General features: G+C 39.1%; 13 protein-coding genes and 1 long non-coding RNA gene across 19 annotated transcripts; 8 read left to right on the forward strand and 6 right to left on the reverse strand.

Annotated features, from left to right (window-relative positions):
• Positions 1-1,748: 1,748 nt before the first annotated feature.
• On the reverse strand, positions 1,749-19,558 carry bmal2 (basic helix-loop-helix ARNT like 2). Its single transcript, XM_032584496.1, is given in 18 exon segments — positions 1,749-4,985; positions 5,879-5,978; positions 6,331-6,421; positions 7,185-7,296; positions 8,611-8,672; positions 8,782-8,932; positions 9,118-9,214; positions 9,216-9,225; positions 9,682-9,925; positions 10,030-10,179; positions 10,264-10,381; positions 11,559-11,651; positions 11,888-11,967; positions 12,124-12,281; positions 12,396-12,437; positions 12,536-12,589; positions 12,673-12,796; positions 19,168-19,558. Coding segments are annotated over 18 exon segments (1,902 nt in total). The 5' UTR covers positions 19,226-19,558; the 3' UTR covers positions 1,749-4,827.
• Positions 19,559-36,225: 16,667 nt separating this feature from the next.
• On the forward strand, positions 36,226-49,139 carry slc17a8 (solute carrier family 17 member 8). Its single transcript, XM_032551025.1, has 12 exons — positions 36,226-36,717; positions 38,214-38,469; positions 39,752-39,870; positions 41,604-41,718; positions 42,606-42,693; positions 43,346-43,432; positions 44,885-45,027; positions 45,099-45,248; positions 45,581-45,713; positions 45,923-46,033; positions 46,307-46,434; positions 47,176-49,139. The coding sequence occupies exons 1-12, from the start codon at positions 36,620-36,622 to the stop codon at positions 47,503-47,505; spliced, it is 1,758 nt and encodes a 585-aa protein (XP_032406916.1). The 5' UTR covers positions 36,226-36,619; the 3' UTR covers positions 47,506-49,139.
• On the reverse strand, positions 47,199-54,367 carry LOC116711653 (uncharacterized). The gene is made up of 3 exons (XR_004337299.1): positions 54,217-54,367; positions 50,123-50,257; positions 47,199-47,292 (listed from the first exon to the last, which is right to left on the reverse strand). It is a non-coding gene; the product is annotated as an uncharacterized LOC116711653 (long non-coding RNA).
• On the forward strand, positions 50,739-66,764 carry nr1h4 (nuclear receptor subfamily 1, group H, member 4). Of its 2 annotated transcripts, XM_032551038.1 has the most exons (11): positions 50,739-50,888; positions 53,147-53,235; positions 53,351-53,515; positions 56,783-57,160; positions 60,999-61,139; positions 61,885-62,027; positions 62,102-62,200; positions 62,288-62,387; positions 62,856-63,002; positions 65,738-65,851; positions 65,977-66,764. In XM_032551038.1, exons 3-11 carry the CDS (start codon positions 53,419-53,421, stop codon positions 66,213-66,215), a joined length of 1,458 nt encoding a protein of 485 aa, XP_032406929.1. In that variant the 5' UTR covers positions 50,739-50,888; positions 53,147-53,235; positions 53,351-53,418; the 3' UTR covers positions 66,216-66,764. The 2 variants fall into 2 exon arrangements, with proteins under 2 accessions (XP_032406929.1, XP_032406939.1); XM_032551048.1 differs by lacking the exons at positions 50,739-50,888; positions 53,147-53,235; positions 53,351-53,515 and adding an exon at positions 54,818-55,019.
• Positions 66,765-67,372: 608 nt separating this feature from the next.
• c1qtnf13 (C1q and TNF related 13) lies at positions 67,373-71,271 on the reverse strand. The gene is given in 3 exon segments (XM_032548823.1): positions 67,373-68,178; positions 68,180-68,730; positions 71,170-71,271. Coding segments are annotated over 3 exon segments (1,089 nt in total). The 5' UTR covers positions 71,201-71,271; the 3' UTR covers positions 67,373-67,671.
• Positions 71,272-72,721: 1,450 nt separating this feature from the next.
• On the forward strand, positions 72,722-80,374 carry ube2na (ubiquitin-conjugating enzyme E2Na). Its single transcript, XM_032546086.1, has 4 exons — positions 72,722-72,843; positions 76,839-77,085; positions 77,374-77,514; positions 79,235-80,374. The coding sequence occupies exons 1-4, from the start codon at positions 72,814-72,816 to the stop codon at positions 79,279-79,281; spliced, it is 465 nt and encodes a 154-aa protein (XP_032401977.1). The 5' UTR covers positions 72,722-72,813; the 3' UTR covers positions 79,282-80,374.
• A 1,457-nt stretch (positions 80,375-81,831) lies between these two features.
• nudt4a (nudix (nucleoside diphosphate linked moiety X)-type motif 4a) lies at positions 81,832-96,016 on the forward strand. 2 transcript variants are annotated; one of them, XM_032584508.1, is made up of 5 exons: positions 81,832-82,257; positions 88,319-88,429; positions 91,498-91,542; positions 91,739-91,826; positions 94,013-96,016. In XM_032584508.1, the coding sequence occupies exons 1-5, from the start codon at positions 82,159-82,161 to the stop codon at positions 94,213-94,215; spliced, it is 546 nt and encodes a 181-aa protein (XP_032440399.1). In that variant the 5' UTR covers positions 81,832-82,158; the 3' UTR covers positions 94,216-96,016. The 2 variants fall into 2 exon arrangements, with proteins under 2 accessions (XP_032440399.1, XP_032440393.1); XM_032584502.1 differs by having other exon boundaries at positions 81,837-82,257; positions 91,736-91,826.
• Positions 96,017-96,426: 410 nt separating this feature from the next.
• Positions 96,427-116,592, forward strand: eea1 (early endosome antigen 1). The gene is given in 35 exon segments (XM_032584519.1): positions 96,427-96,594; positions 100,633-100,711; positions 100,805-100,917; positions 101,670-101,724; positions 101,813-101,878; positions 101,984-102,014; positions 102,101-102,205; positions 102,663-102,784; positions 102,894-103,049; positions 104,126-104,242; positions 106,207-106,404; positions 106,406-106,546; positions 106,838-106,909; positions 106,911-106,988; positions 107,122-107,241; positions 107,566-107,769; positions 108,564-108,764; positions 108,866-108,886; positions 108,888-108,980; positions 109,151-109,306; positions 109,377-109,516; positions 109,614-109,767; positions 109,769-109,930; positions 109,932-109,946; positions 110,036-110,137; positions 110,209-110,403; positions 110,492-110,674; positions 111,254-111,403; positions 111,405-111,465; positions 111,531-111,649; positions 112,523-112,708; positions 112,792-113,030; positions 113,273-113,393; positions 113,480-113,578; positions 113,683-116,592. Coding segments are annotated over 34 exon segments (4,152 nt in total). The 5' UTR covers positions 96,427-96,594; positions 100,633-100,657; the 3' UTR covers positions 113,806-116,592.
• A 624-nt stretch (positions 116,593-117,216) lies between these two features.
• plekhg7 (pleckstrin homology domain containing, family G (with RhoGef domain) member 7) lies at positions 117,217-133,360 on the reverse strand. The gene is given in 17 exon segments (XM_032584531.1): positions 117,217-117,498; positions 118,526-118,623; positions 118,742-118,895; positions 119,000-119,079; positions 119,176-119,263; positions 119,447-119,562; positions 121,653-121,827; positions 122,191-122,304; positions 122,497-122,595; positions 124,323-124,418; positions 124,661-124,810; positions 125,195-125,296; positions 125,635-125,687; positions 127,525-127,643; positions 130,761-130,783; positions 131,412-132,188; positions 133,122-133,360. Coding segments are annotated over 16 exon segments (2,166 nt in total). The 5' UTR covers positions 132,000-132,188; positions 133,122-133,360; the 3' UTR covers positions 117,217-117,387.
• Positions 133,361-136,938: 3,578 nt separating this feature from the next.
• itpr2 (inositol 1,4,5-trisphosphate receptor, type 2) lies at positions 136,939-201,010 on the forward strand. The gene is given in 59 exon segments (XM_032584538.1): positions 136,939-137,322; positions 141,655-141,725; positions 141,893-142,011; positions 143,174-143,260; positions 144,391-144,549; positions 145,198-145,296; positions 145,385-145,468; positions 145,567-145,713; positions 146,806-146,901; positions 147,972-148,016; positions 149,636-149,787; positions 150,635-150,734; positions 150,826-150,986; positions 151,070-151,211; positions 151,329-151,487; positions 152,264-152,275; positions 152,277-152,333; positions 152,335-152,438; positions 152,622-152,741; positions 152,981-153,163; positions 153,995-154,246; positions 154,318-154,465; positions 155,160-155,307; positions 155,746-155,933; positions 156,048-156,171; positions 156,255-156,312; positions 156,402-156,567; positions 158,043-158,180; positions 158,564-158,650; positions 158,735-158,860; positions 158,962-159,084; positions 159,171-159,371; positions 160,710-160,961; positions 161,075-161,200; positions 162,226-162,348; positions 162,625-162,745; positions 164,119-164,300; positions 164,526-164,668; positions 165,407-165,515; positions 174,798-174,918; positions 175,727-175,911; positions 175,996-176,176; positions 177,088-177,341; positions 177,430-177,630; positions 178,778-178,888; positions 179,058-179,153; positions 179,239-179,358; positions 180,667-180,777; positions 180,851-181,043; positions 181,159-181,284; positions 182,415-182,590; positions 182,668-182,832; positions 182,909-183,089; positions 184,931-185,017; positions 187,045-187,166; positions 187,306-187,471; positions 187,561-187,721; positions 195,816-195,977; positions 199,882-201,010. Coding segments are annotated over 59 exon segments (8,046 nt in total). The 5' UTR covers positions 136,939-137,191; the 3' UTR covers positions 199,966-201,010.
• A 3,764-nt stretch (positions 201,011-204,774) lies between these two features.
• On the reverse strand, positions 204,775-214,325 carry sspn (sarcospan (Kras oncogene-associated gene)). The gene is made up of 3 exons (XM_032584567.1): positions 213,791-214,325; positions 211,700-211,786; positions 204,775-207,487 (listed from the first exon to the last, which is right to left on the reverse strand). Exons 1-3 carry the CDS (start codon positions 214,016-214,018, stop codon positions 207,128-207,130), a joined length of 675 nt encoding a protein of 224 aa, XP_032440458.1. The 5' UTR covers positions 214,019-214,325; the 3' UTR covers positions 204,775-207,127.
• A 2,842-nt stretch (positions 214,326-217,167) lies between these two features.
• Positions 217,168-219,798, forward strand: bhlhe41 (basic helix-loop-helix family, member e41). Of its 2 annotated transcripts, none has more exons than XM_032584548.1 (5): positions 217,168-217,704; positions 217,789-217,855; positions 217,964-218,074; positions 218,157-218,268; positions 218,436-219,798. In XM_032584548.1, the coding sequence occupies exons 1-5, from the start codon at positions 217,643-217,645 to the stop codon at positions 219,350-219,352; spliced, it is 1,269 nt and encodes a 422-aa protein (XP_032440439.1). In that variant the 5' UTR covers positions 217,168-217,642; the 3' UTR covers positions 219,353-219,798. The 2 variants fall into 2 exon arrangements, with proteins under 2 accessions (XP_032440439.1, XP_032440445.1); XM_032584554.1 differs by having other exon boundaries at positions 217,171-217,704; positions 217,967-218,074.
• A 5,639-nt stretch (positions 219,799-225,437) lies between these two features.
• rassf8a (Ras association domain family member 8a) lies at positions 225,438-244,420 on the reverse strand. Of its 2 annotated transcripts, none has more exons than XM_032585221.1 (6): positions 244,032-244,420; positions 234,275-234,478; positions 229,989-230,788; positions 229,677-229,874; positions 228,288-228,432; positions 225,438-226,212 (listed from the first exon to the last, which is right to left on the reverse strand). In XM_032585221.1, exons 2-6 carry the CDS (start codon positions 234,375-234,377, stop codon positions 226,091-226,093), a joined length of 1,368 nt encoding a protein of 455 aa, XP_032441112.1. In that variant the 5' UTR covers positions 234,378-234,478; positions 244,032-244,420; the 3' UTR covers positions 225,438-226,090. The 2 variants fall into 2 exon arrangements, with proteins under 2 accessions (XP_032441112.1, XP_032441120.1); XM_032585229.1 differs by lacking the exon at positions 244,032-244,420 and adding an exon at positions 243,590-243,970.
• Positions 244,421-255,407: 10,987 nt separating this feature from the next.
• kras (v-Ki-ras2 Kirsten rat sarcoma viral oncogene homolog) lies at positions 255,408-269,719 on the forward strand. 2 transcript variants are annotated; one of them, XM_032584577.1, is made up of 6 exons: positions 255,408-255,718; positions 259,635-259,752; positions 260,440-260,618; positions 262,048-262,207; positions 264,481-264,605; positions 267,672-269,719. In XM_032584577.1, the coding sequence occupies exons 2-5, from the start codon at positions 259,642-259,644 to the stop codon at positions 264,598-264,600; spliced, it is 570 nt and encodes a 189-aa protein (XP_032440468.1). In that variant the 5' UTR covers positions 255,408-255,718; positions 259,635-259,641; the 3' UTR covers positions 264,601-264,605; positions 267,672-269,719. The 2 variants fall into 2 exon arrangements, with proteins under 2 accessions (XP_032440468.1, XP_032440475.1); XM_032584584.1 differs by lacking the exon at positions 264,481-264,605 and having other exon boundaries at positions 255,412-255,718.
• Positions 269,720-288,358: the final 18,639 nt, after the last annotated feature.

The raw sequence follows: 288,358 nt of genomic DNA on the forward strand, positions 1-288,358 counted from the left end.
TCACTGTAGCGTAACAGGAGCAAATGGGTGCCAGATCTATCTGTTAGTCTGTCACTTGACCCCGAAAACTTGCATATTTTAATTTATTTATATGGCACAGATGATAGTAGTCAAAAAGCACAGTGATTAATAATATTACATTAATTAAAGTAGTTATTGTAATTTTGTGTTGGACCATGCAAAGGATATTTTCTTCAAAGTTTGAGAAGTGATAGTCAGAGGTTTACCACAGGCGATCTTAACTGGGACGTATTATTGATTTTTAAAAAAGCATTGTGAAACATTAGTTTTACAAAAATAAACCAAAGAATTATAACTATCATGATTGTAAACAAAGTTCAGAATGACCCTTTGAAGCTACTAAGCTACTGTTCTGCTAAAGCCAATCAGATTCTCTTTAGATGTAGTTGGCAACGGATCTGAGTTGGTTTATTTTTGACTGTCAATTTCTAATATTTACTTATTTTTAATCAATTTATTTTGTGTAGTTGTTCGTGGTATGGCTCCAGCATAACATTTGCACTTCCATAAAAGTTTGGCAACAGTAAAGCACACGGGAGGGGTTCATGAAGTAGACCACAACCCACTGGAGCGGACGCATTTTGTTATCAAAGACCTTCAGTGATGATCTCGAGCCATGATCAAAAAAAGTTTGCTTTTTATGTCATAGTAAAATAATTGACTGGATATCACTGACATTGTTTTGCAGCAGAAAATAAAGTTAAATGAGCCAAATCAACCCGAAAGAATGGAGGAAAAAAAGGCCAATTTGTTTATTTCTGGTCACATGGAATGCTTTGCTCCAATAGGAAGCCGAAAGGCTTAAAACAAGTTTTGAAAAGGTATTTTCTATACACAGACATTTAAATATCAACATAGGTTTTATATGACACCTGTACAAATCATTGCATTAATATACGATTATACTGAAAACAGCTGTACAGTTGAAATTCTTAAAGCCTTTCAATGGTTTTGACTCTGCACACTGTGCCACCAGCGCTCTCTACTGGAGATTATGGATTACTGCAACGTTTTATAATCAACGTCAGTGCCATTAGTCATTGTCATATTTTCTAGCAGTGCTTTCATTTTGGCCACAATTTAACTGACTATGCAAGTAAAATGAGTAATGGAAGACTAATTTAATTTCACAACATTCTAGGCAACATTTGCTACAATATTTCACTTTAGTTTTCCTATTAGAGTTTGTTTATTTATTTATATTTTTAAAATTTTTTTTTTGCAAAGCAAGCGTTATCCATAAGTACTCTAGTCAAGGGCTTATTAGCCTGGTCTTTTATAGAACTGAAAAACAAATACAGAAAAAATGATTAAAAACTAGCCATTATTGAAGACTTAAACATATGTAGTCTTTACTCAAAAATGAATTCAGCAAGATAAAATACATAGAAAAAAAGCATTGCTTCTTTTACTACTTCACAGAACTATTTAAACCTCTTATTGTGCACTTATATTGCTTTATTATTGAAAATTATGCACAATTTCGTTTTTGCAGGTTTTTTGCTTGTGTGGTGTTTTTATGGTATTCTTGTTTTCATGCACTTTGAAGGCATCACAGAAAATATTTTGTTTTCTACATCAAAGGTCTACAACTTGGTCCTGGAAAGATACAACGTTGCAACTTTTCATGCAGTGAGACATACTGTATATCCCAGATTAAAATAAACTATCTCTGGCACTGATTGGCTTTAAAAACCAATATCTGGACACACAAAAAGACAGTTCACTTGCTTACAAAAACTACATTTTATTTCAAATGGAGTCGAAGCAAAACTCTGTGAAAAGGTCAATCACTCTGTCACAGCAAAACAGGCTGACATGAGAGCAATATATTATCTTTCTGAGGAAACGACGACCACAACAGTGGAACAACGGAGGAAGCTGCACAGTAACAATACCAAACAGCCTTAGAAAAAGAAAAAAGGACCTGCATCCATGGCATGACTCCTTAGCGCTGTGTGTTTGCTTAGGTAGTGAGTTCTGAAGCCAACATGTGCAGCTGCTGGTTCCATCTTTGCACAGGTTTCCACATCATCCATTGATGGGCACAGCATGCCATGGATGGAGCTTCAAGTTAATCCAAAGATATGCAGTTTAGCCCTCCGTTCAGTCCACAGAGGCGCCTCCAAGTAAAACAGAAAAAACAACAACACCACAGGTTTCATTATGTGTCCGAGCAGAAATGTCCAAAGGCACTTCGGACACAGGCAGGGGGGTCCCTGTGAATTCAGCTGCTCCGTCGACTGGCTCCTCATAATTCAAGCTTAATAAGACAAGACAGTATTCTTCATAATTTACAACCTTTTCCATCCATGAAACAAGAGTGCTTATTGGGGATAAAAACTTAACAGTCCTCAAGAACTCATTAAATTGTGGCCCGAGATACCAAACAAGACAAACTATTCCATCTAATGCTTAGGTGCCAGTATATTAGATATATTTATATAGGGTAAAATAGACATACACAAATTTCTGACAAAAATATTGAAAAATTGTACAATTCTCTTTCAAATGTTCTTCTTATAACACTCTATGTTCAACACTTAGAATAGAAAATGTCATATCTGTAGCTATAACTTGTAAAATGGAAGTGTTAATGGCTAATGATACTTGACAGCATCTTAAATTCATCTATAGTTTGGCATTTAATATTTTAAGAACATGTTTTTATACAATAAAACAACCAATAAATTAGCTTTCTTTCAATGAGTTTACATATAGGTACATAAATTCAACAGTAGCTGTTATTAGCATAAATTTGGTTAATTTTGAGGGAATTTTGGTGATTACATAATAAAACTCAAACCCAATGGGACAATACAGTGTATCACCAACAAAACAGATTATCATAATAATGGCTATCACTTTTCTCCCTAAGAGATAAAATGTGCAATTCTAAGCAACAGAAAGTCAAAACTCTACATGAGGTAAATGGCAACAGGATTCAGAAAAGTTCTGGGACTCAAAAGTTGCATGCACAAACCACTATGTAGAGAGAAAACGACAAAGGACAAATTTAAATGTAGAAACGTTAGGAATGATAGTTCTGCATAGCACAATCCCTTGAAGAAAGCACTGTTCTGGTCAAAAGTTTACATACACACATCATAGCATTAAGGTAAAAAAAAGTCTGCAGGTCGTTGATGATACATTTGAACCCTTCTTTAAGCAGGGTGAGAAGATGTTGGGAGACAATACTTCAATTAGTTTTAAAGATAAAGTTCTTTTTAATTCATACAGGCTCAAATTTACACAAACTCCCTCACTGTTATTTGGCATAGCGTTGCTTCACAAGTTGCACCTGAACCACAAAGTATTGCTAGCTAGCAACACGATTCTGGTCTAATATCTTGCACTCTCCTTGGCAAAATTGGTATGGTTCAGTAATTGCCACTGGTTTCCCAATACAAATCTGGCTTTTAAAAAACAGACTAGAAATATTAGAAAAATTTTAAGAGTTGAGGTCAGGGTGGGAATTCAGTCGTCGCAATAAATGTCTAACTTGTGAACCCAGGTTTCAAAAATCACTGAAATTGTATATTGTTTAATTATTCAACCCTGGAGAGAAAAAAAAAAGAACGGTTTAAATGAAGCTTTGAAACTTCAAATAATACGACATTCATGCAGATAAAGAATGTATGTAAACTACTGACCGGAGCTTTATGAGACAACCCAGTGTGCATCCAGTAAGCACGACAAACATTAACACATCTTCGGAAATAGGTCAGTGCATAAATGTACATTTAAAAAAATAAAAATAAAAAATTAAGAAACACGCCTAAAGCTAGAGTTTACCTGCAAAACTATGAAGCTGATGTGGCATAAGAACACACAGGTGAACTGGTACAGTCAGAGAAAGCAGGAGAGTCTGGATGGATAACTCCCTGAATTATCTCCTCTATCATCCCTCAGATTCAACTTTAACCCAGACTGACCAAATTTAAAGTGAGTTGCTAACAAACCTCATAGTCACCACTTTTGAAATGTTATTTTGTTTGTTTTTGTTTTTGCTTAGCATGAAGTTGACCTACTCTACTATTGTTCTAAATGTATAAGGACAAATGTCATATCCCAACCTGCTCCATGTCTGATGCTGAAGTTATTAAACTGGGGCCTTCTTTGCAAACTGTCCCTTTAAGACACATGTGGTCTGAAAATGTGGTGTTTGCCCTCATTAACCCCACAAAATACAGCATATATAGGTCAGTGTAGAAGAGAAGAGCTTTACAGGGCTGCTTTTTTGAAATATGTTCTGATACTGACAAGAGGAACCTTCCAAGCATCCACATAAGAGTTGACTCTCAAAAGGTAGATGTTACAGAGGTTGGCCTGCCATGGTGCGCTCCAATGCTTTAGATCCTGAGGCTTTACAGAGAGGGACCAGGCTGTCTTCCTCATGTCCTATTTTAGTATTCAAACAGTAGCAACCAGTCAGTTCAGTGTATTTTTTTTTTTTTTTTTGCATTTTCATACCTAAATCTTTTTCAAACTGTGATGGAGGAATAAAAAGCTGGGAATTCAACTTTTTGTCTCAACTTGTTAAAACTTTTATCTAGTGAGGAACTGCTGCAAGGCTCAAGAGGAACATCCTCCACCTGAGGAGGGAAAGTGTCCCAGATAGTCACCACTCCTGATCTTGGGAGAGCAGTCGCCAAGAAACTATAAAGCTTCTGATGAAAGGGGTTAACTAATAATTTAAAGTCTCTACATAAAAAAATCATAAATGCTGCTTTTTGGAGTTAGCATTCCTGTCACAAAGAAACTGATCACTCAAATGTTTCTCCACAGCAGCTGTTATAACGGGTTTTATAAAGACCAGTGCATCTCTTCGAAGTCTACGGCTTCTCCCAAGTTTGTGTCGGTCTCCAGCAGGCTCATGATCACCGCCATGGCCGCTTCGTCGGTGCTGAAACTGTTCAGGCTGGGTCCAACAACACTGTCCAAATCCAGCTGGGAATTCTCCCCTGAAGCAAAGGGAAAAAATATTAACACACATTTAGGCTGAAACACCTTGCACTCCTCACCTCTTCCTGCCCTTAACCCTAAGTTTTTAAGGTGTAGCGGGTCCCAATTATTTCTGAGAAGTACTTGGCTAACTAAGAGGTTATGAATCTTAGAAAGAGAAACTTTTCAGAGGCTCACTAGGAAACAAAGGGACAGGAACAGAACAATAAGTCCAATATTTCATGAGATATTATGTTTCAAGTACCAAAAAAGCACATTGTATGTGCCAACAAAGTTTTGGCAGACAAAACTGCCAAAAGACAAACTTCTACTGCCATCTATGCTTCCACTTTATGTATGCTTCTAGCTGCAAATGCTTAAGCTCACAGAGAAGAGTGGGATTGTTGTGATAGTGGAAAAGGCAGACAAGAGTTTGGTAAATGTTGAAATCAACATACTTATTACAATATTCAGCAATGGTTTTATTACATGCTTTTTGCTGCCTTAAAGATTGCTGTACTGACTGAAAGTCTGCTGCTTTGGAGCAACTGTATACACATTAGTATTTATTTTTTAGTTCATTGTCAACCCGTTACTGAAAATGCTGTTATGTCAAAATTTATTTTGTTACCAAGGGACATTTTCCTAACAAGTATAAAAATATATATAATGCGGGATTGATAATTGCTTACAGTACATTATGTCATCTATTTACATGTTAAAAACGACTTTGAACTGATGCTATTTATTGGAAGAGAATCCCATTTCACAGTGGAGTATTTTCACCACCTCGTGAATTAAGGCAAAGCAACAGTGGGAGGGAGGAGTGCTGGAAGTATGTGATTCAGCCTTATACTGTAATGAAGGAGAAGTAAATAGGTTTTAGGCTTATTAAGAGGTTTGGATAGCGTACCCATCAGCGAGTCTCCGCCTGGGAACGAAGCCCCTTGAGGTTCACCGTCTGAGCTCGACTTTCCTGGGATCTCCATGTCAGAAGTTTCTCCGTTTGGCACCTGGAGAGGAAAAAGAAAAGCAGATTAGGGGCAGTATGCAGTATGTTTAAAAAGACGCAGAAGAAGCAGTAACAAAGGTCAATTCTTTTGAGGTGATTTTAAAACTCCAAAGAATTTGAGATGAATATTCTAAGCAGTAATAGACACCATTTTAATGTTTTACAACAAAAAGAGTTGTAAGAAACTCCAATTGCACTTAAAACACCAACAAGGAAGCCATTTTTTGTCCTCCTGTATTGAGAAACATCTTGGTTATGTAAATGGTTCATAGAAACATTTATAAAGCTCATCTCTACATATGAAACAATTCAAAATTTGTTTTCTGGACAGGATTTATTTAACAGACACTTACACTGTTGGTGATCTGATTGAGTGTTTGGGGAGATTTCTCCTGTGCCAGACTGAATGGACTGACGTTCCCACTAGAAGGTGATGAATTCAGCCTGAACAGATCAACACAGACCTAATCAATAATGTATCAAACAGCATAGCAGGAAAAACACAGCTGCTTAAGGAGATGGATGAAAAGAAAAAAAAAATATTGGAAGATTTAGGTTATAATCAAGCCATGAGAGAAAATTAGAATATCCCATTAAATATTCAGTTCTTTTATAAGAAAAAGTTTTACATAACAGATTTCTAGTCATTTTTTTAATTCCCTCACTTTAAGTCTGATGTTTATCTGAGAGAGCAAATGTTTCCTGCTTGAACACCGAGCACAAAAGTTAAATTTTTTGAGTTTCTTCCTGATTGTGGAGAGGCACTTTCACTCCCGCTGCAGTAAGAGCCCGCTGCAGGCGCCAAGAGGACATTTAAGGATTTTTGGAGCCTTTTTGTGGCGTCCTGTGGCCTGCTTTCAGGTTACAGTCATTTGCATGGCCAAAGCTGAGCATGTTTGCAGCGGTTTCTAAAGTTCTCCATTGGCAGGTTAGTTTCCATAAAGTCCATAAAGAATTTTTGAGACCACTTTTCCAGAGGCCTCAGATCAGAAATACGGAATATTTTCCATATTTGATTGGATTTTTTCTAAAACAGTGGAAATATCTGGCTCATATTAAAGAAAATATTTAAAAATATTCAGTTATTATTTATCTACCCGATTTGAAAATTAACATAAGATATCCATATGTCTGAACATGTTTTATAGCATAAAGTGTCAAATTTTTTCTCATGACCCTAAAAATTAAATACTTGTGATGTCCGTACTTGTTGAAATCCAGCAGCTCATTAGCAATCTGTGTCCCAATACTTCCGGCGTATATCATAGTTCCAGATGTAGAGGAGATGCCTGGTATAACTGGAAGGGACTTCTTGCAGTCTGTAAGAATATAAGTAAGATTAGGATTCAAAAATACGTATTTTTATATGCGAAGACCTTTTCAGGGCAGGCTTATTTTTATAATTCCGTTTAAAGCAACAAAATTTAATTAATCAGACATACAAATGTTTCTAACATTATTAAAACACACCGGCGAAAAGTCTTTTAGTCCAGAGTCACACCGAATAAATGCTTTTCAAAGGTCTTTTCAAGAGCCTTGAGGTGGTTTCTGCTGCTTTAGAAGTTGGCACCACATATTATGCAAGGTTCTTAAAAATCATGTAGAACGCGTCATTCACTTCATTAATTAGTAATTTTGCAGCTATTAAAAGAAGATAGAAATAAATTACAAAGTATAATTTATGAGCCTGCTTGAATAGTAAGGGAGTTTATTTTCTATCGGTGCCATAAATAATGAGGAATAGGGCCATCAGTCAACAGCTCTACTTCAAATGCTGTAACACTTGGGTTTGTCAAATAAAGAATAAATTATCCAAGGCTACATGAAAATTGTTTGAGGCAGATTTATTTTTTTCTCTACATCTCACAAAAATTGTGGCTTTATTGCTTTGTTTTTAAGAATCAAGGGGTCCGCTCAACTTGAATTTAATGTTGTGTACAGACCAAACAGTAAATGGCCCTTTTGTTAAATTTTCAATGTGTGCCTCCAGTCACGTTGGAGAAAAAACCTCAAAATACTTAAAAGGTGAAGGGTAAAATCAACACGTCATGTTGATTTTCTTACATTTAAATGTCAATTTAAATGTAAGAAGAAACAAAGTCTAAAACAATCTCTTTTTTTAATTTTCAATTAGCTTTTTTCCTTTTGGCTTTTAGTTATCATAAAAGCCAAATCCATACTTTTCAGGACTCACAGGAGTCACAATAACTGCACTAAGTAGAAAAATATGTGTGGTTTTCAGCACATCCAGTTGCAGCCACACTCCTTGCAAGACTTTGTTCCGCAGGAGCCTTTTTCTAGAAGTTAACTCGAGTGTTATGACGAAACTCTCAGGCACAACCCATAATGTAGCTGAACCGTTAATTAATTAATTAACAACATTGTTTAGATTTCCACTCAAAAACAAACTAATTGAGCCCATCTTTCAGTGTGCACCAGTTTCTTAAACAACATGCTCAAAGTGACCTACAAACGTTTCTAGGTCAGACTTAGTTTACTGACTTCAACGGAAAAACACACGTCATAGACACAAAACACCTGACATGCACAGCTGCAAGGAAAATCATAGAAGATGCTGCATGCAAGCATGAAAGCTGCACAGAGATGTAAATCAGTGATTGTTATGCTCTGACCTTCTGAAGCCTTGGAATTGCCCGACTGTTCAGACTTGTGTCCAGACCGTGCTGTTCGACTGCTTATCATACCTTATCAGAGGAGGAGAGAACAGGAAGCAGATGGTTTTCTGAGCAGCCTTGTGCAGATATGGTCAGATAAAGCAAAAAATGCTGCAGGCATATACTTACGATATTACTGTGTTGGTTGACACTATGTATTCGACTTCTTTGTTCCAAGGATTGACAAAACTAAACCACTGACTTTGCAGAGTGACAAAAGAGCCGTATTTTGTTTTGAATTTATAGCAGTTTGTCTCTATTTTCTCCCGACTTCGCAAGACTGTAAAGCGGTGACAAGAAGGAAAAAATGCAAATTAAACAACATATTAGACAAAGCATTCTGTGTGCAAAATTAACAGTTGGAACAACGAGAAATTTGCAGCTCGCATCGCAGCTGGTGCATTTTATGCCGCAGAGACTTTAAAAAGGCTTAAAGAAGAAAACTAACCAAGACACGTAGGTTACCTTTTCGATGTCGATCGGCTAAATGTAGTAAGTCATCTTGATGGAAGTACTCGTAGCACGACGTTCCCAGCAATTCTTGGGGAAGATAACCCAGAATAGGTTGTTGCTCTGTTGGAGGAATAAAAGTTCAAAGACATTGAAAAGCTGCAGAGGGAGGGTGTGTTCATAGAAACAAAAACAAATACACAACTTTTCTGTTTCTTTTTTGTCCAAACCTTTAAAAGTGGAATTTATAATGTGTTAAGACATACAGTAAATCCCCATCCTCCTCCACTCATGTTTCAAGTTACACGTTTTTCAACCATTTTATAAACACCATGACGTTAAACAGCGCAGGTCCATTTCTTTTATATATGAAAATTAAGTAATAAAATGTACTTGCTTCATGATTCTAATATTAATTAGAATCATGGTTCCTAATTAACTGTATAAAGCATCTCATTTATAGAATGGTTAAAATATCTGGAATGATTTTCAAAATGTAGCCAGCTATGGTCCGTCTACAGACAAGCTACATCATCCTCTAGGCCTTCTTACCCTCCTGTCACAGGAAATTAAATTTACCTTTGATCAACAAAGGTGAATTTTCCATCCATGGCGTAGCGTGTAACAAACTCGGTGGCTTTAACTCGGACTTCTCCGTTAACTTGCGGAGCTGAGTGTGAATGGACGCGTCCCACCGCCACCAGGCAGCTAAAGTAGGAGCTGTCCTGCTTGTCTCCCTCTCCTTCCCCTTCTGCTCCCATCTGACTGGTTGGCCAACTGCGCATATAGCCGGTGCAGTGGACTGTGCAGTATTTCTGTGACTCTTAAAAAAATAAAAATATGCATTAAATATCTTAAACAATATGCACAAAATAAAATCCACCGCTGGGAGTCATTTGTGGAAACTGCCAAGCAATTTGTGATCACCTTTCTTTTTAGAGGTGTTTGCCTGGGTTTCCTTTTCTTCAATTTTCACAGGTATTTTGTTGTACTTCATGCGACAAAAGAAGGAGCGCCGGGCGCCTGAGCACAACCGTGACGCACCGATGGGAAGGTCAGCCTGAACCTGCAGACCAGCTGCAGATACCCAGAGTGTTAAACGCACTGCAGTAAATTAAATCTTTTGACCTCACACACACAGACAAAAATAAAACGCTTTACTTTTAGCATCTATTAGCCGCTCACGAGGGTGCAATTCAGAAGCAGACAGTTGCTCCTTCACTTTTCCCATGTCCTTGGGGTGTATATAGTCAAACAGGCTCTGTCCAATCAGCTCCGCCTAAAGTAAAAAACACAGGACACCGCATACTTAGACAAGGCTTCCATGTGGATGAAACAACCAACAAAAATACCTAATTTAAACAGATCTAACAACTAGTTTCGAACGGTATTTTTACTGAGGACTTCTGTCCCAATAGCACACCAGACAGGGTGTAAAGATGGAAATAAGTCAGATTCAGATTTTAAAGACACGCTATTAATGTTAAAGTAGTCATAATTCTTGAACTTTTAACATTTTGTCACATTACAATCACAAAGTCTAATATTTTTTTAATGGGATTTTATGGCAACACAAAAGTAGAGCATAATCGTTAAGGGAGTATAAGGAAGGTCATACAAGTTTGAAAATTGAGACTGGCATCTTTATTTAGATAAATTTTAAAACCAATAAAAATAGACAATTTAATGTGCAATTTAAGGAATCAAAATACACAACCACAAAGACCAAGGGACAAAGAAACTCTCTGAACATGTGGAAGAACCAAAATTAAGCTTTACAATCTCAATTCAAAATACTACATGTGGTAGAAAACCAACATAGAAAATCCTGAAATATAAACAGTGTAACATGGAAGAGGCAGCATAAATATTAGGGTTGCCTTCTTCTGCAGGGAATGAGAGGCTAGTTGGAGTTAAAGACCTGAAATATGGAGCAAACATGTTACACATTTGAAAGTGTAACAGAGGCTGTGGCTTTTGGACTTGTTGCTGTAACTACATACCAGGGTGTTGCATTTACCTGTTACCTGATTTTTATTTTCCTCTTCATAATTATGTACCACTTTGTGTTGGTCGACCAATAAAACCCATTCACGTTTGTGGTTGTAACAGGATAAAATAGGAAAAAGTTCAGTGAGTATGAAAACACAAGATACAGCAAGTTAGCAGAAGTATGACAGATTAAGATCTTAATATGGCCAAACTCCAAACAGAAATGTCCATTTATAATAGCAGTACAAACATAACTATCAAGCACATATATAGTGAATGAATGTTTTAGTTTTAACTAGCAGTTCTACAGCAGGGAGCATGCTCTCTTTTAAAGTCACCAGCACTTCATAGATTCCCATCTATTAACTATGCAGACATCATAACAAAAACCCATCTAGTGTGTCTGGTGTTTTTACATAAAGCCACAAAAACAGCAGATTATGCGACAAATGTAAAAGTGTTACCCGACTATAATTTAATATCTTTGTGACGGACTCTGAGACAAAAACTATTTTCCCGCGATCACAGCCCACTACAAACAGGAACCCATCTGCAGCCTGCACAACAGAGACAAGGAAAGAGCGACAGTCAGGATCTGCTCAAGACAAAAGCACAAAGTCATCAGGCTTTTGTAAAATGCTGTACATTGTAAATGTAACTAATGTAGTTCAAAAATAAAGAAAAACTAATCTAGTCTACTTTATTGCTTTGTAATTGATGGAAAATTCTAATATCCTTAAAACTTTGATCATAAGGTAACACATGCAAACATGTTTTACTATCTCATGTTTACCTTGAGGACAAGATGTTTAAGCTCTTCCTCGGGAAGAAATGATGGTTTGGAGCTCGCTTCAGAAAAGGAGCTCGCTGAACCTGAAATTACAGACAGTTTCACAATGTAAAAGGCTTAAAGAAGTTAACCAGACATACATTGTCTCTGTCAGTTAAGTCTAAGTTCGAAATATTTTGAACTGAGAAAAATAGGGCTTACCATCTTTGTTTACTACAGGTTATGGGTGTAATTTGTACCTTTGAGGGATTTGAGGTGCTGCACTGCCATTCTGAGCACCGTGAGTTTGTCCAGTTTACGGGACATGGGGTTACATGTGGGGATCATGGCTGAAAGTTTGTCAATAAGATTGTTCATTTTGTCTCGTCTCCTCTTCTCAATTTGGCTGTGTGGTTCCCTGCAAAGACATTTAAATAAATATGTCACTGACCTCTGAAAAGCAGCACACTCTGGATTATTGAACTATAACAGACATTTGTTTAATCTGAGGTTTATTATAAGGTTTTTCTACCTGAAGCATTTAATTTTGACATGTTGGTCCTCTCCGTCTGACCTGTGGAGAGAAAATCACCAAATTCACATGGATAGATTAAATTTATTCTGGAAAAATTTGCACAAAAATATGTTTCCCTTTAAAAATGAGCAAAGCACCTGTTTTGGTCATCTTCCATATCTGCATCGCTAATCATAGCCAATTTTGAATCCCTGAGAGGAGAATAAACACATAATTTAGCAGGGGTTTTTTTTCTGTGTATTTTAATGAGATCAAATGTATGAGGAGTACTAACTGGTTGTCTGTGCTTCCCTTGCGCTTCCTTGGCATGTCCATACTCGAGGACATACCAGATGTTATGGATGGGGTCATCAAGCTGGGCAGAGAATTGCTCTGTTCTCCCTCAACCAGCACATCATCTGGAACACAGACATCAAATGCTCTGAAACAAATCCTAAATGCTAAGATCATCATTTATCTGCAGCAAGAAATGGGCAGTTTATGGTTATTGAGGTACAGTAAAGTTTGATAAAATTCCCCCAACAGTTCATGTTCCTTTTATTCAAATAGCAAAGAACGCAGCTGAGTTTTCTCAGGCTGTGAGGATCATAAATAATAGTCGCTGCGCACTGCCGGTCAGCTCCTCACACCCTGGTCACAATATGTTCCAACTGCTGCCAGACAGCTACTGCACTTTCCTTCAGGAACTCCATAAGCTTCAAATTCAGTGATGTAAATGCTCAAACATTACGGCTAAAATTTCTATTTGTCAACTTTAACAAATTTCTTCAAGCAAATCTAGGTGGTGACTTCAGTTTTTATTATCGAAACAGAAAATTACAAAATCAGGCTTGTTCAAAAGTGGAATGAACCATCACTGATATTAGCATTTTATGGAGTTGTACACCAGGAAAATTTTTCCTAAATCTACATTGCTGTAAAAAAATTTTCTATTTTCATTATAATTGAACATTTTGGATTAAAAAAAAGTTATTTCAGACAAATATAACCAGACTAATTACAATGAGCTGTTTTAAAACAGTGATTAAAATTTGTAGGACAATTAGCTTTCCAAACCAATCTGGCCCTTTATGAAAATTTACATTTCCATAAACCCAACAACTTGTGCCAACCTGGGCAGTAACAACTGCCATCAAATGATTGCAATAGCAAAACATTTATCTTTTACATTGCTGCAGAGGAATTTTGGCCTAATTTTCTTTGCAGAATAGTTTTAGCTCAGGGACATTGGAAAGTTTTTATTCCTCGATTCCATGATCTGACACGTGTCAGCATGGTTTGGTACGCTATTTTAAGGTCTGGTGTGTTCAGGATGTGGCGTTCATACAAATGCAGCAACAAACATGATGCACCTGCATGGTCTCAGGTTTGTCGCAAAAAGTGACGTTTTTTTGTCCCCAATCAATGGACTGTGTGGTATGAGGCCAGTAGCTGCATTGCAATTGTACCGTACTATTATCCAAAGGCCTACAGCTGAGAGAAGCCCAGGAATGGTGCGGTACGGGTTGTTCAAAAGCGACCATTTGTAATGAAGCATTTAAATCCCAAACTGCCGACAGTGGCTCTCAAAAATGAGCTCAATTCTTCATATTTCCACATCTGGTCTGGTGTGCCATGAGCTGTAAGGCTTCTGAAAAAATATGTGGGAGAAAAACTCAAGAGAATGACTGGAAACAGACTGGTTTTTATTGATTTCATCTATTTTTAACCACGAGCCACAAACCCTGTGACCCAAATAGCCTTTAACAGATCAGCAGTGACCCGACTTCTAATCCGCCTCACTCTGCCAAGTTCTGCCAGATTACAAGTTTGCAAAGAAGCTAAATGAAGATCAGACTGTACACAGATTCTTCCAATAAATCTTACAACCTTTCTCTCCGGCTCAACTGTTTACTTATAAGCTCATTCAATAAATGTCTGACTTGAGTTTTGGCTGCACCTATGTGACCCACAGCATGACGATCTGCTGCTTGATGAAAGTCTAATTTCATTATCTAATTTAAAGCAGCAGACCCTACATTTAAATCTTCAAAGTGTTAAGATACCCATACATCAATATTTCAAAAACAAGAATGCAAATAAATGAAAAAAATGGAGATTGCAAATTATTATGACTCAAAGATCTCAACTGAATTTAAATAACTGGAGAAAAGAAGTCCTTGAATGCAGAACTAAAATGGCATTCTGCAGTCTTTTCTCGTCATAGAACTAGAGTTTTATCCATCAATCTTCTAAGCATCTATTAAACAGCTTAAGTCCCCCAAAACTCTGAAATATTTTATTTTGATTGCCTCAAATAGACTGATTGTGCCAAAGGTGGCGTGCCTGAAAGACGATCCCAAGGTTTGAAAGGCTCCATGAAACAAATGCAAAGTACCCTATTCAGTGTGGACACACCCTTTTATTCATTTTTAGCACACAGACATGGCCAAACCTCTAACTGCCCGCTCAACCCTTTTCATTCTGATCATTTCACATACCAGGACATGTGAATGCATGGCAGGTCCTCAGTGAGCTTTCTTGGTTTAAGCTAACACTAATGTGTTTGTGTCACTCTGTGATTTTATTCATCTGTGCAAAGCAAACCAACATTTTGTTTACTGCTGTCTTTCTCTCATGCTTGCTTTCAACAATATCTGTAACTTTTAGCATTATTGGATCTGTGTTAATGTGAGCCTCTTCCGCAGAAAGACTATCCAACAGGATATATATCTTATTGGCATGTTAAATATGTAGTCATGAAACTTGGAATATATTTGTGATAGATTACTCTATTTATATATCTATATCTATTATACATTGTGCAGCCACCCTGAATGGGTGCATGTCATTTCACCACTTTGCATGTCTCGTACTTCTACAGTATTTTTTTGTTCTGTTTTTACATGACATTTTATAAATTTTGCTTTTCAAAAGCCATAATTGTACCTCTGGAGGTTTGACTGCAGTTATGGACATCCTTAGCCATAATGTTTATTGCTGAACAAAAAAAAAAGATCCTAATGGGTTGTTAAGTACTTTTAGTCACTTTTATTATTATTGCAGTGCATAAAAAATATTATAAGTTATAAAGTTAACATAATCTGTCTCTAAAATACAAAATAAATTATTCTACTTTAGAGATAAAAATAGATTTGATAGTTTTATGACAGTCCATGAATATAACTCATAAAAAATTGGACTTGCCTAAATCCTCCCACTCCCACCTCCTCAAAAAAAAACAACAACAAAAAAAAAACTCCGCTTGTTTATATACAGGGGTATGACAAAGCATTGTGTGGGTATGAAAAAATGAGTCAAGCTGACCCAAAGTTCTTATTTGAAGAAATCTCAAGCTGATAAACCATTAGCCATGCATTTAGGCATTGTTTAATTCTACATGAACTAATCATTTTATCTTTCATTGCATCTATTTATTTATACAGAGCAAAAGTAACAATCCTAACTAAATAGGATTTAGGGGGTTAAAACATCAGCATTATAAATGTTAAAGAATTATATTTTTTGCTACAGAAAATCTTCCAGTTAGTATATTCTCAATACTATAATACTGCCAATCCCTAGTAGTGATAATAATAACAATAGTGATAATAATCACATTAATAATAGGACTACATGGCAGTTCAGTTGGCAGCACTCTTGCCTTGCAGCAAGAAGGTTCTGGGTTCAAATCCCGGCCTGGGGTCTAATTGTGTGGACTTTGCATGTTCTCTCTGTGTAACCATGGGTTTTCTCTGGGTATTCCAGCTTCCCTCCAACAGTCCAAAAACATGACTGTTAGGTTAACTGCTCCATCTAAATTGCCCCCAAGCATGTGTATGTGTGCCCCCTGCGGCACTTGCTTGTCTTTGCAGGATGGATAATAATAGTTATTGCAAACTAAACATGCAACAATTTGTTCTAAATTTTATTTGAGGTTTATAATAATGTACTGTTTGTGTTTGTTGAATTTCAGTTTTAATTAGTAACAACTTTAGCATCATGCATCATCTGTTTATGGTTTGATATTTCTAACTAATTGTTTAGGCAAGTACTACATTATCACTTTGACGTAAATATTGCTTGCTTAGACTGTATCACAAATAGATTGACCTTTGAATTTAAAGGTTGTAAAGCTTTCTATAATCTCAGTGGCATTTAAGCACTGAGCAACATAACTGACTGATGTATCCATCTAGTCTTCATTTTCTTTCTTTCATTCGTTTACTTAGTTTGATCACTTTAGGTAAATGTCTCCATTGTTTTTTTATGCATTTTTAATTTCTGTAAAGCGCTCTGTGTTACAGAACTTTGACTAAATTAAAAGCGCTACACTTGCTAACATTACACAACTTACTGGTCACTACAGTTACAAAGGCTTCATCCTAAGTGCTTATTGCAAGGAAATTATACAATTTTGCTATTCTTCTCTTCATCTAGTAACTTGTGAATAGCTGATATAAGCTGGTAATTAGTCTAACTGGGAAAGTGGCCCTGCTAGCTGTAGCTTTCCAGCTACAGTTAGCAGGTAATTTAGCTGTAAGACCATCACTGTGTCATGTGAAACATTTTACATAGCAAAATGTATCTCTTGTAAGCATTGGAAAATTACACTATATTATATTAGGCTATGTATTGTGTGGTATGGGGAGGTAAGTGAGGCAGAGCCTCACCTGTATCATGGAAAAATAATTAATCTTCCTATTTTCACCCTGTGGTTTGTACTATAAAGTACTTATTTCTCATTTAGCTTAACCAATTCAGATTTTTTTTTTTCCAAAATCGTTTAACTTTTGTATTTTCCAATTCAAATGCTCGGAAGCGAAGCTGGTAAGGCAGCAGGAAGCTGAGCCTCACATGGGATTGCGCAACCTCTCGCTAACTGCACTGGCTGCCATTCTATGAGAGCATGCTCCTCCTTTCTGTACGCCGCCAATAAAATGACTAAAAAACATTTAATGTATGAACTGATTTTCCATAATTTAGCTTATGTATATAATGTACAGTGGTTTTTGCCACCAGCTGTGTGTGTAACGTGTTTCGTGTGCGGAGAAGCGATCAGAAATGGCAGAGAACAGATTCAAGATGAGGCACGCAATTCTCTTGCCTCATGGCAGGGGGCGCTCATGATCCCAGACATTGGGACTCCACAACTGCAGAGTAAGAGACAGTAACAGCGAGCTAGCCATACAGTAAAGTCAAGTGCAGCGATATATTTATAGTTTTCTCCTCTTACCACAACAATCACTTATTAACAAAATAAACATTAACCATACTACTGCATCAGACTGAATGTTCTGCTCTTTGTGTGGGAAATATTTGAGAGTTTCTTTTTGTGGCGTTGTTGTCAGTTGCTATGGAGACGAGTCTGCGCGTAGCTGCGCTGATACAGAGAGCGAGAAAGACGTGGTTTTGAGTTGTACTTTAACGGTTTTTCCATTTGCTGTGGAGCACAGCACGACATTAATAATATCTACATGTCCAAGTTTGATTGAGTTAACGGAATTATTCTACCGCGGTAGCGCGGCTATGTATGTAGAAGAATAGTCTTTTTGCTCTCCAGCGTTGTCCGCATGCGCGAAATTTCCTTATGTAAACAATAACATGCAGGGGGTCTATATTTGTAAATCTGATTTTGATTAAGCCAGTGCCTCACTAGCTATGAACCTCACCGCACGTTACTGCCTTGTATATTAGGGTTCTATTCAGCCAGTTGATCGGCAGTGTGCAGCACCAGCAGGGAGCCATCCATCTCATTCTCCAGCGTCTACTTAAAAGAACTTTATATTGTAGAAATTATGTGGGTAGAAATTGTAGCAGTTTTAAAACCACAACTTCTTAAAACTGCGGTACACCTTGATATCAATAACCAGCCCAAGCCTGTTACACAGTAATAAATAAAAAGGAAATTTAAAACCTTAAATTTGAAACTGCCTTGCAACGGTTTATCTGGACGGTCACATACATTTTAGGTAATATACACCTATATTGCCTAAAATGAATATGTTACTTTTATATATATTTTTAAGCATAATCAAAAAATGTGTTCACTGATTTTCAGTCATGTGTGTTTGTATTTTTTCTTACTCAGTCTGAACTGTCCCTAAAGCTGGTTCCAACAGTCCAGTACATCTAGTCCTGAAACCAGAACTGATTTATGTGACACTAAAGGAGGACTGGCTTCTACAGGCAGAGAGGCTCACTGTGGCAACCTTAAAGCTTAAAACAAATAACTGATTCGGCTCCTCTTTTGTACGTATAAAACGCGTAACTACACTGTGTATTAATTAAAACTGATTATATTTGCAAACGAAGTGCTAAATAAATCTACTGTAACGTAATGTAACACGGTGTTCTCAATAATACCACCTTAAATAAACGCATCCTTCGATAGAGAACGATAAACACAGGCCCCGCTGCTGCTGCTAAGCTAGCTTTCGTTGTGATTTACACGTACGGGTTATCATTAATTGGAACGAATAATTATATTTAACAGACAATAGGTTTTTAATATTTGACCTGTTTAGGTTGCGAAACGGTGGTGGTGTGATAAACAAGGTTGTACGGCTGTTACATAAATGGCGTAGCGTTAGAGGGCGAGCTTGCTCTACTGATCTACTGACCTAGTTTCGGAATAGCGCAAACTCCTCAGTTGAGCGGAGCAACAAACTGACAATAAACACCCCTGGACCTCACCTTGTCAGCCTAAACCTCGATACAAGGCACCCCCTCCTGCCAGCATATGCAAGCATTACCGACGGTGACAGCAGTAGTGTTGTGTTTCATTTACCTGCCGGTTCGCTTCCCGCTCTGTCACCGCCGCCAGCCGCTGCGTTCTGTGCCGACATGGCTGAAGCAGGAGCCGGTGCGCTGGGGCCCAGGACTCCAATACATGGATGAGCCAGTCGACAACCCCTGATTATGTAGGACAGGGTTGTGTGGGTGCCGCTAAATGTTGTAAAGCCGTTTTAATAAGCTCGCTACAGGTAGAACTAAAAAGGGAATAAATAATGACGAGGGGATTGGAAACGTGACCAAAATTACCGGTGTGCTGTGCATTGAGAGAAATGAGAGGGAAACGCGGAAGCAAGAGGACTGTCTCCGCCTACCCGTTCACCGCTGCTGATCCCGTTCTCTTCGTGACAGTCGAGAGCTACCCCTTCCGGACTTTGATAACAGCACGTTAATTAATTAATTAGTTATGCTAGTATGTCTCTGTAAGTTGGAATAACATTATTCCAATTTGAATATCATTGAAATAAATAAATATACTATGTAAAGCTTGCAGCTTTTGCTTATTATGTTAATGTTGATAGTTATGGCGTACGTTTATTAAAAACGCTAGAATGTTGCAAAAACAAACAAACAAAAAAACAAAACATATTTAGACAAAAAATGTCATCATATACAGTACATACATGTTTGGGGCCAACCAATAATTTGCTTCCATACCCAATTGCAGTAAAATCACAAGGCATTTATTCAGCTGTAGCTACAGGTTACTGTCTTGTTGCTTCAATATTTCATAGTATTCTTTCCTCAAGTGCACCAGTAAATCCTGCAGCAAAATGACATGAAGTTGCTTTGTAGTTGAAAAAATAAAGTGCCTATCTATCTATCTATCTATCTATCTATCTATCTATCTATCTATCTATCTATCTATCTATCTATCTATCTATCTATCTATCTATCTATCTATCTATCTATCTATCTATCTATCTATCTATCTATCTATCTATCTATCTATCTATTGCAGATGTCTTTGACAACTCAATGGCGTGACGCAAACGATGTGGGCGGGTAGAGAACTGACTGCGTCATCATGTTGCTAGGATATGCAAATATTTTCTTTTATGACGTAATACAGGTTCAACCCTGAACACTGATGTCTATTTTTACTTGTATTCTACCCCTGGTAAGACCCAGTCCAGTTTTCCGGATTTTGGAGAGCGATCAGAACTTTTTTAGCAGCAATTTATTTTGCTAAGTAAAACTAGAACGTTTTACTATTGATGAATGATTCTTCATTAATAGATAAAGAATCATTCACTTATTGAACAACTTTTCTTCTCTGCCAGGATTTACTCAGACATTCCAATGTCAAGAAATTTTAACGCGTGTATGTGGGATGCAGGGGAAGAGGAAGAATCACCCAGACCGTGCATGTCGGAGCATGGCTCCATTGCTTCATGCTCCTTGGAACAGAGATCTTGTGATCACGAGGAAGAGTATTTGAAGGGAAAAGCCCAAACTGACCATTACCGAAACCAATACCTTCAAACACAGGTTGAACTTGCGAAGGTGAACTCAAATTTTAACAGCAGTACCAACCCTAAAGAAAGCTCTTTAGAATTTCAAAATCTACTCACAAGTATCAATTCTAGCGGTCTTCAGACAGAATTGTTTAGAGAGACTTTGGCAAAGGAACATTGGAAAAATCTATACTTTCAATCCCAGGCTTGGTTGTTGAAAGTGTATTCATTGTGGAAAAATTTAAGGAAGGAACTTCAGGAAAATATAGGTTACCTTGCAGTTGACAGTACCTCGGATAATGACGACAACCTTGGTTTAAAGAGAGAGATTAACACTCTATCTTTGATTTTGGATGAACTTCATGTTCAAGCGGAGTTTTTGCAACAACAAGAAAATCAGCAAAATCATCTGTTTCCAAGAGATGTTTTTTCTGGTGAGCTTGAGCAAAATGAATGCTGGCATTACATGTTGTCAGAGGGTGAATCTGAAGATCATTATGTGCCCAAAGTACAGACACCTATCTCTTTTGAAATCAATTCTTCAGGGTCTAAGCAAAAGGAGATCTATGCTGGAAAGGCTCAAACAAGCAAGGACACAAACTATAGAGTTGCAGATACTGAATCTGTGGAGAAATTTTTTTCTGTGAGAGAAGATCCAGACTTTGAGCTTAGGCAGAGAATATCTTTGGAGCAAAAACACAACAGAGAGCAAACCTTGGACTCACTAAGATTTGTTGTACCAGAAGAAGAAGAAGAAGAAAGTAATCAGGGATTTCTCCTGTTGGAAAGACATTGTGATCACAGGTCGGGGTTAATAAAAGAAACAGCCAAAAAGGATTATTACAAAAGGCGATACATTAAATCACAAGCTGAGCTTTATAAGATGTTTTCAAAGTTGGAGAAATTCAATATCTGTTTTGAAAAAAACGTAACTGAGTTTGAAAATGTGAGTTTATCTTGCCTTAATCTGCAGAAAGAGATATTTAAAGTGAAGTCAGAAAAGGAGCATTACATAAACCAATTCCTTCAGTTCCATGCTGAACTCTTGAGAGTGCATTCGATGTGGCAAGACTTAAAGATAAAACTTGAAAACAAGATGATCGAGTTTGAAAGCACAAGTCCATCTTGCAGTGCCAACCAATATTTATGTAGCTATATTGACAGATTAAGTTCAGCTTTGGATGAGCTTCTGAATCAACTGGAAGCATCTAGGCAGAACATCGACCAGTCACAATATTCAGCAATGGCAAATAAAAAACTTGCAAAAGGAACACTTTCTGCTGAGCTTGAACAATGTGAACAGAGGAATCACAAATTTCTGGATTCTGAAGATAACCAATATGACGACTCTGAGGAACAGGACCTTAATGTCTCTTTCAGAAGAATTGTTTCAGATTCAGCAGAAGACATGATCTTTGCAGTACAGGAGAATGTCGGTCAGAAATTTGAAGAAAACATGCCTGAAAGTTCAAGTTCATCTGAAGACAGCTTTGAAAAGGTAGATGAAAACATCAAATTTGAACGTAAACCTGAAGAGAAACTTTATAAGTTAGTAGACCCAAAAGACAGATTTTCTGAAGAGACTGACTATGACAAGCGCGGGCTCTATATGATTTGGGAGGAAGAATATGAAGTCTTTGACACTACAGAAAGTGAGCCAGAACAGATTTCTGCTTTGGAAATTGAACTTGCCGAGCAAAAGCATTATACTCAACGAAGCCAGGGATCTGAAATGCTGTGGGTTCCAGATGAAGTTCCTATCAAACCACTTTTGGAGAAACAGAAAGTTTATCATCTTGAGGCAGAGTTATCAAATGAAAGGGTGGAAAAGGACTTTTACAAAAAACTCTACAATGAATCACAAGCTGTGGTCTTTCAGTTGCATGTAGCAGTAGATAAATGCAATTTGCACTATATAGACAAGTTAGCAGTACCTGAAAGGTCAATTTCATCTAGAAATAATGATGATGAAAATGTAAATGATAGCATAAAAGGTATATGGGAATCTGTAGCTAAACTTGACTGTCACGCTCAAACGATCAAACAGTTAGTTGACAAATTAAATACCTTCCTAGCGCAAAAAGAAGTTCTTAGCATCAAGGACAGTTCTTTACAGACTGACCTTAGAGACATATTCGATGCTCCACAACCTGCACAACTGGAGATAACAGCTCCTGAAAGTGATCAAGAACTGATAACCAAGTTAGTTCTTCTTCAACAGAAAATTTGTGATCTTGAGGTACAGTTATCTAAAGAAAAGGACCAAAGAAATCATTACAACAAACTATACAATGAGTTGGAAGCTGAGCTCCTGAAAATGAACACAGCACTAGATAAAATGAATCACAAATATGAAGGCAGGACAGCTGTTTCTGACACTGCATGTTCATCTGGAAGTTATGGCAATGATTATGTTGATAAAAATGTCAAACCTGCATGGAAATCTGAATGTACTGAAAACATTAAGAAATTAGCAAAACCAAATGAAACAAATATGAAGGACACATTTCCTTTAGAGTCTGATCAGAGTGTGCACAGCTCTACATTTTTGGATGCTAATCGAGGGGAACTTGATTTGTCTAACCTACAGCACCCTAGTGACACCATGGAAATGGTTCCTGAATCCGTGTCAGAGGACACCACTTTTGCAAAACAGAAAGAACTTGAGGATACTAACCCTGAGGACTTTATTGTGCCTGATCACCATTATGTGTGTGTAACAAAAGCAGAAATAACTCATCTACATTCCCTTCAACAAAGAAATGATGATCTTGAGGAGGAATTGCTTAAGGAAAAGGATGAAAAGGACTATTACAAAAAATTATACAATGAAGCACAACCTGAGCTGTTTGAGTTGCGTGCAATGCAGGACAACTTCCTTTTGAAATCTGAAGAGATGGCAAAAACAGCCAATACATGCATGAATGTAGAAGAGTCCAAAGAAAGAATTTCAAATGAAACAATTTCTTCGAAGGCTGAGCACAAAGAGAGCACATCTTACATGTTTGTAGATCCTGACAACAAGGAGCTAGTTGTGCCTACTTTACAGGATTCTAATGTTATAGTGGAAATTCATGCTCCACAACCTGCACAAATAGAGACCTCTGCTGCTACAACTGAGGGCTCTAGATACACACATTACATAAGCATGGATACTAATTGTCAGCACTCTGGCACATCTTTGCACATCACAGCTCCTGAATGTGATCAAGAACAGATATCCACTTTGGGTGGTGGCCCTCTGAAAGGAACACAAGATACAGAACGAAGCAAAGAATCTCAAATTTTGCGTCAACTAGAAGCAGAAACAAACAAGGTATTTTCCCTTCATCAGAGAGTTTCCGCTCTTGAGTCAGAGTTATCTGAAGAAAAGGACCAAAAGTACTACTACAGCAATCTATCGAGTGAATTGCGTGCTGAGCTCCTGAAATTGCGTGCAATACTAGAGAACAATAGTCAGGAATCTACACACGAGACAGTTGTACCTAATACTTCAAGTTCATCTGAAGGTGATGGCAATGATTACGAAAATAAAAATATCCAAGCTGCACGAAAATTTGCAGGTGAACTTGAATGTGAGGTTAAAAAAGTTTCAGAACTCTCTGAAATGCTGAAGAAATTAGAAAATCAGATGGGCAAATTTCCTTCAGAGACGGACCAAAATGTGCAGATCTCGACAGTATTGGATGCTGAGCATGAGAACCAGGATGTGTGTACAACAGAAGCAGAAGTAAATGAGTTGCTTTCCATTAAACAAAGAAACGACGATCTTGAGGAGGAATTGCTTAAGGAAAAGGATGAAAAGGACTATTACAAAAAACTATATGATGAAGAACATCCTGAACTGTTGGAGTTGCGTGCAATGCGGGACAACTTCCTTTTGAAATCTGAAGAGATGACAAAAACAGCTGATACTTGCATGATTGTAGAAGAGCCCAAAGAAGCAATTTCAAATGAAACAATTTCTTCCGACGTTGAGCCCGAAGAGTACACATCTTACACATTTTTAGACACCGAAATTGATGATCCGTATGTGCCTACTTTACAGGATTCTAGTGATGCAGTGGAAACTCATGCTCCACAACCTGCACAACTGGAGACCTCTGCTGCTATGACTGAGGAGCCTAGAGGCACACATTATGTAAGCTTGGATACTAATTTTCAGAACTCTAGCACATCTTTGGACATCACAGCTCCTGAATGTGATCAAGAACAGATATTCACTTTGGGTGGTGGCCCTCTGACAGGAACACAAGATACAGAACAAAGCAAAGAATCTCAAAGTTTGTGGCGACCACAAGCTGAAATAAGCACAGTATTTTCCCTTTACCAGAGAGTTTCTGATCTTGATACAGAGGTATCTAGAGAAAGGGAACAAAAGGACTACTACCACAAACTATACAATGAATCACAAGTTGAGCTCCTGAAATTGCGTGCAATACTAGAAAAGACAGCTGTGCCTGACACTGCAAGTTCATATGGAAATTATGACAATGATTATGTAGATGAAAATATCAAAGCTACGCGGAAATCTGCAGATGAACTTGAATGTGAGGTTCAAAACCTTTCAGAACTCACTGAAACAATGAATAAATTAGCAGAACCACAAAAAACAAATCTGAAGGGCACATTTTCTTTAGAGACAGACCAGAGTGCACACAGCTCTACATTTTTGGATACTAAACAAGATGATCATGATGTACCTAATCTACAGCACCCTAGTGACTCTATGGAAACAACGGTTCCTGAATCTGTGTCAGAGGACACCTCTTTTGCAACACCAAAGAAATTTGAGGATAGTAAATCTGAGGAGTTTACTATGTCCGAGGAAGAGAAATCTAGAATATCTCCGGATGTTGAAGCTCGAGAATTTGACCAAGAACAGATTTCTACTTCAGATGTTGATGTCCTCCAGCAAAGACCAGATATGGAGGAAAGAAATGAAGAAGAAATCACCCAGCTGTCCTCAGAGCAACAGAGTGTTTGTGATCTTGAGGTGGATGTACTCGCAAATGCAAGTACAACTGGTAGTGACAATGCAGAGCTTCTACATTTACCATCAGATGTACTTCAGCTTCAAATTGATTCGTCTGAACAATCTGACACAATACCAAATCAAGTAATGCCAACAGAAGTAATTCCTAGTGCTACACTGGTAATAAGCACTCAAGACTCTGCAAATTCTGACTTGAGTGAAGCACATGAAAATCAAACTATGCCTCAGGAAAGGGAAGTCTCATTTGAAGTGACAACTCCAGAATGTGAGCAGGTTGAAGTCTTTACTCCTGTCAGGGAGCAGCACGAGCAAAATCAAGACACATCTTTTACAACAGACAGAGATGCAACTGTGGAAACAATAATTCCAGAAGAAGAGACTGCTGTCATTGAGGCTGAGAATCGTAATGAAATAAGGCCTTTGATCTCCTTTGCACCATCTGAGAGCCGGGCTGAAACTGGTGAGTTAACAGAGAGTACGTCGTTGGGCATTTCATTCTCAGAAACTGAGGACGATGTGTTTGACCGATATCGGCAACACCATCAAACCCCTTCTCACACTAATTGTTCGACTTGTTTATTAGAGAGATCAAGTTCTTCAGAAGAATTAAGACAAGATGATAGAGTTCAGGAGAACCTGCAAGTCAGGCGGCGGAACACACCAAGACATCTTGGAGGTCACCCTGTCGAGGGTGCAGTGTCTTCAGCTGTTTGGCGTCACCTTCCAAATGTTTTCCGTTCTTCAATCCATTTCATAAAATATATTGTAGTGACATTTGCCTTGTCCTTTTTGGGTGCATATATATGCCATGAATATATATTTGCGAGACCCCAATTTGATGTGAACTACGGTCTCTTCAAACTATTGGAACCCTTCTGCACTCTTGAAAATGTATTACCAGTTCCCTTCTAACTGAGCCTAGGAGAAAGCCAATGCATTTTATTTGGATAAACTTACAAAAGTACAAAAGTAGACAAGTACTATTGCCAAAAACGAGAAAAGGAAACCGGAAGATCTTAATAAGAGGACAATGACGAAGGAGCAGGAAGCTTGGAGAGGGACGGTCAGAGGGTCAGAGGGACCCAGCAAGAAGGATTTGAAGGTCAGCTTTGTGGCCAGAGCAACTTAACAGGACGACCTGGAGATTGGCTGTGTGGCTGGATTGGAGGGACCAATCAGGAAGACCTGCAGGGGGGCCCTGAGGCCAGAGCAGGAGGACCAGAAGGTTAACCAGCTGGAGGGACCACCAGGAGGACTTGGAGGTCACCCAGCTGGAGGGACCCACCAGTAGTATGTGGAGGTCACCCAGATGTATCGACCCACAGGAGGACATGAAGGTCAACCAGCTTGAGAGACCCACAAGGAGGAGAGGAGGTCACCCAGCTTTAGAGAAAAACCAGGAGGACCTGGAGGTCACCCAGCTGGAGGGAACCACCAGGAGGACCTGGAGTTCACCAGCTGGAGGGACCCACCAGTAGGACATGGAGGTCACCCAGCTGTATTGACCCATAAGGAGTACTTGGAGGTCACCCAGATGGACAGATCCACCAGGAGGACAGGAGGTCACTAAGCTTCAGAGATCCACCAGGAGGACCTGGAAGTCACCCAGATGGAGGGAACCACAAGGAGGACCTGGAAGTCACCCAACTGGATTGACCCACCAGGAAGACAATGTGTCACCCAGCTGGAGGGACCCACCAGGAAGACTTAGAGGTCATGCAGCTGGAGACCCACCATGAGGACAGGAGATCACCCAGTTGGAGAGACCCACAAGGAGGACCTGGAGGTTGCAACATTGGAGAGACCCAGGAGGATTACCTGGAGGTCACCCAGCTGGAGGGACCCACCAGCATTAGCTGGAGGTCAATCAGGTAGAGGTACCCACCAGGAGGACAGGAGGTCACCCTACTGGAGAGACCCGCAAGGAGGACCAGGACTTCAGCCTTACTGCCAAACAGACCCACCAGGAGGACTTGGAGGACACCCAGCTTGAGGGAACCAAAAGGAGGACATGGAGGTGAGACTTACAGCCATACGGTCCCAACATTAGGACCAGGAGGTCACCCTGCAGGAGGGACCCACCAGGAGGACAGGAGGTCACCCAACTGGAGGGACCCATCAGGAGGACCTGGAGGTGACCCAGCTGGAGGGACATACCAGGAGGACTTAGAGGTCAATCAGCTGGAGAGACAAACCAGGAGGACTTAGAGGTCACTCAACAGGAGAGACCCACCAGGAGGACCCGGAGGTCAACCAGCTGGAGGAACCCACCAGGAGGACCTGGAGGAAACCCAACTGGAGGAACCCACCAGGAGGACCTGGAGGTCACCCAGCTCTGGAGACCCACCAGGAGGACCTGGAGGTCACCCAACTGGAGGAACCCATCAGGAGGACAGTAGGTCACCCAGCTGGAGAGACCCACCAGGAGGACCTGGAGGTCAACCAGATGGAGGGACTTACCAGGAGGACTTGGAGGTCACCTAGCTGGAGGGACCCAACAGGAGGACATGGAGGTCACCCAACTGGAGGAACCCACCAGGAGGACAGTAGGTCACCCAACTGGAGGAACCCACCAGGAGGACCTGGAGGTCACCCAGCTCTGGAGACCCACCAGGAGGACCTGGAGGTCACCCAACTGGAGGAACCCATCAGGAGGACAGTAGGTCACCCAGCTGGAGAGACCCACCAGGAGGACCTGGAGGTCAACCAGATGGAGGGACTTACCAGGAGGACTTGGAGGTCACCTAGCTGGAGGGACCCAACAGGAGGACATGGAGGTCACCCAACTGGAGGAACCCACCAGGAGGACCTGGAGGTCACCCAGCTGGAGAGACGCACCAGGAGGACAGGAGGTCACCCAGCTGGAGGGACCCATCAGGAGGACCTGGAGGTCACCCAGCTGGAGAGATCCACCAGGAGGACTTACAGGTCACTCAGCAGGAGAGACCCACCAGGAGGACTGTAGGTCACCCAGCTGGAGAGACACACCAGGAGGACCTGGAGGTCACCCAGCTGGAGAGATCCACCAGGAGGACTTAGAGGTCACTCAGCAGGAGAGACCCACCAGGAGGACTGTAGGTCACCCAGCTGGATTGACCCACCAGGAGGTCATGAAGGTCACCCAGCTGGAGAGACAAACTATTAAGACCTGGACTTCAGCCTTACTACCAAACAGACCCAGCAGGAGGACCTGGAGGTCACCAGCTGGAGGGACCCACCAGGAGGACCTGGAGTACACCCAGCTTGGGAGACCCACCAGGAGGACCTGGAGGTCACCCAGCTCAGGAGACCCACCACAAAGACCTGGAGGTCACCCAGCTGGAGAGACCCACCAGGAGGACCTGGAGGTCACCCAGCTGGAGAGACCCACCAGGAGGACAGGAGGTCACCCAGCTGTAGAGACCCACCAGGAGGACATAGAGGTTACCCAACTGGAGAGACCCACCAGGAGGACCTGGAGGTCACCCAGCTCAGGAGACCCACCACAAAGACCTGGAGGTCACCCAGCTGGAGAGACCCACCAGGAGGACCTGGAGGTCACCCAGCTGGAAAGACCCACCAGGAGGACCTGGAGGTCACCCAGCTGGACATACCCACCAGAAGGACTTAGAGGTTACCCAACTGGAGAGACCCACCAGGAGGACTTGGACTTCAGCCTTACTAACAAACAGACCCACCAGGAGGATCTGGAGGTCACAACGTTGGAGAGACCCACAGGGAGGAACTGGAGGTCACCCAGCTGGAGATACCCACCAGGAGGACTTAGAGGTTACCCAACTGGAGAGACCCACAAGGAGGAGAGGAGGTCACCCAGCTTTAGAGACCCACCAGGAGGACCTGGAGGTCACAACGTTGGAGAGACCCACCAGGAGGACTTAGAGATCACCCATCTGGAGAGACCCACCAGGAGGACTAAGAGGTCACCCAGCTGGAGAGACAAACAATTAAGACCTGGTCTTCAGCCTTACTACCAAACAGACCCAGCAGGAGGACCTGGAGGTCACCCAGCTCTGGAGACCCACCAGGAGGACCTGGAGGTCACAAAGTTGGAGGGACCCACAAGGAGGACTTAGAGATCACCCATCTGGAGAGACCCACCAGGAGGACAGGAGGTCACCCAGCTGGAGAGACCCACCAGGAGGACCTGGAGGTCACCCATCTGGAGAGACCCACCAGGAGGACAGGAGGTCACCCAGCTGGAGAGACAAACAATTAAGACCTGGACTTCAGCCTTACTACCAAACAGACCCAGCAGGAGGACCTGGAGGTCACCCAGCTCTGGAGACCCACCAGGAGGACCTGGAGGTCACAAAGTTGGAGGGACCCGCCAGGAGGACTTAGCGATCACCCAGCTGGAGAGACCCACCAGGAGGACTTAGCGATCACCCATCTGGAGAGACCCACCAGGGGGACAGGAGGTCACCCATCTGTAGAGACCCACCAGGAGGACTGGAGGTCACCCATCTGGAGAGACCCACCAGGAGGGCAGGAGGTCACCCATCTGGAGAGACCCACCAGGAGGGCAGGAGGTCACCCAGCTGGAGAGACCCACCAGGAGGACTTAGCGATCACCCATCTGGAGAGACCCACCAGGAAGACAGGAGGTCACCCATCTGGAGAGACCCACCAGGAGGACAGGAGGTCACCCAGCTGGAGAGACAAACAATTAAGACCTGGACTTCAGCCTTACTACCAAACAGACCCAGCAGGAGGACCTGGAGGTCACCCAGCTCTGGAGACCCACCAGGAGGATCTGGAGGTCACAAAGTTGGAGAGACCCACCAGGAGGACTTAGAGATCACCCATCTGGAGAGACCCACCAGGAGGACAGGAGGTCACCCAGCTGGAGAGACAAACAATTAAGACCTGGACTTCATCCTTACTACCAAACAGACCCAGCAGGAGGACATGGAGGTCACCCATCTGGAGAGACCCACCAGGAGGGCAGGAGGTCACCCAGCTGGAGAGACTCACCAGGAGGACTTAGCGATCACCCATCTGGAGAGACCCACCAGGAGGACAGGAGGTCACCCATCTGGAGAGACCCACCAGGAGGACAGGAGGTCACCCAGCTGGAGAGACCCACCAGGAGGACAGGAGGTCACCCAGCTGGAGAGACAAACAATTAAGACCTGGACTTCAGCCTTACTACCAAACAAACCCAGCAGGAGGACCTAGAGGTCACCCAGCTCTGGAGACCCACCAGGAGGACCTAGTGGTCACCCAGCTGGAGAGACCCACTAGGAGGTCCTGGAGGTCACCCAGCTTGAGGGACCCACAAGGAGGACTTAGAGGTCACCCAGCTGGAGAGACCCACCTGGAGGTCAGGAGGTCACCCAGCTGGAGAGACCCACAAGGAGGACCTAGACTTCAGCCTTACTATCAAACAGACCCACCAGGAGGACCTGGAGGTCATCTAGATGGCCAGAGTGGTCTACCAGGAAGATCCACAGAGGGGCTGATCTAAAGTAAAACTGAAGTCTTATCTCATCACATAAAATAAAGCAAAACAGAGGCAACACAATCAAAACCTTTACAACCCAGGTCCTGGGTTGTAAAGGTTTTTCTGAAACATATCCTTTAGGTAAAATTAATCTGTCATGTCAAATGTGCATATCTGTCACAAAAATGAGACAGATATGCCCTTAAGTGTTTCATCAAAAGGGCTAATTTCCTGTACTGACTAAAACGTAACACAGTTTGAAGGTGTCTGGTTCTGGACAGGACCTTTACTTATAAATTCACAAGAACAGGTTTTTCTCCAGGCTCTCTGGTTTTTTCCCAAAAATCGTTCACTTTGGTTAAGTAATCTGGCCAATGTAAAATTGCCATTAGCTAGGAATAGGGTTAGAGTTTTGGGTGAAAGCATAAAGTCAGGGATGTAGCATTTTTTGTTCAGAAATCATGTTTTTAATAGATAATTAACTAGATAAATTTTTACCAGCTAGTATAGTGAATTGACTCTATATAAATAATCTTAAATAAAGGATCAATGTTTATAATACCTTATACCCTAACCCTATCCCCAACCCCCTAACAAGTTAGGGATAGGGTTAGGACTAGATTCATCCAATGGTTCTGGACGAATCTAGGAGCAGATCGTTACCCTGATGATATTAAACAAAAAGCCGCTGATACAACTTTGTAACTACTGCCAGATTTTAATGACTGTATCAATCATCCAAGCATTGTCTATATAGAAGACTATATCAGGTTCCCGGGCTGTTTGGGATTTTCAGGGTTTTTGTTTTTGATTACTTTTTTTAATTTGTTCTCAGCTTTAGTTATTCTCTATTTCTGTTCCTGCCATACTGGCTTTTTACTGTGGCCCTGAGGTGCAAACCACTTCAGCAAATTGAAAGCACAAATACAAATTACAAAAACACAACAACATTAATGAAGTACAATTACAAAAACACAACAACAATTTGAAAACACTACAACATTAACAAAGCACAATAACAAATTACAAAAACACTACAACATTAATGAAGCACAATTACAACTTACAAAAACGCTGCATTAACAAAACGGATAGGGTATGTCCAAGTTGGAGACCTGAGAAATCACTGATTGGACGACAATGCTTCCGGTCGGCCAGTTGTTGAGATACGCTATAATGTCCGCCATATTGAGAGTGGCTTGTCTGCCAGCAAGCTAATACGAGTAAATGGACCGAGCTTCGTAAAGTACCGTTCTGCAAAGTATTTTAAGTTGATAAATGTTACTGACGCAATCTCTCACACACTATTATATATAGTATGAAAAAAAACAAACTCTAAGGACAACGTCTCAAACTTTTTGATGTGCTTATTTAATTGTTTTGGGGCACAATAATTACATTTGATACAGTTGATTCGGATAAATCGTTTTTATTGATGAACACACACACACACACACACGCCCCCCCCCCCCCACCCACCCACCCACACACACACATACACCTTCACAGTGGTGTATTCATGAACATATTAACACAATTCCATAATTCAATGTGCACTTGCTATTTCAAGATATGGATAAAAAAACATAACTTCATTTAAATTTTTAGGCATTTTGTTGTAAAGACAAACTTTGATAAACTTTAGCTACATATTTTTACTTTAAAAAATATTCCTTACAGTGTAATATGTCAACTGTGCTATAGACAGCAGTGTGAACAAAATCTAACAGACTAAATTATTTTTTATTTCTTTACATAAACTGTCATAAAATCTTAAAACTTCAAATTGAGATATTGCACTTAAAATACACAAAAAGTGAAAGAAAAAAGTGTACAGTACATTACAAATTTATTTATATTATACTGGCAACACAGAGCACAGGCAGGGATTCAGTCTGCTGGTCAAGCTGGGAGCAGTTCGGTGACTGGGCCTTCTGAGACATCTGGTTAGCCACAGGTTAAAGCGAATGATAAAAATTATCTAACAGTGTAATAGAAAATACATCCCTGATTCATTCACATTCGAGGAAAAAAACAACATATCATCACCATATCGGGGCATTGACTTAGCATCAAACCACAGACATTGGGGAGATGAGCTGTGAAACAGAAGTCTGAAGAAAAACAGCTTCAGCTCTGATCTTTATGGACCTGTCCTGACGAAATCTCTGCGCTGCTCTCTGGATTAATGTACTTTCAGTCCACTTCAGGTTCGCTGTTATATCAAACAAATTATTTTAATCTACATAAATTATAATAAACATCTTACAGACAACTGACGTACCTTAAAGTAACCATGTTTGACCACAGACAAGCAGCGAACTTCTACCATGTCAATGTAACCATGTAACCATGTCAATAATAAACAAACGGCAAAAGGGCCCGTTACAGGTTTCTCATCGCCTCTCCCTCTTTAGAAAAACTACACAGTATAAAACAAAGTGAGCTAAGCTAAGAAAATAATCAGAGTAGTTAACTGGGGCAATTTAGTTACAAAGGAACTATTTCTCTGTTGTTTATAAGTTTGTTTCCCACGGAAATGCACAGTACTGGCCACAAAGTCAAGAAATTCTGCCCGTAAATTTACGTTATTATTATCTTTAATTCTTACCTGTGAAAGATAAAGGCAGTACTGTAGTGTAAAACGGTTGAAACTAGTCCACGCACATTCTCTCCACTGCCACTTTCAAGATAGTGGCGACGTAATTGTGAAAGATTACATCGCATACGTATTCATACAGTCCAATCAGCGATTTCTCAAGTCTCCAACTGGGACATACCCTTTCCGTTTTGTTAATGTAGCGTTTTTGTAATTTGTAATTGTGCTTCATTAATGTTGTTGTGAATTTGTAATTTGTAATTATGCTATGTTAATGTTGTGTTTTTGAATTTGCTGAAGTGGCTTGCACCTCCTCATGAGCTTTTACTTTCTAAGTAAGTAAAGATTTTTCTCAGACATATTAGCACAAAGCACTGTACACTAAAAATCAACCTTAAAACTACACAAAGCAAAAACAAAACAGTAAAATCATGATGTAAAAGCCTGAGAAAATAAAAAAGTTTTTAGTTGCTTTTGAAAAACCTCCGCAGAGTTAGGTCCAGGCGAGATGACACAAAAGCATAAACAATTTTCTCTAGGTCAACTCTGGAGACCATCTGTGTTATTTTAGCAATGTTTGTTAGGTAACACTTTATTTGAAAGGGTGTGCATGAGCAACTTTTTGTCAAAAGAGTCATTATTTACAGACAACAGTCATAAACATTCATAAAGACTTCTCCATGTTCATAACAGGTGCTATGTTGTATTTATGACAGTGTCATGTCAGTCTTGTGCACACCCCTTTCAAGTAAAGTGTTACCATTTCTTATATGAAAGAAACAAGAACAGGAAACAATTTTAATGTGTGACTCGAAGCCAAATGATGAGTCCAATGTGACACCTAGGTTTTTATTCACCTTTGATTTAGCTAGCAGCCAGAAGGATGCAATTATCTGGCTGATATAAAAATATCAGCCAGATATAAAAATAGTGACTTGGAGCAATAATCGTAGTTACTGTCTTACTGGTGTTTAGAACCACAAAGTTACTGGAGAGTCAGTCACTGACACAGGACAAACATTGGACGAGGATGGCCAACTTACTCTAATACTCTAATGCTCTCTTTCAGCTATTTGTTTCTCATTCCAATAGAAAAGCTTCTCACTATACAGCATCAAATTCTCCTGTTTTTTCTGTTATTTCCCTCAACGTCCTGCCACCCACATTAGCTCTGATTGTTATTTTGCCTTGTATCTTTTTGTAAGTTGTATCCTTTTATTTAAGATATCATTATCCTTTAATTTTTAAATTTTGCCTGTGACATTCTGCATACTTGTTCCTTCTGCCAACATTACACCCTGGGAGGGTCACCAATTCATCATAAGGCAACACAGACACACAGGACAAACAACAATGCACACACTTAAACAATGAACCTGTCTAGAAAACCCACACATGCACAAGGAGAAGATTAAAACTTAATTCAGAAAGACACAAGGGTAGGATTCAAACACAGTAACTTTTTACTGCAAGACAACAGTGGTACCAAGCGCGCCACTGCCCAATAAGGCACGATTATTGGGCAGAATTTCATTATTTCCACCTCAAGCACTTCTTCTTTCCAACCACTAGAGGGCAGACATGGCCTATGACACGTCGAAGTGTTTCGCTTTCAATCCTATTGATAAACTATTTTCTCTTTGCCAAACCTAAAGTATGGTTGCAAATACAGAATGGAAAAAGAAGAAGAGGTTATCTAAAATCAATTATTTTACATTATTTGATTTATTATTTAAAGATATTTATGATAAAGTGTGTCTGTGTAAAACCTTGAACATTAAGTTTAAAAACTCAGTTGGAAAATATCAAATTGGTTCATGAATTATCAGAAAGAACTATTATGCTTTAGAGAAAAGAACCCTGTTTACTAGAAAGTGCTCAGTTTGCAGCTATCCAGTGGAGAAGATTACCAGCTACACATTCAACGATTACTATGTAATTACTATGTAATCGTTGAATGTGCACCGTTTAATGCTCAGAGCACATCATCCAGTCTGTTAATTTAATTTTAAAATCATATTTTTGATTTTTAAAGGCTTTTCATTGAATAATCTGCAATTGGGAATATATTTGCAGCATGAATTTTTAGACGTCCCTTCTGTTTGTCTTTTAGTGCCCATCATTCTAAGATGTGTTTGTGAAATATTCACAGCTTCATGTCAACTCTAATGGACTCTGTCATCTCATCATTATCAGAGAATGTTTATGATGAAACATTTTAAATATAAACACATTTTCATCATAAACATTTTATAACTATTAGACAACGGCATACACAGAGGGGTTGTCCTGGATTTTGAAGGCTCTGTCTTTGGTGTCACGCTCACCCATTCTGCTTCACCTCTCCTCAGCATGTCAGGCTTATGCATATTTCATTTGCTCGTCTTCAGGGCAGCTATCAAATGAATCAAGCTGGATGGATAGAGGTGGAGCTGGGGAGCTGATGAAGAGGATGATGTGTGAAAGCGAGGGGCTGGGTTTGGGGACAACCACTAACACCTGCCCCCTCCTCTCCAGGAATGAATGGGTTATGAGATGAGAGGAGATCTGGATGATTTATTCTCTTCAGCTGCAGAGAAGAACGGTGCCACAATGTCTTGGGACTAAAACCTGGATTTCACACCTCTAGTTTGCTCTTCCTTTGTTCAAAATCACTCCTCAATGGATCTTTTAAGGACGCATACATTTCTGATTCTGTTGCGTTTAGGACATTGAGGTACACTTTTGACATCACACCCGTCCACTTTTCTCTTCTGCACGGATCCAAAAGTTGGAAAAGGCCTCACCATCACTTTGGGACTTTTAGCACCACAGGTGTCAATCCCAAGTGGTAAACGGTGAAGGAGGATGACAAGTGGCATCTAGTGGATACTTTTTTCTCGTTTTCTTTATAAGAACTTCTGAGCGACTAGGATTTTGTTTTGGGATAAAAGAAAAAAACCCACAGAAAATATGCCTTTTGATTTTGCAGGTTTGAAAAATCAGGTGCTAAAACCTGGGAAGGAGGAGGTCAAGAATACTGTGGGGGATTCTTTAGGAAAGCTGCAGAGGTGAGAGGGTTCATTTGTATGGAACTGTGTGGAAATTAAGCCTTATGGCTGCAAAAATGGTGCTGATGAGGATCAACCTTGGGGGTGAACACGTAACTTCTTCTATCATAAGAAATCCTGGCGATAAAGAAATATCTGATTCCATTCTTTGCAGAGCGATGCCAGTGATGTAATCACAGGTTTTATTTTTAGGCAGTAATGCATATTTTACATCTAATACATTTTTAACAGAAGAATGTGTCAGCGGTGGAGAAGCTTAGAAATGCATTTAGACGACTGTCTTTACTTTAGGAAATAAAGTGGAGGATTATTTAGACAAGACAACAAAAGTAGAATTACAGAAACACAGATATCAAAAAGAAAATAAAGGCAACATCATTATGGAAACAGAAGACATTTTTGTGATATAGAACAATGTGATGACAGACATGTTTAGTGTGGGTGTTGGCTTAGCATTTATTCAAGAAACAATTCTAATAATAATGTCATAAGAAGATAATGAAAAAAATAGAGATGTAAAACCTAACAGAATTACTACCAACACTTACATATTTATATTTGTAAAATTTATATTTGTAAGTAAAATATACATATTATGTATATTTCCACTACCACAAATAATAATAATACTAATAACAATAGCAATATTTATTTATTTGTTCTCAATTTATGATGATTATTATAATTATTAAGATTATTTTGTAATTTTTACTATACTTCTCCTAATTTCTGTCTGAAATATTAGATTCTAGACCTGGACGGAGTGACTTAATTTCAGCAAAAAGAGGCACAGCGGAGGCAAAAACATAGCAGTAAATAGAATACTGTAGAAATGTCCTTTATTGTCCCAGAATGTGAAATAAATTATGTGCAACAGCGGCAAAGTAACAGGCAATAACAGCAAATAGACTCACATAAAGATAGAATATACAATATATAAAACAGAATACAAAATATAATACTGTACACTAAGGGCAAAATTTCAACATAAATACAATGCAGTTATAAAAATGTGAAATGGAGATGATTAAATAAAAAAAATATACAAAACGCACATGTCTCTTTGAGCATTGAAAAGACATAATATTTACAATTAGTGCCAATAAAAAAACTCTGCAGCAAGAAAGTTGCAGATGTGAAAGAAATGTTACAATTAATCAAAGCTTATTCTTCCCTATCTTAAATTTGTGCAGGAGAAAAACTGTGCAAATTTCGGCAGCCCTCTGAACTGTGGAGGTGCCTCTGGTAGCTTGGTAATAGGAGATCTTTAGCTGGCTGGTGTGAACAGAGACAGGTTGATTCAGGTGGCAGAATGGATGCAAAGAATGAGAAACCTTAAAAAAATCTGATGACGGCAGATCACTGATCTTTATCCTTATCTTTCACCTCTGTTTGCTACTGATTTTTGCTAACACACTATATAAATCTATACAAATAACAGTGTGACATGAAAATGCAGCAAGGTGAACAGATTACCATTCCCTTTTACTCTTTAGGAAAATGGACGGTAGTAATGTTGAGGATGAGGAAAACATTGAACTGACAGAAGATGGACGGCCGGTGGCGTCAGCGCCACTTCCTGCCCCCCTGCTGGACTGCAGCTGCGGTGGTCTGCCCAAGCGCTACATCATTGCCATCCTCAGCGGCCTGGGCTTCTGCATCTCCTTTGGCATCCGATGCAACCTGGGCGTGGCCATTGTAGAGATGGTGAACAACAACACAGTCTATATTAACGGGACGCGAGTGATTCAGGTAGATTGAGACCTAACAAGAGAACTGAATACTGTTTTGTTTTTACTCTTTGGCATTGAAGGTTTTAAGATATACATGTCTCAGTGAATTGCACCTTGTAAAAGATGATTTACTTTTGTAATTTATTTTAAAAAATTTAACTTATGAGTGTGTCTATTTCAATAAATTAGATTACCACCAAAGAATTTATTTATTAAAGTAATTCAATTCCAGACATAAAACCCATATATTTAGTGGCATAACTTACGTGAAAGGCACCCTGGATTAGGCCCTGCTTCTGCTGGTGCTGCTGCCAAGCTCATTAAAAAGTAGAAAGCCAAATGAGATAAAATGGACGACATTTCTGCATGAAACATCTAAGGCAGTCTCAAGTGACTCCAATGCCTTATTGATCGCATGCAGAAAATCAACAAAACTCTTGCTGCTGTTTGTGTACATGAAATCAACATGTACACAATGCTAGACGACAAATCTAAAATTTGTTGTCTAGAAATCTAAAACTAAGAAATCAAAAATTTCTCCATCTGCAGTTAAGTTGAGTTTGGACTTAATAAAACACAGTGGACAGCAGATCTGCACTAGCAGATCACAGATTCTGGAAACTTCACACCAGACCAGCAGTTTCAACACTCTTCCTTACAGACTATGGGACCTTGATTTCCAAATAAAATGGCAAAATTATTTATGCCATCTGAAAGCAGGACCTTCAACTTAACTTTCCATTAAGCTTGTAGACAGCCAGTTTCTTTTACAAAGACTTTATGTGACTTACCCTCTTTGTGGATGGTCGCAATGACAATGTAGCCAATGTGTAATGAAACTAAAGTTTATGTTTTCATTAGCTATAAGGCCAAATCATCAAGATTAACAGAAATAACAATAACAACAATGATTCAATATATTCCGTAAATTTTTAGTAGTTTCAAGTGAGACATTCACTTCCCACAAAACATATTTTCAAGTAAAGAGGAAATGTAATAATTCTTTTTAGAAAACTTATTATTGAGTGTTCTTTTGTGCCTTGCATAGAGTCATCTTAAATTCAGCATACAATTAATTATAAAAAGAAGGGTTTTAAATCTTATTTTGATTTACGAAATATTGCTTTTGTTTCAAGGCACAGTCATAACACACAAAAGGTCAATGTTCACTTTTTTCATCATATATTCTGAAAGGAGTTCAGATCAGTTACCAACATGTGATAATCAAGGGAATCACTCTGTATTTTATTCCCCAGAATATTAACATTTTTGTCTCATTTGTTTTATTAATTCCATTTCAGAAAGCTCAGTTTAACTGGGATCCAGAGACCGTGGGGCTGATCCACGGGTCCTTCTTTTGGGGCTACATCGTCACTCAGATCCCAGGCGGATTCATCTCCAACAAGCTGTCTGCAAACAGGTTGGGGTGCTGTCAGTGTAGTTTGTGTTACTGGTATAGCAGTAAAGATGCATTTTTTCACAAGGATGAACTGGGTGTCACCCTGATTATTATCAAATAAGAAGCATTCAGTAAATAAGTAAGAGAACTAGAATTAGGGAGAGCTCTTCTTCTGCTCATGCGGTTTAAAGGGTTAAAACTGTTTGGCGCGGTGAGCATTACCGATGGAGCAGATAGCAATCCTGTAATAAAAGCTTCACAGGAAAAAAAGGACACGCCACTGACAGAGTTAATAATGAAAGATCCTGCTTCTGATTTCCTTCTGAAACAGCAGCAGCTGGAATATTACAAGTGTCACTTACACGCTGCTTTGGAAAAAAAACGGAGGACGGGGATTTTGGGTAAGAGGCAGCACGGCAGCACCGTGGTGGTGAAGCAGAAACTTGTGGGTTGAATGGGATGTCTTTTTATCTCATTCAGTGAATGACAGAGGCGTCAGATGTGTCAGGCTGCAAGGTTGACTGAGACACTTTGACAGACAGATTCAGAGATGTGGTGCTTTATTAGTCTACTGCCGCTTACAGACACACACACAGTGTTTGTCAAGCTTTCACCAGTTGCCGAAAGATTTGGTCAAAATCACAAATATAGGTGAAGCTCAATAAATTAGAAAATTATTGAAACAATCATTTATTCCAGTAATAAAATTGCAAATATCGATCAAATGCAGCATATTAAATTTTGAATGTCTTTTTCTAGTTGATTACAGCTAGATGAAACATGTTTCTATTTATGTTACATAGGGCTAAAACAAAAGGATTTTTGATACAGAAATGTAATGGCAATATTATATCCTGCACAATCCTAGGGACAACATCTGACTTGCTGACTAGACACTTGTCAAACTAAGGCAATCTGAAGAAAAGATAGCTGAAGCCAATCTCCTGGAAATGCCTCTGGATTCTGGCATGACTTTTAATGTACTGAACCCAGATATTGTCTATGCCATACAAATATCCACAAAACTTTAGAACTTGGGTGATATGCTGTACTTTACTGTTTTTGAAAAAAATAGATTTATATTACTGATAAAGCACAGGTAAAGGCCAGGGATGTCTCATTCAGACTAAAAATCTTTTCTAAAGGAAGAAAAATAATAAAAAGCAAACACAGACATAAAAGTAGTAATAAGTCTAATATAACTTGATATTAATCAGAACATTTACAAAAGAAAAAAAAATATCTTATTTACAAACTGACTAAGAGTGGCCTTAAATACATTAAAGGGGACAATTTCTTTCAGCTTTAAGTCTTTCTGCAGTTGATTCCAGTCTGAGGGAGCAGCAAACTGGAAAGCAATTTTTTTTTTTGCAAAGATCAGTGCAAACCCAACAATTAATAAAATCAAATCACCTGAGCGCAGAAAATAAACACCTGAAAATATTCTAACAATAAGGGACAAGAGATGCAGTTCCCATGCAGTCAAACAGAGGTACTAAATCTGTGATGAAATGATACATTTTGATAAACAAGATTTAACTTTGAAACAAGAACCTAGCTTCAGCTTCATCTTTTTTACAAGCTGTTGAAGGTAGAGAACAAAGCCCGGGGAATAATCAATTATCATACCTAAATATTTAAAAAAAGGGCCAGTGAAGGTTTATTTCACCTCAAGCATTTCCATTGAAACACATAAGCTATTCTGATGGGGTCTGGCTGTACTGATTCATTGAGGACCCTTGTTTTCTTCACAGGGTTTTTGGGGCTGCCATTTTTCTAACATCAGTGCTGAACATGTTCATCCCATCAGCTGCCAGGGTGCACTACGGCTGTGTTATGTTTGTACGCATCTTGCAGGGGTTAGTGGAGGTAAGGAAAGAAAATTGTCTAATAGACAATAAACAATTTTTATTTTCTATTAGCTATTAGATAATAGCTAATAGAAAATTAGCAAATTAACTTAGGTGCCTAGAGCAAGAGAGAGATGAATGATAAGGCAGGTCACCCTCTACCAAGCACTGATTAAGCGTGAAGCAGGAAAAATAATCCTAGATTTGTTTTGGGGAGACACATCATCATTCCTTATACACCTTAGCGATGGGTGTTTTTTATTTTCTTGTTTCAGGTGCTCTAACGTATGCTATTCTTTCACGGACCAAATCCATAGCTGCATAGCTGTTTCTGTGGTCCCTCTGAGGTTTACAGAACCACAGAAGTAGAATGTCAAGATAACATTTGTGTACCTAAATATTATTTTATCGGGCAAATCAAATCAGATTTTATTTAGGGCCAACTTACATCAACATGAAAAGATGTACAAGTAAAACCTACATCTGTTAATAAGTAGTTTTATCTATATTTTCTGCCATAACAGGACCATAGAGGTCATTTATGATCTTGATGTGCCTCGAAGTGAAAATGAGTTGGACACACTGGCTCTAGGACGTTGGAGGGGAATCATCTGATTGTCAAACGTTGGATTCATTAAGAGCAACGTGACAGAAAAATACCAGAAAAGTTGGAAACATGAGATAGAATAACCAAGGAATTCCAAAGTAGGAGCGCTAGACGTTTTACACCATCCTCAACTTTTATATCCAATCTTTGTCTTTATTTACGCTTTTGTTCATCTATTGAAAGAATGATCATCTACTAATAGTTGTGCTTTCCCCCCAAAAAATCTGTCTAAGACTTAAAAACCTGTCTCCTTTGCATCCCCAAGTCAGTCTTTGATCTTTGTCATTCTGCACCCTTAGGGGGTCACCTACCCAGCCTGTCACGGGATGTGGTCCAAGTGGGCTCCGCCTCTCGAACGTAGTCGCCTGGCGACCACATCATTCTGCGGTGAGTCACGTCTCTCCTTTCGTTAATCTAACAAACAGCAGCTCTGAGTATTTTTTACCATTCCAAACATCTTTGATGCAACCTCCTCACAAGTCACAGGGAGTATGGCAAGTAAATGGACATGAGTGAGCTTGCTTTGCTTTGCAGACGCTGACGCTTGCTGCCTCTGTTGAAATTTGAATAACAGTGTCGCACTTTAAATTGGTACCATGACAACCGTGCATCAAAACCCTCTTGACATTGTCTGTAAATGAACACAGCTCACCTGTGTAAACTGAAGGAGCTTCCTTGTCCATTCATCTAAATGAAGTGTCACACTGCTTAATGTCCAAAAACCCTCTCAGCGTTGCTGCTCTATAGAAATCAGCCGTGCTCATGAAGGCGTCAGACTGCAGAAAACAGGCTAAAACACCCTCTCAGTAAGGGCAGCACTAATGGCTCATTTTGACGGTGTTTGCTCAATGACTCTAATGCATGTCTTTGATTTGACTACGGTCATTAAGACACATTTGAACTCCCCGTTGTTGGTGTCTTGTATTGTAGTCCTGCAAAATAACAAACAAACCAAAAAAAAGCATAACCAAGGGAAAACATGTTTTATGATGACTATCACTGAGATGTGATGACTGACAGTGATGTTTGATATCATCAGGTTCCTACGCCGGAGCGGTAATCGCCATGCCTTTAGCTGGAATTCTGGTGCAGTATGTCGGCTGGTCTTCAGTCTTCTATCTTTACGGTGAGGAACAACAAAACAGACACAAAATTCCCACAACCAACATCATTTACACATTTTAAGTTGTAGTAAAACAAGTTAAAAAAAAAAAATTTCGGTCTAATTTTAGTAAAAATATTATTGCCACATTTTCAGTTCAGAAACATTTTCCGTGAACAGCATGTGTGGTGGGAGACCAACACAGCACACCATGCTAACCACCCTATCCAATGGTCGTACAGTGGTGGCGGCAGTATCATGCTTTGGGACGGGATTTTCTTCAGCAAGTCCCTCTAGGAACAAGCATGTTAGATAATGGATGGATTGATATTAACACAATTTCAGTTATGGACTTCTGTTGTAGCCCTGTACAAGTATTAATTAGATGCAAAGCATTGGTTTGAAACAAAAGTCTGAAGGCAATTTGCAAAACAAACAAATCCAGTTTATATAAGTAAATTTATAGCTAATTCAGTCCAGAAATCAGATTCAAAGTCGGTAACATACACATATGGATCCTATTTATAAAACAATGCCATTAAATTTGGATTATTATACCAATTCTTGAAAAGTCTTTACTTTTCAAGAATTGCACATTGAATGAAGTCACTGACTTGACTCTCTTAAAGCAAAGCAGTCACTGGAGAGTAGAGCACCACTTTAACAGGACTAAACCTTCAGCAGTGAGAGGAGTAGTCTGCTGTGTCCAAGCTGGTGGTTAAATACTTTTGTGTCTTTTGCTTTGTGTCTAATAATTTAAATAATTTATCAATGCCAAAAAAACAAAGCTGTCTAGGCTGGTGTAATGTTTGGTTTCTAAGTTTAATAGCCTCATTAGAAAATACACTAGGTCCTGTTTAGTAGGAAGGAAAATATACAGTTTAATTTCATGTAAGGTCCTTTTCATAATCTGTGTGCGACACGTTGCTCCCTGCTAGTTGTACTCTGTCTGGTTTTGCACCTCGGTTTTATCTAAAACGCTTCGAGGTTTGATTAAAATGATTAACACTCACACGAAAGCCGTACCTTCGCCAACGTATTTTAATAAAAAGCCACTCTGATTTCACCGTGATACGGTCTCATGATTTATTGATGTAAATTAGCATTTTCCTGTCCTACCTCTGTGACTCATGCTGGGACTATTTTTAATAACGGAAGATTCCTGTGATCCAGAGACGGTGTGTGCTGGGGTTTAATTAATTTGTCCTACGCTCACTCATTCATACCCTTACAAAAAAATCCCATGAAAATCACATGTGAAAGTCACATGTGGTTCACACAAATGTTTACATGTGAAAGATGTGAATCACATGTATTCGTGTGAATTTTGGAACGTTTCGTGGTAAAATCACATGTGGAACATGGGAATCACATGTGATTTTCATGGGAATTTTTTTGTAAGGGTAATATTACTTTTATAAAAAGCACTGCAAATAACCACAGTGTGAACGTAATCTGCTCTTGTCTCGTTTGAAGGCGTGTTTGGGATCCTGTGGTATATCCTATGGCTCCTCCTGGCTTATGGGAGTCCTGCTCAACATCCCACAATCACACAGGAGGAGAAGATGTACATCGAGGCTGCCATCGGCGAAACAGCCAACCAACTGAGTGCTACAGAGGTGTGCATATTTAATAAACTCTGGATTTCAGGCTATGTTTTAAACCGACTCACACGCTTGACCTTCAACAGAAATTCAAGACCCCATGGCGTCGTTTCTTTACCTCCATGCCGGTCTATGCTATCATTGTGGCAAACTTCTGCCGCAGCTGGACCTTCTACCTGCTCCTTATCAGCCAGCCGGCATACTTCGAGGAAGTGTTTGGCTTCCCCATCAGCAAGGTTAGCCTCGTTGACAGAGTTATCAGCTCTAAGAGTAAAAACTGATCCTATAATTGCATCAAGAAGTATTAAAACCATTTTGAAAATTAGGTTATATGTAATTTTCCACACTTTTCTCCAATTTCCTCTTTCCTAACTGTTTGAGAAAATGTTGCTGTCTTCGTTTTTCGAATTAACCTTTGCATCCTAAAAGATCCCTCTTAGGATGCAAGAAATGTATCAGACTCAGCACTTAGTATCACCTAAATAAACATAAATGATTTATGTAAGTATGGGTGTTTTTAATCTGTTATTAGTTATTTAATGTGTTACTTCTTATTTAATGTGTACAGGTGGGGATCTTGTCCGCCGTTCCCCATATGGTGATGACAATCATCGTCCCTATCGGAGGGCAATTGGCGGATTTCTTACGAAGTAAAAAAATTATGTCAACAACAAATGTGAGGAAACTCATGAACTGTGGAGGTACGCTGATGCAACCATTCCTCAAATATTATTGATTTAATACAAACCACTGAGGACCACTAAGATCTGCCGATTACACAGAAAAGTTCTTATTTGGAAATTAAACTTACCTTTAAAGAATCCCTTCCAAATTATCCACATTCTCTGGTCAGTATTCAGTTTGAAAGTTTATTAATTCATTTCTCTGCAATTTTTGTTTTTTATTTCAGGATTTGGTATGGAGGCCACTCTTCTGCTGGTTGTAGGATTTTCTCACACGCGAGGAGTCGCCATTTCCTTCCTTGTGCTGGCTGTAGGCTTCAGTGGATTTGCCATTTCAGGTTCTTAAGACCTCAAATCTGACTTTATTCAAAAACTGTTTGGAACAGGGCAAAAATATGCAGTGAACAGGATTTGCACGAGAACCTTTTTTCTGCTATTTTTAGTAATAATTTAAGTCTGGAGAACCACCAGTTTCCCTTTGTCACAGTATGAAGCAGTGAGGCTTTTGGTGTGGGGTTCTCTAGGAAACCAACAAATTCAAGTGTGGATGTAGATCTGTTTTCCTGTCTTTGTGTTAATTTCACTTAAAGGTATTTATGCTGTGTTTTCAGGTTTTAATGTCAACCATTTGGATATTGCTCCTCGTTATGCCAGCATCTTGATGGGCATTTCCAATGGAGTTGGAACGCTGTCTGGAATGGTGTGCCCCCTTATTGTTGGAGCTTTGACTAAAAACAAGGTAAAAAAATCTCTAGATAATGCAGTCCTGTGAAAAAGTATTCAGTCCCTTACAGATGACTTCTGTTTTTGTCATACTTAAATCTTTTACATTATTTAAGTAATTAATATCAGACAAAAATAAATTGACTTCACAAAAACTTCATTTTGGTTATTTGGAGCCATGCTGGCATACTTTATGAGAAAATTCAAGTGTGTTTGCGTTGTGTAAAAGTTAAGAATCTCTTTGTGATTAATTTAAAAATAATTAAAAACAATTTAAAATACTGACTCTCTCTATTGCGGGAAGTTAGCAAGTCTGTCAAATAAGAGGGCAGTAGAAACTGTGAAAGGAAAAGGAAAGTTTAAAAAAATAATTAGTGGTTAATTTATTATAAACTGTTCAATATTTTTTATTCAGACATCACATTTGGCAACATATTTTGCAGTTTTAAAGTAATATACATGATTTGTCTAAAATACCAGATGAATTTCTTGCTTGGGCCCCATGTAAGTTTTATATTATGAAATAGCCACAAAATGTCCTAGAAATTGATGTTTGTGGATTTATTTTGTACCATTTATTTGATCAATCCCTATATTGTCTCTGTGTAACCTAACAACTATCCTAAGCTTGTATTTATAATTTAACGCTACTGTTACATTTATTGCAATTGTTACATGCAACTTGTGAATTTATAGCCTAATCTCAGTATTTCATCTCTGAGAGATCAGTGAATCTACCTCTTCCGTCTTCCCACAGACTCGTTTGGAGTGGCAGCATGTCTTCATTATTGCCTCCATGGTGCATTACACAGGAGTCATCTTCTATGCCATCTTTGCGTCAGGGGAGCAGCAGGACTGGGCCAACCCCGAGAGCCTGAGTGAGGATAAATGCGGCATTATCGATGAGGATGAGCTGGCGGAGGAGTCAGAACTTTCCAACGACGGTGGCCTGGCTTCCAAAAAGAGCTACGGAACCACAGACAATTCATACGGTCAAAAACAGGGATGGAAAAAGAAGAGAGGGGTCACCATGGAGGGGGAGGAGGAACACTGTGGTAACGGGGACTACAATGATGGGTACCAGTGAGACATCATGCGGATTACAATTAGAGGACTTCCAGAACACGCGGATGAAACTGAAGGTCTGATTTCACACCGGAGGAGGAGGAGTACAAGGGAAACAACAGGAGCTGCAGCATCAAAAGCACCCCAAGATAGTCTTTTTCAGCTTTCAGTGAAGAATGTACAATACTGTACAATTGTTTCAGACCTTCTGTAATTTCTGAATACTTTGTTTCCAGAAAGCCAGGCAATATGCTAGTTGACAACAACCACAGAACAAGAGATTATCACTTGCTACTCTACTAACAATCACAGTCTGGCTCCTTGGAAGCAAAACATAAAGAAATGAGGGTTGACTTATGTTTTGCACAGTACTTTGGTTACCTGATTTGTACCAAAATGTGAAAAAAAGCAAATATTTGACATTATTTTAAATTAGAGAGCCACTGGAAAGACAGAATGTGTCTACCACAAAAACTGCAACTAAGTTACATATTTTACATCTGTTTTGTACAATCCAGCACCACACTGAAAAACAACACATATATGAGCAACACATATCAACTTCCAAACCAATCTTTTCTTTTCCTGCAGGTGACGCTGATTGGAGTTTATGTTAATCCATGTGGACAGTCCATGAGATGTTTTGTGTCAGCTATGCAACCTGAAAAAACCTGGAGGAATGTAAAGATTAGACCTCAGTAGACCACACTCTTTATGGTGTCAGTCTTATTAGGGTTTCCAGTGTATATCTGCTGTTGCTGAATGGTTGCACTGAGTTACTGCTTTGCTTCTTTGAGCAGGTTTTAGTTCACCATACGCTTGGAAATAATCTTTAAATCAATTATTATTTACAGAGCTTTGGGCTCCATCTTTTAATTCGACAAAATGAATGTTGAATGTTTTTTTTTTCTTTCCCTTTTTGTCTACATGGAGATCCAGTTAGAAACATAAAGTATTTTGCTATAATCACGAAAGAATGTGTAAAATGCTCAACAAAGAAAATGTGCTGTAAGTTTTAACTTTATAGGCTTGATTTGCACACAAACACATCTGGTGTAAAAACAAATAACTGCATTATTGAAGATTATTGATATGGTTTATGGATTACACCATGAAAGGCTTTTAAGGCTCTGGATTAAGAGATAATGTTTATGTGAATGATGAACATGTTTTTTCCTTTGTGAAATCACGGAAACTTAAAAAAGACTTTATAAAATGACTAATTGCTTGGTTATTGAAATGGAAACTGAATTGAAAGTTTACCTATTAATCAATATATTCAGTTATAATTCATTGAATTGCAGGATGGCATTCGCTGCCCTTTGCATATTGTTCTCCACCTCCACACAGGACTCTTAGAATAAAAGCCTTAAATATCCTCAAAGAACCCGCAGCAAGCTCTTGCTACTGTTATTATTAAAGTGCCTATGTAATCATAAAGAGGCTGCATAAGAGTATTTTTCATGGGATGTGTGTAAGGAGGTAATATTTACTCTCTAAGAAAACAGCAAAGCCAGGCTGAGGTTTTCCAGAGTGAAGGCAGAAAAGAAGCAAGATTTCGTAAATGATGTTTTTCAGACGGGAGGGTCTTTAAAAAACAGGAGAAAACGTAAAGGCTGATGTTGGATGAAACTCTGCAACATGACAAAAAAAAAAGAAAGTCCACCAAGGATTAAAAAAATGGAAAGTCCTGTGGAGAGTTAAAGATCAAATCCTAAAATATGTGGGATCTTGTGTGAGATCTTGAATCAATCTGAGAGAAACTGAAACATCTTACAGCTGAAAGCAAAGAGTGAGGTAAACATACTTCAGACCAAAGTCAGAGACAGGTAGAAATCTTACAACAAGCATCTCACTAAAGGTACTTTGGACAAAAAAAAGGAAAGCTTGGCTATTAGTCACTTGTTCCTCAGGTTTAAAAACACAATTTTGATTTTGTAAAACAAAGTTGTTTTTTATATGGTTTTTACTTATAATTATCCACTTTCTTCTCCAGAGAGAAAAAAAATTAGACACCAAATTGTGAAAATTTTCTAATAAGAAATTCATAATTTAATTGGCATGAAGTTTGGATCTAATGATAAACAGTTGGATACAATAAATCTCTGAATAGAAGCAAATGTTAAAATCAAATAAAACAACTCGTGACTGGTGTTTCTTTAAATTATTAAGACGTGCTCTCAATTAATGATTGTTTATGTAAAGATGGTTAAAAAAAATTTAAACACGGCTGTTTCCAGTCACACTATAAACATCCTCAGTGTTATCTATCCTTGTGCGCCTGCTTCATAATTACTAGACAGATTCTTGATTTCTACTTTTAGCTTCTTCTGTTCAAGACATTTCAGCCTGAAAAACTCTTTAAATAAGCTTTGTGTGATTTGGCTTGGGAAAGCCTGATGATTACACCCTTTCACTTTGTGATAAGAAATTTCAAGGTTATGGACTTTGTTACCTGTTGTCCTTGTAGTGCTGCAGTGTTGTACTTTCCAGTAACAACAATGCACTCAGCTTGGGATCAGAGAGAAAACCAGTCAAAGGGAGAAAAAGCAACTAAAATCTGTAGGTTTCCTCAAACTCAGCTGTGTAAATGTGAATTAGACATGGGTTTGTTTGCATTGTGTTATTTCATTCCTTACATGCTGTTAAATCCAGAGCAGATAGTCCACAAACAGCAGCCAATGGCAAAGGTTCTGTTTATTTCAGGGAGACCGTCTATTGACTCAGAAGGGCCTCTTCAGATGGAGCAACAGCTCATCAATGATTAAGCCGTCCTGTTTTAGGAAAAAAAAAAGAAATAAAAGTCAAAAGGGAATTTATTTACAGGTTTATTTCTTATTAAAATGTAAAAAGATAAAAAAAGGCAGAGACCCATAATCTCTGACAGTGCCCACCCCCCAAAAATATCCCAAACCAATCTATTGACTGTCACTTTGCATGATGAAACGGCTTGGATAAGTTCAAGGACGCACTCAGCTTCAGAGATTTTCCATGACAAGATAAATTTTAAAAAACCCAAATATAAATGAAAAAAAGCAGGAATATCCCTTTTTGTTTCACTTTATTGAAAATATTCCAGACTGCACATCCACTCAGCTTACTAATGATCCCAGCAGTAGTTTGAGTCGTGCTAATGATGTGTATGATGTTTGTGTGTGAGAGTGGGAATTCATGAGGAGGCCTGTTGACGTGTTCTGATAAAAAGCACTGGGGGAGTGGGATGACATGGACAGGAACGGACAGTTTAATTAATAACCACCACCCATTTCTCTCTCTCTGACCTCAACTGGTCGCACATCCTCTCACTGGAGTCGGACACAAACAACTTAACGTTTGAATATTGATGGAGCTGTAGCGCACGCGAAGACGGAAGGAAAGTTTTCCACATCAGTTGGGCAGGAGAAGGTAAGAACTGCCAGACGAAGGATGAGCAAAGGGTTGGGAATGTATGTACTGTCATGGAAAAAAGACAATACTGTACAACTGTACCGACAGTCACAGGAAATACTAAATACAACCTATAATTCACCAGTTTTTAGAATCAACTTTATCACCTCAATAACTTCAGTTTTTTTTTGTGACGTTACAAATTTCTGACATTGCGAAGAGATTTGCTTCGCTTTTGTTTACAACATTAAGTTTCTTATCCCAGGCAATAATTACTATGTAGACTTGATTGAAGTTGCTGCACGTCATTATAGTTTGAGATCTGGGCTTTGGATAGGCCATTGCAACACATTATTATCTTTTCTTACACCATTGGCTTGCGGATTTGCAGCAATGTTTGAGATCATTGTCTTTAATCCAGTTTGAGACAAACTCTAGATATTGGAAAAAACCCATCAAACTTACATCAGATACATTTTCACCTACACTGAATGAGTGCAAGCTCCTCCCAGGTCCAGTGGCTGCTAAACAAGCCAAATCACCACTCCTCCACCACCATGCTTGACAATCGATTTGAGATTTATGTTGCTCTTCTGGAACTGCTCCTGATCACAAAAGAGGAAGTTGACAGACTTAGCTAAATGGTTTGATATAAATAACTCAAGACTAAATATGATGAATGATTTTTAAAATGAGATACTGCTTATAACCAGATTTATAGTTGATTTATTCTTTTGGAAGTTTTACGTGTACAATGCAAAAAGTAAAATAACTACAATATTATGTAACTATTGTAGTTCATCAAAACAAATACAATCTTAGAAACTGTAATTTTAATTTGAAACCATATTGAGATAATTAGCTAGACATTAAATCCAGAAAGAAATATACATTCTAATTTTTTTGTCCAAATCGCCGTGCTCTATTTTCAAGTATTACAAACTCTGAACTTGGAGGAAACTACATGAAAGGAAAGAATGTTATATAGGTAAATGTGTGGACTAGATCATGTGAAATGAAGAAATTATAACCAGCTGGTAAACAGATATAAATCAATCATTGTAGTCTTTGAAACATAAGTTGTCCCTATTTCGTTAATTTTTTTCGTATACATCTGTGCAGGTTTTTTTTCTTTTTAACTGTTTTGTTTTTGTTTGAAAGAAAAATGAAAAATTGTTCGAAAGAAAAATGAAAAATATGCATCTCTGTCAGTGACTGAAAGCAAGTGTAGGTGTAATGAGCTTCTCCCTGGACTTTTCAGTAAATAACTAGCGTAATCACAATGAGCAATAATTTCTGCTTGTTTGTTTTTCTTGCACAAAAACAAAAAATGAAATATCATGCACCGTACCATATATCATTAAGCTTAAACAGCTCTTCTTTGTCCATCTATCCATTCTGATGCAACTTTGCAAGTAAAGGTGGTGCTGCAATATTTCTTTAGATAGAATCATCGTTCTCCCGACAACTAAAACAAGCTGTTCTTGTTCAATCACTTCTTAATTGTTCGGTTATTCTAAGTGATATACCTGTAGCATTTCTATTGATTACTTAGAAATGCTAAGTAATCATTACTTAGCTTTGATATAATTCAGTCTAAAACATGCAGACAAGTTATATTTATGTGATTTATTGTTTCTGTTGCTCAGGCAGTAATCATGTATAAATGTGGATGATGAACTTGATCATCACAGCTAATTTCCAATTTAACAAAGTTGTAATTTCCTACATGTCCAAGTTGATGTGAATTGTGCTCTATGTTTGGAAACATTAAAGCTGAACAAAGAACACAAAAGTCAAAGAAAACTGTGATAGTGTTGCACTGTATCTGTTTTTGTACCCGTTATTATCTATTGATGCCTGTATCTCATTTGGTTGGTTTCATTGTGCAGTATTTCTTATTTTTCAAAAGGTATTCTCCTGCTTAAGTCTTATTGGTGTAGTACTGATATTTCCCATGACTACATTAACTGTGGCTGTACATTTAGTTCTCATGTGGGACGGAGGTTATTGAATCCATGTGGGCTGCTTTTTCATCTCGAGGGAAATTACATTGACTTAATTAAAACAATGTAGCAGAGCCGTCGATAAAGTCCAACGCGACCATTTTGTTACTTTGCATGAAGAATAAATTGAAGAACTTCTTAATTCTCTTACAATACTTCTCAGTTTTACCTAATTTATGCAAAGCTTTAAAATGCATCCTGAAAGCAGCATGTGCAATAAGTGAAAAGACAGAAATAATTGTCTCGTTTACATGATTTGCTCTTCTCAAGGCTTTGTAGTGACCTGACCTTCATCCTCGTTCCTCCTGTTCAGAGCTACTAAACATCTCATCCCTAAACATCTCACCTAGACCCGTCAGGTGTGTTGATGATTTATTGCACTGTAAAAATGGCCGGGATCCAAATGGTTCACTGAACATTTGTTCAAAAATGCTTCAGCAAGGTGCTAAAATAACATTTTAAATCTTTGTGCAGGAGCAAACATGAGACATATTGCAACCCCTGTCTGGGACTTTGAAGTCGACCACAGAAAACCTTCCTGAATGAATGAGTGGGAGGGCCCCGAGATCAATGTGGTGGGACCACTGCAAATCCCATCCAGCGATGAGTTCTCCATCTCTGAGAGCGCCCACTTCTTCGGTAAGTAGATGGCAGGAACCATACAGATATAAAAAATAAAATAAATAGAAAATCTCACACAGTAGAAAACTGAAAATCAATTTTAACGTCAAAAACAGAGAAAGTGGAAGTGACAGCAGGGTGAGAGTTTGGTATGATGCAAGAACAAGGGTAGGTGTGCTCACACTTCCTATCATGAAACAGAAAATCTGCTGCAACACAGACTAATGTCATGAAGAAAATTCTCTAACTGACAGCAGCTCTCAAAAGTTAATCAGGTAAAAATGTGGATATAAATGTGGATACCTTGTTAAAATACCAGGGTTTGGTGACGAGAAAATTTTGATAATATTAGGCCACTCTACCTGATTTCCCCACATTTGATGAATGATGGGTTTATTGGCGACTGAACGCTGAAAATAAATCAAAAGATCCTTCAACAAGGTTTTCGCTCAAGGGTGTGCAAATTTATGCAACCATGTTATCACACCTTTTGCCTTTATTTCTTCTCCTCCTAATAGACCTACTTGATTTGAAAGAAACAGGCAACGACATTCCATGTACAATGTTAGTGTTTTCTTATCTTAACAATAGCACTGAGTTGAAAACATGAATAAATCTCAGCTTTAACATTCTAAATAGATTTACCAACAACACACCTATTTATTTCAGTCTATATTGTTAAATTGTTTAACAATGGATACGAAGAGTGCTACCATTACCTCCTGATCCGAAGATACTTTGCTTAGGTCATATCCATAAACCTGAAGTAAAATCAATACCATCCCAGCTTAAAATTCCTCTGAGACAATCAGAAAGTTCATTTGTAGTATCAGTTGTAGGTAAATCTAAGTCTTATCTACACAACTGTGAACAGAGGGTAATATTTATTCCAGGAAAAGCCGTGTTACACAAACTTCTGAGCACACCCTTTACACAATAAACCAGCAGAGCGCCTTAAGACTAAAACCTAAAGGCGCTGAAGGGCGGTTCTGCCTACAGCAATAACAGTATATGACTTTCTGTACAAGGACAGGTCAGTAAGAAGAAATTAACAATCCTCCCATCTTCTTTTGTTCTTATTTAGTCAAATTCAGCAGATCTGACAAATAGTTTCTCACACGACACAGCAACATGGCAAATATTTTGGGATTCTTCACCTGTCCAAGTGTATAAGTGACCCTGCAGATATACAGCCATCATACAGTAGCAGTCAGTTTGCACCCAAACTCCTGAATCAACCAGCTACCTGTAATGATGTGAAGACATCTTAACTGGGTGGTTAATGAATAGCTCCAGCAACCTTTGCTCCCCCTCAGCATTTCTCAACCAGGCAGCAAGATGTTTTCACATCTTTAGCAAGGTGTCAGATCGACAAGTATGAGTAGGAGATGATTTTTCTGTTAAAACTCAAGAAAAAGGCCGAACTACAAACCAGCACTGGGGAGGTGGGAGAGTAAAGACTCAGAATAGTCTGCGTCTGGTCACATGGAGACGGCCATGGTCCAGACTCAGACATCCAGAGGTTTGTGATTCATCCTTCTCAACAAATATCATGTGAGGAAAGGTCTTAGTTCTGCTGATTTTCTGAAGCTGTTTCTCTGTGTTGAATAAGTTTCCCTGGAAGTTAATTCATTATGAATTAATATCCTTATGAGCAAATTAGTGTCAGCTTGTTTGGTGTAATGTTACTGTATTGCCTGTCTGAAAGACACAGTGTACTGTGAGCGGGTTGTTAATCATTTGTGGCTTTATGGTATTTTGTGTGTTTCCTTAGAATTGCACAAAAATCCGTGAGGGACGGCGGAGTCCCTGCTCGAAATTCCGTGAAAGAGGTGTACCTTGTGCCAGAAGCCCATTAAAATGCTGTCTACATCGTTTTAAACTGTGTGATTGTGAGTGTGAGTGGGAATAAAAATAGCAGTAGGTATTTTGTTCCATATAACACAGTAGGAGTGTAACAGGTAAATCTTTTATGGATGCAAACTCGACTAAAAACCCACCTGTTTAGGATTGCATTTGAAACGTAATCAATTACAAATTTATTGATGGAACCTGACTTAATGTCGTGTTTTGATTGTTGATTCTATGTTGCATTGTGTTTCTGTGTTTGATATGATGTAAAGCACTTTGAAATGCCTTGCTGCTGAAATGTGCTATACAAATAAAATTTGATTGATTGATTGATTGATTGCTTGTTACCTGGACAGCAAGTCTGATGGATTTTACTGGGACAAGGTTCTTCAGGTTGTGATTTTAACATTGTCAGTTGCAATTACACCGTAGTTATCAGTTAAACTATAGTGTTTTAGTTAAACTGTTAGTTTTAGCATTTCCTGTTTCATTGTCAGAATCGGTTGGATTATTTTGAGTTGTTCTACTTAAAAAGTTTTTTTTGTTATTTAATTCAAGCTTATGAGGACTCCATGTTCTGTCATCTAATTTTTATGCACAAATCCCCGCGGTCATGATAAAGATTTATAAGATACTCATGTTTTATTACATTCTGGCTGAAGTAGTTTTGTTTTCTTACATTTGGTTGTACGTTTTTATTTTTGGAGTCATACCACAGAGAAATATCGTCTAAACTGACTATAAGCAGTTCATTGTTTATGTCCCAGTATTCAACTTCCATTGACACTTAAACTCCACATTTATATTTAATGTTATGGTCTCTACCATTAAAGCTGATGTAAAAATTATCTCCATAACTAGCCTAAGGACTACATTTGATTCATCTCACAATGATGGATGCACTGATGATTTACTGTCTAAGCTGAGAAAAAAAAGATATTTTAAAACCCTGTTTATGACATTCAGACTATAAACCGCCTTTTTCACATCGACCAACAAAAAAAAATGCTTCCAAGCCTAGGATGAAATGTCAGGGTGTTTTTTTTTTTCATTTTGTTGTATAATGGTAAGTGATAAATTATGCGGAAATAAAAGCATGCATAATAATTAACTAAAACAAATTGATTTTAATGAACTGAGATATAACCTGTTGCCAACTTTTGTCAGAATGGAAAAATGTTGGTAGTTTGATCCCAGTTTATTCATGTGTCATTTTGGGGGGGAAAAAAATTGTACATTTCCCATGATGCGCTAGTCATGCTGTCTATTTATGCATTGTGTTAAAAATAAAATGAGTCATATCCATAATAAGAATGACCAAGTGAAGATGTTGATGCAAAACTGAGCAGAGTGATTAATTTATTGTTGTTCTGGACCACAATATGTAATCACCATTGAGCTTTTCTCTAAAACCTTTCTTCTTTTATTCATTAGACATACTGGCAGATCAAGGCAGTCCTCTTCTGCAGGACCCTGACATCCTACCATTCACCACTTACCCCAGTATGCAGTATCCATCCCTGGAGCCAAACATGTCCGCCACTCCATACTACTCCTCTCAGAACTATTACCCTCCATTCAGTGGAGACGAATGGTACTCACACATGGGCTTATACGAACTGAGGAAAGGACCCCTGGAGGGCAGCTATGGGACTGAAATGGACGAGGCCTCTTCTGTTGTGCCGGCTGTTTGCAAGAGGAACCGGCACCTGAATCAACCTGGAAGGATCAAGGGGGAGGAACTGTGTGTGGTCTGCGGAGACAAGGCCTCTGGATACCACTACAACGCTCTCACCTGTGAAGGATGTAAAGGTGTGTGGAGTTTCCATAGGAGATACAGCACTGTGGGAAAGTCTTGCGTTATCCTTTATCCCTGTGTAGTTTAACAAGAGGTCCTCGTTTTGTTTTAAAGGCTGAGGTAGAAAGATATTTAAACATTATTCTTTGAATTCTTTAAGATTGGCTGAAGAGGGTCAGTGAACAACAAATTTATAGTCTTGCCACAGATTCTCAATTGGGTTCAGAGCTGAACTTTAACCTTTCTAAGACATGAATATGCTTCAGCCAATACATTTTCCCCAAGCACCATAAAATATTATTTTGTAAAGTGTATAAAATTCACATACATCTTCACTGCATAAATAAGGAGGTGGTTTAATTATGCCTCTAACATTAAAACTTTCAAGTCTGAATTTGGAAAAAATTAACAGATTCTGAGAGTTGTTGCAAATAATACCTACATTTCTTTGAGTACCACTTATGCAGCTCAAGTACCAACAGCGGTACTTGAACCCAAGTTTGAGAAGCAAGACTGTTAGGCTGCGTTCACTCTGCAGGCTGAAGTGACAAAATTCCGATTTTTTTTTTTTTTTTTTACGTAATGCGACTTGTATCTGATCTTTTCATGACAGTCTGAACAGCACAGGTCGGATTCTTTTCGAATGCGACGCAGGCCAGTTGCATATCCGATACGTATCCGATTCAAATGTGACCTAACGTTCAGGTCACATTCGTCCGAACTGAACGTCACTGATACTGGACAAAGTATCTCACTATTCTGCGCCCTGATACGCGCAAGGCGTCGGACCATAATGAGGATTAAGTTGTTAATATGCTGCTCCGGTCGGACAACAACTTCAAATATGTAAGCTATGCTCCACCGTTAGCCTCCGTGTTTACTTCCGCAAACACTGAGCACTTCTTCTTTTTGGCAGAACACTGAGAACGCGGACGCTATTGCGCCCTCTACTGCGCATGCGGGACACTTTCAGGTCCTTTGCCCGTTCAGACTGCAGGACACATACAAGTCGCATATGTGTGGCAGGGTGAACGGCCCCGGCAAAAACAATCCGATTTGACAAAATATCGGAATTGGGTCATTTCAGTCTGCAGTGTGAACGCAGCCTAAGTGTCTCCACAGTGATGGCTGTCTCCATGGCAACATACCAAATGCCAGATTTGCAGAGTCCTTGGATTGAAGCTTCCTGTCCCCCTGGGCTCTGAATCTGTACAGCTCAAGCTCTGCTTGTCTTATTAACGCTCTACTGGTCCAGCCTGTCAGATTAGGTGAGGTAGATTATATTTCTATCTGACCATTTCAATTTCAGGTGCGCGACTGAACCGAACTTTGTGGGATTTACAAAGATTTCTGTAAAGCTCTTTATAACCTAACACTGCTTTTAGACTTCTCCACAACTTTCTCCCTGACTTCTCTGCTGTGTTTCCTGACCTCCGTGATGATCTTTGTTCACTAATGCTCTCTAACAATCATCTGAGATCATCACAGAGAGAATTTCATCTGTAAAAACATTGAAACACTAAGATAATTTCCCACCTGTTTTCCTTAGTGATTTGCCACTTTGTGTTTTTCTATCGCCTAAAATCCAAATTAAATATTTGATATTTTGTGATTTTAAATGTTGAATAACTTCAAAATGAAGATCTTGGCAAGGGACTGTATTACCATGTGAAGTGTGTTTAAAACTCAGTTGCATGCGGCTGTAATATGACATTTTACCTAAAAGCTCAACGACATTTGCCCTATATTGGAAATGTCTGTTCTTCATATCTTTAGACCTTTAGAGCCTATTTATGACAGCAGTGTTTATTTCTACAGTCCAAACATCTGGGTAAGAATCATATGTGTGCATGAGGCAACAGTAGAAAGAATTACACAATATTTAGAAATCTGTGATTAAATGTCCCACCTGAAAGGACTTTTCTTTTCTCTAAAGAAAGTCAGTTTAGCTTTATAAAAATGCTGTGCCCATTTCCTCAGGTGACTGCTTTTCAAGATTTTGAAACGGCAGTTTAAAAGTGCTTGTATAAGAAGCACTAAATGCTGTTGAGTGAATGTTTAATTACCTGCCAAGGACAGGAAATAAATCCATTCAGCCTGCGACATTGGTCAGGTTTTAACCGACTGATGGTGACTTTATGAGAATAAAACAACTAAATGACTGTACGGAACAGAGGGAGTGAGCACTTTACGAGTTTTCCCTCAGTTTACAAATTATTAACTGGGTGAAAGCACCGTTGCGACCTTCAGCAGCCCCGCCCTGTGTTTTTATTGCATTGTGAATTCAGTGGGATTCCTGTCGAACGGCAGGCTGAAGGGATATGAGTGTAATTCCACACGGCCATCCCGGACAATGCCAGGAGTGTGCTAGCTGACCTGTGCTGCCGTTTCACCGAGAATAGACTCAAGTCTTCTCGGTAATGGTGCCCCGATTGGATTCCTTCTCACCTTTCTCCTACACAATGCACGAGCAACCTGAGCTTGGTCTCATCACTGCGTGTCATTGTGCTTAATGACGTCAGAATGTCTGGTCACTGTCCTAAAGTTAATGAGTCAAAGTGTTAGTTTGTTGCTATATTTGATGGGTCTAACCACTGTTAGAACAAGTGCTTTATTGAGGTCAGAGGTGAGGACGAGTTCAAACTGAAGAGTCGCTAAAAAACAACAATCTGTGTGCATTTTCACCTGTTGCTGCCCAGAATAGGTATTCATCATTAGGAAACTGCTGGTCCATTTAAATATAGCTACAATGATCAGATGATAAGCACATTTCACAACAGTGAGTCAAGAAAACAAGGCTGTGTTCCACTTCTCCACCAGTTAAAGCTGGTTTTTGGATAGAATGTGTGCAAAACAAGAACTTCATCTCAAACGAATGCAGCCACTTGTTATCATGCCACTTTGTAAAAATTAAAAATATTTATTACGATTTTGTCAGAAACACACTGAATCATGAAACTATGAAGAGCAGGACCCAAAAAGCAGGTGCAGGATTTCCCCCAGTGTATTGCAAGCCTGACGGGCCATCAGGCTTTACTTGTGCTCCCACCAGGCTTGCATTGCTTAGGTGGAATCCAAAATAATAAATTACAAGATAAATACAAGGAAAGAGGCTGGTAAAGAGGAGGATTTTAGCAATTGAGATATTCAAGCTGGAGAGTTAATTTCTGAACAAGGAATAGGTGGTTGATTTGAAACTGGATGCAGCCGAGAGGGAAGGGAAGAAAATCGGAGATATGACTGAATATACAGCTAAATACTGTACAAAAAATACTAATGGAGAGAGCAAAAGCATAATATATCTTAAAATTAAAACATAAACTGAATATAAAACGCAAATGGTGACAAACACTAAAATAAACCAAAACAGAAAGCCAAAGATTATGACACATTGGCTATCAGACGTTGTGCAGTGTCTGTAAAATCTGCAGAATTAGAATAAAAGAAATGCTGAATTATGTTTTTTTTAATTGACTGTGACTATAATTACTTAATGTTGAAACGCAAAGATAGACAGTGTGTAGGAGTGTAACTAAAAGAGTTACTTGATTCTCAACAAATGTTTTATTCAGCATTGTTCATACACTGCTAAAATTAACACATGGCCCTTTAAATAATGAGGTGATAGCAATCAGACTGCTGACTTGTAATAATTGTTCCAATAAATAAACGTAAGGATGATTATATCCCCAATTAATAATAATAATAATAATAATTTTTTTTAAAAAGTGCATTTTTTTTTTAAATATAAAAAAATAATACCCAGGAAACGGTGGATATTCAAACTGTTTTAAACTCAAATCAATGCAATGCATTATGTGATGTTTACCGTCCTCCTCTGCTTATGTTCAGGCTTCTTCAGACGAAGCATAACAAAGAACGCCGTGTACAAATGCAAGAGTGGCGGCAACTGTGAGATGGACATGTACATGCGCAGGAAATGCCAGGAGTGCAGGCTGAGAAAATGCAAGGAGATGGGCATGCTGGCAGAGTGTGAGTATGGCTGCAGGTTTGGAGAGATGACAGCTAGACCTTTAAACATATTTAAATCAGCAATGAACAAATATGATACTGGACGAGTTGTGGACAGCTGAGAGGTGAATCCTCATTCTCCATTCTGACATGGTCTACTTAATTATCCTAGGATATAATGTGTCATTTATGACATATGACACAGCTTTTGTTTGGTTTTCTTTAATGAAAGCTGTCAAGCAAAAAGTACTACCTATAAAAGATCAACATCGTTAATCAGCATGTGGACACTGAAAGAGTTGCTTCAGCTTTCTCCCTGGTAACGTTGGTTTCAGAAACCAGCTGTGAGTTCTGTTAATAGTTGGCAGTACAAAAGCACTGAAGGATAAACTGGACTCCTGTTGCTCATTAATACTTCAGTGCAGCTGTGATCAATATTGCAGCATGGAAGGCCTTCATGATACTATCTGTCCCCGCGGTAAGAGCTTAACTAATTAGGCAGGGAAAAAATGAAGAGGTGAATTTTTTTCTCTATCATTACTGAACTTTTTCAAATGCCCTTTCCATATTTGAGTGTGTAATTAAATAGTAAAAAGAGTATGTGCTCACTATATACTAGTAACTGGGATCTTGAATGAATTCATGTTTTTGATAGATATTAGTAAGGGATCCTTAAGTGATTTTGTTTCGTTTTTTTAAAGCTGCTCTGGATACAAATCTGTGAGGTATTTAACTCAGAAAGTGAAGCTTTCATTGATACCTACAGGTCTGCTGACAGAGATCCAGTGTAAATCCAAAAGGCTTCGCAAGAACACCAAGACCTCCCCGGGGCGGTCAACAGGAGACGAGACAGAGGGGGTGGACAGTGCGGACAACAAGCAGGTCACCTCAACCACCAAGCTGTCAAAGGTAAACACAGCATCTTCTCGAGTCCCGGAGAAATGTAGATGAGACAAATAAAATGTTTTTGTTTTCAAATTTAGGAAAAGGTGGCAATTACTAAAGAGCAAGATGCACTCTTGAAGCTCATAGTGGAAGCTTACAACAAACATCAAATCCCCCAGGACGTTACCAAAAAGCTGGTATTTGTTCAGCCTAACATTGAATTATTCACATTATGAGGAATAACTAAGAATAAATAATCAGTTTATTCTTGCTTTTCCTTCCAGCTACAAGAACAGTACAGCACAGAGGAAAACTTTCTCCTCTTGACCGAAATCGCAACAAGTCAAGTTCAGGTTTTGGTGGAGTTTACAAAGAATATTCCAGGTAAATCAGAGAATTTTGGCGAAACACAAAGTTACACAGAGCTGTGGAAAAAAAGCCTTTGTCTTAGAAATTGTTTTGTGTTCCAGCCTTGTATTTACTTATTGAGTTTCTTTGGATCCGGATGAGTTGCATTTTTGGATCTTTTTTTTTACCTACTTCATGTTGCCAACCAGATCCTTTTTAGGTGATCTCTTTACTCTACAGATCTGACAGTAATTAGGCTGAAGTACGTCTTATGAAATTTAACTTAGCCGTCCAAATACTGGGCTTAATCTAATTTATTCATGACTTAATTAGGAGAGGGCATTTACCTTTTCATTATTGGGTAAGGATAGTTTTGTATCTAATATAAAAGTGCTGAAATGTTTAATACTAACAAAACAGCAAAACCAGATAAAATCAGTAAGGGGGCAAATACTTTGTCATAGTGCATGTAGTAGAAACAAAGAGGTGTCATGTCTTCGTTAGGATTTCTGTCTCTGGATCATGAAGATCAGATCGCTCTGCTGAAGGGTTCAGCTGTGGAGGCCATGTTTCTGCGTTCAGCTCAAGTTTTCAGCAGGAAGATGCCAAAAGGACACACTGTGGTTTTAGAAGAGAGGATACGGAAAAGTGGTGAGTTTACTCACTACATACAGCATTGGTAAAGTCAGATTTTATCTGGAGAAATAACTAAAACTTTCTTGATGTAACAAAGAAGAGTTTCCAACTCAACCTTGAAAAATCTTTGAAAGCACTGAATTCAAATTAAGCATTCTCCTGATCTTGATAAATTTAGAAAATTTGAATTCAATTCTAGAGAAAAATACGTCAGCTCCTATGTTTAAATTTGAAATGAAATGGATCAAAACAATTATAGCTGATTAGTTATGTTTTCCCGCTGATTATTCAGTTTTAGTCGGAAGATTTCAGGTTCTCATTATGAGCTTTAACATCATGACTATTTTTACATTTGAATTATTTATTTGAATCACATTTATTTCAGCTTTCGTTCATTTCAACCACATCAACTGGGTGCAAATTTGAATTTCATGTGAAAAATATACATGCAGGCCAATAGATATACACACACCACCACAATATTTTTTGTCTCTCAGAAGGCTGCAGTTTGCAGAGAATAACATCTAAAGCTTGATCTGTTCTTGAAAGTCACCATATTTACTCTGACCTTGTTCTACCAAAGCGTTTGGTCAACTATTCGGTCATAATTACATTAAATGTTTGTTGATAGCTACAATAAGCATGTCGTCATAGTGAAACTTGTGACACATGTGACAAAATATTAACCTTGGGATAATATTCATGCTCATGATGGGAATATGTAAAGTTCAGGCCAAAACTGTGCATCAAAGATAATCTATGAGTACAGGCTCAATAAAGCCATTTATTAGGTTGATAACTAGATAATAAACCTATTAGAGAGTCAAAGAAAACTATTGTGTAAAATTATTATACTAATTGTAAAGTTATTTGCAGATGATTTGCACAGTTAAACAAGCAAATGTTTAATTTAAGCTTCAAAACATGTTCTCTCAGCTAAAAAGGTTGTTTCTGATAACAAACAGAGGACTGAAAGACAATAAACCAAAGTAAAAGATGTTTCAGTCATGACAAAAAATACAATCAGGGTATATATTGATTATTTATACCCTTTGTGCCCTTTAGCAATGAACAAGTCTTTTGAGGGCAGAAGGACTCCTTACTATCTACAGATTTGAATTTGGGCTAGGCAGCTGTAAAACTTTAATATTACTTCCAGTTAGAAGGGAAAAGTTAAACTACTAGCTTCAGCCTAAATCTGCCAGGTTATGAATTATTGTAGGTCTAAATAAAACCCCTGTAAATGAGAAATGAATGGGAATCTTGATGGCAGTAACTTCTGCTGGATGTCAGCTGTCCCTCCATCTTTTGGTCTGTCAGGTTGAATCTAGCCAAATCTGGTCGGATTCTCGTTTAATATTTGATCTGTGTGATGCAGCGGAGAGATGTGCACTAACCTACTGATCCCGGGCTGGGTGTCGGTTACACATGCACACTTACCCTGTGTGGGTTCAGTTTCACTCTGTTCAGGTGTGCCTGCGTTGCTCCAGGTGAAGAACAGCAAACCCAACCCCTTTTGAACCAACAGGATTAGGTTATTAAAACGCACATACTGCCTCTTTGCTTACAAAAATATCCCCTGGGCTGAATCGTTTACTGACCTGCTGCTTTTAAGAATCATTGATATGTATGTGAGGTGTCATCATGTCAACCAGACTGGACAGTTAGACAGCAGTGATGATGGCAGATGTGTGTGTGTGAGTGTGTGTCAGTGAGTCCCTGAGCGCTGCTCCTGAGTGAATGGTGAGGATAAGAGATAGTCACGCTAAAGGCCAGTCAGGGAGAAAAAGGCAGCAAAGCTGTCTGAAGAGAGCATTGTTTCTTATCACAACATCAAACGTGCCATTGTGCACTTCTTTCCCTCTGAGGCCCCCTGGCATTTCTGAAAGCTCCATGATGATGATGAGGACGATGATGATGATAATGATGTCTCCGGATGGACAGACGCCCCCCAGCTAGTCCGACGAGCCTCTACAGCTCCCAAACGTTAAACAGGAACCTGACCGAAAAACTTTGCACACTTTTTTTTGTCACAATTAAATCTTTCATCATTAACAAGTTTTAATATTGGACAAAGATGCAGAACATGAAGCTTTTTTCTAAAGTTTTTCTACACTTTTTCTTTTGTTTATTAAGATAAAGCGTGATCCAAGTTGGTTAAATTTGAGTCCAAACTTTGACTAGGCCTTTGAAAACACTTAGCTTTATTTTTCACTGTGTTTCTGAGCCTGTCAGTGGTGAACGTCTTAATGTGCTTCGGATCATTGTTCTCCTCCTTAACCTAATTGTTCTTGAGTTTAAAGCCATGAACTGTTGCCTCAAAAGACTTTTTTGTGTCAGAAACTAAGTTTTAAAATGGCTTGTCTGCTTTGAAAACCAATGAAAATTCTGACGTTAATGTATTTTTAGAGTTTACTGCCCAAATAAGTACATTTTATACTAAAATCAGCTTGTTTAAATTTGTTCTGATTTAATGATTTAAAATTAAAGTGTGATTCAAAATTAGGTGAAATTTTACAACAGCAAAAAAGAAATAAGCTTTCAATTTATTTAATGAAAATTATGACATTTGAGTGTTTTTGGAGATCTTTTTTTTCTTAATTTGAACAGGTTTTATCTCACAAAATAAAAGCTGTTCCTTGTTCCTTGTCACACATCTAAAGCATATGAATCTCCAAATCAAAACCTTCACTTGCACTTAGGAAGCCTTTAGGTAAAATGTATAATAAAAACCATGTTTGTTTCTGCAGGTATATCAGAAGAATTCATCACGCCCTTGTTTAATTTTTACAAAAGTGTTGGTGAGCTGCACATGGTGCTGGAGGAACAGGCTCTCCTCACTGCAATAACCATCCTGACACCAGGTGAGCCATCTTTTGCCTTCATTCAGTGCTCTTCATGGCGTCTATTGTTCTACACGTTTCCATATTGATACCCATACTCCTTCAAAGCTTACAGTATAATTAGAGTGCATTGTATTCCTCTCTAGACCGGCCTTATGTGAAGGACCAGCAGGCTGTGGAGCGGCTGCAGGAGCCAATGGTGGAGCTGCTGAAGAAGCTGTGTGTTTTGCAGCATCCGCAGGAGCCGCAGTACTTTGCTCGCCTTCTGGGCCGCCTGACGGAGCTGAGGACGCTCAACCACTATCATGCAGAGATGCTCACATCATGGAGAGTGAACGACCACAAATTCACCCCGCTGCTCTGTGAGATCTGGGATGTGCAGTGAGGCACGGTGAGCAGTGAAGGAGCAGTGAAGAGATGGACATTCCAGCTAAAAGGCTCCAGGAGTGGAACCAAGTTCATAATGGTAGACAAACAACCAGTCTGCTTTGGTTCTGCCTGACTTTATAAATAGGTAATATTAGTGTATTATAGCAGCTTTTTCCATGTTCAAGTTTTATCATCAATACTTGGCTTAAAAAGCTGAAATTTAAAATGGAGGAGTCAAAGAAGTACAAACACTGGAATTTTGTACAAAGCCAAGAAGGTGGTTGTAAGAGATTTAGATTAGTATTTTACGATGGCCTTGTTTTTATTTTACGCACAGAAATGTATGTTTTATGTACTTGCTTTGATAATTGACATTTCCAGGGAAGCATTTTCATACAACAGAGAATGCATTAATTACAGCAAATATAGAAAAATGTACCACATTTCTTCTAGTAAGTGTGGAACTTTCTAAATGTTATTGGGTGGCTGGAAAAAATGTTTTCAAATATTATTCAAATGCCAAATTATTTATTTCTTTTATGAAATAAATTCTTTATTTAATCTCAAAAAACATATACTGTCTTATTTATGACTGCAGTTAACCCTCTATTATCAGGAACACTTGTTAAAACCAATTAAAGGACAATAACAAAAAATATAGCAACATAGCAAAATGATTGACCTAAACTCTGGATCACTTTGCATATTTATTTGGTCAATTTTTGCACCCTTTTTTCCTTCTTACTCATATTAAAATAGGCTAAGAGTTAGCAGATTGTGCGTTCACTATCAGTGAGGTATTTAGAAACAACGCTAGGCAGAACACAGAGGTGTAGGAAACTACTCCATGCAGGTAGTGGTGCTAACTGAGTGGCTTCGTTTCTACATTTATCAAGTATTCAGGATGCTCTGGAAAGAGAAGGAGCAAATCCAATGATTTCGTCCACTTTTATTTGAGACTTTCAGAGATCTGAAACCACCTGTCATTCTGATTCTTCTCCATGAGCACTGGCATGCATCTCTACACTGTCCTATCTCACTTACGGAGGTCCCAGTCCTTGTTCATTTAGTATTTATTTGCACAAAACCCTGAAAGAAACAATATGGTATGTTGTGTTAAGTAAGCAGTTTTATTAAAATATACATCATTTACATTTATATTCAGACCACACAACAAACACTTTTCTATGAATAGAAAGTTTTATTGCTTCTAAATGCAAAGGACCTAAGTAGCAAATGTTGGGAAAAAAAAGATTTTATATTAAAGACTGGAGAAAATTGCATTTTCAAGTGACAGAATCTGCTGGGCAGTGTCCACGACTCTGTCTCATAGCACCATCTGGTGGATTAATCCAGAAGAAAATGCAACATGTGGAACCAAAGCAAACTCTACAAACTCAAGTTATGTTAAATTACTTACTCTACCTACAGAACCAGCGATTTACTACAGACTGAACTAATGGCAGAGCTGTTTATAGGCCGGTTCTGTCTGCCGTTGTTTCTGCAGACGGATAAACCAGGAAGCCGGAGAAGGTGGTGTATCTCCCTTGGTTGCTGTAAACGGCGTAGCGCTTGTCCTGCTGGCTGTACAGCCACACCGTTTCCCCCCTGTTGAGCTGCAGCATTAAGCTCTGACTCTGCATCTCTCTCCTCTTGGACGTGTCCTCGTCGAACACCATGGCCTGCACCTGCCCGCTCCCGGTCATCAGCTTCACAGAGACGGCCTTACGAGGGTGCTTCCCCACTGTGAAAGCAAAGAAGTACACCCCAGGGAAGTGACAGGTGAACAGGCCTGAGGTTTTGTTGAAGTGGTCCCCAATGTTGACGTACTCCACGTCAAAGGTCAGGGGAGGCTTGTTGTGGTGCCCGTCACTCTGACCCATGAAAGTGGATGTCCGAGCCACTGAGAAGGCTGACTGCGGCTGCTCCGCCTCTTGACCTGCGCTCTGGGGTTCAGCCTGAGGTGGGCAATCAGGGATAATAGAGACCTGGTGAGGAGAGGTGATTGCTGAGGTAACTGGTTGGCTGGAGCTTCGGGTAGACCAGATAACCAGAGAAGGTGATGTAAGGGCCAGCATTGCTGTACACAGCATACTGGGGATTCTGCTGCAAAAGCAGCCACACAGTGTCCATTTCCTTCAAACTGATCATCACACTCTGGCTTTGCACTTTCCTGCCTATCCTGCGGTAGTCATCATAAGCAATGGCTTGCACCTCCTCCCCATTCTTCACCAGGATGACAGAGAGCAGCTTACTGGGGAACTTCCCCACAGAAAAGGAGAAATAATAAGCCCCAGGGATGCGGCAGCGGAAGTGCCCGGTGTCTGGATTGAAGTCCCTTCCGGTGTTGACCATGAGCTTGTTGAAAGTCACTGCTTTCTGCTTGCCTCCCACCACGCTGCTGGTCTGCGCGGCAGAGAAAGCAGAACCGAGGCCTGTCGCCACAGCAGGCCCGTAAAGGGATGAAACTCCTCCAGAGTACAGGATAGTGATGAAAAAACATGCCAAGCGTGAGTGAGACCTGCAGGAAGCTAAAAACAATAGAAATACCAGATAATATTGTAAAATTACACATTGGGGGACACAAGGATATCTGAGAGGAACATTTGCATTATCCCTGAATAAAGGAATAATCTGATTATATGTGAACATATTTTCTATGGAGATCATTGTTTTATATTTTGTCAGAAAAACTAATCAAGGAGAAAAGTCACATTTATCTTTGTCTTCAGAGCCTTGCAAAATGTGGTCTTCACAAGAATTTTATGTAGTTCAAAAATGGCTCAAATTTGGTCTGTCAGCATAGGTGGACAAAAATAATACTTTCTCAGAAAAAAACTTTGGCTGCTTTCATTCTATATTTTCTGTGAAGGACCTGACAATTTACAAGGTACATTTTTTGCCTGTTTGTTAACACACTTATCAAACATTAAATGATTCATAGGTCAAAGGCTCATAAACTGAAAATTGGGCAGCTGCTCTACCACTACGCCATGTCGCCTCACATACAGCGGTTATTAATCCTTGTCACAAGGCAAGGAGTACAACTCTCATCCTCTGGACCTTTGCTGTCTGTCTATCAGTATGCAGATGATACACACATTACATTACAAAGACAATGAATCCATTCAAGTGCTGAGTTGATGAGAGGTGTCCAAAGTCAGTCCTCAAGGACTGGTAGCCTCAGTATTCTGCATGTTTTATTGCTCTCCCTGGCTCACCACCCTGGTAGTAACTAACTACCTCCTCAGCATGTCAAAGTTCTGCAGAGGCCTGGTAACAAGCCGTCATTTAATTCAGATGTGCTCAAAAGCATGGTGACCACTTTAGAAGATTGCAAGAAGGAACGATTTCAAACTTCTTCAGAGTACTACCATTTTATCACATTGGATTTCAGTGAGAGGAACATCAGCAGAAGCTTCATAGCCAGTTTATCTACCAGTTATATGCTATCAGCTAAATATTTATCTTCAACCCCTTACCCTTCATATTTTCTTATTTCTTTGTCCTCCACTTAGCCATTTCTCTTCTTTTTTTTGACCGTTGTGCACAATGCTGTCATGATGAGGCACTGGACAGAAACATAGTTTCCAAAAGCCTAAAAGACCTTTAGAAATATAGAAAAACTACTAATCAACATCGCTTTGGAAAATTGCAAGAAAGTCGGACTGCTTAAAATTACCAGCCGTTTAGTGAGAATTTAAAGTTTGTCACGCTACATAAAATCTTGTTTATTTTTTACATAAAAGGCGCACAGACAAGTTACTTCTCTCTTTTTGTTGTACTGTTAAGATGTTACAAGTTCATATTTTAGTTTAGCATCTGACTCTAAAGTTACATTTTGTGACGTGAGTGCAGAAGAAGTCTACAAGAGAACTTTACATGCTACAGCTCAAGTAGCTGCCCAGGATAAGCTTAGTCTTTCACCATTTACTGGTCACTATGATCTTATCCTGTATTTGAATTAAAAGATGATAAGGAAGTCTGGCCACATTGTTGACACAAATTCAGAGCGGTCTGTGTGACCAGCAGTGCCTGTAATGTGACTGATGTTTCTGTTCTCCTTGTGCACTGGCAAAAAAAAGGCCTGCATTAGGCGCTGGTTCATGTGTTCCTGTGTGTGCCAACTGCCGAACAATGGAAAATTTCAAAGACTTCACTAAGTTAGGGCAGGAAATGAAAACATGAGTATTACTTTGATGTGTGAGTAAGTGGTAGGTGAAAATAAGTTTTTATTCAGTGAGTGGAGAATATTTTTATTTTTTACATTTTGAACGCTAAGTGGGTTTAAATTTATTTTACTTTTCAAAATATTTGTTCAGTATGTGATGTATATTTTCCGTATTTCTTTCTCTGTGTCCTCACATTTACTAAAAATATGAAATTAAAGTTCACAATAACCCCACCAACAATTGCTGGACAATTTGAAGGTATTTGGGATACACTAAAGAGATGAATTACTAAAAGCTAAGATTAGTATTTTAGAAAAGACCTGAACCTGAGACCAGACCAAGACCAGACAATACCAAAGCTAAGATCAATCTTGAGTACTACAATTCTAGCACATGAATGCATTGTGCTCTGAAATATGCATTTTAAGTGACTAGTTATTCTGTACTGGAAAATGCAAGGTAAATATGCAAAATAACAAGCAAAATAAATAAGTAAATTAATAATTTCCTCGCCTAATAACAGTAAACATCTTAGGATACTCTTCGGAGACTTTTTGTCCTTATGTTTGAAAAAATGTACATCTATGAAACAGTTCTGTAAAATACATCGCAAACACAGTCAGATGACAGAAACATGTTTGCAACAAACTTATGCAATTTTTAGAACAAATCATCAGTATAAAGGAACATTCTGTACACTTTTTTAAAACTTCTTTTTCACACAATTGCAATCATAAATAGCAAAAGAATTAGTAAACGTATCACCATCTGAAGATTAAACCAAAGTAATAAACCCACCTGCTGAGGTAAATTGGCACAGAAATTGCATGCTGGACTTCGTCTTAGTCGGGCCTGTTCAAGTTACTGTGCGTTTGTTGGTCTGTTAATGTAACTGACACCCAGTGGAACAAAGATTTTGTTCGGGCAGAAATTGTGGAAGGAGGAGCTCCGATCCTCCCTCTGGTCTATAGCTGCTATGAAGTCTGTATATGTACAAAAAAAAAAGCAGCTGAACTCTGCAGACTTGTTTGCTTCCAGAGTTGTTAAGTCTAAGTCATCATTGTTTGGTCTTCCACATGTAGAGCTAATGCTAGACTCCAACTCATATGACTTCTAGAGAAAAAAAAGACATACTGTAGGTAAAATCTGCAAATAGAAAATGAATGAAAGTGCCAATATATCAGTGAAAGAAGGTAACATTTTGTCATTGGAATGCAAAAAATGTTCTTTTGATATGATACAATAATATTTAATAATAATAATAACCTTTCTGATATATTTGTGAAAATGTGCCTCCAAAGGCTAGTGCACTTGGACAAAAACACAAAATAAAATACGAGTTAGTAGATTATAGCAGGAATAACAGGAGCATTCAATGCTGTTAGAAAGTATTTTCCCCATTACAAATGTCTTCTGTTTTTGCTTTTCATATGATCAAGTTTATTCTATTTTATTTATCCAGACAAAGATAATCTGAGGCAAATACAGAATGCACATTCCTAATGATGCATTGTGTTACTAAGGAAAACAAGCTATACTACAACTCAGTTGTCCCTTAAACCTTTAGCTATTGTGTCACAGTTGGAGGTAGAGCGGCCTTCAAGGACTTGAAATATTTGTCTCGTCTTTGCAGAACTGCTTTTAGTCTACACTTAGACTAAAATCACTGTTGGGTTTAAAGCACAAGCACACAGCCAACTGTACCTATAAAAGGTATTCACCACTTGGATGTTTTACCTTTTTGTTGCTTTAACAAATCAGTTATGATACACAAAATTTGGTATTTTGACTAAATATTACAAAAAATCCTATAATATAAAAGTGAAAAAATATTTATACAAATTTATCAACAATTAAATAAAAATATTTTTACATAAACTAAGTGACAGCATAAATAATCAGCCCCCTCAAGCAAGTATTTGCTAGAATATTGGAAATATACATTCATTTATTCTCAGTTTGTAGCTGCTTCATGCAGCAAAAGCTAAGTTTTTAAAAATAAAAATGCTAATTTTTCTTTTTAGGTTTCAAGATGAGAGACCTTTATTGATCCCCCCAGGGAAAATTAATTGAACAGGAGGTCAAGCATTACTTATTAAGTAAAATAAAAGTTTTAATATTACACCTTCAGTATTTTAACAGTATTGGCGTTTAATATTTGTTTGTTTTAAATTTTCTCCCTTACTCATCTTTCTGTTAATTCGTATTTTTCTTATATTTATAGTGAAATATTTTAGTTCTGTGGTAGCTACATTTGTATTCCAAAAAAAGTAAAAACATTAATTCATAAATAAATAATAAATAAATCAGCACCTCTCCAGGCCACGCCATACTGTTGCGTATGCCGTCATCACGCAGGAACCCGGAAGTGGTCTGTTTGCTGTCAATGCCAGCTACAGAGAGAAGGAGGCACCGAGAGCTAGAAGCCCGCATTTAAGAAAAATGGCAGGACTGCCCCGCAGGATTATTAAGGTACTTATTTCTAACAGAAGAATGTTTTCTTCGGTTATTAAAAATTGGAATTTATAATTTAAACCAGTTTTTCTATGTCTGCTGCACAGTTTCGTGTTCCAGCGTTAGCATCGATTAAGCTAGTGTCGGTTTCAGAAAGTAACTTCCGCTTCTTTAATGTGCCCAGAAACAGCGATTGTCAGAGGCTATAAATACATAAATACTAGTGGCAATTATCCCGTTGGCCTTGCTCAAATTTTTAATTGTAATTTTTTTTTAACTCGTTGTGGTTTCTAGTTTTCTTTTTGTGCTTACAGGATTGCTGAACTAGCCGGCCAGCTAACTGTGATAGCTATTTGGTAGCTTATTAGCGATCACTTTTAAATGATCCATGTTCATTAAACTGACTCCAGTTTATAACCGAGATAAATGTAGAAACGAACCATTTCTGTAAATAACAATTTAATTAAATTTTATCGTGTAAATCTACTATTTATCGTGTAGAAATCCGAAGGATTTGTCATTCACTGCTGCTGGAAGTTAACGCAACCAGCGCGTTTCTATCAGATGGAAGCTTAATCATGAAATTAATCATTTCAAAATAATGAATTCTCTGCTGCTCAAAACTGACCGAAGTGATGGGCAGAATTTCTTTATAGACATCGAAAAGTACGGAGTTTCATCATTGTCCTGGTCTGGATAATTTTGGAAAAACATTTATATTTTCAGACTTTATCCGCACCAGGTTTTCTCAAGTTCTTTCTGCTGCAGTTTGTTTTGTTTTTGTTTTAGCTTTTTACATAGATCAGCGTACATGAGTTTACTTACACCTTGGGCAAAGTTAAATAAAACTGCAGATTTTTCTTTATCTGCACTAATGTAGACAGTCATAAGCAGTTGGAGGATGGTTCTTTCTGTCTTATTTTCTTAAGTTAACTTTCATTATATAATTCCGCTTTATTTTACATATTTCAGGTCATGTGTACTACTACTTCTACTAATAATAATAATAATGCCAAAAGCCACTTTAATTGCAGAATTAACTTTTAAATATTTTCACAATAGTCCATGAAATTTCATTGTGAAAGACTTGTCTTTTTATGCAAAGAATGTTTTTGTTTTTTTTTGTTCCCAATAATAACAGCCCACATGATATTATTTACAGCCAGATTACAAACTGTGCTGAACTGGCGAAGTGACCATTCCTGTTTTATCCACAATTTCCTCTCAAGCCTGTTATACTCATTGTCTCCTTTTACTCTGTGCCACAATTTTTCATTTTTAAGCAGTTATGAAGCATGGTGGTGAAACAAACAGCTGCTGCACAAACTATTCAACAGATTATTGCTAGGCAACCAGAGAGTGAGTGAGTCAGTTAGTTCATACCACCACCAACCTTACTTAGCTGACCCTTATGAGCAGGGGTGTCAAACTCGAGTCCTCAAGGGCCACTGTCCTGCAGTTTTTAGATGTGACACAGGTACAAAACACTGGAATGAAATGGCTTAATTCTTCTTCTTGTGTAGATCAGTTCTCCAGAGCCTTGCTAATGACCTAATTATTCTATTCAGGTGTGGTGCAGCAGAGGCACATCTAAAAGTTGCAGGGCAGTGGCTCTCCAGGACTGGAGTTTGACACCTGCGCTTTAGAGGTTGAGTGGCTCAAGTCTTTTCTCTGCCTACATCCTCCAGAATGCTGTGCGGCTCTGGGTTGGAGTTCAGGAAAATTATTGAGCATTCATGTGTTTTTTGCTATATTTATTATTGGTTTATTGCCCAGCCCTGTATCCTCCCATTGTTTTAGTTTTTTATTTATTTTATTTTTTTTTCAAAAATAAATAATTTACCTTTTTTTTTTTTTTTTTAAGATTGATCTTTTTTAAAAAAAAAAAAAAAAAGGAGAGCCAATTGGTTAGGTATATCCAACAGGCTAAAGGGCTGTTTTGAATGCAAGAATTCAGTTCAAAGTATCAATGTATTGTATTTTGCATCCCATTTTGGATTCAGTTTAACAGCAGTAGATTAACACACATGACAAAGATTCAGATCCCAAGATGCCTAAAGGTCACAGAGAGCAATGGAAGCACAGAGTACAAAGGAACATTTTGATTTAACACGTATAGTTGTCAGGATACCTTCCAGGTAAATCTTAGTTGAAATATTTTTTGTTGACTTGACAGCATTAATCTATAGCAGTTAATGATGGATAAACTATAAAATAATAATGCTAAAATGAGGGAACACACTGGTAACCTTTGACTATGCAGCTCTTTTGCAGAATTATTTATGTTTGACACATTTGCAGTATTTGTTTGTTCTCTAATAGCTATACTTGTTCCCACAAATAAAATGTCATATTTTATGAGTTTAGATTGATTTTAAACTAAATAAAGCACGCAGCTCTTATTCAGTATATTTAAATATGTCTCTGCGTTTCCAGCAGAAATATGGCATTAAAAGATGAGAGTCTTATCAAAACTATCAGTCTCTGTTTTTTCAGTACTTTGCACTCTTTATAGTTTTTCAAATAATGTTATTTTAGCATGTTACGCCCCCCAAGGTCTAGGGGTTCAGGGAGGGTAACATAAAGATGTGTCCAGAGGAAAAGTGGAATGAAAAAATGATTTATTACAAAAAGAAGGTTTTCACAGAACCAAAACATAATAGAAAAAAAACAAAGAGCCTGCACAGCCTCAAGAGGCCAGGGGCCGTAACATAGCAGAAGGAACATTTCTCTGAATAGTAAAAGATTGAGAGGTGTGTAAAGAAGTGCACCGACTGCCTAAAGTTGGTGGGAAAAGATGGAAGAGCTGGGAACATTACTTACTAGGCCGAGCCCTTGAGCCCCCTGAGCGTGTGACTGGGACAGGGAGCCCCTCTTCTGTCTGTGTTTTCACTGCATGGTTTTGTCTGTGGGTTATCTGAAACATTTCAGGAATCTCACTCACAGTTGCACAGAGCAAAAAGATGACAAGAACTGCTGTCGCAAGTGTTAGCTGTGACTTTATTGGTTCATATTTCCATTTTTTACTCTTCCTTTGTAGTTAAACAGTGTTCCACAGAGCCATAGTAAACATGCCGGATGCTTTTGGAATAACAGACTGGAAGCTTTATTAAGAAAGAATAATCAGAGTTTTGATGTGTGATGCAAATCATGTTGAAAGTAATGTCTGATTTTACTGCAAATATGCCTCTGAAAAGTGGAAGTACACAGCAGGTTAACTAAGAAGGGCATCTATAGTAATAAAGAAACTTGGAAAAAGCGGGACTGCAGATTGGTGGATTGATGCTGCCTGATCGTATTACAGCGTGATATGACAATGGACCTGATCAAAACTTATTTTAAAACATCTATTCTCAGTTTTTATAGACTTGCTCACCTATTAACTTGTTGGTGATCTGACCAAAGAAAAGCAATTATATCCATTCACGAAGATGCAGAAAGCAAGCAAGAAGTTTCTGAGATTTAGTCTCTTATGTGAATAGTTTTAGGTTTCTCTGTAATGCATGTTATGCTATGCAGGCTTTCTTTAATAGTCCACAAATATGCACTTAAGGTCATTCAGTTTAAGGGGGATCAGAATGTAGGGATTGTCCCATCTTTTACAGTTTTGGTTTGATGTTTGCATGTCAGACATCTGAGTGAATAGTTTGTTCCTCACTTCTTTAAATATGCACAATCCATCTCTTTAAAGTTTTTCACTGCTCAAGTCTGTACCACATCTTAGAAATGTAGAGCTGCACAAAACACTCAGTTTGAAATGGCAGTTTTAATGTGTGCAATATTTCAGTCTCAAAGGATTATTGGGACTTTTAGTAGGCTGTAATATTTCAAGTCCCATGCATCAAAAAACTGCTTTCCAATCATATATATTGACTGATGAATTTACTTATTTTTCACTGGGGTTTTTTTGGGGGGGGGGGGTCATAACCGATATAGGTCTTAGTGACCAAGATAGGCAGCTCAAGTATGTTGATGTGTTTTTTTTTGTTTTGTTTTTTTTTCCCCATATCCAGGAAACCCAGCGCTTGCTTGCAGAGCCTGTGCCAGGCATCAAGGCTGAGCCAGACGAAGGCAATGCGCGCTACTTTCACGTTGTCATCGCTGGACCTCAGGACTCGCCGTTTGAGGGAGGCACATTTAAACTTGAACTCTTTTTACCAGAGGAATATCCCATGGCAGCTCCTAAAGTACGGTTCATGACCAAAATATATCATCCCAATGTGGACAAGCTGGGAAGGATATGTCTGGACATTTTGAAAGGTAGGCCAAATCTTTTTCTCTAATTCGGTACTTGCAGTTTTTTTTTGTTTTAGTTTTTTTTTTACACTTTTTAAAGCCATGCACCTTCTTGAACCTGTATAAATCAATTCTTCTTTGATAAAGTATTTGGTTTCATATTCACTAAATGATTCCTTTCTTCCCAGCAAAGCATTTTAACGAACTCAAGTGTGCTCCCACCAGTACAGAGCATCAATAATTCATCCACTGCTCCATTGCTATGTTAAGTGTCTTAAATTCGTTTGTTTCATTGTTCTCTGACATTTTCAGATAAATGGTCACCGGCTCTGCAGATTCGAACAGTTCTGCTATCTATCCAGGCTTTGCTAAGCGCACCCAATCCTGACGATCCCCTAGCAAATGATGTTGCAGAGAAGTGGAAGTCCAGTGAAGCTGAAGCCATAGAAACAGGTGAGGCTATTAAAAAAAATCAAAGCTAGGCCTTGAACAATATTGATTTAATTCATTTTAAATGTTTCTTTTCTTGCTCAGCTACAAATTGTGACTTCCAAGTCTACATCATGAATTTTGTTTACCGAGTTGTAAAATATAATTAATATGGAATAATGTTGTGTTATAGTTACAGACAGAGAGTAAAAGAAACTTATCGTATCAGTTTACCATCTTTATCTATTTTTGACACTAGAATGTGAACGACATTTTTGGAAAAGAGATGTTTGTCAGGCCGCTCAACAATTCTGCAATCTGGCCACTAAGAGGCGCTCTTCTTTAATCTGCTTCTACAAACCAGGATTCAGAGTAGATCACATATATTTTGATCTTACATAATTAAGACGGATTGACGGATTGGCAGATTGATTTCAATGCAGCGCTGCTCACCACTTCACACCTACTTGAAAACTCATGTCTGTCTCATTTTAAAGAGCTATTATAAATTCCAGAGATTTGAAATCATGCCAGCTTACTCCTACTGGGTTTGCATTTGCTGATAATGAACACTTTATGTTATAAAATAAAATGATAATTAGTGAAAAAAATTAGGCAAATTGAACGGATAGAGCAAACATTTTACTCACTGACTTGGTTGCTTTAAAATCTCAAATTCCATAACTGCCGGGATGATTTTGTTTTTTATTTTAGCTTTTCCAAAGAAAAGGTGGAAACTTCATACCAACCCCTTAAAAAAGAAATATGACAATCGCAATAAGTTTAACACAAAGATCAGTTCTCACCATCAATCTGAAGTGCTGCAATTAGAGTTGCAGGTGTGCAAAGACGACACGGATCGATATCTGGGCGATACTTCAAACACTGCTGTCACTGTGTGTTTGGCCTTTTACACTTAAACTTGACTTAATGCTTCTTAGGTTTTATAGTGTCTTGCAAAAGTAGTCATACCTAATGAACTTTTCTCAAGTTACGACTGTTCAGTCTACATTATTGGGACTTCATGTGATAGATAAGCAAAAGGTAGCACATATGAGTGGATGGGGGAAAAAAGGCATTTTAATTTTGGTGGAGTCAGTTCTCTAGTGAACCACATTTCCTAGAGTCTGATGTATTTGCACAATTTTCTTTGCAAAATATCTTAAGCTTAATCAAGTTGGGTGGAAAACGTCTGTTTCAAGTCTTGCTACAGATTTTAGATTTGATTTTGGTCTTGAATTTGACCATTGTATTTCTGGTTGCATGCTGGAAAGTGAACCTCGTCTTTTTCAGGCTTTCTTCCAGCATTGCTATTTAATAGCTCAGTTCATCTTCCTGGTGCTGCCACTACCATGTTTGACTATGGATGTGTTTTGTATCTGTTCTAAATGTACTTTCTACTACATGTTTTTCTACATCAAATACACTGTTTCTGGCAAACATGACCTCTTCTGGCCTTCTGTTAACACTGATTCTTAACACACTCCAGATTTTTATTTAAAAAAAAATAAGAGAGAGAAGAAGGTATTCTTCAGGTAGTCTTCCACAGCAAAAATGTGTGCCACTTCATAGGTCTATCATGCACTATCCCAATAAAACACATTGCAATGTTTGACAAAATATGTAAAAGTACAAAGGTCTGAATTATATCTCATTTATTTAATCCTTTTCAAAGTGTTTGGGGATAATTTAAGGAATAATGTTGCTGAATTATAATCCATCCTTCACATTTTCCTCTCTACAGCCAAGACATGGACCAGGCTTTATGCTGGAAACAAAAATGAGGTGTAAAGCATCCTCACAGGTGGAAACACAAGTGAAAGTCAAGTGAACACAACTCATCTGCTGCCAAGACCTCCTCCTGGCTTCATTTGCATTTAAAGGACACAGTCTTTTATTTTTTATATATAAATATATATGTGAAAACAACTGCTGATATTCTATGATTTCAATGCACACTAGTACTGAATGACGTGTCTATGTCCTAACTCACTACTACTATTCAAATGCATGGTCAGAGGTTTTAGATCTACTTACCTGGCTTTCTTTGTCCAATTGGGAGGAGAGGGTGTCTTAACGTCCCGCATATCTGGGGGAACGTGGCTTTAGTGGACTGAGTAGGGATGAGAGGTTGGCTAGATGTGAAGGTTGATGTACCTTTTTTATGTTTCTTTTAATTTTATTTTATTGTGTCGCTGTTTAATAAAAGCATCTAACTACAACTACTAGCCCACTGTATACACTTGCATAGAGGACTTTGTCCTGAGTAGATCTCTGCTTTAGGTGCCATCTGGTTTCATTAGCTGCACTGTAACAAGACTAAAAACCAAACTGAGCCTGCCACTGACCTTTTCAACCTGTCCATGTTAACTTGGATGCCCCGCAAGCCTCTGGATGGTAAAACTGTGAGTGATGGAGATTGTGGACCTTTCTTTATTTTTCATACATACAGTGTGTTATTACAGTACTCAGATTTTTTTATGACATGTTTTCTGCTCTTCCTCGACTAACTACTTTTACTTTTTCTTCCTTTATGGGTCATCAAGGCTCAGTTGTTTCCCTGCTCCCATTAATATTTATTTCACAAAGGAGTGGTTACGCTTGAGTCATGAGATGTCTTGTGTTGTGATGGGAACAGGAGTTGGGATGGGCGCTTCCTGGGTGGCGCTGAGACGGCAGCCTGTCCATGGATCAAACTCAAACACATGAGCGACGGCTCTGACTCCAAACTGTTGTGATTGGTGTCTGTTCAATTCAATGTGTAAAATAATTATAACTCTGAAGAGGAGCAGGTTTGCTGTTCAAAATGTTATGAAACTGTTCACCTGCATACTTTTATGTTCTGTAAATAAACTGTTGATTAATAAAAAAAAAAATAACAGAAGTATGTGATTCTTAAAGGGGGATAACGTGGGATTAGTTAGTTACATGCTGCAATTTAAACAAATGAGTGAAATTTCTATTTTGAAAACCAGAGGGGGGGTCTTTCTAAGCTTTTATTTTTGAAAGAAAATAATTTAACCATTTTAACATGTATTAGTTAAAAATCTGCACACTGCAGCACTGGGTTCATTGTTAAACCGGATGTGTAAACACTGTAATCCACCACTAGAGCGAGTCACTGAATTGTGGATCCACAAGTCTGGAACTAACGGAGGAGCCATGGCTTTAACTAAACATGAAGAGATGTCAGCTCCTTCTCTGGAGGAATACAAAACTAAATTAAAATGCTCATATATAATATATATAAAATGTCTTTTTTTTTTTTTTTTAAGAAAAAAGATGTCTGTAAAAAAAATCTGTTATAAACACAAATGCAGTTTTTCAGAAAATTACAATATCACAAAAGGACAAAGTATTTTCTATACAGGAATAATATGGGTTGCACAAATGGGAATACTGCTGAAATGACAGTTGTAAGTCACAAAAGTGCATAGCTAAAACGTACCAGAAAGTTGAGCGGAAGGGAAAAAGTCGGTTAAAGAATCAAAGTAAAACCCATTAAAAACAGTATGTGGGCCATTCAAAAGCCATGGACTGAGCCACCCCACGCAGTCCCACCCAGAACACAGACTTTACTGCTGATTTCCCTGTCATCTCTGAAAAATCTGAAAAATTTAGAGGTACTTTTCCTAGGTTAAGAAAAAAGAAGTCTGAACTGTTGCTCAGTGGTCTGAAGTTCCCATTTAAGATGAAAGTCAATTTTGCAGTGCGGGGTACAGAATCCAAATTGCTTCAGGATCAGTGTAAAGTTTTCAATCTGCCTTGTGAGAGGCCAGTGACTCGGCTAAAGACAATACTGAACCAGAACTTTCAATAGGACATATAAGACCTGATCCATAAAGTTAAAAGCAGTGAAATCAATGAGTATTATGGATTTCGATTGAGACAGAAAGTATTGTAGTTGTGCAAACTAACCAATCAGAAGTTAAGGGTTTATTTTACGTGTCATGGTGACAGCTTTAATGGTGGACTGTAAATATTCAATAATTAAATACTGAACATATTGTTTAGAGTTTTACCTACCACATAATACAAATTTAAATACTGATATTTATTTTCTTTGTTTGCATGACATTTTGCGATCAAATATTTATTTATGTATAAATGAATATTTTATAAATTATTTGTTTGCTTCACTGTGACACTTAATTTGCTTCTATAGTAATCCCAAGAAGTGAACTCATAGATTAATAAATAAATACATTAGGACATGAGCCAGATTGTATTGTTATATGTTTTCGTGGGGGCAAACAGTGTCATCACCTTTAATCCTAACATAGGCTACTTGGTAAGGGTTAATCTTGTGGAAGACCAACATGGAGGTCCGGCGGTAGGAGGCAGCTTGTCGCTCTGTTGGGTCAGCTGGTACACCACCACCACCACCAGCACCAGCAGCAGCAGCAGCAGCTTCTCTCTGACAGATGTGAGCCACTTAGTTGAACCATGCGTGTTGACAGCGGCTGTAAACCCACAGAGCAGATGCAGTCTGACTTCAGCCTCAGCGCAGAAATGAATGATCCGACAGCCCTGTTCGGAACTGGGACAATTTGAAGAGGAAGAACTGTTGCACCTTCCGAGTAACAATCGAGGGTTTGTTTTTTTTTCTTCCCCCCCCTCCCACACGCTCTGTTATTGTTTTAAATATTACCTGAAGAAAGAGCATAGATGATGAAATGCAAGGCCAACCAGACCAGGACGTACGACGGAGATGGCTTCAAGCGAAGAGCGGCGTGTTTGTGTTTGAGAAACGAGAAGGAGGACGAGGTAAGCTGCGTGGGTCTTCCACGGCTGAAGTTAGTAGTTCTCAGTGTTTACAGAGGGGGAGGGCACCTTTTGCTCTAATCTGAACTCAAACCAAACACTGGCTTTCTTTATCAACGCGCAGCCCAGTCAGCTCGGTCTGCGTGCAGAGCAGAGGTGAGCTTTAATTGGTTGAGGGGTCAAATATTTGACCTATTAAACTACATGGAGTCTAAACAACCCCAGCATTGAAACATTATTGAGGAAATCAATACAGCTTGTATTTCAAAAAGACAACACGTCTTCAATCTGTTGTTGCTGTCACCCAGGCATTTATTACATGACATTTTTATTTAACTGCTGGCAGATGCATTTCACAACCAGGTTCCACCTATGTTAATACACTGCCTAACTAGTCGCTGCCAATTTAAAGACCTTGCATCTGCATTTAGTTTTAAAGGTGGTTTGTTCTGTTTTGAGTTTATCTTTATTCACAGGTGCTGGAGATAGATGTTGCTCTTACTCTGTAAACTGTAAAATTGACTTTTTCCTCACTGCCTCAAACTAAAGTTTTCCTTCTTTAGGTAGTTTAGAATTGCCAAAAATATTTCTGAATGCTAATTACTAGCTAGAATATTCAGGGGGTTATATATTTTTTTCACTTTACAAATTCAAAAGTTAAAAACTATATATATTCGGCAGAATTTGGTAGAACTGCCTTTTTATGTTTATGGTGATACATTAAGTATCCTTCCACAAGCTCTGCAATAGTTTGCTTGAATTTTCTGTTGACTCCACGAGAAAAGCAATAAATATCAATATCTTTAAAATAAAGATAATTGTTTTGTTTGATTTTTTTTTCTTATGTTTTCAACAGCAGTACTTGTGTTTATGAGGTTTTGACTGCAGTGATTTGCAGGGAAAGCCATTAATTATGTTCATCACTTTTATCGTTACCCTCAAAATGTTGTGGTCAATTATGAACATAGCCCATCTAGTGCAAGTCATTTACTTTTCTGTTCTTAAACACTTTGACTCTAAATTGGATGCATGTGTAGGTCATCTGCCATTTGGAAGATCTATTTCTGCCCAGGCTTCAACTTCCTGTCTAATATCTTAATATTTTGCTTCAATATTCACAAAATCTTCTGTCCTCGTGAGGCCATCTGTTTTGTGACGTGCACCAGTCCCTCATATCGTATGAGCAGCAATATCATATGATAGGATGCTCAGATCATCTGTGAATTCACGGATGGAATAGTGCAAATGCCCCCATCCCCCTTTCTTTCCTAGCCGTCACAAAGGTCCTTTAATGTCCAAACATTAACGTCTCAGTTTCATCAGACCACAGAAGATGTCCTCAAGAATTGAGACTTTTGTCCCCGAGTGCTTTGGCAGATTATTTGGGTTTTTGGAGTAATGGGTTGTTGTTGATACAGGACCTGTTGCAGTGTGGTTATTGACTCTCGTACAGTGAAGCCCAGTCGACGACATCATCCCCTAGGCTTCCCCAAATAAATAGAGAGAAATTATTTAAAAGATCTTGATATCTACATGTGTAAGAAATGCATTGAAACAATTTGAAGTTATCTTCCACTTGGTCAAAGTATGTATAATTATTTTAGTATTTGCTTTTTTCATATTTTCTGTGCCATAAATTATGAAAATATTTAAGTGGCTCCTGGTGTGTGTTACGTCACATAAATACTAGCATTCAGTTAGTTAACCTGCACAGCAAATCCTCTTCAGACCAGCTGTAGTGACTAGAGCAGCGGTAGACCTGTCCACTGATTCTGATGAAGAAGGCTTACTGATAAACTGAGTACACAATGTGTTAAATCACATAAATACTGAATGATTTGATTATTAGCCAAACAGTTACTCGTCCTTTTTTCTAACAGCATTTTTTGATTATTCCTTTAATATAATGTGAGTGTATTAATTATTTTATTTCTTATTCAACTGTAGTACCTTGTGACCTTCATAGTTTTAGCATCATTTGGTGCAAATAGCTTATTCCGTCACGAGCCAAAAGCCACAAACAAATACCGATGCCAAAGAAAAATGACAATACCAAATTTACTTTGTTTTATTTTATCTGAAATTGGAATTTCCAGTAAATATTCCCCTAATTGTTATCATATTGGTGTAAATATCAGCAAAGGGCTGTAAAAATCTGCATTTTAAATGCTAGGAGCAGTCTTTGTGGAGTCTAGGTTAATTTGGCAATGGTTATGTTATGTAATCCTGCAGTTCTGTTTTTTTTCTGTTTAAACTCCTAAAACCTTTCCAGTTAACACATGGAGGGTGTCAGTCAGCCTGGTGACAGCGGCAGTTTAAGGAGCACATGTGATAGGCAGAGTACGGAGCTGAGTGCCTGTTACAGTGTGCTCAACACCAAGTGACCCTTTAGGTGCAATTTATAGAAACAAGGTGCAGGCACTGACTGTACAGACAGATCTGCCAGCTCCTTGTGCTCATACCCCCTTTTCCACTGTCTGTACTGCTTTTCATCAAGGTCTCCAATTCTCTTCTTCGGGGAGTTGCTGCCATAAAGCTGTCAACGGCCTTTGGTGCTGTTCAGTGTAGTGTGTTACTATTAAAACTTGAACAGGTTGTTGGTATTAAAAACAGTACGCTGAATTGTCCATCCTGTTTGTTTTGCTTATCTGGGATTGACTTGTGGAGGAAAGTGGTCAGACATCGCTCTCCATAGAAACACTCCCTTGGCTCAGTTTAGGGAGTGTAAATCCAAAGCTTTGCATTTTGGCTCTTCTCTATTATTGACCTTATTACCGCAGGCAAGGCTCAGTCCATCTCTTCATCGCCTGCTTCATAGTACTGCCACTCTCAAATGACACTTTGAGATACTTGAATTCATCTTCTTTGCATGTAAGTCTTTGTAATCATCTTATTTAACAATAATAGGGTTTTGTTCTTTTCCTCAGGGATGTGTCTTTGGTTCTCTGCGGTTCGGTTAAAACATGCTACAATTGTGGGACATAGTAATAACTAATTATGAGTCATAAAAAATACGTTTCATAAATGGGGAAAAAAATCAATTGGAACATTGTTCTCCCTTTTATTATTCTGTTGATGCAGTGTATTACTGTGTCAATAGGAACACATTTGTTTTTATTGCTTCACAGATGACATTCAGGTCGAACTACATTTTAAATTTAGTGGCAATATTCTATCGTAACTTTTCCCACACTAATTAATAATAAAACCTGGATTAAGGTGAACTTTGTTAATGTTAAAAATAAGACATATCTCCAACCATCTCCTGTAACAATCATTCTCCTTGTCAAGATCTACTTGTAAGATGGAGTATTATCTCTCTTTAGAAGATCTAGAAAGTGATTTGTTCTTTTTCATATCACATTTAGACACTTCGCAATCACCTTTATATTGGTTTACATCTTTTTTTCTATCCCATTTTTTATTTACAAGTCCTCCACAACTCTATAGCTCTTCTGTTAACTAAAAAGCAGGAACAAATACTGTTTTACTGATTTGAACAGCAAATGTTCCTTTATATTTCCCATTTTGAGGAGTGGCCGAGGGAAACGGGCCTCTGTGTTGCTTAATGTCAATACGACACTGAAACAGGAAGTTGTGAGTTAATCATTAAATTTTTTCTTGACACTCTTATCAACTTTAAAAAGTAAATATTGTCACCTTCCTAAAATAATGGTGTATATTTTGCCTAAAACTTGTTTTGGAAAGAGGTGGTGATTTTATTTTATTTCTTTGCCAAAATCACTTTTTGCAAAACATGACTTAGGCCATTATTACAATATATTTAAAGACTGTTTACACTTTATTGAAGGGAAACTGATGAATAAATAGAATGCTCTGTATTACTGGGCCTATAATGGCATGGCTGACCTGAAATATTATCCATATCAATATTATCTGAAATTTTAAAACCTTCCCAAATTTTCCACTGGTGCTGTACTGTAGCTCTCTGAGCTCCCAGTGATGTGTGCTGTGCCTGCTGGGGTCATTAACCTCCTCTGCTAAGCTTCTTGTTGTTTTCATACCAAAAGGCAACTGCTGATCCGGTGGGTTTTTGAAAAGGCTTGTCGCCGTGTACGTGCGAGTGCCTACGTGTTCTGCATGGTGTTTCTGTGAGACTGCTTTTGAGGGTTACGTGTTTGTGTTGGAGAGCCAGCCGCTGCTGTTTCTGCTGTCCCCAGAGAAGGGCTTTAATGGACTCTGGGATTCAGAGAAGAGCCACCACCGCTCTCGTCCTCTGCACCGTTTAATTGCCTGCAACACCACATAAACGTTGCAAACAACACGATTCAGAGCTTTCAGAAAATTGGTGCAGTATTTTAATTCGTAAAGAACTGCTGTTTCACTTTGATGTCTGTTTGCCTGACTGCTTAATTTTTTAACAAGTACTACATCTGTCAGGATTTTCATAAACGCAACGAATCACGATGGAAGACATTCCTATTGATTCTTAATCACATGAGAAAGCTTGGTTCAATTAGAGGCATAATTCATCGTAAAGGAGAACGAATGAAAGAATAATCTCCTTAGGATTGTCAAACATGTTTTATACTTTGCTTGACAAAATGCGCCGTAAGTCACCTTGAAAACATCACCCCCACTGTAAAACGTGGGAAAGCTTTTTTTTCTACAGAGAGGGGAAGGGACGAGGAAGCTGATCAAAGTTGACTGGAAGAAAGTTGGAGGTAAATTCAGAGCATTGTTAAAAGAAGAGGCTGTAAAATACTGGAGAGAATGGGATGGAGGTGTGTCTGTCTGTCTTTGGGGTGTACATATTTTTCAAGCCACAGAACTTTGCATTCAGTCTGTCCTTTGTTCATTCATCATTCTGTAGTTTGGCTCACCCACAAAAGTCAAAACAGATCATCCTGTAAGAAACAATGAGGTCTGAAGAGAGGATCATCAGTTCTGACCCTTTAGTGTCAGTAAGAGAGCAGCTAACATCTCTGCAGAGCCGATACATCCTCAATACGAACTGTTTGGACTTTTTACCAGACGTTGACTCTATAAAGCGCTATTTGTAAAAACCAGCAGAGACAGTTTCTTTTCCCAGGCTGTCCTTCAGATGAACAATTAACAGTCAGGGTGACCATATAGTGCCCAGCAGGTGAATTAATGACACAGTTAGATATGAAGCACAGACTTTGTTGGAAGACTAACCTCCATCATCTGTTAAAGCTAAAGTTTTATTGAATTAAAAACTTAATTCAATGCATTAATAGAAAGCGAAAGGTTGTCATTTTGTAAGTTTTGTTAAAAGTACACTGCAAAATCAGGTCAGCAAATGATATGAAATGATACGAACCCTAAGAAAAGCAGCGCTAATAGTTAGATTAACAAAACAATTTCTAAATAAAGTTCTGCAACTTTTTTTTTCCTGGAGTTTTATTCCACAGTTATTTGCCGTAGTATCTGATCTCAGCAAAATCGCAGACATCTCTAAGTAGTTTGAAACCTCAGCTCGGACAGCTGACTTTTACTGGGTGTTAAAGGGCTACTTTTTCAGAGCTGGTGTGAAGTCAGTCCCTGCCATCAAGGGAAGCTGTGCATGTTGTATGCTGGCGGCGGATGAGTTGACTGTGTATGTTTGGTTAGCTGAAGCCGGGATCACTCTTATGTGAACATTGTGTGGGTCAGTTTGCCGTCGGGTACAGTTAAAGGTGGAGGGACTCCATCAGAAGGACTTATCTGTTTTAAATCAGCTGAAACTAGTTTATGTAGATGCTACGTTGATACTTTTGACTTAACTTTTCAGTGTCTTATTTTGCCAGTTGAATATAAGCTTGATTTACATTTTCAATCATGATGAATCTGTGAGTAACTGGACTGAAATCATGGATGCTTCAATGTAGAAATAACCAATAAACTCTGATAGGACACTACATAAAACACAATTATTGTTTTTTAAATTCAGATCCCTCTTCATGTTAATTAAAATAATCACGTAACAAGTATAAGCTGCTGGGGAAAGATACCGTTGGCTTCCATTATGTGGCAGACTCTGTACTTGGATGTGCTGTGTCCGGGTTGTTGTAGGCCTGATGGATCTGTCTCTCCTCTGCAGGTGCTGCTGGTGAGCAGCAGTCGACATCCAGACCAGTGGATTGTTCCCGGAGGAGGGATGGAGCCTGATGAGGAGCCCAGTGTTGCTGCTGTCAGGGAGGTGTACGAAGAGGTGAGTTTGCAACATAACAAACACTTCTCTCGTTTTTCTGGATCGGGTTGGTGTTACACGGTTGGCCGGCTAGGGTCCATAATGATGTCTTTCAGTGCGCTTCCATAGATTTAATGATTGGGACAATTGTTAGTTCTGATGCCTTGGGGGTTCTGGATTCGAATCCCTTCTCTTGCCCAATAACACGCGCCAGCCTTTGTGACCCCTTACAGACAAGCAGTAACAGCAAATGGATAATTGTAAGAAATGTAATTTACACTTTAAATGGGTTCTAAAAAAGACTAGGAACTTCACAGAAGTATTTAAATTTTGACAAGAGAAATGAGTGGGAACTCTGGACTTGGATATAAGTTCAAGTGGTTGATTTCTTTTTCTATATTTATTCTGAATCGGTTGCAGTATCAGTAATTTATTTGACTAATAGAAAAGTCAAATAAAGTTTGATGACATCCAGCAGGAAGCCTTTTTAAACCACAATGCAGTGAGTGACAGCAACCTTAATTAAATGTGAAAAACCACTGGTATGATGCTGTAACATTCCACAAAGCCAGTCAAATTAAGCACTTATTGTTTTAATTTCATCAATGTCATCATTTCTCATAGTTTGATATGATCATATGATGACAGGAAACCCAGATGAGGGGAAGAAATATTTGGCAGTGCTGTGTAAATATCCCATTAATGAGGTCTGTGGTTCACTACATTGGAGTGCTGGTCGTTTTCCAACATGTTTCACAGCAGAGCGAGCTGTGAACTTCTGCTGTGGCTCAGATGGTGCGCTGACAGCCTTGAAAGATGGCTGTGACATTTGGGTAGAGTTTCCAGTTACCCCAGTTACCCAGACGTTACAGACATGACGTGCACATGGATATAGATGGCTTGCACGCTCACTGCAATCATATAAGGGGAGATTTTCTTTAAAAATATTTTCTCAAGCTTGTATTTAATGGTAAACTAACATTACAAACATACTTAAGAGACTCTTTGAGCATAGTGGAGTTACAGTAGAGCTCTGTGGAGCTACTCAATAATGACGAAAATGATAATCGCAAGTATGTTGGTAAAAACACATTTATTGAACTTGAGGAACAGTAAATGTATCGTCGTATTGCTGTTCTCAGGGTGAACCGTTTTACACAGACTGACCTGCATATGTTTGCACCTGTTTTAATGTCCTCCATTTCTATTGTGTTTTAGTTCTCCTGTTTTCTCACAGAGGAAATAAGTGCTGTCAAGACACATATCAACCACCATCAACATCACAGTGGAAGTTGATCTGGTTATTCTACGTTATAATTTGGTGTATGTTACAGGCAGCGAGTGCCACAAAGTGTTTTTGAATGCTGCACTATAAAGGTAGTGCAGCATTTATATGTATAATCTACTGTGTTGGGAAAAAATATATACAGGAAATCTATTCCCTGTTTATTTGAGGGAAACTGTTCTCAATCATTTCTAATCACTGATTCTGAATCCTAACAGGATTACATTCACCACTTTATATCAACAATGAAAAAAAGAAGGTGGGTAAAGGAGAGTTGATCTCCTTTACCCACCTTATATCTTTCCGGTTCTAGCATACATTTAATTATTCAAAATATAAAATGGCTTTCATTCAGTGTTTCCTTTTAAAACAATACAAGACAGATTTCTTTAGATAGCAATTGAGTTGTTGTATAAAGATCTGCTTATTCAAAGCCGTTCTTCCGGTGAGAAACGTAGACAAAATTATCAGTTTTTGCAATAGTAATGTCCTGACTTATGCCAGCTGTTCTAAAAACGACAGAACGGATCTGTGCTGCTATAAGCAAACAAAATACTGGCCAGGAACTCCTGGAGAGCATTTTTATTCTTATTTACAAAAAGACAAATGTGTACAGTTTATACAGTGTTTCTAGCAGCTGTTCATAATCTTGTTACTTTTGAGAACATAAAAAGGTTGAGATGAAGCAGGTGAATTTGTGACTCTTCTTCTGTGGTTGTGCTGTTCTCACTTCAGTTTCTTTGTTTCTCAGATTATGGGGATGTAAATATGATTTTTACTACTGTATTTGCTGGAAAGCATGGGTAATATTAAAACTACATCACCATGGATCCCAAAACTTTACGCACCCCTGTTAAAAGGCAAGATTTTTGTAAAAAGAATACATAATAAAATGTTTTGAAACTTTGTCAACATTTAATGTGACATATATTCTGTACAAGTCAACTAAATAATTAATTAGTTACAAAAAGAATACAAAAAGGGACGAGAGCAAACATCCTTAAATAAAGCCTATGAATGAATGAAATCCCTCTTTAGCTTTGTAGCAGAAAGCTGAAGGTTTTAAGTCAAAGCTGACTTATATGTGGTAAAGTTCATAATTATATTTATCTTGACAAAACCCCAGTTCTGTCTGAAGAAAGTCTGTCTTTGGGAATTAAGGCCAAGCCTGCAGGGTATACATTATCAATTGGTTTTACTATTGATTTCTTCTCTGATATGCACCATCAACTGTTTGAGCTGTATGAAAGTGTATCCTTTTTCAAATCATGTCCATTCAACTAAAATACCCATAGACTGTCGGGCAGGTTGCAGATGTCTGTGTTCCAATAATGTTTAGATTTTTGTCTATAACCGCTTGTAGGGTCATGGTAGAGTTGGTGCTACATTTTGTATAGACTTCTCCAAAGAAAGCAACCACAGCTTTAGAGAAGAGGAGATATGAAGACTTCTTGGTGACACTGTAAGTTGCCAATCTGCAGAGAAAATTAATCAATCATAATGGCGGCAGACCAAAGTTAACTGCTGGCATACTATTCAGAAAATTTTGCAAGTTTAAATAGAAATGCACCTGTTTTCATGTCTACTCCATTAAGCTGTCTCAACGACGTGTGGCTCTTTCTAAAACTAAAACAAGCTATTCTTTCCCGGCCGCACATTTTTTTTTGTCTTGCTCAATCTATAAAGTAGCAGCCATGTTACATACAGTTGTTGAATAAAATGCATCCACAGTAAACCAAATATAATTGTCAACGATATTGAAAAATATTCCCAACCTTTAATGCACTTTTTTTTTTCATTTCAGGCTGGTGTGAAGGGAAAACTTGGCAGACTTCTTGGGATATTTGAGGTAAGGCTATCAACTGCCTTGCATTGTTACTATAACTTTAGATTCCAACAAATCATGCTGCAGGAAATCCTGCAAAATGCCCTGTCATGTCTAGAACAGTTCACATGGTAAACTGTTTTAAATAAAATCATTCACAGATTGTGTTCACAGAGTTTATATAAAAGCTGATAATTTATTTTCTCTTCCTATTCAGCAGCACAATCAAGACAGAAAGCACAGGACTTATGTCTACACTCTTATTGTGACAGAAACACTGGAGGACTGGGAGGACTCTGTTAACATTGGTATACTTCAATTTTAATTCCCTGTTTGTCACATCATAGAATACATTATAATAAAAAAAATTATTGACTGAACTTCTTTTTTGTATAACATTTTATAAAGTCAGGTTTTCCGTGCATAAAAAACTCAGTGTAAGTTCAATTTGCTCCAGAATTACTTGCAGATTTTGTGCCATTTTGCAGAGTAGCAGCCAAAGACTTATTTTGAAGCTAATATTTGGAAATTATGCAGCTGCATTTTGGTTGGGTAGGCTTTGCCAAAGAAAACATCCTGACACTTGCAAAAGGGATATGTAAACACTCTGATGTTGCAACAATTAGGATTGAGATTGTTTTGGGGAGTCCTGCAGGGTTTCTTGTGGCTTTTGCATAAAAGTAGAGACAGAGAAGCATGTATGCAGATTTCTTGCTGTGGTTGATCTTTATATCTCATGCCAAATTTATTTTATATCCGCTCTAAGAAAAAGAAGCATGTGTTGTACATATCTCATTTACAGCAGATTGTTGCTGTTGAAATTGTGATAAATGTTTATTGCAAAACCTTCATCAGACCAAGAACTTTTAATAATGTTTTCATTGTCAATAGAAAAAGGCTGCAAGTGTGAAAAATATTCCGATGCAAATATTGGAAATATGTTTAACGTAAGCACTAGTTTAATTTTTAATCACGTACGTTTGGTGACAACCTGTAAAATGTGATAAATGATTTGGACAAAGACTCTGCATTATGAATATTTTTCTTTTACTTTAGATAAAGCAAATCTGACCACAAGAGACGTGGATATCAACTGGTTTTGTTTTATACCCCATCACATTATTGCATATCTGTCACAAAAGATGACGTTCGCTGGTACAGAAACTGTACCTTAGTGCTCCCTTGGACCAACTTCATGTTTTTACCTTCACAGTTTTCACTTAAAATTAAGGTATTGTGTTTTTAGCTTCAGCCATTTTAAGATAGGATCACAGTTTTTAATCAGCTTGATCATTTGGTCTTGATACCTGCAGCTCTAGAGCAACAAGTGTCTCTGTGGCTCTGATAATGTTTTAACTATGAGATATTTAACTCTAATACATAACTGTTTTCCTTTTTCTGTTTTTGATTTTATTCTTTTGTTCTGTGTCCCCATGAAAAAACTCTGGACCAACCCCAGCCCCTCTGGTAAAGTTGGTCTAGACCCGCCACTGACTCAGCTTATAATTATGTAACCTTTTGGTTGCATAAACTGTGTATAGATCAGCAAATGTTTAGTCCAGGATGGTTAGGAGATTATAAAGTTTGGAAAAAGGGGAAAAAATAAGGTGATACACTCACTAGAAAAAGTAGTCAATTTTACAACATTTATCCCAGTTCACACAATATATCGCAGTAGATAGAAACGCTAAAAGTTGCAAACATTTTTGGGTTGAGACTCATTTTATTCGGTTTATGCCAAATTGCTTTGGAAACTTTCTCTTTTGTTTGGTTTTGATGAACTTTTGCTCTCTTTGGCCAACCAAAAGTGAGCAATTTTCTCCTCTCACCACACTGTATAATTAAGGTCTCTCCGCCTTCTGCGTCAAATAAAATGAAAGGACCTTTTGTGTTTATTTTCTCCCACGCAATGTTTTCTGTTTACATCCACTGTGTTTTATACTCACCGAGCTCTAAAAGCTGTAGTTGAAATATACTTTAGTCATTTTTAAAAAACAAAATCAGGAGTTGTAGAACTTCTGGAGCATTCACGCACTCAGCAGAACCTGTTACAATTAGAGAACGGTGTAGAAAGGCCGGACTTACAATGCTTCACATACGTTGAAGTTCAGCAGCTGCAGGAAGGAAAAGTTAGAGCAGCTAAACTCCGTCTGCTTTGGTTACAGTTCTCATGCAGGAGAATAGAGCTGGCTGCGGTGAGTGATAACTGGAAAACAACTGGGCACCCCAAACATTCCTGCCCTCCCACCACTCCCCGTTAACAGGCTGAATCTATTTCTGTGGATGAATGGAGTAAACAATCACAGGCACCTTTAACAGGAGCAGTTATAAATTATTGTTATGACGAGCTGTTCTATAGTCGAGAGACGGGATACATTTCAAATATTGAACACCTTTAAAATAGCTGGGGGCACGATTTTTATGTAATTCACATTACATAGTCACACTCAAACTTTTTACTCTGCTTGTTTCTCCTTCCTCTTCCTTCCCACAGGTAGGAAGAGGAAGTGGTTCAAGGTGGAGGATGCCATCAGGGTGCTGCAGAGCCACAAACCTGTCCACGCAGAGTACCTCTGCAGACTCGCGGACACCTGCAGCCCCCCGTACGGGCCTGTGTGTTGCCCCCGAGCGATGGACAGCAAGGCCCCTCACTATGTTGTTTGCTCAACGCAGGACTCAGAGCTCTTCAACAGATAGGCCTTACAGCTGAGAGTTCCTCTAGAGGACACCGGTGGACTATACTGGAGCATTGGTTGCTTTATGAACACAGGTTTTTCACTTGAACAATATTAATTTTGCAGGAAGTTAATAAAAAAAAAACGTAGTAGCCCTTAAAAAGTGCTGTGATGCTATGTGTATTTTTGGATCATTAAAGTAACAGTTAGCAGCTGACAGATCAAATGCATCCCCCTTTAGGGGTTCAGTTACTGTGAAGTAAAGTTCTTGCCAGGGTCTTACATGTTTGACCTCAGTGTGTTCCCAGTGTGTTGGTGGTTTCCAGAAGACTGAAACTGGGAAATGTTGGCCTTAAGAGGAAGCTCTGTTCCCACTCTGACTGACTGCCAAATAATTTCCTGTTGCAAGAGAAGGTAGCAGCCACAAGTGTGTGAAGGTTTTAGAACAATTTTATGCATTTTTTTTTCTCATGACACTCTAGATTGAGTTTTCTTCTCATATGAGTTGGTTTAAAGTTAGCTTTGTTGCAATAAATGAGTCAATTGTTACAACAAGCAGCGTTGTTAGTACTCTGTTTAAAACCTGAGAGGTTGCCTTAAATAGCATTGAGATATTATTTATATATATGCACATATATAATGTTAAAATGAGCAACAATGAGGTAAAGATGAATAAAGTTTACTCACTGGATAAAATAATGATAAGTATCAGGATGCCTTAGCAAGGATCCCCAGAAGGAAAACAGGCCCAGGACATCTCAGATCACCCAATATATGGAACAGTGGCCTTAAGATGTTTTTCCACACATTCAACCTTTGTTTTACATCATTAACTTTAATTGTGGCCAAAAAGATCAATCTTACGCTAATCTGACCAAAGCACACAGTTCAGGTTAAAGTTCTTGTAGCACATGGCAACCTCTGCATGTGTGATGGTAAGACGGAAAAGGTTTTTTATGGCACGCTTCCCAAACACTCGGTTGCCATGTCTAAAGCGTCTAATTGTTGTTATGAAGGCTTTGGTGACACCAAGATGCCATTGTTTTCTGCAGGTCTCTAATATTGAGCCTCAAATTTTTGTTTTTCCCTTACTGTCCTGCTTACTGTTCATTATGTCAAAATAAATTACTATCCTTTTCCAGTCCTTGTTTGTTACAGTTTTAGTTGTTTAAAGCATTTTAATCATAACTCTTAACTTTGCATACTATAGTCAAATATTTTCTTGTGTCTATAACATGACTTAGTAAGATCAACACATATCTGACCGGGCATGATGGCATTGTTTGTTTTCCCTATTTTGTAGGGTGGGTTAGAGAAACTAGCAACTGTGCTCTAGGGGAATAGATAGTTTTGGATTAAAATCCTAGAAAATCTGATCAACGTAAAAAAAAATTTAAAAAAGTAAAGCATAGGTTTGAGAAAACCTTCTGGTGACATTAATTTTATAGTGTATCACTGGCAGTTTTGTTAAAAACAACACTTGCTTAATATAATGTTTTAATCTAAGCGCTCCTGATCAGCAGTGGTTTACATTAGGCCAACTCCAAGCTACAATACAACTATTACAATAACAGTATTTTCACTTTTAGCACAAATAATGAATGCCAGGACAAATTGGAAAAGAAATATATGAGACTTTATTACATATATTCTTGTAGCTCAAGAGTATCAAAAATAAAACTGTTGTGCAGCTCGTTTTTCAAATGTTAATAGAGCCTTCTTTTAAAAAAAGTGTATTGTAGTTGCATAATTTCCTCAAAATGGGTGGTGGGTGTAATGATATTAACAGAACCATATTTTAATTAAAATGATCTGTTTCTTGATCTGTATGTGTCTGAGCTCATATTTCATAATTATGATGACGGGTTTAGCTGGTAGTGGGTCTACCACATGGAATAAATGGATTAAACATTTCTGCTTAGGACCCCATAAAACCTTGAGTTGCCTGTTGTTACTATTAGCTGTATCAGTAATGAGAAGGAAACTAACTAGTACACAAATTCTTTGTTAAGCTTTTTTTTTTTTTTTTTTAGGAGATATTAACGTGTGTTAAACATTTATTGGCTCTTGTGTTTAAGTTTTAAAAAAGGCGTAAGGGTTGAACATTTCTAGAGTATGTTGTATATGAAACATATAAATACAATATGATTGATCATTTATATTTACAGTCTTGTCAATGAAGCAGAACATGACAGCTCTGTGTTGACAGTAATTATATGAGCAGCCACGGTGAGTGCAGCCGCTCAACCATCCCCTCCACGACCCGCCCATCCGCCGCTTCTCCCACAGCCTGGTCAGGTGTTCGCTTGTTTCCACACGTAACTTTGCATTTTGACAACTGATCAGCTTCTGTGTCGTGACAAACCCAATCGAGGACATGTTCAGACGGATACTTCAAATGGTAAGCCTTTGTGAGGTTTATCAATCGGGATCGCTTTTGTTTTGAGCATAGCGGCTCGTTTTCCCTGGAAGACGCAGGCCCATCTGTGTCTGGTTTCTTGATGGGTGCGCGTGTTTAGTGAAATGACGTACCGCTGATGGGCGGGGCTTGTGGGGCTTGTCTGTGTTTATGGTTCGTGGATTCCTTGTCCGGAGTGCTTCTCAATCTCGTCACGTTGGGGTGGAAACATCAAGCGCTCCTTTCATTTAGATGACACAGCTAGCCATTAGCGCATGCTAACTTGATGTAGTTGAATGATTGTACTGTTGACAGTAATGAAAATAGGTTCTCCGAACAAAATACAGATTTATTTGGATCTATTACACGACAGTAGAAACCAGTAAGATGAAAAAGGGACGGTTAATGTTAATACTAAGGCTTAGTTAGCGGTGGTTTAATTCATCAGATGCTAACGCTATCATTAGCTACAGTCGTTGAAGAAATGCTCTGTGAGCGAGCAAACAGGCGTTTTAAGTAACTAGGCTTATAAATGTATGTATAAACAAACTATATGGTTGGCAGTAGAGTAAGTTGTTGGACTAACGTACTAAATTGAGCTGAAAAGCTTTCGCATTGGACCACATTAACCACAATGCATTGCTACCCGCATTGTGTACACTTGGAGCACATGACTCTCCGACTTAAACTATTCAGCCATAACTTTATAACCAGTGACAGGTAAAGCGAAAAGCAGATAGTATGTTATAGTGACACCCGTTAGATTGAAATGTGGGGCATATACAAGTATGAAGCTACATAATGCTACAGGCAGTGTTCTACTTAGATATTTTTCCATAAATGTGGTTTTTAATCTGTTCTCCACGACACGGAAGTTATATTTCCTGATGGCTCCAGCATTGTTCTGCAGGAAAATGAAACCTCTCACTAAGCACACAAACCAGTAGGAGATTGTTTTAGTATTAGAACGTGTTCAAATAACACGGTATTTATCACAATGTAAACAACAAAAAAACACATAACGTGCTCTTTTTGTTTGTATTTTTTTTAAAAGAAAACGTAATACTCCTGCTGCTAAAAAAAAATAATAAATCATAAAGTTATACAGTTTGCCATTCTGGGTCTAATGGAGTAACACTGAGAATCTAACAATGTTTTAAACAGAATTTGCTCAAGTTCCAGCTGACCAGCAGTCTGCAGGAACAGATTGTGGAGGGAGGTTGTGCTGCCTCCATTGAGCCAACAAAAACTGGTCACTTCTATACTTTTTCTGGCATGTGTACAAGATAAAAATACAAATGTGAATTTTAAGGTTACCTATTAAAACCATGCTTTAGATTGTTGCTGGTAACTGGCTTGTTCCTATCCACCACTCAGACAAATCTCAGGCTTGGTTTAAAAACTATAAACACAGGTTTAAAGTATACACCTGACCTTTAAATTCTCCAGATTACATTCCAGACCAGCTTAAATAGCACGCAAGTGGGATGTGATGTGATTAAGAAGTGAGTCCGGCCCATTGAGACCTAACAATGTAATTTCCTTGAATCAAGGCATCTGCTGCTGATGGCTGGGTGCCTCAGGTCATTTAGCATTAAAGTACAACTCTGTTTTGAAGAAGTAATAATCAGCATTAGGTTGTACTTTTGAGGCTGGTTGATGCGTTCTCATCATTTAGAAAAAAAATCTCCACTCCCTTGAGAAAGTATTCACACCCATGTCACGCCACATGTGTTCATATGTAATTTTTACTCTTCAGCCCAAGTAAAATCCTCTGAGTCTGTAACAAATGCTTCATTCAGCCAGAGAAAACTAATTACTCCACCAGAAGTCATCTAACTAGAGTTTTGAGTTGCTTTTACAGCAACTCTAAACACACAACCATTCAGACAGTTTAATGGTTTAGATCAAAGTTTAGATCACATCCTCTGAAAGAACGGCACAGTCAAAGGCCAGATCAAGGTCTAATTGAGATCTAATTGAGAATCCTCCATGTGGCAAGACTAGAAACATTGTTGGTGATTCATAGTGATCTAAATATGACTAACCTGTGTTTCCTGTTCCTTAGGATGCTGTTTGCTTTCTAAACCTTTGAGGCTTTTCACAGCACAGCTGGATTAATACTAAGATTAAATTACAGAAGGCACCAGTGGTGTCCTCTTGTTGAAATGTTTTTTTTTCTTCTATTCCTTCACTATTTCTAAACCAAACAGTTACTTTGAACTTTTTAGCTGGAACTCAACATGTCAGAACATTAATGTCTGATGAGTCTGGCAATGTCAAGTCAGTTTGTCGGGCGACTAAACGATACTGTAGTTTCATTACTGCCTCACGTCACTGCTTTCTGACCTTTGGTCACAACTTCCACCAGCTATAAGTGATATTCCTCCATGTTAAATGTTTTAAGGGTGTATTGGGCTAAAAATGTTCATCAATAAATCCCAGAATCAAATTTTATTTTATGACATTGAATCAACGGTAGTAAAACCTCAGATTTATGATAAATAGTGTTTTTGATTTGCTGATGACGGTGTCGTGAGGTTATAAGCTTGCTGTTTGTTTGATCTGGATCAAAGGTTGTTCCATGACGCAAACCTTCAATCTGCTTTCAGACAAATTGTTTATCGCTTCTTCAGTCAGCTCCGAACAACGAGGCTTAAAGTGTACAATGTATATCACACAGACTACATTCATTAATGTAGTCATTTCCCAACAAAATCCTATTTTAGTACTGAAACTCAGATAGAAAATGACAATGGGCTCAAATGACCCTGATTAAAAATGCATAGTTTAATTGGAATATCTCTCACTTTTGGATTAAACTCAGTAGCATAACTTAGAATGCTTAATTTTCTTCCAAATGACCAGAAGAAATATAAATCTACTAAAATGATAAAAATGTTGTCGTTGTTGTTTGTGGAGTTGGAAATGATCATCTTCTTGCAGAGTCTACAATTTGTGGTTTGGACCCAAAACACTGCTGCTGCTCTTCTTTTGCAACACTGCTGAGCTGACAATGTTTGAGCAGAAATGCATCCTCAGAGCATTGTCAGTATTTACAGACTTCATTGTAAAAATATCTAAAGCTGACCATTGTTGCACAATGGTGTTAAAAAGAGAAAATCCCATTTAAAATATTCCCTGGATCCAACATTTTACTCAGTGAAATTCTTCAAAATGAAAATAGAAAAAATCATAGCAGTAGGTCTTACATGGAAGGGTGGAGATGTCAGCTCCACTCTTATTGGTCCCTCTGGTAAAAATGTGTAAAAGTTTGAGATTTTTTTCCCTTGATTATCAAATCTCTCAACCTGTGACGCGACAAAATAAACTCAAGTTCCCGCCCAGCACCTGTTCATCAAAGTTCCTTTTGCCTTTAAATATCTTAATTATGTTCTCTTGTGTTTCCCGTTTTGGGATGACTGTGGGATGAAGGGAATAGTTGTCTTGCAATCAAAAAGTGGTGAGTTTGAATCCAGCTTAGCGGCTACTTGTCAAGAGACTCTTAACCTGGAGTTGCTTTGACTTGTAGGTATGAAAAGAAAAGGCCTCTGACTCCATTTATCTAGCAACATTCAACACATCTGTGTTATTTCAGTGGGGCGTTCCCTTGGCTTTCCCATTTTGAAGCAATTCGAAAGACAAATATCTTTCTGAGTCACATCATATTTATGCCCCAGGGAAAAAATATGGATTACTAATTAAAAGTTCTCAGGAACTCAGTTCATTGAGAGAAGGTAAATGATTAACTATAAAAATGGCTGCTGTGACGTTGGGATGCACTTTCTGTGTAAGATTATGCTACTCTGATTTAAAAACAGAATAAATAACTACAGTCACTGCAGCAACAAAAATACACAATGCACCCTACAGGAGATCTTTCCTGCCCACAGCAATCACTATTTACAATAAAATTTAAATTATGTGGAGCTTTATATAGAGCCTACAGACACTGCAGCTCTTCTCTGTGTCAGTCAGGTGATTAAACAAGTAGCATTTATATTAATTCACTCTAGTCAAAGTGTGTGTTGTCGTCTGCAGACTCCTGGGAAGGGAGGCTCCCAGAATGCATGAATCGGAGAAGCCCACCACTGACCTGAACCACGACCAGACGTCCGAGGTAACGTTTTCCTAACATAATGCTGGATCTGAAACTCTCTGAACGGCCCTGATGTGACGTTTTTAGCGTGTGATGACGCGTTTCTGTCTCCAGGGCTTCATCTGTCCTCAGTGCATGAAGTCTCACAACTCTGCAGACGAACTCTTCAAACACTATGAGCTGTTCCACGACACTGGAGACCTCCCCGCTCATGTGGCTCCCACGCGGTGAGGCTAGTTTTAACATCTGCAGTGACTTGCAAAAGTATTCGTGCTTCCTAAACTTTTTTCACTTTTTGTCCTTCTCAAAATATTTTTTATTTTGGTGGTATTTAATTGATAGATCCACACAAAGTAGAGTATAATTATGAAATATAGGGGGAAAATAAACACGGTTTTTAAGAAAAGTATGGCATACTTTTATTTACATTGATACACCTAAATTAAAGCCAGTGCAACCAATTCTCTTAGTATGTAATTTAATTGGTAAATCGACCTGAGATGCATGTAATTTAATCTCTCTATATATGAGGGAAGCCATATACAGTACTATGTGTAGTATTCACACACCTAGGACTATTTCAGATTGTCACAGAGCAGCCATAGTTGTTATTCAGTGATTGAACCAAAGAAGGGCACAATTGTGAAATGGAAGAAATGATTTATGTTTTCCAAAATCTTTTACTTTTAAAAATGTGTGGCAGTAAATGAACACTGCACCTCACTCAGAAAGCATCGTCTCCACTGTGAAACGCAGCGGTGGCAGCATCATGCTGTGGGTAGCCAGCGCTACACTGGAACAGTTTGAATCAAAAATCAATTTTCATTCGTCTATCACATAAAATCCATTCAAAGTTTATGGATGTTATGTGACAAAATGTGGAAAAAAGGTCAAGCGGTCTGAACGCTCTCGCATGATACTGTAAGGTCACGCGTCAGCGGCAGAACATTGTCCTGATCCATCTCTTTCCTCCCCTCAGTGAAGACCTCACCATGTTGCGGCAGGAGGTTCAGGATCTCCACGCTTCTCTCAAGGTGAGGTTGAAGTTTCAAAGCAGCGAGTGTCGCAGAGCTGTGAGAACATCTGCTGTAAGATCTACTTTTGTCCTCTTTTTTTCATCAGGAGGAGAGATGGTTCTCTGGAGAACTAAAGAAAGAATTGGACAAAGTTCAAGGACAACTGAAGCAAGTAAATCCTTTAAGATATTTAGCATAATACAGTAAAGCACTGGCCCTCTGAATACACAACTGTGTGATCAGTAAAGATGCTTTCCTTTGTCCTTCTGCTCCACAGAACGATGGACCGATAAGCGCTGAGGATTCAGGTGGTGAAGCGTTACGTTCAAAGAACATGTTGAGATGGAGTCTTCAGTCATTTGTCGCTAATATGCTGGATGTTTTTCTTCCTCAGCCCTCGAAAGAAAGTTAGTGGAAGCAGAGACGGAGAAGTTCAACATTAAGCAGATGAAAGACCTGTTTGAGCAGAAGGCGGCGCAGCTGGCCACAGAGATAGTAGGTCAGTGTGGGACTGGGAGACTATGAGGTCAGAGTCTGGGGGTCAGCTAACAAGCTCAAGTTCTGTTTTACTCAACCGCTGTCAACCTCAAAGCTTCCTTTGTGTTGTTTTCACATCTTCTTGAAAGCTGTGTGGACATTTTGCTTTCTTTAAAAAAATATCTCTTTATTGAGTTTTCTTGAACACACACTAAAATACAAGTTCCAGTAAATAAATTGAAGTATTTCCTAAATAATAATAATAATAAAAAATGTGTGGATACAACCACTCATCTTGTTGAAATAGTATATGAAAGATTGCCATATCACATACCTCTCTTCTTTGTCTTTCACCTCCAGTTTTACCTTTTCTAGATGAATGTGTTTTATTTTATGCTCTGGACACATTTTCCTACTTTTTAAAAGTTTTTTTTAAGGCATTTAATTGTTTGATTTCTGAAAAACATCGAATCTGTTAGACCTGAAGTCTCGCTATGACGAGGAGAAAAGCCTGAGGGAAGCTGCCAATCAGAGGGTTTCCAGTTTGAGCGAACAGCTGCAGAGGGAGAAGCAGGAGAATGAGAGACTTCAAACAGAATTGGTAAACACACAAAACTCCTTCTTTTCAGCTTTTGCTTCCAGCCCAGCAGCTCTGATATTCCCCTTTGTCAGCCTCCTGAGTGACCCGGTGTCTCCGCTCTGCCCCCTAGCTGCAGCGGCCGGGAGTGGAGGATGTGGAGGTTCTACAGAAGGAGCTGGTCCAGGTGCAGACGCTCATGGACAGGATGACCCGTGAGCAGGAGGAAGAGTCTGAGCGCCTCAAAAGCCACTACACAGAGCTGCAGGCTAACTACACTACCTCAGAGGTTTGGGTGCTAAAACACCACCGCTCACCATCTTCACTTTTTCAGGGAGAGCTTCACATGTCTATTCAGGAAGAGCTGTGAAGTTATTACATCGTATACCACTGCCCCGCACATTTTGCTGCTCTTAATTACCTCCTCGTGAATAATTCAGAGATTTTTTTTCCCAGCATTCTGGAGCAGAGGAGTATTTATAGCTCCATCATGTAGCTTCAGGCTCTGAGTCCTTTCTTTTCTCAACTATCAGTTCTATTTTTACCCAAGAACCATATTCTGAATAGATTTTCTCTCTGTCATGATTAACATCACAGTGATGTTAATGGCTGCATATTGAACCCGTTTTTAGCAGCGAGCAGCGCCTGTTGAGCACATTGAGCTGAGAAATGGCGAACGATACTTTTTACGATGCAAAACTCAAAGATTAACAAATTTTGTCCTGGTCCAATGATGAGTTTACATAACTCATTGGCCTGAATGTAGCATCAATTTTAGGCTTTTACAAATGCATTCAAACAGCTAAATAACAAGTAATCTCAATGAGTTTTTCAAACAAAAGATGGGAATATGAATGGTTTAATGTTAAATAAAGAGGAATTTGTGTTTCGTATGCCTGAATCATTAAAAAGACAAAGGCAAAAACAAACACACTAAACCCATTTTGTGTCAAATACTCCCTTATTTCCATCAGTTTACAAACTGTTTGTCCTCCTGAAACTGATGCTTGCTGCTGTTTTTTTTCCTTGACTCACCTTCTGTCCTCGTGTCTCCTTCCCCTCCCTCCTTCTTGTTCCTCTCACTCACTGTATCCCTTCGATACACAAGATTCAAAAACTGGAGGTAAAACCGGTCGATTCTAGTCGGTCACCAATTTAATTTAACCTTTAGGAGTTTTTCTTTTCGAATGCAGATTTTTCTGTTGTCCAAGCAGTGTGAAACTTCTTTTCAAGCATTTTTTTGTGTAACCATTTACTTTTAATTGCTTTGCAGTTAATTTTTCCCATCCCTTCTTTGCTGTAGTTTATTGAATACACGCGTAAGGACTTTTGCCAAGACTCTAATGCAGGTCTGCTGATGTGCAGATGACCATATCCCAACTAAAAGCCGAGCTGGAGAAGGGTCCACAGGAAGCCGCTGTCTACACGCAACAAATCCATGAGCTGCAGGGAAATCTCAATAATTTGCAGCAACAATGTCAGGTAATATTTACACAGCAGCGGAAGGAAACATCCATTACAGTCATGTGATCCTGAACAAATAGCTGCTGCTGGAAATGTGTGGGATTTCACCTTTCCACCAGTTACTCTCACAAGCTTTACCAGCGGCCGTCTTGTTGTCTGTGAGCCTCCCTTTCTGCAACGCAGTGTCGCAATGTCACTAACCGCCTTTAGCAACAGACACTTGCTGACAAATATTATGGTGAGCACTATTATTAAACCAGCAGGGGGTGATAGTTGGTCGCCATCCTTGTCAGTCAGTGTGAAATTTAACCACAGCCAGGTAATGTGACTGGTGCAATGGGAGGAGAAGAATGTAGCGCGGAGATTAAAGTGTCGCTCATCGGGCTCAGATGTGGTCCCACGGCCCGCGGAGAAGGTGTCTGTTTACAGATAGCAGAGGGATTACAGTGGTGGATCCTCCAGGCTGGTGCCCTGTTTCTTCTGACAGTACATAGGTTTATTAGAGGCCAGTTGAGCAACCATCAGGAGGTTAATCGGTCTCTAAGTCTAACCTTGAGAAAAGGAGACGCACCAAAGTAGACTTTAAGAGATGAACTAAAGATGAGGGTTAAAAAAAGAAAAGCACAAGTGTCTGTTCGACTTGTTGGATTTCATCTGCTGAATCCGTGTGTCCTGTTACAGTCTGAGGCTGGCCGCCCACGTCGTCGTCACCAGCATTTTGTTCTCTATGACTCTGTTATCGAGCTTGCTGCCAGAACCCGGGCCGTGAAAAGAGCTCTCCATGCAGAGGCGACATACCAGCACTTCAGTCCGGCCTCATGACTGTTCCTTTCCGTTGCTCCTATCGCACAGGCTGTAGGGAGTTCACGAGGCGCTACATCAAACTGTTTTAACTATAGACGTTTTTCTTTTAGCATGTTTCTTGTTTGCATAAGTATGAGAAAAGTAGAATGGTGTATTAATAAATGTCCCTGTTTCATTCTTCCAAAATATTCAAATCTGCCCTCCTCTGTTTAATGCCACAATGTTATTTTGTGTAGGTGCTTGTTAGTTTGCAAGTTTTCATGTTACTGTATGTGTTTGTAAAAATGTCAGAGGTTGACAAATGAGTACTGTAACGCTATCTCAGGATACTGAAGCAAGCGAAACCATCTCATTATCTCAGCATGTAGTGAAATACTGAGACTGTTTTCACTAAATCGAGTTCTTGTTACCCCGACAAATCAATCCCAACATCCCATTATCTTGACATATGATGAAATTTAGATAAATGGATAACTATATTCCCCCCCCCAAAAGAAAACCATCTCAGAGTCTCATTACTTTTCTGCAGTTGTTTGTCAAACGTATTTTGACAAGACAAGAACTCATGGTTTTGTCATTGTGATATAATAACAATTAACTGACTGTAGCAACAAGCTCATGGTCTTGTTTTCTTTATATAACAAGTTTGTGTACAAAAAAAAACCAAGGTTGAGATAATAAGTTAATAAGATAAGTATGATGACGTGACCTCAAGGTCTCATTTCTAAATGTTTTTGAAACTGTTTCCAAGACAACAGAGGCACAATATTTCTTTATCCTGATTTGAAGCCATTATAAAACTCAATAAAACAGCTAGAGATTGTGTCATCCCCTCATAAAGAGATCAACCATCTGTATTAAGACAACATGATAAAAACAAGATGAATGAAATATTGGTTTCTAAGTTGCATTTTGACCGTTTAGAAACTTTTAATGCTTATAGAAACAATAATACTAAAAAGATGCATAATGAACACATTTTGTTCTTGCATGTCAGAAACTGGCTGATTATTGTATGATATTGTTAAGATTTGTTGGAAAACAGGAAATGTGTAGGAACTGTGAATAAAAGACAAAGGTGTTAGGATCATTCCTGTCAGGCTAACCACAAGAAACACAGTCTTACCTATGTTTCTCTTCAGAAGGCTCATAACATATTCTGTTTTTTTCCCCCTTAGAGTCTCTCTGAGAAACTTGTGCGTAAGGAGAAGGAGCTTCAAGAAGTGGGGGACACTCTGGGAGCCGAGAAAGCCGCCAAGAAGGGCGTCCAGGACAGCCTGAGGGAGCGGGACTCGGAGGTGCAGGAGCTCCAGGCTCGAGCCGCGGGGGCCGAAGCGTCCCTTCAGAAGGCCCAGGCCGAGCTGGAGGAGAGGGCCTGAGGAGGCGGCCAAGCTGAGGAGTGAGATAGTAGAGCTGGAGGTGAAACACGCAGAGCTGAAGGTGGAGAGGAAGCAGCTGGAGCATCAGAGGGAGGAAAAAGAAAGCCAAGGTGCCCAGCAGCAGACAGAGATCAGTCAGGTGAGATCAGTAGCGTGCAGAGCAAGAGCTGTGTGCAGACAGATAAAAAAACAACAACAACTGAGTCATTCAGATCAAAGCTCAGCTCACACAGCACTCGTTAATCGTCATGTCCTATATGTTGAGACAGAGATCTCTTTATCGACTCAGACTGCATTATTGTACAAACTCAGCGTTCGAGTCGCAGTTATGCAGAACAAAAAGGCTCAGGTTCTAGAGGTGCACGTATGTTTTTCTCTCCATTTCTAATCTTTCTGTCTTGCGTTTTCACACTTCCTGGTGCCCCTGCAGCTACATGCCAAACTACTGGAGGCCGAGCGGCAGGTAGGCGAGCTGCAGGGCCGTCTGAAGGAGCAGAGGCAAGCTGTCTGGAGAGAAACTGAAGGACAGAGAGCAGCAAGCGGCCGACCTCCAGTTTAAACTCTCCCGAACTGAAGAACAGGTGGGAATGGGAAACTTTCTCGCAAGATTTATTCTTATTAGTCGATGGGGGAAGACAACTTGGACTTAAAATGGCATATTTTTGGGAGCAAAACAGGAGAAAATGAACAAACATCCTCTGTGTTTCACTTCAGGTAAAGGAGAGCTGCAGTAAGAACTCGGACCTGCAGCACCAGCTGGAGAAAGCCAAGCAACAGCACCAGGAGCTTCAGGCGCTGCAGCAAAACACCAACGGCAAACTGCGGGAGGCGCAGGTACTGCACAACAACACACACGCTCATCTGAGACCGGAAGGCCAAGAGAAAGCAGATATTTATTCACAGTGCCAAAGTAATAAAATCAGTTGCTCTTGTTCACATTTTGCCACTATATGAAGTTGGATTTAGGTCTGGACTTTCATTAGGCCATTCTAACACATGAATATGCGTGACCATTGGAGTTTAGCTCCTGCTCTGTGTTTTGTGTTGTCGCCCTGCGGGAAACTAAACCTGTGCCTCAGTTTCAACTCTCAAGTCCCCACAGCATGACACTGCAGCAGCAGAACTAAATATGAAATGTTTTCTTGCATTGTTCTGCAGAATGACTTGGAGCAGGTGCTGCGTCAGATTGGGGACAAAGACCAGAAGATCCAGAACCTGGAGGCTCTGCTTCAGAAGAGTAAAGACACTGTGAGCCAGCTGGAAGCGGAGAGAGAGGATCTGTGTGCCAAAATCCAGGCTGGGGAGGGAGAGACGGCGCTGCTCAACCAGCTGAAAGAGAAGAACCATGCACTGCATGAACAGGTGGAGGCCCGCACACTCTGCACTGCTCTGTGGTCTCCTTCCTTTCCATAATTGTATCATGATGTTCCATACCTTTATGTGCTTATGTCATACGCGCTATATTATTTTAATGTCTGGAGTCCGTACAAATGCCAGTAAATCCAAATCTTTGATATATTTTTTCTAGGCCTGTATCTAACGATTATTTTAGTAATCGATTTATTCAATCAATTTTTCTGTTGATTGATCGGATAGAAAATTGGTGAATTATGTCGATTTTTCTTTTAGCCCCTTCAAATAAGAAAATAAAAATGTTAAAATGCAACGACGGCAATCCTTTAGTGTACACTTGATCATTTGCAGCAAACGATGCATCTGCAGCTAAAAATAAATAAATAATCCTTCTAACATCAACATGTGAGAAGCTCAACCCGTTCTGTTTGACTTAACATTGTTAGACTGATCTGTTGATCTTTTTTTTTATTAACCAATTAATAAAATAATAATTGGATTAAAAAGGTGCTTAATGGATTTTTTCATACAATTTGAACCAGATGAAGCTTAAATTTCTACTTGTGGAGTTCTGGGTAGAACATATTTATTTATTTATTTATTTTTTTTTATGTTAAATGCAAAATGTATATATTTTTTTGTACAAGTTTGGCTTCATTACTGCTCTGAGGATGTTCTTATCAGTTAACTCCAGTTAGCGATTAATTGATTAAGTCAGTTGACGATTACTTCAGTAATCCACTCATCACGATTGATCCGATTAATCGCTCCGGCCCTCATTTTTTCATACGGGACTTTTAAAGGTTGCGCAGTTGACGGACAAGCTGAAGAACCAATCGGAGAGCAACAAGCAGGCCCAGGACAACCTTCACAAGCAGGTCCAGGAGCAGAAGACTCAGCTGCGTTCAGCCCAGGACCGAGCGCAGACCCTGGAGACGTCCGTCACTGAGCTCACCGCCCAGCTCACCGACAGCAAGGAGAAAGTATCCCAGCTGGACGCTCAGGTACGTCAGTCACTCGAACGCGGCAGATTTTAAGTCCAAACTTCAAACACTGTGCTGTCCTGTTGGACTAACAAGTTTTTCATTCGTCTGTTTTCCTTTAGCTGAAGGCCAAAACGGAGCTAGCTTCTGTCTGCGGAGGCGGCCAAGGCTGCACAGAAGGCCAACCTGGAGAACAGCCTGGAGGCGTCTCAGCATGCTCTGCAGGACAAACAGCAGGTGGGTTTTTTCTTTGCGCTGATTATTTATTTGTTTATTTTTATTTCCATGCTAAAATCCAACTGCTTTACCCCTTTTTGTTTCCTGAAACAGTTGCTTCTTGAGTTTTCTGCGATGTTTCCTGTCTTTCCATATAACCGCCTTCTAATGTCCGTGATGTGTTCGTGCAGGAGCTGAGCGAAGCTCAGAAGAGGCTGGAGGATCAGGCCCAGAGGCTCAGAGACAGACAGGAGCAGAGTGCCCAGCTGGAGAGCAGCCTGAAGGAATGTAAAGACAAACTGCTGGCCTCAGAGCAGCGGGTGGAGCAGCTGGAAGGGCTCAGCAAGGTTTGTATTAGAAACACGATCGCAACCATTGGCGGCGTGCGATTAAAAACCAACACTTTGATTTGAACAGAAACTGGAGTCTCAGGCGGCGGAAGTGCAGACTGCGAGAGATCAGCTCCAGCTGGAGGTGCAGAAGTTGCAGAAGGAAAGTTCAGAGGTGAAACGGAAAGCAAAGGAGCTGCAGCGCTCCCTGGAAACAGAAAAGGAAGGGTGAGCTCAGTAGAAACGCATTGTAGCTTCACATCTATGAAGGCTTTGCTAAACGTTTGGCTTCTTTAACGGCTCTGATGTGTTTTTCTACACTTAGAACGAAGAGTCTGCATGAGGAGCTGCAGAAAAAGGCTGCAGCTGAAGGTGGCTTGCAGCAGCACCTGGAGCGCTGTGAGCAGGAAATGGCGGCTCTGAAGGTGAACCTGAACAAGGTGACCCAGGAGGGACAAAGTCAGCAAGCGGAGCTGAGCAAGAAGACTCAGAGTCTGGCTGCAGGAGCTGCAGAAGGCCCAGCAGGAGAAAGAGGCGCAGAGGAAGGAGCTCGGAGCGGCTCAGGAGAGCCTGCAGAAGGCCAACAAGGCTCTGAAGGAGAGTCAGAATCAGCTGGAGGACCGACAGGAAGAACCATAAATCAGCCATGGAGGACAAGGTGAGGTCGACCTTCAACCTGGATCCATTAAATAACCACTCTTTTATAAAAAACAGAAACTTTAAGGAATGTTCTGCTCTAACCTTCAGGACAAGTCTATTGAAAAGACAAGAAAGGAGCTTTTGAAAACTAACGAGGCCATCACTAAGAAAATGAACGAATCGAAGGAGCAGCTGGAGCAATCGAGAGAGGTAATGCTCTGAAAAAGCAGCCGAGCTTCACCGTTTCAGGTTTTACTCATAAGTGATTCCTCAAATGTCAGGCAGAGAAAACGTTGAAGGCGCAGCTCACCTCATTTGAGCAGCAGCACTCAAAGACTCAGGGGACGTTGAAGGGAAAGGAGGAAGAGTTTAAGAAGTTGCAGGATCAGCTGAAGACAGTTCGGGGATCCATGGAGGAGGAGGCGAAGAGGCTGAGCGGCCAAGTGGCTGAGCTGCAGGAAGCAGCTGTCAAGAAAGTGAGGATCTTCTGTAACGTCGACTGAGCAGCTTTGACATAATGCACAGGAGGATCCGAGCATAAGTTTGTTTGATTCTCCTCTCCAGGCAGAGGAGGAGAGGAAACTGGCGACTCGGGTGTCAGAGCTCAGCCAGGACCTGACCGCTGAGAGGAGCCGGGCGGCGGAGCTGCAGCAGTCCCTGCAGCAAAGCCAGGAAAACCTCTCAAAGCTTCAGTCCGACTTTTACGGCAAAGACTCTGAGGTTTCCTCTCTGCGTCAAGACCTAAAGGTACAAAAATCACCAGATGCAAACCAGGTTCACAGTGCCCAGCAGAAAAAGGACTCCTTTTAACAGTTTCAGCTATTGTCTGTGTATTCCAGAGGAATTTTATATGTTGACTACAAATTTTGTACTTCCATTTGGGTCTCAACTACTTCTAAAAACAGATTTTTTTTCTGGTTGACTTACCATCCAGAAAAAAATTTGCTGTATTTGTGTTGGTAGTGCAGGAGGCTCCACTTCTGCTTTTCAAACATGTACGTTGTATAAATGCACACCTGTTTGCAGCCATTTTCACATGCCAGTGTAAACGTTAAGTTCGCGGCGTGGCCAACGGCAGCTTATTTGGATTTAAAGTGACAGGAGGCCCTAAAACCGTTGGTTCCGAAAGGAGCTCAAAATATGCAGAACTGAGCAGATTAAAATCTCATTGTCTAAGAATGATTTTGTGATTAGACTTATTGATTCAAGAAAGCATGATAGGTTGTCCTTAAAAAAAACAAAAACATTTAAGGTCCTCGTGACGTGACAAAGTGTGAGTACTTTTCTGAGGTCTTGCACAAACTAAGAGATGTTTTGTGTCTCCAGAGCTCAGAGGAGAAGCTGAGCATGGCTCAGGAGGAGCTGGCCGCCAATCGGACACATCAGACGGCTTTAGAGGCTCAGATCCAGGAACTGAAGGCGGCCCGGTCCGCACTGGAGCAAGAACTCTCCAAACGGCACCAGAAGCTCCAGCAGCAGGAACAAGGCCCTGAAGGAGCTGCAAAAGCAAGAGGTCGGTCGAAAGGGTTTGAACAGCAGTGTTCACGATTGTGTTGTCATAATTTGCTAAGCGTGTGAGAACTGACACAGGGTCAAGTTAAAGAGGAACTGCAGAAGGAGAGAAGCAAGGCGGAGGAGCTGAGCAAAGCCAAGAGCGCGCTGGAAAAGAACAGCAGCAAACTGACCTCTGACCTGAAAACGCTGGCGGAGAAAAGTGAGAAGGTGGGTCAGCTCATGAACTCAGCGACGTTTTGAACTCATCATCAGTTCAACTCAGGAGTCAGTGGGTTCAACTGGGTGTGGATTTCTTTTTTTTTACCTATACACTTTTTGTGTTTCCATGCAGAATGATATCAGCCCATCCAGGCTGCCATTTTGCTTCACAAGCATGTTTTATCACTTTGAATTCAGGTCAACTCTGTGACAAAATATTAGGGCTAGTCTAAGATTTTTTCTTTTTTGTATGACCAGAATAACAACAATAGAGTCGAAATAATACCAGAATAAAGCCATAATATTAGGAGAAGGAAGGAGTAATCTTATGAGAACTTTTACACAAAAAGTAGAAAGTTAAAACGAGCAAAGTCGAGCATCTTGTGGCGTTATACTTTGGTATAAGTTTTACAGATAAGGAAATACGTCATCTTTTACCACATTAGTGTCAAATTATGATGGGACTTTGAAATGATCATGCAAACTAATCAGTATTTTGAAGAAGGAACCACACGGACTGAGCAGCGCTGCTCACACCAGACTGCGATAACCCTAAAATTACGTCTTTACTCAGCTAATAATTATCATGTTCTCATAATTACGTAAACAAAAATTATCATCCTGAAGGGATGATTGAAATCAAAGTCACTTTTTGAAAATATTTATGGTCATTTGTAATGTTTTTTTTTTTTCTTTTAGAAAAGAACGTGAAAAAATTATTAAAATCGGATATGTTATGAAAAAAAAAATTACTAGTGGAAAGCCATTTGAATATGACTGGAGAAACACTTTATAAATTCAGTCCATTTACTGTTTATTTTCATAAACCCATGTGATCCTTTGTTGAAAGCACCTGAACCTTTGTTAATAATTCCTCCTTAGGAACGAGGAGAGTTGCAGGAAGCCAAGCAGCTGCTGATCCAGCAGAAACTGGAGCTGCAGGGTCAAGTGGAGGCCGTGCAGGGGGCGCTCAAGGAGGAGAAGAAGGAGCACCAGGTCACCAAGGACAACAGGAGCAAGCGAGAGGAGCAGCTCCTCGTCCAGACAAAGGAAGTCCAGGATCAACTCGTAAGTCCCCCTCCACGTGAATGCCTCTAATCCCCTCGCCGCCTCTTCTTCTAGCGATCCGTTCCTCTGCTCTTCTTCTGCAGGCGGCGGAGAGGAGAGCCAGAGAGGAGCAGGTGAAGCTCGGGGAGGAGGCTGAAGCTAAGCTGGGCGTGCAGGTCACGGCCCTGAATGAAAACGTGGCCACGCTGAAGAGAGAGTGGCAGAGCAGCCAGCGGAGAGTCGGTGAGCTTGAGAAGCAGACGGACGAGCTGAGAGGGGAGATCGCTGTGCTGGAGGCTACGGTCCAGAACAACCAGGACGAACGGCGGGCTCTTCTGGAGAGGTCAGTGGACTCTTGGACAAAGAAAGTTGTTTTAGTCAGACTTTGATAATACAAACATGAGAGGAACGCTTGGAGAGACGATTTGATTTTCGGTAAACGGCTATGCAGAGACAACTAGTTGCACAGCTCAGTGAGGGTTAAACTTCATAAAAAGTGGATGAGGAGAAATCAAAAGAAAAAAACCTCTCATCCCTCCAAGTAGCATATACACCCATTAGTGATCTGTGCCGTTTGCCTTGCAGGTGCGTCGCAGGTGAAGGCGAGATCGAGAAGCTCCAGGCCAAAGTGGTGGAGCTCCGGAGGAAGCTGGACGACACCACGGCGGCCATGCAGGAGCTCGGCAGAGAGAACCAGTCGCTCCAGGTGAGCTGGCCGCGCTGCACTTGCAGCTCACAGGCGGGTTGATTGCGTTGCTCCCTGAGTGTGACTGCTGCTGTCGATGCCCGCAGATCAAACAGTCGCAGAGTCTGACCAGAAAGTGGGCAGAGGACCATGAAGTCCAGAACTGCATGGCCTGTGGGAAAGGCTTCACCGTCACGGTCAGGAAGGTGAGAACTCCTCATTGTTCCCAGCGAGCGACGCGTTCTGCTTCCTGTTTGTCTTTAGTAAGTGCCCGTCATTTGCCTCCCTCCCTCCTTCTCTGAATCCGCAGCACCACTGTCGACACTGCGGGAACATCTTCTGCGGCGAGTGTTCAGCGAGGAGTGCCCTCACGCCGTCCTCCAAGAAGCCCGTTCGGGTTTGCGAGACGTGCTTTGAGGAGCTCCAGGGCTGATCTTCAGTGTTCTCCTGCCCCTCAACTCCCTCCCTTCAACCCTTTATATTCCAGCGGGCAGAAGAAGGCTCGTCTTTGTCATTTTTAATGTGCACTAATGAAAGACCGCCCCAGCGCAAAAAGACTCCCATTTGCATAGGCCGTCTAGCCGTGGTGCGGAGGAGACGCAGCGGAGATGCAGTGGGATCAGCTGGGACCGTCCGTATCTGTTTTTGTGCCTTTTGCTCCTCCTGTGGACTGCCAGAGAGCGGAGACGGTGGATCCGCGCTCACCTCCTTAAGTTCGTATTCAGGCCTCCATCGGCGTTCGGCATCGTCAGCAGTTGTGAGGTGGCTGCTTAGATCTTTGCTCATGTCTGCTAGTGTCACACTGCACCGGGGAATGAACCGACTCGGCTCAGTGCAGCTCTGCCATACAAAGATAAATGCAAGTAACTTATTATATGCTTGTAATTCTACACGTCTATTATAGCACTCTTGAATTCATGCGTTTGAAGTCAGAAAGCACTACCTATAAAAGTATAATTTCAAAAAAAATCCTGTTAACCAAAAATAAAAGCATATTTAGGTTCTGAAAACTGCAGAAAAAAATGGACTGGTCTGTGTTTTCTAGGCCAATAACTATCTTCACTTCTGATAGTGACGTTTTTTTTTCTTAAGGACAAACAGTAATAGAAGAAAAGTATCCTGCAGGTACGTTGCAATTAATCCTATGGAACGTGAAGAAATTCCCAAAATAATGGATCAATGCAAATGTCCCAAACTTATATTTTGTGCAGCAAAGCACGTTGATGCATTTATTGACCAAAAATAGTGTTAGTTTTTAGTAGAATAAGAGATTTCTTTTTTCTGATTTCACCTGCAGATCACACCTGTCTCATTAAATAATTACAGCAATTAAATTGTCAACTTAAAGTCATAAAGCTACATCTGAAGTATTATAACTTTCTCAGTGTTTTCACTGAACTAAAACTCAATTTTGGGTTCTAACATTTGCATTTTTGTTTGTTCTATTAACTACAGTTTTAATCTATACTAGTTTTTTATTCTGTTTCTGAAGATAACACATAAAACCTGAAAATGTTTTGGATTTCCTTACAGCCGGTGCATGAGATAATCATTAAAGCATATTTTTGTCCATTTTATTGATGTACTTATGAAAACGGAGAGAGTTATTGATTTTGGCAAATTCAAGGGACAAAAAAAAAAAATCTAATTTTCTTTGTGTTTGACTTTCTATGTTGGGAAAATTGGCTGATTCTCATCCCGGGCCTCTGCTTAGATGGTAAAAGCAGAAATGACTAAACATGTATTGGTGTCAGCTGAAGTATTTACTTTCTATATGTAAATTTTATTAAAGAAACACTCATATTAGGCCTTTTTAAATTGTCAAACATTTACAGTGTTTATCTTTTTCTTGATTTCTTTAAAGATCAGTCATCTTGTCCAGAACCTGTCATGTTAGTTACTTCCTGTTCTCTTTGTATGGCAGCATGTTTCCTAATCTGCAGAAATGTATGTATTGAGTCCATTTCATGACCAAAGAATGTCTGCAGCAGAGTTTGTAAAGTGTCAGTATTTGCCTGAAAGCGTTTGAGTTGTGACATTTTTATCGTGAGTCTTTTTGTTGCTTTGTCACTTGATTGTGTGTGTTTATTATCTTCAGGTTGTGGTAATGCAGTAACTGAAGGTGCCTCCATGTTTTAATTTGGTCTTTTCTGCAGTCCAACAGCACTGATTGTGTTTGAGTATGTGCGCTCTGCTTTGAAGCAATAACTGTAGGCGTGTGTGTGTGCGCGTGTGTGTGTGTTCACGGTCATGCCTGCTGCATGAATCCTGGCTGCTCGGAAGCTCGGCATCTCTGACTCGAGGTTCAGGAACTGCTGCCTTCAGGTACAGCAGTTACTGCCGGTTCTCTGTCCAGCTGAGAACACTGTAAAGCTAAATTCCTGCTATTTTAATTTATATTTGCTTGCGGGTTCTGATAGGATCTATTGTACTTTTTGTTTTACTTTTTTGACTGGAGCAAGTGGAAACACTGTAAAACAGATAATTCTGCAGCAAGCAGCTTGTCTCAGATTTACCAAATTAGCTCTTTTTGCTTGAATGATCGTCAGACATGAATGTCCATTTCACCTTCAGAAAAATGTTGTTTTTTTTTTATGTTAAATTGGTTTCATGCCTACCTCAGCTTGGCTGAGAAAAAACACTATTTCTAGACGATGGACATCACAAATGTATCACTACTTGCATCCGATTCAGGATCTACGACTGGTGAGAGGTTTTGCACCTTACCCTACTCCAGGCCCGTCTTTGTGAGGCTGCAAACATAGGACAACCAACTTTATACAGGCTTCAGCATCTCCTGCTTGTTATTTACTAATGCTGTCACAGTTCTTTGTAAATGTTCGTAATGAGAGAGGTAAATTGCTTACGTGTGGCCGTAGAGATGTGCAGTAAAACAGTGTTTGGATTCATCAGTGTCTCACTCATTTTTACAAAATGATACCACGGACTCGCTTCGGACACTTTTTGTGGCTTCATGTGTTGCTGTCGGTTATCGTGTATGACGGCTTTACTTTTCAGTTTGGTGGACGTACCTGGTGGTTGCTAAGGTGTGCCTGAGGCCAGGTTCCTCTGCTGCTTGCTGAGATGTTGTACAGTCTGGGCGGCTACGTTTGACCTGCATGGAGGGATGAGGTGGTGTATTCTGTGTTCACATGCGCCATGTTGATTTTCTTTTTCATGACAAGTGTAAATAAAAACCTGCAGTATGTTTCTAAAGGTCTGCGATGCGTGTTTTTCTTTAGGTTCTTGTCTGAAAATTGTCCACTTGTCTGTTTTTGTGTCCAGGAAATGACAAATGATGAGCTGCTCATTGTCCACAGAATGATGCTGCCACCACCATGTTTTGGGGATGCTGGATTTTCCAGCATGTTTCCCCATCAGTCGAGTTTTGCTCAACACTTCGTCTCCTTCAGATTTTTCTTTCATGAACTCCTTATGTAGTTTGGATTCCTAAATTCTGTCTGCAAATTTTCTCACCTGAGCTGCTAATCTCTGCAGCTCCTCCAAAGTCAACATTGGCCTCTTAATTATTGAAAGGATTAAACAGTATTCATTGATCTTCAAATCCTTAAATATTTTGTAACCTAACCCTGCAATCATTTTGATATTCAACAAATGTTTTTGTTTTGCTTGCAAACATTTTAATTGGTTTGTAAAAATGTCGACCCTTTTCTTTCATCATAGTCTGATTATGTATTAACTTTCATAAATTTAGTATTTGAATTTTTATTTTAAAAAGCTTCTCTTGAGTCAAATTTGCCAACAGGAAATCTAAGAAAAACATGTAGGGAATGCAATCTGAAAATGCCTTCAACAGAAGTGAGGAAAAAATATATAAACCAAATAAATCATAAGAATTTATTGTACACTAACGCATTAGCTACCTTTAAAGGCACACAAAATTTACAAAATAATCCTAGTGTTGGAGCAGTCATTGTGACGGACTCCTAGGGACAGTGAAGTGCACATCGACATCGGAGACGTTTCCAGTGGCTTAAAGTGCTGCTGGATGGGATCAGATCTGGGAGGACTCCAGCCACAGGGAGGAGCTCTTGACTCGCGGCTGCTGAGAGTCCAGCTTCAGCAGCGCCGCCACAGCGCCCTCTAACTTCGTCATCCATTCCCTCTGGAAAAGTTGCACAAGAGGAGGTCAGGAGCAGAAATAACAGCAGCTGTGTATAAGGATTGAGCACAAACTCTTTGTATTATTACTTCTGCAGGAACAAAACTGAAATAGGAAGATGTATAATTATTAAGTTATTGATAATCAAGAATGTATACAATTTACATTTTACAGACAAATGTAAATTCCTTTTAGATTTTTCATAGTAACACAAGGAACTACACAACTGTAGAATAAAAATCTGAAAAGTGTGGCATGCATTTGTATCCGGGCCAAAATTTTTTATGAAAAGGTCCATGAAGCTAATTGGAAGTCCCACTTGCTCTGGTCGGGTGAGATCAAAATATACATTTTTAATCTACATGCAATATGTACAGTGGGCCCGTTGTCAGAAATTAGACTCTTGGTTTGAATCATCACTCTCCATCCAGTCTGAATGAGCTCAAGCTGGATAAAAAGCTGGCAGAACAGGGGTCTAACCGCTGGCTCCTAGACTGGTACCAGTAATGTGTAGTAATTTAGGCAGTATAAACAAGTGAATATGTGAGTGGTTTTATTTTGAGAAACCCAGAAGCATCCATGCGCTTCTTTTGATGTGCTTGAAAAACATTAGGATATGGAGTGAAAAGGAGAAGGAAGATGATCATGTCGGCCGCCATGGAGAAAATGCGACTCACCTCCATAGGTCTGATCTGAGACCCCAACCCTAAAAGACTTGCAGCTGTGTTTGCATGAAAAAGGTGGTGCTACCAAGTGGAGTAGTGGTCTGAAGCACAACTAGAGTTGACTCAGACGTGAACACAAACGCATGCGACAATTTTGATATTTCAAATTGATAAAAAAAATTAAAAAAAAATTAAACCTTTCACTTCACAACTATGGACTACTTTGTCTTGGTCTGTTTTGTGGTTCTCTCAGTTTTTCACATTTAGTTTACATAATATTGCCAAAACTATTGACATTTTCCTTCCAGCCCTTAACGTGCATGACGTTTGAAACTTGTCACAAGTTCACGCTTGAACGGATCTACCTTGGCAGACTCTGACGCAGCTTGCAGGATGAATGCACCAATACACTGTTGGTACCGGTTGTGGTGCATTATGATGAAAGAATGTGGCAGCCCCGATGCTGTGAACAAAGCAGAAAGTTCTGTCATCAGATACAAAAAGTAAGAGAGTCTGATGTTTTAATTGTTCAATCTTCTCTGCTAAAACATGTACAAAAACACTGCATGAGGTGTAGTTACTGGAGGCATTTAGCTGGTCAATGTTCCTGAGCTGCAGTCGATCCAGAGAGATGGGCTGATCGAGAACCGTGAAGGTGCATCCCTCCTTCAGCAGCTGGTCCATCTCCAGGTTCTGCTGCAGCCTCAGGTGATTCTGCTCAGAACTGACAGACCTCTGTGCACAAAGTCAGAGCAACAAAAGGTACAAAGTTCAGCTACATGAACTTCTCTCCCAGAGCATCTACCACAGGTCCAGAACAGAACAAGATGGGTGCATACCTTCTTGATTCTCTTTATCTTTGTAATCAGCAGGAATTCATCAAACAGGAACAGATAAACATCTATGAGCTTTGTGTTCTCTAGTGATGAACCAAAGAGAGACATTCTAAGATTCTGTACAAATTTAAAAAAATGGAGGACATGAAAAGTGTTGGATTTGAGCCAACGGTAGACACCTGTTAGCACTAGTTTCCCTTCGTGCAGCAGACTTCTGTGGGAGATCAGATTGTCAAGAGTGACGGCCTTCAGGAGATGTTTCAGACTCTGGAAAACAAGCAGATCACATCAGACCTGAGCTCCTGACAGGATCAGGAAAACTAAAAGATAAACAACTTCAAACGTGGAATCAGATATTACTTATCACGTTTTACACATAAGTGATGTTTGTGACAATCATGTGTGATGATCAAACATTAAGATGTTAAAATATGTGCAAATCAGACGAACCTCAGGGATGAAGGCACGTTTGTCTCTTTCCCAAACCGGCAGCCACACCAGTGCATCTCTCAGCTGTTTCACCTTCTGGTAATTATCCAGCCACTTGACCTTCCCTTCCAAATCACCTGGAAACAGAAGAGCCACAACTTAACATCTAACCAGGACAAAGATTACATTTTCAGTAAAAACAATGTTCCTTTAACGAGACTGAAATAACGTGAAATCAACCATTTGAATGAATACCAAGAAGCACTATCAAACATTAATACAGCACACGAGGAGCAAAACATCCATAACCAATAAACTTAGTTCATTCCTTAATTTAAAAATATCCACAAAAAACAAAAGTAAACAGGAAAACAAAACATATTTTTTTAAGCAAGCCTCTCAATCCATTTGGTTTAAAGGAAAATGTTACTGACTGGTACTTTAATTTGTAAAGTTGAAAATGAATTGGAATGGAACATGGCCGTCTTGCAGTTGTTTCAACTGAATATCCAGCATTTACAGCAGAATGGGATGGAAGTTATTGATCTGAACATGTGTTTAGAGAATACTTATGTATTTTAATGTACATAAATATTCTGTACGGCAGAGGTATTCAACTCCAGTACTCAAGGGCCTGGTGCACACTTTAGATGTGTCCCTGGTCAAACACACCTGAATGAAAAGGTGAATCACCTGCTCAGTACTCAGTCCAGGTCTCCAGAGTCCTGCTAATGACCTCATTATTTGACTCAGGTGTGTCGAAGCAGAGACAACTAAAAGTCTCTGTTCTGAGAGCTGGAGTTGAATACTTCTGCTATAAAGACTCCAATACTGTGAAATGAACCACTTGAATCAAGATGCTAATTAAGAATAAAAGAAAGGGCAGCATCATCCTGAATAAATGCAACATATTAAAAACAAAAGAATCCATCGTACATATATTAGATAAATGAAAATGCTGTCTCTTAAATAATTTTGCAAAACAAGGTCGTATAAAATGGTAAATCACAAAGATAAATTGATAAAACTTGTAGAAATGTTAATGAGCCTGCAGGTTGGTAGGCCGTGATCTCTAATACACGTCAGAACCCATGAATGAGACTGGAGATTTGGACATTAGTGAATAAAACATTTCTGCTGATTTAGATTTACTGCAAAAGACAATATATAAACCAAAACTGAATTGTCTTATTTCTGGGAAATTAAAACTAATTTTACACAAAATTTTGTAAATTTAAGGTATAAAAGTTTAGTTCAGTCACTTAATATCAACAAATTCACACCAATATAAATCAAAAAATATATTTCTGTCAGAACTACAATAGCTGCTCTAAACTCTTAAATGTTTACAGGGTGTCTAATTTTTTAAATAAAAACATTTGTACTGTTTAGAGTGAATTATAAGATTTCATTTATTTACAGAAACTTGTAAATAAAGTTTACAAGTAAAAATGTCACTCATTTTTACCTACACTGATAAGGAAATGTAGCGTCTTTTTTATCGTACATAAAGCTCATCACAGTGACAACATTGCTAATAAATCTTATCTTACTGTACTCATTTCTGCATGGTGATGCCAAAGATGGGTGTGGCTGAATTTCGTGAGAGATTACACATTTTATGGTAAACGTTCCCCACGCCCACAGAGGACATTGGCCGACATATTTCACCCAGGAGCACAAAATTGCCATCAGCTGCTCCTTTTATTAAAAGCCATTAAAAAAGGTGTGCTGCAGGAGCATGCGTCACAGAAAAGAGGGGGTAAGCTATTTGGTATTAAGTCCATGTGGGTTTTCTGTACAAAAGAACAAAATGACCCAAAAGTGAATGGCTGCTGCACATTTTAATGTCCTGGTTCCAGAGAGCAGTGCCACAACAGGTCTGTTGGCTGCTGTCCAACACTGCTGAGTCACCTGCTCTTAAGGAAAACTGGTCTGTTTGTGCTGAGGCATAACCACTCTGACACCTGTCACACATGCCATTTAGGGTTCAAATTGTATTGTAAACACCTGCACAGATATGCTGATGAAACCCAAGTGAGTGACAACACTTTGATGTCTGGCGATTGAAGATGTGGCAAAAAAGATCTGATTGTTTTCTAGCAATCTGTTGTACAAATTCTACAATAAAAACTATTTTTCAGTCCGAGATAAAGTCAAACACTCAGAAAAGTTGATGCATATTAAAGATGAAGACATTCAGGGAAAAGGTGTACATGCTGCTCACATATGGATGTGTCCACTTTCTCAGCTATAACCTGCAGCTCCCTGCTTTCCTCCAACACCTGACATCTCTTTGCGATATTCCTCAGCAGCAGCGGGTATCGGGTTAGCCGCTGCAGAGGCGCCACCAGCAGGTCGCGTAGCTGCAGCCTCCGGCACTGTTTGCTTCTCTCACACCACTAAGCAGAAAGCAAGGAGACAAAGAAAGGATTCATGAGAAGAAGATGGCTGAGTGGAGACAAGCATCTCATAGTAAATGAACCACTGTTGAGAACAATAGTGCAGAGAGCTAACTTTTATGGAAGGAGATCCCTCTAGGAAGCGCATGTCAACAATCAGGAAGGATAACAAGCTGCAAAACGATGACATTCCTCATTGGTAGGACTGTGAGACACTGAACTAATTGTTTAAAAGAAGCGTTGCTGGGTGTCCTCACTCATACTTGGCACACACTGCCTGAAGTCAAAGGTACACTGCGTTCTGGCATTTGCTGACTAACACAAACAAATCAGCTGCTGCCTGAACTCTGCTGCCTCCTGTACCTTTACGTATGACCCGAAGTCCTCCCTGGGCATCAGGTTGTGCAGATAAAGCAGCGCTGCTGAGTAGTTGAGGCAGTACTTCTCCAGACAGTGACATATGCTCTCCTGAAAAACCTGTCAGCAGATTGAGAAGTTATACAGACTGATGGATGATAATTTTCCATATAATTCATGGGCGTCACTGTTTACCAACCTGAATTTTAGAATAAAACATAAACTAAAGCAGCTGCAATGAAATGCATCTACATCTTCAAACATAAACAGTGCGTGTGAAAGTCTACTGTCACAGTGTACACAAACACTTGCCTTGCTCAGCAGCTCCAGCAGGGTAGGCCCGCCCCCCTGAGTAATACTCAACAGGTTCTTGATGACACGCAAGAGGTTGTTCAGGAAACTAAAGCTGACCTGCACAGGAAAAAGAAACGGCAAGTCAGGGGTCACCTGAAAGGCCAAGAGACTAAGTTTTCAGTCTAACATGACTTGAGAATTCAACCTGGCATTTCTGGACACGTTTTTAAAATGATAGTTATTTTTTGGTTTGACCTTGGTTAAAGTTCAAATCAAGTACAGGAGTGAACAGATTAATCACATTTTCTAAAATGAAAACATGCACCAACCTGACAAAAATTATAAGCTCTTTTTATTTATTTACCGTTTTAATTCGACTATGAAGAATCTAAACGAGAGGATCTAAACCGTTTCTGTCTGCCACAGAAATATTTGATTTGTACAAGTTTGCAAAAAAAAAAATGTATATATATATTGCTATAAATTTGACTTCGTTATTAAATTATTACTTTTTTGATAATTATCTAGCCGAGAGAAATGTGGACCTTAAATCCCATTTTATGATGTTATGCTCCCACCTCCTTTTTGGAGTGAATTTGATGTCTCTTTGTGGATGTGGTCGTGTATTGGGTGGGTTCAGATGGGAGGCGAAGTGCTGGACCTTCTGGTGAAATGTAATGTGGAAAAGAATTGTGTCCCTGAACTTGAGTTTAATATAAGAATTACAATTTAGTAAAATTAACAATAAAATCGCTGGCAAAAGGAATGCTATTAACATAAAAAAAATTATAGTTTTAATCACGCTTTTTTTAGCCCTTCCAACACTAAAAGGACAAAAATACTGTTAAATTATTTTTATTTTATGAATTATTTTTATGCATTCTTGACTATAAAAAATGTACAAACAGCCTTTTTTTAAGGTTCTTTTGGTTAGATTTGAAAGGATCTGCAGTGTGAAGCAAGAGGGTAGAGGGATCTTTACACAACACAATGCCGTTAACAGTCAGAGAAAAAAAACTTTAGCCTGAAGGGTAGGTATGCAGAAAATGATTTTAAACTTTTGAAAACTTTTAAACCGCAGCAGATAGAATGGCAAAGCTATTAGTTAGGGGTGCACCCATTGCAGTTTTCTGGTTGAGCGCTGATTATCGATCTTTAGAAAACCTGACCTGCTGATTCCAATTTTGGCTGACTTTTTTTTTTTGTCTGAAATGTTGCTAAATACAGCAAAAAAGTTGCAAAGTTGACAATAGTGTGCAAAGCAGAAGAGGACAGTGGTTGATTTTAGACCTTTGCCGACATGTATAAGATTAGTGGATAAGATTGGCTTCACATACAAGTATCTGATCTCCCAAAATTAAGGAAAGTGGCACCGATAAATCGGTGCATCCCTACTATGAGCTTAACTTGGTATCAACTTGTCATATGGTAACTCTACAAAACAGCAGAATGACAAAGTGATATATTCTAACATATGAAGCCTATTAAAATTAAGAAAGGTGCTGATTTTATTTTTTTACTTCACTTTCTGAACTAAAATAATAATAAAAATAGTTACAGATAATGTTAGAAAAGTAAGTGGGATCTTATATTTTTGGTACAGTGACCAACATTTAACACTTAAAGTAAAACAAAAGGGTTTATTAGGTAAAAACTAGGATCTAATTATAATCCTATAGGTCCTGTATAAGATTTGAGATAGTCTTAACTCTACAGTTTTAAGAATTTTTCTTTCGCAGCTTTACTAAGCTACCTCTAACAATGTTTTGTTTTTTTTTCAAAATAATTTACATTAGAAATATAAGCCAACAAGTCTAATACAGCTTATTTGCATCATGTCTCACCAGGCAAAGTTCATTCAGGTTTGCAAATAAGCTCCATAAGTCAACATCCGTGAGGCAGTTGTTCTGCTGCAGGTTCATGAGTGTGGCTGAAAACACCTGAAAGGAACAAAACAGTCACACACAGAAAGGGCCAATTGTCAAAATGTGGTTTTAAATTTCAAATCCACTATTCTGTGGGACTGGACAACCCAACAGAGATTTCCAAAGAGAAGAATTCAGGGAGATAATAAATAAAACACAAAGCAGCAGGAGTTGGGTTTCGTTTGGGTTTGGTCGATTTGTTTGTGGTTCTGTGTGTTTGTGTGGAGCATTGTGAGGCTTTGAATGGACAAGGTCACCTCTTTGAGAACCATGAGCTGATCCAGGAAGTAAACGCACTCGCTGGTGAAGAGTTCCCAGATGGCCTCTTGTCTCTTTCGACCCTGAAGGTCAGAGGTAACGCCCACCTGCGAGGACTGATCCTGGAGGAACTCAGCCAGAGAAAAGTCCTGCACAGAAAAACGACAACAGTGAGAAACAAGGAAGCTGCGTCTCCCTCAGAGCATGTCGGTACAGAAAAAAAGCTGCATTTTCTTTGTACGTTTTCTACCACCATGGCGAATCAGACGTAGGTCAGTGTTTGTTTATAGACTTTTGTAGAAAGGATCTAACTAGTTGCCGCCTAGAAATTCTGGTTCTTGCACAAGCTGCGTCATTTAAACTCTGCAGGACATTCCCGCTAACTGCTGTTTTGTCATTTCTAAGTCATTGAGCAAACAGTGAGTAGTGTTTAAATTAGAAATCTGAAGGTCTTTGTAGTTCAAACCTGTCCTGGATGAGTGCAGATACTAAACCAATCTGACGAAAGAAGCTTTGCTGCTGATGGTGCTCACCTTATACTTCTGAAAGTCAGTGTTTCTCCAGTCTTGAATTTGCGCCATTGAAAGGTATTTTTCAATATCTGATACTGTGCCCACCTGTAATTTCCCTTTAGTCTGAAAAACAGAAAACAAAACTCAGACACCAAACAGACTGTATTGGAAAACAAGAGATTATTTCTTTATTTTCTGTTTAGCTCTGGTAATTATGAGTAAACATAACACCGTTAGAAGTGAATTAAAAAGTCTGGCTCAAGTTCTACATTTCAACCCCTTCGAAAACTGTGTGACCTAAAGGGGATAAGAGGAAACGCACTAATCTGCTTTGAGAAGTGGGTCAGAGAACAATGTCCAAACCAACTGACCAGTTTTGTAACAAAGTACATCCAAACAAACCACAGACCACATCACTGGGACCAGTCACGCACACACACCAGACAGACCAGCAGACAAACAGCACACCTACCGTACTAGCGCCTCGAAAAGGGCCACTTTGATTTCTTTGCATCTACAGAAATCAAGCACAGAAACAAAGTGTGATTGTGTTGTGTGGCAACAGCCTGGACGCAGACATTAAAAACCTTCTGACAAAGTTTGCTTTGATTTGAGAACAATAGTTTAAAACAAAATACAAACTGTGACTCTGAATCGATGTGCCCCTGTGCCAATTTACAGCCCCCATTTCATAACAACACAAAGTCCCCTCCTAGTGCCATTTTATACTTGTAAAGAATCACTTTTGTTCCCATGCACACAAACCATGATCAATGTATATCCATGAAATATGAAGATGAAATTGTACATACAGAAATAAACTCATACAAAAACTTTGTTTTGAACTGTATTTATATTTTTTGGTAAGGTAAGGTCATTTTATTTTTATAACACATTTTCAGCGATAAGGCAATTCAAAGTGCTTTATACGAATTAAAGGAAATACAAACAAAATAACAAACCAAAGGAAAGAGCCTGATTCTGATCACCATTAGGACCAGTCGATGTTTATATAATATGATTCAACTTATTTTCTTATAAACATGGATAAGTTAAATAAAAAAATCACTTTAAAAGAACCTAGACAAACCCTGTATAATCTATTCATAGTCGACAGTAAAGTTGCCTTCATATCTTGCCACATATGTAAAAAAAATTATTCTAATTGGGTTTGAATGTGAATTATCTAGCAACTCTGGCACATCTATAGAATATGTGTAATTTATGACGCATCCTTGCTTTCTGTAATTGTGTATATTGAGATGAAGGGTGTAAAATTACTGTCGTTTTTTTTACTTCTCTAGATGCTAAATGATGCCTTGGCCATCGAAGGATAAAAGTGTAATGCTGAATGCAAAGTTTTTGCCATCAGCAACCTTGAGAGGATTGTCAAGCAAAACCTGTTGAAGAACATGAGCTACAAAAGTAGCATTCCTCGTGTCAAGCCACTCCTGAACCAAAGTAAACGTCAGCAGCATCTTACTTGGACAGAGAAGAGAAAGAACTGGATTGTTGCTCAGTGGATTTTCTGAAGTTCACAGGCGATCTACCAGGTAATTTTAGAGCACTTCATGTGTCCTTCTGCTGACAAGCTGTATGGTGATGCTGATTTAATTGTCTTGGTACCTTCCTACACTGAAGATGAGAGATGCCAGACCCAACAATATAGATCAGCAGAAAGATGCGATCAGAGCAACCTGGACTTCCATCACAACTCAAGAGATTCACAGGCTGATTGTCTCCATGCCATGTTGCATTGATGCAGTAATTCATGGAAAAGGAGCCCCAACCATGAACCGACCTTTCCAAAGCCTGACATTTCTGTTTGAAATATTTTTATTGACCATTTGTAAAATGTTAATTTACTAGAACAGTCAATTTTAGGTTCAAAATTAAAACAAAAACTTAAAATACAAATCTATACAATATATAAATTTCACTTAGTTGAAGTGAGAGACAAAAACGCTAGAATTTTTTTCACAATATTTAAATTTTTTGAAATCTACTTTTGAGATGCAATATAATTTGGCATTTGGTCATGGAGAAGTAAAGAGCTTCAAAAATAATAACACAGCAAAGATGTATAGCACAGATTGCTTTTAATGAGCTCTTTATAACCTCTTTTGCCCTCAAGAAAAAACCCAGCCAAACCCAAACTCTTAAGTTGTTTGCCTCACATTAACAGTGAACATGGGTGGGTTATGGTCAAACCTTTTGGCATCAAGAAGCAAACTGTTAAAACATTGACTCATAAATTTAATCAGAGGGCAGATCACTTGGCTAAGGATCATATTGCAATCAAACAGAAAAACATAAAACTGACATATTAATGAGAGAACGTGGAATTTTACCAGCGAGATTTGAGTCATTGATCATGTCCGCCGCTCCATTGGACACAAACAGGTCTCCTGGTGAGACATCGAGTCCAGGTAAACTGACCACCACTGAGCTCCGCCTCCTCTCATGAAGCCTGAAGCAGAAACACGAGGACCTTTAGATCTTGAACAGTTTTATCCATCATAATAAAATAAAAATGAACAGTCACTGTATTAATTTGAGGTACAGTAAAGAAGTACAGTACAGGGAAACGGCTGACTCAATTTCTGAGAATCTCTTGTAACAAAAATAGCCTATGTGAAACGTAAGTAGAGTCAGACTGTCCAAGCTGGGGGAAAATAAAATTCCCTTTGTCATTTTGTGTAGCAGAAATGCCACTGAAATACCATCCGCTTTGTGTGGAAAACCAGTGATTAATGTGAGTAGCAGATATTATGAAGGATAAGTGTTATGTGTGTGGCTCATGCATAGACAGCTGCCGATTAATGGATCACCCTGTTTGCAGTGGAAAGAGACAAGCTGTCAATGTGTGCCAGTTCTAATCCTCCCAGTCTTCTTTTCATAGTTGGTAACTGAGGCATGGCTTTGGTTGCAAAAACACAGGCCTGCCTTTTAGCCTGGGGGCGAAGCTCACACAGCCGCTGTTCTCAAACGCTATGACTTATCCTCCATCGCTGTACATTTGGGATTGCTGTTCAGGGCGAAAATGAACTTTCACGAGCTAAAATTAGCAGCTGACAAATGTGATTATGTGACGAATGCAACATTAAAGATGGCAATGAAATGACTGTAGAGGATAAAGATGTGGGGTGACTCATTTGTCAAAGGATTAAATGAGATACACCTTGAAAAACTTGATCAGTGACAAAGTCAAATGACAATCACAATCAAATCAGGCCTATGCTAAGCAGACAAGAGAAATTATTGAATGTGGCTGCTGTCGGTTAGCAACTAGATGGGCTGGTTTTTTCTCAAAGTACGGCTAGATGTGCTGGTTTCACATATCATGGTAAAGAAATTACTTTTTTCTCTGGCTGTATGGAGAACAGAGTAACTTAGTCCCTGCCCCACCTGTAGCTGCACAGTACTGGTCAGCTGACCAGAAAAAAAAAAAGAGACAAAATACACCAAACATTTTTTCTCACAAAACACTAAAGACAAAATTGACTGTATTTCCAGCCAAACAATCTTAGCATGAAAACTAAAGAGTAGCACCCCTCAATCAGTGTACAGACACATGATATGGATAAGGAGTAATATTTGTCATAATAATAACTTATGTTAAATTAAATTAAGAACTGTATTCCAAATTATGCTTAGCTTGAAGCATAAAGGTAAAAAAACAATAATGTTTTATTTTATGATTTGAGATTGACACAGCTGATGTACATTTCCCTTAATGAAGTTATAATAATCCAAATATTACACACTATTTAGCATCAGCAGAAATATTCATCACTTTACTTGTTTAAATAAAAGTTGTTGCACCATGTTAAACATTTTGGTTTTAAAATGTTTGTGCAAATACTGTGAAGAAATACGCTGTCATACCTACATATTAGGTCTGATAGGGAGTTTTACTTTGAATCCTAAAAAGCCAAGACTATTTACAACATGCAATTTCAGTGCTTTGATATGCATTTCATTACTTCCATCAATAACCTGATGTATGGCATAAATGTCAGTAAATGCATTTTGCATATTATAAAAATTATTGGGGAATAAAAATATTTTTTTAGTATTGATAAACGACTGCAAAGCCCTAACTATGATACAAAATACAAAAATGAAAAAAGTAGCAAAGGTTTTGAAAGCATTTGTTACAAGAAACTAAATTAGGATTTTTTTTTTATTTTAGTTTTGTTTCTGGTTACCTTAAATTCTTGTATCAGGCTGTAGGGTTTAAATATTTAACGCTCATGGGGGGGGGGAGCTCAAAAGTAGAACAAAAGTCCAGTTTAACTAGAAAAATATTGCAGCAGAAGTTGAGTGCTCATTGTTCACTAAAAGCACATCCTCATTTCTGATTGTGTTTAATGACATTTACTGACAAACCATTGTCAAACAATTAGCTGCAGCAGAAGTAGAAGTACCAACAACAGTCTTACTTCACCTTTTGTTAATGTCAGCTGCTATATTCAAAAGCAAACCACCGACTTTTTCCCTCTTACAGTGCAGAGCACCAGTATTTAGTACAGTGACTGCAGTGCCAATATGTACGCTTTACAGGATAATCTAGTGTGCAGCACAACTGAAAACGGGAGTAACCTGGTACGTTATTCCTTCAGCATGCTTTTGTTAGAATGTGAAAGCCTCAACTGTTCCTTCCTTTCACTGCCCTTCCTGCTAAACTATTAAACACGACCCCACCAATCCCCAAACTCCAGCTAAATGCACGTACATCACAACAGATGGCAGCCGGCATCAGCACCTGAACGCGGCAGGGGCTGATGGGGCGCTAAGAAAGAATCGACTGCACCTCTAAACCAGGTCAATGCTTCATCGTGATTCATTCCATGGCATTGTCACAATGAGCCCCTGTTGCCTTGTGATCATGCAGAAAGCTTCCTCTGTACCAGCCTCTCTGCCAACAGAGAGCACTTGCTTGTTTTGTCTCCAACATTAACGAGAGAAAATAATGATGTTCCAAAACAAAACTGCCCTAACAGACTGCTAGCAGGGCCCGGACACTGTCCCAGGCACAGTTCCAGGGTGTAATTAATGGGACAAAAGCTACCTAATTATCCAGTGTGAGGAAGAGTCTCGCCGTCCATGAGGAGGGGCGTGGGTGGTGGAAAGGGAAAACAGCTTTAATGAGGGTTTGTCTAGCACAAATGTAACCATGGGACTCTCAAAACTTAACCTACCGTGCTTATGAAGCATCAACAAAGACGTGAAGGACAATGAATGCACAAAGGGGCTCCTGAAAGCTAATGGTCCAATCAGCATCCAGAGATCAGGTCCAAAGCACTTTGATGTGATGGAGCTCAATTTTCTACTTTTTTTCCTTCTTGCAGATAAATTATTTGCCACAAAGCAGCACAGCCTTTACTATTTGAACACCTGATAGGCACAACTGCAAAACAAATGTGCTCTCTGTAAAAAAGTCCCAAAATTTTACTACATTCCTGATAAGCAAATATGTTCCCACGAATTTCAGCCTGAATTTTTTTATGCTACAGTGCTCACAGTCCCAACAGACAACATGCAAATAATAAAATTCACAGTGTCAAATGTACAGTGCACCTACCTTCGATGGCACTGTTCCCTCTCCTGTAGGAAAACAGAGAAACTTTATTAGAGCTGTAAGCTTTCAAAAACAGTAAACGTACAATTTCCATGCTGCCCGAACACCGTAAAGACTGAGCATGCAAAGACCTCCTACTGCTAACGGCACCACTAGATCACTTTCAAAGACACCAAAATCTGAATCAGTGTTTTAAGTGGTCACTTGGATTCAAAAGCCCTTGATATTGTGGGAGAATGTCGACACTATTGAGAATGTGTCTGCCTGGAAACAACGAGCTGATGAATAGAGCTGCCCATTATCTTTTTCCAATCGCTCACTGACCCCTCCATTATTGGGTGACTGCTGACTGTGGTGAATAGGGGGCCCGAGGAGAGCACTTCCCAGGGCCCTCCAGGCTGTGGGTTTGGTCAGAGCTGTCAATGCATGTAACTGCTGATTCATTTGCTGTCAAAAGCTCGCATTGTGAGTGACCGCTCCAGGAGGGCTTCTGCAAGTGAGGAATGTCTACCTATTTAATTTATTAAAGGCCATATATGGAAATACACAGGGGAAAAGGTCTTGAGGTGTTGGATTGAGGTCTGAGACTGGTGGAGGATATGTTACTATTTATGTTTCAGTTAAATTTAAATGGAAATCAACAAAAACACTTACCTGCTCTTCTACATCAGAAGACCAAGACTCTTTCATTAGAGCAGGATGAGCACTATGGCATTCCCATTTTGTGGAATTGACACCATTTTCAAAAGTCTTTGATCTACGCGATCTGGTTCTCTGTCGCCCAGAGGATGAAACAGACTGAGGTTCCTGACAGTTCTCTCCATCAGAGGAGGGCGTTGTTGCTAAAGGTGATTTGACTCTCTGCACAGGGGACAGTGGGCTTGCAGGGTATGACTCCTCCTGAGTGCTCTCCATGCGGCCCGATTCTCGAGTATCAATCAGAGGACGTCTGGTGCTCCTCATCCTCCTCAAGGTGGGAGATGTAGAGATGCGTCCAGGAGCCTGGCGGTCGAACTGGAACAAAGGTGCCAACTGTCCCTCAGTGTCCAACAGCGACAGGTGTCTCAGCTTGGAGTGCGTCCGTGTGAGATCTATGTGCATTATCACTGGGCTGCAGGTCTGGCACTCCTTGTGCTCGAAAGACCCCCAGTCCGTTTGGGTCTCCATGTCCGACGTTCCTGTCGGTGACGACTTCATTCTCGGCCCATTCGCTGATGTAACTCCAGTCCAGCTTCTTCTCATTGTCCTGGTCTTTGTCCTGCAGAATAACGTGCTTCAGCGTAGACATTGTAACCTCAAAGGCATTATTACAGTGCAGCAGACATCTGAGAACGTGTAATCTTACAGCCTGATCGCTTTGGGCTCCTTTAAGGTGACGTCAGATGATAATCCTGTTATACTCCACTTTCACACCATTTACTTCTCAGATTGCTGGAGGAAAAGCAGAATATTTCAAATTATGTTCATTCAATCAAGAAGTTTGTTGCTGATCAGAAATGGCAGATGCATGTCTCAAAAGATAAGACAATGTAATTTTGAAGAAAAATGTTCTGCCTTTGTTTACATTAGAAAATTTAAATGTACTTATATACTGTATTTCTCAGTAATAAAAGAAAATCAACCTTTCTTATAGTTGCTGATCAGCTTTTTGCATGTTTACACTTATATTTTCGATAATTCTTCTTATGTAATGAGCTAAAATAGATATTTTCCTCAAACATCTTTTCTGTCAGACTCAAGTCAGGACTCTGGTTGAACCACTCTATTGCATAAATATTACTTCCACTCATAAAAAACAATTTCCCTAAAATCAAAAGACTACGTTGGCTCTAAATTTGCCAACCAAATAAATCATTTTGGGTTTAACATCACATTTATTTAAAATGGCAGTTTATTGAGAATTAGCAGAGAGAAAAAAACTAATATATAAAAAATTAAATATCTTCTCATTAATAAACGGGATATCTGGATCGAAAAGGACAGGTATTGGGTTCAATGATGCTCCAGCAACACACCTGTTACTAGAATAAATATTATTGCGTTCATTATTTAAGATAAGAAGGAACCTTAGTCTTAATCTTCAAAGACTACTACCACTTTGTTGATCTCACAGATATGAGTCATTTCTAAATTAAAATGTTTTTGTCGCACGTCAGGTGCATTTCATTGGCAAGTCGAGCTCTTAACTCGACAATATCCATTTGGGAACAAAAGACAGCAGTGCAGTTAACGGAACCAAGTCACAAGTTTAGAGCTTTTAAGCTACAGACAGCCGCTCTTCTAAATATTACTTCAGTGAAAGCGAAACCCGCACCTGTTTCGGAAAGACGGTAAAAAATTAATCAGCAGATCTAGTTTACTTACATCCCTACAGCTGCTGCACCTCGACTCTGCCGCCGTGTTGACGTGCTGGCCGCAGAGAGCAGCAAGCTTAGCAGCATGTGGACAGGGAGAAAGTTGTGGGAAAAGTCTCGAAGTTGGTTAATTCCCAGAAGAAACTGAACAAGGCAGAGAACCGTTCTGTGAAAAGGTGGGAAAGGTGCGTCTGCTGCGCCCTGCCTGCCTGGGAACATCAACTCTCTAACCCGGGCGTCCCTCCCTCCTGCCTCCGACACAAAGCAACGTCACAGGCTGCCTGGAACAATGAGGCTGAATAACATGCAGTCACATACTGCCACACACTGCTCGCGTCATGTGAGAGGAAAATTAAACACCACACGCGGCTGCTTTCTGAATAATGACAGACTATATAGATGTAATTTAGATTGCTGACAGTTTACAGTTATAGCAGGGCAACAAAATTCTGAGAATTATGTTTTCTACTTCATAAAACAAAAGCTTACAAAAAGGGAAAACATTACAGTTTGACGGAACCAAGCTAGAACCTTTGGACCACAATTATAAATAATTAATATTTATAAATAATAACCTTCTTATCTTTTTTAAAATAAATTATGTTATATATAAAAAGATATGTTTTCTCATAAATAGCCCAGAACATCACTAACAGAAGAGTGCAATGTTTTCACTCACAGTGAAATATGGTGATAGCAGCCTCATCATGCTGGGATTACTTTTCAGAGGAAGACATTTTCTCAATACTATTTAACATGTAAACAGATCGAAACACCAGTCAGTTTTGACCCAAAACCTACTGGTAGCTTCTAGAAATCTAAAGATGGAGGCAGATTTTGCATTTCAACATTGTAGTGACTCCGAGCATCTGCCAGAATCAATAACAGAATGTCTTTGTGAGGAGGAAATTAAAGGAAAATTGTAGTCACTTGCAGTCCTCAAAATCTGATAGGATATCCAAAATGAAGTTGACAAATATGATCAATCTCAAATGTGGGATTCTGATAAACTCCAACCAAAGAAAAGCAAATGATTAAAAAGGTACATCAATAAAGTTAGATTAAGGAAGTGCACACTGATGCAACCAGGTTATGTGTATTTTTTTAAATATTACTTATTTTTTCCTCTATCAGAGGGGAAAGTGTAAAGAGTATTGTTTGTCACACTGTTTTTGGAAGACATTTTGAAATTATTTATAAAGGTATCATTCTGCAAATTTAAGTATATAAGTATGTACAAAAAATTATTATGCATTTAATTTGTGTTTTACATTTAAAAAATACACAAGTACGAGGGACGTATTTAAACAGGATTTAGTGGGCGTGGTGCTAGAGTTTGCTCCAGTTTTTACTCAAAGTAGAACTTAATTACTTCAGTGGTGACTAATACTCTTTAATCTACAGCTAATCTATAAAAATGCAGTAGTTGAACACCAATAAAATAGAAGAGTGATAGTGAAGCACTGTACTTTGTACTTCAGCTTCATTTTGATCACGAGGAGTTGTAAAGATGGCACTTACAGGAAGATATAATCTGTTCTGTGTCCCAACATTAAATCAGCTGTTATCTCTGATATGTGTTATAAAACACATATCAGACCCACATTCAGCTCTCGGAAATTATGGAATGCTGTTTCTTCTTCTAGTTTCACATGGAAAAAAATAACTGGATTATTTTCACATTCCTTTTTGTATTACATGCATGAGACAGCGATTCATTGACAGTCCAACTCGTTGGAAACGGTGAAAAATGTCAGTATGAGTTGTGTTTGTATGCAACACAGCGAAGATGAAGAACTTGTTAGTGAACGCTACGGGGCGACATAGATTGTGTGAATGTGAACATTTTCAGGATTGGTCGGGAACGCCCCCTGCTGGATTTAGAGGTGTGGTACACTGGAAATGACAGCAACGTGATCCATTTGTTATTTTACAGCACCTGTCATTCTAAAGCAATGGGTCTCCTATTAAAATAAACTGGATCTATAAGGTTGTATTTTGTTCTTTGGATTTTTTTTTTTTTTTTTACCTGAAAGAAGATTATCCCGCTGTACCTTATGTATTAAAGATAAATGTAGTGTATTCACTTTATGCATTTGGGTCTGTCTAAATACTGGCAGGGCCTGCAGGTTCAGTCAGCAAACTTAGGAACTTAAAACAAATAAAATATTGTTAAGTTCTTTAAAAAAAATTAATGAAATTGTAATGATTAAATTAAACAATGGAAACCCATAAAATAGTTGCATCCATAACAGCTTATTTATTTTATTTAGACGATTTTAATGAAGCTTTAAAAAATAGAATAATGCATAGTACAGATGAAACATGATTTTTATGACATAAATTTCAGCCAACTAAAAAAATGCCAAAATGGGAACTTCATGCTCTGTCAGGACTCCTTTAGCATGAATTTCTGCTGTGTGCCATGGAGGTGATAATGGTACCGCTCTGATGAGATGTTCAGGAAGCTCTGGTGGCTTTAATAATGGCCTTCAGCATGTCTGCTTTGATTCATCTTCCTCCTGACAATGCTCCATTGATGATCTCTGGGAATTAGGTCAGAAGAATGTGTCATTTAGTTAAGAACAGTAATACCATGGGCATTAACCCAAGTATTGGTAATGTGATTCAGTGGGTTGGTGACAAGTCTGGCAGGAAAATGAAATCAGGATCTCTGCAAAGAACTCATTGATGACCTGGTGGCCTGTCCAGAATTTATAACCCCACTCCTTGCCTATCTTCTCTTGAGATAGAAAAAAGCCCCTCTGCTGCCTTGAAAGTGGCTGCAGAGAATAGATGGATGGTTCTCCACAAAACTCATCAGAAAATGTAAACATTAGGTGTTGTTGCATTTTCTGATAGATTCTTATTCAGACTTTTGACTTGATAAAACTGTGACCAGCAGATTTCATGGCTGCCCAAATCATCACTGACTGCAGAAACTTCACACTAAAGCTCAAGCTAACTGGTTTCTTTGCTCATCCTGAAGACATTTTCCGATTAAGAAAGAGTGGATTTATTCAATCAGTGCAACATGTATAGCCCTGGTCTGTGTACAATGTCTCTTTAAATCCTCTTTTAGATGCTCTGAAGACATGAGTTATTTCTATTGTTTATGCACCTTTATATAACATAGCTTTTCCTTCCACTTAACTTTCCAATAGTTTGCATGCATACAGTTGTGTGTTAGCTTCATTAGCAGTGATCTGTTGTGGCTTGCACTGTTTGTGGAGGCTATCAATGACAGGTCTACTGGTCAGCTCACAAGTCTGCAGTTCTTCCTATTATCATATAACATTTATAAATAAAAAATATTTTTTTTAATTTAGAAATAAATGTATTTCTGTTTAATGTGTGTTATTTCTTTTACTTGAATAAGTAGAATAAATTAACTATTTTGTTATATTCTAATTTACTGAGATGCATCTCATTCCATATCTTGCTGGGGTTATGTAGCTGCTGCACACTCAGGATCATCCTCCTAGCCATATGTTGATAAACTTCTGCAATGATCTTATCACAATTAATGTTTCAGCTGTTGTAAGACCATAGTTTTTACTTACCTGTGATGTCATATTGTTCTGTTTGAACATGTTTCCAACTTTCCCACTTAATTAGGGCAACGCCAACACCTGTAGTCTATATTTAACCCAGGAATATTGCAGTACTCGCATTTCTCCTCCTCTAAAATGATACACTGTTGCACATTTACATTCATCAGGAAGTCTCCTCTGACGGAAAGCCAAATACAAAGATGTGAAACTGAAGGGAATCGGCCCCACAGCTCTGACAGCAGAAGTCTCCTCCCCCCTGAAGTAGATGTGAAGAAGAGCGTCCTGCGGTGTGAAATATACAGGAAGAAGTGGAGCAAGTCTTTTTAAAATTTACACAAGAACAGCGCGTCGTTTCGCTCGGCGGCTGTTCCTGTGCACTTTTCGCACTTTCTAAGTCGCCTCAGAGGGAAATAACTGGAGTTATGATGTTGAAAGTGGATGAAGGGGAGTGCTGTTGAACTGACGGCGGTGTAACGTGTGGGTTTCCTCAGCCGAGGAGAGCAGAGGAGTGCCTTTTGGGTCATAAATGGAAAAGCAGAGCAGAGCAGCCAACAGAGCAGTGAGAATGTCGGAGCACAGATCCAGTTTTCTTCACATCGGAGACATTGTGTCTCTCTACGCGGAAGGCTCGGTGAATGGCTTCATCAGTACTCTGGGGTATGTATGTATGTGTCCCTCAGACGCCAGTCCTCTCTCTGAGGCTGTCTTCATGTGCGTTTTCCTCTTAACCTCTGACACAAGCTGCCTCTTTCTTCGCCTCCCCCTGTTCGCTCTAGTCAAAGTTTCATGTGCTACTTGCGGTGGAGGCCTGTCAGCGCGCAAACTGCTACATCTCAGGAAATACTTCACGCAAAATGCAACAGGAATGCAAAACGGCGTGATCCCCAGGTGCACACGTGCGGGGAGTGGATTATTTTTCTTAGCTGTAGACACCAGGGTCCAAAGAGCTACGAAAATGAGTTTTCGTGTGTTATCTGCTGACAGGAGGAAGGAGAGAAACGCTTGATTTAATCAATAATCGAAGAAGAGTTGTATCTTCAAGCATCACTATGCAGTCACGTCTCACACTTTCTAGAATATAGATGCACCAATCAGTCAGCTAGAGACTGGAATAGGCGATTTTCCCTTGGTTGAATGTGATCAGCAAATACAAACTAAGCAGAAGTTTTGTTTTTCTTTTTAGTAAATGCATTCAAACTAAGAACTCCCAGTCTTTTCAGTCTACCAACACAAACGCACGGCCTGCACTTAAATACACTGTTGTGATTTTAATAATAAGCTGTGGAAGGGTTATCTGCATAAATCATGTAGTCCCTTTATTTTCAGTTGGACTCTATCAAGGCATAGAATAATCCTTAGAATGAAAAAAAAAATCATTATGAGTAAATATTAGAACCCACAGGTGAAACCACTCACCTGTTTCAGTCAGCAGCATCTCACAAAAGAGAAACTGCATTTGCTATTTACACTGGTATTGTGGGAGGTTTTGGTGACCCAATTAGGGTATATGTTGTAATTCTATTACTGTTCACCACATTTGTGTAAAAAGACGCGTTTTTGTGTTTTTAAGTGATTCAACTCACTTTATAACCTTCCATTTTGTGTAAAATCACCACATCTGGATTAGAATTAATATTCACCTGGAATTGAAAGATAAATTGAAGGTCAAACTCTGGTCTATCATCTGAAGCAATTTTCACAGCTTTTTGAAACCTGTAATGAATAATAAAATACATTTGTTATGGCATAAGTTGTAGAGAAAAGAGAGCAAAAACTAATGACAACTAATAATAACAACTCTCTTGTGTTGTGACATTTGTGCAAGGAAAAAAAAGGATTTTTGCAACATGATGCTGCCTCCATCATGTTTCACATTGGGAATGGCGAATTCCAAAAAATACTCAGTGTAAGGTGAAAAGCTGCAGTGCTATCAGGTGCTGTGAGCCTCTTAGCCTGCAGAATGGTTGTGAGAGGCAGACAGTGAGGAACCAGTCTCTTCTCCCACAAACCCTGTTGGTAAATCTTTCTTCTGTATTCCTAGAATTCCTCTGGGGTGTAATGTCACCCCACAGCCAGTTTGTCCACATCTTCATTCACAGCTCACTTGTGCAAATGACAAACAGATTATGCTGGTGTGGTCAGAGGAAAACATTTTGCTGAGAAGCTCCCTTATTTGCAAAGGCTTGTGATGATGCAAATTTAAGCTGGTGCAGCATTCTCCAGGACTGTAAAATTGAACAGGAGGTGATTTTTCACCTCCTGTTGTTGTTAAGGTACAGATGGGGGGGAGGAAGGTTGGGAGTTTCTCATCAGAATTCCTTTAAATCTTAAGGTCTTGGCAGTTGTACTTGGTATTTCATTAAGAATAGAAATATCTCATGCATGGAGCATGCGAAGAGCCTCTCTGAGCTGCGGCCCCCATGAACATGATGCAACCTTCAGCTGTACAAGGCTGCCCATGCTCTTATTTGCTCAGGATCACATTAAACCTTTTGGTTTCTCACAGATATGAACAACTTATCTGACAAAAAGCAGTCGGCTAAACTTTGAGTCCATAATGTGTGGATAAGCAAATGCTTAAATATATACTTTACAGCTCTTCTTTTTAATTGTATTAATCATTTAGAGTAAAAGTGAAATGGACATAGAATTGCTTGTTGTGTGTGAGTTGAACTACATTTCTAGGCCGACTTTATCAGCAAGCTCAAACATGCTGTACCAGTTACTGCAATCTTTCTCACATTTCCAACAGTTTGGTCATTCCCCAAACTTTTTCTTGTGGTTCTGTTGAGAACATTTCAGATGAGAAACAACATCAGACCTGCTCACTCGATGTATCATCCTGGATATTTTCTGTTTTGTTGCATTGTTTCTTTGACCTTAGCTATTATTAGCTTGTGTGTGTCCAGCCTGGTAGTCTTATCAGTAGTTCATGTTTAACTTGATTACAGAGTGTTGCAGCCCGTCAAAGCCGCTCCACAGAGTTACAGTTACTTGTTAATGAGCTCAGGACTCTTTTCCTGAACCTCTTCCTTTTTAGTCACTTAGCACTTGATAATACTTCCTGTTAGCCTCTATTGTCTCTCATAGATGTAATGTTGATACGCAGTTAAAGGAAATATAATAAAGTCTGAGGACTGACGCTGATCTAGCACCCTGATACTGAAACGGAAATGGCTCAGCTCATTTAGAGAGGGCTGCCGACTTTGAATTAGAGGAATTGTGGACTGCATTGTGTTTCTCCTGTGCAGACTGAATGAATGGATGTGCCTGTTCGACTCAAGCTGCTTTGCACTGACATGGTGATTAAATACGAAGTTATGGAGACTTTTGTGTTGGAAAATAACACAAAATATACTCTAAAATATTTTTAGGACTACTTGCAGGCGCTCTTCGACTGCGTATTGAGCACTGATATTTTATCTTGAGAATATCAGTCAATCATTAACTGAATAATAATTGATAACATATAAAATAAGGGCACATCATAAATGACATAAATGCATTAGGACTTCACATTTTACCCACAAAAAAGTGTTTTTAAATATGCCAGCAAATGTAGCCAGTTAAGAGTTGAACCAGATTGAAATTATTTGATGCACAATGGAAATACTTTTGTCAAGCATATTTTCTAAATACTGCATGTCAGTTCATATCATTGTAATTCATATGTAATGATATGAACCAGCTGACATGATGAACAACAGAACATCTTGTGAGTTTTACATGAAAACATTTATTTCCATGTTGTTCTAGGTTTAATAGCATATTTACTGTTTTCCCTCTGGATAAAATTTAGTATTAAAAAAGACGAAAACAAATTTTTCTCTTCAAAATGTTCATGTTAGTCTGTTGGGTACTTGGACATCTTAACACAGTACCCAAAAAAACACCTGAAAAACAGTTTCCTTTTGAAAACAGTAAAAGTTCAGTGATTTAAGATATTCTCTGCATTTTCCTAAGTAATATTAAACAGAATTCCCTGGAAGAGCCCATGCAGAACTAAAAGCTACCATCCCTCCATGATTATTTAAATGCATGTGTTGTTCAGTCATCTTATATCACTTCTTTATTGTAGGAAATAAAAGAAACATTTCAGCCAGTGCAGCTGCTGTGAAAGCATTCAGCTCTAGCTTGTTGTTGGCCCCCATTTGTACGCATTGGAGATACAGAGCATTTTAGTTCAACTTTAAACTATGAAAGCAGTACTTCACATGTGAACATGACTGACTGATCTCTTCATCTGAAAAAGTCACATCTCACAAGTACAAAACGGCCACCAACCAGCAAATATGAGGAAATCATGGAATGAGTAACTGGATGAAATGTTTGGAAAACTTTTAACAAACTCAGTCAGACTCTTTTTCTCTGCTGGCACTAAGGTTTCAAAGACTGATCAATCATCTGTGACTGATACTATTCACTCTTAAAGCTTCATATTACAACAGGATGAAAATCAGATTTTTGTTATGCATTTGTTTGTTTTTATTTATCTCCAGCGTACAATATTTGAAAGTTGAAAACCCTTCTGCGTTTCAGTGATTTGCCCTTAAACAAACTTGCAATAGAGTGCATGAAGTCAGGACTGCAGAGCCCAGATCAAAGCTAAAGTGGCTTCAGCTCCACCCAGAGACGTTCAAAATCACTTCAGGTTCTGGAAAAGTCGCGGGCAAATGGATGTGACGGTGAACAGAGCCATCCACGCTCTTTTGTGGTTCCTGCGTTGCTTTTCAGCCTGCAGGTGGCCGCTAAAGATGCCAATGAATGCCCCATTCAAATGAATGGTTTTCAAGTAGCTGGTGATTCTACGGCATGTATTTGCATTTAACTGTGATGCCTCACTACAGTTTGTAGAATGCAAATCTGTGTTTTCAAAGTGAGCAGAGTAGCATACTGGCAGTTAGCAGGATGACACAGAAGTAGCCACGTGAAAGATGCATTTAGAAATAATTGTCATGTTTCGATTCTCCGTTTTCCTCTTCGCTGCAGGCTCGTCGATGACAGGTGCGTGGTCCAGCCCGACGCAGGAGACCTCACCAATCCACCCAAGAAATTCAGAGGTAGGTTTATGCATTGCACACAAATATGAGTTCATACTATGTTGGTATGAGATTTAAGTATTTAAGGATCTTTCAGTGTTGATATGTGGTTTGAGCACATTTCTGCCTTTGAGTGCAAGTGAAACCAAGCAAGTGTGGCAACTCTGAATTCATCTCTGGCTCTGCAGATTGCCTCTTCAAGGTGTGTCCCATGAACAGATATTCGGCTCAGAAGCAGTTCTGGAAAGCAAAACAAGGAAAACAAGGGAACAACAACACTCAGGCTGAGCTATTTAAGAAGTTACAGGTATAAAGTTTTTGTTTTAAGATGCAGAACCTTAACTTTCAGATCATGTTGTCAATCCACACTCTACACCTGTGATGTAGCATGGGTAGTTTAGTTGCCAAAAATTTTGATAAAAGATGGGTTACTTGAAAATATTATTTATCAAGTAGAAATAAAATGTAGTCTTCAATGAATTACTGGAATGAGAGTGGAGTATTTGGTGGAAAGGTTGCTGGACAACTATTGCAATGTGATATTTTGTTTTAGTACGAATGATGGAGTCAAATAAAAATCTAGAATAATGTGCAAATGGAAAAATGGTAAATGCCATTCATTTGTTTTGTTCTTGATCATGTTCAAAGAACCCTAAAACTGCTTCACACTACATTTAGTCATTCAACCATTCATACACACATGCATGTGCTGAAAAACACCAAGGCATTGCTTAATTAAACGATCTTTGCATGAGAACAAATTAAGGCACACAAAACAAATTTTAAATCACACATTTTCTCAACTCGAAGCTTTTAAAACCAAAACCTACGGCTAGGAAATAAATTGATTTTATTGATTAATCAAAATTGTGTATTTTGAGGACTCAGTTGTTGTAAAATCTGGATTTATTTTTCCTTCCACCAATAAACTCCTTGGATTTCCATAGTTCAGAGTGATGTCAACACACCTACATTAACAGTTCAAAATATGGTGAAAGCTTCTTCATTACTTGTGTTAAGGAGTGTTGTTGACTAATCGGTAGCTTTCATTAGCCAACTCTTCCTGTCTCACTTGAAAACAAGAGTCTCTAACTTAAAATGGTGTTAAAAAGTATTTGCCCTGTTCCAGATGTTTTTGTTTTCCTCTTTAAATCATGCCTAAATGATTTTCTTTGTTTAGAGAAAAATTATCCAAACCAAAAGTAAAATAGTAAAATGGATGCCCTTGTTATCTCTAAATAAGCTAATAAATATTTAGTCACTTGCTGACGACTCTGCACAGAGCATTAGACTTTTACAATACGTTGCAGATGAACAATATCAAACTTTTGCACGTCCGTTCAGACATGAAAGAGCTCGATATATGAAATAAGATTTGTTCACGCTTAGACCCAATAGGCACGATAGGAAAAACTGTGACAGCAGCTTTAACCTTCTTTAACTTTAAACTTTTGATTTTTATCTTTCAGCACGCTGCAGAACTGGAGCAGAAGCAGAATGATACGGAGAACAAGAAACTCCTTGGCGATGTTGTCAAGTACAGTAGTGTCATCCAGGTAGAGCCAATCGCTTCAGCAAACGCCTCTGGTTTCAAATCGTATTCAGCACATAGGCTTTGTTTGCCTTCTCTATTTATTGAGGATTTTGCTGCTGTCATTCAGGCGCTGAAACCTCAGACAGGTTGTAAACACAAGTGCTATTGCTTTCTTTGACTGATTAACCATGGAAGTGTAAAGCCACAATTTGTTGAGGAAATATTTGAACAGAATTTTTCTACTGTTAACTGATCCGTATTTAGATTGCTGGAAAGGTTTGAGCTCTTTTTAATATTTAAAAACCATCTTTATCATGTTACAGTATAAATTAAGAAACAATTTTTTTGAAGCAAAGCAGGGGAAAATATTTAAAAAGCTGAATCTGTCCACTGAACTTATTTAGTGATGATTCAGGAATTTTTAAATGCCAAGATTTGTGAAATGGTTTAAGAAATTTACATTGAAAAAATCCTGCATAAATTCTCAAGTTTAACTTAAAAATATACATTACAGACTATTAAAGCACTAATATTAATGTGATAAGAATATTAATCTATATAAGCATATATACACAAATAAATTAGATGTATACTAAATTATATTTATATACAAATTGGGAGATTATTACATAATTCACAGGATTAGGAATCAATTATAATCAACAATAAAACCATTCTGTTATTCTTGAAAATTATAAGAAAACTACGAGGAGTGACTAATGTAATGTAATCTAATTTATGTTATCAAGGATTACATAGCTTATTATATTAAACTCAGATCTATTTATTAATAATTTAATCAAGGTAAAGCGATGCTACTTAATTCTCCCTGAGGCATTACTGGGCCTAAATTAATGGGGGCTGGTGTTTGCGAATGTTTGTCAACAGAACATCCAGGTTCTCCTGTGCGGTTCTGATTGATTAACCTTACGCTGAATTAGTTTATTCAGTAAACCAATAAAAAAAATTGGTTTACTGAATACCCATTTACACAAGAACATTTAAACCAATTTGATCAAAATTGGTTTACTGCTATAAAACTAGTTGCAAAATTAAGAAATGTTTAAATATGAAACCAATCCAATTTGGAGAGTTTAAATAATTACTATGCTTTCCTTGAAGGTTCTAACCAGCGTAAATGTTTTGTTCTAGCTCCTCCACATTAAAAGTAATAAGTACCTGACGGTGAACAAACGCCTGCCTGCGCTGCTTGAGAAAAACGCCATGCGGGTTTCTTTGGACCCAGCTGGAAACGAGGGCTCCTGGTTCTACATTCAGCCCTTCTGGAAGCTTCGCAGTGAAGGAGACAATGTAGGTTTCTCTGATTTTGCTCACCTCATGGTGGTTCTATAACCAAAGAAAATAAAACAACTTAACATTTCTCTCTGTCGTCAGTGGACTGTCAGTTCATTGTGCGTCTCCAGTAACATTTCTGATTTTTATTCTTCCCTTCTGGCTTTTAGCATCCTATGATTGAAGGTATTGCCCCTGCTTCTGCATGGTTTTTGAGCATTAATCAGGCACAGAATAAAATGGGAAAGCATGGATGAAGAAACTCTGAGACTTTCTCCTGCATTGCACAGAAAAGTTTCAGCTACTGTTCCAGCAGCCGCAGGTTGCCTGTGTGTTTCTGCAGAAATGTCTGACCTTAAGGTTGCAACTTGTGCTGAGTCACAGAGCATGTTATCTGGAAGCAATGATACAGTTGCATTCCATTTTTCTCTTTAGAAGATAGATTTATATCTTGGCCACTGTATGAATGCAGTTTTTTACTCTGAGCATCCCAGCCACTCATCCACATGAAGCCCAGCATGTTGTGTTAGCACCCCTATAGGGAAAGAAAAAACAAATGTTTGCATGGGTCCATTCTTCTTTTCTGTTTGTTTTATCTAAGAACTCCTTAAAAAGTCCAGATCCATGTCTCTTGCCTGTATTTGACTGTGTCCAATTTGTATTGAGGTGGTGGTTGGAGACAAGGTGGTGCTGATGCCAGTGAATGCTGGACAGCCGCTTCATGCCAGCAACATCGAGCTTTTAGACAATCGTGGCTGCAAAGAGGTGGGACTGAATCACCTGCAAGAATCATACCAGGATGTAACATTTATTATTTCAACCTGTCTTCAATGCTTATTTTTCACTGCTGCAGGTGAATGCCCTCAACTGTAACACCAGCTGGAAAGTTACCTTGTTCATGAAGTTCAGTGACTACAGGGAAGACGTTTTGAAGGGGGTATGTTGACTTGTTACTGTTTGGATTTCATCGTGTTTTGACTGAAATGCAGTGCTGCTTTTTGGGCGATGGTCTTAGCATTTGCTTTCTTGCAACAGGGAGATGTGGTGAGGCTGTTTCATGCTGAGCAGGAGAAGTTCCTGACTGGGGACGAGTACAAGAAGCAGCAGCATGTCTTTCTCAGGACCACCCTGCGGCAGTCAGCCACCTCGGCCACCAGCTCCAAGGCTCTCTGGGAGATTGAGGTAAAGCACAAAATGGCACAATAGTCTCATTTTTATACTTTCCCCCCAGAAACAATGAGAACATTTCCATCAACTAACATCGGTAGCTATTCTCTAATATCTGAGTTTGTAGTCAGTGGCATGTCTCAAAAGAATATTGTTGGAAGTTTCCCAGGAACTTTTAGTTACTCATAAATTTCCATTGTATGTGGTATAAGCATGATCTACGACCAGCACTCTTTAAAATGGAAAAGACAAGAGAACATGCCACACCAGTTGGGGTAGTGTGTGTGTTTGAATCCTTCTAAAACAGGAAATGGCTGCAAAAAAATCTCATGACCTAAATTTTTCCATGAAGAGCAAAAGTTAAAAAGTGGAAAACAACTGAAACTGTTACAAAATAAGAAGGAGATCAAAGTATATTTCATCAACACACACACTGAGTGATACAAATGAGGTTTTAAAAATATAATATTTCTTATTCTGAGATTATGCTGTTGCAATTAAAAATGCTTCACTTTTTTTCGCATTTGTAACAAGGTGTTATTATGTTGTTAATGTTACTTCCTATTATGTTTTTGTTATCACTCTATGTAAGGATCACAGCAACCAGAAGAAAAACTGAAAAGAATATATTTTTATTACAAGCACCAGCAGAATGACCATGTTTGGATAAATTTAACTTTAGGCTGTAATTGTCCCTTTCATGCCTTAACTCTACAGCTCCTCTGCTATGTGCTGTGTTTGTTTTTTTTTTTTACTGGGTTCCATGTTTCACTTTATCAGTAGGCACATATTTGAAGTTCCTGTTATTGCACCACTGTTTGTACCAGGATGTACTTAAGTTACCATATCAGCGGCTAAATGCCATCGTGCATAATAAAGACAAAGCCACATTTCTGTCCCACAGTGATAGATGAAGTGATGTTTGCCAAGGGCTTGAAAATTAAAAAAGGGACCTTTTGTTTTTCTTATTTATGGATTCAATTTTAGTTTAACATGAAGCACTTCATTCAGCAGAATTTTGCAAAAAGAGTTGTACACCCTGAAGGGTTTTTTGCAAAATGATAATTCCACACACTTAATTTTTCCTGTTTGGTGTGTTTATGGTAGGTTGTGCACTATGACCCCTGTAGGAGTGGAGCGGGTCAGTGGAACAGTCTCTTCCGCTTCAAACACCTGGCCACTGGGAATTACCTGGCTGCAGAGGTGAGTCCGCATTTATATATTTATTTCTGGTTTTTTTTGATGAGTATGGCTTGAAGTCAAGATATTATGTTTGGTTTCCTCAGAAAATTTGATCATTATATAACTTCAATAACCTCATATATTTTGTACAAAAAATCTACAACATGCTCATGTTATGGATAACATAATCATGGTGAAAACTGCTGACTTGGTCATTGTTTAGGAGGCGGTAATTGGCATCATTCAAAAGGAGGGTCAGCCATAAAAGGTCAGGTAAACTGAAATTGTAAAACAGCGCAGAAAGTCGACATCATCGTTCAAAACTCTTCTTTCAGTTCACTGATTGGTTAGAATGAATTTCATCCTCAGAAATTGAGCTCAGTGGGAGAAATCCCAGAAGAAGCACAGAAGATATGAGAACCAAGCAGAGATGCTTAAAAAAGCAATTCCTAGTTTCACCTGGGCTAAGGAGAAAATGGAAAAGAATTGGACTGTTGCTTGGTGATCTACTGTTTTCTTTTTGAATGTATGCATATTTTGCTTACAGTTTCAGCAGATTATCACTGGTGATTTTGAAAAACTTGCCTGACTTGAAACTCATAAAAACTGTGTAATCCATCATCAAGATGAAGATGAGAGACACCAGATCTTGTACTGCAGATGAGCTGAAGACTGCCATTGAAGACACCCGGGCATCATTAGCACATGAGGAAACCACAGGCTGATTTTCTACACGCCATTCTGCATCAACTCTCGCAAAATGCCTTTATACTCTAATTTTGTGAGAAATTAAAGTTTGGGTTTTATTAAGCTGTAAGCCATAATCATCAAAATTATCCTTTTGTGTTTAATAAACTTCACATTTTAACTGAATAACTGCAAAAATGAACTTTTTGATATTTTAAATTCCTGAGATGCACCTTTTGTTGCATGGATACACACTTGACTTGGTTAAAGATGTTGGGTGACATGCTGTAGGTGGCAGCATTCCCATTGTTTTCTCTGATATTATCTGTTCCTAGGTGCTGTATTTTATGACAGTAAGGTTGTTGCCAGAACTCTCTGACTCTGATTGCTTAATTTCTCTGTAGATGAACCCCGAATTCAAAAACGGTACGGCAGAATCCCAAGGAGAGGTGAGTCGTTAAAATAAACATGTTTCAAAGCATGTGATCTTACAGGCATCTTATTATCAATTACTCATAGATAATCCACCCTTATGTGCAAATTTTTATGGTTTTTGATGTTAATTGTCCCTAATTTCTCAGTGTGTCATGGTAAAAATAAGCTGAACGCTAATGTAATTATTAGATTTTCAGTTCTGGTAACAATTACCACAGCAGCTTCAGAATTCAAGGCAGCTCTCTGTCTCCTGTTATTATACAATATCACTTGTTAAGTACTCACTCGGCTCACTCTGCAGATTTCTACACCCGCACTCACACTCGGAAACGAACTCTGGATCTGCATCCAGACGTTTCTCTCAGCTCGTAGCAGCTTCCCACATTTGTATTCTGCCGAGGCAAAACACACACAAGCCCTCAGCCCTTGCACACTTTCTTAAGCACATGCTGAATTTCAAACTCACAGGGGGCTTCTTACATAACGTCTGGGTGTGGGGGTGCCCAGCAAGCAAAGAGGATGGAGGGGGAAGGCAGACGTGCTGTCTGCTCTGCTTCACTCGCTTGTGCTAAACTGGTTGGGTGAGTCACCAGCAGAGGGAGGGGGTGGGAGGACAGAGAAGCTGAGGCGTGGAGCCAGCTCTGGGGAGCTTCCCATTGACATGCAGAGAACAGTGGGAGAAGTTAACCCTTACCGTCGTCTGCTGCATCTGAAGCCGCCCAGGAAAGTCGTGGCCGTCTGTCTGCTCGACTGTGTGATTCGATACATCATTAGTGGGAGATTCAGCCAACTGTACTTTGGCTCGTATCCATCTGTTTTCTGTCAGTCAACAGTAATTATCAGTATTTATCAACGTTTCAGCTCATTTGTCAAAATTTAAGTCTGGAGAGAGAAGCCAGGTTGACAAGGAGGGAATCTGTGCTCAGCTTTAAACAAATTTATTAGTCAGTTTTTTTTAAGGTGGACTAAAGTTGATGTAATTTACAATGAGTAAATTAAATAAAAACGGTGTCCATGAAGGTTTTTTAATCATATGTGTTTCTAACTGTACAATCATAAAAACACTGGACCATTACTTACCTTTATCTCTGAATCTATTTTCTGCTTTAGTCTAATTTGAAGAGATAGAAAAATTTAATGTGGAGAATCTTTGGTCAGCTTTTTAAAAATGCTAATAGTCCTGGAAAACATTTTAATTACTGTCATTGATATTTACTGCCTGAATCCATCCATTTGTTCATCTTCTGATTATTCCATCCCATTCCACCTTTATTTATCAAGCACTTGAAAAACAACCCAGTAGGCCAAAGTGCTAACCAGAAATATTGTCTGGGGAAGAGAAACCAGATCTCTCTGTCCTTACAGTCTATATAGTAGGAATGTCTGACCAATCCTACTATCACAAGAAGATGTCCAAAATCCTCTGCCTAAGTTGAAGAGTAACATTAAACCAGCAGAATCCACCGTTTCCCTTACATTTAAGACTAACTGCCTTAAATGTTGTACAGTTAAAACAAGTTCCTGCTGTTTTCCTAAAATGAGCTCAGTGAATTGCAGTTTGGTATCATGAGACGATGGTAGAGATGACAAATAGTGATTACTTGTATCATTTCAACCTTTGTGTTTAATGCAGAATGAGACGGACGCTGGCTTCTCCAACAGGAAGCACCAAGCCGCAGAGCGGATTGCCTACACTCTGGTTTCTGTTCCCCATGGGAACGACATTGCATCTCTGTTTGAGCTGGATGCCACCACCCTGCAGCGGGCGGACTGCCTGGTGCCCAGGTCAGTATCTCACCTGGTGGCGTCCCAGTTATCCACACTCTTTAGCCTGTTTATTTTCACAAACAAGTGACCTTGAGTGATGCACCTCTGCAGGTGTTAATGTTGTGGGTTGACTCATCATTTCCAGGTGTTTCAATCCTGAAACTGCGGAATTATGCAATTATCTATTATCTAAGTTTGTCATAACTGATTGAATCCAAGTTCCTGTTTTTAATTCTAACTACTTTAAAAATGAAATTTGACCCATTTCACTTTAAGGCTTCAGTGCAATATTGAAAAGTCGGTAAATTGTTTCATAATTTGCACTGCTTTTTAAAGACACTTCTGTTGTTATAAATCTGTTTTTCTATACTGCACTGATATACTGTATATATCCAGTTTTCTTGTTTTTATTCAGTACACAAGGACATTATGTACATTTTTAAAAAGTTCTCCTACTCCTTCGCATATCTTTTGAATTATGGAGGAAAAAAACAGTATGGTCTTTTTTTTTTGGTATTTATTAATACCAAAAAAGGAAGCTTATTTGCAACTTTTATCTTCAACAGTAAGTCAAAGCTTGAATGTTTTTGTCCAAACTTTTAGATCAGTGTGGCTTCACACAACCTTCCAACCATTTTTCATATATTTTTTTCCCATAGGCATTGTTTTATCAGCTTTTTCTTAATCCTAAGTTTATTTTAAAATAAAGAAAAACTGAACAAATGACCAAAGGAAAAAGAGACTGAAAGAAAACAAGTTGGATTTTATAGGGTAGTAACTGAGTGAAAAAACCCAGTGATAAATTCTCATTTAAAATGTTTTAAAATGACTATTTTTCACGTTTTTTGGCTTAATCTTTCACCAGAAACTCCTATGTGAGACTTCGGCACCTGTGCACAAACACCTGGGTGACAAGTACAAACATCGCCATAGATACAGAGGAGGAGCGTCCGGTTATGCTCAAGGTTTCCATAATACTGCTACACACACACACACCTACATACGAGTCAAATATACTGAGTGCTTTACATGCGTTTTATTTATTTTTTTTGCTAGATTGGTACCTGTTCCACAAAGGAGGACAAAGAGGCGTTTGCCATTGTATCCGTTCCTTTATCTGAGGTCAGAGATTTGGACTTTGCAAATGATGCCAACCAGGTCCTGGAGTCCACTGTGAGGAAGCTTAAGTTTGCCAACATTACTCAGAATGAGAGGAGGTACAGACAGCGAAATTAAATGATGCGGCTTACAACTGGAGGTGTTGGTTCATTTTGATTTTTGAGCTGGATTTTTCCTGCAGGTTTGTGACAACGCTTCTAGAGGACCTGATTTTCTTTGTGTGCGTGGTGCCAAACAATGGGCAGGATGTTCTCTCTGTGGTCACCTCCACGCCCAACCGTGAGCGGCAAAAACTCATGAGGGAGCAGAACATCCTTTCCCAGGTCAGTACAAACACGTTTATTGAACAAATTTTGTATGCAAATGTATCAGTAAATTATTACATTTAGGCCTCAAGATGTTAAAATGAGAATCAATTTTATCCTTGATGTTTTCTGCAGATTTTTGGCATTCTTACGGCTCCGTTCAAAGATAATGGCGACGGTCCGATGCTAAGGTTGGAGGAACTGGGAGATCAGCGCTACTCTCACTTCAAGTACATGTTTAGACTCTGCTACAGAGTGCTGCGACACTCCCAGCAGGACTATCGTAAGAACCAGGTATAAAATGAGCCTTGTATATGTTTGTAGTATGAACTCATGTAATTATGTGAGGTAGTTGAAAAATGAAGTTTGTTACTGTAGAAAATAAGTATGCACAAAGCAAGCTTTTTACTACCCAACATACACTATGCAGCAGTAGTTTAGTAAAACAAGACTAATTGTTTCTACATTCTTCTACCAAGATGTAAGGAAAACTGTCATTCATTTTAATCCTCCTTTGCAGGTCGGTTGCAGGTCTTTTAGCATATAACTCTATCAGCTTTGCTTGCTTAAACTGAAATTTTTACCCTTAACTTTATGCTTAGTCAGATTGGATAGAGATCATGGGGTGGAATACATATCTTTGCCACATTTTTCTGATTTTATTTGTTTACTACACAAAATGGAAAAGCATAAATGCTTTATTTACTAATTTGTTTTGGTTTATCATGTAAAATTCCAGAGAAATACAATGAATTTTATGGTTGCAATGTGTTAAATGTTCAAATCCAGGTGGCCTATAAATTATTTTTCAGTCGTCCTTGGCGTCATTCTTGACATTTTACAAGGTACATTATTAATCAATTATCGCAGACGTAGCCATTATTATGAACTTTCATCATGATGAGAACAACCGTCCCACTGTTACCCTCTTCACATTTCTTCGACTGTTTTTTTAAATTAGGTGGCTAAAGTGGTTTTAGTCATGCTGTAATGCCTTTGTGCACCTATAAAATGATGCACCATACATAAGAATGATTCTTAATATGTAATTTCCTCTACCCTACCTGCAGGAATATATAGCCACAAAGGTTCCCCATCATGCAGTCTCAGATGGGGTATGAGATCCTGGCTGAGGACACAGATTACAGCGGCTGCTGCCACACAACCGGAGCTGCTGGAAAAACACATCACGGCCAGAGAGATCGAGACCTTTGTCAGCCTGCTGAGGCGAAATCGAGAGCCGAGGTGAGACACAAACACCTCTCACAAAGCAAGTGGTCCATTTTCAATAAAGATAAAATTCAGAAATTTGGTTTAATAACGCCAAGACAATACATAATGTGTCTTGTTTGACTTCCTGTCATGTAGTTGGTCCGAATCTGTTATTCTGGTTAATATTATCCATTCTTGTTTGATCTACTCTGTCAGGTTCCTGGATTATCTGTCTGATCTCTGTGCGTCCAACAAGACAGCCATCCCCGTCACGCAGGAGCTTATCATTAAATTTATGATAAATCCTGTCAACGCAGACATCCTTATTCAGACCAAGTGAGTCGAACCCTGAGATGTCTGTTTTAACTATCTTGCCTTATTTCACATATAACATTTTTGAACATGTTTAAACATACGCACAGTCTCCTCAGTGTGTGTGAACTTTCTTGTAGTGCTATGTCTGTTTTGAAATGAAGATTTTGTCCTGCATCAGTCCTATATAAGTACCGTACATGCTACATTTGTCCAGTGCTTCATTTTATATGTGCTTTCCTTCTATCCCCACTCTCCACTAGGCTAATCTCAAACTCAGAAAACTCTATGGATTCCTCCTTCTCCCCAGATGATGGGGATGAAGAGGAGGTTTGGCTCTACTGGATCGACATCCACAAAGAGCCTCATGGCAAATCCATCCGCCACCTGGCCCAGGATGCTAAGAATAACCATAAAATTGATGCAGACCTCCTTACCTACTACAGGTAATGAGTGTAATTCAGTGACTCTCAAAAAGTGAGGCATGTCCTGAGGGGGAACATTCACATTTTCAGCCGTTCAGTTGGTTGTTATACCAAATATTAAATAAGCCGGTCACCTGGTGACAGCTAAATCCATTTAGGCATCTTAGAGAATGTGAGGAAAACTTTCCGATGTTCAAATTGAGCCCCAGAATGGGGAAGAAAAGAGATATGTGACGTTGAGCTTGTAAACGTCTGAATATTCCAGAAACTCCTGCTCTACTGGGATTTTCTCGCATAATCATCTTAACGGTTTACAGAGAGTGCTAACAGTTGTGTGGACAAAAAACTGATTGATGTCAGAAGGGACAATAAAAATGCATTATATTTGTTTGGTTGTAACAGCCAAGGTATGTAGAATATCATTTCTGAATGTTGAAACCGATGGTCTGAACCCAAAGAAAACCAAACCAGGAGCCACTCTTTCCACAGGCTACCAGAGCAATGTCTCTGATTATGTTTGTATCTGCATCACTACAGTGTATGACACAAAGCCCACACTTTGAGTCATGCAGACTTAAGGGAGTTCAAAAGAGGTCCAACACAATATTTACAAGATTGTCTTTCAATGTTGTGACTTTGATTTGCTTCCATGTTAAACATTTAGCATGTTGGCGTTTCCACAACAGCAGCACTAGGTGCACAAAAGTTTAAACATATTAATTTGAATAAATATAGATATATTTAAATGTGATCCCTAAAAAGTGTAAGAACCACTGACTAAATCCTGCATTGACACTAAAATCAACACACACGTTAAAATGTTTCCGCCGTCTCTCCTCTCGTCCTCTGCAGGTGTCAGCTGAACTTGTTTGCCAAAATGTGTCTGGATCGTCAGTATTTGGCCATCAACCAGATCAACGACAAACTACCTGTGGATCTGATCCTGCGCTGCATGTTTGACGACTGCCTGCCCTACAACCTCAGAGCCTCCTTCTGTCGCCTGATGTTGCACATGCATGTGGACTGCGAGCCACAGGAGGCTGTGGTTCCGGTGCGCTATGCCCGTCTCTGGACTGAAATCCCTTCCAAGATCTCTATCAAAGAGTGAGCATCTGCATGTTGGCTGACTCGTCTTATTTGTAGGCGAATTCTCACCTGTTTGATTTATTGCTCAGGTTCAAGTATGAGTTAACAGTCGACTCAAGAGAGGAGATGAAGAAGAAATTTAAAAGCACCATGGAATTTGTTGATGATTATCTTAAAGATGTGTTCAACCAGCAATACCCATTTGGGGACAAAGAAAAGAATGAACTCACACTAGAGGTAAATATACTTTGTAGGCCTGTTAGTCTATGTCATGTGTGACATTCAGCTGACCATTAAAATTTGTACTGAAAATAAATATGTTTTAATCTATTAATCCTGTCAAAATACATACTGCATTTATTCAGAAAGTACAGTTAATTCCTTGCTCCATTATAACAAGTAGAATTAAACATTATATCCAAAAAGATTTCAAAGTTTCCTATAATGACAGAAAAAGATTAAGAGTATGTCATTTTTATTTCCTGGCATGCTCGTTAATTTGGTTCAGTTTGACAAAATAAGCAAAGATTCAGAAAATTCAAGCGAGAAAGAAAGCGCTTTCAACAACCTTATTCTGAAAATCAGAGCTGCCAGGTGTTTTACACATTGTGAAGCCTGCAATTATAATTTATTTTCTCACTGGTTGCACTTCATTGAATCTTTCTCTCTCACACACATTTTTTATAGGACATATTTTTCCATCAAGCTCCAAAATCAAAATGACAACTGTATGTTTTACTTGCAGTTAGATGTAATAATAAACTAATTATTTGCATTTTTGTTGGATTGTATTGTATTTAATTCCTCAAATGTATATTATCGTTTCAACTATTTTTGTGAAAATGTTAAGGTAGTTCTTGAATACATGAAGTGCAAACATTTCTATGGCTTTCTTTCACTATCCTGATTGTGATCATGTCCCCTCTGTTAGGTGGTCAATCTGGCTCGACACTTGGTGTACTTTGGTTTCTACAACTTCAGTGAGCTGCTGCGCCTCACACGCACCCTGCTGGCCATCCTGGACATTGTTCAGCAACCTTTCGGCTTGCTTAGCAAGCTTGGGAAGACTCCAGAGGCCGGTCAGCTATTAGGATCATTTTTGTGATCATTTGTGTGCATTGAAGCGAGGTCACTTAAGAATTAAACTGACACTGGTTTATGTGTAGCAAAATAAGGGTAGATTAAAGCTAATTATCTGGTTTTATTTCAGAAATTTAGACATAACAGATCAGTGTTATGTCTTACGCTGACATAACACTGATCTGGTTTGCTCTGGTATGCAAACTTAGAGCAGTTTATAAAAGCATAAAGATTGAAATCATCTCTAAAATGTTTTATTGTGACTTTTGTAATAATAGTTATGAACTGAGAACAAAGAATATAGTATGACAAATTTGAAAGGCTGAGTTAATGTTGCCGAGTTGTTTTTGTTTTTATTGTTTCACCAGCTGTAATCATTTAAATGTTGATGTTTCACACACAAACAGACTAAAAAAAAAACAACCTCTCCCTTTTAGGAAACAATGTTTTGCGCACAATCCACGGCGTTGGAGAAATGATGACTCAGATGGTAATGAGTCGAGGCGTGCCGCACGGTTTGCCTGACACGCCACCGTCCCTGCGCTACGGGATAGGACACTTTCTCCCGGACAACGAGGACGTCGTGGTGATGGACACCAAGCTGAAGATCATTGAGATCTTGCAAGTATGAACTGCTGCTGAATATTTGATCCATTTCAGGGTTTTTTTTTTTTTTTTTTTTGCCTGTTTCAGTTTGAATGCCTTTTTAATCCTTGTTCACATTTTGTGCTCATTTAAGTTCATCCTAAGTGTGAGGTTGGACTACAGGATCACTTACCTACTGTCCATCTACAAGAAAGAGTTTGGAGAAAGTACAGTGCCTGACAGCTGTTCCTCAATGGCTGACTACCCTCCAATTACATGTGAGATTTGTCTCTTATTGTTCACATCCTAAAGGTTTATAATATTGGATGTTAACGCTTGCCATATTTTAATCATCTGTTAGCTTCTGAGCCTGACATGGATGAGATTGCAGCGAAAGCAGAGAGCATGTTTGTAGGAAGGTTGGTGTAGCTACGTCCTGACATTGTTTTGGCAATTTTTTTCCATACGGTGTCCAACATTCATACAAGTCTACTTTTGTGTTCTGTAGCTCTGAATTAAGCGTGTTAGAGCTTGATGATGAAGGTGGCCGCACATTTTTGAGGGTTCTCATTCATCTCATCATGCAAGATTATCCGCCTCTGGTCTCTGGATCGCTGCAGCTCATCTTCAAACACTTCAGTCAGAGAGCTGAGATGCTGCAGGCCTTTAAACAGGTACACAATAAATGCACAATTGGGACATTCCCAATAATTTACAGAGTGGTTATTCTTCAGTTTCTTACTGAATTTGGTGCATAGCATCAGTCAAAAACAGTAAAGGCATAATCCACACATGTCAACACATTTACCTCACTTAATAATAATCAACAGGGAATAAAACGGTTGCAACAATGGACAAAATGTGTCAAACAAGGTGTGCTGTTGAATGCCAGTTATTTTTCTTAATGTTTTTAACTATATTGAACAGACAGTTTTTATTTTTCAAGAACAAGTTGTCAAAGAAAGCTGTAAAACCAAAGGTTAAAAAAGACTCAACAAAGGATCTTTAAAATTTGTTGTTGTTTTTTTTTTTGCTGTTCTTGTAAACTGCTGCAGTTTATTAGTTAAACTAGAGAGAAGTGTCTGCAGTAGTTACCAGGTACCTGTAGCTGTACACAGTCATCTCTAGAGATCCATTGATTACAGCAAGTTGGGGAGTTTTCCTGTCTTCTGTGACCAAGTCTTTTGTTTTGCTAATATTTAACTTCAGGTAATGTTTATCACACAGCAAGTAATCGTCAGCAGGTTTCCATCTTGCAGAACGCTGACAATAAAAGTGTCATCTACATACTTGAGGATGAGGTTGTTTTCAAAGGCATTTGCATTTAAAATATTCAAAAAGAGGAGAAGACACGCCTGACCTGACTGTTTTCTGAATAGGACACTGTTGCCGCCTATATGTCACCAAACTGTGGGGTTGAATTATAGTAAAAACCGACGTCAAACCCACTATCAAAAGTCTCGCCTGGGTTATTGTGCCCTCAAGATGCTTGGGCAGATAATTAAACAGTGACAGTTGTGCCCTCTGCTCCTCTGTGAGGCTGGTAAGAAAACTGCAAAAGGTCAAGCTGGCCATGTACTCAAAGCTTTTCATAGCAATAGAGTGCAAAGCCATCAGCTCAAAATAATTAGGCCCTTTTGGAGATTAGGCTTTTTTTTTGCCATGGGTACAATTATAGATTCTCTACAGAGCTTGGGAACCTTCTGCCTAAATAAAAAACGGGTTAATCGGTTCTATAAAATATCACAGAGTTGTTCTGCACAGACTTTAAGGATTCTGCTGTGATCCTGTCAGGCCCTGGACTTTTCCTGATGTGACATTGGTGGAAAACATACCTGACTGAACAATGATACCAAGACCAGAGAAGACGGAGCAATTGTTCAATGCTCTAAAAATACAATTATGTACGTTTATAAAATTCCATTCATCAATGAAACACAGATAAAACACCTGCATAGCTTTTGCAAGCTGCACCTGATCCCTATAATTCCCCACCTGTTTTTTTCATTGTTCAGTCCAATTAATGGATTAGTGAAGGGACTTCTTCTCAACTCAAATGAAAACTGGTTTTGTTTCAGGAATGGGGCCACTTCAATAGGGATGCATAAAAACATTTTGTCTCTGATTTTCCTTTTTTCTGTAATTTCAGGTTCAGCTCCTTGTTTCAGAGCAGGATGTACTCAACTATACACAGATCAAGGAAGACCTGGACAAGCTGCGTCTGACTGTGGAGAAGTCGGAGCTGTGGGTGGAGAAAAGTGGAATCTACGGCAATGACGAGTTAGGGGTAAGGCAGAGTGAAGAGCCCCAACATGTAGATGCTTACCTGCTGTCCAAAAATCACCACATTAAATGCAAATGACAGTTTTCAAATTATGATTTAATTTAATAGGAAAAAAGCTGTTATAACTTTTAAAACGATGACTAAAATTCATTATCAAATAATTCAAAGATTGAGACAGAATCATAGTTACACTGTTACGGAAAATTAATTGCAAATATTTAGAAAGCACTCACTAAGTTTTTAAGTCTTTTTTACAGTCTTATTTTTGTTATTTTTATACTATGTTCTATCAGTTAGCTACAGACAGTATGTGGCTATATTGTCTGTATTCATTTTGGCTTCGTTTTAAAATTATCAAGCTCACAGTGTCCACCTTCCTCCTCCAGGATGCTGTTCTGAGTCCGGTGCAAGATGGGGAAAACAAACCTCAGATGGATAGTAACCAAGAAAACAACTATGAAGTACTAAAATGTGTGAGTTTCATGTCTTCATTTTGCCGTTCTGACTGCCCAGTTTTTGGTATTTTTCTGGAAAAGATTTCTGTCTCCCATCATTAGATCCTGGAGCGCTTCAGTCGGCTGTGTTGTGTGAGTAAAAAGAACCGTTTGCAGCTGCAGAGGCTGCTGAAGAACATGGGAGCCCACACTGTGGTGCTGGAGCTGCTGCAGATCCCCTACGAAAAGGTGAGAACCAACATTAACATCTCCATCAACACGCAGTTATTGTTGGTGTTTCTGTTTGATCCCCCAAATGTCTTTAACTTTATTTGTGTGGCTTCTTTCAGAATGATGAGAAGATGAATGAGATCATGAAGCTGGCTCATAGCTTTTTGCAAAACTTTTGCAAAGGAAATCCAGAAAATCAAGTTCTGCTACACAAACACCTGAACCTCTTCCTCACTCCTGGGGTTTGTTCACTTCACTTTTTGCTTTACTAAGTATAAACAGTTTTAAATAATTTCTTCTTAAAACCATTATGCCTGCTTTTTGCTAGCTACTGGAAGCCGAGACGATGCGTCACATCTTCATGAACAACAATCAGCTGTGCAATGAGATCAGCGACCGCGTGGTCCACCATTTCGTCCACTGCATCGAGACCCATGGACGTCACGTTCAGTACCTCAAGTTTTTGCAAACAATCGTGAAATGTGACGGGAAGTACATGAAGAAATGTCAGGACAAAGTCATGACTGAGGTAGAAATTTAAATGTGGCATGTCACATGCTCACAAGGTGATTTGGACCCAGTATTTATGCATGCAGGATGTTGTGAGGGTCCCACACCTTCTTAAAAGGTGTTAAATTGGATCAAGATATTTTCAGATTAAGCATGCAAAAGGGAGTAAAATCTGGAAATACAAACCATGAAAATGTTCTTGTCTCCATGAGAAATCTGTGGAGATACAAATATGGACACAGAAACAATGTAATAGAATTAAGAGTACTTCTCCTATGAGAATCTATCAGTAAAGGCTACATCACACACAGACACACGCCCACACGCACACAGACACACACACACACGCACACACACACTACTATGTACAAGGCATACACCAATTTATCAGTAACCAAGTAAGATGAGTTCCAACAACAAAAACAAGAAGAAACTAGACAGAAAAGTCAAATTATTCTGCCATATGACATGAACGAGGTAGCAAATGTTTACAGTCATATTACATCACAACAATATAATGGCGCTATCATATATGGAGCCTTACTGCAGTGAGAAACAAACTGTTATTGAACTGTGAAGTTATAGATCTGAAATATCTGCCAGAGGGTAACAGTTCAAACAGATGGTAAGACGGGTGGGAATAGTCCTTTAAGATGTTGTTGGCTCTAGAGAGAGAAAGTCTGCTAGCGATGGAGGGGAGAGAACATCCAGTGTTTTTTGGTGGAGGGTTTCTCCCCCCCCCTGCAGTCTTAGCTTACCAAATAGTGATTCAGTTTGTTAAAATGCTCTTCATGGTAGCTCTGAAAAAGGACAACAGCAGCAGCTCATCACTTGGTTGTTTTTTTTCTTTTTTTGAGGATCCTCAGGATCATCTGGAGGTGGGTGAGGGTCATCCAGGGTCAGCATTGGTTTTGATTTTTGGTTTTCAGGGAGGATAGTATTGAAATCAGAGCTGAAATCCACAAACATCCTGAAATAACTGTTTCTGATTCCAGATGGCTTACAGATGTTTGAAAAGTGTCAAAAATGCAATCTTCCATATATCTGTTGGACCTGTTAGTGCAGGTCAAAGGAGGAAGGAAGGCTTAGGCTGAAGCGTCTTAACACCAGTTTCTCAAAAAGATTGTTGAGCTCTTCAGCCAGTGGGATGCTGTCATAGTTGTAGCACCAGTTTGTCCATCCAGTATTTCACCCAGACCAGACATGGATAGCTTCAGCACTACATAATTCATTGTAAACTTTAAGTTTTTCAAACAGATTTGAATTGATTTAGGTAGACCTAGAGTTGGAAAGTTTGTAAATATGAAATGTAAACTTCTGTATCTGCTTCTTGCTCTTTTTCTGTTTGTCCAACCAGTTGGTGAATGCAGGTGAGGATGTGCTGGTCTTCTACAACGACCGCTCGTCGTTCTCGGTGCTGCTGCAGATGATGGCCTCTGAGCAGGAGCGGGCAGATGAGAACGGATCCCTGGCGTACCACAACACGCTCGTAGACCTGCTGGCCGCCTGCACCGAGGGCAAGAATGTCTACACTGAGCTGAAGTGCAACTCGCTGTTGCCACTGGATGACATTGTTAAAGTGATCACTGATGTCAACTGTGTGCCAGAGGTAAAGGTTCATTATTGTGATTTTATTTTCTTTGTAGATTAATCTTTGACACATTTTGGTTTCTGTTTTTTTTTATTTTATCTGGAAACGTCTTAATTCTGTGTCCTCCAAAGGTTAAAACTTCATATGTGAATTTTGTGAATCACTGCTATGTGGACACTGAAGTGGAAATGAAGGAGATCTACACGTCTTCTCATATCTGGAGGCTATTTGAAAACTTCCTGGTCGACATGGCCACTGTAAGAAAACTCACACAGAAAGGTCACACTATTTATTTTTTCTTAATGAGGCAGTAAACATTTCAACATTCATCAATGTTTCTTTTGCTGACACACAGGGCCTATTCTATGAACCTTTTTTTTTTTTTTTTTTAGCATTACAACCATAAGCTTCTATGCTTATTATCAGGATTTTATGTGATTGAGCAATATGAAGTAGTGCATAATTGTGAAGCAGAAGGAAAGTAATAGATGGTTTTATTTTTTGCACATAAAAATCTAAAGGTTTATCCTTTAAATAAGCCTAAACGATTAAGAAAACATGTGCTATACAGTAGTATTTCCAAATTTTGAGATGACGATATGACATACATACATTTACTTAACAGTAATAACGTCTTTCTGGTTTGAGAAAAAGCAATGACTCCATATTTCCATCTCAATAACAAAGTTTTATTGAAAATGTTGCGTCTGTTTAACATCCGAATGGCTGATGCTTAAAGAAGTGGCTAGCACGGGACAGTTATCTTGCAATATCCATATTGCTTACAGTAATAGTGCACTAATCATCCATTTATAACATATTGTGTAAACATCTAATTATGTAAATCCATCATAGAATAAAGTTGAATAAAATTTAAGCCAGGATTAGTTTCTAAAACCAATCTCCTAAGTTCTGAACATCTTGCAGAGCTCTGTTAATTTCCATCTTAAAATGTAAATGGCATTAATCAGAGAAGCAGCCAAAAAACCCAGAGTAACTCTGGAGAAATTGCAAAGACCCATAGCTCATGATGAGGAATTTGTTGACAGGACACTATTAGTTGTGCCCCAAACCTTGGACATTATTGCACAGTGGCAAGATGGAAACCATAGACGAAATAAAGTCATTAGAGGTCCTGCTTGCAGTTTACCACAATTCTTTTTCTTCCATTGCAAAATTATGTTCAAGCTCAAATGATAAGAATGCTTCTGCATTGGACTTTCCGAGAAGTGAAACATGACTGTTTCAGACTGGTTCATATCCTTTTGCTTTTGTGTTAAAGATGTGCAACACTACGGAGCGTAACCGCCCAGATCCCCTGGACAAGTATGTGACAGAGACAGTGATGGCCATCATCAGGAGTTTCTTTGAGTCACCGTTCTCTGTGAACTACTCCATGCTGCAGGTACTCTGTTCATGTCAAACATGCGGCAGCTTTTTGCTTCTCCATGGTAGCAGTATTTCAGCCACAGGCTTCTTTTGTCACTGCACATTCACCTGGGATTTTCCTAGCAGACGTTTTAAATTTAGAGCACTTACTGCGGTTGTTTCGTACAGTCTGTACAGATTAGTCCTGTCAGTTCCGCTGTTGGTGTGTTCCTGATATTCTTTTATATAGATTTGTCTGCACTTTTGCCCTTTGTAAAAGAATAGCATCTTGTGTTCTTTTGTTTTTTTACAGAATAACCAGTCTACTTTCATCAAGCTGCTCCAGTCAGCTTTCAGAATCTACAACCTTAAGGGGATTAATTCAGCTCAGAAGAGCAACATTGAGACCTGTATCAAGGCGCTGGCTGATGTCGGTGAGTCTTGATGGAGAAAAAGTTGACAAATACACTTAAGTATCCATCAGCATCCGTACACCTCCTAGCCTTTCCAGGACAGATCGGATACATAGATCTCCAGCAAGTTCTGGGTCCCCCCTGGGGCCTGGAAATGGCTGGAAAACCTCCAAAGGAAGCCGGACATTGGGCATCTTGATCAGATGTCTGAGTCTCCTCAATTGGTGGTTTGGGGTGCAGTCAGACTAAAAGCAATTAAGTGATCCTGATGACATTGCTGACGACATCAGGAGGCAAACCTCGCCTGTATTAGGGAGACCAGAACATCCTCATAGAAATCTGAGGGGCGGGAGATCATGTAGAGCACCTGCTGGTCACACTTTGGCTGCTGGAGCTCAGCTGGGCTGCAGCTAGACTCCCCTCTATGTGGGGCCACCACGTCGAGATCAAGTGCCATGCAAGTTGGGGGGCAGGCAAGAGCGAGAGCCTTGGCAAACCAATTCCTGGTGGCATAATCAAACTTTAGCGATATTTATGGTTATTTAAATTTATTTGAATCTGCTTGTAAAAGGCAGGGCAAATTTATTTATATAGCACTATTCATACAAAAGGAAATGCAAAGATTTGATCATTTATTGTGTTTATTACACAGAAAGTGCATATTAATATTTCTGTCAATATGCCAGTGTTTACCAGAAGACCATTTTTCAACTTTACAGGATCTTTAGATCACATCAGAGGAAAGACAAATAGAAAATAACAAACCTTTTAAGTTTTGCTTAAAAAGAGACCTCAGTATGTCTAATAGAACCATTGGAAAAGCGTAAACCAGTGTTAAAATGCAGATTTAAATTTATATTTAAAGTTTAATTTTCAAATTTAAACCCAATTTTCAGTCCATCACTCGTCAGTGATCACACAACAGTTGATTCGTCAGTGTCATCAATCGAGTGGTGTAAACAAAAGGCATGATTTATTGGAACCAGTGGTTTCTGCACAACTTAGGCTTTCAGTGAGTTCGTTCCATCATCAAGAAGCATAGAAACTAAGTGCTGCATCACTTTGTTTAGTTCTGGTTCTGGAAACAACACCAGGTCTTTCATGACATGATGGACAGTCTGCATGGTTCATATGTGTTTGTTTGGTGTGGGTGTAACTTGTTGACTCTGTGCGGATCGAGAAAATTCACAGTGAATTTAAACCTGAGTATCTAGTTTTTATAATTTGTTGCACAATCATTCAGCTCTGAAAACAAAAAACTCATACGTATCATAAAATGGCCCCAATTAACGTCACATTCTTGCCCATGGTTTGTGCATAAACTTCAGATGAAAAATGACCATGTGTGTCTCTTTATCTTTATCGCGTTTATCTCTGTTTTGTTCTGTCCTCAGCTAAAGCCCGCTCCATACCCATCCCAGTCGATCTGGACAGTCAGGTCAACGCTCTGTCTCTTAATGTCCACACCAATGCGGTGCAGCGAGCAGCAAAAGACTGGAGGACCTCTGCACGTTCACGACCTCGCAAAGAGCCTCTGGGTAGCCCCGACTACAAGAACATCATTGAGAAACTACAGGTGTGGTGGCTTATTTGGACTAGAAGTCTAACACATTGGAGTTGCTAAGCTTTAGCTATCAGTTTTCAATTTTCTAACATGTTCATCAAGTTTTAAGATTGCATTCCTAGTTGATTAGATGTTTAAATTGTATGAAGTGGAGTTCAAATAACTTCACAAAGACTTCGTACATGTTCACCAGCACTGTCCAGCTGCATCTTTCTATGTCTCTGGCTCTTTTTTAAGGGGGTTGTGTCGTATTTGGAGGATCAGTTCTGTCCGAGGGTTCAAGCAGAATTTTCTGTTCTGGTGGATGTTCTGCAAAGTCCTGAGCTGCTGTTTCCAGAGGCTGCTCGGTTACGCTGTGAGAGTGGAGCCTTTATGTCCAAGTAAGTAGCTGTCGAAAATAATAAATAAAACTGTCCAAACTAATTTACCTTACCTTGCTGAAAATAAAATACACAAACTGTTTTGAAAGACTGGTTCGATTGCTTGCAAAGGTGGGATTTTACTCAATGGGGTGTGTAACTGTGAAGATAATGTGTGGTATGCACAGTACATGGTAGAAACGATAGACATTCGGTCTGTGATGGAGATCTGACCGCAGTATTGCTGTTTGATGATGTAATGTTGTTGGAAGTGTCACCTTTCAATTTTTTTATTTGTAAGAAATATTAAAAACCTTGTACCTTTCCCTTCTGCTCCACTATTAAACCCTAATTTGTGCTGAGTTGTTACACAAAATTCCAATTTAATGAGTAAAAAATAAGATGAATTTCTACTTTTTTAAAGTGAAAATGTAAATACACAAATTGTGTTTGCATCGTTACACTAGGATTCTCTTAACATTCTATAAAACTATCACAAATTCCACTCTTCTTCTGCTGCTCTTTAAAACACGCCATCTGTGGTGATCAGGAATTGGTTTGTCTTATGAGATTTTTGCTGCACTTGTAGGAATCAATTACATTCCTTTATTTAACCAGGTAAACCCCGTTGAGATCTAGATCTCATTTTCAAGAGGGACCTGGGCAAAAAATTTGCAATACATAGCAACCTGGTTACAAGATAAAAACAATTAATACAATTATAAACAAGACAACAATTCCCTGATATCTCTTTGCCAGATTAATAAAACACACCAAGAAGCTTATGGAGCAAGAGGAAAAGCTGTGTATAAAGATCCTGGAGACCATCAGAGAGATGATGGAGAAGAAGGAAAGTTTTCAGGAATCTGTAAGTACTTCACCTGCTGTTTCTTGTTTTTTTTTTGCAGTTTGTTCTTCCATCCTTTCAAAATGCATTAATTACGTTAAGTACTTAAAATTTTGATATAGGCATGTCTTCACGTGGCAATAATGCCGTCGGTAGTGCAACGGAGTCCTTGTTTTCTCCCCGGTTGTTTCGGCCCGGAGCTGTGATTCTCCTCATCAGTATTCTGCGGGTTTGCCCGCGTTACATAAGCCAGGGAGGCACTTGAGCTCACGTTCACACTGAGAAGGAGAAGAAGGAAAAGAGGGAAGCGATGGGAGGAGGACAAGGTGGGGGGCATTCACTGAACAAACAAATCAATACTGCAGCGAGAGGAGGGAGGACAGGACCCCGTGTCCTGCTGAACCTCCCGTCGGCCTGACGAGTGAGCGGCAAGAGTTGGTAAACAGGGTTTAAAGAAGTGCATGGGCATGCTTCTGTGCACTCTGGTTACTATTGAAGGCTCGTGCAATAACTGGGATTTCTGCATTTTGGAAAAGTGTAGAATTCAAGAAATTTTCACATCTGCTTATATATGAAAGTGCGACTATGAATATCTATCTAGTTATCAATTAGTCTCTCTGTCTGTACATTCATCTGTTCCTTCATCCATCTATCTGTCCATCCATGCATCTGTCTCTCCTTACTTGAAGGTTTCGTACTTAAAACTAAAGACTGTAAGGATATCTGCAGTAAATTAATAGTAAACTTTAGTAAACTTTAAGAAATATGAATTGAAAGCTGGTCATTAACACTGTGCAAAGAACCCTGAAAGACATTGGAGTTTTTAATTTGCAAGTCAGATTATTGTCTTAAAAGTTGGGATTACTGAATTAGCTGTCAAAAGAATGCATTCCTGCCAGTATTGGTTTTCCTTTCTCAGTTTGTGCTCTTTGTGAAGTCCCCCCCCAAGCTCAAGCAGTTGTGTGAAAAAAAAGGATCAGAAGGAATCAAGATGGGAAAGGGAGTCACCTTTTAAAAGCAGCGTGGCTCATCCTAGACACCAGACGGTGCAGTAACAATCTGTAAAATGTCACTTTGTGTGGGTGTTCATGAGTGCGTTTGTAGCCTCTCTTTGTCGTTTCCCTTCTGCCCTGAGTGTGGAGCTGCTGCTTCACAGCACGAGAGGCTGAGAAGGAGGGAGAGGACGGCGACTGATAGAAATAATGAGAGAGGGAGCGGCAGACAAACAAAAAAAGAAAAAAAAACAGAAGCAGAGAGACACAGAGTGACAGCTTAGGCAGCTGAGGCTGGTGGCTCCCCTGGGGTACAATGAGTGGGTGGAGAAGTGAGTGAGAGAGAGAGAAAGGAGAGGAGCCATGTGAGGAGCCATGTGAGAGGGAGGAGGGGGGAGGAAGCGGGCAGTGTCTGCCGGGTGAGGGATAGGAGAGAGTCTGCTCAGTCCATGAGGAGACAGGGCAGGGGGTGCGGTTACGTAACAGCCTGCAGTGGCTGAGCCAGAATCACGTGGAGCCTCACGTTCTCCCTCTCTGCGCACTCTCTCGCTCCTCTGTTTGCTCTCTCTCTCCCCCCTCCTCCTCGTTTGATGCTTAGTCTCAGTTAGTCGCATTCTGTCCTCGCGTCCTGCTTTTTCTCTCTATCTCGTCCCACCCAGACCCTGACCTGCGTTTGCCCAGATCGTGGCTGGGTGGACAACATGAGGGGAACACGGGCAGTCGCCCAGCGCGGTGCTTGTTTGAGCCGTCAGATAAGGGATCCTGTGTAAATGTTTGTACTCCAACTTGCCCTGAAGATATCCAGGGTGCAGGAGATTTTATTTCGAAGAAAATGTTTAAAAGAATGTTTGATAAAGTGCACTGATGCTGGACCCAAGAAATTACACAGCATTGAGTTAAATAAAATAGTCTTTATTCAGGTTTCTTTAAAGGATTACACTATGCTTTAGATTTGCGTCAGTCATTTGGCCGAATAAGTGAATTGGAAAGTTTTTTTCCATTATCAGCTATGATTGTTAATGCACATTTCAAACCAAAATTATTTTTTAAAATTTTCATTAAATGCACCAAATCTAGGCTCTTCTAACATTTTCACTCTATAACCACATTAACCGGTTGCATGTAGAATACATTAATATATTTTTTTAGTTTAATACATTATCAGATTTTTTTACATAAATGGGGAAAATCTTATTTACTTCAATATTTGTTAGACTCACAACTACTACATTCATCAGAACATGTACTCTGCATATTAGTGTGTATTACTGAAGTGGTCTAACAATAATATTTTTAACAATACCCACAAAAAAATTTGTGTTCACTTTGAAGAGCACATTGTGCAGTACATTATTCCTGTTTACTGTTCTGTTCTCAATAGAGCAACACTTATTCGTTGATGCGTTTGTTCTGGTTGCTAGCCTGCAGCCAGAAGCTTAACATGAATCCTGTAACTCCTTACCTTAATAAGAAATATTTCCCAACAAATTGGTTTTATGCAAAACCAGGTGGGGGAAGGTCGGATTAAACCTTTGGGATCACATGTGACCATTTTTTCATTTTGAAACAGTTTCTTCCTAAAACTTTGGAATTTCTTGATACCGGCACCAGCCTCATACGTTGGTACCAATTGCACTAAACTGGCTCATTTCAGATCCAAGAAACTTTGCAAAGCATTAGCTTAGCAGTCAGCCACAAGCTTTCAGCAGCGGACAACAGGATGACTTAATCTGAAAAAGTGTTATAAACCTTGAAATTTTACTGCTTCAATTTCGATTTTCTTTTAACATTAATGTAAGCCAACTTAATTTTACTAAATTTGTGCTTTATGTGTCCAGTTTTACGTACAGCTGTGCCACGTGTTGTCTTGTGTACAGTACACATCTTCTTGTTTACAGTAGACCGAAAAAGCTGCTTATGTAATATAGATCACTCTCTCAGGTTTTCTTGTCCCTCCTATCTCACACTCTCCTCCTGTCATTCACACACTGTCTGTCTTTTTGTGGGTGCATCTGTCCCACCTCTGTGCTTGCCAGGTTTCACACCAACTCACCCAAAGGCAAAGCAGATTTACAGATTACCACCGTCTTGATGCTAAGTGCATTACATGCATGCATGTAGAGCTAAAGCCTTGCTCAAGCACATGCGATCCCTGCAATGCTGGCTGTCTCGGTGTGAACTCATCCTGCAGAGTTTTCCCCCTTTTGGCTGTCGTATAACTAGAGGGGATGGGAGTCCCGGTGCGCTGTAGCTTATTTTTCTAGATGCAGTAGGGCAGACAGGTGTAGTAAATGTGACTGCTATACAGTTCAGCCTTCACATGTATTTAGGCTGACGCAGCATGCTGGGTTAAAATCAGAAAAGTTTAAACTGGGACACGTCTGGGCTAAATATGGAGCTGTTATGCTGTTGAAGCCTGCAAACCAGAAAGTACTCAAAAGTTGTTTAAAAATCTATTTGCTGTTAATGGCAAGATTTACTGCCACTGTTTGATCTGAAGAGGTGATCTCTCCTCCTTTCTGTCTTCATTTCCCTCAATCTATTAGTCAGGTGTCTGTTAGGTGAGGTTTATACATTGGTCTCCATGGTGATGAGGGATTAGCACATGTTGGTTGTCTGGCCTGGACGTGACTTTGCAAAAGAAGTCTACATATTGAATGTGGAAATGCTCACAGAGCACAGAGTCTGCTTAAGCTCCTGAAACTCCTTCACAATGAGCCTGTTAACTGTTTAAATTAGCTAAAAATAAGCGTGAAGTTTGCCCACTATGAAGAATCAATAACTTAGTAATAAGATGTAAATGCAATGTGCAACATCTGCTCTTGTCCTTTTAATCTACCTTCTTTCTATTCGAAGGGTAAAAACAAATATACTTCACATTAACTAAATTATAAGAAGTACTTTGACACATGCCTGTCAGTTTAATTATTGTTTGTTTTTTATTAAACATCTTTGAAAACCAGGAAAAAAGATGTTTTGTTCCATTTTGTTAGCCTGTTAAAGTCTTGGTATTTCAGATGAGAACATTATGCATTTTAGGGACTCTATGAGTGAGATTAATTGTGACTATGAACAGTGTTTGGACTCAGTTCATGGTCTGTTATTTGAATCTGATTGCATGTGAGTTAAGCCAGTTGTGCTCAAAGAGGCACATGACTGACAAGAGGATGGATGACATGCAGGTTTAATTCATGTTCTTACTGGTTGTTTATGTGCCTCAGTTTTGCTAATGCAGCTTGTAGACATGAAAACACAAACAACTTTGAGTCTTCCAGCTCTCTGTGGATGCTGATCTGGAAGATCTTCGGCAGGCCACATCACAAGATGATATGCTTGTGAAATTATTCAATTAAAAAAATAAATAAACTCAAACCAACACCTACACTGTGCAAGGCTTAATGAAGTCCAGAAAACATAAGTTAGCTTTTAGCAAGAACTGTAGTTCAGAGCTGTCAGAATAATTTGCTTTGGACTTTGTCTGCTTTTTTTCCAGACTATTTGTTGTACTTGGCCGTGATGAAACATCGCTCCATGTGCTCTTAAAAAAAATGAAAGAAGTGGACAAAAGAAAAAGTTTTGTCTTTGCAAATAAAAATCTACCCACCAATCCCCCTGTCCATTGACTAACTAGTCCATCCAACCATTCAACCATTTGCTCAGTCACTCACCCATCAACTCATGCCCCCATTGCCCAACCATTCAGAGGTCGTTCTATTCACTTATTCATCCATTTGACTGTCAAACCACCAATTAAAACTTCAAACAACCTATCCATATATCCACTAGTCTCTCCACCCAATAACCCACCCCTTCACTTTTCATCCATCTGCCATCAACCCACAAATACCTATTGACTTTCCCATCCAAAGCCCCACCCTCCCATTCATCTGCCTATTGAGCCCAGCTACTCTCCATCCCATGTACTGATCGACCCACCAACCCATTCCATCACTTCTCCACTCATTGACCCATCAGGTCAGGTCATCCAGCCATTGACCCACTGAGCCACAAAAAACACTCATTCATAGGTCTCATAGGTAAACAAAACTCTTTACTTTGTCTAAATGCTTAGCGTTAATTGAAGCACCAAGCAGTCAAACCCTGCTTTTAAATCAAACTATCTTCATATTTTTTTTTTCCCTGATAAAGTCAGAACCTAACATTGTTAGAGAATAACAATTTAACAGATGCTCAGTGGTTAACCTTGTACTAAATACTTGTTTATGCTGCTGCTCCTGCATTTCTCTGAATCACCAATAGCTTTCACATGTGGGCTTAATTTGTTTTGCTGATGTGCTTGTTTGTTGGGTAAAATCATTTCATGTGCCGAGGGACGGCAGCTTTAAAAAGTTGTAAAACTGCAGCTCGTGATGTTTGTTTCTCTTGCAGGATTTTATCAGATACACATTCAGTTTGTCCTTTTTGGCCACATGCACATGCAAGCTGAGCTCAATGATGGTGTCCGTAAAATTAAAAAAAAGAGATCTTAATTGTGCTGTGTTTAACGGATTAACATATCAGGTAGACATTTTTTAATAAAAATTTAATTATCATTCATTACAGCACAGTAAGGTGGTCAACCAGTAAGAAAAAATGCTGTTGCTTCATTGATCTTTAAACAGTTTAGTCACTGGTCAGTATCCTTCTTACATGTTTCATACTGTATTATTCTTAAGGAGACCTTTATTATCCTTGATCTGCTCATAGTGAACGCACCAAAGCAAAAATTTGGGCCCACATTGATATCCGATATTATTGCGGATAACTGACATTTTTCCGCAATAAATGTCGGAAGTGCGCCGATATTAGATGCACTTCCCTGCTTTTTTGACACAATGAAAAAAACAACCACATCACTGCCGTTGTTTTTCTGCTTTTAACACTCCACAATCCTACATTGCGTCATTGTACCACAACGTCAAGCGCCTCCCTTCCTGCTCCTGATACACATACCAAAAAGGCAACAAGATGGAAATAAACATCAGTAGTTTTCAGACCAGTTTTATTTATCTCAGCAGTATTGATAGGCCGATACCGATGTTAATGCTGATATATAGTACATCCATAGCATTAACCATCGGTGGTTCAGTGTTGGAAAGTTTATCTTACAGAAAGTGTCGGATGGTGTTTACTGATGCTGAAATAGTTGGACTCCTATAGTTTGTTTAAAAAAAAAGTCTGTATTGAAGTCTGCTTAATCCCAAGACAAACACAGAGATGTCTCTTCTGACTGAACCTATCACACACAAAAAAAAAATAGACACATTCTCTCTGGCCCTTTTCTAAATTTCTTAACCTGCTTGGATGATTTTTTTTCCCTCTGGCTTAACTATGTAATCTCATTTGAACTGAGTAACTCTGGTACCACTAGTGTTGCCCTCTGCTACCTGCATGAGTTTTCAGACCACCCAAAGAAGTACTTGTTTAATTCAGTCTTCTCTCCTGTGTAGAGAAGACTCTCAGAGCTCTGCAAGAGGAAGGAGGGAGGGGGGAACGAACTGTTGAGATGCCGACTGAAAAGAATCGGCAGCTCATCCCCAGCCTGGACAGCAGAACCGCAGTGTGGCGTGCCAGTGCACATTTTAAAACATCACGACAGTCTGCTTCCTTGCTCCGCTGTGTTTGCCCTCCCTCCAGCCTGCCTAACTTCTGTCGGCACTTTTACCTCTAACTCCATCTTTCGTTCTCGTGGCTCTTACATCATCCGACTGGAGTTTTTCTCGTCAGTGCAGCAGCAAGCAGATGAGTCAGGCTGGACTGACTCTCCTCTGTTCTCTCTATCGTGTCTTCCCCTTTCTCTTCTCTCCTCTCTTCCTGCGGTCGTAGCCAGCAGACTGCATCGCCCAGAGGAAAGGCGAGCGAGAGAGAAATCGCCCCCTCCTCCTTTCGACTATCTCCTGTTGGACCTTCACTTCCCTGCTGAGTGCCAGCATGGGCTCAGTCAGAGAAATCAAGTCCAAATATTCCTTAATTTGAAATCAGTCATGTACTATATCATGATTCTTGAAATTGTGTCTGTAGTGCAGTGTGGAAATGAGAAACTGGTTCGATGGCTCATCCTCAACTATTCTTGCGGCTGTGTGTGTTTGTGAAGCTGCTCAGCCAGACAGTGCAGGCAGACAAGTGTCTGTGCTGACTGCAGATGAGATTGAGTGTTTACTGACACGGAGAGCATCAGCTACACATGCTCTTCCTTATGCCCGTCCTCAGTTTGTGGAAGTTTAGCTGATCTGCTTTTCTGTTTCAACTTTGTTTGTGCCTAAAACTGACAAAATACTGATGACGAAAGCTTTTTTTTTTTTCTATAGCACTCAATTATTTTAGTTGAAACTTATTATAGTAGTAGAGCTACTAGCAACTTTTCTGGAAGTCTCTTCCATAGACTGGCTATCATACATTGTATTATATTCAAATTATTGCAAAGTGTAAAATCTATTACCTGTTTGGCATTTCTACATCTTCACAGCATCACAAACTGCAGTCTACAAGAGCTTTTCCTTACCATCTCTCTTTAACATGTTGCGATAGAAACACTAGGAGGCTTCATCTCGTTCCACTTCTCTTTTTTTATCTATCCATCTTCTATGTTGGTATACCTGTGTCAATATCTGTTGCCACAGAAACCAGTATTAACCCCCCCGCAACCTCTATAGTTTGTCCTGCACAATAATTATATATGTTTACTAATTGTTTCCATAGTAGTCCATCCAGCTTTCAGTCATCCTCCCTCTTATCACACAGCCACCACTGAGATTATCTTTATGCACAGTTTCCATCCTGTTTCTGCTCATCAGCCATAAATGTCACATGAGACGGACAGAGACGATAACTGCAGATTGTAGGAAAATAAATGGCCTCTTGTAGCAAACCTGCTGCTTCTATGGAAGGAAATGAACAATGTGCAGTGCACTGTTTCCTATACATACATCAAATAACCTTCATTCATACAGATGCAATCAGAACATGACTGTATGTAGTGTGGTTGGCCTGCATTTTAGGTTTTTCACAACTTCAAGTCTACACAAATATTCAGGAATCACTTATTAAATGTAATTAGCCACATTGTGTTAAATTTTATTATCCAGAACTGATTACTGCCTGACATGCAGAGTCCAAAACCTTTTTAAACAGAACCTATCTGACAACACAGAGAAAGTCAAAAGATCTCAAAAAGCATCACATCATGCCCCGGTTTAAGGAAATGTAAGAACAAATGAGACAAAGTCTGGAAAGGTTACAGAGACGTTTTGAAGACCTTGGGAGAGAAACGCAGTGGACGCTATTGTCCACAACACATGAAACAGTGTCCCAGGAGAACCCGGCCTACTGAACTTACAGGAGGTGACAACAGAACCAAGAACTACATAACGTACTGCAGTAACTGGCTTTAGTTAAGGTCAATTCTCCTAAATATTTCCCCAGAAGGAGATTGAGGAAACCCTGTCTCACATTTGTCCAAACCTGTCTTTATATTAAATATTTTGTGAAGTGACATTCACAAAAGGAGAACTTTTTGGAAGATGTGCATCTTATTGTATCTGGCAATAAGATGACAGATATTCCCAGATATCTGGCAGATATTTTCTTTGGTAAAAGAAAATCTTACCAACAGTCCAGCATGGTGGTGGTGGTATGATGGTCTGGGCCTGGTTTGCTGATACAGGACTTGGATGACCAGTATGCCAGAAAATCCAGAAGGAGAATGTAAAGACACGAGTTTCATGCTTGAATTTATGCAGACGGACTGGTTCGATAGTTTTAAACAAACTTTTGAAAATGCAGTAAAGTTTGCATATTTTAAATATTCTGCATATTCTAAAATATTCTGCATATTCTAAAACCAAAACTGTTTCGGGGTGAGAAATATTTCAGCGTAAATGCTGCAACAGCAGAAATCTATAAGTGGGCAAACATCTTTTTTATTTCTTTGCAGACAACAATTGCAGATTGTTTTATAAAAGTCCCATTATTGAAACATACAGTTACCGCTGTGCTCTCTCAATCTTTGATTTATTTGTTGATAACAGCGTTGCCATGCAGCATGACAGCATTCCCATTACCAGAGAAATGTATCGTGGAATAATTGTGATGGTTCCCATTAGGTGGATTGGAATAAAATGTGCTCGGCAATCTCAGAGATAATTGATCAGATTTCCACTATTGTTCTTGCTTCTTACATTAGGATTTCTTACCTTGTATTTTTTTTAATGTTTTTGTTCAGCAACTTAAACAACATCACTGTTAATAATATGTGAAAATGGTCCAATTCTAGTTTGAATATATGTTAATCTGATGGTTCCTGCCTCCACAGGGAAATGAGCTGAGAAAGATTCTCCTCACTCGCTACTTTGGAACTCAAAAGCTTTACTCCAAGTCGGAAGGTGGGAGTGGAAACAGTTCTTCTGGAGGCTTTGTCAAGCAGTCATCGGGAGGTACTGAAAAACCCCAAAGAAACTCAGCAGACACCGAAATAACTGCTCTCTGCAGGGGGAGCAAATGCATCTAACATGACAGCAGAGATGTGCAGTTTAGGAAATGTTGGCAGATATTTTTTAAACCATTTTAAAGTAATTTCTGAAGTATTGTACACAGTAAAACCCTGACAAATCTTTTATACTTAATTAAGGTTTTGTTTCAAAAGATAAAAACCTGAAAGTTCGATTACTACTTGGTATCACAATCTGAAAAGAGTCAGAGCTTGTAAATGCAAGTAAATCTATGTTTTTCCTTGTTTGAATAGTTTTTCTCCCCTCAAGCAAAATGGTTCAGATATCACAGAATGAAACCTTCAGGATGTGTCTGACTTCAGGTTATACATGGCGAGAATGGAAGCTTATTTACCATTGGTGTCTGATTGTGAAACCAAAAGTTATTTAGAGATGTTTTGCAGATATTATACTTTCTACAGAATCTGCAGTATTTTGTCAGTATTTATTCATTTTAGTAATATTTAGTTTTCATTCTCCTTTCATTGCTACAAATTCACTATCGAATGGATATTGGACACTTACATTCCCCTGAAAAGTAACCTTGAATGGAATTCATCCCTTTTATGTATGAAAATCGTTTTTTTTATACAGGCTTATGTAGGTTTGGATTTTTTTTTTTCTCCCTTAAAGCTGAAGTAGGTAACTGTTTTTTTTAATGGCCCTCTTGTTAAAATTGCCACTATGTCCTGACAGTATAAGATGAGACAGATAATCTGTGGAAAAAAATGTATTCGGTTATTGTCTGTTGAAGGTTCTGCCTCACTGGACTCAGACAAGCCATGCAGCAGCATGGTGGAAATTCAGTGTCTCTTGGATAAGGTTGGGGCTACAGAGCTGGTGATCGACCTCATAGTCAGCACCAAGAACGACCGAGTGTTCGAACAGAGCATTTTGCTGGGCATCGCTCTTCTGAAGGGAGGAAACACTCAGATTCAGGTGGGCGCCACAGATATTCATGCCCATTGTTCTCTACCTCTGTATTTGGATTGTGTGTTTATTGTCACTCTCACTCCCACCCAGAACTCCTTCTACAACCAGTTGTTTAAGCAGAAGAACTCTGAGAAGTTCTTCAAGGTTTTCTACGATCGCCTGCGCGTTGCCCAGCAGGAGATCCGGTCCACCGTGTCCGTCAACATGTTTGATTTCAGCAGCAGAAAAAGAGAAGATGACAACAATTTTTGCAGTACCAGGTTTAGAAAAGGTAAACTGAGTAATTATGCATTGAAGTATTTCACTTGATTTCATTCATGTATTTACTGAAGACTGGCGTGAATATTTATGACCATTTTGAACAACTCAAATGTAAATGCACCCAACTGCAGCCGAGGCTTATTTCTTTTGTTTGTTCCCCTGTTTGGTTGAACAGAGGCTGAATAGCATAAAATAATTAAATAAAAAAAAAAAGAGTTAAAAAGAAAAGATTTGAGGTGAAGATGGCTGCAGCTAAATGCAAGACAAAATTAATAGGAGGCCAATAAAATGCATTGATGTTTGTTGATGCTTTACAAAATAACAGAGTACAAGCTGTACAAAGACTTTTGCAATACTTTTATCCATCTCGTATCCCAATAAAGATGTTGTCTGTTGTCTTGAATAAAACCACTTTACCACCAGTCATTAATGTTCAAATGCCTGTTAGCCTCACATATTTACATGGAAAACTGAGTCACTTAAGGGTGCTACCTGAGATCAGACAGGCATTGCCATAGAAACAATTATTCTTTTGCACCGTGTGAGGTCCTGAGGTTCAGCTCGGCCTTAATTTTTTCTTTTTCTTTTTTAAATAAATCAGCGTTGAATAAATCCAGAACGATTTTGGTTGCTCTGCTGATATGCTGTTGTTCCCATTTCATGCAGTCACATGTCAAAAGCCCCTGTGACACCCTACATCACAAGATTTACAAAAGCTCATTGTATCAGGATTTGGTGGTTTTAAGCTACCGAACCCCACTTAATTATGCCTCATTTGTCAAAAGGATGCCTCTACATTTCTTATTTTATTATTACTGTTTCAATGCCTAAAAGGATAAATGTTTGCTGTTCAGCTGCATCAATTTACACAAAGTCATTTGCTCCTAAATGCTGCTATGCAATCTACTTATTGCGTTGCAGTGAAAGACTCGAGCATTTATATGAGGGAAGAGATGCGAGGACAGCTGAAGGAGGCCTCGTCGGCCACGTCGAAGGCCATCTCCTCCTACAGGAACGAACTGGATCCCGATCTTGAGTTTCTTGGCCAGAACAGTGATGCAGGTGGAGCCGACGAGGTTGAAGAGGAACCCGAGATGAGCTGGTCGATCGCCATCATGAAACCTGTGCTGCGATATCTCCAGCTGCTCTGTGAAAACCACAATTCAGACCTGCAGGTGCTGAAATCCGTCTGGAACAATTGATGTCCTTGTTGTTGTTAAAACAACTGATAATCTAAACTATGACTTTTGTCTCGGGCTTCAGAACTTCCTCCGCCATCAGCACAATAAGACCAACTACAATCTGGTGTGTGAGACGCTTCAGTTTCTGGACTGCATTTGCGGAAGCACTACCGGAGGCCTGGGGCTGCTGGGACTTTATATTAATGAGAACAACGTGGATCTGGTGCGCCAAACACTAGAAACCATCACAGAGTACTGCCAGGGTCCCTGCCATGAAAACCAGGTACGGCCTTATGCCATTTGCGTTGAAAAATAGAAAATTGTTTATAATATAACATAATACACAATGATAATCTTAGTCTGTGGTATGCCGCATCCAGACTGTGAGCAATTGAATTGAGCCCAGGGGCTAATTTCATGTATTTAGTCCCCTCCGCTACTGCACTCACTACATATCCCATAATACTATGCAACAGTCTGACTCCCTGCAACGCTTCCCCTCTTCACCCCTGAAATGATGCTCAAACTTTGCCTGCAAGCTGCTCAAATGCTCTGCAGTGTTGGTTGTACATAGTCCTACTGAGTCTCCACAGCTCAGAATACAACAACAAAGATTAGTGAATTTGTTGCAAAGACATGAGGTCAGGCATCTCAAAGACAAAATGACTCAAAGAGCAGAGGAAACAAAACATCTTTGGAAATACATTCATTGCACCTGTTCCAATTGAGATTTCAGATTAAAGCAGGATTGTTTTACTTTAACATATAAAACTGTATTCCATTTTCCACCGGAAGTGTGATAAGTTCACGTTTTGGCTCTATTGGCAGCTGCAAACGTTAGGAGCTAGATTTCTAAACAAAGTGCAAAAACTATTTCACATACAAAGATTAGTTTGAATGAATGAGCAACAGTTCCTTTTTTTCCCCCTAAGTCCAGGTAAGACATTCCAGGTGTATTTGATTTAGTAAGTATTTAACTCAAGGAATGCATCAGCTCTAGCCCATGTCCTGGGGTAAATCACTGTGCGGTGGCTCTTGTACACATGCTGGTAATCTCCATCATGCACTTTGCTGCAGTCTCCTCATAAGAAAGCAGCTGTGAGCTTTTTTTTTTCATTTCACACATTTTCCTTCCGCTTAACTTTCTGTTAATATGCTTGTGTGAAAAGTCAGCTTCTTTAGCAATGACTTTTTGTTGCTTGCTGTCATCATGGATGGTATCAGCAACAGTTTGCTGGACATGTCGAGTCAACCATCTTCCCTATGACCACGTTGTTAAATAAAGACAATAATATTTCAATGATGAGCCAATTTATTCAGAGTCACTTTAATACTCTGTGTGCTCAGTTTGTGCTCAGTTCAAATGTTTGCTCTATAATAAGTTCTAGTTTGTTTTGACTACATTTACTACTCATGTTCCTCTCCTGCAGACATGCATAGCAAAACATGAGTCCAATGGCATTGACATTATTATAGCGCTGATTGTGAACTCCATTAACCCCCTGGGGGAGAATCGACTGGACCTGGTGCTGGACCTCAAGGTGAGAAGCAGATCTTCAAAAGGACTCTTTCTAAAACCCACAGCTGCAATGTGTTTGTTCTGGTTTTTAACAAAGGTTTTATTAAATTAGTAATCCGACAAAACTTCAGGCTTTCATGTCAGCAGCTTAAATCACTTAAAAGATGTATATTGGGGCCTTTTTATTTCAGAACAATGCTTCCAAGCTGCTGCTGGCCATCATGGAGAGTCGCCATGACAGTGAGAATGCAGAGAAGATTCTCTACAAGATGAGACCCACTGAGTTGGTGGGTGTATGTGTTTGTCAGCACAGGTTAAAGATAACGTCCCCTGCATTGCCAACAAACTTGTCCGAATCTGCCTGATTTTTAGGTGGATGTAATGAAGGAAGCCTACACTCAGGGTTACGAGACTGAGGAGGACATGGACAACGCTGGTGAGCGGATCAAACCCAGAGACGTTGGACACAACATTTACATCCTGGCCCATCAGGTTATTAAGAAAGCAACAGCTGTTGTTTGTCTGTGACTTATGCATTGGCCTTTTTTTTTTGTTTGTTTCTGTCTGACCCTCTGCTGACCTCAGGGCTGTTCACTCTAGTGCTTCATTAATGATTGAAGACTGCTCCACTGTGAATGAACTCTTCCGACACTAAAATTAGTTTTCATGATGTGATGCTGCTTTATGTCAATGAAAAAGGGCAGAGCAAGTCTAGCAGGTCCTCCACTCTGCCTGTGTTGGTGTGTCAGAGGATTTAGTTTTATTAATGAAACAGCTGGTTACCATTTACTTTAAATATTCATGTAACTTTTACTTCGGTAAGTTTTTTGTGGTCCATTTGATTTGTACTTGGATGTCAGAATTTCTGAGATGCAAGACAGAAAAATCAAATGGATATTGAAGTTGGAAATCCCAGAACCAACAAGAGTTATTGAAGATGGAGAAACTGTCTTATGCACTCCAGACAACATTTATTAGTAAAAGAAAATGTGGCACATAGACTCAATCTTCATAAAATAGTTCTTGTGGACACAAATCTACTAAGACTTATTTTATTTAAAACACAAAGTGTTTTAAATAAGATTAACTGATTGTTAACCTTAACATTTTTAACTGCTTTGTTATTGAAATACATTTATTTATGTATTTGAGAGTAACAAGCTATCCATTTGCTACCACTGATCTGATCATTATTATGTAATATTTAAGTTTATATATATGTTTTCTTATTACATTCTAAATAGCTTTGATGAAGGTAGAACCTGAAAATCAATGACAATTTTATTTTCCACTTTTCCAGTCAAATTCTTAATTTTTATGGATGGTTATGTAAACAACTATTCAAACCTCAGCAGGCAAATTATTTCCAAGGGTGGTGCGGGAAGTTATTAGCTTTAAATAAGCAATTAGCTTTTTCACACAGGGTGGGGCTGGTTTAAATAGCCTCTTTTTTTTTATTAAAGGAGATCAGGAAACAAAAGGAAAGCTTTAAAAGCTTCTCAAATTAACTGAGGTTGCAAAACTGGGTTTATTGTTTTTTTTATATGTATATATGAAGTGATTGACCTCTAAAAACAAGGTCATACAACACACTTTTGTGTTAGTTTATTAAAAAAAAAAAAATTAAAATAAAATCACATTTGTTTCAATAATTATGAGAAGGCCAAGTTTTCTAATTTTTATGAATTTCTATAGCTGTTTTTTTTCTTCATATAAACCCCCTTTAAAAAAAAAAGAGGATAAGAATTTAGACATTAGACATGTCCTCACATTATGTTGGGTTTTTTTAATTTCATTTAGTTGGCCAGACACAATAAGATCTTGCAGCAGAGCCTAAGGCCTAGTTTGGGGCTGGATGACGACAAAGACGAAGCTCTTCATTACTACGCGAAGCACACAGCACAGATAGAGGTAAACCTTGACTTTACTCCGCCAGATTTCTTATGATGTGGAATTTTTTGAAGTAAATGGTGTCGCTTTTCAGATTGTGCGTCACGATCGCAGCATGGAGCAGATTGTGTTTCCTGTGCCAAACATCTGTGAGTACCTCACCGAGGAATCCAAGAACCGCGTGTTCACCACCACCGAAAGAGACGACCAGGGCAGCAAGGTGAACGACTTCTTCCAGCAGTTCGACAACCTCTACAACGAGATGAGGTGGCAAAAGATGATCCGCAGTAAGTGGCTTTAAATAGTGACTGCGGCTCCAGAATCTCATCACAGTATGAGTGGATAGTATCCATTGTGTTTGAAGAAACAAGCTAAACTTTCTTTCCGTTCTCCTTTGCACAGAAAATAAGGCTCTGTTCTGGTTCTCCCGGCACTTCTCTCTTTGGGGAAGCATCTCTTTCTACCTGGCCTGTGTGCTCAACCTCACCGTCGGTGCTTTTTACCCGTTTGGAGATGATGGAGATGAGGGTAATTAAGCTGTCCGTCTGAAATTTATATCCTTTAATCGCTGCCAGGAATGTCATTAAAGCTTTTAATGATCCCTGTGAAGTTTTGTTTTTCCAAGGTGGAATGATCGTACAACAAATATCTGCACCGATTAAAAAAAAAAAAAAAAAAAAGATTATTTGTGCATCAGTTAAACTTTATTGCAGACTTTCTGTAGTCAAAATGTTATTAATACTTTACATATGTATGCATATCCATCATTCAGCACATGTAGTTAACCCCCAGATAAGCAGCTGAATTTCTACTGATATTTCACCACTTTTTGGTAATCAGAAATGATGGCGTCTGTTTTAGGTATGCTGATTACTTTTACAGTAGAGTTAAAGTGGATTTCATCCCAAGATTAAAAAAAATATTTTAAAAACATGCATTATTCCTCCACACTATTAAATGTTTGTTTTGTGTTCACACCTAATAAAACCTCTGCACATGAATAGGTAGGTGTGTACAGAATGTGCATAGAGATTATTTTACAGTTTAATTGCACCTTCTGATGCAAGACAACTTGGACTTACTGACTTTATTGGCTGAGGGCTTTGTGCTACAGTATCTCTGCTCAGCTCTATTCTGAAATGTAATTAGTATTAAAAGAAAATAGCAGACTGGAAATCCAAAGCCAATTTTGCATGTAATTGTGTGTATGTACATATAGATTTAGAAAGACCAAAGAAGGATTAGATGAAGACATGTGAGATGACTCAACACTTACACTTCATACCCAGCTGTTCCAGCACCATTTGTGAAAAACATTTAGTCCATCAACAACATGACCACATTTACATCAAACTGCTTTTGTGCAGTTGATCAAACAAAGCTATTTCTTTAGAGTCATTGTTCTCCGTTACTCATCCCTGCTTTGCAGTTTCCTAGAGAACCCCGAGCTTCAATGGTTTGTTTACCCTGTAATCTGCTGAAGAGATGGTTGTTTTGAGCAGTAATTTCCCCCCGGACTGTTGTTTGACATGTCTTAAGTGTTGCCTTCACCACAGTGTGCCAAGTTAAGCTCTAAACTCTGGTGAATAATTTATCAACAAGCCTCCACGTCTCGAAGCATTGTTGATCTTTATGTTTTATTTATATTTTTTGTCCAGGCACCTTGTCCCCATTCTGGAATATCTTTCTGTGGGTGGCATTGGGCATCTCTACCGCCCTGCTTCCTGTCCTCCCCAAGCAGTGGGGCATCGTTTCCTTCCTCGTCACGCTCATTCTACGTGCCATTTACACTATGGGCCTCACACCTGCTCTGTTTTTGCTAGGCTCTATAAACGTAAGTAAGGAATGCTTTTGTATTGAGGCAGTGAACTATTATGTATTCTATTAAATCATATTTTCCTTTTTTCTCAGCTTTTCAACAAGTTAGTGTTCATTGTAAGTTTTGTGGGGAACAAGGGAACATTTGCTCGAGGCTACAAAGCAGTCGTGATGGACTTGCTCTTCATCTACCATTTGGGTTATGCTTTAATCTGTGTCTTGGGCCTCTTTGCGCACGAGTTCTTCTACAGCTTTTTGGTAAGGAATTCATTTTTTTTATTTTTCATTTTTAAAATAACCGTGATCATTCTCACTGATGTGAAGTTTCTTTTAGCTGTTTGACCTGGTGTTTCGAGAGGAGACGCTGCTGAACGTGATCAAAAGTGTGACAAGAAATGGCCGCTCCATCATCTTGACAGCAATCCTTGCTCTCTTCCTGGTCTACTTTTTCTCCATCATCGGTTTCATCTTCTTTAAGAATGACTTCCGGATGGAAGTGGACCACCTGCATACAAGTAGGTACCTTTAGTCCTCAGATTCATGTATTAAGATTTGTTTTTCTACCTCAAGTCATGTAAATTATAAAGACGCATTTTCAGTCTTGACTTGTATTCCCTCACTTAATCTGCACCATCTCTTATTGTGGCAGTTTTTCCTAACTGGATGGGCTTCCTATAGTTTGATTTTCTTACTAACCAATGAGACAAAGCTAAAGAAGGCCACACGATGTAATAATAAAGATAAAAATGTTTTGCTAATGTGGTTCCATAAGTGTATCCCAGTTAAGCTTTTCTGACATTTGCACAACCAGCATCTTTTAGCAAAATTATAGTTTTCAAATTGCACAATATTATCCTTCTGATCCTTTGCAAAGTGTTTTATATTCTCTGTATTTCTATATATTTCTACAGAGTAGGAGTGCCAGACAGAATCCTTTTTATCAGTGCCTGTCTAAATACTTCTAAAACCTTGCTGAATGAGTTATTATCTAATAAAACCAAACAAAAATATTTTGCCCACAATAGTAAAAGGTGATTTTTTTTTTCTTTTTTTTTTTTTTTTTACACATAAAAAACAACAAACTGGAATACATAGTAGCAGCTAAATTATGTTATGGAGTTATTATTCTTCACTTGAACCAGTTTTTGTGTCAAAATGGAAGAAATTACATATCATCTAAAATTTCAGTCAACAGAAAATCACCTGGCGAGAAAAAATTTGAAATACTTTGAGTTCACCTAATGTGAGCTGCATTAAAGAGAAGCCATCCCAGTCACATAGATTTAATAAACCTTTGGCAGGAACAGTCTGAACATTACTGATAGGCTTCTACTAAACCTGACTCCAAAGGTTTTAGTGACAACAAGGTTTTAGTGTAAACCTTGTTGCTTTTTTTACTCTTATTTTCCACCCAACATATATTTTTTCTCATAATAGTAAAGGAAGAAAACATTTGAGAAAAAGTAATCATGTAATTTTTACGTCCCTGAAGCTGGTATTTTAACGGTACTATGAGCTTTCTTTTTAGACTAACTTTAAATAAAACACACATGTAAATGAGTTTCATATTCGTATGCATGGCTTAACTTTCGCGATTCGCAACTTCTCAGGAGAAAGCTTCCTTTGTAAACATGTAAGCTACACCGAATATGTACAGTATGCTGTATAAAATATCCGGTGCCACATGTTTTGATAACACCGGGGATTGTGTGGGCGTGTTAATGAGCTGACGAACAGGAAGACATCCTGCTTGCACATGTGCACCTGTTGCATAACCTGGTGGCCGTGCCATCCTGTGTTTTGCTGAGCAGAGCAGACACAGCAGAGCAGCGCTGGCTTATGTAACTTGCTGGGCTCACGCCTGTCTGTATGTTAGCTGAGGACTGAGTGGGGGAGCAGCCGGAGCTCCAGAGAAACTGACGGCGCTCCGTCCACTGTAGAGCTCTGACCCTTACAGCGATCTCCTATCTTACTGTCCAGCCATCTCTTCCTCCTCATCCTCTGACTCCTAACTCTATTTTATTGTTTTATTTATTGTAAAATAAGCAGCCAGGGTGTCTGCTTATTTTACAGCAGTCTCTGTCAGTCTGCCTGACCCGATTTCATCTCAGCTATACACCTTTTCTGGATTCCTGATCAAGGCTCTGCGCATTAAAATGATTTGTTCAGGGTTTTGTTTTTTAGCAGCTCTTCACCACCCACCTAACAGCTGCTGCTTCAGTTTACATAATGTCTAGCTATATATTTTCTTACTGGTTTAATGACTAGAATAAACTGCGTGTTGTCTTGATGAAACTTTTCTGGATTGTTTTAGTGGAACAGCAGGATCTAAAAATTGTTTCCTAATGGTTTTCAGGGAGGCCAGATTTGTTGTGTGATGTCGAATCCACAGATTCATCTACGAAGAACAGCTGCCCTGCATCACCTTCCAAATCACTTCCTGGTAAAAGTTTTACTGTTAGATCATTTATTTATTTTATTATTTTTTTTCACTTCACATATTGGGAAAGTCACAGTTGAGCAGTTTGACTGGTTTGTGGGTTGACATTTCCAGCCACAGAAAGGTTACCCGCACAAACACACACAGACACACTCTCAGACTCACACCGAGGTCTGCACACAAAGAAACTTGATGAGGCAGTGGGGGTGACTCACACTTCTTGGATCCGTGGATCACCTGCGCTGCAGGGACACGCACGTGATGTTATCCACATCCTTCTCCATCCTGTGCGTGGCTTCGTCCATTTGCAACATCTCAGTACATTTCACACCTCATAAAAATAGCTCAATTCATTTCTTCATCACCGTTTAGTTGCAGCCGACTGGAGGGCTTAGTTGTAAGGTCGTGGTGAATGAATAATGGTTTATCTTATGTCTAATGTCACACAGTTAGAATCTGGGTATGTACACATGCAGTTTATTTTGTTGATAATTAGCTGAATAAAATATAGAGTGGCTACAAGGTCTTGCTAAATTAATTATATGTCTTTAACTTTTTTTTTTTTTACATTTTGGCCATTTATGACCACAAAACTTCAGTGGTAATTACTAGGATTTTACATAACAGAGGAATAGTGCATTCAAAATGAGACGGAAAATGGTTGTCTAGATTACTTACCAGAAACTGATCTAAACCATTTTTTATAGCTCTTGGTGTATCTTCAGAGTTGTTAGCCTGCTGGAAGGGGCTTTTGGCAGAGAGATGCCACCATCATGTTTCACTATGGGGACGATGTGTTCAGTGTTTGCCACACAAAACATTTTGAAGGTAGACTGGTACAACATCTCCACTTTGGTCTCATCTGAGCATCTTCTTCCACATGTTTTTTTTTTTTTTGTTTAATTTTCATCCTGGTTCCCAAGTTTTTTCATTGTAGGCCACAAAATAACAGTGGAAAAGACGTGTGACACTGATCATTTACTTAATGTATTAATAAGACGGGTATACAGATGGCATAAACAACTAATGCTTACTTATAATTGTTTTCTCAACTGCTTTTAAGCATAAATATGCTTTACTTTTATAATTTTTGATACTTAAGCTTAGATTTCTGAACAGCATCACAAAACCCTGGACTTGTTGAATTGCGACCACCAGTGGGTTTCTGACCCCAGCTTTGGGAAACACTGCAGAGCTGGTGACGAAATCATTGTTTTCTTTCAGCTATTGGCTTTTTTTTCTTGCCACTCTGACAAAGACCAGGTTTTTCGAGTGCAGAAGGAATAAAGTCGACACGCCAACAAATTCTCCCACTTGAACTGTGATTCTCTGCAGCTCCTCCAGAGTTACCGTTGGCCACATGGCTGCTTCTGTGGTTAATGACCAGCCTGTCGGTTTAGATCAGTGCTTCTCAATTCCAGTCCTCAGGCCCCTCTGCTCTGCATGTTTTAGATGTGCCTCTATTCCAGAACAGCTGATTCAAATGATTGCATGACCATCAAGTTCTGCAGAAACCTGTTGACCACCCATAGATTCAATCCAGGTGTGTAGCAGAAGGGAAACGCCTAAAACATGCAGGGCAGGGGGGCCCGAGGACCGGAATTGAGAAACGGCGGTTTAGATGAAGGATGCCATTTTCTTTACTGTCCTCTAACAATCTTTTAGACCTTTACACATTGTATGTGTTTCTACTGAGATTGAGTTACACACAGGGGAACCGTAGTTACTTGTACGATAACTTCTGAAGGTTTCACTGGGGGAACCAACATCCAGCGGTCTCTATACTACTGCGTGCCACATTTTAAGGATTTTTGTATATTTAAATCCATTGCTTTTACTTTCACTTCACAATAATTATCTAATTTGTGTGAGACTGTCATATAAAATCCCAATAAAATATAATAGGCTGGCTGTTTTCTTAAAAAGAAATGTAAAAATCACAGAGGGCAAAATTATTTGAAGTTCTGCATCATATTTCTAAATAATATTCCAGAGTCTTACTGTTTATGTTAAATACGTTGTTGTTGTAGATAAAGATGATGAAGTGGAGCGTGTGTGCGACACGCTGCGCATGTGCATAATCACTGTGTTGAACCAAGGATTACGCAACGGGGGAGGTGTGGGAGATATTCTCAGGAGACCATCCAAAGAGGTCAGACCATCCTAAAATTATTTTTCTCCTCCGTATGTCCATTTGTGCTGAAATAGTCCAAACATTTATAAATTTTTTTTGGTTTGACTGTTTTGGTAAACTGATGTGCTGTCTCCATTTTTTACCCCTAACCTTCCAGGAGCCTCTGTTTGCCGCTCGAGTCATTTATGACCTTCTCTTCTTCTTCATCGTCATTATTATCGTGCTTAATCTGATATTTGGTGTGATCATTGACACCTTTGCCGACTTGAGGAGTGAGAAACAAAGGAAGGAGGAGATTCTCAAAACATCCTGTTTCATCTGTGGTAAGCGCTGCCAAATGGAGGCAAAGGCTGCAATGTAGAAAATGGCATATTTTAGAAGAACACTTGTTGATGAGTTATTAATGTCACAGGGTTGGAAAGAGACAAATTTGACAACAAGACGGTATCATTTGAGGAGCACATCAAATCAGAACACAACATGTGGCACTACCTTTACTTCCTGGTTCTGGTGAGGGTGAAGGATCCGACAGAGTACACCGGCCCAGAGAGCTACGTGGCCCAGATGATTGCAGTGAGTCTGAGCACACACTTTTAATACCGCTGGATGTTTTAGTGCAATTTGATATACTGTGAAAGTTTCACCTTAGATATGTTAACACATGGATAGTACTTATTTAGATGTTGGACACTAGTTATAGTTTTGCAAGAAAGTACAATGCAGTCTCTATTATTCCAGAGGAAAATAACCCAATTTCCATTTTGCTGCTGAGCTTTACCAGCTTCAGAAGCACATGAGAATACAGATTTCTGAGTTTTACAGTCTGAAAGTTGCACCACTTTCCTGAGTCAGTCCGTTTGGAGATTCTGCTACAGAACCAACTGAAGAGACTTGGGAAAACAAGTCTGAGCCCCCAGGCCAATGCCAGCCATCCCAATTTATTCTCCTTCACTCCTACTGCTGGAGGGAGATGGATCTCAGCGCCCAGGTACTCTTCACTGAGGCGAGCTCCTAACCTGCTGGGACACAGTGCAGTTAAATGGTAATTAAACCTGCTCCAGCACTATTATTATCAGTGTAATAAGTAACTGCATTGAGACACAGACAACAAGCTGAACGATGTAGGGGCAGCAAGAAGGGTTTCTCCTAATGGAGTCAGATAACGCCTAGCTGCATAATGGCACATTTTGTGATTAACAGTCGTCTGTGATGGGCATAAGAATGGCGGAGTTATAAGGAACAATTTGCATTACAAACAGGTGACAGACATTGAATTAATATGCACCAGTGGGTCTTCCAACAGGTCTGTTCTCTGATGCCTGGCCAGGGTATTTCTGGGAGGTGAGGTAATGATGAGTCAGGAATGTAAATTAACACTGTCTAACAGGCTGCAAAGCAGGAAAACACATGGGAGAGTAAAATATGGCTCTAGTTTTTTTTTTTTTTTCCGTTTACTGTTTGACTTCATAAAACATTATCTTTGCAATAATATTTTAACTAGGGCAGCACAACATATTGCATACATACTGTCATCACACAAGCAATGTGTGGAATATTCATATCCCAAAGAGTTGTGTGAAGTGAAGTAACAGTAGATGCAAAAATGCAAGTTTATAACTCTTGGAATATGATAATTTTATATTTAAAACCTAGACTTCCCAAAATGCTAAAGATCACACTGGTGGAGGCATAAATGAGAAAGAGGAAAGAAGAATATCCCCACTGATACTGAAGCCTTCTGGGAGTTTTAGTCCTTGTTAGGGAAACATACAACTCTTAAAAAAGATCTATATTCTTGTACTTAATTTGTTGAAAAACAGACTCAACAGACTTTTGGTTTGGCCTGGAAATCAGTGAGGATTACTGCATGGAAACATTGCTCATTTTATACATCTTAAAAAGAGTGATGCCATTATGTTATGTTACACGATGAGTGACTGATCACTTCTGAAAAAATACATCTCAAACACAAAATGTTGGGCAGGATGCAAGTTGCTTTTTGTAATTTTTGCTCCAGTTCTGACCAGCATTGTTACTCTGATTTGCTCTGATTTGTGTCAAAGGTTAATTATGATGGCCTCCGTCTATACATCCTACCTCTTTATTGCCTTATTGTTGTGAAATTTTATTATGTGTGAACACCTAATGACAACAAAGAATTCTTTAGAACGGCCCACATCATTTCCCTCCCTCAAAGCTCAATTCTGAGAAAACTAGCTAACGTTATTTTTGCACCGATATTTTTAACCTCAATTGTGTTGCTGTGCATTAAAGAGTTGGATTGAGACTGTGAAGTTCTTTTAAACGCACACAAGTAAATATCAGCACATTCCTCTCATTTTAGCCTTCCTCAGTTGAGGATTTATTTTAAATTCCTTATTTGTTTTTAAAGCCACATCCTACCTCTCTGAGCTGTTCCCGTCTTAAACATCCTCCTTTCCCTCAGGTCAGCTGATCAGCCGCTCCTCAGTGCGTCAAAGACGAAGCATAGCATTTTTCCACCACTGCAAATTAGAGAGGCCTCATCTTTCTCTCTAGTTCAGTGATTTCTTAAAATGTATTTACTTTGGGTTTTTACTATATTTTGTTTTCTGACATTTTTCTGTTTTTGTTGTATGATTCATCTTGTCCCTGTTAATTCAACCTGGTAGCTTTTTAATACGTGTGGCACTTTAGTTCTATATGGTGTTTTTAAAGGGCTTTATTGCTAAAGCCGGATTGGAAACTGGAAAAAATAACTTTCCACAGTGGAAACCTGATGACCTAAAACACACACAGAGGAGCACATACTCAGGTTGATTGCATCTCCTTGGCAGCATAAAGTGATGAGGTGCCAAGCCGGAGAGTCGGCTCATGTTACTCAAAGTGTCTGTTCTGTCCGTGTGTTTTGGATTTGAATTGGTGAGTCAGTGAGAGTGTGCGGGTGTTTGTGTGTAAAATTATGACAGCGACTACAGGCCTAGCAGGTACTGCAGCAGCAGCAGTCACAACGCTGTTACATAACCCATCTCAAGTGGCCTGCTAATAGCTCAGCCCTGCACAGCACGTGCTCTCCTGTCCTTCTCTCTTTCATCCTCCGTCTCTTTCTTTCTCTCACATACACACAGACACATTGTCAGTTCATGGACTCCTCTTTTACCATGCGGCACACACTAGACACACTAGCTGTTGCAAACACAGCAAGAAACGTGATTTGAGGTCTAATTTTTGTAAAGGTAAATTAAGGAAGCTAAAAATTGTCTGCTGCTGTCATAATTTCATTTTATTTTATTTTTTAATATATAAAATGTACTTAGAATTGCTCTACCCAGACACAAAATCACTTGGCAGCAGTGTAGTTTAACAAACTACTGTGTCACGAATAGTAACTGATTATTTACGAGCAGACACGATGTTTCACCACATGTAAAAGAGACATGAACAGAAGACATGCAATACTTAAAACGTTTAACTTAAAAATGTTAATAAAACCATAATTCAGAACATGTAATAGTGAAATGTTGCCATTTTTATTAGCAAATAGCATTGTTAGCATAGTTTACCTTGCTAACTGTTGCAAATGTTTTTATTTTTTTTAGATTATAAATAGTTCTACTTTGTATAAAAACTTCCAACAGGTTGCAATGTTTTATCCTTAATCCAGTTAACCTTTGTTGAGCTATTGTTTTGCTATTCAAGTGTCATTGCACGGAGATCTTTCTTCAGTTATTACTAAAAAAAATCGACAGTATTTAACTCTGCTAATATTTTCACTGAACACACAAACAACCATCAACAGCTATTGCTGAGCAGGTGCCACACAGGCAGCCTCAACCATTGAAGAAATACATCATTTAGAAATATTTGGTTGGATCTATCAAAACTCTTCTAAAAAAACTGCTTAAAGTAAAACTTCCTGCAGAACTACATGGCGGCTAACTCTTGTATGTAAGTATATATGTACACAGAGGGATGATTTGGAAAAAATTTATCTTTTCAGTTTAATTTAAGGCAGAAACATCTTTATGTATAAAACAGTATTGTCAGTGATTCTGTCAAAAGAAGCTCTATTTCAGAAGTCTTTTGTAAAAGAGCATGAGAAGAATATTGCTACTTTTCACATTATTTCCAAGTAAATGATCAGATTTTTTAAAAGGATTTTCACAATTGTAAAAGGTAGACGTGACATGGATATATAACTGTCAGAAGCTCTTGGATCAAGAAGATTTATTAAAAAAAATTTATATGAACCTAAAGCAAACCTGTCGTTGTATACAAATGGATCAGATATGACATGGAGGCGTCATTTGTGTTTTAAATGATTTATTTTTTTTACTGTTGAAAATAGAAAAAACAAAGTAAACATCTGTGAGGTTGTGCCAAAGAGTGTGTTTAAAGTGATCAGCGAATGCACAATAAAGCCTTGCTGTACAGCACACACTGAATGGATTTACAGTCCAACGATGAGCAGCGAGACATTTGTTTAAAATGTCATATTCTGCACGGTCACAGTCTGACTGTATTTCCTGAATTAGGCAATGACTCCTGAACCAGCGGGAGTGATTTCATGCAAAAAGACTATTCTTGAAAATTATAATCCATCAGTAATGGGTCATTTAAATCAAGCATAAGATGGCTCTCGGCTCCAGGGATGTTTTTGAGTTCACAGAGCCATCATTGTCCTTTGGAAATTGTAAAAAATATAAAACTATTCTTGTTTTTAGTTCCCCTTGATGCCCAAGGCTCCAATTAGCCGAAAACATTTTAGGACAAGCTTCTGTAGACTCAATGGATTCATATTGTGGAGCCAAAAGTATAAAAACAGGCAAGGAGAAATGTAATTAGTGAAGAACCTGTTCTTTAGAAATCTGGCAGATATACTGTACATGTCTTTATTACAAATGAAAGCTGTAAAAGAAAAATCTTTGAATCAGTATGAATGGGTGAATTCAACTGACCAAATTATAAGATGTATGAGGACATTTATAGGGCTTACTATTTACAGCACCAAACAGAAGATCTACTAATCTTCTGTTTGGGCTTTTTTCTTTCAAAATGCAGTTTTTAAAGAATAATTTTACTTATTTTAAGCTAAAAGGCTATTATTCAAACCTGCCTTGTTCTGTGTGAAAATGTAATAACCCCATTTGTTAAATCACTAATTAAATGTCACTAAGCTCGGCTTTGCAGCGCTGAGTTCAGTTTCACCACCTACATCCAGCACTAATTACTGTCTTGACATGTAGAAACTAGAAGTCACTTGAATACGACAGCATGGTGCGACAATGTGTTTAACAAAGAAACAAAATCATTGACATTTATCCGTCTTGAAAGAGTTACAAAGCCCTTTCTGAGGCCCTTGGACTCCAGAGAACCACAGAAAGAGCCTTTATCCACAATAAATCAACTGAGGGCTTGTTGGTTTGGTGGAAAAGTTACTCCAAGAGCACATTGGCAACTCATTCAGGAGGCTGCAACCGAATCAAGGACAACATCTAAATAACAACAAGCCCCGTTCACCTCAGCTAAAGTCATTCCTTAGGATTCAGTAAGGAGGAGGAACAAGACAAAACCCTTTTCTGACCAAAAAGAAAAATTCTACCAAATATTTTTAAGTGACTGGACGACTTGCTTGTTGTGACATCACCTGAAACTATCCAGTCACGATCAAAACCTTCCAATGGTGCTCCATTAAGGTAACTCTGCTATGAACAGTAGTCATTTGTTGCTCAAGGTAGCAGCAACAGTTGTTGGGTTTAGAGATTTATTTTTACATGAATAAAATCATTATTATAAAACTAGTTTTGGTTTTTACTCAAGTTCCCTTGGCTAAAAACATTAAAAAAAGAGGAAAAATGTGTTCAAATTCACAAATATCTCAGGGGAAACTATGTAATGTAGTACATTTCTTAAATATTTTTTTCTAAATGGTCACTTCTATTGCTTGTGCAATTTTTTTTTTTCTGAGACTATTGTTCAGTTTGTAGTAATTTTCTTTAGCTCCTCTCAAAGCTTGAGTGGACTCACTGAAACACGATGTATACATGTGGCCGTTACTGTACCTGTAACGACCACATGACATGATTTATGTCATTGTGGATATGTCATTGACATAAATCATATCAATGACGGGGCGTGCTGTGGTGGCGCAGGGGGTTAGCACGCCCCACGTTTGGAGGCCTTAGTCCTCGACGCGGATGTCGAGGGTTCGACTCCCGGTCCCGGTGACCTTTGCCGCATGTCTTCCTCTTCTTCCCTTCTCACAAAAAATACGAGCCACTAGGGCTGCAAAAACTCTTCGGAGGAAAAAAAAAAAATCATGTCAATGACACATTTCTGAGAAAAATAAACTTATATTTGCAGGGATTTATGACTCAACAAGTAGCTTTTGGGTCAGCATAGCAAAAAGCTGCATCATCTAAGAAAAAAAGAGACACAAGTAAAAAACAAAATCATATATTAAGTCATTTACATTCTGAAATTTTTTTGTTTGTCCCCTTTTTCTTATTGTAGCATTCGCTTAATGTTATACAATGTGGCGCACTGATTGTAACCTTTTTAAATGAACCGAACTTCAGCTCTTTTAATACAGCAGAATAAGAATATAAGTTCTAGGAATCTTTTCTCTGCACTGATTGCTTCTAATGTTTCTAGGGCATTTTTCATGCTAATGACAACAATCTAAAATACACCTAACTTTGAATAAATATTTAAATAACTGCACTTTTAATAAGTTTCACATTTAAATCTTGCCACCATAGAATTTACATGGTTTAGTTAACTTTTTAAAAATGTTTTCCCACTAGTTTTCTCAGCCTTGTCATTAATATTTCTTTCTATTTTGCACTATTTACATAATTATTTAATAAAATGTTTATTCATATAACTTTGCATATAAATCAGTAAAAATGAATGTTTTTTTTAATGGAGTTTAGTGGCAATTAAAACCTCCCACTCTTAATTAAAGGTCTGCAGCCACTGCTGAACTTTTTTCATGTCTAATCCTGACAACTTTATCTGCTGCCAAAAGTTTCCAGAAACTTGGTGTTATATTTTTCATGAGAAGTTCTTTCTCTATCTTTGCCTGAGTATATTTTTCCACCATGTGGATCTGACATGATGTTTTTAATTTATTTTAAAGCAGAGTTGATCAGTAGATACAATGTAAATTGCTCACAATTTTACTTTTTAAATGCAGTTCAATGCTCTATATTCTTTGCCATAACGGCTCATTTCATCAAACAGTCGTTGCCTAAATCCATCCGTCTCTGGTAAAGTTGTCCTTTATGTCCAGTCTTGACACAAACAGCAGCAGCTAATGTATGTGTTGATTGTGAAGAATGTGTTTCATGAACTTTCCGTTTCTCGTTTTTGTGCATATTTTAGTGAGAATCTGGCATAAATTTCCATATCTGTATAAAACTGATATGGAAATTTTGCAGAGCCCGGTATAATCGGTAGCAATTTTCCAGATCTTAAATGTAATTTTTTAAACTAAACTCTGGCTCTCCTTAGCCCTCAGCTGTCACAATAATCACATTAAGTTGCTCAGATTCGGGCTTTAATCAAATTATTCACTGTTTTAGTAGTTGTTCTTAGGTCAAGACTATCATTGCATCTCCAACCTAAGTGAGATAGAGTTAACAAGGAAAACAAAAACAAATGGCCACCACACCCCCACATCTCCATCCACTCGCTACCTAAACTCCCCTCATGTCCTCTCTCAGCGGTTCACACCCTCATCCTTCCATCTCGGCCTGCAGTCTACTCTTATATAAGAGTAGGTGGGAGCATACCTCACTCACTGCTCCCAGTGGACTCATTGTGGTGCCAGTCAAATCCGGCTATCAGCGCCTTGTAAACGATTTTTATCAGCCAAACCGACGGGAGAATATTGCATAACTGTCAGCTGATGGCATCTGTATCTGTGACACCTATCTCACTTTGCACAAGAGCACGCATGTCGTTAAACACATTCCTGCTCACAGTCCGCCAGGTCCATTTCCAGCACTGCACACACCCACACAAACACAGGCGCGTTACATAATTCTATAGGTGCATTTTACCCTCGGTTGTCCAGAAGCTTTGCTGCAGCTGGTTTGGTCTGTGCAGCACTTTAACAGATCTAAAACACTCTGCATATGAGCGTCCAAACACACATATCTTTCTGTGCTCATTCACCTCTATAATCAAATCTTGACCCTTTTGCAAAACAGCACTTCTTCTTACGGGGCCTGTGCTGTGGGTCCTCACAATGAACTATTTGTTAGAAAAATGGGCCCTACAATGCTGAAACACACACACACGCACGCGCACCCCCTTCTATAAGTTGCACCGTGCTTCATGTCCTGCTGTTGATGGACGACAGTGACTCATCCCCACAGCGGCTGTGTGTTTGTGGAGTGGGTGAGAATTGAAATGTCAGTTACTGTTCATTTGGTGTGTTACTGCTGTGTGCAGTAACCTGGAGACGGCAGAGCTGCTTTAAATATTCTACATGGAGCCTCTTCCATTCTGATGAGATGATTAATGTTAAACCCTCTAACCACTACTTCTCTATTTACTTTGCTCCTGCAGGATGGCTGTGACCCTGAGACACTCCCTGTGTAAATGCAAATCGGTTGCATCACTGCTCTTATTGTCTGGGTTTTTGTTCACCTTCATCATGCCAGTGTTTACTTTCTGCAGGAGAAGAACTTGGATTGGTTCCCTCGCATGAGAGCCATGTCTCTGGTGAGCAACGAGGGAGACAATGAGCAGAATGAGATCCGATCCCTGCAGGAGAAACTGGAGAACACAGTCGGTCTGGTGTCCCAGCTCTCGAGCCAGCTGTATGAGCTCAAAGAACAGGTAGAGTGTCACTTCAGATTGATTTTAGAGCCGGACCAAATCATAAGCAAAGAAAGACACTTGTTACAGCCCTCAGGCCAGCAGGGGCCCTTGAGTTAAGAGCCCACGATTTCTCAACCACGTTCTAATTCAACTTATTGAAAAGCCTAAAATCTCAAATAATTTGGTTTAAAAAGTGAAACTCATGTATGCTAAACGGTTTTTACACACACAAGTGTAATGTTACGCAGCGTCATTATTATAAGTGACTTTTAGTCCTTCTCAAAGGGGCTACAATCATTGGTAAAACTGCTGTATCCACACATTTTGATGTAAAGTTTAGCAGAAGGAAAAAGTGTGGCAAATTTCATTAAAGAGATATTTGTGGTATTGAGTGTAGAGATGGGCATTTATTGTATCATTTATTATCATCATGATTTTTTTGCTTTCAAACAAATTTTTCAGAGTTGCACATTTAACATTTTTAGAGATCTAACAAATCTACTACTTAGTCATACAACGGAAAGTTTATTTCAAACTTAGTAAAATTTAAATTCTATTTAATTAAATAACTCTTCACTTGTTTCTGAGCAGCAGTTACATTTTATCCGCACTGGACCTGGGAATAAATTGTAATGTAAAATAGATAATTCCCCATACTTCCCAGTAAGCTCAGGCAATTAAATCTAGTCTTTGACTGTATTAAAGTCCTGCACATAGAAGCCTGGCTTCAATGTTGTATCATGACCTGGTGAACAGATGAACTAATTCCTCCTGTTTGCTGTTTGATCATTTGTGCAGCAGCTTGTTTTGCTGCGTTCTCTCTGAATGTTAGACTCTTTTGGGGTTTTTTTTACCTCGAAATACCGGCAGACGAAAAGGTCAACGTCATGACGTCATAAATCTGCTCTGAGCCAAGTAAGGTTGACGATTCCTATCAGCCTCTGCTGGACGGAGCGCGACAGGTGGCGATCATTTCGACTGCAAACACAGTCGCCAGCGAGCCTCTGGCTGTTTGGATGACTAGCTGCGCTGCTGCAGTGTGACCGATCACTCCCATCACCTGCCTACCCTGCATGTGATCGCAGGCACAGGCCCGTCCTTGTTCCCCCTTCTGCCAGATGTGCAAAAACAGATCCTGCTGTGGGAGGATCACACTCCAATAAACAAAACAACAACCTCCGCTGACCTCGGCGGCCTGTAGAGCTGGCAGCAGCTTCCTGCTGCCCGCCAGCCCCTCATGGAACAATGAAGTTTCTGTGCTGCCGGAGCCCCTTTGGGCAAAGACACAAACGCTTTATCTTTAAATCTCCTCTGGAGCCAGTGCAGATAGTCTAATTTAAATCTAGCTATCATGCACGCCTGGCTGCTGTTCTTCCAACATATATGTCCTTCGCTGAGCACCAGGGATGAATCTATCCATGTGAAAACAGGTGAGACTTTACTGTCAAATTTCTAAATTAACCTTAAAGGAAATTAGGCGTTATAGTAGCAATCGTGATTTATTTAGGCTAACATATCGCTATCTCCTTTTACACTGCTTATGAGAATATTCCATATTGCTAAATTCAGACATTTAGATGCACTGACTGTCATATTAATTTTGGATTTTCATTGAATTTGAAGTATTGTTTTCCATAGTGGGATGATCATGTAACATACAACCTCTGTGCTTGTTTGTTTTGTTTTTTTCTCAAACAAAAACTGGATTAAAACAAGATCCAGGTATATTTGGTCACTCTTCTGTACACAGTTGGTCATATTAATCTACTTTTACCATTTCGACCAATTGTGACTGGTGTTCTGAATAGAATAGAATAGAATAGAATAGAATAGAATAGAATAGAATAGAATAGAAGTACTTTATTCATCCCAGCAGGGAAATTACTTCGCAGTTACAGCATAGAGACAAGACACAATAACAACTACCACTGAGTAGTAGTTGTCTATAAATTGTAAAAATATGAAATGCTGTTAATATAAAAAGCAACTTAAGAGCAGTCCTTGGAAAGATTTAAAAAAAAAATGCAGAAATGTACTGTATATGTAAATATATGTACAGCAAGTGTGCCATAGTGCAATTGTGCAAAATCGGACTGATTAATGCAGAACAATGATTTAGCTTTTATTGTACAGTGAGATGGCATGTGGCAGGAAGGATTTCCTGTTTCTGTCCCTACGACAGCGGAGCTGGAGCAGTCTATGTGAGAAGGTGCTCCGCTGTCTGTCCACTATGTGGTGGAGAGGGTGCTGTTTATTGTCCATAATAGACAGAACCTTATTCAGTGTCCTCCTCTCCACCACAGTTTCCAGGGACTTCAGCCTTAGTCCCAGTACAGAGCCAGCTTTCCTGATGATTTTGTCCAGTCTATTAGAGTCGCTGGCTCTGATGCTGCTTCCCCAACACACAGCAGCAAAGAAGATGGCACCGGCAACAACACTGTGATAAAAGGTCTCCAACATCTTGCTGCACATTTTGAAGGATCTCAGCTTCCTTAAAAAATAGAGTCTGCTCATCCCCTTCTTGCACACAGCGTCAGTGTTAGATGCCCAGTCCAGTCTGTTGCCGATTACAATTGTGGTGTTGGAAAAGCCAAGTGTGTCCAAATTCCAATGACCTGACCCAAACTGTAATCCTGTAATGAGAAGATAGCTGCACTATTTCTTGTGATTCCAATACGAATGTTCATTAAACTACAATCATAAAGCATTCTTTTGATGCCATAGTTTATTACCTGATTTGCTGGCATGCATTCATACTCTGCATGCCAGCCATATACCAGTATGTGACCAGTTAGATGGAGTTGTAGAGGAGTATTCAGTTTAGTGACACAGATGTTAAATCTCACAGATAGTAGTGTGGATGTCAGGATGATATTAATTGCAGCCAATATTATCATTGCAATATCTAACAGTCATATAATCATTTCACACCTTCCTAGTCAGGATGTTACAAATTAATTCAGGAAGCCCCAAGGCTCAACGCTGCCATAAACTAGAATATTCTGGAACACCAGCAGCAGCTTCCATAATGAAGCAAATTGAACATCAACACAGACTGAGAGATTACAGACTATGAAAGTAGCTTCTTCTCCAAAAATGACTGAAATTCTCATCTTTCTACATTGACAAGTTTACTGCCTTCTGGAGAAAACGTTCATGGTCAGACAGGACAAATATTCAGCTGCTTTGCCTTGAATGTTTGGAGAAGTCAATGTGAGGCTTTTAATCCTGAGCGCTCCCTGGTAGTGGCAGTATCATGCTGAGGACTTATTTTGCTGTCAGTAGCTCTGATGCTAGTTGGTCTAATAGACATTGAGAAGTACCATTTTGAAATGTTTTCATTTGGGCATTTAAAGTTAACATCACCATGGTTGAAACTGTGAACAATGGTCTTTACTTTGAGTCCAGAGCAGTGTGTAGGATTCAACAACTTTTCATGAACTCCAGCATTTTTATAAGAGTTGGGGGTGCAGAATTAAAAGCCACTCCAGAATCACGCCCCGGCTTGTTTCACTACAACATGCTAACGGAGTGCATTTACATACCAGGTCTTATATTTATAATTTTGGTTTTGTGTAGATTTGAAACTCAGTCTTGTTCAGCCATTTTTTGGTTTTTGAAATTCATTGAGATTGTTCGTTCCACCCTGAAAATCAAAAACAAAAACAAGTTTATGACATTCTTCCTGACGATCAGTGAACACGAGTTGCTCTCTAACTTTCTGATCGTAGTGCCGATAAATGAACAAACATCCCTCTGGAAGGCGCTAACTACACGTGAGCCAATGGGATTATTTTGTTTTGCACATTCAAGTGCGCACTTGAACAACTACAGAGCAAACACAGGTTTGCATGTAATGTGTTTGCTCCGTGCAGAATTAAAAGCCACTCCAGCTTAATTGTGTTTTCTGTCTGCTCCACAGATGACGGAGCAGCGGAAGAACAAGCAAAGGCTCGGATTCCTGGGTCCTTCACAGCACAACCACCATCACATCCCGACACACTGAGGAGGGGAGAACCGCTCAACTGTTGCCTGTAAAATCAGATGGAGCTGCACCGACGTTAGCCTTAAGAAGAACCTGCACCTTTAGATGTGTTCATGCAACCACCAGAGTCGAACTGCGAGCAGGCAGGCTTGATGCCCTGGTTATGACACAAACTCTGCCTTTTTAGATACTCTTTATGCCTTTTGTGCCCAGTCAGCTGTAAGACAGAGTCCAGATCTACCACTATGGTGTTTGTATGCCATGTAAGAGATCTAAGGAAATGTTAGAATGAGGAGAAAGTGTCGGTGAGTGGATCATTGGTACACCAATCTGCACCAATAACTTCCTTTCTCAGATTTTGGTGAGAGGAAGGCGCACACTCTGTTAAAGTATTTTTCTCTTTACCCTTTAGGTTCCTTTTGGTATTTGTGGGAACATTTTCCATTTATAACTGGAGTATTATTTTTATGTTCTGAGAAGAAAACATGCTGCCTTACTGTTTTTGGGGGGTTTTTTTATATGCAGCATACTGCAACGTCTGTAAGTGCACTTTTTTTAAGAAAGGGAAAATGTTATACTGGATGTATTGGTTTGCTCGGGATGTCACATTTGATCGTTATGTTTGGTGTTGCGTTCAGATATGCATTCACTGTACCTCTTCAGTTGCCTTTTACAGTTGCCTATGGTTTGTAAATGTGAATAAAAATACTGATAACCTGTGGAAAACTTACTTGAATTTTCCTGAAAATCTTATTTCTGGTTAAAGATGTAGTGAGGGAGGATGAAAGCTTCACTTTTCTTTGTTACATCTCTGTCTCTATAAATATTTAATCTTTTACCAAAATCTTTGCATAATTTACCCCTCTCATTCATTTTTGTTCTTTTGTTGTAAAATAATTGCCACTATTGCAGCTGATTCCTAAATCAGAACTTGTTTTAGTCTGGCACAAACTAACAGCACAACTGCATAAGTTTAATTGCGACTGTCCTGTGACACTTTCTGCTCAGTGTACAGAAAATCTATTTTATCTGCTCAGATGGTCTAATAAATTTGTAACAACAGTAATGTGTAGATGCCTCAATCTTTTCTCATTTATGTTGTAGGTTTATCTTTTTTCCCAGACCACCTGTGAGTTCACTTTCTCTCATTTGCACCCAATTACCAGATGAAATAAATATCCTCATTTACACAAATAGTGCATTTCAGCTCGTGCAGTATGTGTACTCCTCTAGTAATAAAATTATACATGCTGCTTTTGTTCAGTTCTTCTGGTGTAATTGCAGTTTTGCCTGTTGTCACATCACTCTTTACAAATTTGAACGTATTATACGACAAATACACATGTATTTAACACCTGATTAAAACAAAACATTTTATTACAGCACCATCCTCCTGACTGGATTTTTAAAATTAAATCATTAATTTAAGAAAATGTAGAGTAATGTGGAAAAGAAAACCTTATGAAATAAATTCATTCATCAAAAATTACCTCAGACACAGATATTGGTGCTCTTTTCCAAGCTGACTGTGCAGGGATATTTAGTAATCTATGACTTTCTCTCTTGCCTGACACAAAAGGTCAGCTCAATAATTTAGAACATCAAAACTAAGTTTACTTCTGGGATTCTGTTCAAAAAGTAAAGCTAAAACAGATGCACAACAATAACGTTCTGTTTTATGTAACAGTTATCCTTGGTGTTTCTCATACATCCCACTAAAACAAAGCAAAATCATACCTATTAGCATAATGTTTAAATCCTTTTATTTATCATGGTGCTCTCGAGTTTTTGAGCCTTCCCATGACTGAATGAATAAGATGGAATTAAATTGTCAACAAATAATAACAGGCCTCTGAGAATCCAAATAAAAGCTTATAGAAGGTTGGAAGAAAACATGATCAGATTTTTCTGAGTTTTTGGTAAAAAAAAAAAAAAAAAAGTGAAAAATAACTCAAAGCCTTAGTTATGTAATGTAAAAAAAAAAAGTATTTAGACTGGTGTGCACATTCACCTTGCAGCAACACGTATAATAGAGTTAAAAATTTTGTTTATGAAATATATCATGTTGGAGCTCAGCAGAAAGTGAATTGCTTTGCAAGTGCCTAAACAGGAGTTCTGGAGAGCCTTGGTCCACGGCGGAAATTCAGCTCACAAGTGGATATCTCATAACTGGAGCTGGCTGATCATCTGTATGCCTGCACTTCTGTTCCCTGTTTGAAGTGATAAACGAATCATAGGGAGCAAACTAGTGTTTCATCCCGTCCCGTCATTTACCCTCCGCTGAGAGGACCATCCGTCTTTGGCTCTGGGTTTGTTGTTTACGCTGGCAGGCCTGCGTTCACTCCTGCTGCCGGTGACAGCCATTAAAATTAGTTCACGCAGTGCCATAATGGTGAGCAGCTGTCACTGTGTAGACATGAGGGGTAAAGTGCAGCATTACTGGAATGTGTTGCAGTTAGGGAGGGAGAGAGCGGGTAATATCAGGACCATCATTACTGTCTGGCAGAAGGATCATATTTGCCGTATTGAGATACTACTGTCAAGCTGAGAGGCTTCCCAAATTACCCGGCTCAATTTTACTGGATTTATTAATTTATTTTTAAACATTTTCACGTTCTCAGTGTGGACCGGTTTAACGAAGCAAACCTCAGGATTGTTTTTGAACATCTTTCTAGTCAAACCGCAGTGAGGAGTCACATGCTTGGCCTTTGTGTATTCAGTGGAGAGAGAGGGAAAACAGGGTGAACAAACACAAGATAACACAAACACCTCAGTGGCCGCAGGCAGTTTGACTGAGTCAGGCCTTTCACCAATAACACTCAGGCCTTCTGCACCATTCTGCAAGAATATTTATTTTCTGTAAAGATTTAAAATCATATACACAAATTCATCAAGATGTTTTTTTGTCAGCTGTGACCAAAACAGCCTTCGTGTCTGTTTTGGTCAGCAGTAGTTTTGGTCTGGATACCATTTTTTGCTAGCGAAGCACTAGGCTTTAGACGTTTCAGGATCTTCTGGATGAGTCATTGATGCCATTTGGAAATAATATTGGTAGGCTCAATATATAACCAGCCACTCCTGAGAAAGTTCATCACTGTTCTATGTTTTCTCCATTTGTGGATTGTGGCTCTCACTGTGGTTTACTGATGCCTCAATCCCTAGAAATGACTTCATAGACATTTCCGGACTAATGTCTAAATGTCATTGACTTTTTCTCTCTCTCTTTTTTTTATTTTTCTAGATCAGGGCATGATCTAAAAATTTTTTTACCTACTTAATGTTGTCAGCCAGGTGCTATTTAAGGGATTTCTTGATTCTGATACTGAAATTTGAAATTCAAATCCAGATATCTAAAATGTGTTTAAGGGTGACAATGAAGCAAGAACAAAGTGCATCTGGGGGTCAAACGGGGCAAATAATTTTTAACAGTATTGTAAATATTGCCCACTTCATCATGTTATTCTTTTTCTTCTTAGAACTCACCACACCTAAAACTCATACTCACACAGATGTATGGCTGACAAGTCACTCCTCAGCTGTCAGGCTTATAAATAAACTTGCCCCCATGATGACTGGCATGTGACTTCCAGCGTCTGGCTGTAAACTTTGAGCCTTTATGGTCACATGATGCATCGACATCACAATACAAAACAAGCTTGTGAAACAAAGTGCTGCAAAACAGTCTGCCCTCAGTCAGGCTCTTTCTTATGGAGCAGCCTGAGCTCACACTGTAAAAATGCATAATAATTAAAATCACCAGGAAATTATCCTTGCTGTGAATAGCTTGAAATCATGTTTGTTTCATCATTAGATATGCATTTAATTCTCCTGAACATATAAAATGAGTTGGTCTTGTTTTACATGTTCATTATATGTGTTATCGCAGTTTAACACATTCCTAGAAAGCCAAATGTTGTACTTAAGTTTTGATTTTGATTTTTTAAAAGAACAACCCTGTTTGTTTGTCCTTTTTGTGTAAACTCTAACAACATTCCCTCCTGTGTTTAGAAATACTGAACTTTCAACCACTGTTTAAACTGATGTAACTAAAAATGTCCCTTATAGTCCAAAGGTTCAGTTTTGGTTTCATCTGACCTGCGTCCAGTACATAGCTAAATTGCACAATTTAAAATGGACCTCTAACGGCTTTACTAGAACAATGATTTTCTTCTTGTATTAAGGCAAGATTTGTGGAGCCCACAACAAATGGTTGTCCTGCTAACAGATTCTCCCATGTAGAAAGTTATTTTCTATTTTCCCTGGAAAGACATGAAACATCCCACGGGTTTCAGTACTGCATGCTTCATCAGATTAGCTATAAAATCAGCATGAAGTTTACCATTCAAAGCCCTGCATGTATGGACTGCTGTTTCTGAGAGATATAATAAATGTCAGCTAATATATTTTCTTTTGACTTCACCCCATGTAAATGAACACAGATGAATTAAAAGTAAGGAAACTTATGAAGTTACGTCACTCCAGCTGCCTGTCTGAATCCCCCTTCCCTCCCCCCCAACGTGCGCCGCCCCCCTCCCTCTGTGGCTGCAGCAGTTTGCCTCCTACAGGCGGACTGAGTCATGCTGGCTACTGGCTTGGCATCCACCTTCACAAGTTAGAGAGGTTCTGCTTCCAGTCTCATAAAGGATTGTCTGTCCAGATTGTGTTGCTGGAGTCATGATAAGCTTTTATTACCACAAACCATGCAAAAGTGAGAGAGGTACATGCAGTGCTTCCCAAAAACAATTTGCCCTCTTTTTGGTTTTTGATTTGTTTTGAAATCATCAAACATTTTTTTTTAATTACGCCACAATAACCTAAATGAATAGAAAAGACTGTTCTCAAATGATGCTTTTATTATTAGTGGAAAAACGCCATCCAAACTAACTTGCCTCTATGGGAAAACGGAAATGACCCTTGTGTTAAATCATTATTTAACTGGATCCATATGAGAGTACCAAAGTTAAAACCACTTCTGACTAATAACATCACAAAGGCTTGTCTCACATTTGCCAAAAAAACCCAAAAAGTTTTGATTATCTACAAAACTTTTTCAAAAATGTTCTTTGGACTGACCGGATGTGCTCAGCAACTCAGGAAAAAAACAACAACATACCTACAATTAAACATGTTTCATTCTGAACCTGGATTACTTGTGCTAATTGATGGGACCATAAATTCTGCTCTCCAGCAGACGATCCTGAAGGAGAATATTCAACCATCAATTCATGACCTTAAGCTCTAGAACACCCACATTATAGATGACGACAAGAGTACAAAGCAAACCAGCAAGTCCACAACTGAACTGCTCACAAAAATGAATAAAATGAATGTTTTGGACTGGCAAAGTCAAAATCTAAACTTAGTTCAGCTGAGATGCTGTGGTAAGGCTTTTAACAGGGTAAAACTTCTTCACTCATTACCAGTTATTGCAAACATTGGTGGCAGTCACTGCCATCAAGTGGATTCTGTTTAGCTATTAGGTCTAGGATACTTTTCACACAAAGCCAGGTTGGTTTGGGTAGCTTTTACCTTTAATAATCGAATTATCATTTTAAAATAGTTTCTATATTTTCTATTTAATCAGATAATCTTAGTCTGATTAGACTAAAGGTTGACGATCTGAAACTTTTTGGTGTGCTAAAAAGACAACAACAGAAGAGAACAGATACTTTTTCATTGCCCTGTACTTGTTGTTTACCACTGAAGACTTCAGTGCAGAAGGAGTCAGGAAACCTGGGCCCATGTTTTGTTAATACCATGATCACAACCATTTTATTCTGTGAAAACTGTTTCTTAAAGCATAATGCAAAAACTTTATGTAACTTTGCAAATCCTAAACTGAGAACACAACTCCTGGTGTCGCCTGCGTTAGTCATGTAAATAAAAACTTGAGTGCAGATCAAAGGGACACTGAAGCAACCAGTCCTGATCAGTAAACCCCATTTACAGAGAAACCAAAGAAATCCTGCAAAATGCCGGTCTTTGAGCTACAAAACAAATACTGATTGCAGTGATGTGTCTGGGATTGCAGTTTGTGTACACAACAGCAAATGTTGTGTACACATTTGCTGTTATTTCGAAACAAAGCAAAACTTATGTAAAAGATTTTAGAAAAAAAAAAAGTTTTCTTTTCGGGTGCATAAAATCTTCATTTGGCAACACTTGGAAACTATGAGTATAAAGTTGTGTGCAAAACGCTATAATTATAAAATCACCACAATATTTGCAACTACAGAAAGATGACAAATTAAAGGAAGATATTACATTGAGAGAGTCTGATGTTGGCTCAGGACAAAACTGATGCTGATGTAAAGCTCTGACAAAAAGAGACACATCTTCCAGAATGAATGCCTCCCCCCAGTTAGGAAAAAAGAGGGAACGAATTGATCAGGTGAACGTGATACAAGTCATAATTATAAAGTTTTTTTTAACTTACGTTTAAATCAATGATCTCAATTGTTGAGTTAAGAAAGGATTAAATAAAATGATATGCTTTGTGGAAACTGCTATCTTTCCTGCAGAGACTTTTTCCAGTCAGGAATCAAAAAGGAGAACCCAGCCCTGCTAAGGAGGAAGTTTTCTCTAAAGACTACCCTGACCTTTTGGGTTGATACTTTCTGATTGGTCGAATATTCCATGTGTTTTAATTTGGCCTTTCCGTGTGTCATCTCATCTTATTTTCCATCACAACTTCTGTTAACGTCCGGTTGCACTGGGGGAGTACTGATTGCAAACAACACTGAAACTCAGTGAATCATGCAGCTTCAATCAGCTGAGGTCACACTGCATCCCCGGTTTCCTGGAAATATGAAGGAAACAGCTCGATGTTGACGGATTTTGTAGCAGCACTGTACAGTGGTTGTATAAAACCTCCTGGTTTTGTTACTTTTAAGATGCCGAACAGAAGCAGCTGCAACACTTCAACAGCACACTTGTAGAGGAGTAGCACATGTCAGCAGATTTATTCATTTCTTATCTACCCTGTACCTCGGTGAAAAGTTGAAAGTTCCTGAACGTTGTTAAAAAGTATCTCAAACAGTACGTTTTTCCTGTAATTTGTCACCTGTCTATAACTGACAGGAAGAGAAAACACATAAAGGCACACACCCAAAAGTCCTTTAATGCTAAGTCACACAGGAGAAAAATATGACCTCCACTGGACTCTGACTGAGCGCCCAACATGTTAAACTTTTTGCCACTGCTGGGTGGAGGGAGATCTGATCTGTGTCCCTGCGAAGAAGACCTGGTAGCGATCCTTCCACATGATGAAGGCTCCAGCGGCACAAACCAGAGCCTGGGCAAGGTTCAGCAGGATCTGGAGCAGGAAGTAAAAGATGAGCGTGCCAGTTATCATCTCGCAGTCGCTAACCCCCTTGTAGTCAAAGGTGCGGGCTATCGGGTCACTCTCATCCAGCACACACACACAGTCGTCTCCTTCCTGCTTGCAGCTGAAGCTGCTGGCCTGAGAGTGGTGATGTCCAGCAAACGCCACAACCAGCAGTGAGATGACCAGGCCAGTGGTGCACAGGATAAAGTACAGGAGCTGGAGGGGGGGATAGAAATACTGTCAGAAAAAAAGTATTACCCAAAGAAGTGGCTGTGGTCGTACGAATAGTTTGGGACTGAAATTTTTGATAATATAAACTTTGCAGCCAATTGTGAAACAGCTTGTGAAACGGGTTCTCCATTAATTGAACATTAGTGACCGGGTTTGATCAGGATTTTATTGAATCCCTTCTGTCTTTTCCTGTAGTTTGATGGTTTGGTAATTTTTCTCTGAGAGAAAGAAATTCCTTAAATCGCAAAGTTAAATGGTTTTCAGAGCGAGAATCTCTTCTGTATCCAGCATCCATTTACTGCACATTAATGGGTAAATGTCATATTTTAAAGTCTGAAAACCTAAGAAATAAAACCTTGTATGTTGCTGCTGTCCCAGACTAAAACAGGAAAACACTACCATATATGGATAATGTGTTAGCACCAATTACAGCACTGTGTATCTCTCACTATAATCGCAGAAGGTCACAAATGACCGTTTAATGGGAATGTGTCTAATGAGGATGTGTTCGCTTATTGGTGGCAGAAAAAAAAGCATAGCCCAGCAAGCCCATACTGTTACAAACATCATTTATCCAGGAAAGATGGGTGAACTCTGTAGAAGCAAACAGGGAGGTTGATTTCTTTTAACCTAACAGTGTATTGGAAACCCTTTAACCAGAGGATTATAAACACATTCAATCTTAGATTTGAGGAACACACCAAACCTGAGGGATGAAGGTACAACAGAGTTTATGCCTCCACTAGGACATATTATTCAGGCAGGTATTGAACAGCCAGACCTTTGAGATGACAAAGTTAATCAAGTCAGAAAACAGTTTCTACTTTATACAACATCTGTCCTAAATCAATTTCCTTAATATTTAGCCACAATAATTAATTCCAGCTGTTTGTTTCTCTGTGTCTGGGCCAATAAAGGGAGACATAGTTTAACGGCAGCTGTATTATGAGACTACAGTATATCACTATTTCAACTCGTTTCCATTCACCACATCTGTAGAATCAGTTGGCAGTAGCTTTTTAGGGATAGACTATGTTCAAGTGGGAAAACTACCTTCGGATGGCTTCGAGTGACATGACAGCCGACATCCTGGGAATAACATTTTAAGAGCTCTAGTCCTGTTAAACTCTCATGAGTCAACAGACTGATTATGTGGAGAACATTCAAACATAAAACATAAATGCACTGCTTGCTATGATAAAGTAAAATGACACAACTACCAGGAGAAACAAGCTGATGCATGTCTGTGAAACATGGTGGTCAGAACTGAAGCAGAAATGATGACTATCTGAAAGCAGCCAGAGTATTGCTTTATTACAATTTTATGTAATTTTTTTGACATTTTACCTTTAATATTTTCTCGTCTGGGTAAATTAAACATTCACTTTATGTATTTAAGTACAAGTTGGTGGCTTTGTTGCTACTGCATCAATTTTGGCTTTCCAGAGGGAATACCATCAGTGGAAACTTTCGGTAGCACTGTCAACTATTGTCTTGTTCAAAACTGTTACACGTTTTAGAGCAATTTTATCTCTCTTCTTTTTTTCTTTTTACAACTACAACATAATTATGCCTATTAGTCAAGTATAATGACTGCTGGGTTCATTTTGCAAAATGGCTCTTTTGCAGAGTGTCAGTCTTCTCATTCCAAGGATAATTTTCTAGTCTCCAAGTTAAGAATGGTACAACAAACAAGCTTTGTTCTGCTGTGAATGAGTGAAACTGCAGCAGGTTTTACAAATGGTGATGCCCTAATCATAATTCATCAATTTTAACAGCTGTATTTGTTTCAAATACTGTAAACATCTTTTTGGCTAATATGTTTTCTCGTGATATTCAGGGTAGCTTGTTATTGACATGTACATTGTGTTTAGATTTTATGTTTGATTGTTTCAGGAGTAGAAATAAAGCAACCTGAACCTGAACCAGTGTGTTTTTATATGGTGCGCATATAATTTGCCTTTTGCTCAACCTTGTTGTCTCATGATCGCCCCAGAGTGCCAAAACCGTGGCTTAGAAAGAGATTCTGGATCAGAGCCTGCTGAAAAATTCAGTTCAAAGAGATTACCCACAATACTGCAGGGCGAGGTCTGACCCTCAGCCCAGCTTTTAGCACAGAGGAGACACGACACAATGCCAGCCACCGTTAATGGATGTCCTGTGTCGGTATTCTGACCTGCAGAGATTGTCTAAAAATACATCTGTAAAATGTGACAGAGGCTTTGCTCGATCTCAATAACACTAAACCTTTCGTCTTAATCCATCACTTATATAACAGGAGCCCTCATTCACCAGCACGTTTCAGCCTCTGTTGGGGAATTATGCAAGTGATGAGTAAAGATTTGTTTGTAAAGGCGTTTATGTTAATTTTCCAGTAGCACACAGGTTTGAGTGGACAAGCTGCATGAATATGAAGGAAGCATACTAACTCGACTGACACTGTGTGAATAAGTGTTCACATCCCTTAAACTTTATCCAGTTTATTAAACAGACAGACAGGAAGTAACGCACGACTGTAAAGTGGAGGAAAATAAAATAAGGGATGGATTTCTAACATTTCTAAAAGAAAATGCTCTGCCTTGAAAATGTGAAAAGTGTGGTGTGCCTGTTCAGTCTAACCTGTCTGAAATGAGAATAAAGGGAGGCCGTATATGCTCATTAATCTTAGTATAAATCCAGATGTTCTCTGAAAACCCCAGAGGCTTACTAGAGAACATTAGAAAACAAACTGCATCAGAATGAAAATAGCAGACAGGTTATAGATAACACTGTGGAAAAAGAAAGCACATTTTTTAAAGCACTAAGGAGTCTAATCTGCAGTTTGCCATGCAGGCAACACAGAAAACATGTGGAAGAGGTCAGGTGACACTAGAATTCAATATTTATGACCTGCATGTGAAATCCTATGTGTGGAAAACTAGCACTACCATCACACATACATGGTACTCTATCAAGCTACCAAAGGCCATTAACACTATTAAACATGGTGGAGACACTATCATGCTGTGTAGATGCTTTTCTTCTTCTCCAGGTAAGCTGGTCTTATCAGGTTCTCATTTGTCAAAGTATTTAAATACAAAGACTATTTCTCCCCACTTTTCAATGATGCATTTCTTAATGTTTTTCTATCACACTAAGTCCTGTTAATGTTTTGTAGGTTTTGTTAGCAATCTGAAAAAGTGTGAAAGGAGGGTATGAATACTTTTGCGAGGCAGTGCATGCATTAAATGCATGTAAATGGTGCATCAACAAGCTCTGTGTGTAACTTCATCAAACGAACATGAACTGAAACAACAAAACAGGGAGAGCACACACCGAATCTGTTGTTGAATCGACTCACTTCCGCATGTTTGACCTCTGCCAAGAACAACTGAAGTGAATAAGCAAGCTGCTTGAAAAGCTATAAATTCTTAAGCAAGAATGAAGATGATGAAGCTGCCGGAATAAACAGCATCAATAAATTACAGCACATTTGTTTCAAAGGCCGGAGAAAGCTGCTCTGGTATTCACATGATTACCAGTGGAGTGTTTTGTTGAGGACACAACATCGGTACTGAACAATAAATAGCGACAAGAGACACATTCATGTCCTGCAGAAGTATTTTGTTTGTCTGTATCCTGACGAGTAGATCTTTCATTGCGGGACCTTTCTGCATGCCACTCTCTGCTTTACAACATGTATAAAGAATGTAAATTAGGTTTAATCCTCATGCTTTTAGTGATCAAGACCAAATTTGTACATTTGTGCTAAAGAGCTTTGAATCATCTTTACATCCTTACAGTATTTACATATTTCAGCATGTTGTACACCAGGGACACCGACAGACAGAAAAATTTAAGCGATCCCACTTCTTTGGAAAAACAACAGTGGACTGATTTTAATTGCTTAGAAATTCCAGCTGCATGCATTGCGTGGCTAATTAAGCTGTACAATCAAGTCGAATTAACGAAAGTGCTCCTCTACTCATAGGGATTCATGTGGAGCACTTTCATACAGGAATGCAGTTACAATCTTTTCGCTCTAACAGCCTGTGTGAGCGGGTAAAAAAAAAACGTTTTCTGCACAGACCAGCCGCCTGAGATAACAAAGAAAACAACTGATCGGACCTTTTTTTTTGATACTGACATCCACCAGAGCTGCTCCTTTTTTTTTTTGCAAATTTTACAGCATTTCTAATAGATGGACTGAAAACTCACCTTAACAATAAACTGTGTAGATGATCTCTCATCTGGCTGGTAGGTGATGCAGTAGAGGAAGAACCCAACAATAGAAACCAAACAAAGCTGAAACGATAAGGACATTATTTAAAATCTACTAATCAGATTCAGAAAACATCAAGAAAATACTTGTTTTGGAGCAACAAATGGGTGTGGTTAACCATTTCAACAATGTTACAGTCTTTAATATGTGACTTTACTTGCCATTATATATCGCATTGTAGGCACAGAAAAGAAAAACAAAAATTTGGTCTTATTTGTCTCTAAATATTGTATGATTCAGCAGTAACCAGCTCTCTGATTTCATTACTTTGCTTTTCTCCTTTCCTCTCTCTGAGACACACACACACATGCCCACACACACGCACCCCCCACACTCACACGCACACGCATACAGACTCACACTCTATCTCCTAAGCGCAATTGGAGTCTTGTGACCAACGTGCAGCATCTTATTTGAATGTTTTTCCCAGGTTCTTAAGCACCCAGGATACTCTGGAAAGTTCTTGATGACCTCAATGTTTTTCACTTGGCTGAATCTCGTGAGGATCTAACTCGGGATGTTGGTGTCCAGGGATGTTTTCCAGAGCCGATGGCATCTGTGATAGGCTGAATTACAGGACCAAACGGGAAAAACATGTTTGTGTGACCTGAGGCCTTATGTAAACTGTATCTATTAAAACACTTTGAACTTTTTCACATTTTGCCACAATACATCTGCAGACTTTAATGTGTTTCATTATACAATAAATCCAAACAAAGCAGCACCATAACAGAAAAAAATCCTACTGCAGAACACACCAGTGGCGAGAGTGAAATGCAAAGAGAAAAACTTGGAAGATTTTTGGCTTGAGTTTGGGTTACTTTCCAAGATGAGTCTCCCAGCTGAAGAGGGAGAAACTGTGAATATAAATTTTCTGTCATATATTTTCAAATGGATTTAAGCCTGGACATTGGCCATTGATTGGCCTTTGTAACACGCCTATATCTATATCATTGCATTGTAGCTCTAGCTGTATGCTTATGACTGTTCTACTGGAAGGTGAACCTTTACCCCAGTCTCAAGTCTTTTACATTATCCTTCCACAAATGATATCCATATCTTTCCATCAACTTTGAGCAGCTTCCCAGTCTGTACTGAAGAAAGCCCTCTCAGATTCTTTCACTTGAGTTGTTTCTATCTGCAGCTCCTTCAGAGTTATCTTTGACCTCCTGGTTGCTTCTCTGATTAATCTGCTCATGATGGACTGAGCTGAGCTATGTTCAAAGTTTGAGATATTGTTTTACAACCTAACTCTGCTCCAAGCTTCTGCTGTTTGTTCACTGATGTCCTTTGACAAAGCTCTTAGGTAGCTTTTCAAGGCCTTTGGTTGCAGTGGATTTAGTGGTATCTGAGTGAAGGGGGCTGAACACAAGACACATGCAACACTTTTCAGATTTTCTCATTTTAAGCATAAACAATTTTTGAAAACTGTATGTTGTTTTCCTTCCATGTCCCTCTTGTGCGATTCACACACACAAAAAAATGCCAATTTTAATGCTCTTAACTCTAAAAATGTATTTTTAATCGTAAAATTAACCTTTAAATCTAAAAAAAGAGACTTGGATCAAGGTGTTTTAGAAATGATACAAACATACTTCTGCGTGGTGTAACGGAAATGCATGATGTGTATTCATGTCCGAGTTTGTGATAGGCCAAATGAAGAGATGGAGATGTATGCACATCAAATAACTGCAGGGTTTCTGTTGCTATACTAATGTGTTCATGAGGTGAACTGGAAGACAACATGCTGGGATTGGATGTTTTGGCATGTCTTCTGAGATTCTTGAAGCGTCTTGAATTTCTAACTCAGACAGTAGAACATGCAGAATCATGCAACTCAGATGGATCAGAGGCTCATATTCATTCAGAGGGAGGTTTATTTGAATGTGAGCATGTATATGCTAGGCCTGCTTGTGTTGGGAGACACTGTTGTCATGCACTATGGGTCATGCAGCAATATAAGTTATGGGAGATTCAAATTCCATGCAAACAAGTAGCTGATGGAAGAGGGAGTAGTCGGAGCTTACAATGATCCCAGCCCAGTGTGGAGTCTCCCGGGCCGTGAGTGAGGGGCTGATGGCCAGCATGAGGAAGGCCACGGCTGTGACAGCCACCCCTAGCAGCAGCTGCAGCAGGGCGACGAGCAGAGGGAATCGACACACTCTGCACTTATTGCCATTCTCTGGTGTTGGGCTGTCATCTCTATTCTTCTCTCTCTGCTTCTTGTCTGAGGAACCTTTCCGGCCCTGTCCCATTTTTCCTCGTGCCTTCGCACTCTTTCCGTGTTTGTCTTCAAGACTTTTTTCCAGTTCGTTTTCTTTGGGGTGGACGTGTCTCTCTGTTGCCTCCCTGCTCCCTCCCCCTCCCGTCTCCTCCCTGCCCTGACTTTACCAAGCCCAGCTCAGTTGCTATTTGAAAACAGAGAAAAGCTCTGAACTAATATGGAAAACATTTGGACTGGATTCCTACAGCAGCTCCGATGCCACATATAGAGCAAGCAACATGCTGAGGAGAGAAGGAAGAGGAGAGAAGGGGGAGGCAGCGAGACACAAAGGGAGCTCCCAACATACGACACAGAGGGGGTTTCTCAGGGTAACACAGGGAAAGTACAGAAGGAAATCAGTAGGTATGAGTTAATAAAAAGCCAATGGGGGTTGGGGTGAGAGGAGGTCACACTTGGTTAGAGCAGGAGTGACTGTATCACTCTTTGTGTCAGCACTGTTACACAAGAGCCATATGCTGCCAGCCAGAAAACCGTCACATGACTAACAGGAAGAAGTAATGTGATCACCAGGCATGTGAGGGCATTACAAGGGCTCAGAAATGAGAATCTAAATGTGCAAAACAGCAGCAAGAGTCACTGGTGTGAGAGCTCCGCACCAGTTTACTGCCTGGTAAACGGCAGTGTTTAAATTCCTGCCGTTTAGCGCAAAATGTTTGATTTTGATGGTGTGACAAACAGTGACTGGGAGATTAATAGAGAAGCACAAAGCAAAGCACGTGTTTGTGCACACAGCTGGGCCGCTGCCATGGTTACTGACAACGCAGCTCAGGAGGACAACCCTGCAGCTGCATACAGTAACAAGCTGCACACACTCCACTCTCCATATAGAGCCCTCTGCATATACACAGAGCAGGCATAACATTATGACCACTGACAGCTGAAGTGTGTAAAATTGATTATTTTGTTATCATGACACCTGTTACTAGATGGGACATCTTAGGAACCAAGTAAATATTTGGCTTCAAGGTTAATGTGTAAAAAGCAAAAAATAAAAACAGGGCAACCGTAAGGATTTGATTCAGTTTGACAGGAGTGTGTTCTCTTGTAGGGTGTTCCCAGACTGGAATGGTCAGTCTCTATCAAAAGTGATCCTAGTAAGAAGAATTGTGAACTGGAGACAGGGTGATCAGCAACCATGGTGCAAATGGGAAGTAAAGTCTGGCCTGCGGCCTCCAATCCAACAGATGGGCTACTGTCTCAGGTCACACTGAAGAATAAGTCAAGCTTTGTTCTGAATGAAAGTCACAACAAACAGTGCAACAAACAAATTATCCAATTAGTTCAAAAAGAAAAATTGAATAGCATTGGGAAGTTCATTTATTTTAGTCATTGAATTCCAAAAGTGAATCTAACATAGTATACGCACACAGAGAGACAAATGTCAAATTCTTACTTCTGATGTTTCCTATTATGACTTGCAGCAAATGAAAACTGAAAATTTGGTTCTCCCAAAATGTAAATATATTAGATTTAAATTTAAATCAATCTATCTCCCTATATGGACTCAGATGTTGCTTGGCTGAACAAAACAGAAGCAAAGTATTATAACATCATAGAAAGTTTTGACTTACCCTGGGTTAGTACTCGGGTTACCCCTTGTCAAACTAATCCTTTAATATCTAACCACAGCACTCTGATGCAGTCATTCATACAAAAGAGGCCTTAAATACGTATTTTGTACAAATACTAGATATACTTTTCAAGTGGTCTAGCATTTCTTCTAAGAAAAAACTTTGAGGTTGGGTGATGTTGGTGGTAGGAGTTTGTCCTGTAATTATTTGGTGACTGGTTCAAATCCCCTCTCTGACTGTCTCATTTCTTATGTCCTTGGGCAAGGCATTTCACCCACCATGCCTGCTGGTAGTGGTACCTCACCTCTGTCAGATCAGGGCAGCTCTGGTTACAATCCAGTAGTTCACCACCATCAGTATGTGAATGTGTGAATGACTGAATGTAGTGTGAAACACTTTGGGGTTCTCTGGACTTGATAAAGTGCTATTCAAGTTCAGACCATTTACCACTTTAATTAGATGGAGGCAACAAATCACCAAAATTTCATACTTGAAAACCATGTGTAATAAATATCTCTGCAAAAAGGTATGATTTTAACTTTCTGCTTTGGATTACTGACGGGAGTTAAATTTTCAATAATATGCTAGTTTATTAAGAATCAGATATAAGAACATTTGGATATGCAAAACGACATTGCATGAGTACAGACGATTCAGTGTCCCCATTCTGGTCATAATGTTTTGTCTGTTCAACGTTGTTGAACTTTCTATATTTTATCTATATTTTACCGGAACCGCTTTGCTTATTTTCTCCAAATATAAGGAGCTTATTTCTGTGTAAACTATAATCTGTTTTTTTTTTTATCTTAATCTTGGAGTAATAACTTATTCCATGCTGAGTGGCTTTTAAGTCCGTGCTGGTAAAAGACAAGTTTCGCTATGATGACACCTATGTTAACAGCATTTTTACCTTGCCTTCTGCTTTTCTTCTGGGGTTATTTCGCACCCATAGATGTTCATGTCTGGAACACAGAACCGATCTCCTTCCAGAACATCATGGAAGCTGGACATTTACATGCTGTTTATGCTGCTTATAATTGCTTGAAACATATACATGTGGCCCCTTCAAGAATCTGAAAATTGTTCCCAAAGATGAAATAAAGTGAGAGGACCACGATTCTCTTTCCGGTTTCTGAGGTGTTGACTAACAACACATAGCTGCTCCTCCATTTAACTCAAACGTTCAGATGCTTACAAAGTCATCAGACACTAACCTCTGTACTTTCCCATACTCTTTAAAGACAATGTGTTTGTTATAGTTAGACTTTTATGGATATTGTGAATTAATATCAATGTAATTATTTAACAATATTGATATTTTCTGGGTACTACTTGTTTAATTCGGACTTTCAAAGCAAGTTCTCAAACTACAACACCCAAATAATCAGTGGATTATTTGGATCCACAAATGACCGAGTTCATAAATCAGTACAGTATAAACGCGAGCTGTAAAGTTGTAGCAGACGACAGTGCTGAGCGCGAAAGAAAAAAAAAAAAAAACCCACCTGATCCACTTCCAAAAACTCTCGCTCTCTCCTGCATTCATGCATTTTGCGCATGAATCACGTTTCAGGAGGCAGGTCGTAGCGGCGCGCACTGGATCGCTGCAGGAAGAGCGACACAATTAACTGTTGTTGCAGTCCTCACACACGCACGCCTACACACGCACGCACACACACCCCCGGCACGCCTACACACACACACACACCCACCCCTACACACACGCGCGGTGTAGTAATTACTGGACTTTGCGCTGGTGCAGCCTACACGTGAGACGGAAGCTGTTCCCAGCCAGCGGCGCGCGTGCGCCCTGACAGCAGAGCGGAGCGGTTTTTTGCAAAGTGGCAGCTCCGGCTTCTCTCTCCAGACATCAGTCTGAAACGCAGCTCCACTGGAGGACACACTCTGCGCACCGTCTCCTTCAGCCATCCGAGTTTGAGCCGCGGAGCAACAAAACATCGCCCCCCTCCCTTCAAAACCAGAAAAGAGAAGCTCAGTGCTAGTTCAGAGGCTACGGAGAAGTGATGGATGAAAGAATACCGCACTTACAGGACAGGCAGTTCATGGAGCACGCAGATTTCCTGGGGTAAGAAAAGCTTTTGGGAAAACTCAAAGTAATTAAAAAATCGGTACAACCTATTTAATTGCTGCACTTTTATTTGTACTTCAGGATGGATTTCCCTCCGCTTTACATGTGCAAATCTAAACGAGGCATAAAGCGAGAGGACGGTGGGAAGGTGCGCGCTGTTTCATTACACCAATCATGATTCTGAAGTTACATTAAAACCCTAATTAAACTTATTATGACCTATGGCAAACTGTTAAATTTTGACTTCATCTGTCAGCAGGATGCGTATAAGTTACCTCACCGGCTCATAGAGAAGAAGAGGAGAGACAGAATTAACGAATGTATTGGGCAGCTGAAGGATCTACTGCCCGAACATCTGAAGCTCTCGGTGAGACACTGTATTGAAAAAAAAAAAGTTTTGACGCGCTCTGGAATTTGCGGACTCCACTAAAATTCTTTGTTTCTAACAGACGCTCGGTCATTTGGAGAAAGCGGTGGTGCTGGAGTTAACGCTGAAGCATCTGAACGCACTGACTGCTGTCACCGAGCAGCAGCACCAGAAGATCGTCGCCTTGCAGAATGGTAAGAGACGCATGCCACTGGTTAGGTTGTAAACATTTAAAGATAAGCTAGATATTTTGGAAACACTATGTGCTTAATCATGAACTTCCCTAAGAAACTAGAACAAAACTTGAGAAACTTCTTAATGTGGCTTTCTAAATGATCACAACTTGTTTTTTTTCCCGCAGGAGACCGCTCAATGAAACCTCCCATCCACACTGATCTGGATGCGTTCCACTCAGGTTTCCAGACCTGCGCCAAAGAGGTCCTGCAGTACCTGAGCCAAGCGGAGAACTGGACCGCCAGAGAACAGAGATGCGCGCAGCTCATCAACCACCTCCACAAGGTCCTGGCGCAGTTTCAGCCGGACGCACCGCCGCTCCAGCATCAGCTGCCCGCCGGGGACGCGCAGGACGCACAGAAGTCCGACTGTCAAACCAACTGCGTCCCGGTCATCCAGAGGACCCAGGGAGGGGAGCTTAACGAGAACGATACAGACACGGACAGTGGATATGGCGGGGAGGCGGAAAAGAGTGACGGCAAAGACAAAGAGTGTGAGCGCAACAAAGCGGTGAAGATCAAGCAGGAGTTTGGAGATGACAGAGCGGCTAAAAAATCTAAGATGTGCTGGTCAGGGAACGGGGACCCGTCCAGACCAGATATGGCGTTCATGAATTCTCTGATGGGATTAAGCGGTGTGGGACAGCAGACACCGATTTGCATGCCTTTCTACTTCATCAACCCGTCAGCCGCGGCGCCCTATATGCCTTTTTTCGACAAAAGCAACATTGAAAAGTACATGTACCCCGCAGCGGCAGCCCTAGCGTCCCCGTTTCCCTGGCTGTATCCTGCACACGCGTCAGCAGCGGCGGCCGCGGCAGCAGCGGCCGTGTTCCCCGGCCTGTCTGCACACCTCGGAGCCACCGCTCAGCCCAAAGACTCCCAGCTTCAAGATGACAGCGGATCACGCGAGGCCGAGGCGAGCTCACCTGAGGAGCACGAGGAAACTCCCGAGAGTGACGACGGAGAGGGTGACGTAGATGACACGTCCCCAGACAGCAAGAAAAGCCCACAGGAGCATCGTTCTGCCTGTCAGACGAGCTAATAAGTCTGTGTAACTCTCTGAGTTTCTGTATTTACATTTTTTTATTATTTAGGCTAGTTTTAAAACGGGGAAGTTCTCATGTCTACAATATCTTGGGGCAGCAGGGGACATTAGTGTGGAAGCTCATATCTGCCATTTGAAAGTATAAAATGGAACACGGTATACCATAAATATGAGTTGAAACTTTAAATTTATTAGATACAATATCATGAGTGGCTCTTGGTAGTGCTGTTGTCTTGCAGCAACCTGGTGTTTGTGTGTTCAAATCCCAGCTTCGGCTGTTTTAGCACGGAGTTTGCATGTTCTCCCCATGGATGGGTTGGTTCTCTCTGGGTACTCTGGCCTTCCCCAACAGCCCAAAAACATAATTGTGAAGTTAGTTGACTACTCTAACTTGCTCTTAGATATGGTCTTGATGAACTGGAGACCATGCAAGGACAGATTTATATAGACTATAAGTCCAAGATTCATTGTCTCACACACACGCACACGCCCCGACACACCCACACACACACACACACACATATATATATATATACTGTATATATATATATATATATATATATATATATATACACAATTTAAAGTCATTTATGAATGAAAAACATACATTTTGACTTAATGTTAGAACTATAAAACTTAAAGTTTCAACTTTCAGTCACAAGTTTCACTTCCATAGTCAAAATTATAAGAATTAAAGTTGCATTTTTGACTTTCAAGAAAAAAAAAAAAAAACTAAACAAAAAAACACACACAACTATGTGGGCTTTCAATGTAGTATACTAAATACAGAGTCATAATTGTAATCTGAAGCTGTAATTTCAATTTGGAAGTTCTAATTTTGAGATTTCAAGTCTTAATTCTTTCATTTGAAGTTAGTGTTTCAACTTTGTGTGTTATAAAAAATGAAATGCAAGTTTATTATTTCACTTTTAAATGTAAACACGAGACACAAAGTCAGAATTTGGACTTTCAAACTAATACTCATGACTCTTAAAATTAAAAATATGAAAGGAAAGACACAATATTTTTTTTCAGAATTGAAATTATGTTTTCAGACTGACTTTGGAAGTCCTAATTACAAATTTTGAGATTCAAAGTCATGACAATGGATAATTTTATTTTAAAATCTTGCCAAATAAAATATTTAAAGGTGGAATTTTAACTCTCTTAAGTCCTACGTTTTGTTAAAAAATTATAATAATGTATTTTAATCTTGATTTTGACAAATTCTGGGTTTAAGTCATATTTTTTCCTCCCAAAAATATAGGCATATGGTTTTACATCATACAAATGTATTCTAGAACTTATAAATATGACAACTGAGTGTTATAATTGTGACATTAAAAATTGAAATTATGACTTTGATAGTAAAGTTATGACTTGCATAGTAAAAATCATGCCTGAAACTCACAGTTATGACATATCAGTGTCCTATTTTTTCTGAAAGTGGTGGGATTGGGCTTCCATACGGTTGTAATTTTGTGTGCCTTTTGCACTTCTGCTTGTTTCAAACAATCTGAATGACTATCGACAATGATTGACACTTCACGGCTGTGTTGTGATGCAGTTACTTCTTTTTTTTTAAATCCTCTTTGACAAAATATTTTGACAGGCAGTATTGGTGTCAAAAAATCTTAAGTCACCATCACGCTATGTCCCAACCAATGATACTCCTCATATGTGCATGGGTGCCTCTATAAAGTTTTGAAATGGGGTGGAAGAGTGGAGGGGGGGTCTAATAATCTTGTGTTCACACACTAAAACCAAAAGAGAGGCTTCAGAACAGCACACAAATAAGGCTGTTTGGCTTGCAAATTTGTAGCCATTACCTTTGTCTCCCCAGTCCCCCCATGGTGGCACCCCTTGCAAATGTGGGAGCTGAAACTTACCTCGTCTTCTAAATAAAAAAAAATCAGGCGAACTCTGGTTGTAAATATTAGCCTGAAATGTAAATGTGAGCTACAGGGATCTGGAGAAGATGCATAGTCCTCATTACCTCACTCCAATGTTGCATGGGGCTAGTTGAGAGGAAAATTAACTGGCTCATCCTGAAAATACCTGAGTGGGTCCCAACATGCACACCATAACAAAAGCTACAGGTTACTTTTAATATTCAACTTTTGTTTTGGGAACAGGGCAGCAAGATGAGCCCGATTGAACCTCATCTTAAATGTTTCTTTTGAATGCCAGTGCTGTTGGAAAAAAAGTTCACAAATCTTTCAGAATAATTGGAACATGAGACTCTCAAGGGTATTCTTGACCAGAATATTGTAGTAACCTCCTGTACCTCCAGGAAATATTGTAGGATAGCACCTTATAGATCTTTGATATTGAATGTACCTGTATTTTCCCAATATTCCATGTAGGATGAGACGTTAAGTGCACTTTTTTCAGCTTTTAATCCCTTCAGTCACCTTATCATTCAGAAAGTCAATCACTGTAGTTCTTTGTTGTGTTTAGGCTTCTCTTTCAAAAAGATCCAGGTTAGTTTGTATTCATTTCATGCTGTAAAGTGCTGGCTGTTTATTTTTCCCAGTTTTTATTTCAAGCTATTTCATGGGAAAATGAGATTTGGAAAACCTGCTCTACGCTTCAGGCAATCATTATGTGAATCTGGGAGAAAAACTGTGGTCATTGCCATGTTAAGAACTTTTTCAGCTCCTCTTTTCTATTTTTTACCAATTCCTGCAAGTGTAATATTGTTCTGTTTTTTTTAAAAAAAAAAGGTTTCACATGTGACTGAAGAGGCACAAACCTCATTGTGCTTCACAAACATTTCAATGCGTTTGTAGGTTTTGCTTATTGTTGTTTTTGCCTCAAAGCTCTTAACTTTACAAGTGGCATGTGTATTTGTTGTACATAGTCTTGCAATATACCATTAAGTATACATGTTTTGTCAATGTTGTAGAAGTCTCTAGATTTCTTCTTCTTTTTTTAAAGATTTCCCTGAGCAACTGTTGCACTTTTTGTTGGCGCTTTACACGTATGCTGTTCTAAATTATTGCTGATGAGTTGTAAAATAAATATCAAAAATGAAACTTTACCAAGGTCATCTTTTTCTTGCCCTCGAACTCCTTATGGTCTTACAGGTAAAACGAGGTTATACCAATGAACACTGAGCAGTTTTATGTTCTGTGTCGTTAATCTGTCCAAAACCAAGGATAATAATGAAAGTTCAGCAGACAGACTGGGTTTGAACAATCACCTCCCCAGCAGAAGAATGTACAGTAAACCAAAGCTTTAAACAAAAATCATGTGATGAAAGGCTGATGAAGAAAAAACACAGTCAGTCTGTGCAGTCTGATGGAAAAACAGGAGGCCTCCTCCCAGCTTGTCAGAAACTTCAAGCAAGATCAAGACCATTCTTTTGTTCTCTCCATTAATGGGGTCATAGTTATTCTTTTCAAAACATTTTGAGCGCTTACTTGAACCCATTTCTCATCTTATTTGGGACTTATTTTTCCCAAATAAGTCAGATATAATTAATACAGTACATTTTAAAATTTCAAGCTTATTGCCTAAGGCTTTTTTTTTTTTTTTAGTAAATCCATCATGATTGCCAAAAGTTTATTTTCCTTTTGGTTTAATAGCTGCAAACTATTATTCCTGTGGAAATGTCTCCCTCTGCTGGTCTAAAGCTTGAACACTTGCTCTGGTCGATCAGTGGATTAGTGAGAAGAAAAAAAGTAGATCCCCTCAGTTCTCAGGCCTTTGGTCTGGTGTCTACCAGTTTCTAAAATAATTCAAACAGACAATAGATCCCATACTGTTGTTCTTCTTTTTCTAAAATAATTAAATGAAAATAGGGAAAGTTATGCATGAAAATTGAAGTTCATGCATAACTTTGTAAAAAGCTCAAAGAACCACTTTTTACAGCAAAACATTGACGTACCTCATTAGTGTGTAACCACACCCACTTCAGGTTTCTGACCAATCACACATTAGTTATTGAGGTAGAGCTAATTGTTTTGTTCTTGTAGAGTGTTTTTATAGCATTTCAGTCTGAGGTCTAGACTTTAACCAGTGAAAATCATCATCCTGCCACCACCAAACCTGACAGTCTTTGTGAAGTAGACTGAAGTATGAAGTATTTGTGCTGAAATGTTGCTTAGTTCCAGCCAAGATGGTTCTGTGTATTGGGGTAAAAACCTCTCCACTGTGGCTTGAACAACTTAAAGGGCATTATTCAAAAAGTATTGAGGCTCATTCAGATGCAACTTTTCAAACTTCAGTCTGACTCTAATGTTCTTAAGAAAGAATGAATTTTCTCCCTCAACTTCTTCAAACAAGTTGTCCTTTTTCAGTGTCATTCCCAATGACAATTTAGCATACTATATAAGGCTTATAAATCTTAAGATGTGTTTTTAGTTAATTTCTATGAGCATTATATTGTCTATCACCATATCACCTGATATGATAAATGGATTTCACTTGAGAATATTTTCCCCCTCTGTACAATGTTATGCATTTGTTTGGAAAAGTCCCCATAACCTTTCCTAGATTCCACTTGGTCAGAAGTCTGGGTGGTTTAATATCTGTCACTATAGTGCTACTTTCCTTCTTAAATTTGAAAAAAAGAGTAGCTTTTCCCCTATTGGAATTCTAGTGTAATTAATGACTGTGTGGAGTCTGTGGTCGGATCATTGTTTCTTATGTCCTCAGTCATAGATAGTTCCAGCAAACACCAGTCACACAGCATTATTTTATTCAGATGGTTTATTGAACCATGCAATCCATATCATATCTGCAATCTGTTACAGCCATACACAACTGGCCACAATCTGCAGTAGATTAAGGCAAGAAAAACGAAACAAAAGTTATTTAAAGTTGACATCTTATTAGAGCTCAAGAAGATATGAAGTTGTAAACAGTGACCACAACAATGTGAAAGTTCTGATCCAAATTACAGTACACGTGTTGCAAGTAAAAAAACAAAACAAAGGAAAAACGATTAGAAACTTAACTGTTGCATGTAGTATTACGGTAACAATACAGTGACAAAGTACAGATCTTTCTGGTTTAGTTTGACATTCCTACAAACACTACAAACACTGAAAGAAAGGTTGTAGCTTCTTTTGCTCACGTTGCATACCAGCACTGAATTCTACAGTTGTCTTGATCTCAACTAATGATTTTTCCAACAACGCCCTCCATAACACCTCCTCTATGCTGTATCTGGAAAACACCATTAACAATATGAGGATAAGGCACTTTGATGTGTTTAGCAGCTTAACTACAACCTAAGTGAAGCTTCATAACTTGGCTTTTCTGCACTCACACATAGGCAAATTTCTTGAATCGCTGTCATATATGCAGACAAACATTCATTTTTCATGATTTAACAAGTGCTTCAAACCTTCAAAATTCCACACTACGTGTGCGCGCATGCAGACAAATGCACACAAGCCATTTAAATTACATACTCACACTCTTACTTCATGTCGTAGCTGCAACTGTCCATTTTATGACTACCACTGCCAGGTCGACCAATCGGCTTTGAGAACTCTCTGCACATTCAAAGATGGCCGCCAGCACAATCATGCAACAAGCTCAATCTTTGGCCACACACAATCTATAAGATAAACAAGCATAAAATACATTCAGTATATATATATATATATATATATATATATATATATATATATATATATATATATATATATATATATATATATATATACAGTACAGACCAAAAGTTTGGACACACCTTTCTAATTCAATGGGTTTTCTTTATTTTCATGACTATTTATTTATAAGGCAAGAAATCCCACTTATTAACCTGACAGGGCACACCTATGAAGTGAAAACCATTTCAGGTGACTACCTCTTGAAGCTCATCAAGAAAATGCAGAGTGTGTGCAAAGCAGTAATTACAGCAAAAGGTTGCTACTTTGAAGAAACTAGAATATAAGGGGTATGTTCAGTTGTTTTACACTTTTTTGTTTAGTGCATATTTCCACATGTGTTATTCATAGTTTTGATGCCTTCAGTGTGAATCTACAATGTCAACAGTCATGAAAATAAAGGAAATTCATTGAATTAAAAGGTGTGTCCAAACTTTTGGTCTGTACTGTATATATACGTTGTTATCGTCGAACAACAAAAAAATACAGCTAAAAAGGAGAATTAACACTGGTTTAATATGCAGCCATTACTGCAGGAATGCACAACTTCAGAATAAAATGCACTCACTGAATAAAGCTAAAGAGTACAAACATCTACAGTAAGCCTTCATTTTGGTAAGTACACACAAGAACATTCAGTAACAAAAATATGAACCATTTGTGCATAGTTTTAACTTGAACCAACAGAGCACAGGGAGGGATTGTTCACAGCTCTACTACAAACAAGTGGATCCTTCACTTCAATAAGAACCAGACATTTTGCTGGAGAGAGAAACGTACATATACAAAGATTCTCATGGTCGCTTTCTAAAAGGCAAAAAGATGAATATAAATCATTCAGCAGGTAGTAAAGTGAAAGTACAATAAGTGGATATGCTGATGGAGAAGGTCCACAACAGCCAGATGTTTCAGAGAGAAATGGAAAACATGGATGCACCAGTCGAAAGGGTGCAGTGTTTTTTTTCCTGACCATACCTGCCAATTGGTGTTTTCTTCCACTAAGCGCTCGATTATTTCCATTCAGAGATTGTATGTTTACCGTATCTTTACACTTCACACTGTAGGATTAAAAACAAAGAATGCATAGTCTTGAGAGATGTCCTGCTTAGGGTCAGACGTAGATCCCCTCTGGGTTCAGGCCAGAGCTAAGAGGGTTGGCGAGGATGCGGAGGTGGCTGGACAAAGGCTGGGTGGACACAGGACGCTTCAGCGAGCCAGTCAGCACCGCCAAATCTGACCAGGAAACAAGCAACAGACAAAATAAGACTGCACTTCAGCTTTTAATTGAGCAGCGTTTTCTTATTCAGCATTGAGATGGTTCACGTCAAAATTGAGCAAACTTTCACACTAAGACACAAGGAAATGCATTAGAGAACTCATAAAAGTGACAAATATTCCACTTGACAATCATAAAGTTGACAATTTGACTAGTTTGTTTTTTAACCGCCTATTATTTCTAATACAGTTTCCTTTAAAGTACGTATAAAAGACAGTAATTTCTGTCAATGCCTTATAAATTTGTCAGAAATTTTGAAGAAAGAAAATAAAATAAAAAAACATGATGTTATGCACTCCTTCTTTGGAGCCACCAGGGGGCAAGGCTGAGCTTTGCAAAAGGAGTGGAGTCAATTTTATGCCACAAAGAAAATTCATCATGCTCACTCTTCTATGCAAGGTTATTAGAGGATAATCAAGCACTTATTAATTTACATAATGGAAACCATAACAGTGGGCGTGTCATGTAGAATCCCACAGCAATAGTTTTACAAAAGTAGCAGAAAAACTAGAAGGAAAAATCATCCCGGTCCAGATTATTTTAACAGTTTAGATTTAAAGGCATCAAAAAAAGTAATGGGTAATATATTTGTAAATCTATAAACCTATTTACATTTTTGCCCATTTAAAAAAACAGTGCATTATATTCAATATAATGAATTCACCTCAAAAAATGTACACAATAAAAGTGCTATCTTCATAATTGCCTTTAACATGTCTGTGTATAAGTTAAGCGCATGTAAGGAACACAGTAATGATCCAAGGTGTGCTTAGAAATAAAAAGCTTAACTCAGGTGCATTTGTATATACAGTACTGAGGCCTTACTGCTCACAAAAGCCAGCCGAGGATTTAATGAGGCATCAAGCCGTGTTTATGGTCCAGGTATCCACCACAGCACCTCTCACTTTCCTCTTATATTGGTCAAGCCCGATCATATGTAGACAGTTTACTGTTAACTGGTGAGTAGATCATTAATATATAGTTTTTCTCATTTTAAAGATTTGTTTAACATTAGTGGCCTTTATTGACCGGTACAATACAGGAAATGGTCAGAGGGAAGGGATGAGAAGAAGACTTGCAGCAAAGGTCTCAAGGTAGGCGACCAATCCCAGGACGGTCACATTAACGATTATAACATCTACTTCTTTATATTTAATTTCAGCTGTGATTTTATTCAGCCTTTCTGATCTATAAAAATAAACAAAAATGAGCTTATAACAGAATGAGAATAACATGACTGGTTCAATTCACAGACTCTTTTTCTCAGCTCAGATGGAAGCAGCAGAAACTGTTGAGTTAGTTCAGAAAGTTTTATGCAGAATGTGTATAATTAGTACATTAGTCAATCTGGCCTGTGTGGAACATGCAACATTAGGTTTAACAAACCAGCAGGGGGCCCTAAAAAAACCTCAACATCTGTTTCTACCAGGACCGATCTTCCTCCTTGCACAAACCTTTTAAAAGCACATTTTAGCTTTTCTGCCAAGAAAGTGTGTTTTTCTTCAGCTCAGACATAAAAGAAAAAGTTTCACAAATTACAGAGTCATTGTATGATTTTTAAGAACTAACCTTCGCTTCCCTCTCATGGTGCATCGCTCTCCTGAGGAGCATCTGCTCTCTGCTGGTAATTTACAAGACGGCAGAGCCGTTGCAGCCTTTCAGAACCACCACTTACACAGCAACAAAGAGCCGTACTGCATGTACTTTTCTTTACAGCTATTTTCTCCTTTCACATACTGACGCACAGAGATGCAAGACAGAACTGAGTCATTTTCTCTCAGCAGGTTGTCAAGAACTGCGGCCACAGAACAAAGTGCACCTTGACGGACGAAATGATTTTCCAACACTCCCACTGAACTTTGTCGTCTTTTTTACATGCAACACACATGATGTCTTTTTAAATCAAAGAGCACCGTTATTCTAAAACGAACTGCATCAGGTCAGATCACACTGCACTGTCAGTTCATGTCATTGAGCGTTTCATAGTTTCCTGGAAAAGGTTTTAAGTAACACTGAAGACACGTTTCATTACCTGAACCAGAGCTGCTGTTTGCACAGTCCTCCTCCGTTGGTTCAGCGGGCAGCACTGTGACCTTGGTTCCAGTCTGCTGGATGAACTGCTGCAGGTTCACCTGCCGCAGCTCCTTGGTCAGCTGCTCCAGCTCCTGCTGCATGTCCTGAAACAGCAGCAAGGAAAATGACAACTCACACTGCAGAGAACCAAAGACAATTTCAATCTGAGACTTCAACCCATAACTACAAGCTCAATATCCGTCTCACTGATTTTGAATGATTTTCGCAGAATGTTTATAGTGCATTTATTGTTCAATAATGGAATTTAATTACCAAAAGCATTTTTTATTGGCTCAAGTACCAGAGATTTCAATTCTCTTTAAGCTGATTGCATCAAGTTGTTGGTTTTCCAGCAATCCCTCCTTCAAAGCAAGCAAGTTTCAACAGTGGAAAAGAACCCGGCTCAGTGTGAGCCGTCAGGGGTTAGAGTGGTCAGAGCACAGAAACAAAACACAGCAGCAGTGGTGCAGAGGTTTTTTCTAGCTTTAAGAAAATTTTTGGAATGTCAACTTAGCAACTTGAGTAAATAAAAAAACAAAACAAAACAAAAAGAAAACTTGTTTTCTACATATAGTTGCCAAAATTGAAATCTGTTTAAGCCCAATCTGTCTAAATGTCCACTTTCCAAGATGAAACTAGTTAAACTGAAAATAAATAAAAAAATCTATAAAAGCAGCAAAAGGGTGCACAAATTTAAGATGCTGCAAGATGGCACTCAAGAAAAACTTTTTGAAGGCTTCAAGAACTTGAAATGAGATAAATGAATTAAAGATTATTTACAACCCTTAAATGAGGAGCAGATAACTAGGATATTCTGTAGCCATTTGGAGTGACAACCTTCCAACAGGCGTCTCATTGTGGTCCTGTTTATCGAAGTCCTGAGTGATTTCACAGCTGGATCTGTCTCACCTCATCTCTCTCTTCTTGGAGTCCAGCTCTGATAATGAAAGCAATAAAACCAGTAACTTGATTTCTCTTCTCTGTTGAGCTGTTATCTCTGTCGGACCTTTCCGGAATGATTCTGCTGCTCTAAAGCTGCTCTCAAGTTTTTATATTCTTGAGCTCTCGCAGTGTGACTTACTGGAGTCCGGCAAGATTTCTGGACTAGTGCAGAATGTGTCGCACTGAAGGGGGCTAAATACTAATTTTAAATGTAGAAATGTGTTAATTAATTTGGTTTTATGCTTTTAGTTTTCACTGGTAAAGATGCATTTCATGTTATGAAGCAAAGGAATGATTAATAGGGAGGGAGAGGGACAAAAGGATGGATGATATAAGTGAACATTTAGCAGCATTAAAAAAAAAAGAAAAAAAACACTAACTGGTTACTGAATTAGAAAAAACTCACCTGTAGTTTCTTACTGCTTTGTCCAAGTGATCTGTCCACAGCCCTGCAGCTGCTCTCCAGCTGGATGGCCTGTCTCTCTTGGGCCTTCAACTCCGCCTTGACCCGGAGGACTTGAGCCCGCGCCTCAGCTTCACTGACCCATTGGGTCTCCTGGCGCTCTCTCTGCAGCTTCTCCTCCTCAAGACCTGCTTCTACCCCCTGATAAGCAAAAGACACGGCAATGTAGAAAATAAAGCCAAACCCACATCTACTCTTAGACCACAATCTATTTTCTTCGAATTTACAGAGAAAATCTTTCAATAGATAATATACCTTTAACATTGTGAGCTTTTCTTTAATTTCCATCTCGCAGCCCTGCAGTCGTCCGCGCAGCTCCTGCAGTCTTTCCTCCAGCTGCCTCTCGCTCTCTATCTCAATCTGCAGCTCAGTGGCCCAAAACTCCTCCTCTTCCATTTCCACCTCATTCTTCCTAAGGTGCTTCTCAAGCCTCAGGATCTCCTCCAACAGCCCTCCACCTCTACCCAGATCTGCAGCGCACCCAGCCCCTCGCCCCCCTCGGCCCTCGGACCAGTCCTGGAGCTCGGCCTCGTACGCCTCCAGCTTCTTCTCCAGCACGGTCAGAGTCTCTCTTTGCAGGCTGACCAGTCTGACCAAATCTTCCATGCGACAGGTCCACAGGCCCGGGGGAGCCGTGCCAAAGGCAGGCCCCGCATGGTGGTGAATCCCCCCGTTTCCCAGAAGGAGCCTCCGCTTCCCCTCGGCATCCCCGATCCGGCCTCCGCTCAGGATCTCCCTCAGGCTCCGAGGCGCACCGGTGAAGGTCAGAGACTTCCGGCGTGGTTCACGGCGGTGAAGAGAGCCATCGTTGGGGTGACGGAGCTTTGCAAGAGGAGGTAGGCTCTGACGATGGAGGCCGCGTTCAGGACCCCTAAGTGGGGGGCCTTCTGACGGGGGGCGTTCGGTGAGCGAGGGGCCCGTGCGATGAAGTATTAGCTGAACGTCGCCAGCGTACTGACCCCAGGTGTTCAGAGAGGCCACTGGGCTCTCATGAGGGGCTAAGTGGCGCTCTGTGTCCCGCCATTTCTCAACTAAAGTGTACCTCCCAGTGCGACCTGAAAACAAGAAGCACATTAAAATAATGCACTGTTAGAGATGACAGTCACAATGCATTGAACACAAAGCTGAACAGGAATGATAAAAACTGTCTTGATGAAAATGGAGAGAATAACTTCAAAACAAACACCACATATTAAAGAAGAAGGATTTTCACTCAGAGACAAACTGCTTTTTAGAAGCACTTCTGTTGCAAAAAAGCTGAGATTTAAATTCTCACCCAGTATTTTTTGTGCTTGTGTTTCTTAAACAAAATGAGCAAAAAATTAAAACCACATTTAAAGAAACCAGAGGCAAAAAGCAGAACTTGGGGAGTTTTATGTGTCCAACATAACTGAGAAGTTTCTCCCCCCTCCACTCCTCTCAAGTAAACATACATGAACAGAAAAAATACAATAAAAAATAGGAGAGGTGGTGTACACTGAGCATGTAACATAACTGAGAATTAGAAGGGAAATGATTTATTGTTTTCAAAAATATTTCACAAGATGTTTTATTTTAAATCCCATCACACATACAGCTGCTGTGTGAAGACTTCAGAGAGTTGATAGAAAACAAACAGAATCATAATGACCAGAGAATACAGCCATCATGTCAGGGATAAAGTCATAGAGAAGTTTAAAGCAGAGTTAAGTTTTGAAACAATATTCTAAACCTGAAAATCGTACACAGCTTTGCTCAATCATTCATTTGTAAGTAGAGAAAATACAGCACAACAGCAATCCTAACAACACATGGGTGTTCTAAGCCAACAGACTGGATAAGGAGAGCAACAGTCAGAAGAACTTCTAGATATATTGCTTGACATATGCATTGTTGGACTGCATTGTTGCTTTACTTGGCATATTTTTATTTATTTACATATTATTGGATGCCTGTGGTTTGGTGCACAGTTCTTGCGTTGTCCTACAAAACGTGAGTAGTGTTCAGGTATAGCAGACGTCTATTGACGGCCCTGACTGAAACCCCACGGCACGCCACTGAGAAGAAGTCATAGATCCACTGCATGGATCCACATGTCAGGTGGAAGAATCGGTTGAAAGGAGCCCCGTCCCAATACTTGCACTACATCCTACGCCCCTCTATGAAGTGCGTATTCAGTCGATGTGTACATAAGGTTGAAAATGTGCAAAAATAGGAGAATTGGGGCTGTACGGGTTACGTCAACAACCTGCACCTCTGCATCGTAATGGCGACATCCAAAATGGCAGAACTGGTCGCTGTTTTGACATTTGTGGTGCTAAAAGTGATAGTACAACTACAACCGTACAATTTTAAATCTACAGTATCAGGGATTTTTGCTTTGTTGTTGCAGGAGATATTTGATACATACTCACTGTATGTTGAGTAATAAAACACTCAACATACAGCCAGAGTGACAATTGAATGCTCAATAATCACAGCACATTAATGTGTTAAAACACATTAATCTGATTTAGGATCTAATTCAAATAAAATCAGCAATAAAGTTGCTTTTTACAAACCTTCATCCAATCTGAAATAAAGCTTTGCAAATTTTACTTGTAAATTTTATTTTGAAAGCGATGCATCAACTTCTTTGCTCTAAGTGAAGAATACATGACATATGTTGAAGTTTGTGGTTTAATGGGGTATGAATACTTTTTAAAAGTGTTGCATTCAATAGAAAATTAAACAAATATAAATCTGTAGAGTAAAAGGTTTTCTGCAGTTTCAGCACTTCAACAGCTTTTCCCATTTGGGTCATTGACTATAACATAGATTTCTTTCACGTTTGACAATAAAAGCCTACAAAAGTGCATACACAGAAACGCTCAATAAACGTCAAAGTGCAAAATCATTATTTGCATTTGATCCGTTAGTGTGGTGTATGTGTGGGGAACATTGAAAGGCAGAGCAGGGGGCTCAGAGAGAAGTGCTGCTTTCATAGTTTGGCAGGATACGAAGGGGATGAGTCAGACTTTCCTTCGTCCTCCTGCGCTTAGTGGGAAGTGATGTCAATACATTCTGCTCAAGTGCCCCCATTTTTGCAGCAGCCATATGGAAAAGCGGGGTGCGTAAAGCCAAGAAAGCACCAATATAGCCCCTGATTATGGCCCACCATTTCCCAGCAGGAGCCTAAAATGAAGGCTTGAGAGATGACAGTTGCTTACGTCATCAGGACCTCTTTCTCTGTCTAAAAGCGACAGTTTGGCATTTTAGAGAAACTTAATATGATTATTGGAGAATATTTATCAATGCAAAGAAGCACAATCGCACACGAGTTGTGTGAGTGTGCACAACTCACACACTCGACTGTCAGGGTCAAGGTTTTTCTGAACTTGATAGCTTTTCTTAAACAATAATGCAGATTGATTAAATTTGTGGGTCAAAAAGATCAGCACAATGTATTTGTAAGCTGACGAATAACATGGCTGAAAGCGTCCTTTTAACGCAATTATCTCAAGATAATGTATCATTTGTCACATTTTCTCAAATCAAAGGTTTTAATCTTGAAATATAAATGTATTATTATTTTTAAATATTCTTCTTCTTATTATTATTTTGTGCAATAACTCAAAATTATGTTGAAATTCAAAAAGAAAAATTCTTCCTCATCAGAAATCAGTTCACTTTTTGGTGATTTCAGATTCAATAAAATGTCACATTATTCAACAAACAAGCAGATTGGCATTACACTTGAAATCTTAATTTTCAACCACTAAACAAATATTTACTCATTTCATATTTGACCCTAAATGCACCACCAGTAACTGTATGTTGCTGAATCTTTACTGACTTAAATAACAGATCCTAACGTTAAGCCTCGTAAACTTCAGACCAAATGTGCAACAAAGGTGTAGTGGTGATTAGAAGGAGTTTGAAAATCTGACTATAACCAAAATTATGCTTGTAATATGAAGCAAAATAAGAGTTTAAAGGTCTGAAAACATGCTTGAGAATTAAGCTGCAAGTGTATAAATCATGGTATAGATGCTACTAATAAAAAGGCTATATTAGCTGTTGCTATCTCTTGATCCTCTGTGTTTTGTGACCTGCTATGCACACTGTAGTGAAAAACACCCTACAGGCCAAAAGATTAGAGCCGCGGGGTTCCAACATGAATGATTTCCATTTCAGGAATCGTAACATGATTAACAAATTGAGCTGGATCGAGTCAAGTCCTTGACAATCCCAATGCCGATGGGGACAGTGTACAGAAATGTGTAATGGAATCGAAATTTCTCCACTGTCCCACAACTGGGAAATGTAAAACTTCTCCACTGATTTTATTTGACTACTTATTTTATAAATTATTCTAACTGAAGCACACACCAGATCTTTCATAAGACCTCGGAAAATTCTGAAAGTCAACAAAATAAAAAAACCTCTAAGTAACTATGGTATGTAAATAGGTATGGGAGGGGGGTGGGGTGGGGGGGGGCGAGGAGAAACCAAACCTCCTTCTAAGGCTAAAGGACAGATTATACCCCTGGTGAGCTTTTTGTAAAAACAGGAATATTTACCTATAGCCTGGGCCAGAGCAATCACCACTTCCTGGCAGGTGGTTGCTTCTGTGACCCCGCACACAACCCTCTGGACGCCATCCACCCAGACCTTCAGCTCCATTTTGGGGTCAGAAGTGAGCGGGGCCGTTATGGTGTGTGGCCCCCAACATTATTCAAGGCTGGAATGATGGCAGTTCGCAGGAAATCCCTCTTTCTAATGTACTGTGTAGGAAACAAAGGGGAAAACAGGAAGCGGTTAGTCACGATGCAGTCGTACGGCCAAAGTTACAGAGCTTGTGACTGAGCCACCCGTTTGTAGTATAGCAGCAAAAGTTTTACATTCACAAAGAACACAACAGGAGAAAATTATAACATGTAAGAGTGTCCAAGCGGAGAATGGACTCCAGGCATGCCTGGCCACCTGGCCTTAACAGTGTTGTTTTGTTCCTCTCTATGAATAGGTACATGACTGTTGGGGGTGCAGGAAGAATCTGCCAGCAGACATTCCCAAGGCCAGTTCCTGCTTTTGTACTGGGTATTAGATTGAGGCAGGGATGACAGAAACATTATTTCAGAAAGGACAAGATGTGACAGGGATTAAAATATGGGAAGGGTCTAAAAAGAAAATCATGACCAAAATTTAAAAAAAGAATATTTTAACATAATCATTGCTTTTTAAATTGTTCTTCATGGATTCACAAAGCAGGTATCAAGATGTGGATAATTACTGACAGGAATTCTTCAACATGCTCTTCAAGGACAGTAAGTCGGGTCAGAATGAACGGCCCATCTGTATCCCTTTCTATGAATTTAACCTACACAGCTGTGTGAAAAGGACCCTTTGTCCACCAGCCCTCCCAATTACACCTCCCCCAGCTCAGGTATTCCTTGTCCACATTCACAAAGTCATTCACTCCAGTCAGTCTGTCCTTACCCCAGCCAACTGCTTTTTTGCATGTATTCCAAACCCCATGCAGCCCTTCAGGGCAGCAGAGAAGGACAAACAACTGGAGTTGGACTAATTAGCTGAAGGCTACTTTTTGAGAAACATTGAAAATGCATCTAAAAAAAAAAAGTCTCCAAGAATGAAAACTGCTTGCCTGATTGTTTGACAAATTAAAATAAAAATGTGTTTCTGTTCAGAGAATCTCATTTTTGTACAAAAACATCAAAACTCTGCTTTGTATTTGCAGGTCCTAGAGTGTCGCCTGCACGCTCTATTCTCGGCACACACATACAGCTGGTCAGAAAGGGCTTTTGTCCTTCTTTTCAGACAGCCCTTAAATGGCACTGAAGCACTGAAGGATGAGAAGGAGCTGGAAAACACTCGCAGTCAAGCAAACAGGGAAATCTTTATGTTCTATGAATCAAACCTTTTTCCCCCCCCTTTTTTAAAAGCAATTTCAAAATCAGTAATAGTACTGGACCTGAAGTAAAGAGGGCACTACAGCTCAGCGGATGGGGAGGGTATGGAAATACTAAAAGTGAAAAAACACAACTGCTTGAGGTTTTTTAAAATAATATATCGGGATTTTAGGTGATACACCAACATAATTAGTACCTCTGAATAACTTGCCTTTGCTTCCACAGATTCTCAGTTGAATTTAGGTCTGGACTTTGACTAGGCCATCCTAATGCATGTCTATTTTTTGCAATCTTAACCATTTCATTTTAGGTGTGAGTGTATCTCACTACATCCATTGTTCCCATAAGCTCTGACTGGTTTTCTTGCCCCTCTGGAGGAAAAGAATTCCCACAGCATGATGCTGTCATCTCATGTTTCACTGTGTGGTTGGTGCATTTAGGGTGATGTGCAGACTTAATTTTCTGTCACAAATACAGTACAGACCAGAAGTTTGGACACACCTTTCTAATTCAATGGGTTTTCTTTATTTTCATGACTATTTATAAGGCAAGAAATCCCACTTATTAACCTGACAGGGCACACCTATGAAGTGAAAACCATTTCAGGTGACTACCTCTTGAAGCTCATCAAGAAAATGCAGAGTGTGTGCAAATCAGTAATCACAGCAAAAGGTTGTTACTTTGAAGAAACTAGAATATAAGGGGTATTTTCAGTTGTTTTACACTTTTTTGTTTAGTGCATATTTCCACATGTGTTATTCATAGTTTTGATGCCTTCAGTGTGCATCTACAATGTCAATAGTCATGAAAATAAAGGAAACTCATTGAATTAAAAGGTGTGTCCAAACTTTTGGTCTGTACTGTAGGTCCAAAAGTTCTGTTTTGGTGTCATCTAACCAGATCACCGTCCTCTGCATGTTTGCTGTTACCTCCATATGGTTCAACTGGGACTTCCTGTGGATTTTGTTTTTACAAAAATAACTGATTCTACCCATTGAGAGGCCAGATTTTTGGAGTATATGGCTAACAGTTTACCTCTCAAAGGAATCTCCCTCCTCCTGTGGATCTCTGCAGCTTCTCCAGACCATATTGGCTGCTTCTCAGTTTTTCTTGTCCAATCTGTCAGTTCAGGTGGACGGTCATGGCTTGTGGGTTTGCATTTGTCATAGTTTTTCCATTTTAAGATGACAGATGCACAGTTCTCACTCAGTCAGATGTCCAAATCTTAAAATATTGTTTTATAACCTAATCCTGCCCTAACCTTCTCAACAACTTTCAGACCCATCTGATCTATTTCTTGGTCTCCATGATGCTGTTACAGTAGTTGACTAATGTTTTCTGACAAATATCTAAGGCATTCGTAGTAGAGCTGGATTTAATCTAATGATAAAATTACACACAGATGGACTTTATTCTGAAATCCAGTTCTGAAGGAACAGGTATTTATTTAGAGGTATCAGAGTGAAGAGGACTGAAAGATGTGTGTAACACTTTCAACTTTATTTTGTAATTCTTGAAATAGCTACTTATCATTGTTCTTACACTTCACAATCGTTCTGCTACTCTGGGTTGACTTATCATAAAATATACACTGATATTCGTGGGTGCAACATGACAAAATGTTGCAATCATTTCCAAAAAGACACTACATTTTGAGTTACATAAATTAAAAAGCTGCAGCTCAGACTCAGAGCTCCCTTCATTCATGTTGTATTTCTTGACATTAGCTCAGAAAACCCAACTAATGATACGGGCACAGCGGTGCAGGGCACAGTGCCATCCTGGGCTCTGCAAGCTCTATTCTGTTGGCCCGTCAGAGCCGGAGCCTGGGGGGATGCCCGCCTCCTAATTTGTGCAGTCTGCATTTTGCCAGAAAAGCATTCCACGAGGCAGATGAGCTCTTGGATTTCTATTACAGCTCAGCTGAGATGATAAACTTCTGCAAAACCTCAAATCCAGATGATTTGAGTGTCTGTTCTCATTTGTTACAGTCCAGTGTTGAGTAATAATGTTTGGACCTGAATTCCTCACTAAGAAGAAAAGTGTGTGAGCAGCACCAAACAGCCTGCTTCCCCGGCTGCTGATGACAACTCTCCAGACCTACAGGAGCATACCAAGCTGGCAGAGAAAAGGCTTCAGCTTGCTGCTGGTGTAAACATTCTACCATATGCTCCCGTGGGTGCATCAACGCAACTAATATACCCTCAGTTACACACACAAAAAGGGAAAAAGTCTAGTTACTTAGCGCTACAATGCATTTGCTGAATTTACAAGCAGTCTAGCATCACAGCTTGCCTGCATTGTGCAGGTTAGGACTTTGCTCTGGTTCTTACACAAAATATCTCAGTCCTTTTTACACCTTTTTCTTGCACAAACACAAAACTTTACTATGTTTTTATGGCAGATATTGTACAGTGGTCAGGCTTTAAATATTGAATCTACAAATACCATAGAGTGGATACATAGAGGGGTGGATGGTTAGACATACGGATGAATGGAGGTATAGATGGATAACAAGATGGACGAAGAGACGGCTGATTGGGGCAAGGGAATAACGGACATCAACAAATGAATGGAAGGGACTAATGGAAAGAGGGAAGGACAGCTGGATGGATATACAGAGTTACAAATAAATGAAAGGGTGGCTCTTTTAGCGGAATAAACTCTAGAAATACAAATATTCTGATTTTGAACCAGAAAACACCACAGATTTCCGAAATGTGTTTGAATCCTGTTTGCCGAGAGTCGGTGTGTTGGACGAAAACAAAACGAAGCACTCACTCATTACATCGAATAAAAAAGCCTTGAGCAAAACAATCTCACAGGAAACCACCAGCCTTCTAACACTTGCTGCCTCACAAATACATTCTGTTCCACTTCCTGTCCACATTCACTGACCATTGTTCACCCAAAACAGAGGACAATACAGCCGTACAACTCAGTGTTGAAAATTCTTCCCTGTAATTAACATGAACACCAAGTAGTACAGTCAAACTAATTCAGAACAAAAGGTTCCTGATTCCTAAAAGTCCCCAACACTGCTGTTAATTAGAGACAGAAGGATATTTCTCACAGACTTGAGCAACATCACAATAATGCCTGAACCCCTCCTCTCTGTTGGTTACCAAACTTTAAGTCAAACTGTGCACCGAGTACAGCAACATGTAATTACAAGCAATTTTTACTGGGCTGTAATTGGCAGCAGCTCTGTTGTGAAATGGATCTCTGCGAGCAATCAGAGCCAGACGGCGGTTTTATTGTTTAGGCACCGGTGGCAGAAAGCTCTTCCGCTCTTCCAAATATCCAACATGTACTGAGACTACACAAATATGTCTAATTTATGGGATTAAAATCTCAGACCAAATATTGTATAGTGTCCTGCAAAAGTTTTCACACTCCTTGAGCTTTTTCTAGGGGTTTTCATGAGTACTACACCACAGCCACAGACTTTATTGCGCCTTCACTGTCTGACTAAGTCACCTGGATTTAAGAAATCAAATTGTTCATAGCCTTCTATTGGTTAATTATTGATTGATCATTATATTTCAGCTGGCAGCAAGTTGCTTAAACCAAACTGATGCAGGGATTAGCATCTGAATTCTTAAACAACTACTGTACGTCAAAGAAAAGATGTTGATCTGTTTCAGAAGGGTTAAATTATAGGCATGGATCAAACAAAGATAACAATTAAGGAGATTGCTCAAGCTGCTAAAAATAGGTTAAGAACTGTTCAACCCATCATAAAAAAGTTGTGAAATTATTAGGGAGCTAACATCTTTGCAGAAGAAATGTGGTTGGGAAAAAAAAATATACTTGAACTCTAGTTATTGGCGATCACTTAAAAATTTGGTCACAAAAATGATAGCAGAACTCAGGGCTGTGTTGAAGAGTATTTCACTGTGAGGGAACCTGAAAGGATAGCCACTAAACTGCTGCATTGCCTTTAGAAAACCACTGATCAGCGAGGATATTGTGGGAAAAAGAGGGTTCAGTTTGGTAAATAGCTTAAAGATTGGACTCTGAAGCAACGGATGAAGATCATTTGGTCTCATGAGTCCAGATTTACCTTCCTCCACAGAGATTGGTATTTCAGGATAAGAAGAGAGGTGCATAAAATTATGCACAGGCCAACCATATAAGCGGTTGGGGGCACTACTGTGAATTGGTGAGGAGAATGAGATCAGCTGAATATACTAACCAGGTTATGCCATCAGTGTATTTCTTTTTCCCTGATGATGCATTGTGCAAGAGGAACATGAGTTATCATTTTCACACAATGATTGGGCACCACAATGTCCACACCTTAAACCAACAGAGACATTTGGAGGTGTGCTAGAAAAGAAATTGTGTGTTACCAACTCTTCCATCACACTAGAAAAAATAAACTCTGGATGGAAAAACATGTTACGACACTGGAGATTCTTATCGCAGTTATGCCACAGCAAAAGCCTGATGTACTAAAAGCTGAAGGCGGGCCAATGTATTATTAGAATACTTTACTCTTTTTTTAAAGGGTAGCTTATTTTGAAGGTCTCGTGGAAGTAGTAGAGAAGATAGCTCAAATAACAAAAGTACAATTCCAAATAGTTGTTTTGGTTCACAAGCATCATCAATTAGGTTTTATCTTAATCATCGTGAATTATAATCCAAATAATTGTTTCCTTTATAATAATAAACAATACTGTAATGACCCTAGTTCAAACCTCTTTAATCTGGCACCCCCAAATAAAACCCAGTGCAACTAATTACATTCCAAAGTCACCAGATTCGTAAACAAAATCCACCTGTGTGTAATTAAACCACTGTTTAAACATCGTTGTTAAGTACGTTATAAAGACTTCACAGGTTTGCTAGAGAACATTAGCAAACAAACAGCATCACCACCAGAGAACACGGCAGACAGATCAGTGAGAATTTTAAATCAGAGTTGTGCTTTAAAAACAATATTCCAACCTTTGAACATCTAACAGTGTTGTTCCATCCATCATCTCACAACTGAAGAAGTTTGGCACAACTGAAAACCTCCCAAGACACGACTGTTCACCTGAGCACACAGGCCAGGCATGGAGAGGATTAACAAAGCTCAGGTAGGATATTAAATATCAGAACAAATCTGGCCTTTATCAACAAAGTTATTGTTAAGAAAGCCATAAGATGTTCGGTGTACAGTCTGTGACATGTCATGCATGAGGCACACCAAACATAAGGAGGAATGTACTCTGATTACAAGAGCCTCTACTTGCAAATTGATATGCAAGGCAAAAATATAAACACCGAACATCACGCTGATGTGCCACCCCAACAGTGAAACAAAGTGGTGGCAGCATCATCATGTGTGAAAGCTTTTCTTATGTAGCGACAGGGAACTTGGTCAGGGTTCATGAGAAGGTGGATTTACCTAAATATAACGTCAAGAAAACCTTTACATTAGAAAAAAGTCTAGGATCAATGCATATTTGCAAGTAAGAATAGGCCAAACCTAAATCCAATCCGTCTCCAGAGATATTTTCCATGTTGATGTATTTTGAAAAGAAAAATGAGAAAAAATGTCATCACAGAGATATCAGAAAAGACTTGCAGTTGTAATTGCATAGAAAAGCAGGTGCTGCATGCATTATTGTGGATTTCTGTTTTCCTTTGTACTGTGTTGATCAGGCACATAAAATAGATTAAATGTTTTGGTTGTGACAAAATGTGAGCCAAAAGAAAGAAGACTTTATCAAAACAGTCTGACACTCTGACATGGCTGGAAGTTGAACATTAAGATTCTTCCAGTTGTGATTTCAGTTAAGACGTTTCTCTCTGCCAACTATGCCAGCTTAGTGTGTGTACAATGAAACAGACAGAGCATAGTAGAGACCAGAGGAAGGCCTTGATTCTGGAGGGTGGGAACTGATAACAAACAGATGATACATTCCTGCACTGACAGAAGGCAACCGGCCATGACAAAGATAAGAATGTTATGGGTTCCTTTCTGCCAACAGATTCTTGATGTTCAGGAGCAATGACAGCAATCTGTCTCTACTTTCAAGCGCTTTATTTTGAATAATTGTGAAAGATTCCTTTCGTATTTACTTGCAGTGCTCATTTATGTTAGTTGCTAAACTAAAAGATGAAACACTGAATAAAACTTTTTCTAAATTATTCAGCAGAACTGACTTGCATGCAACATGTTTTTTTTCTGCCAAAAACTTTAAAAAGTGTTTCAACTGAGCAATCTGCAGCACCAAAGCTACACTGAAGAAAAAAAACAAAAACTAAAGGGAATAAGTAATGCCCAGCACTAGCTTAGAACTATTTAGCTCTACTTTAAAGACTGGGGACTTTTGGGATTAAACCCACATCCAGTCACGCTACACACAACACCCACAGCTCCTCTGAGCTCTTCAACACCCCACCACCCTGGAGCTGCAAACTCCTCTCTCTGCGTCCGTCTGGTTGATATTAAACTAGTACGAGCTAAAGTACCCCCTCCTTCCCATTTTGGGAGGTTAGTCCTGGCAGGATCTCCAACATCTGGACGGCACGTTCAGCCAGCTATAATGCCGCCTTTGTTCCCCTGCCATATTCACTAGCTCACTAGGCAGCTTTGAGGGAGCAGCAGGGGCAGGCAGGAGGCTCATGCAGCGGGGCAGAGGAGCAGCAGCAACACAGCAGGGTTGCGGGAGGCATCTGGCCAATTTTTACAAGTTACTGAGGTTTGTAAAACATCATCTGGAGCCGACTTCTTTGCGCTGCGTATACAGAGCTAAATGGGCAGAGATGAGCAGCTGGGATGGATGCATTTATTTACCGTACTTTTTTGCGGCTGTCGCTAAAATAAAAAAAAAAAACTTGAAATCTGATCTGACCACAGACTAATTTTGTTGCAGTGTATATATTTGTAGATTAGCAAGATAAACAAGACTTTGTATCGCCTTGTTGCTCAAAATGTGCTATATAAATAAAATTACCTTACCTACCTTACCTTACAACATGGAATGAACTACAGTACACTGAAAAACTATTCACACCCCTTAAGATAGAAAACAAATATAGAAATCTAAAGTGTGGTGTTCATTTGCATTCATCACCCTTTATTCTAACAACCCTAAATAGTGCAGCAAAAAAAACCCCCAAAACATTAGAATGTACATTTTGTTAAGGTACAAGAATCAACAAGAACAATGATCAATTTTGGCCAGAAGAAGAAGATATTCTAACGAAGAGTAACTAAGAGTAACTAAGAGTACCGTAAACTTGATTTGCATCATTCTATTTCTATGTTTGTATTAAAACATGTATGCACTCTTTAACAGTTCTGCAAATGGGTTATGTAGATTGAGGAACTGTATTTTCTTTTTACTTGTTTCCTTATAACTCATAATGTAACACAATGCTTAAAACAATTGTATTTTCAAGTTATTGATAAGGGATAAAGTTGTGAAGCAGTCTAAAGCAGGGTTTACAGACTGGACAAGGAGAGCATTAAGCAGACAGCAAGAAGGAAGCCATTGTTGAAATAACACCGCAAGAAGTTCTAGTTAAAGATTGGAAAGAGTAGGGATAGCTCAGCTCAATAGTGAACTGAAAACAAACACCAAATCACCACAGTGACACATGTTGGTGGCAGCGTCATGCTGTGGCACACTGAGGCTTTCCCTCAATGGTTTTGGGAAAACTGATTTATTTTGATGGAAACTGTTAGAGGTTGGGGCTGATGTTCACTTCCTAGCCACACAACAGACCAAACCAATAAAATGCATTGAATCACTGGCATATTTAGGAATTAGGACGGTACAGTCAAGTCCAGTTACAAAGGCACGCAAAAAAAAAAATTCATTTCCAAAATAAATAATAACAATAATAACTATAATTTTCCCTTGTAATTATGTACTACATTTGTATTGATCTAATATATGTTAAAATACATTGAAATTGTTGGTTCTAAAAAGGGACCTGAATACTTAAGCAAATAATCGTGTTTACCATACTAGTTCTTTGTCTGACTCCGTCACTTTCAAAGACGGAAAAGTTCATAACATTTCCAGATGGGCTGAAAGAACTGAGAACGAGCCGTAGGGGAAAAGAGAAAAATCTTTTTTAGGAGAATCTTCTGCAAAAACATTTGGCCTGTTGAGCAACAATCCAGGAGAACAAAACTCTGCATCACATCAGATCACACATAAAGATCTTAAGTTGTACTAGAGCTGAACGCTAAACACAAGGACAGACAAAATGCAAGAGTATTGACTGTAGTTATGTGAAGGCTGGATGAGCCTCTAATGGCGTTAACGGGCTGTAGTTGGATCAGAGAGTAGCAGAAGTATCCCACTATGGAAATGTTTCCGCTATTTTAGCCTTACAATACAACAAACTGGCTCAGCTGCGGTAACAGTCTGCAGCAATCAGCCCACACTAAATATCCTACCTTCAAGATACAAAGCAGATCCAGCTCAGTTCTCCCTCTCCGAGGGGAAGTTTGAGGAGAAAACACAGGTAAAAGAGCGGATTCCGCAAAATGTGTCTCGTTTCACCATTGCCCAATAAATCACTTCCAAGGAAATGCGACAAAATAGGAAGGAGAGGGGGGGGAAAAAATCACGTTTTACAAACAGAAGAAGGCCGTGGATGAATCCAGATGAAAACAGAGATCTGACGTTCCAGACCGCTGCCTGAAAGTTTGTGTTTGTCCTCTGCGGTCTTGGGGCTCAGCTGCGGAAAACGCTCCTCTCTCTCCTGCCTCTCCTCTCCCTGTTTCATTACTCCTGCTGGTAAAGAGCTACATCGCCTTGGAAGAACTGGGACACCGCAAGGCATTGTGGACCCTTTAAAGCTGCAATAACACTCCGACGGGGAGGATGCCTTCAACTTTTACACATACCGGACATCTAAACAGAACATTTTCTCCTGGCAAAACTCTCAGGAATCCGTAGCTCAAATATTTAGATAAGAGATTCTTCACCGAGCCTGACTACGTACAAACTGGTTTCATTTTTATCAGTGTAATTCAGAATCCAAAGAAACGAGTGCTTATTTAGCATAACATATAACAGGTAACAATTTATGATTGCTTTTTTATTTTCAATTAATGTTCATTAAATGCGGACACTGCCACTTTAAGATTAAGGGTGATGTCCTTCTTCATTATTTTACCACCACAAATAAATGAAAATGGACAAAAGCATAAAAAGTTAATTTATATGTAAAAAATTGATACATTTGTACGAGGATTAGATTGTTTTTGTTACATTGTGAAGATCTACAAAAACCCATCATTACCATATTTGGAAAGTGACGTCATGTTAGGGTCCCCTTAAGTCTCCAAGTGAAGAAAAAAAAAAAAAAACTCCTCTTCACTTCCAACATAAATATGGGTAAAAAATCTGTTGGTTCACATCTGCTTTTATTATCAGTTCTTTCCTTTTACAAGATGTTATTTACATTTCTTGGCCAAACACAATATTTTACAACTAGAAAATTTCGGAAGAAATTTAGCCGGGGCCTGCCAAGGCGCGCCCGTCGGTCTGGGCCCGGCGTCGTCACGCTACAAATCGGCATCGACGCTAAAGAACGCCGCAACGTAATCAGTGGCATGCGGAGAATCGCAAGAACGTTAAGCGAGGCGGACGTGCACCATTCAGTATTATAAAGTAAGTATATCAGCTAAAATCAGCAGAAACGCTAATGTTAGCGTCATTGCTTTCATCAGTATGTGGGAAATCACTAGGATATTTTCTGTAATTGATTTACTCCATTCAGTATACTAAACATTGCTAAAAAGTAAAATAAATAGCTAATAGCTTATTGAAGCTAAAATGCTAACGCTAATGAACCTTGCATTGAACTGTTTAGTAACAGTTCAATGCTCATAAACTGCAGGAAGGCAGTTCATTAGCATTTACCTAATGATTGTCACAAATATAAATTTTCAATAACGCACACACACAACATATCACAGTTTAAAAATATATATTGACCTTATGTTAAAGATTTCTACAAACTTTTTACAGGTAAAGTTTACAATGAACCAAAATTACAACATTTAAAGAATACCATAAATTTAAGAATCTAATGTCTCTGCAATAAAAAGAAATTGCTATCTTTTTTATTTTTAAACAACACCTCATTGTTAAATAACTGATTTTATGTATTCAAGTTTTAAATATTACATTTGAGTTTGCATGGATGTAAAATTACTGCTCAGTTTAAAAATTACAGTATTTTTAAACTGAGCAGTTTAAAAATATGCTCAGTATTTTTAAACTGCTCAGCTAAACTTCGCTCTTTAGCTCGTTAGCTTGTCGATGTTTCAGTTTTATTCGCTGGGAAAATTATTCTTTGTCTGCTTTGAAGATAAGCAGACAAATAATAAAAAACAAGTTTTGATATTAACTCTCAACTTCATTCACAAAACTTTTTCGTTATTTATTACACAACGAACATGCATTTCACATAAGAACAAAACAATGAGGTGACGTTGCCTGTCCTTGAACACAACGCTGATCCCTCTTCACCCTGTCACCAACTCACACACATCCTCATTGTGTTGTGTTCTGTAAATAAACAAAACACAAGCAAAATCAATAAACTATATGCATATTCCAGTATACTGAGTTTTGGTTTTACATTCATTCTATTTAAATGTAGTTTGTTTGTGCTTACCAATGTTTTCTGGCCGGATGTCAGGCACCGTTTTCCCCTGGTCAGTTCGTCGATGTCTGGTTTTAGTTCTATAGACCCTTTTCACAGTGACGTCAGACAATGGCCGCCATAACTCAAAACTGGGTATCTTTACTTCCGGTGTGATTTTGCCTTGGGAACCAAGCTGAAAACTTCCCGCATTCTCATAATCTTAAGGATATAATAAAAGGTAAGTTTAATAATAACAGCATTTAAGTGTTAGATAGCTGTTACTAATCATTGTAAATTCACCATTCTCTATCTGTGTATAAAATAAACAGCCTCCGATCGGAGAGTAAACCACCTAGCAGCAGCTTTAGCCACATTTAGGAAAAATATACTCTCTGTCAGCGCTGTAACGTTTAGAGGTTCACTTTCTGTGTTTTATAAAACAGTGTTTACGTGCTAGATAACCGTTATAAGTCATTGTCAATTTACCATTCTCCAACTGTATTCAAAGGAACCAGCCTCTGATCATGAGTAAACCGGCTAGCAGCAGCTTTAGCCACAGTTAGGAAACATATACACCGCCGCCTGTCAGCGCTGTAACGTTAGAGGTTCACTCTCTGTATTTTATAAAACGGTGTTTACGTGTTAGATAACCGTTATCAGTCATTGTCAATTTACCATTCTCCAACTGTATTCAAAGGAACCAGCTTCCGATCATGAGTAAACCAGCTAGCAGCAGCTTTAGCCACAGTTAGGAAACATATACACCGCCGCCTGTCAGTGATGTAACGTTTAGAGGTTCATTTACCGGTGAATCATTATTTTTTATAAGTTTAGAAAAAACAAGACAAAAGCCACAAATAACAGTTGGGCTTGACGATATTTCTGTTTTTCCAGCAACAAAATGCGCATCTCCATGCACTGTTCATGTTTCTGTCACTGCTAACTGTCACAGAGTCTCTCCCAAAGACGCAAAGAAGGAATAAAAATAAATACACAAGAAAATATTAATGTGCAATGATTTGGATAAATAACTTTAATCTGATTACTGGATTTGAAATACGAACTCGTTAGATTATTCGTTACCGAAAAAGTGGTCCGATTAAAGGCATTACAAAGCAGCGGCGGCACCGGACATCTCTGCTTATAACAAACAAATCCCTATTTTATGGGATGAGTGGCAACTCCAGTCTATAATTTAATAATCTGATCAAGATTAGAGCCTAAAACGTTATAGTTCAAAAACAGTAAAAAGTTCTGGTTAAGGAACAGTTATGTCACGTAGTTAGCTAGCTAACAAAATTCACTAATGCTAAGCTAACGGTTACGCAAAACAAAAATACCTACCTTCATAGTCAAACAGGTATTGTTCGGTGAAGAATTTGTAGCCTTTGTCTAATTTAGATTTTTTTGTCAGAGAGAACTGGTTTGCAAATCGTGATATATCTTCAAATCTTATTTTAGGCAAATGTTTTAGAGACTGTGTAAACTCCATGCTCCGGTGATCTGTCTGATCAACATATGCTGTCAGATTTATACATCTCTCTCTCTCTGTCTCTCTCTCTCTCTCTCTCTCTCTCTCTCTCTCTCTCTCTCTCTCTCTCTCTATATATATATATATATATATATATGACATATATATATATATGAAATAGACAACTTTATCATTACTTACTATGTACACCGGAACTAAGGATACACAGCTTCGAGCCAAAACGGAAGTTGTGTGACGTCATGTGAAAAGGGTCTATTCTGTGGCAATCCGCAAAACGGCGTGTAGGTTTTCGTCAGTAATGCGCGATCTGTGCTTGGTCTTGTTTAAAGTCATTATTGAAAACATCTGTTCGCACAGATAGGTGCTTCCAAACGTGGACAAAACACGAGCTGCATGGAGTCGAAGCTGTGGCATCAAATCAGGGGGCAGTAGACGGTAAAAGTCCTCGATTGAAACATCACGGGACTTCGCTCTTTAGCTTCTTAGCTTGTCGATGTTTCAGTTTTATTCGCTGGGAAAATTAATAATCAGCTTGAGGTGACTCTGCTGCACTCTAGTGGCGAGAAGCCGTAATGTTGGTTGGTAAGAATCGGAAGGCATTATGGGATATGTAGTTTGTAGTCAATTCGTGCTCAAAAACTATTTTAAGTCAATCAATGGGGCTGTAAAACGGTGGTAGGGGGGAGAGGGCCACATAAAATGACGTAGCGGGCCACATGTGGCCCGCGGGCCTTGAGTTTGACACATGTGCAATAGAGGATCTATCTGCTGCTCATGCAAAACAGTCTATTTTAATCCCATGTGTAATAGTCATTGGGTTAAATCAGTTATATAATGCTGAAAACGCAAGTAGTTGATGTAAAAATATTCAAGGCTTTTATTTTGAAATTTTCATCAAGCTTAATTTTAAATTGCCACACTAATCCCATGTGTAACAATTGCTGGGTTAAATCAGTTATATACAGCTCAAAAGAGCAATTTTCTGATGTAAAAATATTCAAGGCTTTTATTTTGAAATTTTTGTTAAGCTTCATTTCAAAGGGCCAAACTAATCCCATGTGTAACAGTTACTGAGTTAAATCAGTTATATACAGCCCATAGCAGCAATTAGTTCTAAAGGCCAGTTCAGTCCTGATCTGTTTCAACTGAGCGGTCCACTATAGATAGAACTACAGCGATGCGTATTTGTAGTCCAAACCAGCAGCCAATAGCCTCTTGAGATCCGTTGCTATGGCAAATAATGGTCTCAGCAGGGTGTGAGCTCTGAGCTCTGAGCTCTCAAACACACAATTGTGTGTTTGAGCAAACACGTTTTACTGACAAAAAGCATTGGAAACAAATCCTTCCTGGTCGGGAACCGTAATACATATTCGAAAAGCGTTTCGAGCGTATGAGAGGTCAATGTGTCTTCTGCGATAGTCCCGAGATTCATATCTGTACCTCAGTCAGAGCATTTACAGCGATGAGAGAAAGAAATGTTGTGCCCAGATCTGAAATTCTATTCAAATACATGGGAGAGAGCCTCAGACAGCCTCAGAAAATCTTGTCGCATGACTTTGCTCTGAAGCACCGTGACAGAAAACCGTACGATCTAGATAAATTTCGAAAAGATTTTACCGGAGCAGACAGGCGTATCAATGTCAGGACCGATTTTGATACTAATCGTGCGATATTTGTGGGCGTGATGGCGATTTCAAAAATGATTTGGGTTGAAAAAGTTGTCTTGATCTCTCACTCTAATCAGCGAGAGAAGCACTCTAACTTTAGGAAAAATGAGAAACTTTGGGTCGCTTAGAGGCAAATTGTGGACAAACCGTAACTGGTATCGACGAGCCGTCTTCACTTTCGAAGAGATCACAGACGTATCTACAAAATGAAATTTGAATGGCATTTCTAGGTGAATTTGTGACGACACAGAAAATCCTCAAAAATAGGGTATTTCCAGGATTTTTCCCATTGACTTATAATGGGGTTTTTTTCGTAGTTTTTTGCGAATTATGTCGCCATGTTCATCCCGAATCCCACCAAAAGTAATAGCTGGAATGGTGTGAATTTTCTGCACATTTTGATACCTCATTTGTAGGTGTGCACGCAGCGGTATGAGCCGCATTAACGGTTACGGAAGAAAAATAAAGAAGAAGAAAGAAACACTTTCTCCGACAATAGTAATAGGTTCCTGCCATTGCTTTGCATGGCAGGCCCCAATAATCAAGCAGTACAATTATCCTTGAATTGACTGCAGGTCAAATCCTCCTGTTGCTTATCGTACCCCTTAGTCTTGCAATGATCTCTACATCTGCTCAACATGGGAGCAAGAAATACGTCCAGCCTCTATAATTGAATAAAGACCATATACTGGCTCCTGACAAGCAGCTCTTAACACTGTGTGCATTTGGAAAGGTCACAGAAGTTCATGTCACAAAAGAAATTACGGTAAACAAATTTTCATAAGCAAGTTATTATTTTCAGTGTTTCAAAGAGTTGCAACAAACTTGCTGGCCTGACATCCATGATATAAACCCTCCCTTCCACCACATCCCAAAGGTGCTCTTTGAGACTGAGATCTGGAGACTGTTTTGGAGTGCAGTGAGTGTCATGTTCAATAAACCAGGTTTGAGATGATTTGGGCTTCGTGACATGCTTCATCCTCCTGCTTGATGTTGCCATTAGAAGACAGACACACTGCAGTCATAAAGAGATGAACATGGGCAGCAACAGTACTCAGGCAGGCTCATAACGTTCCCCTATAATTTGGGATCAGGAAGAACTGCTCCATCCCTTCAGGTTGTTTATCCCAAATTCTGACCCTACCATCTGAATATTGGAGGTGAAATTGAGATAAATTGGAGCAGGCAACAATTTTCAAGCCTGCTAATGTTCTGTTGAGCCTGTGAAAATTATAGCCTTAGTTTCTTATCCTAAACGGACAGCAGTGGCACTCGGTGTGGTCTGCTTCTGCTGTGGCCCATCTGCTTCTAGGTTCGACATGTGCATTCAGAGATGGCACTCCCCACGCCTTGGTTAAAACAAGTGGCTATTTGATCTACTGTTATCTCTCCATCACCTGATATCAGTTTGCTCATTTATTCTTCTCCAACATCAGTAAAGCATTTTCATCCAAGCAGCTGCTGAAAAGTGATTAGTTTCTTTTCTTTTTCTTTTTTTTTTTGATCATTCACTGTTAACCCTGGTGATGGTAACTTGTGCCTGCCTGAAAATCCCAATGGAGCACCAGTTTCTAAAACAGTCAGATCTGCATGTCTGGCACCAAGAGTGCTACATTTAAATTTCCTTTATTTTGTGTTTTGATGTTTGTCTCGAACTTCAGCAAGTCTTGTTCTTGTTTTTTGTATACCCAAATAATCAGTTCTTCTCTTATCTTATCTTAGACAAACCAGGAAACAATTCATCTCTTTAGAAGTAATTGTCTTTGAAAAGAAATTGAATATGTCATTTAGTATGTTTTGGTATAAAAGAAGATAGCTTTAAATGTAAAAGAAAAATATAAAGGCTAAAGCTTTATTTAGACTTTTGTTTCAACTTTTAATTTCATACGGAACATTTCAGTCGTAAATACACATTGACAATTAGAAGTCTCATACTCATTGGATGTATTTGAAATGTAATAAAAGTTCTTGTAAAAATAAATAAATAAAAATTACATTTTGTTCCTACTAATATTCAGGGTTTTTCAAAGAGTTGTAGAAGCTGATGACAGGAAAGTGCTCCTGTAGTGGTCTGCCTAACAAACAGCAACTTACTGCCATCTTGTGACAGAAAATATTTTTATCTTCTAATAAATGTAAAACAAAAGCACAATTTAGGGTGTACAAGATCCAACAAGTGTTCTTACCTGTTAAGCCTCACATAATTGGAAACACTTTTTTCAGACGTCACTTACACAGTAAAGCTTTGAGGTTCCTCTTATTTTATCTTCTTGCATAAAGTGAGGCAATTACTATAATAACCACCATTTCTCATGACTCAGAAAACCTCCATGAAAGGAAACAATTTACTTTTTCCATATTTGAGGTGCACAATGGCAAGTAATAATGTTAATGATGGCTTTTTCAATTACAGTGCTTTAGTGGTGAGTCACTCTAAGTGAAACATGCAGCCATTGTTAATGCTAGCAGATTCACTGTAGTTTTCCCACCATGAGGTGTGCAGACACTGAGCCTAGAAGAGGTCTGCTTTTTAAAAATCAATTCATCATCATTTTCTTGTCAAATTTGGAATCTGTCTGTAGGAAATACTTTTTTTTTTGCCTTGGGGAGAGAGATTGGATTTGAGGTTTAATTCTGGCTCTATACAACCATGTTTTTATTGGTATTGATTTTAATTGTATCCGGTTTATTCCTTTTATGTTGTGACCATATCTAATAAAAATGTTGAATGATGTAGACCAATAAATATAAAATCCCAATATGCCATTTAAACATTCAGTGCCTCTTGTCTGCTGTAAGGAAGTCACATAAAGTCTCTATGTAATTGTTTTAAGCTTTTGTAGCTACATCTCTTGCTGAGAGCTGCATGGTGGAGCAATTGCATTGTTGCTTTGCAGCAAGAAGGTCCTGTGTTTAAATCCCAGTGCTGGGTCTTTCTGGGTGAAGTTTGCATATACAGGTCCTTCTCAAAATATTAGCATATTGTGATAAAGTTCATTATTTTCCATAATGTAATGATAAAAATTGAACATTCATATATTTTAGATTCATTGCACACTAACTGAAATATTTCAGGTCTTTTATTATCTTAATACGGATGATTTTGGCATACAGCTCATGAAAACCCAAAATTCCTATCTCACAAAATTAGCATATCATGAAAGGGGTCTCTAAACGAGCTATGAACCTAATCATCTGAAGCAACGAATGAACTCTAAACACCTGCAAAAGATTCCTGAGGCCTTTAAAACTCCCAGCCTGGTTCATCACTCAAAACCCCAATCATGGGAAAGACTGCCGACCTGACTGCTGTCCAGAAGGCCATCATTGACACCCTCAAGCAAGAGGGTATGACACAAAGTTATTTCTGAACGAATAGGCTGTTCCCAGAGTGCTGTATCAAGGCACCTCAGTGGGAAGTCTGTGGGAAGGAAAAAGTGTGGCAGAAAACGCTGCACAATGAGAAGAGGTGACCGGACCCTGAGGAAGATTGTGGAGAAGGGCCGATTCCAGACCTTGGGGGACCTGCGGAAGCAGTGGACTGAGTCTGGAGTAGAAACATCCAGAGCCACCGTGCACAGGCGTGTGCAGGAAATGGGCTACAGGTGCCGCATTCCCCAGGTCAAGCCACTTTTGAACCAGAAACAGCGGCATAGGCGCCTGACCTGGGCTACAGAGAAGCAGCATTGGACTGTTGCTCAGTGGTCCAAAGTACTTTTTGCGGAATGAAAGCAAATTTTGCATGTCATTCAGAAATCAAGGTGCCAGAGTCTGGAGGAAGACTGGGGAGAAGGAAATGCCAAAATGCCAGAAGTCCAGTGTCAAGTACCCACAGTCAGTGATGGTCTGGGGTGCCATGTCAGCTGCTGGTGTTGGTCCACTGTATTTTATCAAGGGCAGTGTCAATGCAGCTATCTATCAGGAGATTTTGGAGCACTTCATGCTTCCATCTGCTGAAAAGCTTTATGGAGATGAAGATTTCATTTTTCAGCACGACCTGGCACCTGCTCACAGTGCCAAAATCACTGGTAAATGGTTTACTGACCATGGTATCACTGTGCTCAATTGGCCTGCCAACTCTCCTGACCTGAACCCCATAGAGAATCTGTGGGCTATTGTGAAGAGAAAGTTGAGAGACGCAAGACCCAACACTCTGGATGAGCTAAAGGCTGCTATCGAAGCATCCTGGGCCTCCATAACACCTCAGCAGTGCCACAGGCTGATTGCCTCCATGCCACGCCGCACTGAAGCAGTCTTTTCTGCAAAAGGATTCCCGACCAAGTATTGAGTGCATAACTGTACATATTTGAAGGTTGACTTTTTTTGTATTAAAAACACTTTTCTTTTATTGGTCGGATGAAATATGCTAATTTTGTGAGATAGGAATTTTGGGTCTTCACGAGCTGTATGCCAAAATCATCCGTATTAAGACAATAAAAGACCTGAAATATTTCAGTTAGTGTGCAATGAATCTAAAATATATGAATGTTCAATTTTTATCATTACAATATGGGAAATAATGAACTTTATCACAATATGCTAATATTTTGAGAAGGACCTGTACTGTTAGGCTAACTGGTCTCTCTAATCCCGAGCTGTGGATATGTTTGTGCTGTGTGTCCAGAGTTTACCCCACGTCCTGCCAAATTACCACTGGAGATAAGCACCTGTCCCCTCATGATCCTGCAAATGTAAGCTGGTATAGATGATGGATAGATCTAGTTTTTACTGACTCAGTCCTCACAGCCCTTTTCGGCTTGTTCAGATTAACACTGAACATCTTCTCTTTGAAACAATGCTAATGCTATGGGGATGTCTTTCCTCAGCAAGTACAGGGAAACTGGTCAGAATGGTGTGAGACTGTGGTGGAAGAAATAAACTGCCTCTTAACTGCCTATTTCTAATGGATGGTTCTAATTAATGTATTTAGCATGTTTATATTGGCAGGTTTTGTCTCTGGTGTTATTGCCATCCACTACTGATTTATTGTGGACCGAAATTCTGAGATTGATAAATATCGCCTACTAGTGGTCAGAAACGGTTAGTGTAGCAAATTGGGCACATTGGGAAGGACATTAATAAGTGTTTATTAATTGACTTTCAGTCGTCTTCTACACTCTGTTAGGAGGAAACCGAAAATAACATTTTAGCTATTTTATGTATTTATGTTTTATTCCGAATTGTGTATTTTGTGTTTTCTTTTAATTTTTTTTACAATTACGGTACAAAGGCTGTTAATAAAATTTGGATTGATAGTGCTTTTTGAAAGCTATACTTGCAAAAAGTATAGCTTAAGATGAGTCCTTAAAAGTTTGCTAAGGATGGGGAAAAGAAATGTCATAAAAACATCACAAACAACAATTTTCAAAAATTATTTAGCCCGATGTCCTTCTAGTGTTTTTTTTTTTTGTTGTTGTCTTTTTTTTTTTTTTTTTTTTACGTTTGAAAGCATCACTAAAACGTGGATTAGTTGTCTGGGCTTTGTCACAAGCGTCACATTTAGTCATGCATAAGTATTGCGCAGCAGCAGCCCCAGTGAATACGTAGGGAAACTGACAAGGAATTGGCAAATCACTTCCTTGCTTGGGAATGACGTTCCTCCAGCACATTCCAGTTATATTTAGAACCTATATATACTGGAGTCGCCCCCTAGGCTTTGTTGACGCTGCAGCAGCAGCAGGAACAGCAGTAGTGAGAGTCCTAAAGGGCATGAAACTACAGCAGACTGCTCTATATATTCACATTATTCTATGTGGGTATTAAAATACAAAAGTGAAAACTGCATTTGGTTTTGATTTCGCTGTTATAGAGAAAAAAAATGGAAACATTAAGCATAATTTGTTTAAATAAAATACAGTAGCACATTTGTTGAGCTTGTGACAGCAATGTACATACAGAGGTGACAAAGCAGAGCGCATTGTGGGTCACATTTTGCTACAGAGACGGTTGACCGATTTGCCCCAGACCGGTTAAAAATCTCCCTGCTATGATTTCTGGGTAAAGTGCGCCCTGCTTGGTATCCGCCCATATTCTCGTAACTCGGGCCAGCCTGAGCAGCAGCAGCAGCAGCAGCAGCAGCTAGGCCGAAGGGACGCTGGATCAGATGGAAAGTTCAATCGATTGATTCCTCCACTCTTTCTTTTTTTTAATTGTTTTTTGTCTGCATGGTCCCGCTTGCTTTCCGATACGACGTTGAACCGACTGGAATGCGGGGGTTTTGGTGAGAAGCAGAAGTAGGAAATGCGGAGATCGAGTGAAACGGGAGGATTATCTGCTTGACTTCTTTGGTCGCTACTTCAGACGCGGAACTCCACTCTCTAAAAGGTAACAAACGGAGAAGATAGTTTAGTGTGGAGGCATTTTTATTCTTTGTTTTATTTTATTTTATTTTTTTCACAAATACGTGTTGGGTGGTGTACGTGTCATTAAAACAGCCAATTGCGACGTTGTAGTAAAACTATTTAAATTTTTAGCCCAAACTACGCCCAATTGTTAACCTACCGCTTGGCCCTGCATTGCAGACCTAGCTAGCCTCTCAATGGCGGCTTCCTTTCCTCTTTGAATGAATGATATTAACTGTGTCCGACCACATTAAACAGGCAAAAGTCTTCAACGACTTTCTTACTCGAAACACACCAGGATAATGTACATAAACAACCGGGGTTAGCTAACTTTCAAGTGTTTAAGCGAGTTCCTGTGCTAGGCTAACTAGTAGGCAGGCAGTCAGCGCAGGATTTAAATCAAATTCCTGTCGACTTTCAAAAGGTCTCAAAGTCTACCTGGACCCCACACAGGGCTTTTACTGAAAAATTCTGTTCCCATATTTAACAGGTCGTTTTAAAACAAGATTATGTTTATTCGGATAAACATGATCAGGCTGTGTGAGTATTTTTTCAGTGTTTTGGGCGAGCAGCTGCTGCATTATGGGCTCTGTATGAGAGTCCCACAATGTAATAACTTAGTAAAATGCCTCTATACAAAGACTTGAAAAGCTATGACATTGTCCAGTTGGTGAATTTTTCAATCAGCAAAACTACAAATATTCACAATGCTGCCAAGGTAACATGATTACTGCCTTTACATTTATGTATTGTTTATAATACATCGACTTAAACGACAAATTTGGTATATATACACACTCAGATTTATCAGTAGTTTGAGTACCTAGCATACATTAACTGATCATTAGGTTCAGGTAGTCAGTTTGCTGTCAGCTGCCTGTAACAGGCATGTTGCTAATAATTTGCTAGCTGTATTTTTAAAACAGCATAAGCTTAATAAGAATGATGCCTAGTGCTTCTTTAGTTTCCATACTATTACTAACCCTGTTTCTGATGACTCTTTAAATATTTGTCCTTTTTTTTTTTTTTTAAAGAGAGCAACAAATGCACTAGCTTTCAGCTGACTGGCAGTGTGGAATAACAGGTTGGGGAGGGGCTGTGTTATCTCAGTCAGTAGGTCAGTTTAAGTCCAGACTGCAGATATTGGCACATAATTTATTTGTTTTTGGGAAGTCACTGCAGCTGAAATTAAGTGTCTCTTAGTTTTATTCATATTATTTTTTTATATTTTTTGCCAATGTTATGATAGTCTTTATTTTTAAAACTCAGTTTTATTTTTTGTTTAATCATTTAGAGAAATGATGTGATTGTTGCGAAGCACTTTGGTCAGCTGAGGTTTTTGTAAATGTGCTATATAAATAAACTTTAACTTGGTCTTGCTTTCATGCACTATTTAGCTGTGGTTAGAAAACTGTGGTTATACTTTGGCATGTTCTCTGACATCTCATTTAAAGGACTTTAACTCGTAAGACTGACATTACAGGATGGGTCTGCAGCTACTTTATGATGTCACACCCCTAATTGGCAGTCTTCAGAAACTTACTTTCCATTTTAAATGAACTCCTAATCAATTCTTCTGTTGTTTTAGGCAGATAAACATGTAACACAGTGAGTAACCTTACTGTATTACCATTACTATCATTACTGAGTCTAGGTCAGTTTATTTGCCAAATCTATGTCCCATATTACCATTTCCTCCGATTGTGCTTCCATTGTTTATCAGTGCATTTCTTTTTTTTTTATCCTTGGAATGTCAATATTTGTGTTGTGGTGTTTTAATTCCATTTTTTTCCTAATGTTTCCATGCTAAAATGGTAATACCTGATGTTTGTTTTATGATGACTGGGAATATTTCTTTGTAATCTCTGCCACTTCAAGATATGACCCTTAAATGTTTTTCACAATTACAGGTGATAACTCATGTTTTTTTTAACTACAGCAAATGTAACGCAGAACATGGTGACAATCAGAGCAGTGCACATATAGAATATATAGGAGTCTAGATAAAAAAGTATTTTAAAAAGCAAACTTTTTTTTTTACATCATGAACCCTCTCAATATGTATCCCTACAATAAATGAAAGTGTAATAAGGATATTTTTCTGTTTTGATTCTTACAGTAAACAAAAGTAAAAACATTTTATTGTAATGAAGTGCTACAGTGAATTCTCAATTGGCTGAGTCAAATAACCTATTTGACGTTTTAGCTGTAAACAAACTATTTGGAGGGCATACACTCATTAAAGTATAGTGTGTTAATACATATGCTTTTCATTAAGTATTTCAATCAGTTATACAGATAAATGTATAAAATGTAATTTTTTTTTTACTTTACACTCTTTTTTATTGTTTTTGGACCTGCTTGACCTCTGGTCAAACCCGCATTACGCCAAGTAACATCCTTCTAGTAGATGTTACTGTTAGTTCACGATGACTTGACAAGAGTTACAAGAATTACAAGAGTCTGCCAACGGCTCTTTTTTGTACCAAAAAAGTGAATCAAACAATTTAAAAAACTACAATAGGTTGAATGACCAACACCCTTATTGGCCTTTTACATTCATTTGTTGTTGAATTGATGCCTCTGCTATCTGTCTTTTACTCTCCACTTTGATCAGGTGTAAAGATGAAAGGTGACAATGTTCATGAAGTCATACCAAGCCTGTGTCAGATGAATATCCTTGCAGTGTTTTGTTGCATTGCCAACAGTGCATTCTGATTTGTCCCAGATAAGCTTGTACCTTATGTCACTAATCATAAGTTTAAATGTCAAACATGCTGCTGATAGGCTTTACAGAGAAAAAAAATATGCATATCACACATCTACCAAACCATTTAGTGTTTTTTAACGTTTGCCTGTTTAATCAGGGCTATAACATTTACTTGAGTTCAACTCTGACTGCAGGCTGTCGACTTTCTGCAGTTTACACTGTAACTTCTGTAAAGGCCATCTGCCTCTATTGATGGATGTTGCTCCACAAAGCAGCCAGACAGCAGAGAGTTTCCCAGTCGCTTGTCAATTTTAGAGCTTTAATGTAATGTCATAGATTTCTGCCTGGGGTTAGTCTCTGCTATTGAGCCTTTGTGGTCTTAAAAGCTGGACTGAATTAGGTCCTGGATTAGGATTTGAATGCATGTGCAAATGATGTATGTTAATTGTATTTTTGAACTGAAGTCTTCATATTTTTTCTCGTAAGTTTTTGTTTGCTATGATCTGCATTTTCTTTTAAATCACTGCTTAACCTCTTATTTTGTTATGTTTTTGTTTTATTTTTTTTTAGTTATGAACAAATAAAATAAAAAGCTACTTTAATCTCAAATGTCCTGATTTTAAACTAGACCCAACTTACTTCCTCTAGCTTCAGTTGAAGATTTGAAATTTTTTTTTTTGCTTAGTGAAATGGAAGAATTGCTTATCAAAACTGTTGGTGTTTTAAAAAAGTCAGTGATATTAAATTTTGGATTATTCAGCTGTAAGTTTCTCCTGATGTAAAAAAAAAAAAATAATTGTGAAATAGCCTTTTATTGCTGTGTTGAAATGGAAGACCTCCCTCAACATTTTTGTTTCATGGTTTGTGAAAAACATTCACATGTCTTTAATGTTCTTAAAAACACATTAAAATATCTGGAAGATTTAATTTGTAGAAGTGTATAATTTAAAAATATTCCTTAGTTGTTAAATACTAAAATAAAGATTCAAAATGTAGTGAAGTGGAATCTAAATTTCCAGTGATTCAGCAATGTTTTTCTCCCTTTTCTCTCCACTCATACCTTCAGTCTCGACCTCACAGACATAACACACACTTAGACAAAAACAATAAATTGCAACGGAATGAGAGTATCGTCCTGTCTGTCTTTGTATAAAAATGATTAAATAAATGCTTTGTTTTTTCTTCCCAGGTAAATCATGACAGAATATAAGCTGGTTGTGGTGGGAGCTGGTGGTGTCGGCAAGAGCGCGCTTACGATCCAGCTCATCCAGAATCATTTTGTGGATGAATATGACCCGACCATCGAGGTAAAGTATAAAAACCAAAGATGTATTTACATTTTTTTTTTTTTTTTTTTTTGCAAAAGCACATTTAGTCAAGTTCCTAACTATCCAAGTGGCTTTGCATACATATCAGGAATAGATGGGTGCAAAACAAGGAGAAACCTAAAAAAACCAGGAGTCCGCAACAGGCTCAACAGGTTTTCAGCTCTGAAGGACACTAAACAGGTTTATAATGACTTTCCATGTCTGGCTGCCTGCCCAGTTTTCCCGAGTGCCAACCTTTCTTGTGTGAACTCTCCTGTCATGCTTTCAGTCAATTATTGATGTGTCGTGGCAGGTTGGAGCGCGCCTATAGATTACTTAGATACAAGATAGCATCTGAGGGTATTGCTTGTCACGGGAGCAGTTGGTAATTATTTCTGGTGCTACCGTCTGAATGCGGCCATTGGTGCGATGAACAACGGGAGTACTGTGACGGTGCCTGGGACATTGTTGTAATTTGAGCTCTTCCAGAAAATACAGTGCAGTAATGCATTTAGAGATGGGCCTTAATAAAGAACAAATAGATTAGAAACTGTCACCAGTCATTAATATAGTTTTTCAAGTACAGTCTTTGTTTTTTATTGTAAAATCACACCCACCTAATGCTGCTGTCTCATGATTCCGGAGTTCTAATAAGTTTCTGGGTTTTCTTACTTGTCCCACTTTCAGGACTCCTACAGAAAGCAGGTGGTTATCGATGGAGAGACGTGTCTGCTGGACATCCTGGACACTGCAGGTCAGGAGGAGTACAGCGCCATGAGGGATCAGTACATGAGGACAGGGGAGGGATTCCTCTGTGTTTTTGCCATCAACAACACCAAGTCCTTTGAAGACATTCACCACTATAGGTGAGTTGGGAGACCAGATGGGCTGTGCGCTGTGGACTCTGGACGTGGTGTGAAATCACTGCTCTATCAGCCAAAGTATTAAAAATTTAAGCAAATCTATATGTCCTTGTGGAAGCTTTTGGATAAAATTATGAAAGTTGTGGAAAAGACAATTAAAGAATCAACAATCTGCTGTCAGAAATGTCTGAGAGAGTCTGTCCTCCTTTTAACAATCAGACTCCATCAGTTCTTCGTCTCTACTTGTTGAAAATTGTAAATCAATAATTTCCCCAGTCGAAGAGAAGATGCTGTTGATGTAGTAAATAATATATTGCACCATGACTTATTAATTCTTGTAATGCTTTATAAATTCATCCATGTAGCTGACACTCCATGTGACCGATCAGGCTGAATTGCAAGTTTTTGCGTCCAAAGACATAGTAAAATATACCGTAACATATGTTAACTATGGACACACAATCTAGCAAAATTGTTGTCATCGCAACATCATTGCATGCAACATAAATGATGGGACTGTTTTCCTTTTTTTTAATGTAAAGAGGTAGTTTTTTTAAACTACTGCCGATAAAAACAGTTAAAAAGTATCTATTTTGTTGGCAAGGAGAGAGTGCATTAGCTTTTTTTTTTTCTTTTTTTTTTTAGCTAACCATAACTATAGCTAGATTGGCCAGCAGTGTGCAGAGCTGGTTTAGTCTGTTCCATGTGCCTGAAGAAAACTCTCATGCATTTTTCTGGCATTTTCTGGCAGTAAGATCATATAAAATTTTTAAACTTTTTAAATTCTGGTTAATTGTAACTGTCATGATTTCACACTTTTTAGGCCATAATGTGGTCAGCCTGCCTCATTCAGTCTCGTTGCAGTAAATACACAGCCTGGCAAAAATGACGGTGCCCAACATGAAAGTCACAGAGTTGGAAGCAACATAATGACAGATGAAAGGGAGGTGTGCTGGAAGGCGTGGATTTATTTCAACTTATGTTATCATCAAATAAACACAATCGCCTGATTTCTCTAATGAAAGAAACTGTTTCATTTTCTTTATTACAAAACTACTGGTTTTGAGTACAAGCTTACTTTAATTTGAAAAAGTAGAGCTGCAAAATGTATAAAATTGCAATTACCATTCTAGTATCGATGAGTGCAATATTGCAATTTGATGGATGCAATATTTACTAAACTCACATTTGAGGTGTCTTGTGTTTAAACTCTGCTTAAGAAAAATGCTAAAATTGGTGGTGGTGATGCTAAAATTACCACCACTAATTTTAGCATCTTTCTAAAGATGCTAAAATTGTGGTGCTATTAGATGCTATTAGTGGTGGTGACACATTTTCTTCTTTTCTTCTTGCTAGAGAGCAGTTGTGGCCTTGTCAGTGTATTATTTAATAAGCCCTAAAACTTAAAATTGTTTCTTGTGTGTTTGTCCAGAGAACAGATCAAGCGGGTGAAGGACTCTGAGGACGTCCCCATGGTGCTGGTGGGCAACAAGTGTGACCTCCCTTCCCGAACGGTGGATACGAAGCAGGCTCAGGACTTAGCACGCAGCTACGACATTCCCTTTATTGAGACCTCAGCCAAAACACGGCAGGTAAGTGTCCCTCCCAGGACTTCTTTAGGATTGACTTTGATGTAAAATTGAATAAACTATCAGAATCTTATCAGACGTCCTTTAAAATGTTAGATAACTCTGGAGAGAAATGCGACTGTGGTGGTGTTGATCTGTGTCACTTCCTCTGTCTCTAATGGTCTTTTTGTAATAATGTTGCTGGGAAATTTACCAGTTAATGTTTCGAGCCTCATTAAATCCTTTTTGGTTAATTGAATTTTTTTTTAATTTATGGGTAATAATGTGATTATTGCATGCCACTTTGTCATGGATATGTGAATTATATTGTCATTAGGACCACCTGCAAAGGGCCCCCAGTAATAATTAATCAGCAAATCAGTTAATTTGTGTCAAGGTGTCTGCATGAAAGGACAAACTGTCAGTAATTACGTGGCGGGTTAATGATTCTGCTTACTGGTCACTGTGACTGGGTGTTGGAAGATTTGCTGTCCAGGCTGTGTGTGCTGTGAGCATGGCCTTAGGAAACTGACTGGCTGATGGAGTGATCTATAAACACATTTTTCTTGGCCTCTGACCCAACCTGAATCATGGTTCCTTCTGGTGGGGGGAAATTAATGTCGCAGTGAATAATTCCTTGCAGCTTTGGTCACCTATCTCTGCCTGTATGTGTCGGTAATTTTTGTCCACACGGTGTTTCTGTCTGACCAGATACTGTACCTTTCACAAGGAATTTGTGAAGTTTTAGGTGATGTCATTTGATTTTTCTGGATAAAATATCATGCTTTGCACAAAAGAGAATAAACTGCTAATGCATTCACACATTTTATGAGACTAAAAAAGATTCCAGTGCCAAACTAGGACTGCTGCTAAAGATGTCCTCTTGATCGGTTTCATGAAAAACTTCCAAAAAGCATTTTGCAATTTTGTAACCAGCAATTAGGATCTCTCTTCCTTTAAATGCTCCATTCTCCTCCTGTAGTCTTGATATCTGTAAAAGAGGGACAATATCTAAGGCATTTCTGCAGGGTCTTAAAATGTCCAAAATGTAATCACCTCAATTTTAGGCTTTATCTATCCTTGCATAATTTCTGATGAGAATTTCAAATGTCATTTCATTGAGAGAAAATTTATCAAAAATGTCTTCATGAAGAAATTTGCCAGGCATTTTTGCCTCTCTGTAAATAAGTAAAATAATTCTGCTCCTAAAGAGAATTAGTGATAGTTTCAGCTCATTAAATTCAAAATTAAAACAAGCCTCTTCATCATTATTAGATTACAAAGTTTTACTTACTTAAGTAGGTTATGTAAATAAGTTATTGGGTGAAAAACATATTTATGTATTAACTTTAATGACAATCAAAAGTGTTTAAATCATTCTGATCCTGCAAACAGATGTCTAACATCTGTGTAGATGTTAGACATCTAACAGGCTTAGCAACTGAGAGTTGCTAAGCCTGCTTTAGCAACTCTCAGTGTTTGATAGCTCTTTACAATATGGCCAGTAGCCAGTCCTTATTCGTTGCATAGTTGTTTCTTTTCCTGTGGAATTTCTCTGAAAAGTAAACGTACTGGTTTTACACTGGAATCATTATTTCTGCTACTACAGGCTTGGAAACTAGAAAAACTGCATAAAAATATAATACACATTTAAATTGTCCGGAGTAGACTGTGATCTGTGTGTCTCAATCCATCACCTCTTTAGCACCAAAGATCACTTATCAGGACTATAAAGAAGGGATGCACTGATTGCGCAGATGAATTAGGCTAGTTTCAGCTTGACTGGTGAGTGGTAAGATACTTACAAACAATTACTAGCTATGATTTAACAGAAAACTGTAAATGAATATTCAAAAGTTGAAATGCTAGTTTAGAAAGTCTTTTATTTCTTTGAAGTGTATATTTGAGTTTAAAGTCATTTGAAATCTTTAAGTTATGTAATCTTTTTGCATTATATAACAGCAATCAGTGAATCTCTTCTTCTATTATGATTCTGGCACTTTAAGAAGCCAGAATCATAAAGTGGAATCAATGTTTGTTTGATTCTAATCAGAATATAAATATTTTGAATAAAAATAATTTTGTTTGAAATAATCACTGCTGTTCGAGCCTGCAGAGAGCAAATTATTCATAATCAAAAAGTGATTGGCAAAACAAACGATTCCACAAGCAGAATATGAAGTGGACCAAAATGTTTGTTTCACTCACTTGTGTCTGTAGTCTGTAACACGTGCATCCATACGGTATTGTTGCCCTGCCTTCCTCTGCATTGAGGAAAGTTGTGTCTTGTACTGCAGAGAGTGGAAGATGCCTTTTACACTCTGGTACGGGAGATCAGGCTGTACCGCCTCAATAAGATCAGCAAGGAAGAAAAGACTCCGAAGTGTGTCAAGTTTAAAAAGTGTGTTGTGATGTGAGAGGGGTAAGTGTACGCAGCCGCGCACAAACCAGCTTTGTCTGTGTTAGTGGGGGACCCACGGAGGAATCGGTGGACGGTGACGCTTCATGTGTTCTCAAAGCTTTAGCTGCTGGTTTCTGTAAGGGTTGTGGTGACGCTCTAACAGGAGGCTGAAGCGGCTGATTTCCTCTTCCTTTAGTGTTTGTTTGCATTGTAGGTGATTTTTATCCAAGGACATTTTCACACTGAGTTAATTTATTAAGTCTGTACAGCTTTGAATGAATCACTCCAGCTGGGGTGCTTTTCAAACTAGGGATGTACCAGTATGAAAATTTGGTCTGGTGTGGCCGATTAATTCCATCAACCGCTATCACTGTTTCTCTCTCCATCTGTATGGAAAAAGTGTAGTTGTTTTTCCTACCCTTTCAACATCTTGACACAATCACACAGCTGAGATTAATTCAGAGAAACATCCTACATTCCTGCATCACCTCCACATGGCCAGCTTGCTTCCCTCCTAAAACACCAATGCGAATGTATTGGAAATAAATATTGCTGTTAAAACGTGACAAACATCGTCCGATACCGATATCAAAGTAGATATATTGTGCATCCCTAATCTAAACTAGTCTTAACAGTTTATTCTTGCATCTTCCTTTCCTCATGAAGGTGCATTTGTAAAATTCTGTTTCCATAATCAAGTCAAATTGACGACAGTTTGATTGTGTGAAAAAGCCTTCTGAAAATGGTCATGGTGAACATCCAGTGTGAAAGTGTCCAAATGGGAATGAGCAAAGCAGTTTGGGCTGGTTGGTAAGGACGTTATTGTCAATGTGGGACTAAATCATGCTGAAATGCTTGATGTGACGCAATAAACTGTCAGATCTGTTATCACCAAAGAATGTGTCTCTCACAGATAAGAGCCCCTCTTTTTTATTTTAATAGGTTTGTAATTGTCCTTCTGTTTTTTAAATCCCTTCACCCAACCTGTTTGTTTTTGTTTTGTTTTTTTTGGAGATGGTCACATTTAGTGCACCATCTGTTCTGTACTCACACTTGTGATACTATGGCATCAGCAGACACTAGCTGCATTAACAAAAGCCTATTTTCACCTCTGTAATTGAGAAGGAAAGCTGAGAACTGAACTCATTGGGTTAAACCTGCTTGCCCCCATTAAGTTCAGACATGAGGGGCTTAAAGTTGATGAGCTGTTTCAACTGTTACCAAATTAAATACCAACTGGTCTGATGGAAGCTAGAAAGATTGTTTGTAATATAGAAAGAAAAACGTGTTCCATCGAGTTATTAAACTAATCACTTGTGATCTGACAGAGGAAAATTAGCTGCTGTGACTGCAGCTACTGTTTGTGCTGCTGATGGTGCCACCAGAGATGGTTGTATTTCAGCCTATTTTTTTTGCAACATTAGCGTTGCCTAGCAGATGTATTCATATCCCCTAAGTCTTTTCACATGTGGTCAGATTACAACAACAACCTCAAATGTATTTTAAGTTATTGGCCAAAACAAATCCACACGTTTGTTAAACCTACAAAGACCTGGTTACTTAGCCCAGCTGACGGGCTCATGGAGAGCATTAAGGCTCTCCCACACTTCCGAAGCCGAACATTCAACATGCAGTCGCATGTTTTTGGGATGTTCATATTCACACACACAGTGCAGACCATTTGGGGACACCGTTCAGTACACATCACACCCCAAATCCCCACAAAATATCAACATTGCTGTCCGAGCTCACTTCTGCAACAAACTTCTCACAGAGTTCTGTCGAAATGGTTTGACCAGGTCTTTGTTGAGAAGGGGAGGCGGATGACTCTAACAAAATGAGGCAACGTTTGTCACGCTACTACATCAACGAGAGCCAATTTTGACAGTTCTGATGAAGTATAAGAGCCCATGGTAACTCTGGAGAAGCTGCAAAGATCCACAGTTCAGGTGGGAGGATCTGCTGACATGACAGCTATCGTTTGTCCACTTTACAAATCATTTAGTCACTGAAGAGTAGCAAGAAGAAAGCCAAGACTTTTGTTTGCAGTTTCCCACAAGCCATGTAATGGGGATGCAGCAAACCTGTGGAAGAAATACTAACTTCTAACAATAACTGGAAGAAAGTCGTGGAGATGTTAAGAGTTGGGTTACAAAGTATCCAAAGCTCTCAGAACAATGTTCAATTCATGTGAAAATGGAGAAGTAGTTATGAGGTCTTTTGTAACTCTGGAAGAGAAATCTGTCTGCACCACAACTACCAGCGGTGCAGTCTGCAAACTGGACTTTATGGAAGGGTGGCAATAAGACCAGAACAAGTCTGTATTGCAGTTTGCTATAAGCAAGTGGGAGGAGGTGCTATGATCAGATTAGACCATAAAGAAACTTTTTAGCCTGGACTGGAAAATACTGTGTGGTGGAAAACTGACACTCCATTATATCCTGAACACGTCACTTTAAAATGAAACGTGTTGGTGGCAGCATCATGCTGTGGGGTCACTCTTCTTTAGCATAAATAGGTAAGCGGATTTGAGCTAGATCTAGGAAAATAGTGAACAAAAACCTGCGAGAGGCAGCAAAGGACTTGAGATAAGGGCAGAGGTTCACCTTCCAGCAGGATGAGGCAGCTTTGGATCATGCCATATTTTTCTGCCAGAATGGCCCAATGAAAGTCCAGCCATGAATCTAATTGAGAATCTGTGATAAGATGCTATAGATGTTCTTGGTGTCCTCTGTCTATTTGACTGAGCTTGACCTATTTTACAAAGAAGACAGGAGACTAGATAAGCAAAGCTGCTAGATAAATTATCTAAATAACCTGCAGCTTCAACAGCAGCCAAAGCTCAATCTGCAAAAAACTTTCCAAGTTATTTGTTGATAAAGTAAATGTTAACATCATTTGTCATTTACTTTCCACTCAACATATTTGTTCCATCTTCTGGTGTTTCAATAAACCTAAGTTTGTGGTTGTTGTGTAAACATGTGAAAAAGCTTAAGGTGTGTGCATACATTTGCAAGGTTCAGTATCTCACTCTTAATTTTGTAACTTTTTCTAAGAATGACCAATTGTTTTGTTTTTTCTTTCCAGGGCGTCGATGATGCCTTTTACACATTAGTCCGAGAAATCCGAAAGCATAAGGAGAAGATGAGCAAGGAGGGCAAAAAGAAGAAAAAGAAGTCCAAGACAAAGTGTATACTCATGTGAATAACTACCCTCCCTTTTTCAAGACAGACTAAAACAAAAACAAAACAACAATGTTGAACAGCTCAAAGTAATAACATTTTGTACATTACACTAAATTATTAGCCTTTTTTTGTTCGAACCTTCCTTAATAAATACTAACCCCTACTTGATTCTTCCATTCGGACATCAATAAGCTTCATTTCCAGTGTAGTGCCAGATGCTGACCTGTAAGAACCAGATGAGCCAGATTTTTTTCTCTCTCTGTCTCTTTTTGAAAATATAGCAATTATGTTGGATTTTTCACATTGTTACCCAACCAGGAGAAAACTGTATTACCAATTATATTTGACAAATTATCTTTTATGACTCAGTTGTTTTTACTGAAATGCCACCACCTTTGGTTGTATGGGATGCCAAAGAATGAGAATTCATCCCGTTTGTGTAGATAAACTGTATCGGAGAAAAGACCAATACTGAGCCCAGTAAGGTCCAAATGTCCCAGCCACTGTGGAATTTCCCCATCTTTTACCTGTTCCTACCCCTTAGTTTTGTCACTGATAAGTATGCATGCAGACTTCTAATCTTTCCCCCCCGCCCCAAGTGTCTAATACCCTAGTTAGCCATTAATTAATTAATTTGAAAATTGTCATTGCTTTGTATTGTGTGGGGAGTGATTTCATGCCTAAATGAGAAAATGTGTTGTTTTTTCCCTTGCATGCTTTGTGTCCTTAATGACATGGGGATTACAAACTGCCTCTGGTTGATGCATTGAGGAACTCAGACTCTAATTTTCAGGTTTTTAATAAAGAACGTTCAGTAATATCTTTTGTTGGAAGAATCTTTTTTTTAAATGAAAGATTTAAAAGATCAATGATTTTTACCCAATGCTGTGTTTTATGTTGCAGAGTTTTAGGCCTTGTTTAATAAGATCCTTACAAAAAAAAAAAAAATTCATTTCTACTTGTAAACCGTCTTCATCCTCCCAGCTGAAGACTTTACATTTTAACTGTTTGCTAAGATGTAAAAAGTAATTTGTTTTGTAGCAGAATAGAAACTTTTTTTGAAAGCTGCAAGGAAAATTTGACTCTGTTCGGAGTCCCGGAGGTTGTTAACACTTTAAGGAGTAACAGTGTGGAGGTGTTTGAAATTGGCCACCTCTCTATAATTGGAATGGATGTTTTTAAAATGAGGCACAAATTGCCATGAAATAGGTTTTTAGACATAAATGTCGGGAGTTAATCCAAACAATTAATCCTAGTTTCTCTCAGGTCAGCCCGTGTCACCTTTGTCATCGTATCTACAGACTGAGTGTTTTTATTTGCCTTTATCATTACCTTAGGTGCTACGTTCAGACACTTATTTTGTCCTAAGTTGTACCTAAGAAATGCACAAATTAGTTTTAGGGGTGAAATGCTTATGTCACAGAAAATTGGGATTTTGCATTTGGGATTAATGAATTTTGACCCTGCTATATTATTACCTCCTGTTTTTTCTTCCATGAAGTTGATAAATACCTGATGCAATTTTAATGAGATCCTCCTAATAATAAGGATACGTTTTAAATTTAGTTTTACTGTAATGTTTGAGATGATCCTCCTTTTATTGTGTGCCAACAGCTGATTTCTGAAATGTATCATTTATACCTGGATCGTATTTTAATATCCTTTGTATAGTTGTGATACCGAAAAGGTTTCATGTTTTGTAAATTGTGCTTCGTTTCGTTTGGTGTGTCTTTAATGAATGTTGCTTTAATGGAGTTATGCTCCGCTCTGTGTTTGTGACAGGAGAGTGTGTCTGGGTCCAGGTCTGCAGAGTGGAATGAATGACCACTTTACAGTATACCTGTTGTGGGGTGATGTAGGGTGGTGATCTGATCTCAAAAAGGTCTCTTTTTTTGCCATGAATCTTACCACTCCTATTTAATGTGTAATAAAGAACAAAGTAAACAGAAACCAAGCTTCTTCTTTTGTTTTTAAACCTCTTATTTTGTTCACAGCTACCATCCATTCAGTTTGTTCAGGGGCAAAATGGCTGCCTATGTTTTCTGTCTGTTTTGTGCTTCCTTTCTTACCTCTGTTTTTCTCTACTCTTTTCACTACTTGCATTCTTCCATCCTCCCAATCTTTAGTTTTTCCAGACTTCATAGTTAAAGCCTGCCCTCTGTAGAAACATCAATTTAGTATTTATTTTAAAATTAATATACAGTGAAGACAGAACTCTGGAAAGTTGATGCTGGAATAGTTAGTTGGAATAAATGTTAGAAATCTGTTCATTCCCAAAATGCAATTGTCACAGACTAAAATATTTTTTCCCTTTAACAGAATGGATTTTTTTTTTAGAACATTAACATCTTAAGTGAGTGTCATTGTTTTCATACCAATTTCAATTAAACATTTGTAGTATATATTCTTTGTAAAGAGACAGAAAAGCTGGTCAAAGATGATCACACTTATTTGTAGGTTGTTAAATGCTTACCAGATGACATGATGCTATATATTTATATTAATATTTGCATATCATTTTTCAAACAAAAAGAAAGTATTCATCCAGAACAAGCCCAGACTGGGAAATTACATCCAAAGTTTACTGTAGCAGCTAAAATGGTTAAACAAACTAACAAAAAACAAGCAAAGTGGACATAGATGGCCAATGTAGAGGTCAGAGTGTTAATTGCTAATTTGTTGTTGCCTTTTCTATCAAACACAAATGGCAAAAAATATTTTATCAGGTTGAGTTATGCTCTAATTTCTTCCTAGGTTCATATCTACATTTCCCAGCAGGTGGTGCTGTTTAACTACTCTGTTACCATTTAGACCACAGTCTTTCAAAGTCAGCTAGTTTTCACTTTTTGAAGTTTACATTTTCTTCACCCCCTGCTACATATGTTTGTTGGGTGAAAGGCTTGTGAACTTGTCATAGCACAAGAAATATGCTAAAGGTTCAGTTTTTTCCCTCTTCCTCATTTTTTATTCTATAGTGAAAATAGTTGCATGAAGTTCCAGGGTTAAAATCCCAGCCCTCCTGTATATGTTCTCCCAATAAATGCCTTTATTTTCCTCAACACATATCCCACAGTCCAAAACCATGTACAGTACATGTGTTTGGTTTGGCCCTTCTACACTGTCCTTGGCTATCAACGTGTTCATGCACGAGTGTCACACGGTAACGTGGTCTCTGATAGATTGGCGACCTGTCCGATGGCCTCGCCTGTTGACCCCTGAAGATAACCCCCAGTACTCTGCAAGGGTTAAGCATGTACAGAAAGTAGCTGAGTGGGTTTTGGTAGAAATAATCTAATGTTCTGATTGCAAAGTTGCTTTGAAGTTTCTACTGCATTTGAATGTGTTAAATTAAAAATAGCAACAAAGATAATTTTATTGAATTAGTGTTGTAAAATTAAAAAAGAGCTCTTCAGTGTTAGTCCAGAGCAAGAACCTTTGTAATCCATACAACCATTTAGACTCTCATTTCTGCTGAATAAAATTTGTCTACAGCAACAAAACTTACTTGACCTTAATTCTATTAGAAGACCACAGAAGATGCCTGTAAATTTGTGGCAAATTTATACAGAGGGAAGGTTTTGGAAGTAGAACTTGTAGGGTTGATGAATGGACAGATGAGCAAAACATTTGGAGAACTGGACAGAAAAAAAAATCTGAAAACACATTTTTTCACACTCCCCATATTTCTAGATTTGTCCAAACTGCAGAGACCCTTTTACATTTTTCATAAAAAATAAAAAGAGGCACCCCTCGTACCATTAGTTTTACCCTTTTGTGAGAATTCAGTTCAGATATGGAATAAAATAAATATTTTTTTGTCAAAGTCATTAAGAGTCATCACAGGGTGGTTGCAGACTCACAGTCTGAACTCTTTAGTGGAACACAGTGCAGTTCTGCTTCGCCCGGTTGTCTCCTCTGTCTGCTCTTCTAAATCCTCTTTTGATTTAGTTTATATGGTCTCGTTGTTCCTATCTGAGTTTTCAGCAGGTTTTATTCCCGTAATACCATGGATATTTTTCCACCAGAGGGGCTGATAAAGCCAGTATGACATGATGACAGCATGAATTGCAGTAAATTAATTATTTTGATATTTATAAACACAGTTTGCACAGCAAGAAACAAACACCACAGATTGAAGGTTTTGGTTCTAAAGCTCTCTACCAAAGTTTTCATATTCCTTAAAATATTTTAAACTTTGTCACATTACAAAGTTAACGCATTTTACTGGGATTTTGTGTGACAGGTCAACCCAAAGTACTACGGGTATTTGTGAAGTGAAAAAGTTGGAAGCAGCATCATGCTGTATTCGTCAGAGACAGATACGCCAAACAAACTGGATGGGAAATTGAATACAGGGAAATAATTGAAGGAAAACCTTTTAGAGACTACAGTGACTGAGGCTAATCTACCATCAGGCCATCCATTCAGCTCCATTGAAATGCTTCTTTGTGTTAAATCCCAATGAAATACATTGAAGAGTGTGGCTGTAACATCTCAAAATGTAAAAAAATGTTCAAGGTGTATGAAAACTTTTGATTTGCATTGTGACTAATTAGGCTTCTTTTCATTACATGGAACAAACTGAGTTCTTACTCCAAACTCTGATAAGATGAAAAACATCCACACTTAGGGGCGACATGTTTGTCAAATGTTATCCCTATTAAAAGCAAAGTGTGATTTTACAATTTGCAGAAACGCGTATTTTTTTATATGCTGATGGACAAGAAATCATCAAAGACAGCAGATATATTGTTTGAAGATGCTATTAAAAGGATTGTTTCTTTGGATTTTTTTTATCAGGCACATCAAAGGGCTACTCAGGGTCATCATTAAAATGTCTGATTTGGAACGACTTTAAATCAAGTATGCAAAACTTCCCAAGTTCATTTATTCATGTTTAGTTTTAAATTAACGCAACAAACAAACTCTGAATGTGTTTAATTCAGTTGGCATGGTTAACTCATGACTCCAAAGGAGAAGCTATGAATTTTTTGTTTCCTTCCTGTTGGGTGAGAATGCTAATAGAAGACAATAAACTTGAAAGAAATTCAGTTGGCTCTCAAATTAATGTGTAAATCCTAACTTCTGCTTTTTGCATATTTGTAGGAGTTTCCCTAAGGCCTGTTTGGTTCACATAGCAAGTTTTTTTCCCTTATAAAAGAAAATGAAGTTTGCACATTGCTTGCATTGTGAGCTCTCTGTCAATGAAAACAGGATTGATCAACAAGGTTATTCCTAAGAAGCATTTATAAAAATCAAATGAGCAGTGCAAATAAAGTTAACATATCTGAACTGAAGCATAGATAAGAAGGTTTTTTTCCCCTTTCCTTTTCAGCCACAGTATTTGTGTCTCATGTTGAAAATCCACCCAACAAAAACATTTTTGGAAGAAAAACATCACAACTTGGCAGCATGCTTCTGGACATACCAAAGCCTTTAGATGCAGGGTTTTTATAGAGGTCAACATGACACTGTGCAGGCATATTTTCTTAAAAAGTCTTATCCTTATTTACCACCACAGTGACAGTATTTGCCCTCTGGCTTCAACCTGCAGGATTGTATGCAGAGAGATGTGCTTGTTTAGTCATATTTTGTAAAGGGAGATGTCATGTAGCATCACAGATGAGATGTTTTCCACAGCAGACTCTCAAGAAGTAAAATGCCAGCCAGATCATGACAATAGACAGTATACAAGCTTCAAAAGGACAGCAGGCACTGCTGCGGTAATTAGCTTCAAAACAGTGTTCTGAGGAGGCAGCCTCTGTTGCCACAATGTCTGAAAAGTTTACATACACTCATATTGGGATTGAATCTCAAATTAAATTTGGACTTTTAATGACGCATTTGCGGGTGGAATGATGAATTGTCCATCCGTCTGACCAGATGGCCAGAAATACATATTTCAAGCCTATGAAATAGGCCTCAGTGGTTCCTGGCTTCTTATTCACCAATTATGAGATTGTGAGATTGACAGTTTGGGTTAGGTGTTTGAAACTTTGGCATGGTTAGATTCTACGCCCGTCACAATAACAAATTTTGCTGGATGATAAATTGTTCCAGAAGTTATTGCGATAATCAATAATATTGTTCTCTTGAGTCAATTTTCAAGTAACATAATGGTAATGACATAATAATGCAAATCCTCATTCTCAAAGACCAATAAACTGTAAATTCTAATGAACATTTAACACTGGAACTGGAAGACTCTTTAAATATCTAAAATGAATAAACAAAACTTCAAATAATGTTCATGATATGCTGCTAGCATATCATGAACATTGAGAACATTGAGAAACAATTACTTCCTGAAGTTGAGGACTCTGTCGAAGGTTTAAATTTTACCCAATCACTAACATTTGCCCGTGATGTCTGTAATGCACCAGTTTGATTCTATAAAGCTTATGGAAATTGTCTGTGCCGTTAAAAAAACCCATCCCCCACTGCAAAGAGAGAAATGCCGAGCCAAATGACATGGCTGCTGATATTAATTCAATATTTGGAATTGTGATCAACACAGGAGGCAATCCAAGTGAATAGGAGAAAGTCCAGACTATGAAGCAAGGTTTGAATTGAGCAGAAAAGCGCAGGAAAGCAACGGCCAGGTTAGTTTTGACCATGTGTGGATTCAGACTTGTTTCCCTAATTCTTGACTTTGAATTCGTTAAAGTTGATTGTTGCCTGACTCTTCTCTCCAGGAAAAAAAACTATTTCAAATGCCTCATTAAAGGCTCACAGGTAATATGACAGTCATGCTCATGCTGAGTGCATGTATACTTTATTTTCAGATTTTTATGAGCAATGTTTGTCGCCTTCGCTGCTCAAATCATCTTTAATGAATCCTTTTCCTATAAATAAATTTAAAAAAAAACAGCGTTTTGAGCTGCTTTGTTTCAATAGGCCATTTGTGCAGCTTGTTTCATTGGCAGTTAATTTGTTTCCAAACTGTTGCTGTGAACAATAAACTACGTTAACGTATTGTGACAAGCTCCATTACTCTGTCTTTCAAAACAATGGAGCTCCGGTGCCTGCCACACAGCAGCCAAGAGTGAAAAAGAGAGGAGATCTAATGAATTATGCAGAGAGAGCTTTCTCTCAGCCTGACAGTCTGAAACCTGCCTGGAGAAAATTGTAAGAGAAGTACGAGTCAGTGCAGCCATCACAAATCCCCCTCCCATTCCCCCAAGGGACCGTCAGGGCCAAGGCCTGTCAGTCAAGTACCCTCTTCCTAAACTGTAATCTGGGGACAGCACTTAGAAGCCTGCAAGTCCGATAAAGCAACCAAAAAGATGCTCAAGAAACTGCTGGAGCTGTGGGCAGCTGACGGGGAGAAAGTTGGTGGTGGGAAGACACGAAGCAAGTGTTCCCAAATCTGGTTGGAAGAGCAGCCTTGTCCAAAACTGTGTGAAGACAGCTCATTCATCATCACTAATTCTAAGCATGCGCAGAAGAGCCAATTCACAATTATCAGACCGCCTCACCTCTGCCTTGTTAGTGTACTGAACAAGAGAATTTCCTTTTTACTTTAATGAAGTGTGGCTTCCCTCCCTGGCAGGCAGCTGAGCGTGGGGCAGCAAGAGCGCAGTCTGGTAATGAGAGGCCAGAAGGTTTAGGTATCTTCAAAACCACAACACATTGGAGGGACTTAATACAGTCTTGTTTTCGCTTGCCCCTGGAGGAAAACAGAGAGCCGGATGAATATTCATGGGGCGGTGATGAATTGTGTTGCCTACAGCTTCGTGCCACTCTGAAAGCCCTCATGCTGCTTCTTTTATCACAGGAGGTCCTTTGAGCTGAACCTCGCGGGCCGCGATGCAGCTCCTCAGCATCCAGCTACCAATTATCATCCTGAGATCATTAACTTGTTATGTTGACACAAACACTGCAATTTCAGATGCCCCTCTTTATTCAAATGACCCTGTTCATGAGGAGTATCTGGTTGAGTTGATTGGATTTTTTTCCCTTATCCTTATTCCTCTGTGTGGCTCACAATCACTCAACAAGTTATGTTTGGATACAAAATTAATGAAACCGTGTGCAGTACTTTGAACTGCGTGCATGTTGTATTTGAGGATGGCTAAACAGGCCTTATGATATCTTTCAAAGGGTGCATCAGCATAAATTGATGCAGTAATGGCATGATGATCACTACCATACTGCTTCATACTGCTGGAGCTTTTCCACATTTTGTCATGTCACAACAACAAATTTCAACCTTTTCTGTGTCTTTTAGTACAATTCGTATACGAGTATGTATGCTGCTCTGGGAAAGTGACCATTTGTGCTGACATTAAGCACTGCCACCTGAACCATTTTATTATGCCTTAAACTTTTTGTTATATGTATTTATCATCAAAAGACTGGGAATTATATGTTGAAGTTTTCAGCTCAAGTTCAGACAAACTTGATGATGAGCATGTGAACATCAATATTCAAGATCTGGCCTTTGATTGGGCCGTTCTAACAGATGAAAATGTGTTTTATCTCAACAACTGCACTGTAGCTCTTGCTGTATGTTTATAGTTGTTGTGCTGTTGAGAAGCTTCCCGGCTCTTGCTACACATATTGCTTTTAAACCCAGTTCCTCTTCAAACTGCTCCACACTTTTATTCCTGGTCCTGTCTGCTGTGTGCCTTGGTCTTCATGATGTTTTTTCTCCACTTTTTCTCTAAGAAACATAGATAGATTTATTAAATTACGCAGGGGTGGTTTTTATTTATCAATCGGGTGGAGTGCGTTTTGTTCCATTGGATTTTAAGTATCACTTGTAAAACCTTTTGAAAATCAATCAGTGCTGTTCAATCACCTAAAGTCATATTAAGGCACATAACAATTGTTGTAACATGGAAAACTGGCTGAATAATTTCACAAAACACTGTGCATTCAGGTAGAATTTTCTTCATAATGGTAGCACGGCACTGGACATGGAGATAAAAAGGAACCAGGGACGGAGGATGAGTTGGGTGGCTGGGTGGACAACCTAGGGATTGAACAGCGTCACGTTCCCCCAGCCCCAGACGGGTGATTCATACTAGCTTCATCACTGGCAACAGACAGGACATCCAGGCCTTTATTACCTCCATCCATCACCATCACTTCATCAATCTGAGCTGCTGTGAGCTTGCTCCTCAAGCAGTCCCCAAACACCCATCGAAACATGCTGCTGGACAGAGATTTACACCCACCCACTAACATCCTCTGCCTCTGCCGCTCGCTTTAGCACACACAAAACAAGAGAGATGAGCTTATGTGTCAACTTCGGACACGCACACTTTCGGGGAGAGTGAGACAGAAAGGAGAGGGGTGTGCGTGTGTGTGGGGGCGTGTGTGTGTGTGTGTGTGTAAAGGCCATTCTGCATGGTGTGAAGTTGCTCCCCTAAGGGCGTCTGGCTGACAGGCTATCCTGCATTGTGAAAGCCACTTACACTCCAGCCACATCACACCACCTGCTGCTGCTGACCACTGTGTCAGAGAGGCGAATCATGATGGATACACTAAACTGTGGGAGAATTCATTAAATCACTCCCACTGCTTGTACCATTAAAAAAATCTCTAGCACACACGCATAACACAAGACTTAATTTTCCTTTTAGCTGGACACTTTTACTGTCTAATGCGATCAATACTCGAGTCCCACAATAAATGCTTCCTTGGTGCTGTCGGAGAGGCGTTGTGGGGAAAACACTGTGCTTTGTATGTGAACAGACAAAGCTGGCCTCATTCTGCATTTATTGTTTCTAAAGGGCAACACATTAATGCCCGCATTGCCATGAAAAGTTAAAGCCTCAATATTCTATCCTGTTACACAGATGTTAAATGGTTTAAAAACTTAGTAAGTGGTCTTTTAGCGATGGTAATGCAAACTTAAACATTGATTCAGTTAAATAAAATGCTTAGTGTAACTGCTGATATCCCTTAATTCATTTTACTGATTTTCACACTAAATATAGGAAACTTTTACTTTAATGTAAGTTTGTGTTACATTAATTTATATAGCAGTACTCTTAATATGTGTGTGTGTCCTTTTGTTGTGAGTGGCCAGTGAATGATTCATCTGAAGTCTGGTCAGATAAATTCAAACATGAACATTTTGACCTACATGTAGAATATTAACCCCACACAACCATCTCCATGTTGAAACATGTTAATGGCTGCATCATTCTGTGGGATAGATTTTTTCGAATGGATTTGAGGAAGCTGGTCACAGCCAATGTGAAAATGGATGGAGAAATGGGCATGTCGGCAACATCTGGAGCACATTTTAGACAAATTAGTTAGCAGGGTTTAAAATCTGTCCTCAGGTTTCATACATTAGTAATCAGTGTGGTGTGTGAAAGTATGTACAACTTTACCACAAAGATGCTGCAGGGGTTATAAAACCACAGTAGGTTCTTCCACAAATTTGCTGTGTCCCTAGATGGCTCATCCAAAACTCAATGTCATATGGATTTTCTTTAGCAGAGGCTTTGCTCTTGCCACTTCCTCAACATGCATGTTTGACTTCTGATGACAGTTGTTTACATTGGATTTTATTCAGAGGTGTAAAAGTAAAGTGGGCTGAAAATTAAAGGACCTCGTCCTTTTCAGATTTGTATATGAAAAAAAAGAAGTGAAAACCATGTTTCCTTTTCATTCAACTTCAAATTTAATTTCCAGTAAAAAAAAAAAAAACGTTTTGTGGTTGCAACATGACAAAATGTGTAAAGGGTAAAGAACTATTGATATTTTGGTACCACTTTATATTAAAGCTCCCCTTATAGATGGCAAATAAATAGTTCATGAATAGGTTATTAATTCAGCTCTTAGCACTTTATAAATCAGTAATAACAGGATATTATCCAAGCCAAAAACTCTGACTACTGAAATACACAAAAATTTAAGAAAGATGTGATTGCATGCAGTTGTTAGCACTGTTGCCTTGCAGAATTTGTATTGAAAATGGATGGATGGATACAGAAGGATCCCCAAAAGACTTGAGGCTGTTGCTGCTACCAATTGCTTTGTACCTAAATTAAATTTCAACATTTTTTATTCATAGTTCTGTAGATGTCTCAAAATCACTGCCCCACATATAGGGAAACAAAGAGATGAACTCATTTGAATTAAAGATGAATTGAAGCTGCAGAAAAAAGGAAAAAGCAGTGTATCACAAGTGAAAACAGGATTAATTGCACTCGCAGGAATTTAAAAACCAGAGATCAGTTCATTTAAGATGGGAAAACGAAAACAATCAGCTGAGGGAAACTTAAAAGCTAGAGAAACAACAGCAGGGTCAAGTGTTTTGGATATCTAGAACATCATTAGGAAACACACATTTCCCAACTGTGATGATACTGCATATTATATTGTATTTTTACAGAATATCTCATCCGTTACAGTTTATTTTGTTGCTGTGTTCAGAGCTATCGACTGAACACTCTTCTGCTTGTATTATTGAATGTGTTTGCACAAAAATAAAACCCATTTGTTTATTCCCAGATATCTTCCTTGTCTGTCCTTCTGGCATTCTCGGCCAAACAATCATCATTAAACTTTGGGTGATGAAAAACATAGTCCCTGAAGCCACGTTTTGGTTGAGAAGGGGATGTAAAGGACAATCACTTCTGGACGTTGTGTCATATTGATTTATGGTTGCTATTATACACTCCTCTACCTGCTCCGTACACTTTCCTGCGCAGACCTTTGTCATACTGTAAGATGTGACACAGAGGGCATCATTGGAGAGTATGAATCTGGCTGACTTGGGAGAGATAAATAAATGTTCATGGGAACCGTTTTACTCTTAACCTTGTTGAGTTATTGATTCATGCTACACACAGCGTTCCACCAGAGGGTGTGCCTTATTCTCTTTCACAAGATGCAATTGTAGTTTACAGAACACTTCAGAATTGACTCACTGATAATAACAGCCTTTCCACAGATAAGTTATAATGTCTTCCTGTGCCCTTTAGATCTAGTCACAACAACGTCTCACTCCCACATATTATGAGAGTTCTTCTAGATAACTACATAGATTTATTTTATTCACTTTATTTACATTCTGCCAATTAATTGCGAATGTCAACTCAAAGTATTTTACAAGACGCACACATATAAGTATATAATAAGTATAACCAAACACTGAAATGAGATTAGAAGCAGAAAAGTAAAAGCCATTATGCTTTCATGACAAACCTGTAGCTCACTCGAGTGAAGGTATCGATGAATATGGCTCAGCATCATCAGCAGGACAATAGAAGATTTATTTAAAGAGAACTATCCCAAGTACTTTGGTACTCCATATATAAGTCTGATACGTGATGAAGATTTACCGTCACATTAAACAAACTGGAATCTGTTAAAAACTGCTCTTCTGTAAGAGAACAACCCTAGATATAAATGTTCTGTGTTTATAATTGACAATTTATGCCAAATTTATAAACTCAGCCAGTTGGAGCTAATCTACAATTAGTAAATGGTAAATATTGATTAATGTGGTAAACCCCGAATGGTTTTAGATTCAACAGAATGATTTAACATTTGAAGAAGTAGAAGTTGTTTTATTTTTATCTCTCTTCTTACTAAAAAATACGAATAACAGAATAAATTTTCCTCAGCTATGTAACATAATATTTTCCTTATGTTTTTGATGTTTGCCTCCTATTGATTGATCAGCTCATCAAAACAATTTCTGTCCTGAAAGAGTTTGGTGCCAAGAGTTGAGCTGGGTTCTCGACTAAAACAGATACACAGAACACACTAACCTCACAAGCTCCTTTGCTCAACAGAGTTAGAAGCCAGGTTTGATGCCCATGTATAGATCTAGTCGAGACAAATACTTTTTTGGTCAGTGGCTCCCCCATTTAACCCATAGTACCACCTGAAGGTGTTTGAATTTGCATACTTGCTTTTGGTTTGTGTGTCATTAAGCGGATCTTTGTATGGTCAACACTGATTGTCATTTTTTGGGGACATTTCTTGTAATAGTTCCATTTTAGTTGAGTTGATTGTTGATCCTAAATGAATCTTAAATTTATATATATAAAAAAATCACTTAATTGGATAAGTATTTCATCTTTCTGACTGAATTTTAATAGTCTATGAGGCTGATTTTGAGCTTGATTGATTTATATCCATTGGTTTAATTCAACACAGCTAGACAATGTTAGGAAAAATATAGAAAAAAAACACACTGTGGGAGAAACAGTCCTCCTTAGAGATGTTTACCTGCTTGGCCACAGGATGATAAGTGATGACAGAGAAGGGAGATGAAAGCAACCGGGAAAGTGGGGGGCTTAACTGAGGGAGAGAAGGGAAGACACTTAATATAAGTGTCCATCAGCGTGAGAATGTTTGGGCAGTGGTGGTTTCCTTGGTGACAAAGCGAACCGTAAATACAGCAAGAGACTAAGATGTTTTATGCTTTTTGGGGCAGAAGTTGGGAATCCGGCTCAACAAACATCACTTTGAACATTTTATATAGAAACATCCACGGTGATTTGTTCACAGTTTTAGCATGCGTGTCTGTGTGTATGAAAATGTGCATTAGATCTCCCCCATGTGACTGTGTGTGGGTTTATGTGCACCAGGATGTAGGATATTAAATTCACACCCTCACAGGCGGATATAAATAGGCACGCCGGAATAACGGGGGAAACTGGAAAATAATTTGTTTCGCTGGCAGCTATTCAAACTTACAGTCTGTCAAACTAGTGTTATGCAGAGCAAGCAGAACACACAATCTCAGGGTAGATGAGTGGTTTGCGGTGCAATAAATCACATCTTCAGCACCGTTTGCTCATGCAGAAAAGATTTATTATAGAACTGATTGGAGATCATGACACAAATCATCAAATTTTATCTGGCATCTGTTTTGTCTTTGGGATGGGTACCTGTTCTAAGGATTGCATTTACTCACTCATTTGTCACAGAAAATGAGTGAGTGCATAATTTTGCTGCTGCCTTGCTTATCTGTGTCACTCTTACAGTGAAGGGGTGTGTGTGTGTGTGGGGGTACGGGTGTGTGTGCATGTGGTAGTGCCATCTTCTTCTTCATTCAAGTCATGTCACAGGCCAGACACTTCATTGTCAGGAGAGGCTTTCATCGGCTGACTTCAGATGTGCCCGTCATCCAGTCCAATTATACAGAGAGAAATAGGTATTGTTACACTCTAGGGATTGATTCAAGACAAAATAGAAAAGTGGAAAGAAGACTACAGAGCCCTCTACAGCTATGCGCCACTTGCTTGAAGTCACTTGCACACGCATACACACCCCCACACACCTTTCTTCAGAAATCACATGGCCGAGCAACTTCAATATCTCAGAGATAACAAATCCTTACAAGGTAACGCGGCCCCACTTGTGCCTGCAGTGGAAGGTGTCTGGCAGGTGGGTTACAGTAATTTGAAATGGTGAAGGATGGAGCCCGGCACCTCCGTCTCAGCCTCCCCGTCGGGGTGATAGAAGTTCTTTTTATGGAGATAACTGAGGGTTGATGGAGCAGCTGAGCAATACCGGGCTTAACGATGACTTCAAGCTGCTGTCGAGAGCGGCTCAGAGCCACTCGAGAATCAGTCAACGCCGCTGACGCCAACAGTCTTTCTTCTTTAGCACTTGCTGCCTTCTCCTTTCTGCTTTTTTGAGTCTCCACACCCCTCTCACACCAAATCCAGAGCGGGTGTCAAGGACCGGCACTTACCTCCAGCCGCTCACGGGGAACGGTTCCAGTTTATCTAATACCATTCCTGGCTTCACACTTGCAGGATGCTGTGCTGCCCTGTTAATCATCATTAAAGATTCAGAAAGTGTAGGGAGAAGATAAGTAACTGTGGAAAAATTGGTTCTTACCCTTCTCAGGTACTCTTCTATGCCTTCCTTTTGCTGACCAACAAAATTGTTTCACTGCAAATTTGTTCACACAAACTTTAAACATATTTCACGAGATATCAAACACAAATAAAAGCCCGTTGGTACTGTGGAAGGAAAATGTTGCATACTTTTTTAATTGTACTTTTTATGTTTTGCAAAGGAAACCTACCATGCATTTGTATTCAGTTTCTCTGTCTCTTTACTTTATAGAACCACCTTTTGCTGCAGTTGCAACTGCATGTCTTTTGGGATGTCTATACCTGCTTTGCATGTTTGAAAACAGATGGTTGACCAATCTTCCCTACAAAACAGCTACACCTCAGTTATTCTGGATGGAGAGAATCTATGACCATCAACTTTCAATTCAGGTCTGAATTGGACCTTTCTCACACATTGATCTATGACGTTGAAGACCCCGTCACTCCAGTTACAAGTCTTTTATAACTTTTAACAAGTTTTCTTCCAGGATTGTCATGTATTTACCATCATCCACCTCTTATATGCTGAAGAAAAGCATGATACTATCACCACCATGTTGGCATGTTGTAATGTGCAGTGTTAGTTTTACTTCAGTGGAAAATTTAATGTTTTCTTCAAAGGCCAAAAATTATGAGTTTAGTGTCATTTGGCCAGATCATCTATTTCAACATGTAGCATCACCTCTATGGTTTGTGTTCAACTGCAAATGGAAATACTTGAAATAAAATACTTTCTTGCCAGTTTTACAGAATAACTAAAAGTTGCAAACAACAATAGAAGAGTTGCCCCGCCAACAGATCTTCTCATCTGAACTGTGGACCTCTGCTGTGGGCCTTTTGGCTGCTTCCCTGATTGATGCTCTCCTTGGCTGCGCTGTCAGTTTGGGTGGATGACCATGACTTGGTGGCTTTACTGCTCTCTTTCCATTATCAGATGATGGATTAAATGGTGCTCTGTGAAATAATCAAAGCATGGGATGCTGTTTTATGACCTAACACTGCATTAAACCTTATAGCTTTATCCTGGACCTCTAGTGCAGTTGTCATGATTTGTGTGAGACTTATCCTGAACAGCTCTATTTAAACTTCCATTTATATATTGTTTAACATCTGAATTGCAATAGGTTCTATTAAAGGATATTAGATTAAAGAAGGTTGAATGCATTTCCATGTCAAACTTTTCAGGCATTCATTTGTAAAGGATTCTTAAGCCATCTGTCTCTTTTTTCTTTCTTTTTACAGTTATGCAGTACTTTGTGTTGGTCTATTACATAAAATCTTAAAAAAATGCATCAAAGTTTGTGATGGGGACTTAATAAAAATGTGAATAACTCCAATGGGTTTGAATAGTTTTTCAGGGAACTGTAAACCTCCATAAAATTCAACAGTGAGCAAGCCTGAAAGACTGTATTTCCTCTTCCATTATTTAATTAAGGTTTCTCTGACATATCTTTGTTTATGCGCAAGAATTGTGACAGCTCAACATGGCAGACGTCTCAGTTTAGACAATCCCCTTATGTGTAGTCAACCCTGCGTCTCAGCAGAGCCTCCAGTGTCCTCGCTCGTGAATCAGATTCACTGATGTGGAACTCAGCTGGCTGAGATGCTGGAGGGCATGGGGAGAAGGGATTTGCTCCTCGGCTTAGTCGTTTCTCTGTGCAGATTCCTGCTGGGCCAAGAAAGGAGATTTAAACTTATATGCACTTTCAAATGGGGGGCACACACACTTACACTCACGCACAGCTCTTCTTCTTTTTGGAGGATTTACAGTGAAGCAATTCTTTCTTCAGGTCCTGGTCGTCCTCTCATACCTGCCATCATAAAGTGATTAAAAAAACTGTGCAGCAAAAGCATAGCAACAACTTAAAAGATTGTTTCTCTCTGTGATACTTTATCAAAAAATTATATAATTATATACTGTATATATTAATAGATATAATGCTGCATAATTACCCTTTACACAGTCGTAGGTCAATAAATTCATTGTACCTCAACACAATTATTAGAAGAAAATACAAACTAAGATACAAATGATCTTAGTTGTATCGGTGGATGGGAGGACAAAAATAAACTGAATTAAAATCCTTTTTTACTCTTTTGTTAAATTCCCATCAGGCACTTCAGCGTATTGTACTGGAGTTTTATAAACCAATGGAAAAAAAGGCTTAATTGTGAAATGGAGGAAAAAAAATTAAGGCTTTAATTTCTCTTATCATTAAAAGTCAGAAAAGTGTGATATTCATAGAGACGGGTTGCAAAACTTAATTCACTCACCATTACATCCAGAGCCCATGATGATACCTCCCATGCTCACAAGAGGTGGAAGTTTCTTCATGAGACACACATTACTTTGAAGGGTAACACTAGTATGTTTCATTATCCTCAGTAAGCATACCAGCAAAGGCTCTAATGAAGCAAAAAAAAAAACAACAAAAAAAAACAGAAACACATACATCGCCACAGCCGGACTAAATGTGTAAAATGTGTATTTGAATTTAATCACACCTCACACACTCTATCTTTGGATCTAGGATCCAAAGAACTTCAGCACTCAAGAAAACAACTGGTCCCCACAAAGTTGGTTTGTAAGACAGAAAAGGTCCCAATAAGAGAACAAAAAGGTGTAGAAGCACACAACACACACATCTGTTTCCCTGCCATCAATCTCCCAACTCCACCTAGGTTGTTTTGAAAGTGATAAATTCAGCCATTTAATGTCCATAATTAACAATTTATTACACACAGTGCACTGCAGATTAGGTAGTATTTTATCTAGTTGATAGTTGAACCCTCCAAGGTCATTCCCAATGTTTTTCATTATCAAATCTCGATGCAGCTGCTCACTGACTAACCTCTCATTAGACTGAATGACGGCGCTGGGAGAGAATAAGATATAACCTCCTGAGCAAAGCTCTGTGATGCTTGTTTACTATGTTTTTTGTCTAATTGTGTCATGTGTGAGGACTGCCATATGGTTTCAAACAGAATATGTTCCCACGGTTGGTGAAAATCCAGATCCCAGAGAGGCGAAAAATCTATTTAAAAGGTGTGAAAAGGTGCAGTCCCTCGTCACAAAGAGAACAGACAGAAATGAGCTCCAGCTGAATCTTTGTACTCAAAATAAAAAGTAAAAGAAAAAAAAAAAACAAGAGCAGAAAACTGCCCGCCTCCGCAGTTGACACATAACTGAATATATAAATGTTTAAAAATATATATTTGGAGAAATTAGCACTTGCTATGTTTAGTGTTGCAAGCTGTTGCAAAGCCACCCAACAAAAGTTAAGCAACTTAGTGATGATTTCCATTGAAAAAGAGGCAGTAAAGGCTTCCCTTGGTGTAGGAAACTGACTTATGTGGACTTATTTTCCCTTTTTCTCATTTTTAGTGAATTAATGTAAGTGAACCAAGTTATCTTGCTGTCTTCCCCCCACTCTTCCTTTCTTCCCCACGCCTGTCTTTTTGTTTTTTCTCTATGTGTGTCTCTGAAATACACACAGACTCTCTCGCACAAAGGAGGAAAAGTGTCACTATGGAAACAAGGAGGCGAGAATCTAAAAGCTACCTCTTGAGACGAGAGTTAAGACAACAAAAGGAGTCCACCGTGTGAGTGGCAGAAAAGCAGCAATGCACACAGCATCTATACTTCTCCCTCCTGTTCAGATGCTGGGTGTACCATCATCAGGCTGCCTTGTTGGCCGTTTTGCCTCCAATCCAGCTGGTTTTAGCCTTTACCAGACTGAGCGTGTTCTCCTGCATTACAGTTTTATTTTCTTCCCCTGCAGCTGAATGCATGTCTCTCTGGGGGGGACTCTCTCTCTGTTTGTGTGTGGCTTAGGTTGGGTTGAGTATAATATGCACCACACATTTCTTTAATAGGGCTAATCCATTTTAATCCCACCTGCCACAGTTACCTTACAATGATGAATGTAAGCCTAAATGAGTTGAGACACAGAGAAATGCCCGTGGGAGCCAGAGGAGGAGGCTGGGAGGTAGATTTGAGTCTCTATATGTGTGTGTGGTTTTTGTCTTCAGAACGTGTGTGTGAAGTTGTGTTTTCTGTCCCCCCCAGCCCCCTTCTCCTTCCCTACTCTGTTGAAGGCTATTTTCTCTGGGTCTGCAGGGTCACTGCTGTCTTTAGTGATGTCTCCTTCAGCTGTAATCAGCACCACGGACAGCAACACCAATCTCCACAGACGCAGGCACCACAGCAGGCATCCATCTCAATACACTTAAAAGTGGCTCCTTCTTTTCTTGTTTTTCTCCTTCCTACTGATCTAAAAGAATTGGATAGGTGAAGGTGGACTGCCCATTAGGCTCTGATAGGAGATGCAGAGAGGAAGTGGAGAGCAGTAATAATAATAAAAAACTCGATGTAAAACTTCTGACAGGTAGGTTTCTTCTGTAGTGCCTTATTACAAGCAGTAAAAAAAAAAAAAAAGAAATTCAGCTGAAATTAATAGTGTAGCCCCCGCGAGATTCTTGTTACTTTGCATAAAGCCAGAGTTTTAGTGTTGGGTCATTCACCTATGGTGGCTTTGAAAAATAGCAGCAATAATACAACAACAAAAAAAAAGAGATAAAATAGTGGAGAAAGGGAGGGAGAGATGGGAGGAGTATAGTACTGTACGTAGTGTGAGGCTGGGAGAGATGGGGAGAGTGAAACACACACACATGCACACGCACTAACACACAGAGAGGGTGCAGATAGCGGGAGGGGAAAACCTCCTCTCTGAAAGGGATGATGTCAGTCTCTGCAGCTGAGCCCCAGTTCCCGACTCTCTGTCTCCTGAAAACACACTGGCAGACTGATCCACAAAGAGGGGAGGAAAGGGAAAACTTCGAGGGGGAGAACCCGGCGACAGAAACCCCCGCAGGTACGTATGCCACATTATCACCCATCAGTTAGTGCGGTCATTCACTGTTATTTTGTCTCCTGCTGTTATGCTTTTAACTGCTGCGAGTGGCTCACCTCTTCAGGGTGCTATCTCTGTTTTCACAATGTGTCACAGCAAACCTCCAAACAGGGGTGCGCTTAATGTAGACTTCTGCGTCTCAGTGAATATTTGTGCAGGTTTATGTTTGTCGGTGTGTATGTCATCAGGGGTGTGAATATAAAAGGGAGATGAACACACACTGATTAGTGGAAAGTTTTCTTTTTTTTTTACTAAAAGGAAAGGAAAAACTCTAGAGAGGAAAACATTGGCAAAAATTCAGATCCAATCAGATTAGAAGATGAGGATTTATTGTGCACAGACAAAGCAACATAACTGTCCATAGGGTGTTTGTTATAGAGCTTTTCCTCTGTTTTAATTAGGGATTTGTTTGGTTAAAAATAATGCCTTCTGAGATATTGGTGGTCCGACAGGTGACATAGCTGTGGTGAGTCATCCCATGACATCTGCCACTGACACCTCTGCTTCCCAGTTTACTTATGGGATAATGTTATAGTGTAATCTGGTAATTAAAATATCTAATCACACACTCTCAGGCAGTCCAAAGCGTGTGTTGTTTGTTGCAACAAGAAAATTGATTTCCTGTTCCTGGGATTAGTTATGAATGTCACCATCAAGCCAGACAACAATGTTTGCCGGGTCACATTCAATACACAGAACAACAGCAAGAGATGACATTGACAAAAAGGTGTGCATTATTTCTTCTCTCCATCTGATGATTGTGCCCTTTTGGCCATCAGATTAAGAAAAAGCAGGTCCAAGCAGCCATCTATTTACACACTCGGGCTGTTGGCACGTCACTCAATTAGTCA

Source organism: Xiphophorus hellerii, chromosome 2, assembly GCF_003331165.1.
Source record: "Xiphophorus hellerii strain 12219 chromosome 2, Xiphophorus_hellerii-4.1, whole genome shotgun sequence".
Lineage (NCBI taxonomy): Eukaryota > Metazoa > Chordata > Actinopteri > Cyprinodontiformes > Poeciliidae > Xiphophorus > Xiphophorus hellerii.

What these genes read in the sequence shown, in the direction of transcription:
- slc17a8 (XM_032551025.1), top strand. Translation starts at nt 36,620, where the DNA reads ATGCCTTTTGATTTTGCAGGTTTGAAAAATCAGGTGCTAAAACCTGGG. An exon ending in TCTTGCAGGGGTTAGTGGAG is followed by an intron (nt 41,719 to 42,605) that starts GTAAGGAAAGAA and finishes CTGCACCCTTAG; the next exon opens with GGGGTCACCTACCCAGCCTG. An exon ending in GAAACTCATGAACTGTGGAG is followed by an intron (nt 45,714 to 45,922) that starts GTACGCTGATGC and finishes TTTTTATTTCAG; the next exon opens with GATTTGGTATGGAGGCCACT.
- nr1h4 (XM_032551038.1), top strand. Translation starts at nt 53,419, where the DNA reads ATGAATGAGTGGGAGGGCCCCGAGATCAATGTGGTGGGACCACTGCAA. An exon ending in TGAGAGCGCCCACTTCTTCG is followed by an intron (nt 53,516 to 56,782) that starts GTAAGTAGATGG and finishes TTTATTCATTAG; the next exon opens with ACATACTGGCAGATCAAGGC. An exon ending in AATAACCATCCTGACACCAG is followed by an intron (nt 65,852 to 65,976) that starts GTGAGCCATCTT and finishes ATTCCTCTCTAG; the next exon opens with ACCGGCCTTATGTGAAGGAC.
- ube2na (XM_032546086.1), top strand. Translation starts at nt 72,814, where the DNA reads ATGGCAGGACTGCCCCGCAGGATTATTAAG. An exon ending in ATGTCTGGACATTTTGAAAG is followed by an intron (nt 77,086 to 77,373) that starts GTAGGCCAAATC and finishes TGACATTTTCAG; the next exon opens with ATAAATGGTCACCGGCTCTG. An exon ending in AGCTGAAGCCATAGAAACAG is followed by an intron (nt 77,515 to 79,234) that starts GTGAGGCTATTA and finishes TCCTCTCTACAG; the next exon opens with CCAAGACATGGACCAGGCTT.
- nudt4a (XM_032584502.1), top strand. Translation starts at nt 82,159, where the DNA reads ATGATGAAATGCAAGGCCAACCAGACCAGGACGTACGACGGAGATGGC. An exon ending in TCAGGGAGGTGTACGAAGAG is followed by an intron (nt 88,430 to 91,497) that starts GTGAGTTTGCAA and finishes TTTTCATTTCAG; the next exon opens with GCTGGTGTGAAGGGAAAACT. An exon ending in GACTTCTTGGGATATTTGAG is followed by an intron (nt 91,543 to 91,735) that starts GTAAGGCTATCA and finishes CTTCCTATTCAG; the next exon opens with CAGCACAATCAAGACAGAAA.
- sspn (XM_032584567.1), bottom strand. Translation starts at nt 214,018, where the DNA reads ATGGGACAGGGCCGGAAAGGTTCCTCAGACAAGAAGCAGAGAGAGAAG. An exon ending in CACACTGGGCTGGGATCATT is followed by an intron (nt 211,787 to 213,790) that starts GTAAGCTCCGAC and finishes TTATCGTTTCAG; the next exon opens with CTTTGTTTGGTTTCTATTGT. An exon ending in CTACACAGTTTATTGTTAAG is followed by an intron (nt 207,488 to 211,699) that starts GTGAGTTTTCAG and finishes CCCCCCCTCCAG; the next exon opens with CTCCTGTACTTTATCCTGTG.
- bhlhe41 (XM_032584548.1), top strand. Translation starts at nt 217,643, where the DNA reads ATGGATGAAAGAATACCGCACTTACAGGACAGGCAGTTCATGGAGCAC. An exon ending in CCGAACATCTGAAGCTCTCG is followed by an intron (nt 218,075 to 218,156) that starts GTGAGACACTGT and finishes TGTTTCTAACAG; the next exon opens with ACGCTCGGTCATTTGGAGAA. An exon ending in GATCGTCGCCTTGCAGAATG is followed by an intron (nt 218,269 to 218,435) that starts GTAAGAGACGCA and finishes TTTTTCCCGCAG; the next exon opens with GAGACCGCTCAATGAAACCT.
- rassf8a (XM_032585221.1), bottom strand. Translation starts at nt 234,377, where the DNA reads ATGGAGCTGAAGGTCTGGGTGGATGGCGTCCAGAGGGTTGTGTGCGGG. An exon ending in TGCTCTGGCCCAGGCTATAG is followed by an intron (nt 230,789 to 234,274) that starts GTAAATATTCCT and finishes TCTTGTTTTCAG; the next exon opens with GTCGCACTGGGAGGTACACT. An exon ending in AAAAGCTCACAATGTTAAAG is followed by an intron (nt 229,875 to 229,988) that starts GTATATTATCTA and finishes TTTGCTTATCAG; the next exon opens with GGGGTAGAAGCAGGTCTTGA.
- kras (XM_032584577.1), top strand. Translation starts at nt 259,642, where the DNA reads ATGACAGAATATAAGCTGGTTGTGGTGGGAGCTGGTGGTGTCGGCAAG. An exon ending in AATATGACCCGACCATCGAG is followed by an intron (nt 259,753 to 260,439) that starts GTAAAGTATAAA and finishes TCCCACTTTCAG; the next exon opens with GACTCCTACAGAAAGCAGGT. An exon ending in GAAGACATTCACCACTATAG is followed by an intron (nt 260,619 to 262,047) that starts GTGAGTTGGGAG and finishes GTGTTTGTCCAG; the next exon opens with AGAACAGATCAAGCGGGTGA.